The sequence below is a fragment of the Hippoglossus hippoglossus genome, chromosome 24, assembly GCF_009819705.1.
Source record: "Hippoglossus hippoglossus isolate fHipHip1 chromosome 24, fHipHip1.pri, whole genome shotgun sequence".
Taxonomy (NCBI): Eukaryota; Metazoa; Chordata; class Actinopteri; order Pleuronectiformes; family Pleuronectidae; genus Hippoglossus; species Hippoglossus hippoglossus.
In genome coordinates this window covers 12,111,812-12,396,143 of record NC_047174.1, presented here as the reverse complement: position 1 = coordinate 12,396,143, position 284,332 = coordinate 12,111,812, and the positions used below count along the sequence as shown (strand labels likewise).

The window sequence follows — 284,332 nt, the reverse complement described above, 5'->3', positions numbered from 1 at the left end:
TGGAGTCCTGAAATGTACACATAACTTTTACCACACCATCCCACACAAAAACAATTCTCCAGCTCTGCTTTCAAAACATTACTTGTACTACAAATACTAAGTATTAAGAGTAAAAGTACTCATTATTCAGAATGGCCAGTAATCTTATATGTTGAATTGTTGGACTATCATTATTGATACACTAACTTAACTTAAGATTTTAATGTATCATTTGGCTACTGTTAACTACTTTTGATTCTACTACATTGGTATTTATTCTTTAACATTGACTTATATTTCACAAGCTGATTATAAGGTTTGTATGGAAATAAATATCTGTAAAATAATCTGTAACAATAGCAGAGTTTTGCTGTGAAATGTAGTGGGGTAGGAGTATTAATAAGTTTAAAATTGTCAGTGTAGTTGATTCCTTCTCTTTTTCCATCAAGAAAATAAAATAAATCCCTGGTAAATCTGGCAATGTTAAAGAAAGTCAAAGAAACCTTCTTGGATCCTCCCTTTAATCAGATCTGAACAAACATTTTAAGGATTTTTTCTTTGCCCATGTCCCATTCTTCAGCCAATTTTGTGGAGAACTTTTGGGTAGTTTTTGCACAATTCTGCTGACAAACAAACAACCAACAAACCAACAGATAGAGATGAAAACCTAACATGGACATTTTAGATCTTTCCCTAAAACAAAAAAACAGGATAAACACCTCCTGATATTGTCTTTGGCTCTGCCACTGCTGCTCGCCTGCTTCCCACTGCGCCAGGCTGGCATCACCCCACTGGGCTGTGATACAGGGTGATGTCACGTACCTGGCCGGCCTCTGCCAATGCCCTGACACCCGATCATGTTTGGCATGGCCTTGGCACTGTTCATGGATGTTCGTACAAGTGTAATGTGACAGCTTGTTCCTTTCACATGGCATCCGCCTGATGTCGACTCTACACACGCTGATAGGCTTATGCTACTCGGTTACAGCACTCGGCACATGCCAGGGCAGGAAATGCAGATTCTTTCGGATCACTTCTGTCAATTGGGTTGGATCGGGTGTGCAGGGTAGGGATAGCAGTGGCTGCAAAGTTTGATGTAGGAATAAGCCGTGGGTGGCTGATGATCTCCTCTATCACTTTAATTCAGGCAACAACTGCATGAAAGAGACCACACATTCCAACAGTATCAGATCAGTGACTGCACAGCGCAACATATCCTATTTACAATGTGCAAGCACTGTTTTCTCTTTCCAAGGCAACATGGACAAGAATTCAGAAAAAGTCACTTAAAGCTACTGAGCAGTGGATAGACTTTGAGTACAGGAGCGTTTCAAGAGACATAGGGGGCCCCAGGGGACCCTACATCCAACCAACCCCCTTTGAGAAACACATTCTTCATGATGGACATTCTGGTCCTCAACCAAACCTCAAAACCACAAAGACAATTTAAGGGGGTTCTCACTAACTTTTTGTTGCTGTGGATCAGATGTCCCTCTCCTTTGCCTTCCCTGTTGCAACACCCCTGCTGGAGTTAAATAAGAAGAGTAACCTGCCAAGCATGCATTCCTTTATTGGTTACAATTCAATTTAATACTTTAATACTAATTAAATACAATGTAATTTCTTTAATGAAATAATAACAGAATAACTGATGAATGTCAGAGCTTAATTGGAGTTTGTTTTTTTTTCTGGGCCTGGACATTGTTAGGTTTTCAGGCAGGAGTTGAGACAGACCATGATATTACTTAAATCCATGGCATTTTTAGTGCCTGCAAACACAAATGTATACTTTTTGAGTCAGATATCATCAATATTGCAACATGTAGATTGTCACTTCTATTACTATTTACAATGCCACAGTTGTTAAATCGCTGTCTAGCAGCATAACTTGATTTTATTTTCCAGACCTGCACACACTCCATGCTGTCACACACAGGACAGGATGACAGAGCAGAGCACTTTACACCTGGTAAGGAAGGAGCCATTGGCTTGAATGCTGCGATGCGTATGGGAGAGCCTCTGGGCTTCCACCACCTGCTCCATTTCTCACATTCTGTCACACCTTAGGAGACATATCTCATCCGGTCCGCAACCCAATTACTCCACAACACGTTTAACTGCCATCAAACGCTGCACAGCGGGGGTGCGAGGGAGCCGCACAGAGCCGGGCTGTTGCCATGGCCACTGTCACTCAGCAGATTTCCAAGGATGGCAAGAGATACAGAGAGCGCCCTGATTGGTTGTCGTACTATTTTGACCAACAGAGAGAAGGCCAGCACTCACAACAATCACAGACACTGTTGTTACGCAACTGAACAATTAGAATATGCACATTTGTTGAATGCTGGCCGGTGCTGCTTGTTAAATTGGAAACATGTCAGAGGAAAGAGTCGGAGGAAAGTTGTTGTATCGCTCCCTCGTTTGCGTATCAGATCAACCATGATATAACACCATGTGCTCCCTCATGTGATCCGTGAAAGTATAAGTAAACGCACCAAAATCAAGATTTGTTGTTATAAGAGGGGAAAAAAAGGCCACTGATTTTATCTTTGTGATTGTTGCTGTGCATTTTGTGTTATTATATTAGTTCTAATGAGAGAAATTGAATAAATAAACTCAAAGAACACGATACTGATAATAACAATATTATTTATTATTTATCCATATTTTTAAACAAATATATATGTTACAATATGAGGTAAATATCTGACAGAAATGTGTCCACTAAAGCACCTACTAAAATAATGAACTCAGAGCTCAGTGTTGCCAAGAGCAGTTTTATTTTACAATCTCGGTAGTTCCAGAGATCTGAACAAACATTGGTTTTGTGCTGCTTTTAATTTGTTTTATTTTGTTCCTTAACTATTCTTAAATCTTGTATGTTTTGGCTCACAGAAAGTAGGGAACAGATCCTCTTAGACCGCGTCTTGTTCCAGAATCAATAGCAAGATTTGAATGTTGTTTAAATCCACTCTGATAAACATTCATCCTGGGTCTTTCATCCTGAAATGTGTCACTGGGACCAATGAGTCGACAGCCTTCGTGAGTCACAGGTGGAAGTGATGTGCACAGGGAGTCTCTATCCAGGCTGTGATATAGATTCAGGTCCTCTGAAGATGCAGGAGGTAACTTGTGTATTTGTGATGAAGTCACGTCTTCCTATTGGATTGTCGTTGGTCGTGTTGACAACATCGACAACAGGAAGAGGACTTGACTAAAACACTGACTTCCCCTGAGCTCTGCTTCCTCTGACTCAGTGCCTTTGGGCCATGACAGCACGACACACAAATTCACCCCTTGTTAATGCATGAGCTAACCACTATACCAGCCTGTATTTATATCTCCCTCTATCACAAAGTGAAGAAAACAGTAGAAATGGCCAGTAACACATGTCGCAGTCTTTCGTTCGTCTATCAAGGGACCGTTTGGGCATCAAAGCAGGGGAAACTCAGCGCCACTCAATCATCATGGAGGGCTGCAGGGCAGCGCCACAAACACTGCTCAGGCCAGATACCAGGCCAAAGCTAATGTGGAACGGAACCCGCCTGGGTCTTTTAACCATCGGACTCAGAGATACTACACAAGGAGAGGGGAGGGGGGACTAATGGGGACCAGAGGTCTACGGTCTACGTGATGCTGGCCAGAGAGACCAGACGGCCGATGACTGATCTGGAGGGCGGAGGGAGTGGGGGGGGGGGGGGGGGGGGGGGTCATTAAGGAGCTGCTCCGGCTCTAATCATAGAATAACACTGCTTCTTTTATCTACCTTCAGCTCCATCTCACCATGAGAAAAACCAAAAGAGTGTAATCCAAGCCCGGGTACAGCAGCGAGCCGGTGCTGAAGTTCACTGATGAGTCGTGTCGAGGAAACATCTGCAAACCATCCACGTGGAATGCGTCGCAGAAACGAGAGGAGCTCGTACAGACGAGGACGATTAATTGGTTTATTCCGAGGAATAGTTGTTTGGTGTAGTTGAAATGTAGAAGTGAAGCAATTACTTACATTGTGCAACAAATGCTCGATTGTGATGCATCATCATCATCATTGCCAGGAGTGTGAATAAAGCATAATGTCACTTCAAGTGTGGAAACCGGCTGTAAAACTACAAAAAATCTCTTAATGTGTGTCGTTCAAGCAGAGGAGAGGAAGTCCAGACTCCAAACTAACTGTCCAAGTCTGTGTGTCTGCCGCAGGTTTGGGTTTAAACAAATAAAGTAGCAGCAAACCAGATCAGCCAAGAGAAAGCTACAGTAAACAAGCAATGAAATCAACCGGAGTGATGTGGTCTGAAAACACACATAGGACGTGTGAACTGCCTCATTCACATAATTTGCTTTGACATTTTCATTGGGGAATGGCGAGTAGATCCAAAGCAGATCTTAAAGTGATTAAACCGGGCCCGAGGACGGAGCGAGGAGGGCATTAGTAAAGAAAACAGAGACGAGGGCCGAGAGCGACAGGGGTTTGGCTTATCGGCGCTGTGAGCTGGGGCACTCTTAATTCACTCTGAATTAGCCGTGTCGTGTGTGCTGAAATAATCATCGCCTTGTTTATTTGTTCAGGTCTTGGCACAAGGCTTTATCTGGTTGGATAGCCGTCGCGCCTCCTGCCCGGCTCTGCCTCCTTCCCCTTCTGCCTGTCTTAAAACTCAAGTCTGGGTGAAAACCGACTGCTGATTTACCGGCGTGGGGAGGACAGAGGGTCACCGGGACCTGTCTCGCAAAACCTTACCACTGGTTTTCTGTTCGCTCTCTCCATCAGCAGCTGGGGAACATGACTGGGCCGGGTAACTGACAAGCCCTACAGGGAAAACCTCGCCTGTCAGGCCAGTGTTTTTAATAGCCTTGAAATAGAGGAATTCCCAACAGTATGTCACACCTCAAACCGCGTGACTTGGCCTTGGCATGACAGGCAAATAGGACCGTGATTGAAATGTAGTTATTGCTAAGTACGCTGAGTGACGGCGAATAAACTGCGCTGAAACCTTATTTGGCACCGCAGCAGCTGAAGTGTTAAACACAATACCAACATGGCACATTTTCCCCAGTTTGATAGCCCGGCTCGCACTTTAAAGCAACATATAGACGTGTCCGTTAAGTTCCTCGTCAGGAAAAGGCCTCTGTCATCAGCTATGACAAATTCTCATTAGAAATCCCTTTGGATTATCTGCATCTGCAAGGTAACCATGAAATTGAACACAGCGTGCCTCATTAATTTGCAGATGTGCTGACTGATTCACTCGCAGGATCGTGTAAATATCCCAGAGCCTGAACAGCGCAGATTACACGGACAATCCAGACATCAGTGCCGGGGCTAATTACAGTCATCGCTCAGTGGAGGAGAGCGGACATCTGTTACCACACATTTAATGAAATGAAGCAGTGGAAAAATATTTGCCGATAAAAAAATAAATGAAACACTATTTAAAGGTGTGGAGGTGAACGTCATTTCATAATATTTGCACAGTGTGTAACGTGTAATAAGGATCTGAATCCACTCAGCTCTCCATGACTCAGCTTTTATGGTTCCTCATCCAGGCCCCGTTCCTCACCTCTGGCCCCGTGAACTTGCCGTTTGCATGCATATCACATTGGCACAGAGTCTCCATTTTGATTTCCATTGTGGCCCAGTCTGTCATTAAGAGCCCAGAAACAATGGCCAGAATGAGTGGTGCCACAGTAAACAGCTCCCCTGTGGATCCAAGCACAACAGTTCCACATCGCGGGAACGGGAGCTCCAGCGACAACGCCGCACGAGCCCCCGAGCTGCAAATCATAGCATGACATTATTGTAACCAGTAAAAGCTCATTCCCACACAATAGCTCTAAATCACGCCATAACGGAAAACGGTGGGTGTACTGCAAAGATGATAAGTGAGAAAGCAGCCTGTGTCTTTTGGCCCTCGGTGCCCTCACCCTGACCTCTCCGGGATAGGACAGATTGTGCTTTTGTGGGTCTGCGGTGCCAAATGCTGTCTGCCAGTTGCTCAACAAAAGAGTAGCAGCAATTTTGGGGCACTCCTAAGAATATGCTCAGCGAGACTCAAAGAGTAATTTACTGGCAGGGCAGCGCTTACGTCACCGTGGCACTGAGACAGACACTCGACGACAGAAGACGTCTGAATGTTTCGGCAATGCTCGGATGTTTTCAGGTTGTAACAACTCAGAGTTTTATCTGATGAAAGATCTCTCGGTAGTCACCTTCACACCCTTTAAACATAATTCCCCTCTGCCATCACCCTTCGCCCGTTCCTCCTCTTGCAGAGATTCAACTGACTCTATTTGAGTTTGGCTCGAGGGGGGGGCACGTTTTGTTACATCTTGTTTGTTTAATCTGAGCCAGACTCGCTGTTTCCTCCTGTTTCCAGCCTTTGTTCTGAACTAAGCTAACCGGCTGCTGGTGGTAGCTTCATTTTCATCCCACCAGATTGGCATCAGTCTTCCCATCCAACATTTGGCAAAGCAAAAAACAAGCATATTTCCCAACATGTTTAAATGTTGCTTCAATTGAGAAAGTTTTTGACGTGCATGTGTGAAAAAAATGAGTTCTGTCAGCAGAGTTCTAGCAGCTGGTCAATTATTGAGTTTGATTGCATAAGGCTGACATGTATTTGTGCATGATGTGTAAAATCTGCTCGCTGAGGTAAAGCCGTCGTTTTCCATCAGCACTTTACAGCCGGGCCCTTGGGGCAACGACTCAGCATTCAACAGGCAGCGATCTGGGTCTGAGCAGTAGATAAAATATGACACTTTACTACAGTGAGATGTGATTTTAATGAGGAACAGACTATGTAATTAAATTCTTAATTAGAAATAATTTGACATTTTGGGAACTGCCCTTTTACAGCCTACTCTCTTATAGAGGGCTAAATGAAAATATCAATACCACTTTAATATCTGCAATAAATATTCAACTACAGCCCACAGTTAGCTTAGCATACAGACTGACAGCAAAGAGGGGGAAACAGCTAGCAGGGTTCTGTATTAGCTGAAAATATGAGCCTCTTACAGATTTGGTATCGGTTTACTGCAATGTGTGCCGATATGAAAACTTTCATTTAACAGAATAAACAATATACAAAAGATGTGCATTCATTTTTACACTTTACATTAAAAACATATGTTTGCTTTCTATATATTCTATACATTTGGCTGTATTTGTGTTTTTCATTTTTGTAAAAAAAATACCAAGCCTCATTTACATTTCTTTGTCATAAGGGTTTAACCACGACATCTTGGAATTATTGTCATTTTCTTTAATATATACATATAATATTGGTATATGCCTCCAAAATTCATGGCTCTATCCCTAGTCTGTCATAATTAATGTGTCTCTAAAATGTAATGTGAGGACAGAGAGCTTCAGCTGCACAACAAACAGAACGATGTATGACTCAGTATTTTGCAAACACTTGTTTGTAGTGGTTTTCGACTGCAGGAGCAGGTGGAGCGCCGGGGCACTCAAACCCGTTCAGCCCCAAGTGATATCCAGACTCACACTGTTCTCACCGGTCGCTGCACCACAAAACGCTCGGCAGCATTTCCACTCAATTACACGCAGTGTCCCTGCAGTTGCCGCCACCATCAGCAAGCAATTTAATGGAACGCTGGTCTGCATATTGGCAAACACTCAGCTCCACTCTTGTTCTGATTGTTATGCAGGCTTTTCATTGAGCCATGATTGCAGCCCAATGCAGCGTAACACCCAGTTAAGACTCCTGTCAGGAGATGTATTTCCAAAATATGCAGATCCATATCTTGAGTGAAATACAAAACATGTCAGCGTGATAAACGTTTAAAAGTGTCGGCATAAATGCGTGGAGCGTGGCCAAGAGGGCATCCCATTCAGTGAGTCAGAGGAGAGAGTGTGCCGGCTGTCTCCAGACCACATCACCACATCACTGTTACTTAAGACTCTTACCACTCTCTCACATTTACACACACAACTGTAATCACACGATTACGCTGCTCATTTGTAATCTCAGCCTCCTGCCGTGTCTGCGTATGAGAATGCAAAGCCTTGGATTATCATGTGATTTATGAAAAGTAAGGTGAGAATCTAAATTACGAATTTAAAGGTGCCCTGTAGAGTTTTATGTCAACAGATCTAAGTACACATTTAGTGTCTCTTTCCAAATTGTAGCCTTGAGGTCTAGTTAACATATTGAATACATTAAATGCAACGTGTATTGTTTACATTCCAGATTGATTGCAAAGACTGTTCTTCTTCCCTGTCTTTGGGCAGCTCATCTTTACATGCTGCTAAATCAGCGGAATACAAAGTGCTCATGCCAAACAGGGTTCCATGTGTACAAACATTGCTCCTCATCGCTGTCCAAAACTAAGATATTTTGAAAATGTACAATTGCGTTCAAATTTTCCATTTGATTTTCTGGTGTCCTGAATGCAAAACATGGATAAAGAACAAGGAGAAAGAGAGAGTAACTGATGATGATATTAGGGTTCCTTTAAATCAAACTCTCAGCGAGGGGGGGTGCATTGTGGATATAATAACAGAAATTGAAGATTGCAGGATTCATTTGGTTCATACAAGTAACTAAAAGTCAAGATACCTCTGCTGCAGTGTTTTTGACTAATGTTTTTTTGAATTGCCCCCTATATTCATAGAACTACAATACTAAATAGTTAGTTTCATTTAATGTGCAATACACTGTGCAGTTATACTGAAAAGTTCATGCCCAGAAATGTAACCATGTTCCTGTTGCAGTAGCACCAGGAAGCTATTACAACCAAATAGTCAATTCTATAATAATAGCCTGTATGTTTCCAATAAATTATGTGTATGCCTTATATGGGCATATTTAGCTTTTAGCTATTTAAGTAATTGTTATTTATCTAAGGTAATAGCTTGTAATAAAACAAAAACAATGTGAGGAGTCTGGATTTGAACAAGGGATGTTGTACTTACATGGTACAGTTTGGATTGTTCTTTTCCCAGAAGATAAATTACAGGAAAAACCTTTTGGACAACAGTCAATTAATTAAAGCCGCCTTTCTCTAAAAATATATCTTCTAAAAGAAAAACTGGAATTACATCTGGTGCAAATTAACACAACACTGCTGTCGCTGATTCTGAAATGAAACAACTATTTGGTGTATGCACGGTATTCAGTCATGCGTGAGTCAAACACCGTTCAACAAGTATTCAAAACAAATCGTTTCTGGGATCAGATCAAGACCAAGACAATCGAACTTGACTAAACTGTGTTCTGCCATTTTGTACGCAGACCAGTCCTGCAGTTGGCAATATCACGAATACAAATATATTGTTCAGCTCGCCACTTACAAACTCTGATTTGTAAGTCTTTTGTCAAATGTTTCCAGTTAAATGTCACTTCCATTATACGAAATGACCTTTTCGTATCAACAGAAGGGGGCCTCTGCTGCTTTCTGCCAAGCCTCTGCTCTTCCATCCAAAGCTAAATGAGAACAATGTGTATCGCCTGTTTGATTCTCCGTGGCCAGAGAAGAACACCCAAACTGTAATGTGACCTCCTCACCCCTCCAGAAAAAAAAAAAGAGAAATAGAATAGAAATAAAAGCTTAGTTAGATACACACATTTGCAAACAGAGCTACATAGAGGGAAACACTATTCCCACACATTCCCACACACACTATATCCCAACCAAAAGATACATGACTCTATTGATAAAAACAACAGCCCAGGAGAGTAACTTTAATACACTTAAAGAAAAACCCTCTCTGCAAATTTTAATAACTTGAAACTTTACCAGCACAAAATCCCTCTTTACAGCAAAATCAATCATTTTAAGCGGGACTCCTTTTGTTCAGCGGCCCTGGTTTCAGCCACGGCTCAAAAATGTCATCCTCATATTGGACACAGGTGAAGACGTATGCGGTGTCACCAAGTACGCACGTTATCACTCCACAGGAAAAGCACGCAGCTGCCTCGGCCCCGGCCCCTGCCGCCATCGCCGCAGCGTGTCACAAACTGTTACATCCAAACGTTTACAATGCTTCCTGTGTGTGAGCCAGCATCTGTTTTCTATTTACCCGCCTCTAAAAATGTCTGATTAAAGCTAACTAAAGTACCTGAGAAGGAGAGAGATTCCACGGGGGGAGCAGTTGTATGAGAGCAGGGGTGTGGGTTTTATCACGGTCGGGTTGGAAAATGCTTTTAGTGCTACGAGTTTGCCTGGATCATGACTGACAGAAAACACTTGAGAGGATGTTTCTCTCTGTTTTGCTGCTTCGATGCATACATCAGCAGTTTCTTTTCCAAATCCTTTCTCTTTCTGTGGAGCAACTTTCTGAGAAAATGTTAAAGGGATAGTTCAGCCAAAAATAAAAGTTCACTCATAATCTATACTAATCCAATACAATTGAAGTAAATGGCCACCGATTCTTCAAACGAGGAGGATATCGGAGGAGATTTAGGCTAAAAACTTGGTGAACTGACACCACAGGAGCAGTATGGAGGCATTTCATGTTTTTTTATGTTGTTTTTTATGTTGGAAGAATCGACCCCCAGTTACTTCAATTGTATTGGATTTGGCTGCAACGCTGATTACCCCTGAAACTCCAAAAGGGTTTTGTAGACTCAAACACTTCGCCCACCCCTCCATCGGCATAGTGGTAAGTAGAGTCAACTTTTCCTTTAAGTTCTCAAATAGAGCCGTTCTGTCTTTGTGTGATTCGTACAGTTGGTTTTGAACTTTTGGTCTACAGCCATGCTAGCAGCACTGTAAGGCACTGGGCTTAGATACAGTTGTGTCTTGAGCTTCATGTTAGCATGCCAACATGCTCTCAATGACCACAAGTGTCCTCCTCATGGTGGCGCTAGAGGAAAAGTTAGAGCATCACCAAGGTCTGTTGGCTTCATCCCGAGGGGAGTTTCATGGCAATCCATCATGTAAGATATTTCAATTCTGGACCGAAGCTGTGGCCCCGCTGACAGGCAGACAGAACAACACAGCCTTAACTCGAATATCCTCCTGTGCTACTTGGATAAAGACGTAGAAATGAAAAATTTAGAGAGAAAAAGTGAACTTGAGGATGGAGCAGACGCAGCATCAGGGGTTTTCTTTCTTTGCTTTGGAGATGACTTTCCAAACGCAAGCACATCAACTGGTCCTTCTCTAAATGCTCGTCTGTCACTGCTAAGACTGATTGACCTCTTGGGAAACCGTGATATCCTTTGCTCAGCTTGTTATTTAAGATTTTGATGCCTGAGTTGTTGCGTCTATCTGGCCAGGTTGCTTCACAAGCGATGAGAGCTGAACCGCGTGCAGGCTCATCATGTTACAGCTCGGCAGGTCAGTGGAAGTGTGTGAGGCAGAGGTAACACCTTCAAAAACTGCTGCGCTCGCTCCAGCGCAGGGTGCAAAAGGTCAAGCTGGTGCCTACACTTTCTCACTGTTTGACCAGTGAACTGAACAAAACTGCAATTTCCTACTTTCCCCCCCGAATAAGTCACTCATCTTAAAGAAAGTGGCCTCCACTCAGGGGAGAGTAGCGAAATGTACTGTACCATTCAAACAGCTTTAAAGGGCTTATGCTTTCCAGATGTCCGCATTAGTCGTTGTAGGATCAAACAATGCTGTATGTCTAGCTCCTTAAGCCACCTGAACTGCTTTGTGCTAAGCTTTCCATGTGTGAGTTCCCCCACTTTTTTTTTTACAATTTAAAGAGCTTCAAGGGGCTGGGAACCCGCTATATAAATCCACTCCATTATTGTCTGCATGTGTCGGCACCATTGTGTCCCCTGCACTTATTGTGCTATACCAGGTTTCTAGACTAATGGTTTAAACAGAAGGGTGAGCCACCTGAAGGTAAGATGGTGTTTCAGTTGTGCTACCATATTGCAGTCCCAGGGGGGGGAAAAGGGGCATAAACCTCAGAGAAAAGGGGTCTAAGTTCTCCTCAAGAACTGGAGCCAGTTCTGTGAGAGGATATGCAATAAAAAGGTGTTTAAGGGAAAACTTTTATGGTGTGTGCATACTGTTCAGATTTTAATCCACCACACAAGAGTTGCTGAGAAAGCTTATTAAGCTGAAATCTAATCATCGGTGCAGTAGCCTGGCGATTGCCAAAAAAACGCCGAACACTCAGTGTGAGTGAGGAGTTAAAAGACTCGTTTGAAGGAGCGGAACATTTTCAGGCTTCAGCTCAACCTCTACCCTCCACTACCGTTTTTCTGTTTCTTTTTATATCCAGGTGTCTTTTCTGTGTTTTCACTTTGTATTCACGAGAATTCTCTGCAGCCCCGAGCTGAGTTTACAACAAAAATAATGGAAAACTACACTGGACTTCATGTTGCAACTCAGCGGGGAGGCTGATGTAAAGTACACACACGAAGACACAAATAAATACTCAAAAAACGGCAACATTCTACATGGAAAAACCTTGAATACAAACACAAGCACAAATGGTTTTCAAGGGCACCCACGAACCACATTTCCACTCTTTTTTTTTTCAAATTCTCATTGTGCCACGGTCTGTTTGTTCCAGGGGCATGGTGTCAGGAAGATAAGAACAACAATGCATGAGGGAACACAAGTGGCAGAGAACAGTTTATGAGAGTGTTTCTAAAATGTGCATGTGATATTTCGATAAGGGACAATGTAAACTATTTGGACCGCTCTCGATAAACATGCATCCATGCAGCGCCGTCAACTGGCCGCGGCCCGAAAAAGGGGCAAACTGCAACTTTAATGGTAAGTGCCAACGTTTTTTTTCAATTTTTGTTTTTAAATCAGCCTCAGGAAATCAGTGAGTATTCAGTGTGCAGGACGAGGCTGCCATGCTGCCAGGAATTTACAATCTGATCCAGAGCGCTGTTACATGGTTTGAATAAAGCCTGTCAAACGGCATCTTCTATAATCAGCAGCTCCCTGTTTCCATATTGTTTCCAAGAAAAAAACATTAATATGAATATTTGATCTCTGGACAGCTGTCTTCACCGACGAGGAAATTCCTTTTGCATTTCTCTGAAACATTCTGGCCATGTGATAATGGATTGAAGCTGAAGAAACCGTTTTCAATTGATGGCTCTATTGTTCTAAAGCTTTCTACACAATGACATGTTTTCTATTACTTGTATAAAATAAAACCTATTGTCACGCGAGTGAGATTCTCAAGTAGCTGCACCTTTTACCGAGAAGCCATTTTATTACTTTATCTAAAAGGAGTAACTCTCCACCTTTCTTTACCTTAAAAACATCATGAGTATGATTTATATTACATGTGACTGTGAACTTCCAAATTCAGCAAGCTTTTTTTTTTTCTTCCTCTCCCCATCTAATGAAAAATCAGCATTTTTAAGGTTTCTCCCTCGTTGCTCTTTGGCCTGCTATGTTTTTCTCTCTCCTCCGCTCAAAACCCAGATCCAGACAATCACCAGGCGAGCTGTCATTCTTCCAGCCTCTGGAATGTCTGAAAAACCTCCTGGTGATTCCACATGTAGAGAGAAAGAACACGATCGAGGGGAGAGTGGGGGAAAAAACGTGGCGTGGTTTGTTTGTGACATTTTTGCCACGGACTCAAAACGAGCTCAGGTTAATTAGAAGACAATGTCATTTACGCTGCTGTGTGAAATACAGCTGCAAAAAAAAAAAAAGGGAAGGGGACTTACCGCTTTGACTTTGGCTGATTCAAGCCAGAGGCGGCACCATGGGACAATGCATGAAGGTCTTTTGCCACACACAATTCATCATTCCCTTCTATGCAGATGACACACGGCTTTTACCATGCAAACCTAGAAAATCACATCGCCTGACAAAAATTTTGGATGAGATCAATTTCAAGGATTTCTCTGTTTGAATGTCTCCAGTGTCAGATGGTCAATAAAGCTGCCAAATGCTAAGCAAGCAGAGGTGCCAAGCCTTCAATGCGAAACCTGACATTAAATAAACAAACTATCAATCTTGCTGTCACGCGAGCTCTCGAGACGACATGCATCGCTTGAGCAAAGTCAAACACTACAAATGTCGTGCGTGCACTTAATTGAATTTCTCCTCGGACAGAATTCCCCCGAACTCCCCAAATTCCCTCAAGCTGTGTGCAGAGAGCAGATCTGCATCGTGTGTCATGGTTTTTTTTGGGGGGGGGGAGGCACAGATAAGAATGCCCCACAACAAGATTGCACACGCCGAACAAGAGATAAGGAGAGTGTCCGCACGGCGCTCAGTGTGTAGCACTGTAACAGAGTGGAAGATAAGGAAAAATGCCCCCGACTCTGAGGAATCAGGTAGCGATGACGTTGATGTGATTTTCATACGAGACGCGGTGCAAGTCAGTGCACGGCGGGGATGTTGAAATTTAAGATTACATCTAGTTCTTGTGCCAAAGTAGAGGAATCAAGATTGTATCTGTCTCTGCATGTGTCCTTACGTAAAACTGAGGGTAAGAGTCATATACGTGCATACAGAGTGTGTGCATGTGAAAACTTAACATGACAGCAAATGGGTTGATTTTGCAGGTATAATACTATCTCCCCTGATTGGTTATTATTGCTTAAGCCAGGGGTTCCAAACCCTGGGGGTCAGATTGTTGAATTTGAGGGGGTCACGAGATTGGAAAGGAGAAAAAACAAGTTTCTACTACACAAAATGATATACACTTTTTTTAGGCATTTCTTGTTCAAAGATACACATTCAACTGGACATACACAATACACACAAAACACATACACAGGGTTGGTAGCCACTGGTCCAATTTTTTGCACACAAATGTATCTGTGTTTACCAGTGGCACTTCATGTTATTTTTACTTTTATACAAGCAATATGTTCTCTCTGAAGGGGTTAAAATAAATCTATCCCTTTAAGAGTTGTTTCAGGCCATTTTATACGACAGTCTGTGGTAAAAAGAATTAAGTCACAGCCACTTTATTTCTCAAAACAATCTTGATCTTTTCTTGATTTAATATATATTTACCCAGGACCACACTGACTTACTTATTAAGCACCCTGGCACACACAGTATTTATGTGGTGAAATATTCTAGCACAATCTAAACTGTGTGGCACAACCTGGGATACAGTCAAACTGCAGGAAGTGGACTAGGGGTTTAGCATATAAACCACAAATATGTGTCTCCGAGGTCACGAATAAATCTCCATGCTCACCTAATAGTACGTGTGCAGACACAAGGAAATCAATGAGGGCCTTGAACTGCAGTTTGTGTCCATCCTGGAACCTTTGTCGTGTCATTTTCTATCCTTCTTTCCACTCATTTCCTGTTGTCTGTCTATTAACGGCATACAATACCCCCAAAATACCATAGACAATTACACACAGAGAGCATTTCTATAAATATCCCTACACTTCCTGTATTGAAAAAAAAGTATAATTTGATTGAATACAACAGGTGGAGCTATATCTTGAGTTCGATCTAGAGGGAATAGAAATATATAAATGCTCAACATGAAGCAAAACTGAAGCATTTCAATTTTTTTCCGAAGAATAATATTCAAATGAACTGTTTGAAACTCTTTAGGTCATTTGTAAGGAAACTGCTCCTCAGTGACATTCATCACACTGGGCCCCCACTGCTTACAGGTTTGTTTCAACTCCACTGACACAATTCAAGTACTTTAGTGTCACCAAATCACCCACGAACAAGGACGAGGGGGGGGGGGGGCAGGTCTCAACAACTCCAAACGTCTTAGCTCCCCCACAATTATACATTTCCCAGAACTCTCCTGGAAACGCGCGATTACCTCGGCAATACATAACTCTGACATCATGCAACTGGTGAAATATTGGTTTCTCACAGTCGGGGAGTTGTGAGATAATTGAGCCAATACATCAGCAAATACGGTTCCCTCTGCTAAACCATAGCGGTGAGGCCAGAGGCTGACGTGCAGCTAAATGAGCCGGTCGTCATCACATTCTCATGTTTGTGTTCGAGGACAGGACTCTCATCTACCAGAGGTAAGCAGAAATGAAATTTATTGCGCGTTTGTCTCCACAACATCTCACTGCGGTACAGTACACATTGTTTTTAATGACACTACAGCATGACTTCAATGCCTGAGTGACACAAAGTGAATTGGATGTAATTGACATTTGCCTTGCCCAGATGGCTGTGCGTGTGTGTGTGTGTGTGTGTGTGTGTGTGTGTGTGTGTGTGTGTGTGTGTGTGTGTGTGTGTGTGTGTGTGTGTGTGTGCGTGTGTGTGTGCATGTGTGTGTGTGTGTGAGAGGCCATGTGTTCCACTGTATGATGTAGGGGTTGCGTTTCTCCCAACAAATCACACTCTGGCCAATGTCACTCCTCTGCCTCGGGGAGTAAATATCCCTGGGAACCAAACCCCCTGATGAGAAAAACCTCCACAACTAGGGACACACATGTAGACACACATACACACACACACAAAACCTTTTACCAAATGACACTGAAAACAATAACACAAAAATATCTGCAAAGTGACAGAATTCTCAGCTTTGTAATATGGTTCTCAGCTAGAAGGTTAATCAGAGGCCTCACTTCAATAACACCATGGCTGCGCTAATGCGGATATTTTGCTAAATTAACTTTTACCTCTGTATTTGGGCCTCTCGTCCAAGAGAGGTCACTAAAAATTACATTTTCAACAAAAAACTCTGAAAAAAGTCTGGTTTCTGTGTTTGGGAAATGGAGCGTTTGGGAAACAATGACAACTAATTTGCACAGGCCCACTGTTGCTTTGTGTATATTAACACTTTGGGCAGTGTGTCATAAAGGTCTTGGACATGGATGTCAAAGAACTATAAGAGAAGATATAAGTACAAGAATGACGAGCTACTATTGTTTAGTCGTTTTTTGTTGTCGTCTGGATGGAGATTTTCAAAGTAACCACCTTGACTCCAAATTAGTTTTGCACTGAAATCTGATCGTACACACAATTAGCTGTTGCCGCAACATTTGTTGTTTTCCCACTTGCCCAGCTTTATATTAGACCGTTTTGTTTTTTAAGTAAGCCCTCTCAGAGTCTGAAGATCACTTGGGACTTGAGCGAAAAGGGGGGAAGGGTTCATTCACAGGAGAGATCATTAAGGGCACATGCCGTTTACCAAACAAATGGCATCGAACCGTTGCCCATTAAAAAGGAAATTGCTCGAAAATAAGCCCCAAGTCAATTAGGCTCATTATTTTTTTTCTTAAGCGTCGGGGCAGGGGGGGGATGTGAGTCAGCAGCAACATTTAACAGTTGCTTGCTCCTGGGTTGACAGGAGGTCACGAGAGGAGGAGCTGAGGGGCTAAAAGCACCTGCATGGACGGACATGGACACAACGCTGAATGGTTTGGACAGTGTTAGAGAACAGGCCAGTTTACGAGGAGGCTACAACCTGCTGGTTGTTTTGCGCGCCGTGTCCGTGTTGTTGATTGGAAACAGACAGCATCACTCGGACGAAGCTCAGGGATGTTGTTGTGAAAGTGGCGGGAGATTTTATGAGACTTTGTTACAAACCAGATTGTAGTGACAACATCAGGTTCTATCTAGATAAGGCTGCGCTCAGGCTCGGCCCCAAACATGTTGTACTCTGGTGTCTGTTATGAACTGCGCGGGGCCGTCTGAGTCCTGCACCACATGCAGCAATAAAAAAACTATTTGTGCTTGTACGTTTTCTTGCCAAGAGCTAGATGGGAAGATTAACAGCGCTTGCTATCTTCAATTTGAAGCAGCAGCTGCTTAGATTAGCTTAGTGTAGTAAGTGGAAGCAGCGAGGAAACAGCTAGATTGGATTTGTCAGTACCTATGCTCCTCCAGACGTCTCATTTCCCCAGTTGTGAAGTCCAACTTTGTCGCGTTCGAGTGCTTTGAAGTTGGAATGTGGGGAAAAAAATGGACGCTGTAAACAGAATATGTTGTGTTTGTGTGTTTAGAGCGTGTAAACAACCCCTTGACACTCATTTCCCATTGTTGCATGATTACAAAGAGGAAACAGGGATCAGGTTTGACGGGAATATGAAAAATTTAAAACATAACCACATTGATCATAAAAACGTCTGTATTTGCAAAAAAAAGTGGTGTGTGTGCTTGTGAGAGATGAACATGGAGTTAGCAAGTGACAAAAAAATACATTTGACATTAGAAGCTACTGTTTAGAGCTGATTGAAAAATGTAAGCAATTTCCCTCGACAGCTCGTGGATCTATATCTTCACAGACTTTCTGGGTTGTCGTACCATTTTTTCGCAGTGACTGATTATTCCGACAGCACATGAACCCAGAGTGAGTCCTGCCCCGAGCCAATAAGTAGTCACATAACCCATGGGTGGGGAACCTCTTTCTTATCAAGGGCCATTTCAGTATTCATAACATCCTTCAGGGGTCACATTACAGTAATGAACACACGTATCACATTCACCTCACTAAAGGGATGATTGGAAGTGCTTCTCTTTGGCTAGGAGTCTGATGTCAGATGGTATTGATGATTGATGATGATGATGATGATGATGATGATGATGATGGTGATACTCACAGCTGGTTTCAAACAAATCCTCATCTTTGATAGTGCCATGCAACATATGGAACTCCTTTGATATGTCTGTTGTTTCATCGCGGACCACATTTCCTTAGTGTTGTCCTTCGGTGTTTTTGCAGTTCTTTGAGCTAAGCAGACATTTAAAGTACAATTCAGGCAGCTCTTCAGCAGCAAGAAGGTTTCAGCCTCTTTGCTATTTGCTCACTCGCCACAAAACTTCAGTGTATATTATTATCTCTGTCTTTATCCTGTTTCCAGCTGTAATGATGCTGAGTTTGGTCACTGTGAGCAAACCTCTAAAAAATTGACACACTATCTTGTTTACTTTCATTTAAAATATACTCACGGGCTAATTTCTTTAGTAAAAAAAAACGCTACTTTCCATTTGATGACAGGCGCCATGTCGCTTGTCAGAGATGATAGCTAACAGCTGCACATGGGTTTTATTCGCCCTGACTGTGACCTGACAGGCACCAAGCCTTGTTTTTGGTTTGTTTTGGGTGTTTTTTTTATCGTGGAAAAAATGTACTGCTGGAATTTAAATTTACTTATGAACATTTTATAAAATATAAAATAAAACTGAATAAAACCTTATATCTGTACATAAAGAGATTTCAAAAAATAGAGAAGAGACATTTTAAAATAAAAAAAATTCAATTGAAAGGGGAGATCTTGAGTCTTAAGAGGTCATTGTTAAAGCGACAGAGCAGAGAATGTGCCAATATCTTCTCAATATACATACAAAATTAGCATTTACTCATCTTTAAAGGAAGAGAAAATGGTTGAGGGCACTTAAGGCTACTGAAAATTACAGTGCGGTTGCCAAACATAGACCCAAATAAGTGCAATGACAGGGGCCTATTCAGACTGCATTCTTTACAGGCACCGTACCATTAGACTGAGAGGGGGGAGAAAAGGAAGAGGGCACTCCGTGTCACACACAGAAGTAATTGAATCACTTCCTTTAAGCCGTATTCGATTACTGCCACTCATAAATGCACTTAGGTTAGCAGTCCTGGTCGTCCGTTTATCAAGTCGGAGCCGGCAGTCGGAATGCCCTTAAGGAATACGACCCGATATAATTTAGCAATATGGGGCTGTCAGTGAGCTGTTATTGTCAAAATACAGTGTCACAGTGGATTTTTACGCACTGCCAGTTGGTGAGGGAGAGGGAAGGGTTCGTCCTTGTCAAGGCAAAGACAGTAAAGAAAAGTGCTCTTTCCGCCATATTATTTGTACTGTCAACTTTCTCACATCTGCTCCTCCCTCCTGCAGTCTGACCTTGACGTTTGCAAGCGGACAGCTTCAAGCCTCGGAAGCAGCGCGGCTCTTTGTGCAGCTTAAGTGCACACAAAGCAGAAAGAAGACAAAGGCTGAGTTTAATATTTACATATGAAGTGTATACTCTAAACAGTCAACAGAGCCACTGTGGAAGTGGAAGTTTGTCCTACAAAAGAAGCTTCTGCAACATCCTAAGAGGCTTTATAACTTGACTGATTGCTCTTCGGGGATATGGATTTACTCAGCGGTCATTTGCACAACAGTATTCAAGGATTCTTGAGCAAGTAGATGGGATCAATAATGGATCAAATTATTGAGCAGACTGGCGGACTGTGTCCTGCAGAAACAAGCACCCAGTTGTGCCTGATGGATGGAGCTCGGGTCTGTTTGCCGTTTCTGTTTCTCCCACCACCGTTTAATTCCCCTAAATGATGTGTGCAGCAGTAACCCCAGCTGGTCCCGTCCTGGGCCTGGATCAGAGAATACAGTAGGGCCGCCTTTGAAGGGATCAAGGAAAAGACCCCCACTGGCAAACAAACAGGAGGTTAAAAAGCAGAGAAGATGTGCCGTATGCTGGACTAATTTAAAGAGCTGAGGCAGCTCTATGTAGGATTAATGCGACCATAAAACAAAATCACAGAGGGAGAGAGAGAGAGGAAGGGAAGGCGACCGAGAAGAAGTGCACATGGTGAATAACACAATAAAGAAAGAGTGTGAAGGAAAGACAGCACTGGGCTTTCCACTTGCTTGGTCGTAGACACATTTATAAGAACATTAAAATGATGTCTTAAAAAGATGCATAACCCTCACATATCTGGATAATAATCTGTATCCAGAAGACAAACATATGGTAGATCATTATCACTCATGGGAAGCGAGACTCCAGGGGATCAGACGGCGGAGTAATCAACAAGAGGATGAGAGTAGGACATGAGTGTCCTGTTTACCAGGTGAAGACGCTCTTTGATGAAGGTGGTAAAGACTCAGGGGCCGCGGGGGTCGAGGAAATCTCTGCTGTGCCTTGAGTGATTTTTAAAGAGACCATAGAGAAAGCTTGTAAAGCTTGTGTAGTGTTTCTATGAGGTGTTTCATTAGCTTTATACACAACTAGGAATACAGAGTTACAAATATGGGATTCATGGGTGCCAGCAACTGACCATTTGCTAAGCAATAGCTGTTTGCAAAGACAACATATGGGAAACAAGGCTTGTAATTTATTGTCCAAGTTGCATTCTACAACCTTGAATATTATGGTATTTCAAAAAACTGTAGGTAATCAGTCTTCTATTATCCATTTTGAGAGTTTAAATTCAGACACTTGAGAAATCAGGACAAAATGCATTAAGTCCAGGCATTTTCCATTCAAATAACAATTTCAGTGCTCAGAGGGATGAATTCAAAAGAAAACTCGGGAATACAGATTCTAACGTTGGGACTTGGAAGAAGCGTGAGGGATGTAACAGCCCTCTAAAGATCAATGAACACCAGCAGAGGAACAGGAGGAGCTTGCGTCGGCCAATCTCAGCAGGCCTTGGGGAGCAGCATCTGACGCAGACCAGGAAGCCACCTGATGTGAGAGGGGTCAGATAAACGCAACAGGACTGACGGTCACACGGGACAGGTGCTTCCTTAAGGATACACATCACACACGCACATACACACATACACAAACAAACACACACACATACATACACACACACACACACACACACACACACACACACACACACACACACACACACACACACACACACACATTTGCAAACTATAATAGGCCTGTTGCTCATCTCCTCCCTCAGCTGTGTCAGAGGCTTTCCCAGACATCCAGCCCACGCACACACTCACACACAAACACACACACACACACATGCATCCTCAGACAAGAGAGGCGGGGTGGAGAGGACAAGCAGGCCAAGGAGGACGGAGGACAGGGCACGCACGCAGACAAGCCTGACAACAGGCAGGAAACTCTCGAGAGCAAAAAAGGTAGGGAAAAAAAATACAGTCATGAAAAAAAAAATTCCGAAAGGTAAACAGGGGCACGATGAAAAACTCAAATAAACCTTGGAGGAAAGTATTTAAAGGAAACAGCAGCACATAAATAGGAATGTCTCCTGTTTTACGTATGAGAGGGATTTGGAGGGCTCATCCCTCCTATCATGTTTCCTCATGAGTACAGGAAAGCATACATCGAGTACAGAGTTAGGGACTTCAGCCAGGCTACTGCTGCGTCACCATGAATGAAGTATGATAAGGCACAGAGGAATGCTGCGTGTGACGTGTCCATACGTGCAGATCACATAGTGGACTGAAACAATGGGACCATCGCGGCTCTGAAGGGGGTCGTGAGACGGGACGGCCGGGGTTAGGGACGAGAATAGCGAGGAGGGAGACACTTTCCAGCCGGTGCCGAGAGGTGCACGTATGCAAGGCTGCGTCACCGTATTAAATGCACAGCCTCCATACGTGTGCACGCAGGCGAAGCACATTTGGAACTTATTAAACTTCTGACCCGGGGAGGGCTGCAACCAAAGACGAGCAACTGCTCATTCCGACCTAAACTTGGCGAGACGCCTTCGTGGCTTCAATAAAAACTTTGCGGAGGCCTGCAAAAAAAAAAGAACCCAGTGCTGCAATTTACCAAATCATAGGAAATAACTAATTATATATGATAACAGAAGAGCATCCTTTTGTTAGTGTCATCACAACAACTTTAATAGCAGCTTTGCTGTGGACCGAAATAGGGCACAGTCATTTAGTTTTGGGTTATGGCAATGTCCCTAGGATATTATTACAGCCACTAGTTTGGCTCCTCAGGGACTATTTACAGTGAAATGGGGCAAAATGGGTTTGGCCGCAAGTTAAAGTGGCCAACACCAAGAGCTGAAAATGCTCTGGAAAGCATCATTTAAATATTTTCTTACACACTCCCGTGCATGCAGAAACTCATGAGCAAATTCAATATAAACAAAGTTTACCCAGTGTAACCGTTTGAATGCACTCAAAGGATTTTTTTATGAGAATATGGGTGACAGAAAAAAAGAAGAAAAAACTTGTGTCAGAGGGAGTAGCAGTCAGTTTTTATGACACGAATGTTTCATTGTTTTTACAACAAACCAGATTATTCCGAGAAGCAGGCGGGCGGGCTACCAGCCGGCTGCTGAGGCCTACTGCAAGTAATATGATGTCAGCTTGTTTGAGCGAGTGTCAGTTGAGCACAGTGGGGATCTTATTTTCCCCATTGTTTGTTTTCAATGGCCCATAAACAGTCTGGATAAACCAGCAAAAGAAAAAAAATGACTCATTCTCCTCCTCTTTTAATTGAATTTTCTGCATCTCCCTCTGGTCGCTTGTTCTCTCTGGCCTGCGACGCTCGTACCTCGTACCCACAAACACTCTGGGATTGTTTTGAGCTGTCTGGCGGAGGAAGGAAAGCGGTGTGAGAAAGTGGCTGTTTTTTTGGAGCGGACAGGAATTGGCCTCACGGCGCACGGTTCCTCTCCTCGCAGCGGGAACAATGCCGTGGCGTCACACCCCTGCGCTAACCCTCGCTGTTTCACATGGAAAAATGTTCCCAGAATTCCGCTCCCAGGCTTGGAAGGTAGAAGGCCGAGAGAGAAAGAGAAAGAGAGAGAGAGAGAGAGAGAGAGAGAGGGAAGGCAAGAGGGGAGAGGAACCTTGTGTTACCAGGAGCGTTTGTAGCCATGACGACTTCAGCTACGACAACTCCTGAAGCAGATTAGTCGTTCTGAGAAAGAGAAGGCGTGGCCTCAAACACACCATCCTGCTGGGAGTAGGGACAGGCCAAATGCTCTGCCAGGTGAACTGTAGTAAAATACACATCCAACGTGTTGCGTTGTGACAGCGCCGCCCCCTGTGCTCCCCAGCTTATTATTACATTGTTGCCTCTTCCCGCTCCTTGTATGACAACACACTAATCAGCTGTTGCACCAGAAGATGTGATATTGGCACGCAAACCCTCACTTCCCTAATGTGGCTCTTGCAGGCCACTCTGAGGAAGCAGGAGTGAAGCACAGTGTTCGCCGTCCTTCTACTGATGTGGATGTTGGGTATTGGAAGCGACTAAGAAGGTTGTGGTTGGCCCAGATCGGCAGACCCCAGCAGGGGCAGACCTGGGTGGCCTCCTGACAAGCTGGAAGCCATTAGCTGCTCGCATTAATAAAGCAAGGGTTTGGAAATGAGAGGTGGAAAAGTTTTTTGGACCCGAGTGTCTTCTCCTCTTTTACTAAAAGAGAGAAAAACAGAGGCAAATGATACAAATTGAACTGTCCAGTGTAAAGTACAGTTAACAGACTTCCTGGTGTGATTTCAGTTTTTCCTGCCTCAGTCGTTTTTGATGACCTGGTTATATCTTTGTTTTTTGGCTCATCATCTGAAACCTTGTTTTTCTTTCTTTGCTATACAGGCAACATTATTGGAATTGGAGGGTAATCTTATCCTATCCAATAGAAATGATGACCAGAATTATGAAAATGGGGAGTTGAAATGAAATAGAATTATCCTTTATGAGAAAACCAAGGACTCTACAGGCCTTGACCCAAAATATGTTGTATATTATGATGAAATAAATTAGATTATATCAAATTTCACTTTTTTTAGGAATTGCACCTTATGTGTTTCAATACTTTCAAGCACTGGAGGCTTTTGTCTTCTGAGTAAATTGATCAATTATCTATTCTCACTGTATTTTCAGATAAAATCTATATGACAGCTACAGCAGCGGCGTTAAAAGCTATCTGCAATATTTAATCTACAGCAGCCACAAAACTATGCTATTGGGCTGTTTAACAGCCTTGCCAGTAACATCATATCCCTTGTGCAGCATGTGCTGCTTGCCTCACACAGCAACCATTTTATATGCCCTTGTGAACCTGAAGTGTTTGCATAAAACTCCATTAAAATCTGTGCTGATCTTGTAGAAAGATCATTAAAAAACGTGGGGCACTGTGTGTTCATGGCTCTCTCAGGGAGGATTTGGCATCCAAACTTGCATTAAAGACAAAGATTCAAAATGTGATTTGAAGAAATTTGGAGGGACTCATGCAAAATGAGGTGTGGTTTTCCATCCTTGCTGCAGAGTTACTAACAAGTCAGAGTGAAATAAGATGTGAAAATCTGTTATTTGTAGTTATAAGTGTAATTTACTGTATACAACAATCTCAGTATCTATCTATACCACGTATTTCCTGGTCAAAGTGACCTGAACAACATGGTGGAACAGGCTCTAAGTTTGGCAGATGTCTTTGAAAAGACACGCTCCAGAGGCGAACAACGAAACATGCTGATGAGGACAATAATATGGGTAATAAGGGCGACACAGTGCAGAAATGGGAGAGGGTGACCTGGTATTAGATTTGTTGAACATTTACTCTTTAAATTCAAGGATGACTGATCGTGAAAGGGCAAATTCTGCTGACGTGATAAAACATCGCTTCATTAAGATAACTGGCAACTCCTTTCTTAGAAAAATCAACCAAATGGGAAATGAACCCAATAAATAGGAATTTAGTCTTTTAACACAGACCTCGGGGGGAACGGTGGAGGTGGAGGAGATCAAGACGAGGCGAGAGATGAAAGAGGAAGTTGGCTGCGATCTCAGCGGAAATAGGGTGAGGAATGAAAGCAGGACATCTGAGGAGGAGGGGGAGGAAAATGGGGGAGCCGCCTGCGCCCCACTCCTCTGTTTTGTTTTAACAGAAGTTGGCAGCGCAGCGCCCGGCCTGGTTGGCAGCGAAGGCAGCAAGCGGTCTCCGCCCTGCGCAGTGACTCAGAATGAACGCTGCACTGCCAAACATTCTCTCGTTAACACTGTCTCTCTTTTCTCTCCTGCAATCCAAAAACAATCTCTTTTGCTACTGCACCACTGGACTGGCTTTTCCTTTTATCTGCTATAATTCTATAGGATACTTTTTATCAAATCACTGAACTACGATATTTATTAGCATTGGTTGATTTTCAGATGCCAAATCATCTGCTATATGTCCATATGAGGCATGTAGCTTAGCACAAACAGCTAGCCCGATGTTGTCCAAAGTTAGCAAAGTACCTACCAGCACCTCTGAAGTTCACGAAATCTGCTTTCAGATATGCATTGAACTCCCAGATAAAATCTCCTGAAATTATCCAGATTATTTGAGAACAAAAATGTCCAGGTCAGTTGCTGTGTATATATTCTGCAGAGTTTCTCATGCCAGCCCCGTTTTAAAACCTCTGGATCGTGTCCAAACGACCAAATGTGAGAATACATCTTTGATAAGGGCAGACACAGGTGTCAATGTGATCGCTGCAGCAGAAATTGAATGTCACGTCCTCCTGCAGGATGCCCCACCCCTCACTTGAACCCAAACTCCTCAGAAAGTTCAGACCCCATTGTTTGGACATTCTCCGGAGTTCATGTCTAAAAACCTGCTTAATCAACACGCTATATCTTGTTTGTTTGAGTCGTACCACAGGGTTTAGGCCAACGGTTTTCCCCTGTCTTTGTGCAAACATAAGCTCACTGGCTGCTACCAATAGCTTCATCTTTATCAAATGGACATCAGTATTAATTTTCCAAACTCTCAACTCTCAGCAAGGAAGTGACTACGCTTAGTCACTTCCTTGCTGAGAGTTGAGAGTTTGGAAAATTCAAAACTCAAAATTTCACACTATGGCGGCCATCTTTCTCTGATGTCACACTTAGGGTGTGAAGCTTAAATGCTGTTATCACAGGAATAATGCTTGGATCCAGGTTGCTTGTCGTTTGGGCTAAACATTGGGAATCTGACAAATTGATAATCAATTCACTGCCTCCTGATTGGTCAGCAACTCAAAATACATTCAGTGAGATGATAGGGAAGGTTTTATACTGTAAATCTGAAATATCAGCGCACATCTTGAACACATTTATTTAAAGCTGGGAGTAAAATGCACTGATTGTAATAAAGCAACATGATGCTTTTAGCATTAACATTACATGCTTGATCCATTTCATTAAACCTCCAGGTTTTAAAAAAAATTGTTAAAAGGTGCATTAAAACACCTTTTCCATTGTTGGAAGTGGTTGAAAGCTAATATTAGCTGTTTTCTAATGGTGGCAAAGGGGTATAAAATATGTTGTTTTACCTTGAACAATAGTCCAAAGTCTCACTATCCAAGCGATAACTATTTGTCAGATTTACAACCTGGATCACCGCCCTGATAACATTATTAAAGCTTCCCACCCTGACATCAGAGGAATATGGCCGTGTGTGTGTGTGTGTGTGAACAGGGTGAAAGCTTGTTTCTTTGACTAAAAATTCCATACAAGACATTATAGGCAAGAAGTTATAAATCATACTTCTCTTAGGGTGGATGGCGGGCTGTAGAAACATGTATTCTTGTGTATCCTGACACACTCGAGCTGTAAATCTGCTTGTATCTTGTTCCGCCTTTTTGAAGAATACATTCCAAACTCTGCAGTGACTGACCCCTGTCAAAATAATCTCAAGGCCTGGTTTGGCTAGCGGGCTTGTCGTGCAGATGTGTTAGCTTTGCGCTTTGTAACATATAAATGTGTTGGGAAATCAAAGTGTAAAGTTCTCATGTTGCCAACAAATGAGGATGTGGTCAAACATATGTAAACTGTTTTGAAGTGCGCTGTGTAGACAAGCTAACTGTTTATATGCTTTACTAAAGTTTATGAAGGGTTGGAAACGTCTGACAGAGTCGGTGTCTCAACAGGATTCAGACATGTCAAATATGTTGCTCTGGGACATTTGCATTAATTGTACAGATTGACGCGCTGTCACTTTGCTACAAGTTCAAATAAAGGTGTGAGGTATGAATAGAACCAAAAGTTTGTTTTAGACACCATTTTCTGACCAACACTAAAAGAGGCTAACAAATGTTTAGATCCACATACTGTGCGACTGATGGATGCACTTGGAAAAAACGCATTGCAGAACATATCCGCTGCATTGTGTCGCAATGTGTTGTCTCTCCCCCACTGCCGCGCTTTAATATAAAATATATTACAGTTGACTTTTATAAGGTTAAAGGTTGAGAGGTGGCTTCACACTCCTGGTAAATATAGCTCACCTTGGTTCCCACACCGTAAACAACCTTGTGATGTCAGTGATGATCCCGGGGCCAGGATGAGGGCAATAAACAGGAAGTGGCTCAGCAGCAAGCTGCATCCCATAATAATCAAGACAAAAACACAGACAAACAATCTGAAATCGCAGCAAGACACAAAGTGACAGATAACACGGACGAGCGACCCCGAATCCCCACACAAACTTACAACAACCCCCAAAAGCAACATGCCAGAGAAGTACAAACAACCCACATGCACGCAGAGAGCCGCACAGCAAGAAAAGATAACATCGAATGCATCAATTTACAAAATCAAAGACTTGTGAATCCAAACAATCCTGTAAACAGAGAATCAGACATGTAGAAACAACTGGATATGTGAGCAGAGCGGGATACACAAACGTGTAAACAGGGGATAGTGTGACAAACAGTGTAAAACCAACTTGGTTCCACTCCTTTCACACAAAATGTTGCTATATATCTTCATTGGGGAGCTCAGCGCATTGCACCGGAGCATCACATTTCTTTAATGGTAGACGCCAACAACATTTCAACAGCAAGACTCCCTCTTCAGTCACCCGATCTGTGTCAAGGCCACATAAATCCATCCTGAACCTCTCACTCTGCCTCTAAACAACTGGAGCCAATGTTTTAATGCACTACAAACACACAGATGTAGGAACATGCTGTTGGGACTCCCACCCTTGTCCACCCTGTGGACGACAGACACCTGAGACAAACCATCTGCACACAGTCTCTCTCGGCACTCGTTTTTGATGATTCAGTCTCTATGGCTTCTCTGCATGTCTGAAATATATCTGTTGGATAACTTACAGCTACACTATGACATGGTAGAAGTGCAGCTAAACACAGACAGACATCGACAATGTGTAATTTAGCTCCATCATTTCCAGCCATTCATTCATTTATGAACAGTGTTGGTCCTTCAGTCCCTTCGCCTTAAGTGCTATCAGCAGGTTGACATTGTGGTCTGGAATGAAAGGTCTCAACAACTATGATATTCTTTATATTCGTATTGTTGTACACATTAACACAATGAAATGAGTAAATATGACACAATACTGATGTGTATTGAGCTTCTAGCAAAGAGATGTCATTCTGTGCTCTTAAACCAGTCGTGAAGTTATGAGACTGCCACGTGGAGGCCCACTGACTCTGCTGGGTGGATGGCCATTATACTATATCTGCATATGATTGTATTGTCTTTGGGGATTTCTTAAATTTGTATGTAGTGCTGTCATTAAAAGTAATATTTTTCCAATATTGGTTTGTGACCATTTACCTGAAAAACTGTATGACATGTATTTTGTGTTTAGTGCAAATTAACAAATTCTATTTAGGATGGTGAACGTTGCACCTGCATGCTGATGTTGGCTAAGTTTGATTTGATATGGTAAATGGTGAATGGTCTATATTTATATTGTGCTTTTCTAGTCTTGATGACCTCTCAAATGACAAAGTTTTTTTTACCATTCACGTGTTCACCCACACATTCATACAGTGCATCTATGGGCAGCCCTTTCACAGCTATCAGCAAACTTTGGCAAGAAGACTGATATCAAACCGCCGATCGTCTGGTTAGAGGACGACCCGCTCTACACCTTGAGCCACAGCCGGCGATATCAAACCTCACTGTTTGTGCTAGATTGGATCAACTGGAGGGATTATTGATTGGTTCTTTTGCGCTCAGTCACCTTCTCTACCTGGTCCCTATCCACCAATCACTGCAGATGATCCAATCTATTACCTTAAAAGAAGTATAGCAATGGTGAGTGAAAACAATCTGATGAATATTCATGGTTGTTTGGGGCTAAGGGTTGGGGTTAGCGTAGGGTTTGTACAGAATTTTTTTCCATAAGATTTATTTTGGGTGTGAGAATTCAACTGTTATGCCTATTTCAGAATGCATGCCAATTCATCTTAAAATTAAGTTTTCTCAGATATTTCTCACACGTCAGTAAAGCTCCACGTTGATTGTTCAAAGGTTTTTCATTCATGTTTGTAGGACAAAGTCCTGGGATGAACTCGGGTCACGATACTGTTCACTGGAGTCGACGCTGCGAGTCACAGTCCTTCCCTCGTTTGTGGCCGACAGACTCACTGAGCCTGTGCAGCTGCTGATCCTGTTCCCTCCCAACTCCGACTACTGACCGCAGTCACAGGGGGAAGGAGAACTTGAAAGGCAACCTCAGTGACTGTACTTCACACCTATTTCTCTGGCTTCACACACAAGAGAGCTGACACACATGGATGCACGCACACACACACACACCTACACACAAACATTTCATCTGCCCCCCCTCCTCTTTCAAACACACACGAACGCACACACACACACACACAGGCAAACACACAGCTGCCTGGACCCTGAAGATAAGGAGCTGGAGCTGTGAGAGAGCAGGAGGGGGGTCGCTCGGATGAAGTATGTGTGTGTGTGCATGTTTGTGTCTGTTTGTGTCTGTTTGTGTGTGTTTCTGGCGGAGAGGGGGGCGGGGGTTTACTCTACAGGACGTCCTGAGAATGGCAAGCTTCTGAAACAGGGGGACGAGCCGCACACCACGTCGAGGCACATACGCTGCGAACGGGGCTCGGGTTCAATAAAAAAAGACGACTGCAAAAACCCCTGAAGGCTAAAACATGACAGCATGACGGCTGATGAGAAAATGAAGAGAAAATGTGCAACCCATCAAAACAGACATTAAATATCAATAAGTGTACGTTAAGGGGATTGTGACAGTTAAATCTCCATCTGGCACGTATTCAAAAAGCAGTTGTTTATGTTAATGGGGGGGGGGGAACTATACCACGGCTGGCACGTAAACATGACCAGTGGTTGTAAACACTAGCAGGAGCGGCTAACCAGCGCCAGAGAGCCTAAAGATGTCATTAGCAGCGGGCGTACGCAGATGGAAGTGCCTCTCCATTTCCCTAACGACTGCACCATAGGAAGAGAAGCAAGGTCTTCTCAGCACTGATTTTCCTCCTGGGTTCGTGTGTATGTGTACGTGTGTGTGTGTGTGTGTGTGTGTGTGTGTGTGTGTGTGTGTGTGTGTGTGTGTGTGTGTGTGTGTGTGTGTGTGTGTGTGTGAGACAAGGAGGTCTCAGCAGCAGTTTTCCTAATGTGATGTGTTGTGTACAGAGGGAGGGGGGGGGGGGGCTCTGGGAAACAACAGTGTAACCAAAGGGAAGAGTAGAAGGAAAACAAGGGCCCCTCCCTGTATGGGACAAACATGTCACACATGTTCTCCCTGCACTCCTTTCACGCCGACTTGGAGCCGAGCCAAGATCCCTTTGGACACCTCTCTCTCGTGTGCCTCGCTGGCTTCGTCTCTAGGACATGTTTTGATGTGAGATCAGACGCGGCGCAGCACAGCTCGCGCGACCCAGGCTTTACGTTTCCGATTAGGAGGAAGATGAGGGCCACCTTTATCTCTCTGTGTACACTCTCTTTTCATCTTGTTTATTGGCCAACATGCGCCGCGCTCCTGAGAGCCACCAGCCAATGATGACGCTGGGATGGGAGCTGGCACCGTGCTCCACTGGAGCAGGTGTAGCCAGAGTGGGAGATAAGAAGAGCGTGCTGACAGATCTGCCAATCAGTTTGAAAAAACACTGATTGAGACGGTTGATGCGGCCGTTTTCTTTTTTGGCCGAGGGGACGCTGCAGGATCACATGACACCCATGTGGGCATGTGTGGCCCTGTTTGTGTGGGATTAGAGGTCGGGTGGGGATGGGGAGGGGGTAAAAAAAATGCATATGTGTGTATTTGTGTGAGTTAGTCGGCTCTAGTGCCAGAGCTCCTGTGCGACATCGTGGAAAATCCTCCTCAGCGGTTTCCTGTGGGTCTCCATTATCAGGCCTCGTTGACAGACCAGCTTTTCCCCTCTACTTCCTGCCTCTCTTCCTCCCCTTCCACCCCACTTCCCCTCCCACACTCTTCTCAATCACATGAATCACCGCTGCCACAGAGAGGGCGAGGGGCTGGCAGCGGCTATAAACTACACTCCCCAACTCACGTATAATCAAATTACTCTCAGTATTCTTTTCACTGTGCATTGAGCTGATTCCTTCCCCCTGATGCCATGTAAAGGAACGCCGGTCAGTCATCTGCATCGCCGCATCATCAAGGACTCATTATCGTTTACCGATATTCCTGTGCACGTAGCATCAAGGTAATTGTTGAGTCACATAAACATGAGGTCATTCCTTCTTTTTCCCTTGTTGAATTTCAAACCAAGATGCCAGTCAGGATGCAGCTTGTCCTGCTCGTAAGCCCCACGCAAAAGCAGCATTGGCCAGGATTTCAAAGAAAGACATTTCAGGATCATGTGCCACTTTTGAAAATGTTTAAGACGGACCCTCATTATAAAACAAATTATTAAAGTTTTAAGAGTATCTTAAAAGCAAAGTCTTTTCCGGTTTTGCTCCTTCTCAGCAGGGGGTGGGACGACTCTTTGTTGCCAAGACAATAACAACAAACACAGTCCTACCTGATGATAATGGAGGCTGAAAGATGACTGCTGGTCAATAAACACACAGACAGAGGGCGAAACGAGCTTAGAATCTGTGCTTTCATTTCAATGTGTCTTACCGGGAGGGCAGGTTACAAAGCAAAAAAGAAAGAAAGATGAGTGACTCTTTTGATGGGTGAATCAGAAGGAAAAAGGTGGAGAATGTGAAGGGTGAAGGGATAAAACGTGAATAACCTTGCTTTCTTCCTAAAAATGTCCACAGTAAATCTCTCTCCAAGTTTTCCATCAGTGCAGCGCACATGCAGAGGATTGATCTATGGCAGCCTTCCAGGGAAGGTAGGGTTGTTGTTCGCGACAGGACGTGACACAGAGCATGTGTGGGGGGCCAGATAGAGAGGCAGAGGCCGATGAGAAAAGGAAAGAAAATAAAGAGAGGGAGGAAAGGGAAGCACTTAGGTGTGCTTGATATCCTATCAGCACCCAATACCCATCTCAGGCATGGAAAAACACCATGAATGGGATTCACTATTCCCCCAAAAAAATGAAGGGAGCTCGTGCGGGCTGAGGACGTTTCGGACTGTGTATGGGAGCAGAGATCAAATGGTGGATGGATAAAAGCTTGGAAACAATACCCAGTTCCCTGTGTGTCAGAGAGCCAAATACACAGCGGCAATACGAGTTCCTTTTTGTTCTTCAAAATGCTCCTCAGATGTCTGACGCAAGACCGAGAGGGATGGGGTCGGAGGGGGGAGACAAAACAAACCGCAATTAAGGTAGTTTGTGGATCCTTTTGAAAGGCCTCAGATCCATCCTTTAGGAAACATCTGCCATATTGATGTATGAGTCCAGGAAAAGACAAATTCCTTCTATCCCTGTAAAACAAACCTCTGAGTTGACTATTTATCCGTTTCTAACCGGTAACTCTGGCCCTCGTTCACGCTTACATACAATAAAGCCCACATGCAAACTCAACACAGAATGTCTGTTTTTTGCTACACTCCAAAATATATCCCTCATAAACATTTATAGTCTAAACACAGATAACAGCGCCCCGATCACTTCACTCTGGGCTGGAAAGTCCAGACGGCAGTCTGATAGGGAAAGAGGATAAGCATATATCTTTGGAAGTAGAAAGCCTGTCTACAAAGAAAGAAAAAAACATTTTTCATAATCCCCATAGAATGCAACAGAAATTTCCCCGTCTAGATACAAGGAAAATGAGTTCAAGTATCTCGGCTGTCGGCCTAAATATCCCTGTGAGTCCCTGAGAGGAAGCAGACAAAGAGCAAACGATAAGATTTACTGCGTGACATCGATGGGAGAGATACAGACAATAGTCGTACAAATTTAGCATGTAAAAGCAGAACTTGGGAAACACCACGGTGGTGTTCACCTCGTCTCGTCTTCAGGGAAATCATCTGCTTTGGAGGAGCAGGACAGAAACATCAAACTGTAAATCTGATCTCTCAGGGTCGCCTAAAACACTCAAATGCTGCAACTGGGAGACAGGACAAGATAAATGGCAGACCTCCCCCCGCAGAGACAAGCCTGACACGCTGCTTCAAACACCCTGTGTGTGTGTGTGTGTGTGTGTGTGTGTGTGTGTGTGTGTGTGTGTGTGTGTGTGTGTGTGTGTGTGTGTGTGTGTGTGTGTGTGTGTGTGCTCAAGTGCACGTCATGTGTGTTTACACTCTACATTAAAACACATAGCTTGGTCATGACGATAAAAACTGCAGACAGAGGAAAAATCCAATATGGCGGTGGTTGGGGTGGCTTGTTGTGCAATAAACAGAGGAGGAGGCTGCAGCGTGCCTTTTGTTTTCATGTCAACACGGAGCTGTTCATCCCGGGGAGCAAAGGACACACGTACATGGTTTTGTCTCCCCCCCCCCCCCCTTTAACCTACTTATGCATCACCTGCTGTAAACGTGGTCATGCTTATTTGCTTTTCTTGTTGAGCATTAGATGAGAAGATTGATAGCACCCTCATATCTGTTTATTTGATATACAGCTGCCAACAGCAGCAGGGTAAGCAAAGGCTGGGGGGGGGGGGGGGTCAGCTAGTCTGACTCTGCACAATAGCAACTGATTCAACAAACAACACGTGTTTATTTGTGAGGTATTCAGTTACTGGTGGGCAGATTGTTTTTTAGTCATGCTAGCTGTGTCCTTTGTCTTTGTCTGCTAGCGGTAGCTGTATATTTAGCCCATAGGCATTTAATTGTAAATAGCTTTGTCGCAACGCAGGGGCTGTTTTCTTCAGAGGTAGCATTTGATTGCATCAAAGCGGTGCAACAAGGCTGTCCCATTTCACAGGTTCCTTCAAATGCAGCCGACAAATGCATAATTTCAAGGGTGGATCCGTCTCAGGCCAACCTATCCCAGCTTTCATTGCTCTTTGGGGACAAACTGTTGTAACGGTACGTATGATAAAAAACCAAGGGGCATTAAAACTTTAGTAATAATGTCTTGAGGTCGAGCTGGTGACTCGAATAATGGAAACCTTCCGTAGACCAGACCGTCTCATTTCAGTTTGTCCTTCGTGAAGGAGGCGGCCCCAGGATTGGGAAACAGCTAATGTTCTTATCTCCTGGCAGGAGAGCAGGAAGTGTCCATTTGTCCTTTAAGGTCATTACGCTACTTTATATTTGCATTTTAAATGGGGCTAAATGCACAGATGTGTATTTTAAATTGTATTAATTTCAAATTATTAGAAAAGCAAAACTCTTTTACTTTTACAATACAAAGGCATAAAACATTCAACTTTATTTGAATCAATGACTCTAATTTAACATGACATTTTTAACAACAATGGATAAAGTTTATCATGACAAAGATTTCACAAATAAACCGTAATCAATTAAAAATTAACTAAATCTGACTCATTCACTGGTATGAATGAGTCTACACTTTTATGTACTTCTCTTTTTTCATTTGCACGTCAGGTTTATTTCCCTGGAACTCAAATACAATCTCCATTGTACTTTGTCCAGTGTTATATTCAATGTGAGTCAGTTTTACTGTGTTCAAACTGAGAAATATATTACACATACTCTTTATGTGCTGTAAAAGGACAGAAGCACAGAGGCTGAGCTGATCTGGAAGATCCAGCTCACACAATGCGTTTGTGTGCAAGACTTGATTCTTTCACGAGTTCACAATAACATCTGGCAATCAAGATCCAAGGTCACACAGCAACGACTGGGTGAAATATCAAATTTAAATGTAAATATCTCCATTTGGAAGAAAATCACAGTATATAACCCAACAGGATTTTTCTGCTGTTTGACCTTGTAGCACAAAAATATTCACCATTTTTATTCTAACTGGACCAAGAGAGCTGAGTTTATAAACTGACAAAATAAAAACACACACACACACACACACAATGGAGACATCAACAGATAAGGCGCCAGTCAAAGAACCTTCTTCCCAGATGTCAAATAAAATGCTTTAGCAAGATTAATGTTGTATCAACATGTGCGAGTGCATCGCAACAACAAATGCTGCGTGTTGTTTCTGAGACGTTTATTGCTTGACGTGCAACCACATGAAATAAGTGCAAAGTAAATATCGCGATGCTCGAACGCAATTACATGCCAGTTGACTTTGATCACACGTAACTATGCAGTATAGATGGAACCCGATTGTATTTATCGTTTGCTCTGGGGTGTTCGCCACGTGTTTAGATAAAAGCGGGTTCATTCAGTGGGATAAGATGCAGAGTAATTTGGCCTGCAGCTCGACGGTACAGTTAGATCAGAAGCCAGACTCAGACAACACTGGCCAAAGCACAGATCCATCTGTCTGTTCCGTGCTGAGAGGAGCGTGTGGGGCACAGAGTGCACACACACACACACACACACACACACACATGCACATGCACACACACCTCCCATCGCCAGCTGGATCAGAGAAAGCACCACTTGGGGAACAGTTGACACTCTGATCTCTTTAATGGTTACATCCTCCACACCCAGCACCCGAGACTCTCAGACACACACGCCTTCATTAGTTGAAACAGACACAGAAAATACATATTGCCACATTCCTTCCTCCAGTTTAACAACACGCACAAAGTCCCTGCTGCCTCTCTCTCTCTCTCTCTCACACACACACACAAATATACACTCTATCCTGTTAACCACCCCCACCCTCCATGCAATCAGAGGCTCAGAATAGGAAGGAGGGAGAGGAAGCAGCCCTGCATTCACAGGCTGGGAACAAGGAGAAGGAAAAACAGCCGGAACCTGGAATTTGTGGAGGAAAAAACAGCGGCCATCCAAAAATACCTCAGGACCATCTCCGCAGATAAACAGAAATATCATTACTGTCATCCTCCGTCTCAGGACAGCTTTCCTTCCACGCTTCCTTCACTTCATCCTCCGCTCCCCTCAACTCTGCTGTTGGCTGCTCAGCGTGGAGGGAAAAAAAAACTTTCACGAGTAGCAGGGCTTTTTGAAATTTGCTCAGTGCGATTTCAGCCTTTGTCAATCACACACAGGTCAGGGAAGTCGTGCACAAGGTCTAACTATGAACCTCATTAGCCTCTGGACTAATCAGCACTATGTAGAGTGGCTGAGGTTCTCAATAGTAGAACAGTCAGGAGTTGTCTCCTTTGGTAGGGGATGACTACAGTTAGTTGTTTTACATTTCCTATTAGTAGTGCAGTGCCCGTTCTAAACCTGCCTGTTTGGTATTGGTTGTTTACTTGGCCTGTGTTGATGCTTTGGTGCCACTTCAGAATTATTCCTTGTCATTAGTGAGTCCTCCTACAATATACTGTCACTTTTTATTGTTTCTATGCTGGACATTGTGTCCAGAGCTTTTTATAAACAGTCTGGTGTATCCGCAATGAAGATTTTATAGTCAATGTTTTTCATAAAATGAAACTGAATTTGAATTATAACTGTTCGCTTATGTTGTTCAGGCGTTCAAAGGTCTGTTAAGCAATCGATACAGCCTTCAGACCAAAGTTCCCAACTTTTCAAAATAAAAGGTCTCTAATTCAGCTCACTATAAAGCATTGCAGTAACAGAACGAATGTTTCCCTTTCACTTTGACGACAACTTGCAAAAGAATAAGTGATTCCATGAATGTTGTTGAGAGAGATCAGCACCTGTGACACACGTGAATGTGACACGACGATATCGTAAAATAAAATGAATCAGATTATCAAAATGATCTGGCAGGACAGATATTATTGGCCGCAGGCTGCCAGTTACCGACCGCTGCTGCAGTTTATCTTTATACATAGAAGAAGACAGGTTTAACTCGGCCTGCAGACTGACCGTTAGCACACTGCCTCGCTCCCACTGACTGCCACAGAGCGCTGGTCGCCTATTCTTTCATTTGTTATCAATATTGAACGTATCGTGTTTCCGAATCGCACCAAACTCGGCTCTGCACTTCCCTGAGCCCATAAGAAGCCGAAAAGATGAACGGTTCGTGCCAAATGCATTCTACATACAGACAGAAAGACGTTTGTGGAATTAGTAGGTAGATTTCTTTGGCATCTTAGTGACGTATGGAAAAAAGTTAATCATCTGAGTATAAATTCTCACTAGGAAGGCTGGACCAGCTATTACAGACCTACTGCACTTTACCATAGGCTCCTTTCATGAGATAGAAGTTGAACAGGTTGTTAGATCCAGTGGACAGCCACATGACAGAGTCCTTCCTGAGCCTCAGGGCAGAGTTCACTCACCCTGAGGTCATTTCCTCTGACCCCGTCTTCCTAATTGATTCAATTTCCTCGCCATTGGTCTCCTATTAGGATGTTCTCTCATACCTCATGCTCAGTATCATGCTCTTTCCCTTTGTCTCCATATAATGACACATTTTCAGTCTATCCACGTGGGAGAGCTGATTTTGTGTTACTAAGCGTCGTCAATCTTATCCACAAGTGATGTCACACTTACCTCCCGGTGAGCTTGTTCGCAGGTCTGAAAAAAAAACTCTCTAACCTTTAAGTAACACAATTAACCTTTTAGCGACAAAGTGGTTTTGAACTCAAGTAGAACAGTGTAAATGTGGGACTGCAAATGGAAACAATGATGACATGTGGTGACTGAGTCATCCCGAGTTTACCCAAGACGAATGACAAATGTCTGAAGCCACAGATACACACCATCGAAACTGTCCTGCATGCGTGAAACAACGAGAAGATTAAATTTGCCAAATTCTCTACAACTGATTGGTTTGCACTTTACTGTGCTGTATAGATTTAATTTTGAATTGATAAAATTGCCTTTTTACCTTTGCATCTACACTCAATAACACATAATGACAAAGTAAAAATATATTTTCAGAAATCTTAACAAATTCACTAAAAGTCAAAAGCTGCAAACTAAAACTAAAGTATTACTGTAAACTTACATTTGATCATTTGTCATATCTTGCAGAGAGACACCATGTGACCACTATTTTGCCCCCAGGTGTTGCCTGTGCCAGGCTCCAGGCTGACTGTCACACAGAAGAGGCGCCGGGTAGATGTGTGGTTACCGGTCAACACTGCGTTTTACAAATGCATTATATTAAAGAGAAAGACAAAGTTATTTAGCTGATGGATGCATGTCTTCACTTTAACACCTGGGCACATTATTTTCTGTGTAACTGGTTTTCGTGACCCGGTGTGTAGTCAGTTTCCACGATCAAAGTGAAAAATAAAGGGAACGAGTCAGATGGGTGTTAACGTCCATAAACAACTGAACCCAAGTCAGACCCGTTTCTGTGTGCATGTAAACACGATAGGATTCCAGGGTAATTAAAGCAGTTATGGAGACTACACAGTGGTCTCCTGCTGTGGATTCATTCTGTTACTCTGTACATTTGTTGGATCACGGAGCTACTGTTGACAAAACTAATCACCACTATACATCTCAACGCTGCATTTGAGAATTGCTTAATAATGCCCCAGGGCAAAACCACACAGATCAGATTTTAAAACCTGGAGGAGTGATTCTGTTTCACTTTCTAATGGGTAAAGTTTCACTCCACGCTCTCAACCAGGTATGACTGAAACATACTCATAATACAGCGTTGATAAAAGTGCAATGGTGCAGATAATCCTGCACTAAAATATGCTGCATCAGCAAAACTTGTGTACTGCGGATTTGTTTGATAAAAACTGCTGAACAAACCAACTAAAGTCATTAAATGGGCTTGTTCTTCCTCTCTCCTAAACTGCAGCTCTTAGCCTGAAGTGGGCGAAGGAATTTCTGGGTCTTGTGACATTTACAGTTTGAGGGATTCTTTAGAAAAATCTCATGTTTGCTTAGAGACACTGACTTAACAAACTTCACCCTCCAGGAATTGTCAGTGAACTCTTGCTTGGGGGGTTAGGAGTGAAAAGCAATCTGCGACTTCAAGTAAGCCATGACCGGCTGCTGATGCAGCGATTCCTGTGATTGCGTTGTCCCGCTCTTGCTTTCACTTAGTGGTGTCTTCATCTGCAGCCGATTCTGTTTATTAGTTTTAGTGTTTGACATTTTCCCAACGCAGCGTCTTATTCAAACAAGCCCGCTCCCAGCACGCTGCTTTAATCACACACTCCTCTTTTAAGGTAAATACAACTGGATAGCCTGTCAGATAGGCATTTCACAAAACCAAATTTGTGGTTGTTAGGTATGGCATTTCAGATGTGTGTGCGCACATGCATGCACACGGTCATACGTGTTTGTGTGTGTGTGTGTTAGCCCCACAGAGAGCGTTATTACAAAGAGCCAATAGGAGCGAAGGACCACACTCTAGCACATCCTGTTTGACTTGACCTCAGAGGATATTCTCCTTTCCCAAGCAAACAAACCGCCGGGCTTTTGGATCGTACCAACGTCGGAGGGGAAGGGAGGGGACGGGAGCCAGGGGATGTCTCTGGTGGGGAATCAGTGGGTAGGACGAGGTTTTTTGCAGAGCAGAGAGGTGAAGGATTTGCTGTTTTGCCAAAAGAGCAGCGCAGGTTAGATGTCTGAAAATGTGATAGGTGTGTTACCAAAATGGCAGGTCGCCACTGGGTAAAGCTGGAAACACACTTTCATTGAGCATTTCATTTTAGAAGGATGCACAGTAACACAATATCAATACATTTTTCATTGACTGACTTGAGAATACATCTTGAAATTGTAGCAGGCATTTTTCACCTCTGTATGTGGCGAGCAAAAATGATATTTCATCGACAAATATGACAAATCAATTCATCAAGAATCTACAGGCTAATTGTTTATGATAATAATAATGAATTGTGGCCCTGATGGCATCTCTTTAGTCTTTCTGCTCCTTTGATTGTGTTTCCTTCTTTGAATTCTGCTATTCAGTGACGACATAAAAAGCAGCAAATAAAGCCGTATTTGAGAAGCTGGAACCACATTTCTTTGCAGTTTTGCTTGAAAAAGGAGACTAAATAAATTCTGGAAATTGTAAACTGATCGATAAATCAGGATATTGATGCAGAGAATACCCAGTAAAAGCCCACGTATTAGACACACACAACAAAACCACCGTGGGTGTGTGGAGTATTCTTGTAAACCAGATTAGGGCCAATCCCTTCAAAACTGGACCCTAATTATAAACCAGCATTTTACCAAACCTCCCTCCATGACGTCACTGAGCCAGGCTCCATCTGACACCATTGTATCACTGACATCCCTGCATTTGTTTTGCTTTACATATTAAGCAGAGATAGACGTGTCCTCCTCTGGCTGTATCTGATTAATCCATTATTTGGTTTAAGTCCCTGCAGCCCACTCCCCGCCGGTCTATCCGTGGTGTTTTCCTCGGCTAGCGGTGGGCCAGCTTGGTGCCGCTGCTGGGAGACTATTGGGATTAATGCTGCCGACTGACACTAATCTCATTGTGGTTAAGGCTTTGGAGGGACTGTGTTCACCCACTTCACTCTCACTCCCAAACACCCGCATTTGTGGCACCAATCCGCTGGGACGTTGGTGCCTGAGGAGGGATTTGCGTGGCGGGTTCTCTCGCTCACTGCTCATCTTAATGGGTGGTTTGATTTTCAAATGTGATGTATGAACTCTTGAAGGGCTGCCATTTAAAATCAATACTAAACACATGCTTTATATCACTGTCATATTATCTTTTTTTTACATTAAAACACCCAAATCAAGCCGTGACACTGCAGTTTGTATTAACTAGGTAAATTTCCATTCACTGTATGCTAACCAGCAGGATTTCTCTCTAATCTACAGACATGATCCTGGACTACAAGCTTCGGAAATTCATTATGAGCATCAATTATTAGAGAGCGGTGTGAGTCCTTCCATTTATCTGACTGCATAATGAAGGCTCTCTGTTCATGGTGAATGATAGTCGATGCTTTTAAGGACTTGAGGAGCCGCCGTCACTATATTTAGCCTATATATAGCCAGTGTTTCCATGGCTACAAGAGTTAAAGCTTGGGGAAGGGAGCAAATTTATACACTATATACCCTGAGACATCATGTCACTAATGACAGCGTGTGTGTGTGTCTCTGACTTTTGGAATATTTCCACCGGGGGGCCGTTGACACAAACCCTCTTAAATGTCATTAAATTACCAACATACTGCAGCCAATTTAAAGGGGCTTTCCAAAACTCTGTCAGGCCTCTTTCACCATCGTTCTCAGTAAAGATGCTCATTTTCAGTTTTAAATTAATTCAATAAAACACTAAGCTTCATCTACAGTCCTGAAAATGGTTTGGTCTATTTGATACTCACTAAAATCTTGAGTGCTGCACACCTAGTTTGATGTTTACAGAGGCTACATCAATACGACTACGTTTTCGGAAACGATCTGTTCTTTTGGCACCACATCAGTTCGTCCATACTCGAACACCTGAATACGCATATCACGTGACCACCCACGTACACTGTGCATGCACATAGCTTGTCTCCTGCACATGTAAACAGTTGTATCATTGTAAAATGCAGAATTTAACTGCACAGCAGCTGTTAACAAAGAACAACAGGGTCAGCAACGCTTGTAATTGATTATCCATGTTGTGTCTACGCTGGTAACTGAAGCTAATGCCAGTTGTTTTCTTCCGTAAGGGGGTCATGTGACAGGGGCCTGACTAATCAGCGAGGCTTCGTTGCGACTGAAAAGTTTCCAAACATCTCAGTTTCTACCTTTCTACGCAGAACGCGGCCCTGGACTTTTCAAACTAAAACGGGCCCAGCAGCATTTCCAAACTTCTCTCTCTCTATGTATATGTATATATATTTTTTTTTTTTTTTCAGCCACAACTAAGCTTCAATTAAGACAACTTTGTCATAAATAACTCCATATAAATCCAATGTCATAACTAACCCTTTTGAAAATGTCTTTGCACCCCATGAACTGTAAAGTCAATTTGACCTCGATCACCTCCTCCGGATCACAAGGTTCTCAGAAAAGGTGAGTTTCGATGAAGACGACGCCTTCCTTGTACTTCACAGGCGACGGACAAACAGCCCTGTTGGTTCATGTTGCCAGTGTACTCGTCAAAAGGCCAGGTCAGTGCTGGTACACCGCTGTTTGTAGTAAACACCAAAAAGTCAGAGAAAGGAAAAGAAAGTTCCAAAACAGAGCACATCATCAAGGCGGGCGTCTTTTGAGGCGGCGTGCTCCTAAATGTCAAAAGATAACGAGTGAACCTGAGAATGACGGGTTATCCTCATCCAGCAATAGGGATTTTAATTATTAAGTAACAGGTCTTACATATTGATGTCACATTTCCTCTCTGAAATGAGTCACTTTTATTTTGAAGGGTCCCCACTGAAACATGTTCATATCAGTTTGAATACAAAGAAAAAGCTTTTCAGGTCATAAAATACATTCCAATACTTAACTTCCACATTAATTTGGCGTCATATTTCAAAGAGGCCCACAAATCTTTACTGTAGGTCATTTCCCCTTCACCTGCAACTGCAGCAAATGAGAATTGCAGAGGGACTCTGATCCGATTACAGGTTTTCTCCGACTTTCTTTCATGTAGGTCACCGGTGACTTCCTGAAGCGTGCTCTTTACAGGTGTGGCTCAGAGGGACCCCGCGTTCAGCCGGGGAACTGAACCTGCGCCCTGAGCCACTGAAGAGCAGGTCGTAAATCTACCGTCCCCCTCTGGTCTTACTGCCGACGTCACTGTCAATCTGCTGCAACATATTGGCCTCCCCTTCACTTAAATCACGATTTATAATACTTTTTACGATAAAGCCCAGCTGGACTTCAAACGTAAGCTTCAGCGGGGGAGCAAATATAGACGGGGCCCTCCTGATCAATATAACAGGTGGCCCGACGGCCAGCTTTACAGGATCAGATGAAAATGAGCGACTGCACAGACGTGAAGTGCCAGCTGAGTCTGCTGTCACATCTCACATTATATGAAGTCTAGTTCAACTGATGTGCTTCTATTACTTTCCTATAACATGTGTCCAAGTCATGTCTGCAGCTCAAACTGTCGAGGCTTTAAATGGATCCATGTGTTGTCTGAGGACGACAGGGTCTGCTCCTTTCTCCTCCTTGACGTCTGTAGACTAGAAGGCCGGAGATGTTATGGTTTTATGTTTACGTGAGAAAGAGTTTAGTGACGTCTGTTGAACTGGATTCCATCGATCTGTCATGAAGTCAAAGTCCCATGAAGAAACATCCACCCATGCATCTATTATGGTGCTTGTCCTTTGAGGATCAAATGGGGGCTGGAGCCAATCCCAGTTAACATTGAGTGAGAGGTGGAGTACTCCCTGGACAGATCAACATGTAGACAAAAATCCATACCGCTACGTTGAAAATACATCAACACTCCTGTGGATGCGTCTGGCGTCCACACTATTCCAGAGTTTTAGAGCCACTTGGAAATGCTGCTGGACCTGTTTTAGTTGGAGATGTTTGTAAATGATGACGTAGACACTCCCAATTCGTCAGGCTCCCCTTCCGTAAGAAAACTATCGGCATTAGCTTCAGTTACCAGTGTAGACCGCAACATGTATATCAATTACAAGCGCCGCTGACCCTGTTGGCTTTGCTAACAGCTGTTGGGCAGTTAAATTCTGCATTTTGCAATGACACAACTGTTTACATGTGTCAGAGACGTGCTATCATTCAAGCTATCTGTCACATAATATGCGTTTCCGAACCGTTAGTATGAACAGGGATTAAAACTGATACAGAGCCAAAACGCTGGTGTGAACAGAGGTCATTTGAGTTTCCATACTAAAATGTAGTATGGATGTAACCATAGAGACAAATGACTATTCACAACAACATTAACAGTCACTTTAAAGTCTCTGATTCACCTAGGAAGCAGAACACGGAGAAAACCCAAACAGACACGTGGAGAACATGCAAACTTCCCACAGAAAGACCCAGGCCAATATGAAGAACTGTGGTATAAGAATACACAATACTTTGACCAATAAGCTCTTTGTATTTGTATTTTATGTTAATAGATTTTATGTGTTTTATCTCAAGTTGCACAACCAGTTTCAGATGACCCTTGAACGGCAGGTGACAAAATGGGAGGCTGATGTCACGGCGGCGCTCTCGCTTCATATTTAATGCGGCAGCATTCTTCGCATTCCGTCCACAACAATAGATATTCTCGTGTCCGCTCGCTGACCAATAAACCGGAACTGTTTACACTTCCTTGTCAGAACATCGTGGTTTATTCATGAGAACGGGACAGAATGGTGAGAACAGGAACCGTGGCTTTCTCCAACGCAATCCAGTCGAATGCACAAACAACCGCAGAGGCAATGGGCCAGAGCGGGCGGGAGCAGTCTGAAGTGGACCTCCGAGGCCCCGTGGGTTTTCTCTCTGAAGAGCAGAGACGAGGGGAAGCAAATGAGACATGAGACGAGATGCTTTCTTTACCGTCTATGACACCCACATACATGCTTGTGTACACATAGACACACACACGTGCAAACATCAAAGGTTCGGGATCAAGACTTGAGCCTGAACTAAAGTCTGATCAGTCAGACCCTGCTGTGCTGCTCGAAAGCAAAAATGGCTTTGATGCTACATCTTAATATATGCAAGGTCCCTGCCTGTGGTTTTAGTGAATGGGTCCAACTGGCCTTGGTATATGAGCCACACCGGAGCACTTGGTTTTGCCGTAAGCTCCAGTTGTTGCCTGGCATTGCTCTGGAGCGCAATAATACAATGCTTTTTCAGGGAAGCATGTTATAAATAAAACCACAGAAAGCTTTTGTTGACAGCAGCTCTCCCTCAGCTCCTCTTTTGGAAACGTTTGCGGGCGCTACGGACATCACGCAACATGTGTTCGAATTTTTGGAAATTGAGATTTAAAGTGTTTGTGCCTTTGATTTTTGCCTTTAATTCTTAAACCTATTATTATTAAATACATACGGGGGTCGAGTCGGAATGAAAGGACAATTTACAGATACAGATCTAGTGTACTGACTATAATAAAAGCAGCCACCATCGGACATTAATATGAGTTTGACATGAAGTGCAGACAGTGTGTGTGTTGAAAAGAACATGCGGGTCACATGTCTTTCACTATCTCTCACCGTGGAGGGAGTTTTGTGTTATCAGCTGCGCTCACCTGCTAAACCCCCTATAAACTGTTATTGCCACCTTTTTTATGGCAGTTTCATGATGGCTGGTGTGGAGCATGAGGCTATAAAAGGAGATAACCCGGGTAATATTCCCCATTAGGAGCCATTACTGGCAGGATGGGCGATGGCATAATGGGGACAACCCTGGAATCACTACTTGAATCACCAATCCAGCGTGAAAAAAACGAACACATTAGATGCAGATGAGCAATGGTGCCTTTGAGTGCACGAGCCGTTGTTTTCAGTCAATCCTGAGGTTTGAAATCAACCTGAGATATCACTTTATGGTATCACAGTGCAGTGTCAACATGTAACAGAACCAGCAGCCGAGGGCATGTAGACACAGAGAGGAGCTGCGTGGCAGGCAGGCTCGCCGGCCCAATGCCATTGTGTCTCTGTGGACCCATTGGACGCACAACAGGTGTGTCAATATGACAGGCATTCAACCGATCCACTACGTCTGGCTCCCATAAACACTGAATAAATATAGATGCTCTCCGTTTTCACTCTCAGCACACAGCTCCTGTAAAGATACAACAAAAGAAACGCAAACATTCGGCGCAAACAATCAGAGATCACGTTGAGTTCAAGGAAAAATCTGGATAATTATTTTCTCTTAAGAAACAAACAATTTTACATTAACTTCTTAAGGTCCGGGGCAACACTGGATGCATGAGCAGGGTTAGGGTTAGGGCTATTGTCTCCAAGCACTGTGTCCAGTTCACAGCAAAATACTGAAAATGATCTTTCACCACAGTTTCAAGGTCTATCTGTGGAATATGTCACTAAGATAAATATCTGCCACACTTCCTGTGCCTGCATCAAAGTAAAAGCATTTCTGTTGAACGAATCAATTCATTTGTTTTAACAAGCTTTTTATTGATATTACTGCAGGACCAGAAGATGCACGGCTTCGTACCGTAGAGTCCTGGCATTGAGTTGAGTACATATCCTTACTTTTATTCGAGGAAAACACAGTATTCTTACCAGAAACCTCACATTGCAGCTCCACAGCAGACATGAACAACAGAGGAGCGCAAGACTCAGCGATGCAGCTGTCACACGCTGCAGAAGCACTGTGGCCCAGGCACAAGCATTATATCATCCATATGACTGAGAGCGTCCCAAAGTTTTCAGCCCTAAAATAACAATGCAGGAGACACGTGGCCACAATTATTAACAAAAAGTTACCAGTGAACACATGTTGAAATGTTGTTGCTGTAAATTAACCTGCTGCCTTAGCTGCTCTCACTAATCTGTCATAATCACCTCCAGGAGTCACATGGAGATGAAGAAAAACTGAAAGCAGGAGATTGTTTGGAATGTTTCATTTTGAATTTAACATTGCTTGGATAAAATAGGATATGGAGAATTCTTGTTAAATTGTATTTGATTCCTGGAAATCCTTTTTATGACCCTCCTTCTTTGTCTCGTTGCCCCCAGAGAGGGTCCCGACCTCTAGTTTCGGAACCACAGAATAGACAATACAAACCATGACGGAGGAAAGTGACAGTTTGCATGTCTTTGTCATGTATTGTTTTTTGTTTTACAGGAAAGCGATACAACTTCATTTTAACAAATTAACAAAGAACACTGATCACAATTCAAAACCCCAAATTAGTCTCAGACACAAGAAACATTAAGTAAAATAAGTGGATAGATTGATCTGATGAGGTTAGTGTCATCACAGAATAGGTGAGAGGGTTCTTCTGTCATTTTATGCTATTTATTAATATTATTAACATACAAATTAGATGCACAACTTCACAAAATAGGCTCAACAAATGTTTATTTCATGTTTTGGTCATGGATGTCTTCAGTGACCTCGTTGTCATACTACTGGCTCATTACATGTGGAATATGCACATTAAGTTGTGTGACATTTCCAACAATATGGAAGACAACGCATCCTTCTGAATGTCATTACTGGATTATACTGTAGCTCCTTTTTTTTTTTGTATCCCCTGCAGCTGATGCCAAACAGAATCGAGATGAACAGGTTGGAGAAAATTGGCTCGTCCCTCCCCGAGAACAGACGACAGACAACGGTGCACGCGTCGGGGGCTGCCAGTCTCCCACCAGATGGTAAATCAGAAAGACACGGGCGATCGAATAACAGATATGACCAATCAGATGATCGAAAACAACCCAAGTATAGACTATAGGGGGAACGCGCGCAGAGGAAATGCGTTTATTTGCCAAATATCCCCACAGTGCATCCTAACCAGATCTTATCGGTCATTTCATTTGTTTGTGATGGATTTCTCTGAAATAATTTGAGGACTTCCCTTTAGGCTGTACTGTTGGTATTTATTCATGAGTGAAATTCAATTAATACATTGGAAAAGAGGAATTTGTTTGAGTGATCATTATGTGTGGGTTGTTTTAATGGAACTGATATATTTTTATTATCGTGGTAAACTGAAAAAGGGCGAAATCGTCAGTTTATTATTATATTAGTCGCGCATATCAGTCAATTTCAGGCCATTAAATTAAATCCTTTATGTCCTTCTATGGGAACCTCGCTGCGCACGAGCCCCCATTTCATTCCCATTAGCTGTTAAAAGGCCACGCGCCACAATCAGGGGAGAATAAACCAGTTTTACGCATGGCGCATGCAGGTGATGCGTGTGTGTGATGTGTGTGCGTGTGTGTGTTTGTGTGCGTGTGTGTGAGAGAGAGAGAGAGAGAGAGAGAGAGAGAGAGAGAGAGAGAGAGAGAGAAAGAGAGAGCTCATTTGCATACAGCTGAATAGTTTATGTCTCCCGTCCCGCACATCACACCCGCATGAGGGCGAGAGAGAGAGAGAGAGAGAGAGAGAGAGAGAGAGAGAGAGAGAGAGAGAGAGAACACGCGCCTCAACAATAGGAGGCACACTGCCGCTAAACCGTAAAACGCACGCGGGTGGGCATGCAGAGGCACACGCCACCAACAAGATGAACCACACCCACGATAACATCTCAGTGAAATGTGGGTTTGGACACTGTATGTGGGCCTGTGCATCCGTGCGTAATTAAAAAAAAAATGTTTACCTTTCTACATTAATGTATATGTGGGTTTAAATGATGTGTTTCCATTAAGAGATTTGCTCTGGTAATTCATGGATTTAATTTGTTTATAAAAATAGAAAACTGTAGCCTAAAGAAAAGTGAATTTCAACCCCAATTTAAAACAAACACTGTAAGATTCATCCGTCATATGCAATTCTGGTGCCGTTATTTGTGACACGGCACGAGGGCGAAGCACCTCTGACCCCACTGAGAGCGAGGGTTCGAGAAGAAACAGTGCGCACGGCTCCTGAGCTGCAGTGCGCGCTAATTAGGCGTGCAATTGAGTGGAACCGAGGGCGAAAAGGGGGTGCGCGGAGTAAGACAGTGATTGAATTCCTGCTTTCTGTTCCCCCTCAAGTTTCGGCTCCCCTTCATTGTCCTGACCCACTGTCCATAATGTGCGAGTGCGCGTCCGGCGCATTGTGCGCTAAAAATAAGTCAACAGATGTTGGGGCTTGTTAATAATCGCCCAGTATCCATGGTGGTCAGTCAGTACCGTGCCAGTGGGTATTAAATCTGGATAATTGTTGTTGGGTTGGAAGGGAAGGGGGTTGACTGTGTGGAGTGGGCGGTGTCACGGCGCTGACTGACAGTTTATGTAATGAGCACACGCAGTGCAAGTCTATATATCTGGGAGGAGACGCACCACGGTTCATTCACTAGTAATAAGGCGAGTGATGAACGTCCGTGGCGCACTGACGCACCGACTTCAGCACCAAAACAAGCTCTGAGCCGCGCACACGCAGCGACAGTGACCATTGTGGAGTACAGCACCATGCAGGGAGAGGACGCCTGCTGACACACAGACTGGATACTAGGCTTCCCTCACCTTTGGATAACTTGGAGCTTGGAGACGCTTTCTTCTCTCTGGACGCTTTTGACGCACAGGAGCTACAAGGAGAACTCCCTGGGAGGGACTATAAGGATTTATCTTTATTTTAGATTTTTTTTTTTCTCCCCCCACTCTCTGTCTCTCTACGTTTGTTTACCTCGGTGTAAACACTTTGGAATAGTGAGGTTTTGCTGCTTTTATTGGCTGGTGACGCGGCTGCCCTGGAGAAGCGAGAAGGATGGCAGCTTGGTTCACCTTTACCATCGCGTTCAGCACCACGTTAATAACACAGGTATGAAGGAGGATAACGCATCTCCCCCCTGGTGGTCCTGCAGACCCTCTTCACATCCAGTTGGGGTTTTTTTTTTATGTAACCATACCTGCGTTTCTTACATGATCTTTTCCTTCTCTTCTAGGTGTTGGGATCCGGCGTTTTTGAGCTCAACCTGCACGAATTTAAAAACCACAAAGGTTTGCTGGCAAACGGGAGCGCATGCAAGCCCAGCTGCAGGACTTATTTCAGGATTTGCTTGAAGAACTATCAGGCCGTGGTCTCGCCAGGTGACTGCATCTTTGGGAGTACAATGACACCGGTGCTGGGGACAAACTCTTTCAGCGCCAGGGACAGTGGCACTTTACCAAGACCCATTCAGATACCGTTCAACTTCGGCTGGCCGGTAAGAGTGTGGAGCAGTGCATCCACTTTAATTGTCATTTCCCCCCCCCATGCAACCACTGTTGTGTTGTTTACATGGAGCTGCTGTGCATTTTGGGAGCACACCGGTTATTGGTCAGCAAATCTAATCCATATCATTAGGTAATACTCTGTGGACAAACAGATTGGGCTGCCACCACGTCGTTCAGTTCAGAACCCAGAGGGCCACTGTGGCACATTTCTCCATGAAGCCTTTAGTGTAATTTATATTTTAAACAACTAGAAGTCTCAAAAATAAAACAGGAAAAAAAGAGAAGATGTAAGCTTTTTCCTGGTAAAATGTGAACTTTCTGTGAGAAAAGAGTTCATATTAATTAGAAATTAATTATCTACATGTGTTTTCTCCTCAGGGGTCATTTTCATTAATAATCGAAGCCTGGCATTCACCTTATGGAAATCTACCTGTAGGTAAGTGCAACATTTTTTTTACCACAGGAGGGAGCTCTGTCTGTACATTTCACACAGGAGGCTCTCCAGCTGCGTTACATGCAGTTTATATGCAGATATATCAAAAATCAAACATTTAACTTTGAATTAAATGCAGCTTCAACAAAGTTCCTCTGCACCTCTTGTTCAATTTCTCACGTTTTCACACATTCTCCTGCCCATATGCACTTCTTTATTATGAACTTCAGAACACCTTTTTCATTCTTATACCCAATACAATTGAACTTCCTCTGGTTTATTTTTGGCGTGGGAACGAGCTGCGGGCTTTGGTGAGAATATGCAGTGGCTGCCAAAAACCCCTGACTGCATCTTCCTGTATTTTACACCTTACTCTGTTCCACCCTGTGGAAGAGGGGACCGGGCCTGGGAATGTTTTTGCTGACGGAAAAGAAAGAGGAAATTTCAACCTGAGTTTATCTTTCATCTCGGCTGTATGGGATTTGATAAGGGATGCAGCTTGGCACCGGGCAGATTATTAAAGCGAAAGTGGGTGACTTTTGAACCCGAGGCCCATTTATGATGCAGTTCTTGACATAAAACCATATTTATCACAGGACATACACACATTGCATGCCGAGGTATCCCACATCCATTCTGATTGCCCCTTGTCACTTTCCCTCCCTCTAGATACCAACAACCCAGACTATCTGATCAGCTCTTTGGCCATCCAAAAGCAGCTGGGTGTGGGGACCGACTGGACCCAGGAAACGCTGAGCGCAAAGCTGATGGAGCTGAGGTATTCCTACCGGTTCATCTGCAACGAAAGTTACTACGGAGAAAGTTGCTCCAAGAAATGCACGCCCCGGGACGACCGATTCGGCCACTACACCTGCAACCGAGACGGGCAGCTGTCCTGTCTGCCTGGCTGGAAGGGGAAATACTGCGAAGAACGTAAGGAAACAAGTAGTGGTTCTCTCTTTTGGCAGGGATGTGTGTTGACACTGGGGCTTTGTGGTTCGATGTTGCTCTGAGCTTGTGTATTTGCTGCAGGGTCACACCGATGCTTGCCAATGAGTGATAAATATTGGAATCTGTTTTGGCCTGTATCCAAACTCCCCTGACCTTAAAAGTGTTGTGTTAAAGTGCAGGGGTCCTGATGATCCTCGATGGTGTTTGACCTTTGACCTTCATTATGCGCTGTGCCTAAAAAGAGAAAAGATTTGTGAGCGTGCACTATAGTTACAGATCTCAGCAGTTAAGATATAAGACGTGTGACACACAGGTTGTCATCACCAAGGCCACAAGATGTCGAGCACTGGAAGGAGACATGATATCTGGCAAGCTTCATGGGTCATTTTGGTGAAGAAAGAATTTCTCAGGGATATGTGCCACATGTAATTTCATTTAAGTCTCATGTGTAATTGCTTGTGGGTTCGTGAACACTGGTTGACTACGGGTTGAGGGGCGGACAGCTTAGCATGACAACAGCTACTTTATATGCGTAAACCCACATGGCCTCACAGTCCCATGCTCTGGACAGGGCCTCTGCGAAAGGGAGGGGAGGCGGGGGCCGGTGCCATTTGGCTTCACAATAACCAAGAACCCCCTTTTCTCACCAGAACAAATTAATCAAAGAGTAGATTGGAAGGAGGCCCCGGGAGAGTAATAGTTACCATGTGCCGGATACGTGACCACACGGGTGACAGCGGATCTGTCATCCGTCGTCGCTCGGTGGCGAGAGAGAAATTGGCATGTGCTATTTCGACCATGGCGCCAAATTCTAACCAGATGGGCTCACGTGTTGCAATTACGGACGCATCAATCGTCGGCGACTACAGAAAATATACATGAGAAAGATAGATTGGGCATCTTTCAGACACTATAATTTCCCTCCTCTCACACTCCCATGCATCCGTTTGAAACCAGCCTTGTCATTTAGGGACCAGTATACATTCTGGAGGGTTGAAGCACAGAGCAGCACAAACACACTTTAGACAAGTGGAGTGATGGTGATAAACAAAAGCATGATAATTCAACATAGATAGATAGATAGATAGATAGATAGATAGATAGATAGATAGATAATGGATCAGGTGGATGGATGGATGATAGATGGAAAGACAGAGAGAGGGATGGATGGATGGAAGGATGGATGGATGGAGAGAGAGCAAGAGAGAACCCTTTCTCTAGATAAATAGATAGATAGATAGATAGATAGATAGATAGATAGATGGAAAGAGAGAGAGAGAGAGAGAGAGGGATGGATGGGTGGATGGATGGAGAGAGTGTCACAAACAAATCAGAGTCTTTAACAAATCCTAAAAAAATAAAATGTTTTGGTGGCTTCAGGAACTATACAGTTCCAGCGCGTGCCCGGTAACCTAATCCCGAGAGGGCGGACGGGAGTCGGGGGGTGGGGAGCGCGCGGGCACAAGCCCCTACAGGAGGAGCGCGGGGCCGCTGCACGCGCCAAGGTTAATCGCGGCATTATTATCCGCCACGCGCCGCCGATGTTTCAGTGCGTGGCCATTGTAGGCTGCAGCGCGGCGCGCGGCGGCAGCTGCAAATACGGACGAGCGGCGGAGCAGCGACAACAATGGTGACAGCTGTCTGCTATAGAGAGCGAGCATCTGTTCGGCTCTAAACCCGCCGCTCACCGCCAGCAGCCTGATATGCTGCATGGCCCTGGCCCTGCACAAATCAGTGTCTCTCACACTCACACTCACACACACACACACACACACACACAACCTCAGACTGGGGGGTGTAGTGGTGATCTGACAGGGTGAGATCACACTGAGGACTCACTTCAACACGTGGGATGTTTCAAGGTAGTGATGCTCTGAGGCCTCGGTTGTTCTAATGGGAGTGTGATGTGTTTAATATGTTCCTTTTTTTTAAAAAAATAATGTTTATAATAGTAATGATAATAATACAGTCTTCTGAAAAAAGCTGCTTTAGAGGTAAATTGGGAATTGAAAGATCAGAGATATAGCCTGGGGCCATTAAGAGTCATCAACTTTTATTTTTAAATCTCATAATTTGTAATGATTCGACACGTGTGGGAATGACTCCATTATTAAGTATTTGCAGCAGGCTCATGTGTCTTTTCTCTGTGTCTCTCCCTCAGCTATCTGTCTGGAGGGCTGCAGCGAGAGGAACGGAAACTGCTCCAGACCTGGCGAGTGTGTGTAAGTATTCCGTCTTATTGCAGAGAGAAACACATGTGGCAGCAGTGTGAGCTCCCCTCCATGTGGAAACCTTCACTTGCGTTCTGCCAAACTCCCACTTTCATCTTCGAGTCCCTTTTCTGTTTTTTCTTTCTTCAGAAATGATGTTTATGTATAACTAATCAGAGCGCGGATATTTCATCATCTGAAGATTCACATCAGCATCCATCCCACAGATCATTCGTCAGGTTTTCACTAAATCAACAAAACCCCTGCTCTCGTCTCCCTGCATCACTTCTCCGCTTCCCATGTCCCCCCCCCCCCCACTCCCTCCCCTGCTGCTTGTCACTAGCCGTTCTCCCTCACTCACCAGTAAAGATAATTCACACTCACACACACACACACACACACACACACACTCGCTGTGAGAAAGTCCTCCTGAATCCCATTTTGCCCTCCTTTTCAGACACAAATCCACCATTCCCACCGCTAAAAACAGAGCCGAATCGAGGTTAAACCCTGTAGATACCCAACACGCTGCAGTAAAGCTGCTTCCATGTCTCTGCTCACTCAGCAGAAAAATTGTCGGAACCTTAAAAGTACATCATCAGTCCCAGAATCTCACGGTTTGACAGGATTTTTGCTGCACATCCTGGTGAGAAATGGATATTCATGGGAAACATTAAAAAAAAAAAAAGCTTCGACCGTTGGCTTGCGGCCAGAAATATTTCACATATGGAATATATTATAATTATGCATTATTATACTGTACGTACCCCCAACAACGCTTCTTCATTCACACTGTAATGTAGAAAAAGCTGATATCATATATTATGTAATAACTTATGTGTGTTGAAGTAAAAAAAGTGGTGGGAAAAACTTCACGCTCCACTTATCGTCAGCCTTCTGAAAAGAAAACCTATACAATTATTATTTATTATCATTATACAGCACTTCTCTAAAACAAAGTTACAAAGTGCCTCATAAATTTGAAAAAAAGAGTAAAAATACATAAAAAAATAACAAAAATAAACACAGTCCTTAAAGAATACATCAAAGAATAAAAACACAAAACCTCTGACAGATATTTAAACATGACCACCCATTACAATAATACAAATATAGAATCAGGAAAAGTTTGGGAATGCGGTACGATACAAGTAAGTTAAGGTTAGAAACTTCGGATATTCTGCCATATTTCCTCGGCCAGGGTGTCCCAGAGCAATCGAAGTTCTAATTTCAAAAGCTTTGTCCCCCTCGACTCTTCAGCCGAGAATCTGGAACAGTTCAAAGTTCCACACCAGAGGATCTCAAAGGGTTGTACGGGGATAAAAGATCAGAGATATTCTGAGGAACCAGACCATTAAGTGCCGTGTAAGGAATGAAAAAACTTAACATTGATTCTAAAACTGGAAGATATCACTTCAGGCCACATGAGGCGCACACTTGGAAATGTTTTCCATTTTCTTCAATGGATTTATATGAGAAGTTGGTGATTGCGTCCCACTGCGGTGAAGCCATTAATGTCACTAAACTAATTTGTGACAGGCCTGTGAGGCATGTCGTCTGCTCCCATTCATTTAAAAGTTCCCTGACTGTTGTTGATTTTACTGTTGCTATTGTTAACTTGTTTATTGAATGAAGAATCAAGGACTGTATTTGTTTCTTGTTTGTCGTTTTGCAGATGCAGAGACGGCTGGCAAGGCACGTTCTGCGACGAGTGTAAGAAGTACCCGGCCTGTAAGCACGGCACCTGCCAGCTGCCATGGCAATGTAACTGCCAGGAGGGCTGGGGAGGCCTATTATGTGACCAAGGTACACCAGACGACTTGGACCACTGCTGTTGTCCCTCTTTGAAAGATCCTCTCACATTACTTGCACGCTGTTTTCATTTGAATGAACTTGAAAGCATTAGTAAATTAGGTTTCCTCTGAAGTGCTCCATCCTCATAGCTTTGACCACATCCAGGGGAAGATCTTTTTTTTTTTTCCTCTGCAGGCTCGCTGTAAACAAACACTCCTCTGTTTCCCCAGATCTAAACTTCTGCACCCATCACCATCCCTGTGTCAATGGCGCCACCTGCATGAACACAGGCCAGGGGAGCTACACGTGTACGTGCCTGCCGGGTTTCACCGGGGTCAACTGTGAGCTGGAGATGCAGGAGTGTGACAGCAACCCCTGCAGGAACGGAGGGATATGCACAGTAAGGCTCAAAATAAGAAAAAACACTGATTATTACTATATGTATCTTTTTATACCTGATTATATTTGACAGTGTTTTGACCAATTTTATCCCGTGTTTTTCCATTTTCCCCAGAATTTGGAGAGCGGCTACAGGTGCTCGTGTCCCCAAGGTTTTGAGGGCTCCCACTGCGAGCACAGCCTGCTGACATGCGCCGATTCCCCCTGCTTCCACAGTGGCAAGTGCTGGGAGAAGGACAATGGCCGCAGCTACATGTGCGAGTGTCCCCGGGGCTACACCGGACTCAACTGTGAGAAAAGAGTGGACAAGTGCACGTCGCTTCCCTGCGCTAATGGTACGGCCTTCCTCCCCTCTTCGGCCCCCCTTTCTGAACTTCCCCTCGCTCTTTCTCACCCCCTTCGAATTCCTGCAACTGGAAGCCGTGTGGAACAACAGGAATTGGTGGGAACTTGGTGTCTATTGTCCTCCGTATAAACACTCGGCAGCTCGGAGCAGCAGCTTGTAAATGTCACCACGGCTCGCTGGGGTTGTTGATGAAAGGGGACAGATTTCCAGCATAGCTCGATTTCTGTCGTCTTGTAAACACGGAGGGCTCTGGGATTGGGAGAACAATATGTATTTAAATACACAATACACTGAAAATGCTGTGGTCACAGCAACTGAAAGGGCCTCATGGGAAGGTTTAAGGACATATGGTGTCTCTAAATTTGAAATACCTTGATGCAGCAGTTTTCTTTTCTGTACTTGTTGATGCTAACTGTCCACCTCCTGTCCTCTAGGTGGTCTGTGTCTGATCCATGGTGGCATGCGTGTGTGCAGCTGCCGTGCAGGATTTATCGGCCAGCGTTGTGAAATCAACATCAACGAGTGCGCCGGCAACCCCTGCCTCAACGGAGGCACCTGCCAAGACAGAATCAACGACTACACCTGCGGCTGCCCTGCGGGTTACGGCGGACGAAACTGCGAAAGACTCCTGGACGAGTGCTCCCTCCGCCCTTGTCTCAACGGGGGGCTCTGCACCGGTGGCGGCGGGCCGGGGAAGCCTCCCGTCGCATGCATCTGCCCCTCCGGCTTCACCGGACCCCGCTGCGAGTTCTTTGCCGCCGTGACCTCTCCAGTGACCAACGCGGAGATTCAAGATGGCTTCCAGTGGGCGGCGGTGTCTCTGGCCATTGGGCTGGTGGCTCTGCTCGTGCTGCTTTGCATGGTGGGCCTGGCTCTGAGGCACATCCACAGGCAGGCCCGGAGGGAGAGAGGGGACTCGGAGACAATGAACAACCTGTCTAACTTCCAGAGGGATAACCTGATCCCGGCGTCGCAGCTGAAAAACACCAACCAGAAAATCGGAATGGAGGTGGACTGCGATTCAGAGAAATCAAACTTTATCCATAAAAACTACCACTTGGACTCGTACAACTCGAAATCGAAGGAGTTCAAGGACGAAAAGTCACAAGAGGATAAAAGTCTTATTTACGACAAGTGTTTAGAAGACAAAATGCCCTTGAGTAGAATGTACAGGTAAGAGAAATCTTCACTCACAGTACTTAAGTTGTTCCTGAAGTTTTTCACCATCGTGTAATTGTAACCCCCTGCTTGCTTTGCTGTAAAAGCAAATATGTTTCCCTAGGCCTCCTCAGTTAATAGTGTGCATGCAAGTATATATATATGGAGCCCTGCTGAGTGGAAATCACTAATAATCACTCACACATTTCCACTGTTGAGTTGTTTGAACTCAACAATGAGTTGTGCTTCCAAACTTGGAAATTAGATCCTCCAGTTCCTCAGACATGTTGAGTTTATATACATGTATATATATATATATATATATATATATATATATATATAGAGAGAGAGAGAGATATTTGATTATTGCTTTACAACAAACCTCCCCTGTCCTCCTCCATATATATATGTGTTTGTGTGTGTGTGTGTGTGTGTGTGTGTGTGTGTGTGTACCACCATGTGCTTCTCATTTGTGTTAACACAAAGTGTGATTTGTGTCCGCAGTGAAAAGCCAGAGTGTAGGATATCAACAATATGTTCCTCCAGAGACTCCATGTACCAGTCGGTATTTGTTATAGCGGAGCAGAGGAGGGAATGCGTCATAGCAACAGAGGTAAGCCCAGAAACAACAAATCACATCTTCATCAACATATTTGAAATGATAATGTCCCAAGTGCACCATCCTTCACCGGTGCACCAACATGTATGACGGGGGGATGATGCTATTTGTAGGGTTAACCCTAACCCTAACCCTATTTGTAGAAAGGCTGCGTTGTGGTGTTTGGATCTAAGCTCGGGGATAGCTCGATCATTAACGAATTATTGGTTTGTGTAAAATACACTGGCTGATCTTTATCTTGGCCGTGTGATGAACTAGAGTCAGAGCTTTATGAAGATTCCTCCCATGTTTGGCGCTGCTTGGTCTCCAAGGTGCCATTTTTTACCGCCGTGGAATTTTTAAGATGTTTACATCCAGGCCAAATATAACGGACAATACTGCCTATGAGATAAAACAGTGAAAAGGAGCTGTAAAAAAAAAAGAAATATGAGAGTTTTAGCAGTGGGATTATTCTGGTTTGTAACATATACCTAATTTTTTTCCTCTCTTTTTTTCTTTAGGTATAAACTGAGGGATGTGAACGCGAGGGGGAACGAGGAGAACGACACAATCGAGGCAGAACATAATATTCTGGATTGTTTACAAATGCTGAGAAGAGACTGGAGATTGTTTTAGATGTCCACTGCTGCTCTGGAACACTTGAGAACTGGAAAGGGGCAGAAACCTCTGCTCTGCAAAAACAAAAAAACAGAACAGAACTGAGAAAAACTCTTATGTTGACCGAGTGTTTGTATGCAAAACATGTACAGTGAAGGACCTCTCTTGGTTGTGACAATGGTTAAAAAGGACTGACTGGCGAAAAAAGACGTTACAGAGCATCGGTGAAAATATTAATTTATCATTTCCGCCATCCTGGACAGTGGGAAGGAGGCACTGGTGGAACGTCTCCCCCCCTCATACCTTACCCGGCCTTGTGTGATAATCATGATGACTTTGACAGCCAACCAATCAGTTATAAAGGTGCCTAAGAAGTGACCCCTCCAAACCTAACCCCCTATACACACACACACACACACACACACACACTCCCGCCAGCTTCGCCTGCTATGCAAGACTCAGGGTCGAGACGCGTGAACTCACCCACCGTCGCAATCCAACCTCACGAACACTGAGAGTTATGAATGTCTGAAACTAATCTTCAACTGTCAATCAACGTGAAAATGACTGGTTGGAATTTTTCCATGCAATGGTGAAGATTGTATGCAGCCCACAATTCACTAGAAGCCTTAAAAAACGAGGGGGGTCTGAATGCTAAATTTGTGCCCTTGTCTGTTCTTGGATCATTTGCACTACAAGAAAAACACAAAACAACAGCGGCGGGGGGGGGGGGGGGGAATACTTTTTAATCAACAGACCATTTGAAGAGAAAACAACAGGAGTCAGTGCTGTGCCAGCAACATCCAAAAGAAGAGGACGTGTGCATAGAGGAGCGTTTTATGCAACCCGACCGAGGAAGACGAAGCGAAAAAGACTGTCACGCCACTGCCTGCCTATAATAAGTTTCAAAAACAAATACAGAACCAATAATGTAATTTTTTAAAATTATTATTTCCAGAGTTTAATTTAAATATGACACACTGCTCTTTATATGTTTTATAATATTATTTTGTATATAATGCATATTTATAAGGACCAAACTTCTGAAGAATAAAACTTCCTTGGAGACTGTTTTTAATTTGATGTCAGCAAAAAGGAAAAGAAAATTATTTTTGAGGTGTTTTTAAATAATGAAATTGACAAATGATGATCAAATGTGTTGTGTATTTCTTTTTCATCTCAGGTTAATTCAGGGGGAGGCTCAGAAACATCGTGCAGTTGTTTTTTACAGGTTCATGAATATGAAATCCAGCTGTTTTCTTACATTTACACATCATCTGTCATGTTTTGGACTTGAAGAATAGAGACGTAAAGCTGCCTGACTGTAGAATCACTACCTCGAGTAATTCCTGGAAACGCCTTTGGCCCCCCCACTCCACTCACCCGCCCCTCGTCCTCTCTCTGGCCCTAAATTGGCTTGAAATTCAAATCCGTTTCCACGGATACCAGCCCCTCAAGCTGGAAATGGCGAAACAAAGCCAGGCACAGGGCAAAGGGGAACACCCCCTCCCCGCGCACACACGCACACACCCCTCATAATGCTTGCACGCGTCTGCGCACAACCATACGCACACAGCCAATCAAACAGATGCCGTGGGGGGAGCACAGAGTGAATCTGTAGTGCCATAAAAACAGCAGCATATGCTAGGCCTCTCGCCCCGTGTGCATGACACACTGAGTGCACAGACCCCCACCCAATCATAAAAAAAGCACACACACACACTTGAGCACTTACAGGCTCCCCAACTGCCTCTGCCTGCCCACCCTTCAGGGTTAAGAGCAATATTTCAATGCCCGGTTCTGTACCACCCACTCCTGCAGACAAAGCTGCGGTGAGGGCCTGGCACTGGGGGCAGTCAGTGGAGGGGAGGGGAAACCAGATGGGAACCAGTGGATCTGCTATGAATCCACATGAATAAAAAAAGATCTCTATTTCAGAAAAGTTGACTCGTGCTGCCCTATGCCCTTCCAGTCTTCTTGGGAAAATACTGCTGTTCTATACTGTTGGCTCATGATACACCACAATTCTGCAGAAATCTTAAAACTGGTTCCAATTTATTTGAGATCCTTTTTTGTGTCTAGGCAACATGTCATCTGCGTTATGAAAAAAAAAAACTCTCCTGCCTCCAATTAACAGGAATTCCACGTCAACACCCCCTCATCAGGAGCAATCAACACTCAGTGGAGAATCTGGATGCTTTTTCCCTCGCACACATCCTGTTTGCTTGTTGACCTAGGCATCCTCAACTGTGTGTGCGTACGTGTTTTTGAACCTCTTTCGGACCTTTTTCAGTATAAACACTGATCATGTCAGGACCAGCATACTTCAGGGGGAACCAAGGCCTGGTTTTGATGAGGTAAAACTCATTTTGGAGGTCCTGGTTAAGAATAGAGGTAACATGTGAAGTGTGTTTAGGTCATGGTTAAAGTTAGGGTTAAGGTTTTGGTGTCACATTATGAGGATTTAAGATTAAAGTTAAATTCAGGTTTAGGTTGAGATCAGGTTTAGGTTGTGGTTTAAATTAAGGTTAAGGATTGGGTCAGGTTTAGGGTAAGGTAAGGTTATGGTCAGGTTAAAGTTTAGGTTCGGTTTAGGTTTGGGTTTGGGTTAAGGTCAAGGTCAAGTATAGGTTAAGGCTAAGGCTAAGGCTAAGGCTAAGGCTAAGGTTAAGTTAGGCAAGTAGTGGGTTAGGGTACAGCACTCTGTGTGTGTGTGTGTGTGTGTGTGTGTGTGTGTGTGCGTGCGTGCGTGCGTGCGTGCGTTTCTCTCTCTCTCTCTCTCTTCCGGCCTGGCTCAACACAAACACACATCTTATCCCAATGATTAATCACCTGTTACCTGACACAGCCTGACGCTGCTTCAGAGTTTCTTCCCACCATCACCGCACTCACACCTAACGCAGCCTCAACCCCTCATTCCCACTCCATCTCAGTGGTTAGAAGACACATGCTCGGGTCTCTGCTCTTTGGCCTCTGGGCCTTCGCAGCACGGCCAGGCATTTTCATTGTGTTATAATCACAGCATCCTGTTTGTGACCCAGTGACATCAGTTCCTGTTTCCTCCGTGATTAAAAAACGCAGAGGCATGCCGGCGCGGCCCAGCTGTCTTTCTCACGCATTCGCTCCTTTCAGTCTGCACTCGCTCTCGCAGATGAATCGGGGGGGGGGGGGGGGAGGAAACAACCTCAAAACAAATGAGACACAAACTAATCAGCACTATTTAATCTGAATACGAGGAAATGGGGAAATTGACTGAATTGATGTCATGAGTGGAGAATCAGGAAGCAGATTCCTAACTTATCTGTTTATGTGGAATGTGGAAGTCGCTCTGCATAACACGTTTGTCCCCGAAAAAGATTGTGACGCTTTAATCACAATCAAGAAAAGTGCTGTACAGCTCTGGCCCCCGCGGGCTCCTTTAACAGCTGGAACATCTGTTCACTTTATTCAGAGTCTCATTTGTCTCATGCATGATTTTGAATATGAACACACAGGGTGTAGGAGGCTGTTATCCAGTATTCAGAGACCCTACCCTGCTCTGGCCTCGGAGTTGTCTTATTAATTAACACTAGGTGTCAGTAAGAAACCCACATACAGAAAATAACTAGATGCCGAAAATGAAAACTCCGGACACACTCAAGTTCAAGTATACAGCGACACAATTAAACAGCAGCATATAACTATATAACCACAGCCAGGGGGTCCGTGAAATTTTCCAAATTCCTCCACTAAAATGAACCTAGGGGTATTCTGTGTTGAAATGGTGAAAAGGTTATTAATGCATGTCTAATGTCTTTCTAGACATTTCTCTTGTGTTGTTAGTTCACATAAATAAGTCTAAATGTCAAAAATAGGCTATGGCAAATTATTCCAAGGGGGTCACTCTCTGGAATATCCTCGACTGTGAAAAAAATGCAGAACCTCTGGTGTAAAACTAACCCATACTTAGGTGAATTTAACAGTTAAACATAAAAACATGCCGTATGTGACACGTAGCTGAAATGAAGTTGTTTTGCAGGATCTGTTTTTAGATGCCTTCAACCTGCCCCTCAAAAGAATGTAACAAAAAAAAACAACCTCCACAGTCAGTGCTGCAGGGACATGTATACAGTATGTATATATAGTGCTTCCCCTCCCCCTATAGCCACACAAAAATCGTGTTAGTCCGGATATACTTCATATCTTTAAAGATGGAAAAACTAGCTATGGAAACATTAGCAACTCAGATTAAGATTTTAAGTTTTGGATTAGGTGTCTATTTTAAAATCAAAGACAAAAAGACAGGTGAGCATGTGATAAATCCACTAGTCAAAACATCGCTGCAGTGCACTGGATTAGATTACAGGCCGTGCTGTCAGTGAAAGCCTTCTGTGGCTTGTGGTGAGAGCAGCCCTGAGGAGCAGGAGGAGCGGACAGACATGAAAGGCCACGGCGTGATAGGATGGAAGCTCTGGTCACGACACAGGGTCGCACAAAGGCCCTGGATCGCGTGGTGCATTATATTCACGAAGAGCTGATACAGTTGTCTGCCCTCTTATCAAGGCAGGTAATGCCAGCTATTTATAGATAATCTATTTAATGAGCACAGTTAATCCTCTACTATTATATCAGATCCACTAGGAGTGGTGGGCATTCTTGTACATTTAATTAGGTCTGACGTCGTTGAGATCATGTTTGTGTGCGTGCTGTGTTTCAGGTGTGGTCGACGCGCACTTTTGACGCGTCTATTTTTCTAAGGATTTTGTTCAAAGTTCATTGGTTGTCAACACATGGTCCAAACAAACTCAGAAACCACTCTTGTCTCCTATGACCTGCAGCCAAAAATCCTGATATAAATTTTTTTGCGTCAGGATGAAAAACAAACCTCCACCATCACTGCTGCAGGTGGGACATTGCCGTGCCTCCATTTCCCTATAACCAGTGAACAAACTTGTTCGTCCAGATATACATAACATCTTTCAAGTTTGAAAAAGTACCTAAGGAAATGAAAGGAAAAGATTTGCAAACGTTACCAACTCAGATTCTGGTTGAAGATTTAGTATCTAAATCAAATCTATCTATTTGACAGCAAAGACACACTTCTTTGACAGCTTTTGTGATGAGTAAACTTTGTAAAAATGTACATTTCTGATAATAAATGTATACATTAATCCAATTATTTTCCAAATGGTAACAAACTGACCCAGTGGTGAACCAGCTGATCACACATGACCTGTCGGAGTGACCCTGCTGGCTGGATCAAAGTGTAAACAAACACCCAAATTGTACCTTTATACAGAGAGTACAGAGAGTATTTCCCACGTTTCAGGGGGACTGACCTGAAGTGAGATGAGGGATCCTCACTTGTTAACGTCTTGCCATTGGATCTATGAGTGGTGGGGGGCTAGAGGTCAGTCCTCACATGCTCTGGCATCCATCTAGGGGGGGGGGCAACTCCCCCACAGGTCAAATGTGAGGCCCTGTGTCAGGTCAGACAGAAATACTTTGTTAGAAATACATGTTATGTTTGATTTCAATACAAATGCATGTAGTTTATAAGTCTTGGTGTCATGGCGTGCGAATCTCAGACATATCTTAGACCTATCTGTCATCTAGATACATCTAACATATATAAATCTAACATGAATCTCATACATCAAACATGCATAGACCTAATATATGAGTCAGATTTGATATATATGTTAGAGGGGTAGAAAGCCTCGCTCCTGTTTAGGCCTGTTTCCGGTGACTGGTCTGATGCAACGTCTCGGTGCGTTGCTGCTGATGCTGCGGCCCTGAAACGCTCAGGGAAGTTGCATCAGCCGGAGCGAGAAGGATTTTACACGTAAATCTGTTCAGAGAGTGACGAGGCAGGCGACCAATCACAAAACGACTCATTTTGACTGACGTCTTATTGGCCAATCACCTTAAATTGTCGGTGCGGCGCTCGAGTCCGATTTAGACCAATAGAGTAACTAGTTTCTCTGGAAACCCCGCCCAATTTGGCGCACAGAATTGCCATTGGGTGAAATGTGACGTGGGGGAGAGAGCTGTTTAAATGTGATTGGCTGTAAACGCTCCCCTGGACTCGCCCGCCCGCCCTTCACTGTATAAATACATGTACGCAGCTGCGCCATGTTGTGGAGGAAACATCAAGAGAGAAGCGGGCGCACAGGAGCGAGATCAGGGTCAATATCTAGAAACTGCGCCATCTCTAAATCACTTCTTTTACTTCTACTCCCGAGTTTCTCCTCCACCCTTTCAGCAGCCGGCGCAGAAAATGGCTGCGGCGTTTTCCCAGCTTTTCTCCACCGTCGACCTGCAGGCCACAGAGGCTGCCATGGATTTTTAAGGCATAATGCGGCGCTACTAAGGCAAAGGCAATGCATCATGCAAGGCATCACCACCCGAGACACTCCATCCTCGCAACTGCCAAGCAGTTGGGCTCGAGTACCGTCCGCGGTATCCCTGCGAGCCAGCCGGTCCCACTACTCCTGGACCGGAGGAAGCTAACGCTAGCAAGCTAGTCGCCCCCTCCCCCCTCCCCCCCTCCGAGCTAAAGTAGCATCGGCTGAACGAATTATTCATCGCTTCATCAACTATCAAAACAATGAAGCCTCAAGACATCGTCGCCGGGAAGAGCAGCAGCAGCAGCAGCAGCCTGTGGATCTTCGGGTACGGGTCACTGGTGTGGAAGCCCGACTTCAAGTTCAGGAGGAGCGAGGTCGGTTACATTCAAGGCTACAAGAGGCGTTTCTGGCACGGAGACAACTTCCACCGCGGGAACGACGAGTTGGTGAGATGCTTAATGATTTGATTTTATCACTGTCATACATTTTCTTAGTATTTTAGCTGCTTCTTGTGAGTACAGACCGGAAACTAGGCGTTGTCCGTGACGTGACGCATTTCTCTTCCTCTCTCTCTCTGCAGCCCGGCAGAGTGGTGACGCTGATCGAAGACGATGACGTAAGTGGAACGCTTGTTTCCTATTGGTTCGTAGTGTTTGGCACCACAGGGGGAGATTCCACCCTGAAGAATTCGCCTCCTCTCTGACTTGACATGTTTTCTGTCTGTTTCCACAGGAGACCACATGGGGTGTGGCGTTCGAGGTCACCGGCTCCCAAGTCCAGGAGTCCCTGAAGTACCTCAACGTGCGAGAGACCGTCTGCGGTGGCTACGTCACCAAGATGGTGGATTTCTTCCCTCAGGGGGAGAGCCAGCCGCCGGTCCAGGCGCTGGTGTACATCGCCACCACCGAGAACGCCCTGTACCTGGGGCCGGCCAGTCCGGAGGAGATCGGCGCCCAGATCGCCTTGAGCAGGGGGAAGACGGGCCACAACCTGGAGTACCTGCTCCGGTTGGCCCAGTTCATGAGGAGCAGCTGCCCAGATGTGGAGGACCACCACCTGTTCTCCATCGAGGCGGCAGCACTGGCAGTGGTGTCCTGTCTGATAGCAACCAGTAGTTCGTACCCTTTGTCTGAGTAGCTTAGAGTGGATGAGCCCTAACGCCCAACACAGGCTTTTCATCAACATCCCAGCTAACCCCATGTTTTACATTGTGAAGGTTCAGCCTCAAAATACCATCCAGTGTACTGACATCCCATTATACACTACTGACATGATATCAAAGGAACGCACATCAAGTCCTTTTGACGTCATGTTCACATCGCAACTGCTAATTCACCTACAAAGAGCACGATCACTGACTTGTTTACTGTAAACATCTGTTTTAAAGTCACCATACTGTTTTTATACTTTTATTTCACTTGCACAAACCTGAGTCCGTCCAGTACATTCAGACGGAACAGCAATTGAATGTTAGTTCATGGAATTCACCAAATGGCTGATGTACTGTGGTAAACACCTGCAAATGTCAAATAAAAAAAAGTAAAAGGAACTCTTATCGTTTGTGGTTTTTGAGCTTTACAGTAACTGCTGTGAAGCTGGTGGGCTGCGTCTTCAACATAAGTTAAATATCTTTATAATCAACTTTATCTTGAGTGGTATTAAAAACACTACAGTGTTTGGGTAATAGGTTTTCATCCTCAAGTGAAACTACATTGCTGGGTTTATTTTTTTTCTGGTGAGGACGTTACTGGCAGTGGGTCCTTTTTACATCCATATATGGAAATGCAAAGTAATCTAGAGCGCACATGGCCTCAACCAGTAGCTAAGATCCCTAAAAGGTCCGACAATAGATCAGCACGGGATGACGACAAAGAACAAATAATTTGTCTTAACTATGTTTTCTAATATCGATTTTCACCTCTACAGGTTTTTTTTAAATCCAACTTAAAAGATACAAATTCCCACTTTATTTGAACATAATCACACTTAGGTCAAAGCAGATAACAGTGGAGATGTTCTTCTTTTTTTTTTTTCAAGCGTTACAAAATCAAAACAATCCAAGACATAATTTAGCAGGAATTTTACTCTTTGCTCAGCAGTGTTATCCAGACACCCTGGACTTGCGCACACACACGTCGGACACTCCCAGACGTTGGCTGGAGCAGCTTGTACCTTGGACGTGAGTCAAGTCTGACGAGTCTATCTAGGTGCAGTGGCTTATATAACCACTGGACCGGGAACGAGCCCCAGACCCGGAAGTCCTGTGTTTATGTCCGAGTGCACGGGGGGCAAGAACATGCTGCTGAGGCTGCTCATCCAGATCCTGCACCAAGTCATGTGAACATAAACTGAACGGGGTTTCCACTCCACTTCAGAATATTAATTTCAGACATTTTGATGTTTTTGCTAAAGGATCAGTTCACCCAAATCACATGAGCTCAATCTGATTCCATCTAAGTACCATTGAGGTGACTGGAGTTTGGCTTTGGCTCAAATCAGTGTGTCCTTACAAAAACTTAATGACGTCTCTCTCACTGCGAACAGCTTTCACAGGGACTATTTCTTTTAAAAGAAAGTAGTTCCAACACAAATCATCCACACTGAGGTCTGTAGATTATCCTCAGGAGCAGGGACATTGTTTCATGAAACGCTGCAGTTGAAATCTGAACAGCGAGAGCCCCACAAATGAAAGACGAGATACGACCCTCGGGCACATAAAGAAGTCTCATAAATGGAGGTTTTAGTTTTGAATCTTGTGGAGAACCGTGTACAGGGAAATTTGCCAAAGATGACAACATTATGTTTTTAAAAAGCCACAGTTGATTCAATGCTTATGAGATAGTCTCAACAGACCAGTTGGAGCTTATTCCAGCAGCAGCCAATGACTCAGGAGAAATAGAAGAAAGTAATATGATCTCACAAACTCTTTGTCACCTCTGTGCTGTATGAGGAAAAGGGTATTTCAGTCACTGACTCCATATAACAGTTATATTATATGAAGCCTCGTTAAAGTACTGACCTCAGCAGTTTTAACATATCATGACCGAAAACATCTTTTAAAATGGCCTTGAAAATCTCCACTGAACCATCTTTATAAATCGTTTTCATTGACTTTATCTACAAATAGAGGGTTTCAGTTTCAAGCTGCAAAGGCCGAGGTCCGGATCCAGCCTGATGGACTCACGCCTCCATGCATGAGGCACCAGTTTTTAAAGAACTCTTCAGATTACACCTTTGACCTGTTCAGGGTGGATTTGCTCCCTATTTTAGACTTTAAATTAAATTTGTTCATGTTCCCATTATTTTTTCATCAATTCATAACAGAGCTTTATTAACCCACTGCCCCTGCTACTGTCCTTAGCAAAAATGCAGATACTGTATAAACTAGAATGGCATGCAGTATAAAACCACATTTAAATTCCCCAGATCCAGACTTTTATTTGGATCAGCACCAAATTGCACACACTCATAAATAGCAGTCTCCTAGACGGGCATATTTTTTCATCAAGAGCCATGAATTTTTACAAACAAACGGACAGGGGTGCATTATTTCTTGAGAAATTCACAAGAATGCCCAATCTCACAATGCTAGAGAAAGTGAAACTAAATTCTGGATCCACACCAAAATGTAATGAGTTATTTCCAGACCCATACCACATACTTTCCGACAGGTTTGGTGGTAATCCGTCCTGTAGTTTTTGTGCAATTCAGCTCACAAACAAACAAACGCAGACGAAAACATGACCTCCTCTGCAGAGGTAATCAACAAAACCAATCCAATAAAAACACGAGAAAATGCTGATTTCGGCTGATTAAGCACTCCATTTATTTCCAGTTGGCTCCTCCTGTTAGTAAAATGGCAGATGCATTTCTTCATATGTACACATGACCTATAAAAATAGACAGGCGAATGAGGGACAAGCCAGAGGAAAAGTTGCTCTCATCATTATTTACATCAATATAGAACATCATATTTTAATCACACTATTAACACAAAAACAAACAATGGACAAACCTATAATATAACAGATGTAGTGCTCAACGTAGGACACTGCTGCAAACCTTTCTTTTTTTCTAAAACATCAATGACATCAAAGAGAACCACAGACGCCTCATCACAAACAAAGCAACTTCTGAAAAATAAAACATGGCTTCAGTACAATTTACACTGTTTACAGCTGAATATCCTCGTTCACAATTATCATGAACTGCCCACTTAACAGAAATAACTTAAATATTAGAAAACCAATAATCTGAGTGAATTCATAAATTGACTGTTAGCAGCGTTGCTGTATCAACCAGAACCCTTATTTTGGAATATCATTTTTTTTACATTATCCTTTCATTCATTTTCCTATCGGGCAAAAAAATATATAACATCAATTCTTATTTCCATCTGCGCTGTGATACATTACTGTTTTTTTTCCAAAACGTTAAGACCTGTCATGTTGATTTGGGTACTTACATGTTTTCTTACAAAAATAAGAGCTTTAGTAGAAAAGCTGTTGTTTGGTAGGTTGGTCAGCTGTGGGTTCACATTACGCTCTATAAAATGCAGAATCATTCACCAGTTTGCACTGAGCTTATCTACAGGACAATTAAATAACCTAATGTACATGTATGAGGGTCAATAACACCAAAAACAAAGAAAAGGAAACGGAAGACGTGGCTCAGTGCATTTGACAGAAGCTCTGTTGCCTCACCATGCTGGCAAACACAAGGAATTCAAAGCCCTTTAAGCTACGCGTGTTGGTTCACGTCTCTGTCGTATCGTTACTGCTCGGCGGCAAATTGAAAGAGCTTCCTGTCAAGAATAGAAAAGTTCAGTTTGTCTTCTCGAAAAAAAAGCACTTGGAAATACTGTTGTCACGATGCAAACAAAATTACTCAAGGCAGATTTTCGTCCACTGACCGGGACACATTAAAAATGAACCTGACACGAGACACGGGGAGGCTGGTGGGGACTGTACCTTTAAATGAATGAGTGTGTGTGTGTGTGTGTGTGAGAATGTGTGTGTAGAGGGTGGTTGAGCCAGCACACACAGCATGGTCCTCCAGGTAGTGAGCCTCAGTTACTATAAACACTGTTCTCCCTATTTTCAGTTTTAATGTAGGTTGTCTGTACGGATCACAGTGAGAGAAGGTCAGTTATCTCTGTGTGGTTATGTGTTTATTTTCTATAGTGAGACACTTGCAATAGTGTGTGTGTGTGTGTGTGTGTGAGTGCATCATCGCGCCCCAGGACCACCGGGTCCCTTGCCCTTCCTGACTGCACCGTGACTGCTGTGGTGGTGGCTTTGGGCCAACTGTTTTTGGGGGCTCAGGGCGGTGGACGTGCCTCCTTTGGCCTGGGGGGACGAGCTCCTGCTGGGGTTGAAGGCCGGGCTGGTACCAGACCGGCCCAGGGAAGGCTGCAGGGGACTGGATGCAGCGAGGCCTGCTGGAAGGGAGGGAAGTGTCAATGTCAATGTCAACTTTATTTATATAGCACATTTAAAACAACTCGGTGGACCAAAGTGCTTTACAAAGTAAAAGGTACAACAAGAAGACAGCAACAAGCAATACATCAAAATACCAACAGTAAAAATGAAATAAGATAAAAGAAAATAAAATAAAATAAAAGTCACAGGGCAAAGTTACTCGCATTAAAAAAGACGCTTGACAATTCCTCCAGAATTTGTACATTAAAAGTCACTTTTATTCTGAAAAACATGAGCATGTGTTGCTTCTAGTTAAAGGTGCCTCATAGGGGTGTAAGGATTCTGATACTGAGACTGAAACTGTGATTCAAATGTCAAAAATACAGGACGAGGACTGATGAAACCAAACTCATTAATTTCCCTATTAACTCTAAAACACATTTATATATGTTAAAGTCTTAATACACCTATTTTGGTCCCATCAAGATCGAGTGATCATGCCTGCAGTAAAAGTTAGGCCAGTTTAATTGGCTCAAGTCAGCAATGTTGGAAACACTTTGGTTATCCCCACCTTCACACACAAACTCCAATGTGAATCAATACAACACAATATTCACAAACCTCCGGAAACACTGAAGCCGTAAGCAGCATAAGCAGCAGCTGATGCAGCTGCCGCACCAGCCATCGCTCCTGCCATTGCTGCCGCGCTGCCCGCTGTCGACTTGCGCCCACGTCCTTTTCCTCCCGACTTGGTCCCGCCTGCCGATCCTTTGGGCCGCCCCCTACTCCGCCCGGATCGCCCCCCCCCTGCCAGGACTGATGTTATCCGAGGCTGAAACACCTAAAGACGGAAGGAAAACACATTAAATGACAATCGCCACAATGTTATTCCACTTGCTGTAGCTTATTTTGATAATCCCCTGGGTAGACTGTCATGTCTTTTTTTAAGTGCCAACTGTCAAATTCATACTCCAAACAAATAGGGGGCAGCATTTTTTCCTGGAAGTTGAGGCCTATTGTCAGAAACAATGAAATGCAATAGACCAAAGAAATCCAAACCCGGAAATCCAATCCCCCCCCAAGAAACATACATGATAAACAGTTTAGATGTCAACCAAACCTCTGAAAATAAGAAGCCTTTGTCAGAGAGTTTGTGGCATGGGGCCCCATTAGGGAGGTCTTCAGTACATAGCCAATCACAGAATTCAAGGCATTTTCACAAAATCTTGGTTGCTATGGATCAGCCTTTCCGAGGGCCCCCCTCTCAGCTTGGGGCCCCAGTCACTTCCCTGCTCTGCCGACCCTGTTCCAACATCCCTGTGTATGACAGTTTGCTTTGTGACGGGGCTCAGTTGAGACTCGCAACCAAGTTTCAACCATCACCCTCATGTTTAGCTACCGTTAGCTTGAATAACTCCGACCTCAGCATAGCATCAAACCTGCGTGGATTGGGGAATAATGTTTTCAGCACAGGTTTACTGTGCAATCTGATTATGTAACTGGTGGGTTGTTTTCACACCCAGTCTGCCCAGTCAAGGGAGGAGAGGACGAGAAGTCGAGGGCGAGCAGCAGCATCAGTATCTGATCTCGAGGAAAGAGTGGAGGACAGTCCCAGGTTGAGAATGGCTGCAACACAGGTTTAGAGCCTACTCATGTTGAACTGAGGGCAGACTGGACGCTACAGTGACTACAGCGCCTCTTGAGGTACAAAGTGGTATAACGAGACATTTCCAGGGCTCGCTGGTTAGCATTCTAACCTCAAAAGATATCTTTAAAAAAAACAGAGACACAGTATCTTTCAGATAACATCAAAACTTCATATCTATTTTAAATGTTTTAACGTACACACTGCCCGTTTAATTCTTTGAATACATTTTGAGTAATTAATCCGTTCATTAATTCAGCCAGACTAGACAGAAAGAGTTAGTCCGGATGATGTTCTGTCTGCCCTGGCCTTACCGAGTCCTTTTTACTGTAATACAGAAGAATTATTACACGTTAAACTATTACTTATCATTACCACAAGTGCAGGCTCCAGCAAAAACAAGAACCATACTCTCATTTTCCATACTGTTTGCACAACTGGGGCCAGCGTCTGCCTCACTGGTAATGTGCCTAATCCTGACTCCTTGCGTCTCTCCACTCGTCTGCATGTTTTACTCCGCACGCTGCGGTAAGAAACCCCTCTATGGGGGGAGCTGAGTCCACCCTATCGCTAACACACAGGCACAGATGGAAAAAAACCCTCCACAAATCCCTAACTCTTCGTCTTGCCCTCCCTCCAGAGCCCTTAATCTCACTCTTCCTCCCTTTTCACGTTGTGGTCCAAGTTCACAGATCGCTCCCTGATTCTAACCGTCACGCCGTTTTGCAAACCTTTCATTACGACATTATCAGCATTTCTGAAAGCACCGACTTTCTCCCAGCTCGTTGGGCCTGGTTAGCAAGGGCCATCAATAATCCTACTGGCAGCAAAACATGGGTTTCAGTGAGGCAGCATGTATTTAGGAGGGATTAGTTTATTGCAAAGCGTCCAATATACAGATATAGAGGAGAAAAAAAACTCTATACGTTCAGTATTTATCTGGCTTTCATGGTACAGAACATTCTGACAAAATAACACCCTCATAAATCCAAATAATCAGCTGCAAAATACATATGAGATAACAGACTATTTGTCTCAGTGGACAGAAGCCTATTCATGTTTTCGTGTTATACCCTTGACTTTGGTCAACCGAGTCGTTTTAAATCTGCTATATAAATAAAGTTGACATTGACATATTAAAACACAGGTCCTGATAGTGAGGTGAACATAACAAGTCTGACTTCTGTGTGAGGCGATGACCTTCTTGTAAGTCGCTCCGATTTGCTCCTCCACCCTCGCTCTAACACGATAACACTATCTCATCGATAACACACAGGTTACGTTCTGTTTGGCAAAGTTGGAGCTTGTAGAATTAAGGGCAGCTGAAGAGATTACATGTACCGAGATTATCTTTATTTCAACCATCAAATAGGACCATGTGGACAGTATGGGTTATACTATTTGTTGATGGGCTATAGAAATGTCCCAAAGTCCACGTGACTTTGGGTATGTTGAGTTGTAGCTATTAATTTGTGTGGATTCACTGGTGGGAGAACTTTATTCAAGTAAAAGTATAGAGTATAGAATCTTTAAGACCCTTTGGAAATCCCAGATTGATTGTGGTCATACACATATGATTTTTTATAAAAAAAAGTGATGATGTAGCTGTCAGATAAATGTAGTGGATTAGAAGTATAGAGGTGCAAATTTGTCAAATGTCAAATTTTAGTCCGATTAATTTGTTCTCTCACCATTCACGTTGTCCGAGACTGATCCAGACACGGAGGCGGGGGAGTTGGTGGCGCGCGACTGCGGCGCAGAAGACACCGGGTCGTCCACGATGACCAGCATGTCGCTGCTGCTCTCGTCCGCATCGGCGTCCGGCGGCAACGAGCCAGGCTGCAGCTCACTGCTCAGGGAGATCTGGCCGTGCAAAGGAGCACACACAGACACACACACAGGCTAGGGGTCAGCACCGAAAGGAACGCAGGAAATCAGGCCGGTACAGTAAAGGGAGGAGAGTCGAGGAACGTTGCAAGGAACAATAAGGAGATGGAGGATAAAGGATCATCAGGATGTCAGGGAAAGAAGGAAGAAAAAAGGGTAAGCAAGAGTGATAGAAGAGTAGAGGGACAGAAAGAAGCAACACGTGGAAGGAAAGGAAACAATAACAGATATAAAGAGGAGAGAGGATGAGAAAAGGAGTAAGAGAAATTAAATGCACGAAATGCAGAATAAGAGAGACTTCGTGGATATATAATTTAATAAGCCACTAACAATCCCCTGTAACATAAATCACAGTCATATAGAGCATTTCCCTCCTCAGTCGGTTGTGATCCCCTCACCTCACTGAAGGGACTGGGCATGGCCGAGTCCATCTCCACGCTGATGAAGGAGTCGTCTCCGTCCGCAGAGAGGTTGGAGTTGTCGGCCGAGGGTGCGTGGGAGATGACGAGGTTCATCTCCTTCTTCCTCTTGATCTCTGACTCCTCGTTCTTCTTCTGCTGGTTATAATAAGAACACAGGCGCAGGAGAGACCACCGAGGGGGTTGTTAGTTTTGACATTTTTTTATTCCATTTCCTTCTTGGAGACATATCTCAAATCCCCTAGTCTTCTCTTCAAGGCCTATCGAGTGTTCAGCTGCTTGGCCTGTCCGTCTGTCCAACACTTATATGCAAAGAAAACTCAGCGGCCATGGGCCAGATTGCTGTGTAATCTGGTATGGGTACGGTCCCCAGAGGAGGATCACTAATGATTCCGTCGACCTCCTGACCTCGTATCAAGCACTAATTTGGCCCATGACAAGGAATCTCAAATGAACACTTGGATTTCTATAAAATTCACTGTGGATGACTGTGATCCCCGGAGAATAAATGCTTTTGGGGGCCACCTCCTCATCTTTCTATTAGGCCATAGTTAAAAACTTAAGACACAAGAAATAATAAAATCTAAGAGTCAGATTGCAATTTTTAAAAGAAGTCTTATTTAAATGAAGAAACTTTTTTTGGGAGAGAGATGGATGGAAGTTTCCTTTCCATCATCTCCTTTCAGTCTCACCAATTTTGTTCCTTCTTTTTTATTCTCAACATTCTTCCTCACTCTCACACGCTTACCTTCTCAGCGTACTTCTCCCTCTTCCTCTTGCGCTCCTTCACCTTGCTGCACTCCTCCAGCTGCCTCTTCTCGTCCTGTCTCTGCCGCACTGCAGGAGGAGACACAACGCATTCTTTTAGTTTCTTCATTCCTCTGTAAGGTTTGGCATTTTGTGCAAAAAAAAAGAAAATATATACGTATGTGTTATGTAAGTGTGTGTGTGTGTGTGTGTGCCTTTAAAACTCACATTTCTTCTCAAGCTCATCATCGTCCAGCAGCAGGCTCACCACCTCCTTGGGTTTGAGTGTGTCTGGTTTAAAGTTTCCTCCAGAAATCACCACCCTTTGGATCTTATCACGAAAGAACAAACAGCCTTAATGAACTTGCATCGTGATGTTCACTGTTTAAACACTGTCTCTCTGTCACTTGTATTGGAATAGAGCCTTTTTAAAATCCTCAAATTCAAACTGTTGCATAGGTGTTGTGTTTGCGTTGTGTTTCTGACCTCGCTCTTCTCCTTGGCTCGCTGCAGGATCCGCTCCTCGATGGTGCCCTGGCAGATGAGGCGGTAAACGGTCACCTGCTTGGTCTGACCCAGCCTGTGAGCCCTGTCCATGGCCTGTTGGTCCACTGTGGGGTTCCAGTCACTGTCGTAGAAGATAACCTGGAGGGGAAAAAAAAACGTACAAGTTCAATAAAAGACGTCAAGAAAAACACAACTTTGGTCCAGTTTCACAAATCGTTGTTTACTACGTGGTTCGATTGGATTATTGGGATGACGTGAGGGAGCCACTCCCCTTTCTGTGACCTCTGAGCCTAATTACAGCGGCGTGTTATCCCATGTGAACTGGCCTTTAACAAGACAGATGTCCCGTGTTAACCATCACTTCAAACTCATTGTCAGGAAAGCTAATCCCACTTGATCAGGGCTATGGGGACACAAAGGGGACATTATGCTGAGAGATGTTGATGAGCGCAGAGATCATCATTTATGCATGCATGTTCACCCCGCCCCCTCAGCGCACACACATCCGCACTATATCATCATCACTTCAACGGGTTATTACTTCCGCCATTTTCACCCCTGTCCATTTGTTTTCGGTTGGTTTATTTGTAAATTGGCAGGATTACACATCAAGAACAGAACGGATTACCACTTGGTGAAAGGATGTGGTATGGCTCAGGGAAGAAACCGCTAAATATGGTGTGGAATCCAGTTCAGGAGGCAGATTAAGGAATTCTTCTTCACTTTCCTTAACATTGTGATATGGTGTTTTTCCACATGTTTACTGTTGTCCTAGGGAATAATTCAGGGATGTTGATGGAAAAAAGAAAACCATATTTATCTATTCATTACATTATTTTAGAGAACTGATATCTATGAGTGTCGTAAATCTGCTGCAGCTCGATTGAATTTAAAAGGCACTGTTGGGCCTTTGGCGAAAGTATGTGCTCTAATGATGTGCCATTCTAATTCAAACGTCCTGAAATACTCTTTTCTGGCTCTGTTCATTCCAAGAAAAATACTTATGCTGTTATTTATGTGCTATATAAACTTCCTCGAGTGTGTCAGTGACTCACGGTGTCAGCGGCAGTCAGGTTGATGCCGAGTCCTCCGGCCCTCGTACTCAGGAGAAACACAAAGATATCCGTCCTGTGAGGTGGTGGTGGGGGGGGGAGGGGTGGGGGAGAGAAACAAAGAGGGAGGGAGGGAAAGGAAGATCGTTTACAAGTGGAGTTAGAAAACAAATATCCATAAATAAAGGCATTAAATGAAGTTGTAATGCAAGTTAAGAGCCGTCCTTGGGCATGAAATCCTACTAAAACGTATTGGAGAAGAGTGGCGTGGGAAATGGAACGTGCATTTGATACCAACAGTAGAGTTCTGCATCTACACTCTCTGCAACAAGAGTCAGGGTTACGCAAATGCCTCAGAGCCGCGTGCTAATGTAAAACAGAACCTGTGGGATCGATAGAAAATCTAAACGCACACATGTCAGATTAAACTGTTCTCTAATTGCTGCAATATTCGAAAAGGGAGATTTACAGATAGTTGGTGAAAGGGGGAGTTTGGTTTCATGCACACGGTCGATTGTATCTACCCACCGACTCTGGAAGTCAGCCACCATGTCTCTGCGCTCGGAAATCTTGGAGGATCCGTCGAGGCGCATGTAGGTGTGCTTTCGATAGACCATGTACTCCTGGAGAAGAAAAAGGACAACATAATTAGGAAACCCGATGAGACAGTTTCACAGTGTGGCCCGTTCCAACGTGTCCGCCGCTTGCCAGAACTAGGATCAAGCACAGTCCCAGCTCGGAGGATTTTCTCCAAAAAGTTACGATTGAAGAATGTTTGCAATAACAAAGTGGTCACATACAATCAGTGTGACGATTTACTGAAGCTGCAGATGTTTCTTTTCAACCTTTTCTACGTTCATCCTGCACAGAATTCATGACTAAAGCTTTTTAATTCTACCAATGATTTAGAAACCGACAAACCAAAGACTCGCCGTCCAAAACTTGAGGAAACAGGAATCTCAAGCGGTTTCTGCTCAGGGAAAATAGTCATTAGAAACTGTATTGCGAATTTAATAAGTTCTCAAATATGCAATTCTATTCAAGTCACTCTCTGAGGAGCAGATACATCCTGCAGGTCTACTTCTTAAGTTCCAAGGGTTGAGAAATATGAAATCCTTATTGTTAGAACTTCTGTCCAACAACGGGATTTGTGTCCAAAATGTCAAAATCCTACATTTCATATGCATATTTACTGGAGCTGAAACCTCACTACCAGCCACCAGAGACACTGAGAAAAGCAGAAACTGATATTCTATCCCCCCCAAAGTCTGCTAAGCTGTGCTCTGTGTGAGTATTTGTGTGTGTACTTGTGCGTGGGTGTTGGGTCTAATGGGAAGAGGTTCTCCATCGAGGGGGTTAGGGCAGCAGCAGTGATGAGGTGCCGCGTTGATCTCTCTTTAACCGCTGCCCTGAACCTCCGACCTCCTGCCTGACACATGTCAGTGCCCCTTGACCGATGAGCCAGTCACAATTACTGCCGCACATCACAGCGCACCTAACACAGTCATTACCGATGATATCCATGATTTCAGCGACCTCCTCAAGCCGGAGTCACGAAACTCGGGGGTCCGCCCTCTCCCCTGCACGTGTGTCTGGCTCCGCTCCCGCCAGCCCCATCTGCTCCGAGTGAACGCTACATTAGGGACCATTAGCCGCAGAGCTCGCCAAAATGCTGCTAACCTTGTTGAAATCAGGTTTTGATATCTCGCCAGCAGGATGTTGCTCTCACAAAAAAGCCTTACTCAGCCTTCCTAATCTACATCGAAGTCATCAGCAGCGAAGTTTTAAAGATCTCCCCTGTCATGTTTTAAATCTTGTTACAGCTTTGCGTCACTTCTGCTATATGCACTGAAATCTATACCTCAGCAGCTGGCTAGTTTCTCCCACATGTTGTTTGAGTTGTTAGTTAATCACAAGCGACGCTGCTGTAGTGTACTTCTGCAGTTTGTAATGTGTTGCAAATGTTTTACATCAAGATGCGGGTCCACGTTAACCTTTAACAGACCAAAATGTTCATCTTGTTCAACTAACTGTCAGCAGCCTATTATAATCCTATTAGCAGAAAAAATCGTTATGGGTGTGATATTTGACAAGCAAGCTGAAGTGATGTATGGGAGGAGGAAGACGTGGGAAGACAGACGTTTGTTTAAAAGCGCTAAGAAACGTCCCGTTTCGGTCTCTGCGTTTCTACTCTAGGTCTTTGGGGTTGGAGCTTTAATGTGCATGAAAACCACCTCTGAGAAGAAACAAAGAGTGGCAGCCAGGTTGAGCTCAACTTCCCAAAGAATAACGAGCCCCACAAGCCCCAGAACTGTGTGGTCACATTGTGTATTGATTGTAGGTTGGGAACACAGTGTGCGTGGCCGCGGTCTGTTCCCCTCCTCATAAATGTAATCACAATTGAACGAAAAGAACATCAAGGGGTGGCTCTATAAATAAATGGTTCAACAGTTCAACAAACTGCAGGAACGCATTCAACTGGCCAGATCTCTGAATTAACTCGGTGTGTTGCATTGTGGGTAACATCTGTGGCAGATTTTGCCACGGAGGAATGCGTAGAATTCAAAAACTTATATCTGTGCTTCTAATATATTGATTATAGGAGGTAGATGCCAATACTTTAAATCTTTTATGTATAGTAATTGTTTCTAAAATACCATTAGCATAACCCTCATGGCAGAAAATTGTAATTGAGACTTGATATTTTACAGTTTAACCTTACATAAGAATAAAAAGGAAAACACAAATACAACCAAATATATAGATCTGAATTAAGAAAATAAATATCATTTTTTTAAATGTAAAATGTAAACATAAATGCACCTCTTTTGTGCCTTGTTTATTCTGTATGTATTGAACGAGTATGACGCTAAATTGGACTTTAAAGTAATTGCAGATAAGCGAATAAGCACATAGCGGCTGGGGCGCTAACATCCACAGGGCTTCTGCAAGGTTCACACTGTTGAATTTATAATATAGAGATAAGACTTTATAATACCACATAGAATTAAATGTTTCACCATTATTCTCACCGAATTATAAAGGGAAACCTGTATCTACACCTAATAGTATTCATCACTAAATCACATTTTAGTCTTTTTCAGGCAATGCACAGCCTCACAGTAATTACTAATCAAATAATTAATTACATCAATTTGTCCAGATCCTGGATAAGCAGCAAAATGGATGGATTGATTAGCTAATTAAAAATAATGAATTCTCTCGAGAGCGGCCAAAATTAGTCAATTGATGGATTAGTTAATTGTTTCAGTCGTTTTTTCAAGGTCAAGTATCAAACATTTGATGCTTTTTAAAAAATGAATTTTAAGATTTGGAGCCTTTTCCTTTGGCCAAATAAAAGTAAATGAACAGAAAGTAACTAAAGGGGAAAAAAACTGCATGTGACAGTATTTTGAAACCGAATGTGTCTTATAGACTTTTTGAAAACTGCACAGTTCAGATTATTGTGTGTCTCAAGGTTGACAGCCGCAAAAAACAAACAAACTGCAGAGCAGATATATATGGTCAAATAATCCGAATGTATCATAATGTATCGGACTTAAATCCATGTTGTATATGCATAATGAGTCACTGTATCCCACTTTGTTAGTTGATTATGAAAAAACAGATCAATTCAATCAGAGCTGTAATCTAAGCTACAGACTTGTCGTACAGTGAAGTGCCGCCTACGCAGCCAGACACACCACTCAAGCGAGAGGGCAGTGACTTGGCGGTCCCGCTCGCCAGTCGACCGCTGCCAGAGCAAGCCAGCTATGTTATTTTTCCTCCAGGCCACCCGGATCTCGATGATCCATCACCCGACGACGTGATGTCACCAGAGGAACGGGGCAGCCGACCGGCGACGAAAACAATGACGCTAATGACAGAGATTAGCATCGGCCTCTCCTCCGCTCGTTCTCTCGGTCACAGTCTCGTGTTCGAGGAAATCAACTCCATCTGCAGAATCTTTATCCCCCACGACCAATGAGCGCGATAATATGTTGGGAGGACAACTAAAACCAGATTTGGACGAATACAGCGCATGATTTCATTTGTGGGTTTATTTAACCCATTAGAGCAGGCGACGCTGTCACAGCCCCATTTACTGTATGAGGTCACCTATAAACATGGCGCTGCAGTATTGCCCCATTAGGACAGGAAATCATAGCTCGGAGGGACGACTGAAGGTGGAAGTTAGACGAACACCAACACAGAAAGTCTGGCCTGCTTTTTCTTCCTGAGCATTCTCACCATCGCTGTTTTCATTTGGCCTCAAAACACAAGGCATTCCCCACTGTTTTCCAGACACACAGGAAGACGATCCTTAACCACCTGGGCTGGGTCCATCTGCCATCAAAAGATTTGGCTGTGAAAACACGGTACAGTGCTGCACCACTGTGTGTGTGTGTGTGTGTGTGTGTGTGTGTGTGTGTGTGTGTGTGTGTGTGTGTGTGTGTGTGTGTGTGTGTGTGTGTGTATGAATGGGGGAGGAATTCCCAATGACATCATGCCAGAGGCCCGTTGGCTCCATCGAGATGTTTGCAACAAATATGGAAGCAACAATGGAGCACAGCACCGAGGCTGTCGAACACACGATCGCCGGCAGAAGTAGTTTGCGCCATTGTTTTCTGACGGGAAACAGCGATGGAGATTTTAAGTTAAAATTTTGTCCAGGCTTAAATCAGATGAAAGCAAACAGAGAAGTGAAAAAGAGTGTGGTGGAGTGGTTTCCTTCAACGTGAATTCAATACATCTTGTTGATAAAAGACCTAAATGATATCACTGCCTCCCTGAGCTTACGTCACTTATCTGTGTAGATAAAAGAAACAAGTCTCGTAACAAGAAAGAAAATCATTCTGTATTTATCTTTATTTTCATCTTTCGTCCCCTCATCTAGATTTGTCTTGGGGTTTCCCTGCATTATTTGCGTCTCCTCAAGGCCCCTGCCACTCCCATCTCCCCCCTCTCCTCACCCCTTCCAGCCATCCCTCCCATCTGGCTGCCTTCCCTGCAGATATGAGCCCACTAATTTGCCCTGACCTGTTAATTAGCCGTCTAATGAGAGCACTGACGAGGGACAGGCAGGCTGATTAGAGGAGCTCCATAGCTCGCCAGCTAAACAAACTTGCTTGGTGGATAATATGCAAATGACACATTCAAATGTATGGCTGAGGCATTTTTATCTTTTTATTTATTTATATTAATCCATTTTTGCTGGTTGCTATGTGTATGTGTGCACTGGCAATTAGACGCTCGTCTATGATAATAAAAAACATGAACAAATCAATCGATATCAAGACCAATGAAGAGTTGAGGGAGGAAAAAAATATCACAATATTAAACCTTGCAGTGAGTGTTGTGATGTCAATATGATACCTACTAAGTCTTTCAATGTCAATACGGACACAAGATCACAGCAAAACCCAACAAACATCAGGGAAAGTATTGGAATAATAAGCCTGCTCTCACTAGTTTGATGATGCAGACCTCTGCCAACAAGGTGTATTGAGTCATTTTTATTTTCGACCTACTTTAGTGCACTACTGTGATGTGCAGGCTAATACTCCTGGGTTTGAGTTTACACTATGAGGTGCCGTAGTTACAGTCAATGTCAGTTATGTGTATGCTCATGTGAATTCAAAAAGTGTTTTTCACACAAAAATAGGTGTGTTTTTGACAGTGAATTTGTTACATGTGTAATATTAACAATTTGATTATTGTAAATAATTTTACCATTGTCATAGTGTTGTAAAAGCTTTTACATGATATCAAGTAATCTGATATCCCCCATACCAGTCTACAACCAGTTATCAATAGACTATGTTAGTCTATGCAGGCTTCAAACATCTCGTTCAGTGCAAAATAAAGCCACATTTCACTTCTTGTATTTGCTTTTAGACGGTCAGTATAAATATTTGTATTAGCAGCCATGCCCCTTGTCTTGTGGATGCGATTGAAGCAAATAAATGGTCGACACACCCACTATACCTACAGGGAGTGGAAGCAGAGCACTGCACACACACACACACACACACACACACACACACACACACACACACACACACACACACACACACACACACACACACACACACACACACACACACACACACACACACAGCCCCACTGTCACACATTGACCCAACTCATAGCGAACACAGCTCTTGTTAAAGCACCATTTTTCTTAAAATATCAATACTAATCTAATGGGGTTTTGTACTGGGGGTAAGGGCAGGATTTTGTCATTATCTTCTGGTATAGATATATTGTACAAAACTGTGTGTGCGTGTGCATGTGTGCATGTGTGCATGTGTGCGTGTGTGTGTGTGTGTGTGTGTATGTACATACCTCCAGCAGGTCAATCATGCGCGTCATTTGGGAATAGATGAGGACTCGGTGTCCATGCGCTTTTAGCCGACTCAACAGGATATCCAAGGTGTGGAGCTTTCCACTTTCTGTGATCAGACTCTCCTTATCTGAAAGAGAAAGAGACAAAGCAGTGAAAGGTACGAACAACCTGGAGAAACACTTTTTTTAATCTTTACACAGACAGAATGTCCAGCACAACATGGTTTCTTGGTGTTCGTGTCCAATTGTGTAAACTTGCACATCATTATCTTTTTCTCATGTAAAGTTATCAACAACCAAAACCTTTCCATGTCATTTTGTTTTTCTTTATTGCATCTTTCACGTGCTCTTCAACAGAACATAACGTTGTACATCTGTTTACTGGCAGAACACATGAAAGCAGCCCACTCAATTCAGAGGTTATCAAGTCTTTCCTAATCAATACAAGTCTTCAATAAGACTGTATTCCCTTGGATACAGATCAGCCCGAGCATTGATCCCTGTAAATCTGCCCCTGATCTGCTGATTGTTTAAATAAGGCTTGTGCCCTTATTGATTGGCCTGCTGATGAGAGCGGAGAAAATGAGAGAGGCCGAAAGAAATTGCGAGAAAAGGTGATTTACACTCCGTTTCACACAACGGCACAAAAGATGAACAAACAGGCCTAGCAGTTGGTGTCGGTCACGTTACTTCCAACACCCCGTCAGGTGTTGTGCAGCCTTCAAATGATTGACCACGGAGGACAAATGGGGAGCAATCTGACCCTGGGTCTGCTGTTGAAGTGGCGCCCTACTTGTCGAGCTGATGAGGAATTAACGTCATCCGACACAATAGGAGAAAGAGAAAAGCACCAGGGCTGCCATCGACCCGGTGACAGGCACACTATGGTGTTTGACCGAGGGGTCGTGACCCCGAGTGGGGAGAACCTAAGGCCAGGTCCAGGGTCAGGTGACAGGGTCGGGCCAGGGCAACTAGAGAGTCCCTATGGGAGAGTCAGGCCTGGCCGCCTTGCCCTCGACTCGGACACTCGTTCCCAAGCCCCCTTTTGTACAGAGAAAACACGGGTTTATAAATATTTCCAAGTCTTATTTCCTTCCTTTGTCAGTGTAATGTAACCAACCGCGTTAAAATCACGTTCCACTTATCCAAAACACAAGGTCGTATAATTTAAACTCGGAGGAGGCCGGAATAATATGAACATGACAAGGTTCAACCACAATATCAGCGAACCACTGAAATAAAACAATTTCTCTAAGACAATCAAATGTGCACCATGATCCAGCAAAACCCACTGGATCTCTCTGGACTTTAAACCGCTAACATTCGATGCTAATGAGCACTTAGGCTGAACCCTGACCCATGACCCTTCAGTTCCCCCCCCCCCAAAAAAAGGTCAGGCCCTGCCGAGGTGTTAACGAGGAACTTATAGAAGGGACGAACAAGGGAAACACTCTGGGGAGGTATTGGAGACCTCACCTCCAGGTCCCTGTGGAGTGTTGTCAGCCCTGACAGACACACAGACCTGAAGCTCGTGAGAAAGTGTTGACACAAAGAGTTTTGATTCAAAATTGTATTTACGTCTTTTATTTCGCTTTTTTTTTGGTTTCCGACCAGACAGCTAGTTCATTGTGGGCACAGTAGATGTGCTTTTCATTATTGTGAAACTGAGATGAACTGGGGTATAATTCAGAAACTACAGAAAAAGCAGAAATATAAGAAATAGAGGGGAAAAACGGAAGCGGGGACAAAGTGAGATAATAAAATATGATCATAAAACAGTAACAGCAAGAGACAATAATAATAAGATACAACTTTACTGCAGATTTATTGGAAGATACACAGTTGTTAAGACATTGCTGTGGCTCAATCTGGTGCGTACCAGGAGACCAGCACACCACAAGCCCAGAGATACAAAAACACTGGATCCCACCATCAAAGGCCTGTAATTGCCGTTGGCGTCAAGGAAGTGGATGGGTTGAAAAGTAAAAGGAGGAAATAGTGATACATGCAGAGGATTAGACGTGCGCATGAGAGGAAAAACGGTCCAGACAGAGGGGGACAGACAGAGAGCGAAGGGGGTCTGTGGTGGCTCCGGCTCCGGTGAAGCGGTATTAGCGCGGTGGTGGCGGTAATGTCGTGGCTTCGACCAGACGGGGGCCCTCTCACCACAGGTGCCAGTCTAACCAGGGCCGCTGCTTAGTCAAGGGCACCGTCCAGCGCTGCGGGCCCACGCTGCCAACCACCCAGATGCAAACCGCCGCTTGGCAAAGGTGCAAATGCTCATATAAGGCAGCTCTGCTCGACCGCTGCCACCAATCTGTTTCTGTTTAGCAGACTTTATTTAAGCCTCCAGACTCGGGTGTTATGTTTGAAGATGGGTTAAAAAAAATAATCTGAGGATTTTTGTGGCCCGATAAGACTAAATGTTGCATGTATTTAAATTAATTCTTGAAGGGCAAAAACTTGAAATGTAAAAATTCCCCATTAAGCAGTTTGATAGTATTATTTTTATATGCTACATGTCCCTCAGGCTCAGATAAGAGCAGCTCTAATGTTTGACCACACTGATCTGATGATATATCCAGTGATTTGATCTATGAGGACATCATCTGATCACCAACCTATTTGAATCTCAGTGGTATTCAACCAACAGGGAAATGATGAGTATAAAAAATATGCTAAATAATCAAATGAAGACAGGGAAACAGATGTCCAAAAGAAATGGCCAGATTGGTAAAAAAAAAACAAAAAAAGAAAACAGAAAAATCCCACCCCTGCAACTATCCAAACTCCCTAATGCCCGGCGATGTGGCTTACACAGCGAGGTGGCCGGGTTCAAAACATTTAGTGCTGCATACAGAAAATCCCGATTTCTAAATAGCGCTGCCATACCCTATAAAGCCAAGCCAAGAGAATGAATAATAGTGATTTAGGGAGGGCGGATTTTGGTGGTCTGTCTCATTCCAACATAACACTTGTGGCTTACATTATAAGCTACGTGTGGCTGCAGTGAAATGCACGGCCATTGGTCACAAATGAGAGCGAACTGGGTGTAGTGACCACGCATGTAACGCGATTATGAATATGAAGGTATTAACGGGACTGTGTCTATACATGTAACGTGTGATGCTTCAAAATACACTGGCCTTCAAGATGTGTCCAGTTGAGATTCAGTCAGAATATGTAGCTGAAGGGTAAAACAAAAGGAGCCTCGTGATCTCACATTAAAACCAAACAGTGCAACATTTAAGATGACATATATCTTTTTTTCACAAAACAAGAGGGGGAACAAGACTTAATCATATCAACAACTAAGTAAAAACGGTTTAACAATAAAAAAAGTAAGGGGGGTCATAGTGTTTGGCTTAGATTATCTTACTGTTGTAAGTGTGTATGTGTGTATGTGTGTAGGTGTGTATGTGTTTAGGTGTGTATGTGTGTATGTGTGTAGGTGTGTAGGTGTGTAGGTGTGTAGGTGTGTATGTGTTTAGGTGTGTATGTGCGTATGTGTGTAGGTGTGTATGTGTTTGGTGTGTATGTGTTTAGGCACGTGTACCTGTGTGTGGATGAGCGTAAGGGTTTTTGGGTAGAAGGTAGGAGATGTAAATGTAAATGTAGAGAGTAAAAGCAGAAACGTGGAGACAGTATTTGCCGGAGAGAGAGAAAGAAAAGAAAGAAAAAGGAAAAACAAGAGGTGGAGAAGAGGAAAAAGAAAAGCAGTGCTGTTAGAGGGCTTCACAGTTCGGGCACTGATGACAGAGGATCCGGAGGTGAACAAGAACATACATCTGTCTGAGTACATGTGCCGCAAAAAAGAAATGTGGGTTCAAATGCACTGAGATGGAAACAAAACAACTTAATGATCACAAACCGACAACGACAGCGTTAACACCACACCCCCCAAAAACATGAGCAAATCCCATGTGTTGTCACACCACTCTGCCGTTGCTATGGATACACGTATCAAGCTCTTCGCCACCTGCCCTGCCCCGCTTTCACAGCCCCCCCCCCCCCCCCCCCCCCCCCCCCCCCCGACCAGTCTAACTGCAGTATCCTCCCTGCCGGCCCTCCCCATCTCTTCCTACCCGTACCTCCTGCTGACAGATTAGTCTGCACTCCCCTGTCCTTCATCTCTCCCCCTTTCTACCACATCCACTGTGCCCTCTCCGTCCTCCTCTCTTCTACCACTACAACCCTGCTGTCCCCCATGCACGCCCTCTCTCCCTCCCCTCTACTGTCTGTCCCCCGACAGTGTAATCCAATCCCTGTAGGGCCAGAGCCAGGGGCCTGACACGGTCCTGACCCAATTAGAGGCCTGCTGCCAGCTAATTAACCCCGGCCCAGCCCTGGTGCCTGGCGCCTGATACTCCCAAACCAACTACTGCGCTAATTTCATTAATACGCCGCTGCAATATTCTGTCCTGTCCTGTGCTCTCTCCCCTGTGCTGCGGCTGCCAAAGCAAAAGCCAAGTGCGGAGCAACCCCTCAACAGGCTGGGAAATGGGCCAGATGCCATCGAAAAAGAGGAGACGCAGAAGTGAGACTGAGAAGCAAAGGAAAAAAAAGAGTCATCAAGAGCTGATAAAGAAGATGGATGGATGGTTATGTGAGAAAGAGAGACAGATGGGGGGCCAATGAGCAGGTCGAATCAACGATCGGACTGAGCGCCGGCCCCTCACTGTATAATGATACATTACACTGCGCAATCAATAAGTCAATGAGCAACACTTGTTCTGCACCGCTGATGATGGAAATATTAGCCTGACACTACTTGGCTGCTTCTGCGCGTATTGACAAAAATCTGACTTAAACTTAATTTCCTCGCAGCGGCAGCATCAGGGCTGCTAAGAGCCAGATGCCAGGAGGAGGCTTTGGGAAACTGGCTGACAGAAAACTGGAGAGTTTAGTTCCCTGTGAGGACTTGATGAAGTTTTTACAGGTGCGTCACCACAATCTGAACAGTAGCTCCACTCGGAGGAGCCAGATAGACAGACATGCATTTCACAAAGCCACAAAAATGTGACCGCGTGCGGCGGAAAGTGAAGGATGGACTGCGTTTTTGTGTATATATATATATATATGGAACATGTATGCACATACATCCCAGTCTGTCCTCAAACATGCACGAGCAGCACTTCTCCTGCTTCTCTGAAAGCAGGGGAAGAGACAGACAGTCTGATGCGCACCGTGGAGTCTCGCGGGGGGAACCTGACCACACCACGCCACAGCACCCCACTGTGAACTCTGTCATTAAGATAGATTACTGCTGGTTAGCCTTGGCCAGAAATGACTCAACACGCACCGCAGATGAAAGCTAGCTGGCTGAGAGACATGGTGAATTAGATATTACTTGGCTTCCATATTAGAAGATCTCATCAGAGGAGCATAATGCAGCTAATGTCTCCCCCTTCAGTCGACTTTGGGACTTTCTTACATACAAGCGAGCACTAGTTTTTCCTTCTTGATGACATATTAGCAGCCATAAATTAGACTGGGGAAATCAAAACATCTGCGTCCCTTTTCTTTTTCTTTCGCTGGGGGTGGGGAAGAAAATAAAAGCTGCAGTCCACAGACAGTGAGCAGTGCCAGTTTAATGCAGATTGAGGGAGGGGGGGGGCAGAGTCAGGCGGTGGTGTGGTGAGGCTGCCTGTCTGTGTTGTTTTGCGCCTGTCTATCAGAGGCCCGGGGAAGTTTCCTGCCATTTTGCTGGAGAGCAGGGTTTCTTTGAAGGGACAGGAAGGCAGGACTGCATTTCCCACAGCCTGATGTGGGCTGCAGGGCCAGACCTGACTGCCCTCCACCACCACCACCTCTCTCACACACACAGACACACACGCATTCAAATAGTTTGCACAAGCAACACACATAAATACCAGGTTCTTTACCATCTCCGTCACACTCTCCACAGCGGCGGCAGTCAATTCCCAGCTCACAATAAAATGTGCTATAGTGAGAAGGCCGTCATTTTGTGGAACGGCTCCTTCTAATTATTCTAAGTGACACAGGGGCCACACAGACGGCGAGGAGGGTTATTTCTGTGGGACTGGACTGTTCTGCAAATAATCCTACAGCAGAATCTATTCCCTTTCAAATAGATTCTCAACCTGACACAAAGTGACACAGTGTGAAACTGCTCTCCGTTTTGAGCCGGTTGTACTTTCATGTGAAGTTTCCAGAGAGAGGCGACCGCAGAAGTGCGGCAATCTAGCAAACAAACAAGCCAGGAGCGTCTCTGTAATTACAGTGGAAACCTCTTCTGCTGTCGCATCCTGGTGGCTCAGACTGGGCGACTGCATGGGTACAAATCTTGGCTGACAGGACCCTGAATGCTTCTCGCTTTCTCAGGAGATCAACACGGATGGCGTCTCAAAGGAATATATGGCAGTATCACATCATCTATGTTAATATAAGTGATTCCATTCAACCTTTATTTTTTTTAATTATTAACAATGGCTTTCCTTCAGTGAAGTTCTAGCATCACAAAAACATCATGAATAAAAAAATATCTGAGGCTCAAGACATTGCTGCTTCAATTGTTTTTTCCTCCTCTGGGGCCTAATTCCTAATAAGTCTTCTGATTAGATTCCTCCATCGATATCAGCGGGCAGCCGTACTCACGCCATGGCGCTCAAAACAAACAGTTATTCAGCTCTGCCATTTGTTCTAAAGGTGTGGGGCTGGGAGTGCAGAGGAGAGGGAGGGTGGGAAACTTCAGCTGAGCTACTGTACATATCTGGGCCTTGATGTGGCAACAATGTGTTCGGCGGAGGACGGGTGCCGGAGTGTTGGGTCACTTCCTTCCTACTGAGGCTGAGAAAGAAGTGGGAGACCAGACGGACTGAGAGGCTGAAGCCAGATACTGATTCCAGATCAGTGCGTGGCCCTGTCTGTTTAAGGAGAGACGGAGGTGAGGCTTGTCCTCGGCCTGTGTGTGAGGGGAGGCAACGCCGCTGAGCGTGGGAGAGTGTGCGAGGGAAGAGGCGCGAGACACCTCAGGCCCCATGTGAGCACTGTACAGTTCCCTGAATGGAGTCAATGGTACACAGACACACACAAACACACACAAAGACACGCACACACAAACACACTCTCCCTCTCTCTCTCTCTCTCTCCCTCACACACACAAGTACGGACGGACGGGACCATCTATTAGTGTTACCTAACGAAGTACTTGAACAATGACCAGTAGCTAAACTTCCTCGCTTTGTCTGCCTCCGTATAACTTCACAAGAGCGCTCAGACTGTTCTCACACAGACACACAAATACTTGTTTTGTTTGTCACTTTTGCACACAAACACTTTCACAAGCACATGCACACAGAAAGGCAGTAGAAAAGAAAAATCGACTATTAGAATATTGCAAACTGTGAGCGTGTAACCACAGGATTTAAAGGATTCTCTATCATGTTTGGGTATTTAACTATTTCAATATAAAAAGTGGAAAGCAGCTGCAGGTAACGGGTCTTAAAGTAAGACAACAGTTGTACACTGCAGGCTTATCAAACAAGTATGAAGAGGAAACACGTCACACATGTTTTGTGCTGGGAACCTGTGTTACCACACAAAACAAAAAGAGGGTCGTCATCAGAATCCCTGACAGAGACAGTTTATCAGAGGTGGAGAGGCTGAGCGGGTCAGTGAGAAGGGAAGTGTTGTCTGTAAAACTGAAATGGCCTCTCTCACCCTGGACATCCATCAGTCATCTGAATCCTGGCAGCGAATCAGCCCCCACTCCGCTCCAGCTGAACCTTAACTCAACAAGCCGAGCTCCTCTGATAAAGCGCTTGTAAGCACACACGTACGCCCACGTACATACACACACACACACAATTATGTATTCACACCTTAGCACGCTGGTATGTGTTTATGCGAGTGCAGTGCTCTTTATCTGAGCTGTTCCATTAGACTGAGGGTTTTGGCTCCCTGGCAGACGGACAGACAGAGACAGAGGAGGGTGATGTACCCGGCTCTGCCCCGCTGACCCTGCGGACCGGCCTCTGTGGATTCTCCCACGGGCCATTACCTCTCCCTTCGCTCCAAAACATGGATATCCACCGTTTGATAACACTGGTAGTAAAAATTTGACGATAACAAACGGATTTGGAGCAAACATGTTGACAGAATTTTTCGAAATATGGACCTTTGCAGTCTTTTCCTAGAGCAACACAGACTGCTGCTGTGGACATACACTACACAATCAGTCACTATTGTTTCAAGAACACAAAGAAACTCAAAAATTTGGCAGAATAATTGCAGTACAACGACATAGGCCACAGTGCAGACTGAACTGGCCTTTAGTCATTTATTGGTTGTCCTGATAGTCACTTACTAGTCGATGCTCATTTATTTGTTTCCCTTTAGAGAAAAAATGTTAAATAACACACACACAGACACATACTAGCACATGCACACACACACAGCTCCTACCAGGTATCTGGATGTAGGACCATCCATGGCGAGGGTAAACTGACATCGCACCCCCAGGGCATTGTGGGTGGAAGGTATTGGCCCTCGCACGCCAGTCTGACGCAAGTTCAGGGGAGCCGTAGAGGAAGCACTGTTTGAAGATCGTGCCCCCTCCACTGCGTGTCACCAACCACTCGTACCCAGCACTGCGGTCTGCACAATAACGCTCCATGGGAACTGCTGTCACCTAGGAAACCAGAAAAAAAAGGTTTTCTACATTTGAAATAGATAAAAATAGATAATATTCTGCAGAGACAAGATAAGGAGGATGACATTTAGGATAACATGTTACAAATATGTTGACATGGGAAGGTTTTGACAGGAAGGTAATAATATTTTGACGCATTATTTGTCATTTCTGATCTTTCCTATTATTTTGCATGTGACATTTTAATTATAAATGAAAACAAAAACCCACAGAAACTGGAAATCTTCCCATCTAAGGATTTGTATTGTAGACGGAGTGAAAGCTCCACATGAAGGCTGGTTTCGATGAATCAGCAGGTTCTGTGTATAAGTGTGTGCGTGTGTGTATAGCAGGAGGGCAAGAAGACGCTTTAACAACTGCTGAACGACCTTAGCAAAAAGCCCCCGTTTGTCTCAAATGCAGCTGGAGGTCCCTATGGTCACCCTCACACCCTGACCACACACACAGTCAACGCACACACACAATAAGAGCTGCTCATTGTTGAAAGCCTACAAAGGCCATGTGCACAGCGCTCCCCCCTTTCCTTTTCCACGACCACCCAAATGCTCGTCCATCTCACACAGAACATCGCACACATTTACTCAAACTGTCCACACAAACACAGAGGACGTGCATGAGTGCCTTTCTCAAGCTCCGTGTCACTCAGACACACACACACACACACACACACACACACACACACACACACACACACACACACACACACACACACACACACACACACACACACACACACACACACACACACACACACACACACGCGTACCCTGGGCGTAGCGGCGAGCAGGAACTTCGGTAGTACTATGGGCCGGTGGGGCCGTAACTTGGAAGTGGTATAATTTCTGTTGAGGATTTTCACATCACCGTGTCCCACCATGCCGGGCGTGACTGCTGTGAACACCAGATCCTGAAACAAACAAATACAAAAACCAAAAAGAATTATTACGATCCGGTTTCATACTCCCAAATCATTCAAAACCTCCCAATTGATTGATTATATTGGAGTGAGAATTGATTTACAATGACAAGTGATGTCTGCGTTGATTTGTGGTAAATAAAAAAAAAACATCATACTCAGATTATTGGAAATATAAAATAAGACAAACGGCAAAACCGACAGAGGTTAGTGAGTGCAGCTCAGCATATTTAAGTTTCACTGGCTACAAGCCTTAAATGTCAGCTAAATGCTTAAAACATTATGTAAAATGTACGATTAAGCAGCTTATATGATTTAAATTGCACGTGTCACAGGATAAACATCTTCTATGGCGTAATCTCACGTTTGGGCAGGACATGGTGTGATTTAAACGCATACATTTTCAGAAAAGGTTCATCCTGAACAAATAATGATGAATTTGTTGTGTACTAAGCAGTGGTAGGTGCTGAACATAATATCCAAAGTTTATGTTACAACAGTGGTGGATACACAGTGCCACCTAATGGTAAAAGTTTGAAACAACATCCTCCATCTCTCACCTCCAACGCTTGTTAGCAAGAAATTCTTTCTGTATTTCAGAAAGTTTGAACAACCGAAAACAAAAACCAGCAATGTTTCAATATATTTATATGTTTCTGAAGCCATTGATTTTTACTGGGATATGATACTGGGATGTTAAAATGTTGGAACCTTGAAGGTTTCAACGTCTTTGGAAAAACAGGAAGATGTTACAGAGCTGATACGGAGGGACAGAGCGTCCGACCTCCATGTGAGGTTTCGAAATTGCCTTCTTCTCTTAGTATCTAAAAAAAGGAGCAGCAGGAAAGATGAAAGCAATACTGAGCACACCGTGAAGAAGCAGCCAGAGAGAGATTGCAGGGAAGAGAGAGGAGAGAGGCACAGCATGCCAGCTACACCGCATCGAAAGAAAAGTGAGGAGTCGAAATAAAGTGGCAGAAGCTCTGGGAGCGAGTGATTTCTAGAAACACAGCTGGGAGTCTGCGGTCAGCGTGGTGACACGGGGCACACTCGGCACGAGCTCTCCAGGTGTCTGCAAGTTTCTCTGTCTCTTTCTCCGTCTGGAACTTTCTTCTTATATTTTTCTGCTCCTTCGCTCTTGCAGCCGCTCCGGGGGAGGGCAGCTGCCTGACTCAGTGGGATGAGGCCAGCAGAGGAAGAGGAGGATGAAATTACCCTGACGGCGTTTTCTCCTGAGTACTTTCCACCCAACAAGTTAAGTTAGAATCGGTGGAGGATGATAATGTTATACATGTCTGGTTTGCAGAGTGAAAGGTAAGATAAGATGTTCTTTCACTGATCTGCTTTTATCCAAGCAGATTGGCCAAAACACTGTTGAAGCAGTGACCCAGTAGAATATCTGCAGGGTGCAGCGGTTTCTCTTTTTTTTGAGGTTGTCTGTATATTTGTGTCCCTTTCCCACTAACAACTCCATTTCCACATTGCCAGGAAGTATCTGCTGTCTCAACATAATCCTGTGGTTCTCGGCTGCACAATCCAAAACATATGAGTGCAATTGAAATCAACCGTGGCGTGCTTTGATCCCGTGTGATACGACACTGACTGACACTGCTAAACAACAAGAAGGCTATTGCCAGATTATCAGTGGCTCCCAAAACAATGGTGCTGCATGGGAGCCATTATTTATCTAATCCACACCAACTCCAACCTCTGCTACAGTGTCAGTGTCCTCAGAACCCGCTTCCCCTTTCAGCGGCATTGTCTCCGAGGCACTGAGGGAAGAGCGGTAAGCCAAACTGTTTAAATATTGCACCACAACACGAATGAATGGAGGTGAGTTTCCACCACAAGAGGCTTCCCGTGAGAACAAGGATTTTTAGAGGAACTCGGCTCCCCTACATGCTTTTCCACCGGAGGAACAAGAGTCTAAATAAAGTTCTAGGTAAAATATTTCACCCTCCAGAAAGTCCCTGCTACGCGATGGTACTTTCTGAACATCGCCGATCACGAGCATTGTTATACACCTGGTATTTCTTTACAAACTAATGTTGTTTGTCCTATAATTTGTGGCCAACAATAATCAGGTTGACGCAAAGCCAAAAAACATTGCTCTTCCCAAGGCTTCATCCCTGTTGTGGAAACACAAATCACAATGAGCTGGAGGAAATTTTTCCCCTGGAAATGTTCCTGGATATTAGTTCTTGAGAAATTAAAGTTCCTGGAACCATGAGTGGAAAAGCACCTCCGGGGGATTGTTGTGATTTAAATAGCTGATTATTATGCTTCGATATGTGTGAGAGATAAAAAAGAAAGTGGACGAAAATAGCATCAAAAACAAAAGGGATTCCATATTGATGGGAAAGAGTTAGAGCGGCTTGACATATTATGTTAAACTTGTCACAAGTGTTTTTTAAAGAATTGCTGTTAGTGTAGATGTATTTTGAATTTATTTTTTTGGCCTTTGAAAGAGACAGTGAGGGAGGGACAGGAAACAGGGTGAGAGAATAGGGAAATGACATGCAGTACATGTTCTGGCTGGATGGGCACCCTGCTGCTCAATATGTCTGGTACTCACTCTAACCATTCGTCTATCAGGTCGTCCAAAAGACATTTTATTTTCCATCTATTTAAAATGTGTGTCCTGATTCCTGGAGCTTTCTCCTTCATGTCTGACAGCAGACGCACAGACAGCCTCTGGCGTGCACACACCCGGGAGACATACAGAGCGAGGCAGGACAGTGTTACTGGGTCACGAGGCTACACAGGGATTAGGTTCCACACTGGATCCCAGCGGAGGGAGAGGAATCGGGGGCAAAGAGCACGCTGTGTGGCCCAACACAGCCTCAAACCCTGGGGAAAATGTCAGCATCGTCAGCGCCACATGCTACTGTCACACGCCGATATGTACCGCAGATGGCTACTTGAGTCTCGTGTGTTGTTTGAGAGCATCTTGTGCGTTTCGTACCTGAAGGACGGGACTGTTGTGCATGTTGGGGAAGGCGGTGGGTCTGTTTAGCCACAGAATCAGGTCCTTGTGAGACAGACACATAGTCCTGGACTGCCCACTGCCTCCGTCCCCCTCGCCAACGCTGACTTCCTCCTGCCTCTCCTCTTCAAGGCCGAACAGGCGTTGATGGTGGAGCCGGTACGCAGCTTTCAGGGACAGAAAAAGGGCTAACCATCTGTGGAGGGCGGAGCAGGGGGAGGAAAAATACAATCACAAAGAGAACTACAGAGAACATATTTTTTAAAGAAGTCATCGCTAAGATGTAAAGCTGGATGTTCGAATGTAATAAATATATAAAACACAGTATAATGTAATAATTATGAGAATCTCTATTTTAATCTCTCCTTCTGTACAAGGAGAACAAAGTGTAGTCATCTACAGTACAGCCAATCCAGGCCTGCTGGGCAATAATCTGTGTAGAAGGTTTGAAGATGGAAACTTAAAGCCCACCTCGCTAAGGTGCCTTGCAGCATAAGGTTGCACATCTCAGCAGGTGACACGTCGATGAAGCGCAGGAAGGAAAAACAACTTCCTTTGTCATCACCTGGGAGAATGAATACACAGAATGAAGAATATGTTAAGATGAAACGTGGAAATACTGGAGGAAGGAAGAAGCGGGACACTGCGGTTACATCCGTACTACTGTGTTTTCAAACTCAAACATATCAGTTTTAATCCCCATCCATGCTACCACATCTGAAAAAGCATTTTCAAACAAATACATAGTAGTATTGATGCAGCCTGACTTTTGAATGTCAAACGAAAGAGATCAAGAGCCTCGTATAAGTCTGGGATCACAGCTGGATTTGCGCTCACCTTTTCTGTGAAAGAGAGACTGCTGGATGTGGTTTGGAGAGAAGGGAGACAACAGCACTTGAAGCAATCTGAGGAGGATGAAGAGAGAACGTCAAGGTCTCACCACTGAATATGAGGGGAAAAAAATAAGAGACTACATTTGGGCGATAATCTGATCCCCGTCCAAAACACAACATATCTGCCTGAAAGCTCAAATTAGGATAATTGGGCCTTTTGCGAGTCCCAAATCAGCAAAAAAAAGATTTGGTGAGAAAACAAATACAGCTGACGACATATTTATAGGAATAGAGGAGAGGAAGAGGAAATCTAGCTTCACCTGTTTACATTGGATATTTATCAAGACCAAGAGTGTCTGTGAATGTGTGGGTTGGTGCTACAGTATCTGCGCTGTACGACTTACTTGTTCTTGGCCTGGTTGTGTGCGTGGAGGAGGCCGTGGCGGTAGAGGAACTTTGACATGATGTAGGGTTTGATGGACATGTGGAAAGGCGAGCGGGTCTCCTGGCGCTCAAACAAGTCCGGGTGATTACACACCTACAGAGAAACACGCAGAGAGAGAAGTAAGTAACACGTGCAAAGGAGGAAGTACGTCACGTGTTATTCTGGGACTGCCAATTCATTGTTGAAGTGAAGAGTTATGTTTCCACAGACAGAATGTAGAGCCTTCATTACAAGTTCCCTTGGAAATCCACCATAGCTACAGATGAACCTAATAAAAGTGATCAATCATTGGGACAAAATAATCTCAACTTTATAGCTGTTATCATTTTATTTATCTTGTTTTTTTAGAACTGGATACTGAAAGGACAACCCTACCTTTCTGAACTGCATGACCAGGTTCATGAGGGACGAGGTGGTGGTGTGAGACTGCTGGGCCGTGCCCATGGAGGACTGCAGCAGGTCCTCGATGGAGATCTTGTTCCTCAGAGCCTGGTAGAGGAGCCTCTGGCGGGACGTCACCTGGCAGTAGGTCAGGATCTCAATCTGCGTGAGAGGAGGGTCGAGAATGAGCCGACTGTGCTGCTATTGTCGTTGCTGTGTGGTGAACCAACGTATACTGAAGCTAATGTTTGTGTGTTTGGAGTTCAGATCTCCAGTCACTTTACATTTTCATAGAATGATTAGTACGTTAAAAAAAAAAAATTCTGTATGTAAATGAGTCGTTCAAGATATTTCTGTTCCTGTTGAGGAAAAAGACTGATGCTTCAAATAAAAGTACAAAACAAGTTTGCAGCGAGAGCACATTATTCTGTTTTTGATTTATTACCACGATCATGTTGCGCCTCCTTGAAAAACACACAACAGCATTTTCACATAAATGAATTTATGGCAGCTGCCTTCATGGTCACATTGACCCACATTCTTTAAACGCACATTGAAATCTCTGGTTTATTGTACTGTCGTGTTTTGTTAAAAGCAGTGAAACTGAGCAAATACATGTCCTGTGAATCGTCAGTAAAGTTGAACGGTTCCTATTGGTTTCAACGGGCCAGACAAAACAAGAGAAACCAGCTAAAGCGCAAAGGAAAACTGAGGTGGCTGGCAAGGCTGCATGTGGGCGCGGAGCAAAGTGAAAGAGACAGATGTGGGGGTGTGGTGAACTCTGCCATTCCTCTGAAACTGCGTATCGAGACTCCCACAGCGCATGAGTGAGTGTGTGTGTGTGTGTGTGTGTGTGCCGCATCTGACAGCAAGAGACCCCGAGTCCAGCATCTGTCATGAGGATCTGCCAGCACAAGCATCGCTCAGGAGCGTATTACAACACGTCCTGTGTCAGGGAGGTGTAGAGGGAGACAGATGGAGGAAGGGCGCAGGGAAGAAGCGGGGCTACTTTGGTGCTGATAAAGTGCGATAGGGCATTTTTCAGACAATTTTCATCGTACCCTCCTTTTTGAACATCCAACATACTACAGGTTTTTTATTTGCTATTTTTTGTGAGATTTGACAGTTTTGTTCATGAAAAATCCAATTTTCTTCTCTAGGACCTCATCTTGTAAATCTTTTCCTCAAATTATTTTGAGAGAAAAACCTCTTTTAGTCTTGAAAATTACATTTGAAAACTGAGAATAATAGCTTTTGCGCCTGTTTCAAATTTTGTACCAATGAAATGTGCAATTCTGGATCAGACGCTTGTTTTTCTGCGATTAGACAAACAATGATGTGCTCTTCTACCTTGTCCGAGAGCTCGTTTTCCACGTCCTTCTTGATCCTGCGCAGCATGAAAGGCTTGAGGATCATGTGCAGTCTGGAAAGTTGGTCTGAAAAACAGACATCAAACAACTCTGTTTAGCTACAAAACATATTACACGCCCCAGTGAGCAGGAATAGAAAGGATCGGCGCTGGCACACAAATTGTCAAATTTCCACTCAAATGAGGTGGAAAACATTCAGTGTTGTCAGCTGGAGAATTAAGCAGCCAATGGTAACATTTCTTTTCTCCGTGCTGGGAGTTGGACTCACTCTCGTCGATGGCCGACTTGTTCTCAGCGTGGCTCTCGATGTCCTTGGAGAACCACTCGTTAAACTCTTCGTGGGAATCGAACAGCGTGGGCATGATGAAGTGAAGCAGCGCCCACAGCTGAGAGACAGTAAAAACATACCCCGGTCAAAAACAACAGCAGTTGTGTCTTGTACAAATCAGCTCACAATCTACGCACACAAACACACTGCCCACCTCGGCCATGGTGTTCTGGATGGGCGTCCCGGTGAGCAGCAGTCGGTTTCGACACTGGAACTGCAGGAGGATTTTCCACCGAACGCTACAGACGGACAGAAACAGTGACTGGTGATCTGGTGCAACACGTACATGGGTTTATCATCATTGTACTTAACAGAGCTATAATCCCACACATTACTCAGACTGTAGAAGATGGGTTGTATGTGTGGGAGTACGTTTCTCAAAACACTTTCTGTCTAGATTAGTCGATTCTGGCCGGCTTCCAGTCAAGTAAATTTTTCAGACATTCCAAAAGGTTTCGAAAGAGGTTTTCTGAGTGTTCTGACCAATTTAGCGCAAATAGTACTCCTTTAAATTACTGATAATAATTCCTAAACAATACAGTTCAACAATTTTGAGAAAGAACTACTGGCCTCTGTGCATTTTAGCACTGTAAACATTTACTGAGACTTGAAATTCATCCTAATATCTATTATTTTGTTATGCTAATGTTTTTACCTGGTGCTGCTTTTCAGTGCCTGGGCCTCATCCAGGACCATGTACTGCCATTTGACCCTCTGGAAGTATTTGACGTCCTGGACCACCAGCTGGTAGCTCGTGATAACCACGTGGAATGGTGCATTTTGTGTGTAAAGGGTTTTCTGCACAAATACGCACAAATGGAAGGAGAGACAGAGGTATGAGAAGAAGAATATGACGGAGCAAAGCGTCCATAGTCCAAACACATTATAATTTATCTTCAGAATATCATGTCGTCCTCACCTGGCTCCAGAATTTCCGAATCACCTTGCGATCGTGAGGGTTTCCCCAGTATGGCAGCACCTGGCGGAAATATCAGTAACGTTAAAAACAAGAAGGAAAAAGTGGGTTCGCTCTGTCAAAAAGCTTCGGCTTTGCCAAAATCATCACATCCTAATCTATATTCAAACTAACGTCTTCCAAAAAACCCTTAAGAGTTACACTGAGCAGAGTAATACAAACAGAGCTCGGGTGATGTTCCCAGAGGAAACATTTAGGCATGGCTTTCACATATGAATCACTGCTTCACTTGTTGAGTTGTTGACGCAGAATGTGATGTGAAAAGATTTACACATCATTGCATCACTCAACACAAGCTGGCATTCCATTGTTTTCAATCAGTCCTGCTTCGAGAGTTCAGGAAGCTTATCTGCAGATTGTGTAATCGGGTCTTTTCACACTTCATTAGCGTAAAAGACGGGAATTGATTTACTTTCAAGCTAGTGCACAGAGTGGGCCAAGTTGAGTGCTGTGCACAAAAAGGGGTCATTTGTGTGTGTGTGTGTGTGTGTGTGTGTACAGCTGACATATTGATGTGTCTGATAAATGGTATTTAGTCTAGAAGAATGCTCAGAATGCAAAAGAAGGCAACAGCCACTCAAAGTATTAGCTCTTAAGTTAGGCGTCAACATGAGCAATGCTTCAAATGGGCTGATACAATACTGCCCCCTACTGGTTAGTTATATACATGTTTGCACCTGATGACTAAGTGTGTTGCTTTTAGACGTTTGACAGCATTTCTCACTGGAAGAAAAAAACACTGCGTTCATTGGAGGACTGCACAAGAGCAGTGGGAATTATTATGCCAGGATTCCTTCAGACAAGTTTTTGCAGGTGTTTCCGTTGGCGTGCTCGCTCAGCAGCGCCGCCGATTCTCACCTTGAATTGGGGCACAAAGCGGGTGAACTCCTGATGCCAGTTGTTGAGCGTGGACGCAGGAGAGATGATAAGAAATGGACCCCAGATGTTGTCTTTCTACACAGGAACAGAGGAGGGAATAAACCGTCAGCCGCCACAACAGCTGGTCTTTGTATGCGCCTGTGTGAGCAGCACCCAATAACAGGAAACCCCGGAAGAACGCAGCATGCATCTTCCTGTCAGTTACAGCTCGACACTGAAAAGCTCACAGTTCCCCTGAATTCCACGTTCTCTCCCTGTGGAGTTTGGGGACCACAGGATCTAAAGAGCTGGCACATCAGCTGTTCACAACAATGAACGAAGTCATCGGACTTTTTCAGTAAAATATTCCAGCACCTGCAAAAAAGCTCAGCCAGAAAACCAGGGTCTCTTTAAAGGATGCAGGTGCACAGTAGAAGAAACTGGTTGCCAAATGTTGTATTAGTCAGCATCAAGAGAGCAGACAATTTAATATTCCAGAGTTCTTTGGAAAAATGTGGTGTATGAACCCATTTGACCCGGCGCTCTCTCACCTCTGCTAGGTGAGCCAAAAGGGCAATACTCTGGACCGTCTTCCCCAGCCCCATCTCGTCTGCCAGGATTCCATTGATTCCCTGCAGAGACAAAGAAAATGAATAATTTTACATGTACAAATATAAGTTATAATAAAAAACATTTGAAAACCAAAACACTGCAATGATTTTAAAGCCAAAAAACCCAACTAATAGATTCAGAAACTGAACTGAGCAGTAATGCAACAGGAACTGCAACGAAGGTATTAATGTAATATAATGTTTGTGGTTTCAGACGTGAACGCGCAAAATGTCTGGACAATTGGGTCAAAACTTTCTCATTCTCTGCAGAACTCAGCTGGATATTTGTATTATTTTGGTTTTTGTTAATTTCACGTCCTTTGCGTGTTAGAAATCAACACACCCACTTGCTTGCTGTGAGATTATTCGACTGTAATTTCACACGGGCTCACTTGGACATTCCCCGCTTATTTTTCAGCGGGCTGGACTGAAAATTTCTGAAAAGGTCTGACGCATGTTTGGAAGCAGCAGAGAAATATAATTCTTCAACTTCCGGTTATTGGAGTTCCTGATCAGACCGTCACATTTTTATCAATTTATACCTCTTGCCACAAAATAAGACGATACAATGTCAAACATAAGGAGAATCAAAACAACAACAAAAAACATCAAGGCAAAAAATATTCCTATACATAAAAACACAGACCAGGGACAGAAGGGAGTACCTGTTCATAGAGGTTTGCCAGCCAGTTCATGCCTTTGAGTTGGTAACCCTTGAGTTTGCCATCAAAAATGATGGGCTGAGGAATTTCTTCACCAGCAAGGATGGATGGGTTGGCAAGGCTGTAGCTCTCTCCAAAACCAGAGCCCGAGGACGGGCCAACGGCCGCATGCAGAGACGCACAGCGGCTGTCTTTGGCCTCATCATCAAACATTCGCGTCTACAGGGGGACATTTAGAAATAAGAACAGCATAGAAAAGGTAGTGGTAGTAGAATGTGTGTGTGTGTGTGTGTGTGCTTCAACCTACTTTCTTCTGATGACTCTGGTAGGCTTCTTTGGCATTCCTCAGGGCCTGTGACTTGTAGTATTCACTATCTGAAACGACACACAATCAACTTGTGTATAAAACCGTAGAATCCAATTTAATCTGACATTTCTTTCCCATACACGCGAGTATATTTCCAAAAAAAACATAGCAAAGCCTGAAAACCCTGGAATTCTACAGCAAAGTATTACCATGTATTTCCTAACTATTCAGAAAAATAATTGTATGACATCAGTTTTAGTGAAGTATGTATTGTAGCTGGTAGTAATCAGTGATTTGTTTGTTGACACCACCAACACAACGAAGGTTACAGAGCCGTGCATACCATAATCTTCCTGTCCCATGTTGACCATTACGCCTCCTCCGATATCTATTTTTCTCTGACCCGCGCTGTCATCAAGCTTTTGAAGAATTTCCTCCTGCGCCTTGTCTCCTCCTGGACCCGCCAGGTTGGCTTTACCGCTCATAAAGTGAGCGTACAGCTCCGTCTGGGTGATGAGGAAATTTAGTTTGCGCTGCTGACGCTTGGCCTGAAAAAAGACAAAAGAAACATTGATGCAATTATTGAAGCAAAATATCCGTTGGATAAAGCAAAAGACAAGAGACACCTCCAGAGACAGAATCTCTCCCCCCTTCCTACCTCTTTCATCTCCTCGTCCAGCTTGCGTTGCTCCAGCGCCTCCTTCTCTGCCCTCTTCCTGTGCTCCTTCTCCACTTTCTCGTATTTCTTCCAGTAAAGCATCATCTCCTTGGTGAGGCGCCGAGCCCGGGGCAGCGTCTCCTTACAGTTCTTCTGAGCCTGGATGGCCGCACGCCGCACTTCTCGCATGCACTGATGAGCCAGCTGGTGCAAGCAAAACGGACGTCAAATATTCTGATGAAGCTACTGTTCAATCTTTCATATTCAAGAAAAGTTAACGGTCAGCTGAAAAGGATTTTATAGTTTTTCAGAATAAACCCCTTAAAAGTCAGTTCCATCTACACAGCGGTGTGTAAGTTTGACTTACCTTTTTAGCATTGGTCAACACTAGGTTCTTAGCAGAGGTCTTCTGCTTGAAAGTCTGTAAATCAAGCACAAATAGGAGAATTCAGATTGTGATTTAATTCTACTGAGCATTTCACCACAACACAATATTCTTGAGCATTCATGTTTGATCACTGTGTTTCATTAACCTCATGCACACTAACCTTGGGGATCTCCTTTTTGGCGATGGTGAGCCAGACCTTACGTCGTCGTGCATTCAGCTGCTCAATGGTCAGATGTTTCTTCTTCACCACGGGTAGCGGCGCATCATGGGAAAACTTGGCGAAGACCTTGTTGATGTACGGTCGCCCCCCTTCATCCAGAAAGTCTCCCTCTCCTCGTTTCTTCTTCTTCTTCACTTTTCTCAGTTTGGCTGAAAGAAAAAGAGTCACATCAACAAAAAACTTCTAATTTCCAGAATGGATTGCGGAGATTGATTTTTTTTTTGGTCCTTACCCTTAAATTTCTTCTCATCTTTGATTTTCTTCTTTTTGGGGCCCAGAAGGTGGCGCTGCTGCTCGTAGAAGGGGTCATGAGTAGAGAGGAGTCCAGTGCTGTAGTACTGATACTGGTGAAGCTGAATGAAGACAGGGGAAAAAAACCCACAATGATGACACTTCAAAAACACACGTTGTTGTCTTCTGGATATCTCTTAGCACTGTGTTAGCAATGTGTTAGCACTGTGTTAGATGTTACGTGTACCTCCCGCTCAGAGTGGAACTTGCTCTGATGCTGCCTGGTGTGGCGATGCAGCCTCAGCATATCATGCAGCTCCTCTCGAGACAAACAGAAGTCAGAGTCATCGGAGTCGGTGTCTGAGTCTGTGGTGTCGTCACTCAACAGGATGCTCTGTGGGAGGCAGACGGTAGAGAGTAAGAAAAGGTGTTAACATAAGAAGGAAATGTTCTAAACCAAATAGTACAGTGGGGAAAACCAAAGAGTAGGGCTGTGATTTAAGCCATTTCATAGTAAGTTATTTGTTTAATCTGACTGAAAGCTTAAATCTGCAGGATGATGTGGAGTGTTTATAAAATACCTTGAGCCATTTCCTGTTTTTCTTCAGCTTGGAGAAATTGTAGAGGCTTGTTTTATCAGCCTTTGGGTCTATGGGGGTTCAAGAGGGGAAAAACACTTTGCGTTTAGAATCTGACAGAGTGAATAAAGACACATTAACCATATCTACCATGCCAAGGTAAATGACTGCAGTACGCACTGGCGTGTGTGTAGTAACATATTATAACATGTGTCTGCATGCGTCTTACCTTTACCTTGCAGCAGAACTCCATTGAGGGGCTTGCCCTCGGCCAACCCATCCCCCTGTTCACATGACTCACTCTTCACTGTCAGAGCTGCATGTTGAGCGGAGTGGTCCAGAGACAGCCCCGTCCCCAGTGCATCATCGCTGTCGTCACTGTCATCACTAGAACATGAGAAATATGTCACTGTAGGCCATTTACATCCTGTTTCTAATATTTATTCTTTGGAGATGTAACTGTCAAGCATCCATGACAGGGGGATATATTGTGGTGTATCATTAGATACTACTGTCATGATGTAATATAAAACAGACAAGAGTGCAAGTCATGCTGAAATCACATTTTCCATCATTTATAAGTAAAATTGGTCAACAGATAGTTTTGTATCTATTTCACTGCAACTGATTCAGTTTGCAATCCTGTAAAAGCAAAATTGCATTTACAGTAAAACAACCACTGAAACTGAAACCCAGAATGTGTCCTATAATAATCCAGTGGTTCAGTCTGAGAACGACATGTGTATGATGCCCACCGCAGACTCCCCCCTCCGCCCGTACCTGGTTATGTCTCTGTTGAAGATGGTTGTGGTCTGGCGCAGGAAACTGTCCAACCTCAGGGATCGTTCTAAGCGTTGCAGGTAGAGAGGTTTGGCCAGGCTAGAGCTCCCAGGCGCCCCAACCTCCAGCCGGCCATCCTGCTCCGACGCCATGCAACACAGACACCACTGCCCAGCAGGGCAGCAACTTTTACTGAAGAGAAAGAAGAAGCAAGATAAGAATGAGATTCACAGGTCACTGCTACCTACACGCTGAGTAGTTTCTAGTCTCTTAAATTGAGTTATGAAGGTTCATTAAGCTTATTGCTTAAGGAGTTGGACATTGACTACGTGAAGCTCAGAAGCGAATGCCAGGTTTTGCCAGATTTTCAAGCAAGTCAAATCTGAGATACTAGAGATGTTCTTCTTCTAGCCTGGTTCCAAAACCCTCAAATCACCACCCACATCTCAGATGTTGTCAAAGTAATGAAACAGTCATTTATTCCAGTTCACCCTCCTTCAGTGGCTGCACGTGCAGAAAGGCAGCAGCTCGTGGTTTGTAAAAATCAAAATACAACACACACGTTGGACCTACCTTCTCAGTACAGGATGTCATGGCTCCTCATTCCAAGATTAATTATCAGACAAAAGGTGAACAACCCTAAGAAACAAGATAACACAGTCACACACTGAAACTGCAAATGTTTTTATTAAGGGCATTTGCTCTTTCACGTGTGATGTGCTTATAGGGAGCTTGGTTCATTGCTGCAATACTGACAGTGTGTTCATAATTTTCTATAAAAGAAGTTTCTATAAAACATATTTTGATGAAAGGTGTTAAATAATATAAAGTATATAGTATACTACTCATATATAGTAAGATAAATACATATTATATTAAGGAAAGTGTACTTGGTTGGTTCATATCTACTATTATAACACTTATATCTCCTTATATACCACACATACACAGATGTTATTGTACTACACAGTATTATAACTCAGCTCCATGTTATTGTATATTCCTGTAATGTCTGAGTAATGATTGTATCGATGATTTTAACTCTCTTAACTGTGCTATATTCATCTGTCTGTGCAATGTCAATGGTTCATGTGCAATCCATTAATTGTACATATTGCCACGCTGCACAATTTTGTCCTGTTTTTCCACAGTACATATATCAGTTTAATTCAAATCATATTTTTTATATTCCTCAGACTTAAGTTTTGTTAATGAATTACTGATGCCTAGTTTGACTCTTGCTGCTGTGAAACTGCAAATGTCCCCATTGTGGGACTAATAAAAAATATAAAATACAAATGTCTTATCTAAGTGGACTGATGGTTGTTTCACTGACATGTGTTAATGTTAACTTGTCCTCTGTAATTACTACTTTCTGAAACACGATCACGTGGAAGAATGACAACAACTGAGGCCCAGCAAGAGTTTAGTTTTTCGGGTTTAAATTTACCAAACGACCGGGACAGCTGCATCGCCCTAAATAACACTTTTGCTATCGTTATGTTATCATTAGCTTTAGCCGCTAGCTAGCATTCGCCGGGCTTTGCTAGCTAACCTTGGATGGTGCAGTGGGGGGGACTGCAGCTCCCGGGCTAGCGACCGTTAGCCGCCTCGCTACGTGAGCTACATCGGCTCATTCAATGATAGTTACGGGTCAAGGTGGCGGATCACCGGTAGAAGTCCACCACACTTTACACACCGGTGTCGTTTTTGTGCTAACGCGTTAGCCTTCGGTGCAGCACGGTTGCTACCTATGCTAACTCTAGTGTGGCCACTGATCACCGACGTTAGCTTATGAAACACTAACGCGTTTGACCTGGACCATTAATATGAAGTATTCAAATCGGCCCTGTCTCTTTAAGGCCACCGCCTCGCTTCCTAAACCGTGTATTAAGAAATGATATTTGTTTCACGGCGATTCTGTCGCTAAGTCGCCGCGGCCAGCGCCAGGCCCGCCGCCCGCGCCTCTCGTAGCCTCGCTGCGGACACGAGCAGGGGGGACTCCGGCTGCCTGGTGGAACGAGTGATCCCCGTGTTTTAATTCTTTCTCCCTCCCGGCCATCTTCCCCCCCCATCGCCACAACAACCGCGGCGGAGTGTCTCACCTCGGGCCCCGTGTTCCCCCCCTGGTCGCCTCTCTCGTCGCTGCTGCCGACTCTCGGTTCTCTCGCTCCAAAATGGCGGTTGGAGGCGCCGGGCGAGTCCGTGAGCTTTGAGTCGGCAGCGGCAGCGGAGAGGCGGCCACTTTCTGTTACTGAGAGAGCAGAGACACGACGCCATGGCGAGGGGACAGCAACGAGCAGGCGCTTTAATCGATCCCCGAGACAGGGACGCTCGCTCGGCGGCGTCTTTAACGTCGCCACGGTGACAACAAACAACAACAACAACTTGTACTGATAAACAAAAACACACGTCCGCCATGTGTGTTGATTTGAGCTGCGTGTGCACATATATTACAGAGGCATCGATGAGTTTCCGATGTCGATTAGTCGCGTCTGCTCATTGCGAAGATTACCGAGCTACGTCTGACGTCACCAGAAGGGAACTCCGTTTAAGGCAGTTCGATTCCCACACAATATGAATATTGTAAATGTATCCCGCTGACTTCAGGCAATGTCAATAAAGTTAGGATATATATTTTTTTAAATGACATTTTATTTTCTGTATTCATTTCATAACATTTAGTGATATATCGCAGTAATGATAGTGTTGTAGATCCTCAGAGATCAGACTTAAATGGAGCAGTGGTCCAAACTATTCCATCTGTAATCCCAAACCATAAACTAACATGATTCACTTGTGCTGTGTAAATACAGGATTGCTCATATTCTGCTTCATCTACTTTTCCAAATGTTTTCGCTTCCTCCACTGAACAGGAAACGACCTTCTGAGGAACCGTGAGATGTGAAGGGTCATCCAGGTCATGGCATCTTCGGACGTTATACAGAGAGAGGTCTGAGAAGTCAGATTTACCTTTAGCCTCAGCGTACCCTCAAGTTCGGACTCCATCGTTGATTGCAAGGCCGAAACACTTGATGACGCTATGGTGCACAACTCAAGTTATGTCCCCTAACATCTGCTGGTGGCCACTAACACTTGCTAACATCTAATTGTTGTTGGTAACCTGAATTGTGCAGAAGACCTTCAGACGTACAAGGGGCATTCAACATCTTGTCGTTTATTCTAAAAAAACTGATGTTTTCTCTTCCTCCACCTAACTGTAAACAGCCTTCTGAGGAACTGTGAGGAAGGGTGTCTGTGAAGAGTCATCCAGGTCATGGTATCTTCAGACTTTGTAAAGTGAAAGTAGGCAACTGGACTTGCTTGTGTTTCTTAAAGCCGTCAGAACCGAAGATGTATTTTTGGACGAGAGGTGAATCGTCTTTAAGGAGCACAGTTGCCTATGTTCACTTGTACAAGCTCTGCAAATGTAATGAAGGGAATTGATTTTATTACACTTCAAACAATCAAAAATAATCTACTCCATGAGTATTGACAAGCTTTAATGTGCCACAACTGAGCTGCAGCAGATATATGAAACAACAGTTTGTTAATTTATCGCACTGACTGCAACATGAACCCAGAGCTGTAGATCGGAGATGATGAACTCAGCTAAGGCGACACAGACATTGTCCAAGTGCATGTTATGTTTTAAATGGACCAAACAAGTGCATAAGCTAATGTAGTTAGTAAATGTATAGTGCAGTCATATCTGAATCTTTTTCTACCACAATATTCAGAGGTTCAGGCACATGTATGTACTGTACAGCCCTGGCGTTATTGTTTCACATAATATCATCATCATCGTGACTTATAGCCCACAGTTTCAATTCATGTCCACATTTCACTAAATGCTCCCATACAAAGTGCAAAGGTCTTAAAGTCGGCTTCGAATATGACCAACAAAAAAGGTTTATTGTGTAGAGAGCGACTGAAGCGTGCAGTTTGCAACAGTAGGAATTCCCACTGTGCAGTAAGTGGAACCCCTGAACGGGTCTGCCCTACGGATGATGCGGTTTCATTGACACAAAGATTCACTCATTCATAGCCAGCTGGACTTTTCCTCCTCAAATTTAAGTGGGTCGATGAAAGGCTTGTCGATGGATTTGATCATCAGTTCGCCGCAGTACACGCACTCGGACGCAATGATGTCGTCAATGTCTGATTTTATCTGCTCCCGGCTCGTGCCCGCATTGCCCTTTCCCAGGCTGGAAGTGTCACCCTCGTCCTTGGTCGCCGCGCGCTGGCGAGACTTGGACGTTTGTGTGGTTGCGGACAGCTTTTTCTGAAGCTCCTCCAGGCGACCCTGCTTGTAGGTCGACATATGAGGAGTCACTTCCTAGAAAGGGGGAAGGGGGGAAAAAGAAGCATATAGGGATTATTACTACGCTGGGCGTGTTCAGAAATGTTTGAGTGAAGTTGAGTGATTTTCTATAAAATGGTTACCTGGAAGAGGCAGTCATAGTGGAACATGTGTCCACACAAGAATAGATAGAACTGCCTGTTGAGCAACGGGAAGTCACAGGCAGCACATTTCTCTTGGGAATCAACCACACCATATTTGTTCCTCATTTCTTGGATGTCTTCTCTTATTCGCTTGGCGCTTTCCGTAGCCTCCTCCATTTCCTGCTTCAGCTCCTCGATGTGCTGGTTGTACTCCTGCAGGGAGCTGCAGATGGCCTCCTGGGAAAACGATGAATAGAACAACATGACGTACAGTGCTCACTGTCCTTAAAACACACAAGAGTAACTACTCTGTTACAAACCTTAAAGTGGTCAATGGTGACAAAGTCCGGGAAGAAGGGCAGGATGTCTTCGATCTTCAGCAGGTCGCAGCTGGACAGGCAGTTCATGGCCTTCTTCACGTCTTTCTCCTCTTGGACAACGTGCCGGGCGATCTTCAGCCAAAGCTTTTTCCTCAGTTCCTCGTCATCCTCCGGCAGGTCAGCGCATGACTTGGCCAGGTCTACATCAACCTATGGGTGAAAAAATACATAATTATCTCAGGTAGTGGCATTGAAACCTTTTTCAATATCTAAGATTAAAGGAATTCGGAATTATAAACACACATTTGCATCATTTGTGATTATCTATTTATATGCATTGATCACTCACTTGTAAAGCGAGATCCACTGCCTCCTCATACAGTTCCATAATCCTATAAACCAGGACACAGGCGCGGAGGTAGCCATGTTCAGCGCACAACCTGAGAGCATACTTCAGGTCATAGTGTATCTCTGAGGCGTGTTTACCTGCCTGCTCCAGGTACGCCAGCAGAGAGTCCGGCTTGTACTTGGCATAGAGCGACAGCAGGTAGTTGTGGATCGCCTCCTCTGTCACATTGAGCTCGTACACACAGAACTCCATGTAGCGAATGGTTTCACTGATCTGCTGGGTGCTGCCCATCTGGCTGTAGTTCATAAGGGCCGGGATGAGTTTCTTTGGCTCCAGCTTCTTGCCCATCTGGATCCACGCGTCGACCACTTTTTTGGGAATGTGCTGCATGAGGACGGGGGAGAACTTGTAAAAGAGCTTCTCGTCACAGTGCTTGGAGAGCACGTCCAGAGCAGCGCTGTAGTCATCGTGTTGGCAGTAGTGGGAAATCACCCTCTCGTAGTCCTGCATGACGACGGAGAAGTAAACCATGTCGTCCACGTTGCCGTGGCTGGCCAGCAGGTCATAGATGGTGCTGCGGTTGTTGAACAGGCACTCCTTGTGCTTGGAGCAGCTGAGGAAGTTGCGGAACTCATCACGGGTCTCCTGGAAGATGATGCTGTTACCGTCACTCTCCAGCTGGCCGAGACTGTTCAGATAGAGCTCTGCTAGCCAGGTGACCAGCAAGGTGATCTGCGTTCTCTCACTCTGTTTCAAGTTATTCAGTTTCTTCAGTAAGAACTCCTTCAAGGCTTCCTCTTGTTTGGCTTCGATGAACTTGAGCGCTATTTCCTCAAAGTAGTTCTGTGTCAGCGCATAGCACTTGGCGCTCTCCAGGTATCGCTTATTCTGGAAGCAGTGCTCAGCCTCCTTCGCCAGTACCATGTCCATGCACTCAGGTCGGTCACGGCAATACTCCTTGGCCAGATCAAATTTATTCATGCTCATGTACATCTGCCAGACGTCCCTGGCCTCACGCTGGATGTGATAGCGGAAGACTGCCCGCTCGGTGTAGATCCACACCAACCCACCAACTGGGTCCTTAATCATCCTCTTGAGGGCGCCAAATTTATCTGGGAACACATCCTCGTAAACAACCTGTCCATTCAGAGTGCAGATGGCCTTGACTCGGTCATGGAGCAACAACAGGAAGTGGAACTGTGTCAGCACAATGGAGATGGGCTTCTTGAGAGTAAGGTCAATGTCCGGGGTGTAGTCCCATACCTGATTGATTGCGAGGGAGAAAATAAAGGAGAAATATGTGAAATGAGGGTAGAACTAAACATTATTGAAACATCTGAAGAGTGTCCCACGCACACAGATATTTACCTGCACATCACTTAGCAGAGAATCAGGCCTCACATAGTCCAGCTGACCATAAAGAACTCCATTACCCATCATCCAGGCAAACGCCTTGGGGGAAGTGCGCAGCTTCGAGGTGTAGAACGTGATCTCGCTGTAGCCCATGTTGGCCGGGAACTCCTGGAAACTGGGCAGCAGGTCCTGGTTCTGGTTGAAGATGGAGCTGAAGCCCAGCTGCTCTGACCCCTCGGGTATCTTACCCACAAACTGGAACAGGCGTTTGCGTGTGGTGGCGATGATGAAGTACTTGTTCTCCAGGCCGCGCTCCACCTCCAGGCAGCAGATGGGTGCTGGCTTCCCATCCTCCTCCAGAGAGTGGACCTGTCTCAAGATAAGAACGTGATATTGTTCAGGATAGGAAAAAAATGCAGATCGGTATATTCTACTGTTTGGATTACCAACCAAACAGTATCACCAAACATAATATCTTCACTTTTATGGTAAAATAGTGCTTTCTCAGATAATCAGCCATTCTCTGACCTGTCTGAAGTACTGGTCTGGATTGGTGTTGAACAGGCTGCCCTCGCTTGCGGAGATCTCAGCCTCAAAGATGATGCCTTGACCGGTGCCAACCAGGATGGGTCCCGTGCTGGTCTCGTTGCCCAGCAGCTTGTTCCAGCCAACGCTCTCAATGAGGTGGCCTCTCCAGCGGGACAGACTGCGCACCTTCTGCGTGTTCCTGTTGAGGTACAGACACTCGCTGGTGCTCAGGCTGATCAGCACATGGGAGCCTGCAGTGGGAAAGTATGGAGGAGGTTGTTAATAAGTCATAAGCATGACACCATCAGAGTAATGTAATGAATAATGCAGTAGTAGCAGAGAGCCTGGGCCACCAGTGCTGCTGTATTCTCTGAGACCTGTACAGAACCCATTCAGACCTGGTATAAACATCCGCCCTGAGTAATCAAATAACTAGTGGTCAGCACTAAGTTCTGGTCTGAATCGTCTTGAGATCTGATCACTCAAACCACATTCAGAGTTGGTCTGGGAAACATTGGATCACATTGTTTTTGCCTTGTGAATGCAAATGCATCTTTGGCCACATATGGGGGATCAGCTGACGTCTCTGACCCACAACAGTTTCACTAGGAATCAAACATATTTTTAACGATTCTCTGTGTCCATGAGTTGATTTGTTGACTCCTCTCTCCCTGCTGCTCTCTCTTTCACTTGCCCTGACACACAGATTAACACATAGACAACGAACACGTCTGAAAACTCAAACTGGGTCAAAACAACATAATTTGATCTAGACAAACAGAAATGAGACACTTGATTATCTGCATATAGAGCAGGGAAGTGACATACGATCACAAGTGGTTACAGGAGACACATTCACTTGTAATAGGTCATCTCAGCACGGATAATAGGTCTGAATAGGACCTGAGGCATTTTTGCTTGATCGGGTAAAGATGATATGCATATAATAATTCAGCATTATCCCAGGAACAAGTTTAATGGGTGGTAATATTAAAAATTATGTGTATTTGAGTTCTAACAGAATACCCAGAGATGAACAGTATGCTGTTCTACTCCTCTAATTATAAGAGCAGTGTTTGAAAGGATAATCTGAATAAGCAATCGTGTCTTTTTTCACCTGTGGGGTCCAGGAACAGTTTGTGCACTTTGCTGTCGTCTTTCCTTCCCAATTCGATCTGATTAGGCTGATCTGGCTTGGCCAAGTCAATCCTGCACAGGAGAGAACGTGGAAAACATTAGTATCACTAATGGCAACTCTCTTCCAGGCTTCAACAAACAACAATGACTACAAATGAGCACTAATCGCAGTGAGGAGCAGCCATTAACTCTAAGAGTAATCCAGTCAGAACCATGTTGCTTGCTAAGTGTTATTTGCCTCAGCAGGGTGTCCTTCCCCAGACTCATGCACAGCTGATTGTTGCAGACTGCAAGATGGTTTATCTTCTCCGGGGGTGTGAAGTCGATCCTCTGCTTGTTGAATATCGGCTTCTCTTCCTCCAGTCTCACGTTCACAAAGCCTGGCGTGAGGGAACAAGCTAGTTATGAGTGTTATCGAGTCTTTCAACAAAATGGCGTCTGAGTTTTAAAGATTTATCAGCGTTTATAATCCGGAAATGGGTCCCTGTATGCATTTGATGAGCCTGGAGCATCTCGACCCACCTGAGTGCGTTATCCCGATGTTGGCACTTGACAGGCGGCTGTGCTGCTGCGCACTCTGCCTCGTGTTCTGCGAGTCCTCGTACTCGTCGAGAATTGAAGCCATGGTTGAATCTTCACCTTATTTCTACACCTTTAAATAAAATCGTCTCCAGATGAAAAATCGGGGCAGAAGACGAGTCAGTTCTAAGACGACATAGCGAAACTAGCTAGCTAGCTTAGCACTGTTTACTTCCGTCCAGGGCTCACCAGCGCATTTCCTGTCGCCGCATCCGTCTGCGGTGACCAGGGAGATGTCGACTAGATGTGACACTGCAACATAAACAGGAGAATACTTTAGTTTTCACTCATTCAGTCCATCTTAACAGTTAGCTTAGCTTCCGACTGCACAGCACAGGGTGGACTCCAACTGTCAGGTGACACTAGGAATCATGTGATCACATTTGGTGTAGTGCCCGTCTCTGACACTGGGGGGCGACGGTCACCCAACTCTAGAGCAAGGACCGGAAACAATCATTTAAAATAATATTAATGATAATGATATTTTAATTTATATAGAACTTCTCAAAACAAAGTCACAAAGTGCTTCAGAAATAAAATATATAGTAAGTAAGAATACACGAAAATAACTAATGAAAATATTCATAAAGAATAAATAAATTACATGAAAAAATTCTTTGAAAATAATAGAAATGTAACTCAACTACATTCAATTCAATAAAAAAAATGTATTAACTGAAAAATAGATTCATTGGATTCAATTACATTCAATTCAATAAAAAAAATGTATTAACTGAAAAATAGATTCATTGGATTCAATTACATTCAAGTCAATAAAAAATAATAAAAGAAAAGAAAAATTGAAAACTTGAAAGTGGAATTAATTAAATACAATTTTTAGAATTGTATTCTTCTTTGTTGTTGTTGTTCTCTTTATTAAACAAGGACAATGCACAAAAACATTAATCTCAAAAGGAGAAGAGATGATTTATAGCAGATTTAGCTATCAGCTGACAGACCTCGGGCAGGTACACACTAAATCTAAAACACACCAAATACAAAAACATTCAACCACATATACATACAACACCATCACAGCAGTCTCTCACATTTGTATTATAAGAACTAAAGTTTAGTGCATGGTCCCTCTCTCTCTCTCTCTCTCTCTCTCTCTCTCTCTCTCTCTCTCTCTCTCTCTCTCTCTCTATCTATCTATCCACCTTTTGGAAAGTCAGGGAACTTTTTATGTGTGTGTGTGTGTGTGTGCGTGTGTGTGCATTCGTGTGCGTGTGTGTGTGTGTGTGTGTGTGCGTGTGTGTGGGCGCGTCTATGTAAATCTGCACCTGTGTGAGCACCACCCCTCTCCTCCTCACCTCCCTCCCGGCTCATGTCTCCAGTCAGTCCCAGCAGAGCAGAGGCTAAGGCCGGAGGAATGTCAGACACCGAGCGCACAGCTGATCCTCACTCACACACACTCATCTGAAACAGAAGGAGCAGCGGAGCCTGAGGTCTGAAGTTGTTGGTTTCTTTCTGTTCGTGTGCGGCTCGACATGCCACCTCACATGGATTACTTCGACCACGAGTCCCGAGTCCCCTCCGCCTGCGGGCTGACCCGGGAGGACGAGCTGGAGCCCGGCGCCATCAGCTGCATGCTGGTCGGGGACGGAGCCGTGGGCAAGACGAGCATGATCGTCAGCTACACCTCCAATGGTTACCCCACAGAGTACAAGCAGACTGGGTTCGACGTCTTCTCCGGTGAGTGGTCCCAACTCTCACATCGTGCACCACCAGTACAAGTACAAGTTTATTATTACTGGGTAATAACAGAGTGCTGGTGTTCTGTGTTGGATCATCATCTGTATTATGAATTCATGAGCTGTGATGTGTGGCTGTTGAATACAAATTAATGCAACATTTCAAATTAGTAGTATTATAAAGTATTTTATTATGAAAAGACTTTCTGATATTGATATCTGCCAATACCAGACTATCATATGAAAACGTTTAGAATTCAAATAGAATGTTGTCTTAATCAAAGTGAACTAAATTTGAATTGTCCCTGGTTTCCAACAGGTCAGGTCCAAGTGGAAGGATCACCGGTCAAAGTTCAGCTTCTGGACACTGCTGGACAGGTAAGACAAATGAACCATCATTATAATAAATAAGGTAACACTATGTACGTATATAGGCTGGGACCCGGCCATGAAGAGCCTTAAAAGTAATTATTCAAATTTAAAAATCAATCCTAAAACAAACTGTGAAAATGTCAAATGTAAAAACAATGTAACAACCATATATCTCTTAGTTCTAGTTAATAACCCAAGAAGAAATTATGTAGACAGGTACCACCTTTTTTATTTCTATTTTTTAAGAATGAGAATATCTCAAGCGAACATTTATCGGTTAGACATCACCATTGTTAATTTGAAATACAGTTTCGTGCAATGTTCGATGAGATGAAACTACGAAGCTGGAAATGGTGTCACACGGTTGCTTAATCCAACATGTGACTCAGCAACCAGCTTTCACCATCCATCAACATTTGAATGGATGCTCGTTTTAATGAGTCAGTGACTCTTCCCATTTCTTGATTCTGTCTGTTCATGGTTTGCTTGACACTTACTCATGTTCTCTGCTTTGATCCGTTCAGGAGGAGTTTGATGAGTTCAGAGCTCTGTCCTACGCCCACGCGGACGTCTTCCTCCTGTGCTTCAGCATGGTCAACCCCACCTCGTTTCACAACATCACCAAGAAATGGGTCTCGGTGATCCGGGCTCACAACCCATCCGCGCCCATCATCCTTGTCGGGACCCAGTCGGACCTCCTACTGGACGTGAACGTCCTCATCAACCTGGACAGATCTAACGTCAAGCCCGTCCTGAGCTCCAGGGCCAGAAGCATGGCGGAGAAGATCAGGGCCTCGGACTACATTGAGTGCTCGTCTCTCACACAAAAGAACTTAAAGGAGGCCTTTGATGCGGCCATCTATGCCGCCATTAAGAACAAAACTCGCAAGAGCAAGAAGAGGAGGTTTTCCGACAGGCGCACCAAAGCGTTCTCCAGGTGCAGCTGGAAGAAGTTCTTCTGCTTCATCTGAACTCTGTTATCTGTTAACCCTGTGGGTTATGGACTACAATTGAACTTATTTAAGTGTTTCACTTTCACTTGATGTTACAGGTACCACTTGTGGTAGTTTAACTTCTTGTCCTTGCAAGATATTTGGCTTCTTTTACACTGGGATGCCAAATGGTGCAAAACACAACAAATCATGGGCACAATGAGCATTGGAAACAAATATCAGTTGAGACGGCAGAGAGGATTCTGGGTCTGGTTTCATCCTCCTATAAGTTTTCAGGACAGCAGAAATATTTACATTATATTCATGTTAGTGTTCCAGACCAACAGAAGAACATCATCTGCATATTAAATGAGTGTATGTATGCTTCCATGTGTGTTAAAGGGAAAAGGGGCTGTGAAATGGGACTTGAGAGGAAGTGAATATATCAAGTGAACTCACTCAAGACCATCATGTAAATGCTATGAATTTGCATGATGAGCTTCGCCACCGACCCCGACCTCTTAATTCAAGCGAGAGAGAAACAGAAAGTGTCGGCTCTGTGTTTGAGCAGAAGGGCGTTAGCCGCCTCTGTTGTATTCTTACTGTCTGGTTGCACCAGCTTATTTATATGCAGCAGCTGCAAGTTCAGGTTGCAGAGCGAGGTGCCACATTCTTACCTGTGTGTGAAAGCTCTCCCGGCTGGTTTTGGGAGGGTGTTCTCTGGCCTTTGAGTCAAACAACTGACAATCCTGCCACCCCAATCGGAGTTTTATCAACTCTTGATGTGACAAATATATTTCCTTTGTGTGGATCCTCTGATTTGGCCCAGGAACTCTTGTGTGTTGTGAAAGGTTTGCGCGGGAGCAGTAACCTGTGGCTTTTTGTTCCCGGCTCTCATCAATCTGCATCTGTAAAAGCAAGCCCTGCAGGAGTCCACCCTGCAGATCCTCCCACCACCTCCACCAGCCTCTTTGTTTATATGCTCAATACACTCCTTATCTCCTGAATAGCCCAGTGTGTACCGAGTGTGAGGATGCTAAACAGCCTCTGTGTTAATGTCTTTTTAAAAAGAAAAGGCTTTGTGCTTGTGACAAATGTGCAAAAAGAAAATCTTATATTGCAATGTAGTGTAATGATGTCTGGTGAATATACAAGTGTATATATACGACAAGGCTTAACTATGCTTCTTGTGGAAGTCATTTTGATTGTTTTGTAAAAACAGTTCATTTTTCATGTTTATGTTTATGAAATATTCACAAACACATGGATTTTAAATGCATTTGTCTGCGCCATAAACTCTGTTTGTCAACTTCTGTATCACTGTCCATCTCCCTCTCTAACCTGTTTGTCTTCTTTTTTTTTACATGTCGGAGTGATGCAAATAAATGAAGTGCAAATACAGCTCCTTTGTTATGTATATTATTTTTAGAACAGCATGTGCTCGACAGTCATAATCACTTCTCACATCTGATAGTAGCAGCTACTTTACATTCAGGGAAGAGCTTTCAAAAAGAGACACCAAAACTATTGGAAAAGCAACAAGCACCGTTCTCTGCAGGGAGTCTGAGTAATCCTCACCACCACTCCAGGTAGTTTTCCTGAAGCAGCTCCCGGTCCAAGGATATGATAAGTAACCTCAGGCCTCAAGCCGTGCCGTGGGTCGACCAATTCTAATGCAATCCACATGACTTGCTGATTGGGTCTGGCAGTGCCATACTGTGACTGATTGCTGTGTCTGGTTGTGCCTTTTTTTAAAAAAAAGGGCTTGGAGACAGTCAGAGCCGAGGGATTGAGTCAGATTCACTTCTTGAGAAAAAGCAGCTGCATGGTGCTGGTTTATAACGCTAGCGGCATATAAGCACATTGCTCCATAATAAAGTTTTACAGCATCGGGGGCTTTTAAAAACAGATTTGGAGTCAGATGGAGAAAAATGGGACGGAGGGTTCTTTGCATGACAGCGAGACGCATAATAACAGAGCATCGAGGGCTGCTGTGGACCCGGCAGCTCTGCAGTGCATTTGTTCTGGGCAGGGTGGATGAGTCACAGATGAGCGAGAGGCTTAAAAACACACCCTGATACATCAGCAATCTGTTTGCCATTAGTCGGTGAGCTCTCCATCATGCTGTCACGTGTCAGGGTTCTGTTTGAACGGCTGTTATCAATGGGTTAAAGCAGGACATCCTGCGTCTCAGCCTGGCGACCTTGTATGGAGAGGTCACGGAGAGGAGCTGGTGTTTTGTCATCTGACAGTACTGAGACAAGTGGACTCGTGATGAACTTTGATTTGACTCTGAGGGACTGGTCATGGCCGTTTGGAAAGCTCGACCCACAACCATTCTAACAGGGAGGAAAGTCAAAGGTTAACAAGAAAATAAAAGTTGCTCTAGTCAATATCTTTAATTTATTCTTAACAATGGATAAAATGATTATGTCTAAAAGAGCTCAAAGAGGATTATCACTGGGCTCTGCAATTTCCCTCAGTTTCACCAAGTTGTTTGGGTTTTACGGCCAGTAACATAACTCAAAGCCCTAAAAACCCATTACTACCTTCTCAATACTAAATAACAGACAAAGTTAGCAGTTAGCTGGTGGACATACCAGAGCAGGTACTTGCTAAAGAGTGATGAAATCTCCCTCAGGAGTTGGTGGAGACCAAAGCAGAGACAAAATGCCCCCAAATGACCAGTAATGTATTCCCATGACTGTTGGATACACAAATAAGCCGATGTTTGCTCACATGTTTCCCATAAAAGCTTAACAAGGTGACAAGTTCACTGTTGCGTTTGCAGCTCCTTGCGTTGCTCCCAAGTGGTCGAAAAGGTCCAAATGAAACACAAGTAGACACAAGTTTCTTAACACCAGGTTAGGAAAGCAAACTTAAAATGTCCATTCAAGGTTTAGACCAACTTCCTGGTTCAGCTACGACTTCCTGGTTCAGTGATGACCACTTCTTGTGTCCTCACTTTTCCTTTGTACTTCCTTTTAAATTGCTGAGCTAATCTGGACATAAACCATTGCTCTGTTCACATGACTGATCGTCTAACTGCTCGTGTTTCTTACCCCAACATACTTTGCAGCAAAGTCGTTATGTTCCCAGATTTTAGTAATTATTTACTGATAGACATTTGGGGCAGATTAAGACCAGTGGTAATAAACTATGAATATCAAAGGAAATCAAAGGAATGCTGTTTTGCTGATATGTAATGGATGTTCAGTTTTGTGTGAGGTGACATGACGGCCAGGAGCACTATGGTTATTAACATCTTGAAAGGTAAAGCAGCAGAGGGTCAACACAGGCCACGACGCTCCTTGGACGAACACACGTCTTATTTATGAGTACGCAGCACCAAAACTGTTTTTCACTCCTTCATTCATTCAAAGGCAAAACATAGATAGTTTGCAAAGTTCTTCTTTTTAATGCAGAAAAAAATCATATATTGAAAACATTATTCAACAGTATTGAATGGATGTGGTCACACACTCACACATGATGCAAACACAACACAGACACTCACACAGGCTTTGCAGTCATAGTGCACTCATTGAGCAATCGCGAAGTCCATGTCAGACAGGTTTTAGGTTCCCAGGAGTTCAATGAGGTGTTTTTTCTTGTTACATCGTTTCCTCCTCCTCCTCTGCTTCTCTTCCCATGGTTAGTCATCTTATTTTTCTCATCTCCACACTCACGGCCGGTCCTCCTCCCAGGATCCCCTGCGTTGTAGCGATTGTGTCAGGAGTAGTCAACCTGCTCTTCCTCTGGCTCTGGGCCAGTTTCACTCTTGCTGGGTTTCACTGTAGTCACAGATTGGCAAGGAGGCCTGGGAATCAGCAGGTGCACCGACAGGTCTGCCTCGACAGGGACAAAGCCGATTGGCTCACTGCTGCTGCTCCTGGGTCATCTAAATTGGCAGTTTGAACTGTTATGCTGTTGGGGAGACTTGGCACCACGCACAGTGTCCTTATTTTACAACGTTTTTACATTGTTGTTATTGTCGTTTTTGCACTTTTTCAGGTTGAGGTTGTGTTTCTGAGAATCATGACAGATGCGTGTGACATTAGGAATGTGCAGCACTGGGCAAAATTTAGTTGTAAGCAAAAAATAAAAAATAAAACTGAAAATGTTTTTTTTTTTTTGTCGTTTACAGACGAGTAACTTAATATTTTCACCAGCACACTATTGTTTTTTTGTATTTAGTTTCATCCTGCCTATCATTTACTATGTCCCAAGTAGTTATATGGTTCATTAGCATAAGAAAAGCCGACCTGTCACTCACGTTAACTGTTCACATCCATTATATGTGTGAAAACATAAACTGTCAGTTTCGGTGTCAAGCACAGCCAGTGAGAATCGGCCCAGTTCCTGACTGCGACTGTGCCTGGAGGCAGCAACGACTATTTCTGTCCCCACAGAGCTGTTGTTCGCCTACCTGAGTTTGCTGGGCTTGTCATTCATGCAGTTGAGTAATATACTGTACAGTGAGGCTGATATGCAAACAACCTCCAACATTTGCAAACAAAGTCGGCATCTGCAGACGATCCAGATCCTTCCGCTTCCCTTTTCAATAAAAGACCCTGTAATGTCTGTGCCCGAGGTTTTGAAATACATCTGAGCCCCTCGCAGCATTATCAGATGCAGCTCTATTACACAGTGCGTTGTGAGTTTGAGCTTTAATCTTAATCTTCAGTCGTCGGGGGGGACATAATGAGTTCACAGTGGCCATCAGTGAGCACACATGATCAAAGAAGTGCGGCTCTAAAGTACATGCAGCCTTTGAGACGGGACAGCCGAAGAGCACATGCGGCTCTCGGGGGGGAATGACTGTTGCATTAGCACTTCAATTAGGCCTCGTTTCAGGTCTCATTATGACCCAAAGACAGGATGGACACTGTGAACTCTTCACAGCTCGGGACACAGAGGACACTAAGGCTGTGAGAAAGTACTTCAATCAGCTGGTGTGTGTGTGTGCAGTTTCGAGGAGAAATTATACCGTGACTCCTTTAGTTGACTGACTTGATCACAGTACAGGGATTGGCCATGTGACCGCAACAAAGGACACACACAATACAACATGCAATACAGTTGCAGCAAAATACCAACCTCACACATACTCATGTATAAGTGCATGTGTAGGCTCAATCATTGCACTGAATAAATGTGACCAATAATGATCATACTGCAAAAACGTTCAAATTGTACATATTTAACGTCCATTGTGTACTTATCTTTTTCTATTGTTTAGGATATTTATATACTGTTCCCTATTTTTATATTTTATATGTATGCTTTTGCAAAAACATACCACAGCAAACCCCTTATATGTGTAAACCTACTTGGCAATAAACCCTGATTCGGATCCCGATTGTGATTTGGTAATATCACCTCAATTGAATCTTATTGTAAAATCTCGACTTCGCTCACGACTTGTTCACACGGCACAGTTTGATGTGGCTGTTAACTGCGCTCAGCCCTCTGAATGTCCGAGTTCGCCTCCGTGATGAAAGACAGCCAGACGGAATTCTCTCTGAGTGGTGGTTTACTCACTGAAGGTGTCACAATCTTATCAACACACTGTCCTCTCTGCAGGACACATCTGCCAACGTATTGTCTCTGTGATCACCGGCAAACGACGGCATTATCTGACCAGAACAGAGAGCGGGAGTGATCTGAACGTCAGATCACGACACCTTCTCCCTGATTTGATTTCAAAGGGCCATCGTCTATCTGTCCTGAAGGGTTTAGTTGAGGGGGGGTTGTACATCAGTCATCGTTATCAAGTGGGAGATACACATTGGTTGTGGATTAAAACAGCCCCAAAAAGTGTCTTTGATTATGTAACCAAGAGTTTATCTTCCCAATCAACTCCCTCGTGACTGTCTTTTAGTGGAGAGAATTTAGCAGCACATGGTGTGTGACCTGTTCGCAAGATAATGGGAGGAATTTCTACTGATTCGGATTGTTTGTTTATCTGCCGAGAATTGAATCAGGGATTTCTACCCAATAAAAATCCAATGAATAGTGATTAGAAAAAAAGTACTTTGGCCTAGAGCATTAAAATAAAGACTCAACAACATAATAACCTTTGCCAACAAGGTTATAGTTTCACCCCTGTCTGTGTGTTTGTTGTTTTTCGTAACAAGATTACGCAAAACACACCGGACAGATTATGCAAAACCTTAGTGGAAGGATGTGGTATTGTTCAGAGAAGAACCCAGTACATTTTGGTGCAGATCCTGATCAGGGGCAGACCCAGAAAATGTCTATCTCTGTTTTTAAATTTGAATTTTATTCATTTTTTTGTTGACATTATCAACATTTCCCCAGGGAATAATTCATGAATCTAAGGGGACTGTTGGGCCTTGGCAGAGGTACGCGCTCTACTGAGTCCTATCCTATGCTGATCTTTCCAATGTTATTTCCCATTGTGCTGTAACAACAAAGGTAAAGTATTGTGGCACTGAAAGATTTAGTTTGGTTTCATGCTTTTTTTAATCAAGCTGCATCTTAATCTGTGGCTGAGCCGCAGAAGAGATGGCGCGATGGACCGCGGGGCCGCTTAAATATGACTGAACGTGTTTGTGTTGAAAAGTGACAGTTAACTATGTTTAGAAGGGAACACTGGCTCTCATTTGCATATGGGAAAAGTGGGATTTGATTGGAGGCGAATCTGTGCATAGGGTGTGTCCACGTCTGGGAATCAAGGGGGTGAGGTGTTCTCACAGTGGCACTGAGGGATGAAGAGAGAGAGAGGGGAAGGGGGGGGGGGAGTGTTGTGACATCTGTACAACACACATTGGTGGCAGTGAAGCAAGCGTGTGGTGCAAGTCAACACAACTCTTCATGTACTGTGTGCCGCTGGTGCACACGTACAGATATGCACGCACGGTATCCGTATACACACAAGACAGACAACAGTGGTGATGTGATAGAAACGACAAAAACAATGTATGTGAGTGTGCAATCAGACACGGATGACTATTTGCCAGCACACAATGAAAGGGTTAATGACAATACGTATTGTTTGCTTCGCTCGGATGTACGAGGGAACTATAAGTTTTGTCTGAACACGTTCAGCAGAGAGTGACTGGTTGCCGTCCGATTACTCACAGCAGAGAAAATCGGCTTAGTCAGGACTGTTTGTGTCACCACCATCCAAGGAGTGTGCCTCTGTGATGGGGGATCGTGTTGTTCATAGGAATCAGGATTTCTGAACATCAGCGTGAAAGTGATGGTTCACCCAAAAATGAAAATTCACTCATCATCTCCTCACCACTATGCCGATGGAGGGGTGGGTGAAGTGTTAAAAAACATAAGTTGCCTCCATACTGCTCCTGTGGTGTCATCCAAGTGTCCGTAACCCCCCCTGAAATTAAAATTCTACTTGATTTAAGGCTAAAAACATGGTATAAATGCTGCGGTTTCGAGTCAAATTTGAATTTCTGTGTTTATGGACACTTTGATGACACCACAGGAGCACTATGGAGGCATTATGTGTTAATGTTTATAGGTAAATGGTCACCATTTATTTTATATATGATTTGTCTACAACACTATTTACCCCTGAAACTCTAAAAGTGTTTTGTGGTCTCAAACACTTCACCCACCCCTCCACCGGCAAAGTGGTGAGTAGATAATGAGTGAATTCTCATTTTTGGGTGAACTATCCCTTTAAAACACAATGAGCCATCATCATTGGGATAACATACAATACAATACGCAGTAAGCAGCATTTATGTTGTATTAACCTTCAGTTCATTGAGAATATTTTAAATCTGTTTTTAATTACTTGCTTAAAAATGTTCTATAAATAGTTGTAGCTTTGAAACATGAAAGAATGAGGCTGGTTGCTGTGTTAGAGATACGAATTAGGACTTGAAATCTTGAAACATTTCATGATTTTCAGTAAAATACTACTCTTGCAACAATGATTTTATTTTTGTACAACAGTACGATTCATCAACGTTGAGAAGCTTGTGTGTTTTGTAACTACTAGATACACATAGCTGCTAAATTAATATATTTGAGTAAAATGTATAAATATTTTTCTCGGAAAAGTGCTAAGGTCGTAGTAGCATAAAATTGAAATTATTCCAGTAAATGACAAGCACACAGCACAGAGTACTTGGTGTACTGAAGAACTTTCCACCACTAGTGTGTCATGAATCCATGATGCAACAGAAACTTGCCTCGGGGCTTCCCAAGAGTCCGATCATGAGACAACATCATCCTGCAGGATGCACTTACATTTTCACACATTCACATTCTAATACACTTTATTTATGTTTACAGAGAAAGTGGCCTTTACCATTGATATGAAGAATTTCTAGGAATATAGTTTTACATAGATATTGTCATTTTCATGTCAAACTAAGATTTTTGGGGGATGTTTCCTCTGAATCGAAGGCAAAGTTCTACTATTCAGTCTGCAAAATTTTGGTTTTGCAGACTGTGTGGCACTGGTTGCTGTGTTCCCGCCTTTCATTTGAAGTGTGATATCTAATCCTCTTTCACTCGTCCTGTTCCTCATCTGTTCCATGTGACGTCATTTCACATGCAATTGGCATGTGCTAACCATGGGGGTATTTCCGAACAAGTGACATAGCAACTCTAATATGTGCATCTCTGCGACATCAGATTACAGAGCAGGCCAACAAATGCATGACACACATACAGTATAGTATCTGCACATACCTGTCTATTATCATGCAGGTAAGAGCACTGTCATTACGTCAGCAGCCGGGAGTCTAGGGGGAGTTTCTGTTGTTGGAATGATTCATAATCACAAGTAACACAAAATTAAAGATGAGGATGACGACAATACACATTAAATGACATCAGCAGAGTCACAACAGTTGACCGGTTTGTTTGTGGTCGGCTTCTTCTTCATGATTTGACACTGAAACAAACTCTCCATGAAATCAAAGAGCCTCTATTAAAGTGGGACTTATTTACTGAGGGCCCTTTTTTGAATGTATTCCCTTTTATGAAAACAACTTGATTTCTGACTCAGACACTGGTAATGAACCCTGGTGAGTAACACACCCACACACATGCGCACACAGACACACTCAAATGGAGGGATAATCAAATATGATAATTCCAGATCAATAAAAGCATCATTGTCACTGTTAAAATATTTGAATATGGCAGTTTAGAGCGGCCTTCACACACACACACATACACAGAGCGAGAGAGAGAGAGAGAGAGAGAGAGAGAGAGAGAGAGAGAGAGAGAGAGAGAGAGAGACAATGGCTGGGCTCTTTTCTATCGAGACACACATAGAAACGGATGTGTGTTTGCAGGCAGCTCTCTGCTGTCAGCTCCCTGACAGACCTGTAGAGCAGGCTCCCTGCTCTCTTATCTGCTGCCAGCTGGTCAGACGAGAAGTTCGTCTCACTTACCTCACATCTACCAGGTGACGCTGCACGGGCGTGGCCTGAGAAGGCAGTTTCCATTTGTTCAATTCTACTTAAATCTGCATTCAAACCAATTGGCAGATTGGAAAACTAAGAAGGAGGCTCGGTCACCAACAACAGTATCTCAAAGTTTCAATGAGCAGCAGCAGCAGTAGCAGGCAGTTAGCTGGATTAGGTGATAAAAGCCTTGAGTAAATACATTTTGACAGTGACTCCTGTCAGAGGACAGAAAGAAGGCAGCTCTGGACTTTCCTCCCCGGGAGGGAAACTGGTTTCTGAGCAAATAAGAGCAAGTCTTCCTCTGCAGAAAAAAGTGGTTGCAGAAGAAAAAGCAGTAAAAGGTCACTCCCTTTAGTTCGGAGGTTGACAGATTACCTAAGTAAACAAGTCTTTGAACATATATTGATGTATTACCACCAAAAAATGTAACTGCCTGTGGCTCAAAGACCCTCGATTGAACAAAGAGGGGTCAGGAGGGGATTTTAAAATGACAAATGGTTTTATATCTTGGACTTTTTTGATCTATAAAGCAGCTGCAGTGCCCAGTCAGTGGATCATGTTACTATAAAGGTTCCACGGAGGTTCATAAATGCTCCTTTGTGCCGAGACCGGTTCTGCAATGCCACCCAGCAGACCAGGCTTATCCTCCGACCTGCAGCTCAGCCTTATCTGTTCTTCTGTGGTCATCAAACATGCAACAGTCACTTTGTAGTACAACCTCTGCTGTTATTTCACTACATCTGTTGCTACTTTACTGTGAACGCCGCTGTTTTAATCATCCTGCGGATGACTTGTCACAACTGTATCTGCACATTGGCCATAAAGTGTTTGCAGTGCTGAATCTATTTTGCATCATTCTGGTTTGCACTGCAATCATACACTGCAGTTCATATCCTATCTACCCTGTGTCTTTTTGACTGCATACTTATATGTTGTGTACTTGTATGTTTACGTATAAGTTCACACTGTTGAACTTCTGTTTTCTGTATAGTTGCACATCTGTTGGTATCATTATACATTAGTTCAGCTAGTGAAAAGGAACAGACATGTCCGTTTTCATTATCTTGTTTTTTTTTTACACCCAAATCTTTTATATTTTATTGTCTTTATTCTATAGATTCTTTCAGTATAGTCTTCTTTCTCTTGAATTGATTAGGCTGCACTGGTGGGTCCACGCTGGATTCACATCATAAATAAAGAGACAGAAAGGTGATCAGGTACATTTTGGGCGTTAGGAAGAGGAACAATAAGCTTCTGCAGTTAGAGTCCCCAAGGTAATCTCTAATGACAAGCCGCCAGGGTAAACTGATAGGGAACCACACATTATCGCTTGCCTCACATGTAAAAAATATATAGATTTTCCCCATTAACTATAAAGAAAAATGTGTACCTTTCCAAGCCCTCAAAAGGAGAAAATATATATCATGTGAATATGCAAATACCGGTGTCCTGTTCTGCAGGAAAATACACTTCCATGAAAGACCACACAACACTGTGTACATGTGCGTACACATTACGACAGGTAAAAAAAAAAAACTCTGACGTTAGCAGAGAGGCAGGGAGATTCAAATCCAAACAGACATCGAGTTACACCTGCCTGTTGGGGCCGGTAGGTAGAGCGGATAGACAAACAATGTTGAAAACAATAAGCATGACGCTTTCTTCCTCGAACGCCTGTGAGCCAGGAACCCGGTACTCAAGAGCAACAGCACAAAGACACAACACTGCATAAGATTAGGCCTGTTTGAAAACAAATTCTGCTTTAAATGTTCATTTCTCTAAACTTTACTGGTGTATTTACATATTTTCCAGACAACCAGAAGTTACTGACGCCCGATAAGAAATAATACCCGTAGGAGCCATGAATGTAGTCACTTGGAATTTATATTTCTAGTAGTGTTATTAGATTTCTGATGGTCTGGTATGGTTATTTGTTGTTGTTTTTATATAATAATGTATATAATGTAATAATAATGTTCAATATAAAGGACACACCAGCTCATTCATCGAGAGGGTGAATGGAACTCAACTCCATTTTTTGTTGACCGCACTTTGTGGATCGCTGAGATTATTTTGCATGTAATTCGTGCATGTTAAAAAGTTGTGGTGCTTTGTTTATCTTTTTTTGTCATTGTTAAAAGCCCATTTTGGACGTACTCAGCATCTCGGCAAATCTCTTTAATAGACAACTCAGGCCCGACTTCAACCGCTTAGTGACTTGTTTATTCCCTTAACTTCCCCTTTAAATCATCAAATTAGGTTTTTGTGCTTAGATTTGTGTAAAGATTAAACAAAAATTATATGGCATGTTAATTAAAAAGGTGCTGAAAGGCTAGTTATATGTTATATGCCCTATTCCAGTGTTTATGCTGAGCTAACTGGCTGCTGGCATTAGCCTCATATTTAAAACGCAAACATAATTGTGGTGTTGTATCCTACTGTCCACAAGGGAGTAAATAAGTTTTCCAAAATGCGGAACTACAATGATTGAGTGTGTCGTCACGGTTTGTGTGTGAATGTGTGAGTGTGCACCGCAGGTGGTAAAGGGGCAACTCCCTTTAATCCCTCCTCTCCCACTCAACCACGAGATTCTCACACCCTGAAAGCCATAAGCTGATTTCACACAGTCACCATTAAGATAATGGAGAAGTACGAGAAACAAACCCACATGTACTGTGCAATGAAAACCAGCAGGAAGAAGAGGGTCAACATGTGTTTGGTCAATTTGGTATCTTAAGTGAAAGACATCCGCAGATACAGTGGATATCACCGTATAGGCGGACCAAACAGGATAATGTGGAAATAACCCTATTCTATAAAAGGATAATTAACAGTCTGCACCAATGACTGTCATTAATCTACACCTGAGGAAAGTCCCAGTGTTTTTGCAGGACCAATCCTTCACCCTACCTATGATTTACACAGGGGGGGGATTGCTGCTGGTTTATGGGGCCTATTCAGAGGCCCTGAGGTGTCACCCCCTGGTCACTCCCAGGTTCCCCCCCCCCTTGCCTGGTTCCTGGCGATTTCGCACCTCCAGGAGGGACCATTATCCCGTCAGAGGGCCACTCTTCACAACAGAGTAAAGGCTTCGCCCCATTAAAATCACACCCTTCTGCTTGGTCTGTCGTCCCGTGGAGCACGGAGTTCACACACAGGTTTGACCTGGAGCTGCAGATGGTCATGAGGCATTAGAGTGGATGGAAAAAAACAAGGCCTGTTGGGAAACACAGGCTAAGTGTCGGTGAAAACAAGCGCTCTGAACTTTGAACTGCAGGCAGTTTCAGTTTTCAGTCACACTGTTATGAGTTACGACCGCAAGTCATTTTTGTGAGGAACGCTTTCTCATCTTGGCGAAAAACACTGAACACATAATCAGTGCAAGGTGTTTGTAATGAAAACTGTTTACACATGTACTTCACTCAGCTCTGCTAAGCTTCTGCTTCTTTGCTTAGGGGCCATTCATTGAAATTGACATTAGTTTCAAGTTAAAAACAAACTTTGTTCAAATCATCCCTGTGACAAATAAACAAGAAGGTTGCAATACAAAAACTAGTGCCCAGTGTGTTATTGTCATCCCTGTGCAACAACACTTATTCGGAAACTGATCCTACACGGGCCGCCATCGTCATTTGGTCTGTGCGTTCGTCTCCAGTTTCATTTCTGAAAACAGGTCTGAAGATATCAGGTCACACGTGAGGAAACGGACGACTGAGGGAAACGTGACCAATTGTATCCGTAAGATAATGATGTAGTTATGAGGAAGTGAAAATACATCTGATGAGGAAGATGTGGGAGTTGCCTCTAAAAATATACTGTGCACACAGCACATCTGACATTATACATCTTATTCAATTCAGAAGCAGTATGTTTATGTAATTAACACTGGATAAACAAACACAAGGATAAACTAGCTGTTCAGCTTAAGTGCTTTGGTCAGAACTCAAACCAAAAACAAATGTTAGTTTGATAAATACTGTAATACAGTTTGATTTTGTTTTCTTTAGTCTCATTTACAGAGTAAATGAGCTGGAGTAAGTCCGCTGCTGCCCCCTACTGTGGAAGAAAAGTATAGCTTGACCAGTAACATATTCTAAGCCCCGCTGACAAAATATCCTCAGCTGCCATTGGCTCCATATGATAATAATAAGCAGAACAGCTATTGGATGGATTATTCAAATAGATTTTTATCAAAATATACAGTATGACAATGGTATGACAAAGGACAATTGTTAAATACAATTTCTTTTAATACAGTGTAGTTAAAAAGTTTGGCTCATTAGGTTAAGTTAGACTAGTGCTATTTGTACACAAGTTATTCAAGTAACTACACAATTAAGTACAATACAAAAAGGTTAAGACAAAAAAAGGAGAAAATACATAGAAAAATTACACTGTACATCAAATTAAATTAATATATACCTAGAAACTAAATTATGCTCACACTTTCTGCTTTCGTCCACTGAAAATAAAATGACTAGAGTGAAGAAACATTAAAAGTATGTTGTGCAGCCAGAAACTCTGCTGTTGTACAACTTGGGTGTCATCAGCATTTGGAAAGAATTTCTTGGCAGCTTCTGTAAACCTTCACCAAGCAGTTCAGTCGAGGCTTCGAACTCTGAAAGACGAAGAGGCGATGGTCATTAGGAACAGGTTTCTCCTTCTATTAAATACCTCAACAGAGGAAGAAGAACTGAAACGCTGAAAGTAACTCGCCAAAAGCAAGTTTCTGTACGCTGCTCATTCATCCTCACCTGAAACAAAGGCACAACACTGGACACTGCATTAGGTTCTGACGGGTCCTTCAACAGCACACAAAGGTAGTAGATGATTTGATGCTGAAATAAAAAACATCAGACATCAATCCATCATTTAACAAACACATAAACTGAAATAACTTCAAGAATGATGGGACAATAATGATGTGATTAATAAAAGTTTGCCCCTAAAAAAATGCCCCTTATTCACCATGTAAATTGCTTCATTGATGACGATATCCTTGATCTTGCTCTTCTCGATGAAAGTGGTGGTTTCGCGGCCCGAGGCGTAGTTGGAGGTTACCTGAATCCCCAAGGACCCGATGACGAGCAGGGACTCGTGGTCCACCTTCACTAAGTGGATGTGAAGCATCATACCCACCAGGGTGATGATGATCGCACTGGACAGCACAGCAGTGTTCTGAAAGAGAGGGAATTTCACTTGTTACAGCAAAGCAAAAAGTCAGAATGAGGTACAATGTACAGATCATTTAGAGTATGGTATCCAACAGAAATATCTTGGTGTGGTTTATCACAATCAAGATACCATATCAATGGGCACCTGAAGCTATTAAGAGATAAATAATACAGGTAATAAACAAATAATAAACAACAAGCTGCAAGGAGGCTGGTTGTAGGGGTGCTAAGGGGGCTGCATCATCCCCTATTGGCAGTAAACTGTGACTGCAAGGCCAAAAACTTAACCAAACAACCCCATGTATAATTTTTTTGCTATTTTTCCTTGTTGATTTATGAGCATTCAGTGTATTTAGACATCCTTATATAGATTTTCTCTCAGCAACCGCCCTCCCAACTCTGACTTCCAGCATCCCTTACGCGGCGATTGTCACGCTAAAGTAATCTGTGCTGTATAATATGAACACGTAGAAGTAATAAAACATGAAAGTTGGTATAAAAAAAAAAAAAAGGTTTAGAAAATTCTGAATTATATAATTTTCCAAATGCTAGCTGCATAGCCATTAAAGGTCCAGAGTGTAAGATTTAGGTGAAAGGGATCTATTGGCAGAAATTGAATATAAAATAATACTAGTGATGTTTTTACTAGTGCGTTTCATCTAAATCGTACGAATCGTTGTTCTCTTTTTCCTAGAATGGGCACTTTATATTTAAATCAGGAGCGGGTCCTCTCTATGGTGACGGCCATGGTTTCCACAAGTTCTCTGTCATGTTTGAAAGGGGAGGGTGAAGCTGCAACATGCAACTTCACCACTAGATGTCACTAATCTCTACACACTGAACCTTTAAAATGTCAACGCTTTGGTTTAAGTACCATGATCACAGTGATTATAATGAATAACAGGGGGTATTATGGGGTTCTGAGTCTGACCTCTGTGAAGAAGAACACGATGTATGCGACCAGCCACACGGAGCAGGTGTACACCAGCACCTTCCCGATGGACACTTTGGGGGAGCTGACGGTGAACTCCCTGCAGAAGCTGGAGTGGCTCTGACAGTCCAGAGAAATGGTCTTCCCACTGATGTCGGTGAAGACATCATCTTCCATAGTGAACGCGACAGACGCACAGGAGGAGAAACGCTGCTGGGACTGTCTGGGACACGGTCGGCTAGGCTAACCGGTTGGCGCTAAGCTAACGTTAGCTCCCGGCTGAAAGGTCAGAGGCGAGGTGGGGGTCAGACAGCGGTGTTTCCTTAGCGACAGCACAAGAGGACACGTGTGTGTGAGCTGAACGTCCTGTAAAATACTGAATAACAACACAAACCCGATGAAAGAACCGCGTGTTCAACGCACAAGTGCAAACACGTCTGTGACAAAACCAACACAAAACAACCTCCACGTTAGCTGCGCTTGTTTTAACTCACGGGGCTGCCCGGTTGAATGCAGTTCAATCAAGTTGAATAAATAACAAGTTGCGATTTGTTTTCCCCGGCAAACATGTGAATCCACACAAAAAGCAAATCTACAACCAAACCACATATGATCCAGTCGTTTTTATTAATGCACTGTCTAAATATTAAGTGCTGTCTCCGCCCACCCGAGGAAATATCGGTGTAAGCCGGGCTAAAAATGGAAACGTACCTCACAGCAGCTGGAAGGTTCAAAGGATTGTGGGTAGTCGTATCCTCTCCTAATATGCCTTTTCAAATAATTAGCTTTCATAAAGGTGCGTTTTTGAAACCACGTCAGTCGTTTAAGTTAATATATGAAGTAAAAAACCGACGAGAATAGTTTATAGATAAAACAAACGCGTTTGTTTTGAGCGCATCGCCTCCATTACCCAGAACGCACTGCGCACCCTGTGACTTTTGACCTCTGGATCAAAACAAGCCGATCAGCTGATGTAAAAGCAACAACACCTATGAGGTCTGAGGCAACAACAGCTCGGCTAGCTAACTTTATATGTGTGTGTGTGTACGTACGTGTGTGTGTACGTGTGTGTGTGTACGTGTGTGTACGTGTCCAGTTTTAGACCGTGCTGAGGCAGCGGTTCACTTCCGTCGGGCTCGTCAGCGCTGCTGGGTCGGTCGATTTCAAATGAAGGTGGCTCGTTCCTCCACAAGTGAGTGTATTTGTGCCGCTGACAGGAGCCAGCGACTCCTTATTGAGGAGTTTCACCGCGTATCTCTAAGACATTGTGTCGAGCATGACAAGCTAGTTTCAAATAGCAACTTGCCATCGGAGCACTAAGGGGAAAAACAAGGGATGGGATGCAGGGCAGCTACTGTTAGCTAACACACTGTTGTTGTGCCAAAACATAGAAGTAATCACCGGTCTGGGTGTTGGAAGCTGTTTGCCTCACCACACACTGAATCCTCTGAATCCTCCTCCACAGTGAGCAGTGACAAGGTCAGTTCAACATCTTCTCGTGTTTTTTAACCCTGTTACACTTGAGTGGATTTACTTTTTGGGTGAATTTGAACATAAAATGCTCCATCACATCAGGGCATAGATATTGGCTGAACCGTGCCATGACCTTGTGTCTTCCACCTGCACCGCTCTTGCAATCCCAGACCCTCTCAGTGACACTTAAAGTCAACACCAAAGGTTGTGTGTGGGTCAGTCAGGTTTGAGATGAGTGGTCAAGGTCCAGCTGTAGATAAAGGGATGAACACGGTCCCAGTCTGCCAGGAGAGCTACGCCTGCGGGGGTTCAGATGAGGCTGCGTTTGAGTGCGATGAGTGTGGCAGCTTGCAGTGCGCCCGCTGCGAACTGGAGCTCCACAGGCAGGAGCGCATGAGGAATCACGACAGGGTTCGGATTGCACCGGGACACGTCCCCTTCTGTGACTCCTGCAAAGGTGACAGCAGCTGCTCGGCGAGCGGCGGACGCCTCAGGGCTGTGGTTCGCTGCCAGGGTTGCAAGATCAACCTGTGTTTGGACTGCCAGAAACGCACCCACAGCGGAATCAACAAGAGGAAGCACCCCCTGACAACTTATCACACAGTCAAATCTCCCCAGGAGAACAGCAAGGATGCAGAGGAGTCGGAGATGGAGATCCTGAAGGCCAAGCTGGAGCAGGTGTGCAGCTTCCTTCTGGTGGACGACAAGGAGGAGATGCAGGTGAGTGTGTGTTGTTATTATTGTGTCCACATCCTGCTCATGTGATGTTCTGATGATGTGGCTGATCTTGTGTGGACTCTCAGGTGAAGGATGAGGATGACTTTGTCAGTAGATTGGGCTGCAGAGCGGATGAGCTCCTCAAGGTCGTCTCCGTCTTCGGGAACACTGGGGAGGGCAAGTCCCACACCCTGAACCATACGTTTTTCCTCGGGAGAGAGGTGTTCAAGACATCCCCCACCCAGGACTCCTGCACCGTGGGTGTGTGGGCTGCTATGGACCCTGTGCACTGGGTTGTAGTCATCGACACAGAGGGACTACTGGGGGCTGGTATGGAGCAAACAAATAATTGATGTTCTCAAAATCATGGGGCCATAGACATCTGTTTCCCACTGTTAACTGGCATCCATTACTCTCTTTACATTGGTCCCCAGGAGCTAATCAGGGTCAGCGAACCCGGCTGCTACTCAAGGTCCTGGCTATCTCTGATCTGGTCATCTACAGAACCCACGCTGACCGTCTCCATGACGACCTCTTCAAGTTCCTTGGCGATGCGTCAGATGCCTACTTGAAACATTTCACCAGGGAGTTAAAGGCGACCACCAGCCGCTGTGGTCTGGACGTCCCGTTGTCCACCCTGGGCCCTGCGGTGATCATCTTCCATGAGACGGTCCACACCAAGCTGCTAGGATCAGGTACATCAAATATCCCTCATTTAGGATTTGGACTGTACTTAAAATAAATTATAGATGATGCTCAAGTTCCACTCCCCTTTGCTCTCTGTCTTCCTCTCCATCTCTAGACAAGCCATCTGAATCAGCTGACCGTCTCCTTCAGGAGCGTTTCAGGAAGCTGGGTCTGTTTCCAGAAGCATTCAGCTCCGTCCAGTACCGCGGAACTCGGACCTACAACCCCCCCACGGACTTCAGTGGCTTGCTGCGCAACCTGGAGCAACAGCTGGATAACAACACCACCCGGTCACCCCGTTCTGCCAGTGTCATCTACAAGGCTCTCCAGGTGGGGATGCTTGCTCATATAATGACATGTGGTTTGTAGAGTCATGTATCTGAGCCAGAATCACTTTTAAGTGAGCATTATTGACTCTGCCTGTCCCTCCATCTCCCCCTCGCTTCCCTCCTCAGGCCCTGAGTGAGCGCTTCAGCGGTGATATTTCAGAGGAGCACATGACCAGTAACTCCTTTTTCCCAGATGAGTACTTCACCTGCTCCAGCATCTGCCTCAGCTGTGGGTACGTGTCTCTCACCTATTTATCACACGTGTAATTCATGTAGCTAAACAGAATACTATAATTAAATCGTATGATTAAGTATCACAGACTTTTGTCTTAGACTTGGTGTGCTCTCACGTTCAGTTCAGGCTGTAAGAGGAGCATGAATCACCTAAAGGAAGGGTCCGAACACGAAGCTAAACAGCGCTGCCGCTACTCTGCGCAGTACGACAACCGCATTTACACCTGCAAGGCAAGTACAAACCCACAACGCCACACACGCGTGTGTTGAAGCTTGCGTGTCAAAATTCTGAGTGTCTGTGCTGAACTCCGCAGGCCTGCTATGAGGGAGGGAAGGAGGTAATAGTCGTTCCCAAAACGACGGCCTCGTCTGACTCACCGTGGTTTGGCCTGGCCATCTACGCCTGGTCAGGGTGAGTTCATCTGCCACGTGGAAAATTATTGTAAATGGCTTCCTTGCGAGCATTAGAGTGATTTAAATACATCCCTGTTCATTATGGTAAAACTAATTTAAGTGTGGTCCAGCTATTTGATGAACTGGAACTATTTCTCCATTCACTGTCGGTTTTACTGAACTGTGTCAGCATATTCTGTCCCCTTTTTTTGTCTTTTGTATGTAGGTATGTAATCGAGTGCCCCAACTGCGCAGTGATCTACAGAAGCAGGCAGTACTGGTATGGAAACCAGGACCCAGTGGAAACAGTGGTCAGAACGGAGATCCAGCACATCTGGCCTGGGGTAAGGCCTCAGTGGAACAGCCTAAATGAGATTCTGCTTAAACCAATTAAACTAAGTTGCAAGCCAAGAACTTAAAGGTTTTAATTGGAATGAATGTTGTCACATCCACTGTTGGCTATGTTTGCTTTGAATTCATGCTAGTTGGTTGTGTTACCATTTCGAACTGGGCATATTAAATCAAAAGTGCGGATGAGTGAAAGATGACTGCCGGGAATAAATCCTGCCATATGCCTGGGAAGGAATTGTGTCTTTACGCTGTTGTCTCTCCCCCCCCCCCCCCCCTTTTCAGTCTGATGGTTTTTTGAAGGACAACAACAATGCGGCTCAGAGGTTGCTGGATGGAGTGAAATACATTTCTCAGTCAGTGACTGATCTCAGCTTCAAGCCTGCCAAAGCCGTCACCTCCTGGCTCACTGACCAGATCGCTCCCACCTACTGGACCCCCAACTCCCTCATCCTGGTACCTGACTGAAATTACACTAAAACAAACAAACAAACTCTGATAGTGTGATTGGGGCCAAATAAGATGCAGTAAAGCCTTTTTGCTCAGTTCAGGTTTTTGTTTCCTTCTTGGTTCTTGTCTAGCATTTTTCTCTAGTTATTTGGCATTCGTACTAGTATTATGGCAATTTACACCTGAAAGCCATGATTCAATATCTAGAACAATAGTGTGAACATGAGGAATATGTGTTGCTCAGATGCAGCAGAGGTTGAGGGGGAAGTTAAGAAATATGGCTTAAGGTGGTAGAGGCTTTACCCACATGCGCATGCAAGAGATACCCAGACTGTTAGTGACCCAACAGATACATCCTGTGGTCCCTCTACAAACAGAACTTGATGTACTGTCCATATTCTAATGTGTGTCTTCTTTCCTGAACTGTATCTGCACCATGACAACTGGCAAAAGACTCATGTGATTTTGTTTTCGTTTGTGATGCCACAGAAATGCCATAAATGTGCAGAGGAGTTCCAAGCCAACGACACCAAGCACCACTGCAGGGCCTGTGGAGAGGGGTTCTGTGACGCCTGCTCCTCCAAAACCCGACCGGTCCCAGAGAGGGGCTGGGGTCTGGCACCCGTCCGAGTCTGCGACGCATGTTTCCACAACAGGGGAATCCCAACTGGTAGGCAGAAGAATCCCACTTTTAAATGTGTGATGTGATATAATTGTTCTCAATGTGAATGTGTCTGATCTGATGAGTGTGTGTTTTCCTGTTGCAGAGTTGCTGGACGCTGCCTTGGAGGAGGAAGGAGGCACACTAATCGCCAGGAAGGTTGGAGAGGCCGTTCAGAACACTTTAGGAGCTGTAGTCGGTGCTATCGACATACCTCTGGGTGAGAGTGAGACCTGTCTGTATTAAATAATCAACTTATTGTCGGATATTTCCCAGATTAATGAATCACAAATTGCTCTTTTTATAATAAACCCTGTCTGCTCTGTTATATTAACAATCAGCTCCTCTTCTCTCACGTGTCCAGGCCTGGTGAAGGACGCTGCCCGCCCGGCCTACTGGGTCCCAGACCAGGACATCCACTCCTGCTGCGAGTGCCAGAAGGAGTTCGCCCCACGTCTCTCCATCCACCACTGTCGTGCCTGTGGCCAGGGTGTGTGCGGCGACTGCTCGCAGGAGCGGCGCTCGGTGCCCTCGCGTGGCTGGGACCACCCCGTCAGGGTCTGCAACGGCTGCAACCAGAAACCTGGGGATCTCTAGCAGGACCAGGGTGGGGAACGGCTAGGGATGCTGACTTCTGCGAAAAACTGGAACTGACACCATGTAGACTCTGGCTAATTTAAGACTTCATATGTTTTCAGCGGCTTCTCTTGGCTGCCACCTGTTTGGACTGTGTTGATTGTTTTTGTCTTTGGTTACGCTGTCCTCGCGTCATTTCAGCTCCTCGATGTTATTTCACTTTACCATGCCTATATTTTACACTGTGAAGAAAGACAGAGTGAGACTTGAAAATCAAGACTGCAGGAGAGGTAAAGAGATAATAAAGACAGTGAGTATCGTACAGTACATGCTCCAACAATGGAGTTCAGGTAAATTCCCATTTGCCCCTTTTAGACCCTTTCAAATTTATATTGGAGCACATGAAACCTTAACCCCTTTGACAATCCCTCCTGGTGTGATAAACTAGTACTGTCTGGGCCTGCATGTGTAAATCATATAATAACAGAAGTACTAACTGATTCCAGGTAAGCACTTTGAGCCGAAGAATGTTTCTTCAGGAGGAACTGGATTTTAACATTCGGAACCGGCTTTAGAGGAAAAATGATCCACTTAAGATGATTCTGATCAAAGATCGACTGTAGTTTTCCTCTGCTCCGGCCCCGACTAGCTTTTAGCTTTTCCTGCCTCTTTGGCTTCAGCAGGATGAAAACAATCAGAAGCCACCGATGTACTGTAGCACCGAGATGCATTCCAACTTATAGAATTACATAGTATAATAACTACTTATATAATCCCTTCATCCTTTGTGATCGTTGGTAGATCTAATGGACGAATGATAATAGAGCACCCTTATTGACGCTGTTGACTGTTTTGACATTTTACATAGAATATACATATATGGGGAGAAGAGTTTTAAAATGGCCTTGTTTGTTTTTAAAATATCTAAACTTATCTGTTAACGAGACAAATCTGACTGCAGGGGGGAATGCATGCAACAAAGAGAAATGCTTTTCGTGCGTGGCTGGCTCACAGCAGCAATAAGATACAGAGGGGACTTCAAACTTCATCTGTTTTTGAGGCTGGCCCCTCAAAACGTTTATTAGAAGATCATTAATCCTTTACTCTGTCAACTCAGGCTGTGTAGAAGGACAAGGAGGAGCTTTTACTGAGCTGCATGGTTTGAGATCATATCTGAGGCGTTCGGCCGAAGACCCGGGCATTGAGAAGTCTGACTGTTTCAATTTTTAACCTGAATTTGTTTCCCCCACCCCCAGTACCTGACTTGAAGAATTTGTTTAAGCTGAGATAATAGACTTTAACTTGAATAAGTGAATACTCTACAAATATCACATGGAACAAATGCATTCATGTATTCTCATACAGTATGTATTAAACTGCAGAGACTCTTCTTGTGAGTTTGTGTGTCATTTACAGAACAGAAAATAATTCAATATTGTACTTGATGTAGTGTAAAGTACTGCGTTTAATGGTTTTTGACAGCTTTTAGAAAAAGTTGCATCAATCTGCAGTATAAACACAGCATAATATTTTTCAAATTCAGATCAGAAACATCATATAAGTACACTTCTTATAAAAAGGTTACCGTGAGTAAGGTCTAACGGTAGAAATCGTGTACACTTCTATTTCCTTTTGGCACAAACACGTCTGTGAAAACAACATTCCCCTGAGACATAAATGCAACTTTTCTGAAGTCATCTTCCAATTTAAAAGGTCACTACAACCTTGTGGAAATCCACTGCATACACGCCTTTCAGTTACACAGTAAGTATTGGTCTTGTATGAGAATATACTGTTTGTGCATTTGGCAAAAAAATAAAAATTATCGTATCCTTGTTTGTTTTTAGAAATCATCTGTGAGAGGAAGCATTTTCAGTGTTTTCATAAAAATCGCTGTGCTGCTCTCCTCCCTCCTGGTAGTCGGTGTTGTACGGGAAGTAGTACAGGTCGTGTTTGACGGCCATGAGCAGGCCGGGCAGCCCCCTGCAGCCGCCCAACTTGGAGGAGAAGACCACGCTCGGGATCAGGTCGTTTGCGGCCGGGTGGGGTGACGGGATGGTCCGCAGCAGGTGTCCGTCCTTCAGGCTCCATAACCTCGTATAGCAATCCTGACCCACTGTGGAGAGAACAGTTTCGAGAAGCAAACTTAATACTGGGTTTCTACCACATGAAACTTTGCAGGCACTCAGTTACACCTATTTGACCGAGGTAAACCTGGTGCCAGCGCTGGTTCCTACCACAGGGACCAGGGTCTAAATTAAGTTTTGTGGGAGCTTTGTTTACCCTCCAATAGTCCCTGATCGGTGGGTTAGTAAATTAAGAAAGTACAGGAACTTATAGGGTGGGGCTTGCAGTGCTGAGGATGCGTGATTGGTCAGGTACCACGGCTCTTTATTTCAGCTGCACAATCTATGTTATAGCGCATTAAATCGGTTTCATTACTTTGAGTCTAACATTTCTGGAGTTTTAAAAACACTTTGTGACTAATACTCGTCTCTTTTCCAATCAACAGCAGCACGATTTTACTCTCCTCCATGTTTACTGTCATTTTAGTGTTGCTCTATTTATACAGATCATTTATACCACCACCTAGTGGACTGGAGTTGAGCAGCTTGTTTAGGTGTTATTAGGTGTTGGTACATCAGCAGCCATTTGCCTAATCACCCCAGGTCTTTAGACAGCGGTGGGAATGCAGGAGGACGGCAGTCTGCAGGAACCATTTTAGTTCCTTGAAAAAAGTTCCTGAGACTGAAAGGTCCAGGTGGTTTTGATCCAAAAGCAGCTTTGATCTCAGTGGTGATCATATTGGGAGAAGATGTTTTGTTGTCCCTTACCTGCCAACAAAAGCCCCTCCGGTTCATTGACATGAATAGGAAGGTAGGCATGCTCATTATAGTGCCCTTTGTACTCCTGCACTGGTTTGGTCACCCGCACATCCCACAGCTTGATCTGCACGTAAATGAGGAAAACTAAGTTAAAGCATAACAATTATCCATTTGGATTTACATTTTAATATCTTATTTTGAAGGGTCATGTTCTTAAGTTTCAACCCTGACCTGGCCCAGCATGTCCGCAGCCAACAGGTAGTTCTCATCCTGCAGGACGCGGACGGAGGTGATGGCCGACTCTTGGTGGAAGCGGCTGGCCTTCCAGCTCTGATCCCTGCGGCCGCGCTGCCGCAGGTCGATGCTGAAGATCTCCCCCGATCTACAACCGTTAAACAGCACGGGGACCTGAAGAAAAAGAGAGGTCTTTTTAAATTCCTTGGTTCTCGCCTTCTGCTTGGGGTTATTCTTAGTCGTGTCAAAAAGAAATCTACTATAAAACATTTCCAGTCAAACATGTCTCTCACTCACTTCGATGTAACACTTTACTCACCCTGAGGGCAAACTGCTGAGCCAAGACATCGCTGCCTACGCTGAACGTCTGTGTTCGGCCCGTCTCCGCATCTTTCACAATAACCCTACGAGACAGGCCTGCCAACACATGCGAGAACACAGTTATTTAAGATTTAGAACTTTGATTCTAAGAAATCAGTGTAGCTGTCTTTTTTAAATCCTCTACAATAATAATCAGCTATTAGGTTACTCTGTACTCCACCTGAATACTGCTATCTATCTATCTATCTATCTATCTATCTATCTATCTATAAGACAGTCTTTCTACTATGTTAGAAGCATCTGTGATGTTAAAAGAACTCTGAGTTAGATTTTCTGTGCATGTAGCCTATGAAGAACTACTGATATGTTCAATGATTTGTTTTGTTTCTTTGCAAACAGAGTGATATGATTTAGGAGATTAAAATTGTTCAATAACTACAGCCAACATCCTCCACAGATTCTAGTCATTGTGGCTGAAGAATGACTGTAATTATTATATTTGATTATGCGTTGGGAGGACGATGGCCATGTAACTGACCAGTGCTGAAGGTCTTGTCAAACTGTGGGTTGAGACACCAAGCACAAGACCAGGCTGAGGAGATCTTAAAGCTACACAGCATCCCGGGCTGGTCTGAGAAGAGGAGGGGGAAGAATTACAGGAGGAGAAATGTTAATATGGGGTAAACCAAACAATACAAACATGAAATATGTCCTTTCTGATCACCTTCTGTCCACAAACATTACTGATACAGTTCATTGGGAAACCAGTAAGGAGTCACAGATGAAAAGGGACCATCATTATCCCAGTAAATCTATCATTTCCAAAACAACTCCTTATGACAAGTTGTCTTTTGAAAGGTCTACACACAGCGACACACTAGAGAAAAAACTGTTTTATCTAACCTGGGTTGGAGTTGCTGAAGAGGGAAGCAGGAAGCAAACTGACACAGCCGGGGGTGTCTGCCACTCCGACCAAACACAGCCTGATAGTCAGCTCAGTCAAGGAAAACAGAATGACAGGCCACTAAATACTGAGAAGATACTTGTGGACATAAGAGGACTAGAATGTAGGTGTTTGATGTAGATGAGACACATTATATCATATTAAATACAGATCCTCCCTTTTGTGATCAAAGCAGCGCTTAAGTTTTAAGACATATCAAATGCCTAAAAGCTCTACTGAAGCTGAAGAAGGATACAATACATGGGAGTCTGGGTAGTTCACTGAGGCCCAGCAGATGGAATTCACCTGAAACACATTTAGCCAAAGCATAAGGGTTCAAATTCACTACAGCTGGGATTAAAAACACACATTTACAACATGTATTTTTTTTTTGAAACTGACAATACTTTTTTTTTACATGCACATATAGAACACTTAAAAGGCAATTTACTAGATTCGTCTAAATACTTTTAACGTTTAAAACAAATGTCCCAACACATACGCAGGGAACACCAAGCGTACAGCTCTAATGAAGTGTCCCACCTTGCGGTTGGTAAAGTAGAGGTTATCACACATCTCCACCGACAGAGAGCCCCGGCTACTGCTGCTGAAGTTCATGATGCCGTACTTGCAGCCTCCGTGAGCGACATCATTAACTGTAAACACTCGTTCACAAGCCGAGTCCCCCTGAGACAGACAAGGAACGCGAGGGAGGATTAAGCAAAAGTAAGTCATGGACACCTGCAAGTACATCAGGACAAAAAAAAAAAAAATGGTCTCCATATGAAGTTATGCATTAGCCCTGGGGTGTTCTGTTTGTGTCTGTGTATGTGGGTTCTCACAACTATAATTCTGAAGTTGTCAGTGTTGGGGTTGCTGTTGTCTGTGCTCTTGATCTCTACTTTGTGGCGTCTCATTCCGCTGACCTTCACCTCATGGATCAACCTGCAGACACACAGTAACCATGGTAACTACTGCTGCCACTGTCTGCAGACAATCCACAGAACAAGAATTATTGACTCACTCCCCTTCAGTTATCTGACAAGTCAAAGGCTTCTATTTGCCAATAGGCTGAATATAAATCATTTTTGTTGCTGTTGCAACTGTTAGTGAAATATACGCATATAATTCAAATATTTTGAATATGATTTATCATGGTTTTGTTTCTATATGAAAGATTTGAAACCCACGTCAAAAATGATTAGTGTCATTATTAGTGGCCAGCAACTCTTGAAAGAAACCTATCTCTACACATACAGAACTGATTAGCATTGAGGTTAGTCTTTGTTTCACTGGGGTTGTTTTCTGTAATGCATCACAGCTGTGGATATTGAAACATATGGGATACAAGGGGAACAGTTATATATCCTTGTGTGCATGCGCACACAGCAGTGTGGAACAATACCTGCAATAAGAGTTCTCAGGTAACAAGCCGAGTTGTCTTTTCTGCAGGAGCAATGACGAGTTCAGTCCTGCTCTTGGCGCTTTCTACAAAGAAGAGCATATCATCAAACAGAGATTAAACAAACACGTTTTGAAATGTGGCTCATTCCCAGCTCATGGACCACAAACAACATGTCATGACCTATCTGTAATCATTCAACAGTAGAGAAACCAGACGACAGGGAGTCCACTTGCTTGACTAAAATCAACAAACACTGAAGTCTGCTCTGCTGCTTTTCACCGAAATCTCCATAACTTTCTTCTGAACGTGTGTAAGTGAGTAAACAAGGGAGTCACACCCAATTTGCAGTCTGGCAGTTTCTCACTGCTGTGGCCAATATGACCCAGCTCAGACAACATAATCTATTCGTACTAATATGACCAGCTTTTACATTGATGATGATTAAAATATAGCTTTTTCAGTTTATATAAATTGCTCCTAGCGAAGGTAACACTCACGGTAAGAGAGGGTGGGTTTTAAATATAAGAGAAAACATTATAGAAAGAAGGAGATTATTTCCCCCTTCAGCAGGCTTACTTTTTTGGGCTTTTCATCCTCTGCGATCATCTTGTTTCTCTGTTTCTCTCTTTCTTTCCCTTGCAACTGCTCCCTGGTCAGCGGGTTGCAGTTGTTGTGTCCCGGCAACAGGCGGAAGTAGCGGTTTTTCTCCGAGTCAAAGTAGAAACCAGGCAGCTCTTCAACAAAACAATCACACAAACGTTTTTCCCCCAAATCTCACAATTCCCATCACCCAGGAGTATTTCCCATTGATATGTTGGTTCAAACACAAAGTGTGTGGTCCTATTTTCTCTGCTGATGCAGTGTTTGCAGATGGTGCTTTCTCATGTGATTGGGTTATTAGTTTTGTATTAGTTACCACATAAACTGAACTGTACAAACCTCTCATTGGTCAAATGTAGATGAGATAGTCTCCTATGTATTTGATAGGGCAGAGGGCTGATGCACTGACCTGGGGCAGCACTGCTGGACTTGGAGGAGGAAGATGAAGATGGTGAAGATGATGGAGATGAGGAGGAAGCAGACGATGGGGCAGGTTGGTTGTCACACCTCCTCTGTGGCGCTCTATTTGAAGGCCCTGCATTTCTGTGATCATACCTGCGAGGTGAAAGGCAGAGAGGCTCAGGGATAAACAGTCGCAGCACTGACTTACACGTCTCACATCCTTCAAACCAATGTCCACATTCAACTCAACACACCAGTCTTCGTCCTGTGTAGACCTTTGCCGGTTGTCTCTGCACCAGCCGCGGCGGTGACCGGCCCCCTGTCGCCGGTGCGGTCGCTGTCCCTCCCGCCAGGTCCACTTCTTCATCCCCGCTGTTCGAGCCCCGAGATCAGAGGTCGTCACACCGCGGTGTCTGTCATCCACGTCCCCGCGTGTGACCGTGTGACGCAGTCTGAGGCAGCGTGTTTACCTGTTAGCACACGTTAGCTGGCCCTTAGCATTAGCTCTCGAGCTACTGTTAGCTAACAGCCACACACCATTCTCGACCCTGTTTTCTCGACACGTCGGGCGCAGAACGTTTAACAGAAGTGTTTATAAACGGGGTTTCAATATGTCAACAAATGCGCCTGGAATTAAGTGTTAACAACTTCTACTTCCTGTTCAACTGACACAGGTTTACAGTTTTAGCCTCTCAACAGCTAGCTACTGTACATGAAGTTCCGGCCATTTTGTCCCGCCTCCACGCGTCATTCATTGGCTCACAGTAGCCTTTGACGTAGCACGCCTTCATTGGCTGTTTTCTTAGTGAGCGTTTCATATCCGCACAGGAATAAGATCATGAACATTAATTTGATTTAATTTAATTTAAGTGGAATACTATGATAGAAAATCCGTTTTCTCTGGATTCTGTACATTTTATTTCGAACACTTGAAATGATTTAAGAAGAATTAGAATTAATGGCTGTAACACAAAGTGGTTGATTATTGTCCAAACAGCCGTCAAATCCCACACAATACAACAAAAGCTACCAAAATAACTCCATGAAGCTGCTCGCAGTGTGTGATATTGATGCTATTTAAATAGATCACAGCTAAATCAAGTTTATTTGGTGAAATCATTAGAATCTAAAGACGGGGGACATTGGTTTTGACAGATTTCTGTTAAGCCACGCCCCACGTCTTGATGCTGGTGTTGTATTGGTGGGGGAGCACATTGCCCAGGACCGTATTGGCTCTGGTGTTTTTTCTTTTTTTTCCGCAAGGGTCCCAAACTATACCGAGATTTGGAATATTACGTTACAGTCCTGCAGGAAAATGGCGACTGTCATTCATAATCCTCTAAAATCGTAAGTAATTCTTTGGAAATATTTCATGCAATGGCTGCACAGTTTGACTGCATGCGCGTAAGAGGAGTATAGGGTTAAATCGGGTGCACGTTAGTATCAGAAAATCAACACTCTTGCTCTGGACAGCCTTTGCGTGCGCGTATGCGTGTGTTAGTGTGTGTTGTGTGCAAGTACTTGTTTACTGTGTCGGGTAAAAAAAAAAAAGCATGCACTCGGCTCCAGCCCGCGCGTAAACATCTCCATTCACTCTCGCGGACGTGGTTCCACTCAGACAGAAAGTTGCCATCGTGCACGATTCTGCTGCACGAACGCAAAAGTTTGCACGCGGGGCTCTTTGTCCGCGCGAGACGTGCGAATTTGAATAAAACAATTTCACGCAATTAGCGTCACAATGCGCACGACGAGAGGAGGACGGTGGCGCAGCGCGCGGCTCGTGCTGTCAGACGGACGCACACAAAGCATAGAGCAGATTATTATCATGCAGCACTGACCTCCTTTCATAAGTGTATGGAAGACCTGCGTGTACCAGTGATGTAAGGGGTCTGCAGTCCCCCTTCAGTTGGTAGTGTAAATGAATGCACACGTTTGGATTTACTAGGAGCATCTACCTCAGAGCTGCATGCATTATGTGCTCTGGAAAAAACGTTATGTCGATGTCATGATGTCAAGGGGTTGCACAAAATACATGTATCTAAATCAAGAGCAAGATTTTAAGTATGTTGTAGGCTACACATTTTTTATGTTGATTTTTTTTTCTAAGGTTTAAATGAATTGTTAAGTATATGTTGGCTTCAATAACACATTCAAACCAGTTAAATAAACCAGACTGAAAGATGTAACGTTTACAAGTGCTGCTAATAGATGCACTGTATGTGTGTGTGTGCGTGAATGGATGAATGGCAAAACTGTACTGTAAAGCTCTTTGAGTGGTCATCAAGACTAGAAAAGCTCTATATAAATACAAACCATTTACCATTTACAAGGGGTCAGAATCATTTTTTTCCACCGGCCTTTTTAACGTGAATATGAACAAATTGCCTTGTTACATTATAAATTATCCATGCACTATAAAAGTAATAGAAGAGATTTATTCTTAACTTTCAGCTCAGTTTCTATGACCTAATGCGTGTTGGTCTCTTTGCCTGATCTGTTTGGTGGGTGTGTTAATATTCATGTTTTAAACAGAGCATGATTTGACCAGACATATTATTTGCTAAATTATTTAGTTGTATTTTCGAAAATGTGAAGTGGTGTCAATGACTGTAACACCATCTATCTGCTTTCACCCAAGGCAGTTTCATATTGATGTGCAATTATACACGTTTTCCATCCTGGAAATACTGTACAGCTCATTGTTTGCAGCGAAAACAAATCAGACAAAAACATCCTGTAATCTCCTGTATTCCATCAAACCGGATTAGGCTGCTGCAGAGACAGTCTGTAGGTGTATATGTTTGTCTTTGTTTTTGTCTGCAGTTGTGCATGTAGAGCAGATTATAGATTACTGATGGACCCAGTATTCTCCTGGGTCCATCTGTTGACAGAGAGGTAAAGAAAGACACTCTGATGCAGGGTCAGAGGGAGAGGTGGAGGGAGGGAGGGAGGGAGCCCCCCCCCATCTGCCCTTCATATAGGCTATTGCAGGACTTTCCCTTCCTTCCCATCCAATATCTGCACACACACACACACACAAAAGGGGAAAACAGTGACTTCACCCACCAAAACAGACAGACTCGCATCAGCGCTTGTCCTAATCGCAAGAGTGTGGGAGTGTACGAGGTAATATCAAGTAACATGCAGTGGGAAATGATGTTGCCGTCCACTTTCCAGACCGAGCAGTTGTGTGAGTTCACTGTCTGGTTGAAACAATGGGGCGTGCTTGTCATCGGTCCTCAGGATGTGGCCGGTAAATCATGTGCACTCAATAAGGACATGGTAGTGATCCGGCCCTCCTCTCCTGCCGTGCAGAACTCAGCTCCGAAAAGATGAATAGCAACCATCAGCAGCTGGCTGTAAACACGTCTGGCTTCCTCGACTCATTCAATCAGATTTAAACTCACATATTTACTTGATTCATTTAAAGCTCTGGTTCTTTTTTTTCCTTTTTTTAAAAAATTTTTTACAAAGACGTCTTTGTGATAAGAGGCCGTGTGTGATGGGACTAAATGAAGGGCTGACATGAGAAGTATTCAAATGAGCTGCGTAATTCATATGCAGGGGAGTATTTATGTGCATATTATTATATGTCCTTTAAGCTATTTCTCTCCTCATTAACTTTGGATTTACAGTGAACCAAAGACCTCAGGTGGAAAATGGTTTGACCGTGTTTGCAAAAGGATTGAAATCATCGGGGTTACACGGACAAGGGAGGAGGGTCAGTGTGTTTGGGATTGTGTGTTTTTATTGTGTATATTTGTTACATGCATGGCCGCTTGTGCAAAGGCGCGCCCCTCCCCCAGTGTGCGTGAGAGGGAGCGTGAGTGAGTGATGGAGGTTGGGGTGTGTGGGGCGTATGTGTGTGTGCGTGTGTGTGGGGGGTGTGGGGGTCTGCCTGGCTGAATTTACTGCATACATTTATACTACACCCTCAGCACAGGGGCAGAACCCTGGCCTTTGTCTATCTGAGGGAATGGGAATGTTGGGGAATGGTTTCCAGGCACAGGGAATTAAATGTCCAGGAACATGGTTTTTCTTTTTTTTTTAAAAGAAGGCAGCCACATGTCTCTCCCTATGTTTTTTTGTATGTGTGTAGATGTGAGGTGTGACTGCATGTTGTTCCAGTATAAATAAGTAATCTGGTGCGTTGGAGACACATATTTCCTCCAGTTACCCCATGCTAAGTTGAATGTTGAGTTTTCGTTCAGCCCTCGGCTCCCACCCCTCCCCTCACCCCCTACAGTAACACAACAGCAGCATCTGAATCAGGGTTTCCCCTTCTGCACCACCCTTTCCTCTTCAGCTGCTCGCTCTACCCCCCCCCCCCCCCCCCCCCCCCTGCTCTGACTGCGCCCTGCACCTTTCCCTTTTATTCGCTTTGTGTGTCTGTTTGCACACGGACAAGGGCTCGTGCACAGGCCTACACACATCCGTGAGTCGGAGAGAAAATGAGTGTGACAGGGTTTGAAAGGGAACACGTGTGCCCCAGGATACATCGGACCCCTCCTCCCCGTGTCTCCCTCTTCTCTGCTTCACCCACTGCTTTGCCTACTAAATGTCACAAAGACGCCTATCAGTGCCCATATGCCGTTGCCCAACCCTGCACTTCCTTTGGGGCCCCTTACTTATTCCTGGTCCAAACTGACTGACCAGACTTTAACTACTCTCATTATCTTGTGCCCATGCATTTTGTGATATAAAAACAGCACCATTCCCCGACACTATTAGTTGTGTTTTTAAAATTTTCCTGACAGGAAAAGGTGTGTCTGTGAAAAGTAATGTGTGTCAGTTGAAGGGAAATCCAACATTACCCGAGGCTGACGTTAGTATTTCAACTTTATGTTCGGAAACATAAAAGTTTTTCATGTAGTATTAAAACTTGAAGAGACAATTTTTCCAATTGTATTATTCTGTCAAACCTTCCTCTTTATATTTTTATTAATTTATTTTACAGCCTCCTAAGGGCTTATGATTGTCTTGCGGATGCTATAATCACAGCCATCAACTGAGATGTTGTTTCAAAGCAGAGAGCTCATTAAAGTGATTGACAAAGGTGTGATATGAGAAACTGTGGCGAGGATTGCATAACTGACAAAACATCTCCTGCTTTGGGGCAAAATGGTGATGCGTTTTCTTTTCTAAATAAAATTGAAAGTGAAGCAGGCTTGCTCATTATTTTCTCAATTAACTGAATCGTCTAAAATGCCATACAGTTATAATATATGCCCATTATAATGTTATAGAGCTCAATCCGTCAACTGACAAATCAAATAATCAAGCGTGAAAGGAAACTAAGAGGTATCCCATTCAACTTTTCGAAACTTGTTGAAGTAGGAGTGTAAAGAGATGAACATGAATGTGGAGAGAAGTATGACTGATTTATAATACTTCTAAAAAGTTCTTAATGTGATTAATTATTGTATTTAGTCAGTAGTAACAGAACCTGTGGTAAAACAGTGACAGAGATATGTGGCAGATGAGAGAGGAATCACAGCTGACAGGCAAACGTGTGTGTTTGACTATTCATAATGTTGATAAGCTCTTCTTTGCTACTAAACTGAGTCTTTGGAAGTTTGTGACCACACTGGTTCACCTGAAGTTCAGTGCAAATTAAGCTTCATACCTCTACCTCAAGTTGGGAATCCATTCTTATCTAAGGCTACTGATAGGGGGGGCTTCTCTCGGACTCAGGATTCCTCTCATGGAACGCCCCTCCTTGATCCAAATCAGTCAGGCTCCAAGTGGCCCCTCTACTGAAACGTCTTTGTTACCTGGAACAGGAGCTCTAAAAAACCGCCAGAGCTGCGGCTTAGTCGTCCGCCCTTATCTTCCCGGACCAGAATCGGATCAGGATTCTTTGACATAGTGAACCACAACATCCTGCTATCGTTTCTCTACAATATGGGCCCATTCTTATTTTAAATCCGATCTAAATGCCCAGTTATCCACCAGCATAGCTTCTCGAATCACTCCTATACAGATGACACAACAACTATTCCTGTCATTCCTCGCCAGATGACCTCACAGGCTCGTCTCTAATCCACATGGATGAGGGAACGCCACCTCCAACCAAGCCTCTCTAAGACTGAACTCTGTCATCCCAACCAAGCAATTCCTCCTGCATGACATCAATGTCAAAATCGCCCCTTCATCCCTCATCTCAACCAAGGCCACGAGAAACCTTTGCAACAGGCCTCTTATCTCAACTACTGCAATGCCCTTGTGGTGGGCTTACCTTCATACACAGTGAATCCCATACAAATGTTACAGAATGCGGCGGCACGTCTGGTCTTCAGTCAGCCAAAAAGGGCACATGTCACTCCGCTGCTCATCAAACTCCACCGGCTACCAAAGGCTTCCAAGAATCAAATTCAACACAGATCGATGTCTGGGTCTGCACCGACCTACATGAACTCAATCATACAGCATTGTACTCCTTCAGGGCCACTCCGTTTCCTCCAAGGCGTGTCGTCCAGTACTGCCATCTTTGTACACAAGGCAATCACAACAACCTCTTGAAGACTCATCTCTACTGAGAGCTCCTCGTCACCTAACACCTTAGCCAGTACTTCGTGGAGCACTTCCTCACCTGTTCCCTCATACTTTTTCTCATTGAACAGAGTTAGCACTTATTACTTCAAGGTCTCCTGCTGTACTGAAGCTCAGTGTTGTCCCTCAGTTGTGAGTCACTTTAGATAAAAGTGTCAGGTGGTAGCTCCTGATGTCTAAATAGAAAACAGAAGGCTGAACTGAAATGCAGAAAGAGCTTTGTTCTCCTTTCCTCTCCTCTCCCTTTTACCTGGAAACATTGACCTGTGAACCATTAGCATTAAGTGATGAAATGGCCCATAGTTGTTTAGATAAGAGTGACCATCAACCACAAAGCCTTTCTCTTTGTTAGTATGTGAGCAGTTGAAACAATCAACACACACACACACACACACACACACACACACACACACACACACACACACACACACACACACACACACACACACATGAACTCATTGCAACTGCAGATTCCATCAGTATCCAGGAAGCTGTTGACCAGGAGGAATGCGTTCACCGACATGCAAAACTCGACTTACATAAGCAAAATCACTACAAACAGCCATACAGTGGACTAATGGGTACAAACAGGAGCACAGCACACTGTCTAATGGATGAGTCGAGTTCAGAGTGGGATGGGGTCAGGGGTTTAGGGTGGGATGTCCAAGGGCCGACATGTAACTCATAGACAGATGGTCTTACACGCTCACACATATGCACACACATGCAGTGTGTCTTTAGTCTCTGACCCAAACACACGAACATACCACAAAGACAAATTCGCAGCAGGCAAACAAGCAGACGCGAACATTTGCTTATGTAAGAGTTTATGAAGCTGCCGGAGGATGTTATACAGGCGCTTTGTAGCTGGAAATGGGACAGAAACATACAGGCAGTATGGGATGACACAGGGAGGAAAATAGGGAAAGACGGATGAAGACAGAGATGCTTGTAGGTCCTCACACACACACACACACACACACAGGCACACATGCTTCAGTTCAGGGAACAAAGAGTGACAGCAGGAATAACACTTTACCTCTGGGAATGTAAGTTATGTGACAGGCAGTCTCTTCTGGAGATTTGGATATGACTAAATCACGGTGACAGCCGGTTTGTCATACTTTAAAAAGATGTAGCACCAATAACACCAGCTGCACTTCTCATTTCTGTAGAGTCTCCTGACAAAAAGAAAACTGAGTATGCAACAGCCACGTGTTTGAGCCCAGACATTATACATACACTGTGGCACACAGAGCCAACAGAAGTTTTACTTTCCACCTTTGCAAATGCAATTTATCACTACTGCAATGAATTGTCAGAAAAAATACATCAGTGATTTGGATGATTTCTGATGTCCATCGTCCACATTTCTCTTCTAATCCTGATTTATCTGCTGATCCGCTCAAAAAGTAGATTTATACCCAAAGCAGTTGTTTTCTGGAATCATGCTTTTTGTTAACAGTAAGTTGAGAAGATTTGTAGATACCACTGCATGTGCAGTATGATGCTAGGGCCAGGAGACAGTTGGTTTAGCTTAGTTTAAAGACTAGGGACAGGGAAACAACTAACCTGGCTCTCTCCGATGTCAGCCCAAAACCATAAATAACAAACTTAACACCTCACCCAATAATATGCCATGCAAGGTAGATGAACAGTCCTATTAAATCATACAGCCACGTGCTATTCCCCTTTCCTCCAGCACTTCTCATCGCCTATACATCCAGCAACAAATCTCCCATTCATCTCTGATCCCCGTCTAGATGTAGCAGCAGCCAAACCTAAGGTGCAATTCACATTTAACAAGCGTGAAGCAGACCTTGATCCGTGCTGCATGCGTCCAAAGTTTCCATTTTCCCTCTTTGTATTCACATTTTTTGCAAGTAAAATACCTGCAATGTCACCCTCTCTCCTTCATCTTTTGCATGCAACACCTGGTTCACTCTGCCCTCTCACCCTTCTCCCTTCCCCCCATCCTTTTCCTCCAAGCTCTCCGCTATCCCTCCGCTCCCAAACACTGCACATCTTTGTGAGATTCAGTGTGACCAGAATGCTGGTCTTTGTCCAGCTTGGCATTCTTTACATATCTGTGCAGAGAATCCACAGAGCACCCATCTCTGCTCACAGTCGTGGAGACAGGATGTTGGGCCGGCTGATGGACGTGTGTGCACATCAACAGAGAGAATATCCCCAAGAGCAAGAGATCCAAGAGCCTTTCTCCCTTTTTTATTTAACCTTTTCAACCCCCCTGCCTTATCTTAGCTTAAACAAAGACAATGTGTGGAAACCACATACCAGGAATGAATCCTGGTTCATTCTGTCTGTCTCTGATTATCTTAGCTGCAGAAATCTCGCCTGGACTGAGGAGGTTATTAATGGATCACATCCTGGTCATAGCAATGTGTCGCCTGTCGGTTGTGTGGACTTCGATCCAGCGATCTGCCTCATCTATCAGTTTGACAGGATTTGAAATTTAAAGCATTTCTTCTACTTTCACCATTGTCGTTATCGTGCCCCCACCTGTACAGATGTTCCTTGTCAGCTCAGATGTTTGCACTAAATCCAGACTTTACACCTCAAACTGAGTCAAATTGCGGAGAGAAGTCAGGGTGTGTTTTATAAAGCTAAACTTAACCAGGGTTGAACAGCCTCACTCGTGTGTGTTTCACAGACCATAACCACTCATCAGTCAGGTGTTATTGTTATTAAATATCCAAAAGAAAATGCCAACATTTAGCTGATATGACGTCATGACACAGAAAGCAGAAATGGAAGTTGCTTGCAGCTTATAGCTCGGATCATTAGGACATATACTTTAGTGGGTAACTTGAATTCCACAAAGAAATTAATTTCACTTTACTTCAGATGTTGAATGAATGGGGGAGCTGTTGTAGTAAACGATAATTAGCCTGACATGTTACATTAAAGGATTATCTTCTGTCTGAGAGTCTGTCTACCTCATAGTTAACCTGCTTCTTGTTTATCTGTGCTCAGGCTGGGTGACCAGTTCTATAAGGAGGCCATTGAACACTGTCGCAGCTACAATGCCCGACTCTGTGCCGAGCGCAGTGTGCGCATGCCCTTCCTGGACTCGCAAACGGGCGTTGCACAGAACAACTGCTACATCTGGATGGAAAAGCGCCACCGCCAGCCAGGTGAGAAACACAGCAAGGGCTAAAATGAGTTACTCCTACTTTTATTAAAGGTTCAGTGTGTCAGATTCAGTGGCATCTAGAGGTGAAAACATGAAAAAGTGAAATGCACACTCTCGAGCCAGTGTTTGGTTTGTCTGTTCTGGGCCACCGTAGAAACATGGCCTTGCGACAAGGTGGACTCTGTGGAAGAGGACCCACTTTTGATGTTGCCTTAGATATAAATAACTCATTCTAAGGTAATGAAAACAAAGTTTCAGGTTATTATTCACAAATTAAGACATAATGAGATTCATTTAGACACAAGAGTTTTATATACAGCGCTTTTTCTATTACACACCATTCATACACATGCCCATATTGCCCAAGGACACTTTGGAATGCAAACTGGAGTAACCAGAGATTGAACCCCCAACCTTCTGGTTCTCTGATCCTAACCTATGTAAATCACCTGACATGAGTGTGGTATCAATCCTCTAATGTTACTCTCAGACAGAAAGCGAATAAGCAATAGAAGACAGATTATTGACCTCCTTGAATTACAAAAAAAGCAAATCAACCCCTCTTGTGCATTTGATGATTTATGACTATACCTACGTGATGACTTATCCTGAGACACGCAGTCAGCATTCCATTTCTTCACATCTGGGTCGCCTGTACGGCCGAAGGGAATGAATCCGCTCTTCACTGAGAGCCGGACACAAATAGCCTGCTCTCCATCTCATATGCAAAGCCCTTCAGGCCACACCCTATACTTTGTGGCAGACCTAACATTATATGCATGTATTATGGCTTTATGCCTCCCTTGCTTATCCTTGGCTTTGTTTCTTTGCTCGTGCACTCATTAAAAAAAACTGATTTTTTTCAAGCTAATGGTAGATTATGATTGGACACAAGGTCAGGCGCCAAACTATTCAATTAAAATAGAGGAAGCCTGGTTTGCTTCAATTGTGGCAATTATTACAATGGTTAATTGGAGTTGTGACATTTCTACAATGATTCTATATGTGTGATAGTTCACAAAATGTACACTGTGTTTCTGGCATCTGACCATAAAAGTTGGTCTTTTCTTAATATGTGAACCATCAGACTGAGTTTTAGCCAGAAATCTGGACGTATAAAGTGTCAAGAAAACAGAGATAGTTTTTGTGTGCGTATGTTTTTGTGTGTATTGAGTTTCAGTGCAGGTTTTGTTAAAACGGGCTTGCCAATAGTAGTTAAAAATCTTCCTGTGTGTGTGTGTGTGTGTGTGTGTGTGTGTGTGTGTGTGTGTGTGTGTGTGTGTGTGTGTGTGTGTGTGTGTGTGTGTGTGTGTGTGTGTGTGTGTGTGTGTGTGTGTGTGTGTGTGTGTGTGTGTGTGTGTGTGTGTGTGCATCAAGGCCAAGCAGCGGGACAGATGTATACCTACCCTGCTCGATGCTGGAGAAAGAAGAGGCGACTCCACCCTCCTCTGGATCCCCAGCTCCGCCTGTGTGAGCTTCGACTAGGTAAGACAAACAACACACACACACACACACACACACACACACACACAGCCCAGCAGCACATTGACATGCATACACAGTGAAAAGCCATGGCCTCAGCAGTGCTGACCATGAAATACGGTGCGCCCTCTCGTTTTTGCATTCACGCTATGTCCACTAAAATGCACATGTATATGTTGCGTCCGTGCCCTCAGTGCTGGTGTACAGCTGCACAGAGCTTTAGGGTGAGTGGCATTTATGCTCACTATCTGACCATCTGGCTCTGGTTAGCCCGTCTCTCTCGCCAGGTCTCTAGGTTCATTCTCTCCCCTGAATCAATGCCTCCTCTCACTGTTCTCTGGCAACAGACACGCACACATGCACACACACACACACACACACACACACACACACACACACACACACACACACACACACACACACACACACACACACACACGTACACAGAAGTGCACATGCATAAGCACACAAACACCCCCACACATGACTCTGGCTCTCCGCTATAGCACAGAAGCACCCTAACTGGGCCTCTATAATCATTTATCCATGCGCCATTAGAATGTAAGTGAGTCTTATGAGGTTGAAGTGTGTGTGTCTGTGTGTCGTGTTTGTGCATACATGCATGCATACGTGTGTGTAACAGGGGATTTTAGCTAAGGAATCCCCCAGGAACCTGATATGGGGGGACATATAGGCAGGTCTTTGTTTCTGCTTTGCCACACCATTGTCCCCCACCACCCCAACCCCCCCGCCGTCTCCCAGACGCAATATAATACTCCACAGCTTTAAGCAGAGGACAGAGTCATTTTCAGGAAACAAGAAAGGAGAAGAAACTCTCCAGAGCTGCACCCAACCAGCAACCAAAGCACATAAAGAGAGAGAGAGAGAGAGAGAGAGAGAGAGAGAGAGAGAGAGAGAGAGAGAGAGAGAGAGAGAAACCTAGAGACACTGTATATACTGGAAAGCCTTAAATGTAGAAGTCTACAGTTTTGTTTTTCTGAGATCCAATTCTGCAGTTTGGCCCAGATATCTATCATAACACGGCAGAAGAATGTGAGTGCTCCTCTCTCGGGCTTTTTGGAAATGCTTTATGTTTATTTAATGCTTCCTGGGCAGAGAGGTCCGTCAGTGTGTGTGTCAGTGTGTGTCCGTGAAGATACACAGAGGCTCTGTCGTGAGGTAACTTCGAAAGAGTTTGAAACCAAAACTCAACTCCTTGTTTTTGTAGATCCTCTGTTTTTTTTCTTTTGCATGTCACACAGCCCAAGTCAGGGGCTGCACCTCAGCAGCCATTTTGCTCTCCACTCGTCATTCATTGCAATCAGAGGTTCAAAAGGGTGCAAGCAAATGCATGAGGGTAGACGACACAGAGGGAAACTGTCTACACACATTTTTGTGACGTTGGCGAGGACGGTGCCAGTCGACCGACATTTAGATCAAGAGGAAATGGAAATTCAGATACATTGTGTGTGTGTGTGTGTGGAGTGGAAGATGTTTTGTTTTTTTTGCTTATTACTTGCAGAGCAGAACATTCAGCTCCACTTATGCTCTCCCCATTTTGCCCCACAGAGTCAAAGGAGAGGTGAGGGGGGGGGTTTAAAGGGGAATAAGGATGGGTAGGAGGAGGGCAAAGAAAACCGGGGAGAGGAAAGCAAAGGAAAGAGGGCTTTAGTGTAAAAGAGGAGGGAGGAGGAGGGAGGGTGTCAGTTGAGAGCAGAGGTGAAGGAGGAGGCATGCAGTGTGTGGTGCGGAGAGGAGGGAGCAGAGGAGACAAAGCGGTACAGCAGCTCTGTATTCAATAAGAGTGTCTTACAGCCGCGGCTCATCCGCTCCCCACCCTTCTTGTCACATCCCTGCTTTCATTCTGTATTTATCCGGGTATTAGAGTTCAAAGACGAGGACAGAGAGCCGTTGCTGCAGGAAGTTCATCTCTGAGGAAATGAAAAGAGGGAGAGAAAGAAAGATAAAGCAGATTGTAGGAGAGAGTGAGATATCATTCAGGCTTACGAGCAATGTTTTTTTAATTTTGCTTCATTATATTCCTTCCTTTATTACTAAGCACCAGGTGCACCTATTTCTCTGGCAGGCCGCCTTGTCACTGTTATTAAACTTTATTACCCAAAACAGAAAGAACAGTTACTCTCTGTCCACATTGATGCTCATACCTTTGTCTTGCTCTGGCCTTCCACCTACGCTAAATTGGCATCTTGTTGACCCAAACCTCAGCCATTTCAAAGTGCTCTCCAGTTAGGATAACTTTAAATGTCCTCATCATGTGATTCTACATAAAGCTGGTTACTCAAGTGTTCTGTAGATGCAATGTGTATATATATATATATATATGTGATATTTAACAAGCTGTTGTATATGCTCTGCAAACTAGAAAAATAAATGCCACTAAATACGAGAGGTATATCTGAATGCACATGCGCTATATTGCACCCACACACCTACCAAATCAAATTCCTTTTTTTCTCGTCCTCCTCAGAAGCTGAGCTTGCCCCAAAGCGGGAGGTGCCCCCGGGGGAGGCCACAGCCTTGGAGGCCCTCCTCAGGGGGGACAGCCTGCTGGAGAAAAAGAACAGCATCTGTAAGGAAGAGGAGACGTTGCTGGAAATACAGGTATTTTATTGGATGTTTTTTTGTGTATCAGACATCGCTAAGTTGTGCTTTGTGTTTTGTTTTAGTAGCTGAAGACAGTTAGTAAGTAACTGTAAAGGCCAAAGTCACTCCTGGTTTTAAGTCTAGATATTAGGAGACCAGTACTAAAGTAGAGTAGGTATGACAGTAAGTCATTCAAATAATTCTAAAATGAATTTTGTATTCTATGGATAACCAGGGTTCGTGTCAATTTTCCCACAATTGTGTGACATAAGTTGTGTAATAGTTAACAGTCTGGTTACTATGGTGTATGCACACTGATCGGAAAAGACAAAAAGATTTAAAAAAAATTCTAGATCTTAAAAGCATAGTATACTTTTGATTTTCACAATGCTCCTTAGTTGGAGGAAACAGTATTAGCACTTCATTATTCTCCCACTCAAAGTTCATATCAAGAAATAGTTTTTAAGGTAACATCTGCTGCTCTCAGGGCCTTTGATGAGGAGTTTCATCTTGTTATGGTTCAATTTGAGGAGATGATCCAATACCCACTTCTTGATAGCTTGATAGTGAATAATGTCACTATGGGTCCTTGACTTGATGAGTGTTGTGTTATGTCAACAGTAATTTAGCCAGTTTGTGTTAACACAAAATTTACCTAATTTTCGCCCTGTCCTCGAATATTGTTTTCTCTTTTTACCACAAAGCACAATTTCTGTTGAACTGGATCCTTAGTTTCTTTGCTGCTGTTGTTCATGACTGTCCCCACTTCCCTCAGCATCAGTCGGAAAGTCATTGATACCTCCATGTTGAACTCTACACCTCCTTTTCTAACCTGTTCATGCCTAACCCTCTCTGTCCTGTGCGTTTGCTCCCCGCAGAGGGTACTGGATGCAGACGAAAATGGGGACGGTTTCAATGACGAGGACGACTTTGAACTGGACACTCCAAAGAGAAAGAACAGAAACAGAGGCAAAGTGAGTTCCAGAGACAAAAGGACACATTTTATATGTGTATGTGGCATAAAAGAGAACAATAACATAATCTCATTAACACACATAGCTTGTCTCCTACGCATGCAAATAGAAACGCTTGTAATTTATTATCATGTGGCGTTCTACACTGATAACTGAGGTTAATGCGGGAGGGGTTGTGTGATAGGAGCCTGACTAATCAGTGAAGGCTCTGTCGAGACTAAAAACATTCGATGAGCTAGCGGTAGAGAGTCTACGTCATCTCAGTTTCTGCCCGCCCAGACTAAAACGCAGCCCCGGAGATTTCAAATTAAAACAGGGCCAGCAGCTCTTCCAAACTTCTCAGTTTTAGCAGCTCGAACACTGTGGACGCCAGGTGTATCCGTAGCAAAGTCGAAAACGCAGTTGAAAGTAGCCTGTATTTGTGGATATTTGCTTTCAGCTAAATAACATCAGCAAGCTACATCGTCTAAACCTCCTAAATGTGTGTTTTAATGCTCAAACGTTGGAGGATTAAATATCAGATGTCTGTTGTTTCATTTCAGAACAGATCAAGTCGCAGGAGAACAGATCCCGTCAACACCGACGACCAGGACAAACCTTACGTCTGTGACAGTAAGAGAAAAGAGAACTTGACCCCTTTGTCCTTCATTTGCCATCATGTGATCAGGTCATGAGCTCGTTTGTGAGTCTACAATCACTGTGTCTCCTAATGCTCAAGGTAGTGGAGAAACTCTCCGTAGGCCTGGGTCTTATCAAATTATTATCTTAACCTAATTTCTTCATGGTGTATTTTCAGGAAACCTTTCTCTACATGCCTGCTCCACATTGTTCAGCAAACCTATCAGACAAGTCATTTTCTCTCTCCTTCGAATGATAGCCCCTCTCCTCCTCTGTTTCTAAGAGCAGTCCTCTGCAGCATGAAGAAAGAGTCTGCTGTTAATCCAGACCTGACTAGCATGCCACTTACGTACTGGGATAAATCCCCCCGGGAATGGATTGCCATGGGGATGCAGTCAGAGACAGCCCCACTGACTGAGCCTCAACCAAATGAATCTCGTCCTCATTTTGTGTCTTGTTCTGTCTTTCCTTTATCGTTTGCTTTTGTGTCTTCTCTGTTCCAGATAGATACAAACAAAAGCATAACTCAAAAAAGGCTGAAGAAGGTATCTGACCCTGTCGCCATCTTGTCTCTCTAGGGGTCTCCATGAACTCTTTATGATTGGCGTTTTTGCTCATAGGTATTTGCTGTGGGAATGGCTTACTGAATGCTAACCCTTTACAGATATCTAATGCTTTTTAAATGCTTTGTGCTAGAACAGGCATCCCCTCCTACAATGCAAGCATTGCATGACACTAACGCTTCTCCATGTGCCTTAATGCTTGCTCATCGCAAGGCATGCACCAAATGATGCTTCAGCAGGAGCTAACTGCGCGCCGAGGGATGCATGCTTCTTAGTTCACCCTATAGCTGTGATGTGATCCACATATGTAGCCATTGTAGAAGTGTTTTTAACGTTATCTTTTGGAAAAAAATACAATTTCTATGAAATTGGGAAGGAGGAGACAGATGTTAAGTAATAAACAGATGAATAGCTTTGCAGCCTTGTGATATTTGGTCACACGAACTCAAGTTGAACCAGAAATGGCTGCATAGCACCACAATAATGCACCAGATGGATAAGGAGAAACTTCTACAATGGCTACAGCTCTACTGTGCTCACTGTGAAGAATCCTCAAAAAATTCTCAAATCTAGTGCAGTGTTAGACTATATATTCAGATAGATATATAGTCAGTGTAGTTTTGTTTTTAGCAAACAAGGTGCTTTCTTCTGCTTTTCTTTTTGTATAAATTATATTATAGTGATGGTACCATAGTGCAGTAACAACAGAGTAAAGTTAACTGACAGTAACATTAGCAGTGGAAACATCAAGCAAAACTAACCCAAAGAAGTCACTGTTAAAATAGTCAAAGCTGATATTTTTCGCACACCTTGTTGTGTCACTTGTTGTAACACACAGTAAGTATTTATCTGACAAATCCCGGTGGTCTCCAGCTTTTGTTCATGTCCGCCATTTGATTGTCTTACTGTGGATATATGTTTAACACTGACCATGTTTACTCGGACACCAATATTCCAACTATTGACCTTATTCAGAATACATTATTTTGATTATGGTGTTAAAACGATTTGCTAAAAGAATATTAAATTCATATTCATGTTTAAATGTTACAGAGAATGGCCTGATGGACTCACGTCATTATGTCCACTACGCTCATTACATCCGACTTTATTCCACCAGTTTTAAAATCTCTACCTTAATGTTCGATGCTGCCGTGAACCAGTTTGGGTGTTTTCTTTCCAATTTTGCAAAACCTACAAGTCCTTTTTACTTTTCTTTCTTATTTACACCCGGGGCACGCGTTGTCAAGCAGTTGGTAACTATAAATGTCGACATTCACATCCACAAAATCACTCAATGTAATATTATATAAAATACTCTAATAATACTCTAATACTCCATGTTTTCTGTCTTGGTGACATTCCATCTTTTGATAAGTTGCAACTGCACAAATTTAGTTAGCAATGCAGTTACTTTTTCCTACAAGTCAAGTCATATGTTTACAGCTGAGGGGGAAAGTAGTTCTACCCTGTTAATATACCTGAATGGGGTAAACTATATAGCAGCTTGGCGTGGACACATTGGGGCAGTCACAATCCTATTGTATACTTTTTCTAGTGTGCACTGACAGTGAGTTGAAGTCACTGACTTTTTGTTCGACACCAGCCAGCGTTGGAAAGCTGATTCTGAGCAGACTCTGAAGTCCACTGTACTCGCTCCCCACAAGGCTTTGCACCTTTCTAATGGATCTGTGATGTCTTATCTTTAGTCTGTGGGAAGCGCTACAAGAACCGGCCCGGCCTGAGCTACCACTACACCCACACTCACCTGGCAGAGGAGGAGGGCGAGGAGGAGAAAGAAACAGAGATGAGCCCGTCTCCTCCACGGAGCGCAGACAACCACAAACGTAAGACGCTACACAGGGCCACGGAGGCTTTCTGTTCACGCTCGCTAGAATGTCTTCATGGTGTCGGAAAACTTCCAACAGCTAATATATCCTTGTCTGTTCTTGCTGACAGCTCAGAAGGCCGCAGACGGTTCCATCATCCCCAACGACTACTGCGACTTCTGCCTGGGAGATCAGGACTCCAACAGAAAGACGGGCCAGGCCGAGGAGCTGGTGTCCTGCTCTGACTGTGGACGCTCAGGTGAGTCCTAAACTTTTCCCATTCAAGCTCATGGTTCTTTGTTGAAAGTCGGCATTTAGACAACAGGTAATAACTTTGTTTTCCTGCCAACCAAATTTGTGTACTTAAAAGAATGTCGTACGAGTGACGATACCACTCTTAATTATAATAGTTCAGTATGTTGGAAAATACACAAATATGATTTATTGCCAAGAGTTAGATGGAAAAACTGATACCACTCCCATGGCTGGGGATAGTTGGCTTAGTTTAGCTCAGCATAAAGACTGGAAATGGGGAGACAGCTAGCCTGGCAGTGTCCAGAGGCAACAAACTCACCCAACATCACCTCTAAATCTCTCTACCTGAAGGTTCAGTGTGTAGAATTTAGTGACATCTAGTGGTTTCCCCCTGTTTCCAGTCTTTAGATAGGTTAAGATAAGGCCAAAATAATCTAAGCTTACCCTCACCTGGCTTTAGCGCGATATTTAGCATGCAAACATTAAAGTGACATCAATCTTTTTATCTCCCCTTTCCCTAAGGGGGGGGGGGGGATAGGAAAGTTATTTACTTGGTTTCTTTTCTTTAATTTGTGTCTACTGCACATCTCATTTTTATTTTCTCTTTACCTCCTTTTACCCACAATCTGTTGTTCATGTGTATTCTTCGCTTCCTTGCGATGTTTATCTTTGCTGCATGGACATAAAGGTGTTTATCCAATGCAGTTTAAGTTGCTGCATCAATAAATGTGCATATTTTGGCATACACATTATATAAATATACTTTTATTACACAGTCTAGCTCGACCTTTAGCGTTGCTACAGTGTCTTTTCAATGGGTTATCAATGAGCCTTCTAGACCCTGACAGTTGAGAGCCTACTCATGGAGCTCTTTGAAACTTTCCATTTAAAATAGCATCGATCCTTAGTCTCCGCTGCTTGCTTCCATCGTGCATGCTTCTCCATGTCAACCTCATCCATCAGCAAGGTCCTCTCCTTTGTGACGGCCTAGCTTCACTCTTTGGTTGCTCAGTTTTCATGCATCACCATATGGCACAGTTGGCTGCTTTTTTTTGTTTCCTTTCCCCGTTTTTTTTTTTTTCTCAGACTATAGTCCAAGCCACACTTGCTGGATATCTCAGCGAAGCATTTTTTTTTTTCAATCAGCTCGACCAAGAGCAGGGTACACATTTCAGCGAGTGCGATGTTGTTCTTGCTGCGGTAAGAGTGTGTGGCCTTGTCTGTGTTGCTCTGACACTGATGTTTTCATGGTAGCTGGAAGAGGAGGAGCGAAGAAGGATGGGAGGAAGATGAGTGCTCTCGAAGAATTGTTCGGCACGGCGTCAGACAGCGAGGCCTCCACTTTTGGTGGCTTTGAAGAAGCAGAGCTGGAAGACATTTTGTTATCAGAAGATGATGATGATGATGCTGTGGCTGACAGCTGATATCAGGACAGCTTGACTAGTTGGACCTCGTGGCGAAATTAAATTCCTTTCCTGATTAAACCTTTTCTTTGGGGGAACGCTGACGGGCAGAAGGCACAGACTGGACTACAGTGGCTCACCTTGAAGACACAGGATTATTCTAAAATCTTTCATTCATGCATAAAGCGCAACGCTTCTTGAAAACCTTTTCTCTCATGGATATAGTTACTTTTTTACCGCTTTTTTAAAAGACATTTTCCATTTTTCATTAAAAAAAGTTAACTTCTTACACTTGACTCAGATTATCAAGATCATAGGTTAAACTCCACTGGCTACGTCCTCATTAGTTCTGGACTTTAAAGGTTGATAGCTGGCATGGTGGAGTAAATAACATGACTGGCCACTAAGGGAGGGATGAACCTGGACTGTTGAGTCACTCCATTGGCTAAAGAGGACAGGTTACCGAGAGGTAAGAGCCAACTCGGCACTCAATTGCTCCTCTCTTGTTCAAGGACTTCGATGGTGAGTGGAAATACTTATTGTCAAATTGCCTGCAGCTAAGTGCTATCCAATAAGATCACATCTATTAATCTATTACTTCCCAGCTTTAATTCCCCAGTTTGATTTTAGAGACTATTTGAGGAAGCGCTTAAACAGCTCTGCATTAAATTCTCCTAAGGTCACATTTATTCACCCATCGGAGGCTGATGGGGAGTGTTCATCGTTTCTGGCTGCTTTCCCAGTCTCGATTTAAATCATCTCATCCCTGATTGTGGCTCATTCACGGCTCATTGATATCCCATTGATACCGGGACGGGGCAGATACCAGTGATCATAAGATGCTGACGGTACCGCGAGGCTCCAGGGAGGCTATCAAAGGTGTTGACAATAGCTATAAATGATGAGGATATAAATGTAAATATAAATGTATGTGTTTACATTTTTAGGGAAGATGATAAAACACTCACACCCACACCCCCCCCACACACACACACACACACACACACACACACACACACACACAACCGCTTAAGTTTGTTTTCCCAGTCATACAGTATCATCACTTGTCTTTTGTGGCAAGATTGACTTTGATATTGAATGCCATCCATCTCTATGGACTGTCAACACTATGGGTTGACACTTGCGGCTGACAATACTTTGTGTTTTCTGAACGAAGGGAGAAATGATGTTTTCTGGGTCTCTCCTATTCATCTCAACCAGGGAAAAATATCGTTCCAATAACATACAAGCAAAACGATTGTCTTTCAAAGATATTCCAAACTAATCACAGCCTTAGAATCTAATGACAAACTCTTGGCATAGTAGAAAGAGTATTTATTCATTTTCATTAATCTGGAAAAAGTCCTGAAAGCCTGAAGCCAACAGATACAGCTGCAGATTATATAAATAAGCTTTTTATGCATGATGTAAATGTGTGTCCATCAAGTCGGACTTCTGGCACACGTCTATAAACGGTTACATAAGAAAACACCACTGACTCTGCTTTGTAAACACTTTCATTCCTTCCCTCATCACTGTTCTCGTCGCCCCCCCCCCCCCCTCCCCGTCCCTTTTGTAGGTCACCCAACGTGCCTGCAGTTCACCGACAACATGATGCAGGCGGTGAGGACGTACCAGTGGCAGTGCATCGAGTGCAAGTCGTGCAGCCTCTGTGGAACCTCAGAGAATGATGTATGTACAGCAGGGGGAAAGGCTTTGTATGGGATGCCAGTGTTGGGATGTTATTACTAGGTTTCCTTTGGAATTTGCTGTGATCTGGATTAAATTTGATGTGTTTTTCTTTTAATGCTGTGACCTTTCCACAGCCAGCGTTCAGCCTGTCACAGGCAATACAACACTGAATTAGTGCCAGGCTGATATTTTAATACTTGAAGCGAAATGTTTTTTCTGTTTCATTCCATTTCCAGGACTCGGTGACTGACTCAGTAACGTATTTTCTTTTGAGTAAAAGCTGTATTATCGTTTATGATATTAAACGTAGAAGCCACATAAGTTCAAGATTCATAAGACTGATTTACAGGGCAGGAAAAACCTATCAAAACATATTTGAATGATAGTGACAAAAGGACATTGCAAAAAAAAGTTGGATAATGTTTGGTCCTATGCCAATAAACACATATTTTTCAGGTCTGTTCTAGTGTCCAGGTCGGGTGTTTAAAGAGGCTTTGAGGGCAAAAGGGATCTGGGGGGGGGGGTCCTACATTGAACTAGACCTTTGTGACTTTAGTGACATGGGGGCCTGTTGGGGGTTTCTGACCATTGTGTAATTGCAGTCTCCTGTACATAGCCAATAACAGAATTTAAGGGGGCTCTCATATTTCTCTAAAAAACATCATTGCTGTGGACTAATTCAATCAATCGTTCTCGGGGGGGGGCACCACCCCCATTCAGCTCGGGGCCCCAGGCAGTTTCCTGCCTCACCTACCCTGTTGCAACACCCCTGTGTACAGGATACAGGACTCTTGGAAGCTCCTTTAGCTGCCTCGTGCCTTGTTAGAGAATAACAGTAGGACTTATATTTATTTGTCTGCCCCCTGTGCACATTTCATATATTATTTATGGTTTTTGATTGTGTGCTGCCCGTGTAGGACCAGCTGCTGTTCTGCGATGACTGCGACAGAGGATACCACATGTACTGCCTGAAGCCTCCAATGAACCAGCCTCCAGAAGGTATAACAGCTCTCACAGGTTTTACTATACATAGGTGGACCACGACCGTTTAAGAGCTGTAGATTTGAGAGAAGCTACAAACAGAGGCTATATATGGAAAAGACATTGGATCTCAGTCTCTCTCTCTCTCTCTCTCTCTCTCTCTCCTTCTCTCTCCACAGGGAGCTGGAGCTGTCACGTGTGTCTGGACCTGTTAAAGGACAAGGCCTCAGCCTATGGAGAAGCATAACAACGTCCTCAACCATTTCTTGACACGCACATACACAAGACATATATTTGTCTACACACATATAACTGCCCACACATAAGCAAAAGCTTTATCTCATATCAAACACACACACACACACATTGAAACACACACACACACACACACACACACTCCAGTGCATTAGCAGGCTCAGGGCAGTTTCCTGTGTGAGGCGCAGGCATCCTCTACCTCTCATGAAGCCACAGCAACACGCCAGATGCGAACGCCATCCCGACACGCGATCTCGACCATAAGTCAGCGAACATGCCATTCAGTCATTTCTCTACCTCCCCACTCGGCAATCAGCAGACAGCAAGAATCCCAAGCAAGACTTAAAAAAAGGTGGATACACAGAATCGGCCACAATGTTAGAAAACGGGGGGAAATGATGGATGAAAAGTGAAAGTATTTTCTAAATCGCACAACCGATGGTTCATACAACGATTCTTACCACCATCTAAACAAGTGCCCTGTTTTAATATTGTGGCTGGGCTGTGTTTATTCATTTTAAAGCAAACATCTGAATTCTCTGGATGTTTCCCCCCCCCTGATTTAAATGCATTTGAGTATAATTTAGATGACGTTTCTTTCAGAGTATTTAAGCTGTTTCACTTGCCTCCCTCGCTGCTCGGACTCTACAGTGGGGGAACCTGAGTGGGTTTTGACTGATGTTTGTTTAAATCTCTCCTTCCAGCTCCGGCCCCTCTCTTGTGTTTAAACTTTACGGTGACATTCCTACAGTATATGTCCTTATATCTGGACAGACTCAGTGTTGGTTATGCCGTCTTTCACAGTATTTGTCAAGCTGGGCGGAATTTATGTCCGATGCTGAGGGGAAACGCGGCGATAAAGCGGCCTCGACTGTCACTCCTTACGGATTGTGTTGATATTTTTAATCCGCGTCTGTTTTCTGTATCCTTGTAGTTACTAGGATACGATGGTGCTCACATGTAACACTTTACACAAGATTTAACATGTCTTTAAATAGAATGAAACATGTATTCATGCGTTGCTGATAGTGCACCAATGTTACTGTTATGAAGATCATGATTACTGTAAATCAGTGGTTCCCAGACTTTTACTGTCACGCACCCTATGGCCTTTACCCCACCACAAGCAAACATGCACATTAGAAGCATTTCTGTCATCTGGTAACAATACTGGCGACAAAAGAAGAGATATATTGAAATAACAATATTAAGATGAACTATATTTTCTTTGCTTTCTCATGAGTTTCTTGTGTTCAAATGAAAAAAAACAAGAGCCTTTTCACTGTTTGTCATATCATAAAACCTTGGCTCCAATAAAGTAAATGTTCCAGTGCTGAAATTGAGTTTTTGAAACCCGTAACACCACATCAAGTCGTTTGGAGGGTTGGAAGTAATTAGATTACAACTAGTTTAGTTCATAGAAGAGCAGATAGACATGCTAATTAATCCTTTCTTCTGACTCTTGGGTTTTTGGTTTTTACAAAGGTCACGAAAAAAAGTCTAGTTTTCCAGACTCTTTGTCTACCAAGTACTGCGAGTGCACCGTTTACACAGCTTCAGCGTGTGGAACTAGACGAACCCTCAGTAATGTGCATACCTCTGCGAAGGCCCAACACTAAACCACATTTAAATTCACTAGATCTGGATTTTAATAGGAATCTGCAACAAACTGCACACAATCGTAGACCTCAGCCCCCCTAAACATGCTTGAATTTCAAGATCCGTGAATTATTCTCAGAGAAATCAAGGAACATGTTGCAAAAACTCGCAATGTGAAAGGAAGTGACAACATTTTCCTCCACAACTTGATCTGGATGTGCGATAAGATTTAGTGGGTTGTCCCCTGACCCACACCACAGCCTTCCACCAAGTTACTAACAGACAAACAAAGAAATGCAGATGAAAACATTTTTTGACGGGTTAAAATCAAAAAGCTACGATTGGACTATTTATATTGTAAATTTCATGATGGGGGTCAATTGATGTTGTTAGTTACACTTGTGTTGGGCAGGTAAAATACTGTGCTGTGAAATAAGGCTCTTCACTTTTACACATTCCACCTGGGTCATATTCGCCCCCTCCAAAGGGCCCCCACGCCACGGTTTGGGAACCACTGCTGTAAATTCATCAGTTCAACATGTGTTCATTCATTCAATCTCCATTCATCACTGTTCGGAGGAGGCCCTCCATGGCCTGAGGAGGCAGTATTTACTGGTGTGTTGTATCTGGAAGTTGGCACAGTTAATGTAATAATATTTTTACAGTTTTTTCCATTTTCATTCTGCTGTTGTTTTTAACCATCAAAAAAAATCTTCATCGATGCAATGTTTTGTTTTTGTAATGTGCAAACATTTGGTAGCACTAACTCAAAACATCCCTAAAAACACGTTTGCTCATAAACATCCGTATCGTACACATGGTGTGTAAGCCTTGACAGGATACCAAATTCTGCATTTGTGTGTTTTGCTATTGTGAATTTGTATTTGATCTCGCTTTTCCACCGACAATCATGAGCTATAGCATAGATATATGGTGTTCATAACATACAGAGGTTTTTTTTTTTGTTGGTATTGTGTTTTTCCATTGCAGGCATAATGACCCTGTGCGTCTTCCTTCCTTCACTCTTATATGATGCCATCACCTACAGTGATTCAAAATATATGTTGTATTTTGTTAAAGTAAATGTTATGTTTTGTGCTGAATTAAAACACTTTTCAATCGTTTGTTTCCGCGCATGGAATCGATGGACTGGAACTTTCCACAGTTTTTGCCTTTCAGATATATTTACAGAAATACTACAGTATTTACAGGGCTTCTGTTCCCTTTCAATAATCCAGTACCAGGAAAGCCTAATGCTGTATAACTGAATGTGTGTGTATGGCTCTGGTCAAGATTTCTATTTCTGATATGAATCAATCATAAGTGAATGGGCAGATACGCCGTCATTTCCCCCCAACGACATGGCTGCTGTGTGTCTGTCTGATCTACATTAACTACAACAGCGATACAATGCGATAAACCTGCAGATCACAAGCACATGACAGAAACCCTGTTCAGCTAATCCAGCAGCTCCAGATATTTTTTCACAACTTTATGATGAGAAAGGCTAATTGTAAGTTTTCTTTAAAATACACATCACTTAGCATTTCTGGAAAAGTTATGTTTGTGTTTACATCATATGGCCACTAGGGCACGCTATTGGACTGGGGTAGAGCTCCAGATGACATATTGGATGTTAGATGTGGTCCTGAATTTTACTGTCAAGTTGATGGTGATCATGGCCTAGACTCATAAATACATTTTTATAAATTAAATAGTTTGTATACATAACGTTGTGACATCACGTCTCTGTCAGACCTGACAGCAACAATTAAAAACCTTTAAACCCATCTGCTGATGATGGACGGAATATTCAGAAGTAAAAGTTCACGTACTGCAGGGTAATTTTTTCCTGTTATAATACATTTATGTCCAATTCAATTTTTTGTACTAACTTAACCTGTATTGAAGTATTGGTATGTTTTTTATTTTATGTTTTATCTTATGTGCGGGTTGTTTTTCATGTGAGCCATTACTTGTTGCTTCCACACCTCACAAATAATATTTCATCCATGTATTTTGTATTTATGTTGTGTGTACTAAACTACACTACCCAACATTAAATACTCCATTACAAACTAATTTCCTGTATTTAATATCTTACATGATAATTATCTTTACAGAGTATTGAATGTGATTTGTTAAAATTTTTTTTAAATAAACGTATTATGCTGCATGGCAAGTATGGTGAGTATGTTTTGTACTCTGTGCAATATTTTTATAAACTAATCATTATTGTGGATGTAAAATTCTATATGTACATAAAGGTCCATTTCCTTCTGAAATGAAGTACAAATATAGAACATCAAAAACACAAATACTCATATCAAGCTAGAATACCTAAATATACCTAAAAAGTACTGCATTTTTGTACCACACACACAGTTTTCTATTAGTTGATTCTCTTTTTTTAAATATTAGTTTCATTATGACAGTAAAAGTAAGGGATTGTTGATGATTTACTGGGACATGACGTGAACATGCAATACAGACTGAGGAATACCTGATTTACAGCTTAATGCCAGTTGTGTCTTTTTGTATTACATGTTGTCTTGTCTGAGTTTTACAGCAATCAATACAATCCACCTATATGCATGACTTCAGATTTATTTTAGCACGTCTATAACTTCCACATGGTGGGAAAGTATTGACTCGTGTGTGTAACTGGGGTTTTCTCTCTGTCTCTGTTGGTGGGTTTGTCTCAGCAGCCGGTCGCCATCCCGGTGACGATGGACAGGAAGGAGGTGGTGGCGTAGGTGGGATTCAGGAGGAGCTGCTCCAGCATCTCTTTGCCTCTCTCTCTTGTGGTCATCGAGCACATGGCCTTTCCCCACATGCGCACCAGTGTACCACCTGGCAGACAACACCAGCATGAGCATCTTTCAAAGCTCACACAAAAAACAATTTAAAAAACACATGTAATGATACGCGTGTGTGTGTGTGTGTGTGTGTGTGTGTGTGTGTGTGTGTGTGTGTGTGTGTGTGTGTGTGTGTGTGTGTGTGTGTGTGTGTGTGTGTCCACCCCACCGAGAAGATTGTTGATGTTCTGCATCCAGGAGAACACAGACAGTGTGTGGTTCTCCTCGTAAGACAGATCAGGGATGTTAGGTGCAACGTCGTTCTCCTACACACAGGACAGGGAAGACAACAAATGTAATACAAGTATACAAGCTGTAAGAATTGGTTTGGAAATCAATTGGTGGAATACGTTGGAAGTTTGTACCTGTAAAATTCGACCTGGCAGAGGGTTCATGAACATCGCAGATTTGTCCAAATTGGACTGGAAATATGCCGCTGATACGTACTCTGCTGAGTTGAGCCAGCACTTAGCAAAATACACCTCCGTGGAGGAGTAGTGGCTCTCCCTGAAGGAGGGAGAGAACAGGAGGTCAACATAAGAGATGTTAAAGAAATGATTCCTCTTCTGACTGAGGGATAGATGAGAAAATTCATAACATTGTCTGTCATTGTCTTGACTTAGAAACACTTGTTGTCTTCGTGAGAACACAAAGATGCCCAGAGTGGTATGGACTGAGGTTAAAACATCCACACAACATTAAGATACGAGTAAAAAAATCAAATAAAAGTGCTGACAGACAGATTGACAGATAGATGGATCGTTGTATGGACGGACGGACAAACGGATGGATGGATGAATGGACAAATGGACGGACGGATGGAAAGATGGATGACTGCTTGATTTACCTGGAACTACAAACTGCAGAGGCATGAGTTGAAGCCATTTGGGCAGCCCAGTAGAGACCGAGCAGAGCGTCTTTCTTCTCAACGTCGGGCAGAGCAGACTCAGACGCAGCCTTGAGACCCTTCAGACACACACAGAGAGTCACAATGGTGCACAAGTACAAATCCATCATAACGTTTAGGGACACAGAAGAGACAGGTTGAAACAGAGGAAAATGCAGAAGCTGAGACAACCTGACTTTTAGACCCACTCTGCCTTTTAGATGCATTTGTAGCATGTGTGTTTTACTTTCAGTGAAACTAGATTAAACGGAGCTGAATTTGGATTTGTTGTGTGGACTGAACTCATAGACATCGATATTGCTTGCCTGCTTGGAAATGGATTGAAGCAGTGGTCCATTTGTTTTTGCACTGCTGAGTTTGAACGTTTGAAATACTGAGTCAAAGTTTGTTGCCTTTGAAATAAAAGACCACACGTGACACTGAAGCAGCCCCCCCCCTGCCCCTCATTTCAAAATTCAAACCTGCTGCAGTGCACTTCATATACCTGGAAAAAGGCATCCCACTTAGGCATGACCTCAGGGAAGCGAGCTGAACAGTCGGCATAGGTGGTGCAGAGGTCCTCGACCCCCGCAGGAATCTGCATCTTGACCTATTGACCAGAGTTAAATGGTTAAAACAATCATTCTCCTCATCATTAAACCATGTTCATATACATGTGAGGACATAGAAATAACAGCAGATATCCCATGAGTGCAGCTTTTTATGTTGTTGACTTCAACTGTCTCACTTTGTGTTTGAGATGTGCACGAGTACCTGAAGTTCAGGTCCCATGAGACCTTGCTGTGCAGCAGAGAGGAAGGGCAGTGTTGAGACAAAGTAGTTCTGACCTGGAGAGAAGCAAAGAGGTAGTTTGTGTTCGCTGTGTGTGTGTGTGTGTTTGTGAGTGAGTGAGTTTGTGTTACACTTACAGGCCCACCAACTCTGAGTAGAGATGCACATGGTATCTCCTGTTTGCAGGCCGCAGGTTGAAGCGCCGGTCGGGTCTGCCAGACGCCCTACGGACACACGGCATTACATCATCAGTTTGACTCTGGATTCTGTGAGGGCTGGTGTTATGACATTACGTTTCACACACACTTTGGCAAATACAAACATTTTCAACAATCGTAGGGGTCAAAGATCATTGCTGAGTTCTGACATCTAGAAAGTTCTTAACAGACACTGGTGGTCATTTTGGAAAAGTAGACAAATTCTATAGTCAATTTTTCTTTCTTAACTTTACAGGGAAGGATTATTGTACTTTTCTTTGAAAGAAATAACATAACTTTCAGCTTACCTGACGTTAGCATCCATCCAAGCTGCAGTGGCAGTCCCCAAATAGGACTGTCTGTAGCGTTTGTGCCCATGCATCCCATAAATGGGTCCGTAGCAGCAATCAGCAGCCGATAAAGGCTCATACGGTGAAGATAGTGCCAGGGGTCAGGGGTCAGGACGCCATTCTCGATCGGCAGGTCTGTGAGTTGGCCGGCCGTGTGCGCCCACAGGATGGGCATGCCATTTTCCAAGATGACGGCAGAGCTGCCGAGGGACGCGGCGCACGCCAGGAGGAGGCCGAGGGCCGTCAGACGCTGCATGACTGAGGAAGGGCCGGCGCAGAGAGGGATGGAGTCAAGAGCTAGTACTCTGGAGTGAGAGTCGACAAATAGATGCACAGCTTTTATACTCCAAGTCGGCACTCAGTTTATTTGACCTATGCAGGACAACAAACAGACACACACACACACACACACACACACACGCCCATGTGACATGTGGTTCACTGGACTCTCACACTCAGATAAGACCTAAAGCTCAATACTTTAAAAAATACTTGGAAACAAAAGGTCCCCATTGTAAACATACCAATACAAAGAGAAAAGGACCAATATGATGTGAAGCTGAAGGAAGAGCTATCACCAGGTCTTGATAAGTTTAATGGAGGTTTTGTCACATCTTACGTTATCAACTCACAAATCAAAAATTGCATTTAAATTGAGAGGTGATCAGCAAAAGGACAGAGGCTTTAATTGTGATTCATGTTGTATAATCAAGATAACATTATCCTTCTCTTTTGGTTGACAGTTTGTCTTATAATAAATATTGTTGATAATGTTGCTTTGTGCTGAGTAGATCAGTAAATTGGACACATTCACATGAACTTATTAGGTTCCACGAGTTCACTCAGCTTAGATAACACAAGTTCCACGTGACTTTTATCTATAGTTCCAGCACAGAAGCTCATCTGTTCCGAGCCATACGAGCTCCCGTATCTGTGGCTGGTTAGCATTGGTTTTGCATTTTGTTTGACCAACTGTTTTTAACCAATCGTAACACGTGTATTTCTGACTTTTGGTCTGCAAACTAACGCCGGAGTCGTTGAACCCACTTGAACCTCGGAATGATACACACACACACACACACATCACCCAGGACACCGCAGAGGTCAAATCTGCGACTTTAAAAACATGCTGAAACCTGAACATTGTTGTAAAAGTTTATTCGTATACATGGCTGTAGTGAAGATTTTAGAAAACCTGAGGTCCAAGTCTAGGTCTGTCAAAACATGCACCAACAACACTGGAAATTTCTTTCCATGCACAAAAGAAGAGTCTCCAACTCTTTTTTAATGATAAATGATAAATTTCACAATTACATTTTTACATCTTAATGTTCCAACATAAGATAAAATGCAGATTGCATTCACCTGTGAAAAAAAAAAAAAAATCGGAATTAATGGGATGGTTTTCTGTTCTCGTGAAAAAAAAAACTCAATCAAATGCAGTATGCGTAGTAGTCACACTAAGTTTGGTAAAAACTTTCCATGTGTTGTTGAGTTACAGTAAATTACTTTACGATATAGATCAGATCAGTGATCACAGATCATACACAGATACAGAAGACATAATAAAAGTTAGATTTCTTGTCTTAACGTTTGTTTTAAGTTATTTTTGTGTTTTGTAATCGTTTTTAAATAGTTTTCAGATACACAAGACATAAAAAGAGTTTGATTTCTTGACTGAATGTCTCTTTAAAGTAAATGGTTCATTCTTGGTGTGACCTCATAGACCGCATATGAAAGTGTGATCTTCATGTGCTGCAGACGTCATGTGACCGTGGGAGTGGCAGAAAATCCGGAAACAAACACCCCAGCGCTGCAGAAAGTCAAGAGAAAGGTAAAACGGCCCAAACTCCGAACCTCTACACACAGATCGACACGTATGTTGACATTGATACTGTCGCGTGTTACTCATGATACGGTTTCATATCCAGGAACAGAGAGAGGAAAATAATTTGCGCTGATAGAAAACGTTGGAAATGAGCTGCGTCTTTGAGTGTGACTTGGTGGCTGATGCATGTTGGAGTCTGTCAGTGGAATGAATCCATGAAATGCGACCTTATCTCTGATCAACGTGACAAAGATCATTTCTCTTGTCACTGTAAACTCCTGTGATTTCCGCATTGTCCTCGCTTGTGTAGTAAAGGGACACGTTTGCAGACTGGGAGGCGATCGGAGTGGAAATCATCGATAAATCAATGATTTATATATATATTATTGGAAATAATAATGATTATAACCCTCTTGTGCCATTGACACGTTTGTTTAGCCTCAGTCTGACAGATTCTTAGCAGAAAACTCCCGTAGTTTCAAACCAGCTTCCGCTCGAGTTTTTCGATGCGCGTCTATTAGCGATGTTACGGTACGGTAGCTTGACGCGGCCAAAAAGCACAAAACTCGTATGTCAGGGAAGTCTAGTTGACTGTGACGTAATCACATTAGTTCAAATCTGGTACATTTTGTATTTTTGATTATTTCGTATGTTAATGTCACTGAATATCATGGTTTTTTTTATTGTTCTATTTCTTATGCTGCTGATTTTCACAAAATAATCTACAAATTGTATTATAACTTTTGAAAAAACGTTAGAAGTACACTAAACTGAACTAAACTAAATTAGCAATTCCAATTATATTATAAAAATACAATTTTGTCCTCATTCCTGCAGTTAGTCTACTGCAGTCGTGTTTAAAATGACCCTGATTATACCGTATTCAACAGCTAAGGAAGTCTGCATGACCCAACCCTGTTGACCTACATTTTACTCTTTGCATAATAAATGAGATGCAGTGCACCTTGAGACAATGGATCACAAACTGTGGGCAGCTTAAAACGGACAAACTCCTTGTTCAGCCTGTTTCACCTGGTGTCTGGTTGATCTTTCAGCCTTCAGATCAAAGTATGTTTACACTGGGGTCGTATTTTGAATGGTTTGCTTTTAGGTAATAAGGTAAATCTTCTTTAACGGTTTCAAATACACTGTCTTATTGCCCTGCATTGTATGGTCATGGCAGCAAATCACAGCATCCTGATCCCAAAATCTTACCAGAAAAGTCTAGGCTTTAGACATGAACTACATCAGGACATTTTTTTTATATGTTGCGGCTTTATTGCCTCCTTACAGCCATCTATGGAAGCATAGCCACTAAAATGCTGATGTAACAGCTGTTTCATGCAAATTATTAATTTAATCTTTATTTAATCAGGCAGTGTCATTGAGATTTTCAATCTATTTTTTCAAGAGAGACTTCTTGTGTAAAATGAAACTGGTATAAAATGTTGGCCTTTGAAATTAATACAAAAATCACACATGTTGCACTGCTGCACTGCATTAAATACAGTATGATGTCATTCCATCAAGTTTCTCTCAGCATCATCAACCTGACTCCGAGCATCCCTGGTACCAGATACACCAAGAAAACACTATTTAGATTAAGCCACTGCAGTAACTATGATAATCAGTGAATGAAGTTGTCCATGTGTCGTCATTGTGTCCTCACAGCTCTTCGTCATGGCCTACCAGGCGGGGACCCCAGAGGAGCTCACCGCCTTAGTTAACGACATCAGCGCTAACATACAGAAGATCACACTGCTGAGTAATAACACTAACACGCACGCACGCACTTTGCTGATTCCAGTTTGCAAATCATGGTATAAACATGGCGACACGTCAGTAGATAATCGAACATGTGCTCTCTTTCCTCCTGACCAGCCTCCGAGCTGCAGAGGGCAGTGTCTCTCCTGGAAACGGAGCAGGACAGCGGCCAGCTACGACACACATTGTGAGTTACAGTGGCCGGGGTTGTGGGTTATCCGTTATCGTGTAACCAGCACAAAGACTGGTTGCAAAAACTGAGAATTTTCAACCATGTCTGGCTCATAGTAGTCAAGTGATTGTTGATGGGGATATTGGCTGTTCGAGCAGCCTGATATGAAAACTGCTCAACACTTTCAACATCAGAAAAATCGGTCCTCCAAATACTCTCTATAGTCTGTCGGTGTTTCGACCAAATTAAAATGACCCCCGACGTGATCTTTTTTTCTCCCGTCACCAGGCAACAGAAACAGCAGCAGGGCAACCAGCTCGCCAAGGAGACTGACCGACTGATCAAAGTCTTCAGTGCACGTCCCGTTGGCCCCGATCAAGTACGGAAATCTTCAATAACCTCTTTCTCAACAGCTGCTTAAAGTCATAATGCCCCCTTTTTTTTTTTTTCTAGTTACTACCACACGAGATTAATTGAAGGACACAGACGTTAACTCTGTGGTCACTCTGGTAATGTGTTTCTGTGTGTGTCTCTTAGCGGCAGAGAAAAATACAGAGAGAGCGCCTGTTGAACGACTTCTCCGCCGCCTTAAATAGCTTCCAAAAGACCCAGCGGCGGGCGGCTGACAAAGAACGAGACTTTGTGGCCAGAGTCCGAGCCAGCTCCAGGGTGTCGGTGAGTAATCTGCTACAATGTCACAAGGGCACAGAACACAGAAAACACTGAAAACAGTCAGATCATAGAAACTATGCCAAAGACGGGTTTATGCCCTTTGATATCACAGCATCAGGCCAAGGGATGTCCTTTCTTTACACTATGCATACACATCATGGCTGCCTTGCGTATCCTGCGTGTGTGTTTGGCGCTTCAAGTGTTTACGTCCTGAGAAATTAACAATACATGTCCGCAAGATGCATGAACGGTAGGTGCACGTGACCACCAGTGTCACCACGTTTTGTTATTCACACAATGGTAATCCAGAAGTTCTATTCGATGAGTTTTTTTCTTATCTTTATTCAAGAGCGTCTTTCAGTTTGAGGGCATTACTTATTGATTCCACGTTCAGATTTTGCTCTGCTTGTGCTCCAACTGTGCGCTTGCGCTCAGATTCCCTTTGCTTCAGCTCTTCTCCTGTATCTGTGTACGTGTGAAACGTCTGCTCTCAGATTTCTCCTCTGCTCTTGGATTTCTTTTATGCACCAAGTCTGTCAAAATTATTCCCCAACCAATAGAATGCCAGATGTAAGGATGATGATTCAAATTGATGAAAGTGTCCTGCAAGTGTATTTCTGGCTTGAGGTGGAATGTAAGACCCTGGCAAAAGAGGCTGGATAGTGTGCACATCCAACACCTAATGGCTACACACCTCACATTGTGATATACTCAATGATGCAACATTTACGTCAAGCACAAAAATAGCTAACTGATCAAAGACTACAAAATATGTGTCAGACCCTCTTTAACAGTACAGATTTGTGCATTTTAATTTTTTTTTGTAAATGTGTCAGACAGTAGAAAGCTGGCGTTTCTCTCTAAGACTTTGTGACTCACTGCTACCAAGATTTTCCTCCTTGATGCAGCCAACCAATCATAGAAAAGAACTTATCTGGACTCAGTGCAGATATCAGTGTCTGCATACCTGCCAGCAGATAAGAAAAAAGAAACAGCCTTTTATAGAAGATTGCACAGGCTGCAATTTCAAACGTTTCTCATGTCATTTTCTAGAGGACTGTACAGATCGAAATGTCCTGCGAGTTTATAATTTGTATTGTCTCATATCAGTTAATAGGAATGAGTCATGCATTTCTAAATGTGTGCTCCGTCTCCCGATGTGCAGCGACACTTCCCAGAAATCTGGCTGAAACCAGAAGCACCTCAAGTTAGTAAATAGAAAATCACGACTGGAGAAATCTACAAAATGGAGTCGGTAAATCACAGGATTAAAAAACTTTGCCAAACTGTTTGATGAGCGATTTGAAGAGACAAATATTGTACAGAAATAAAAAGCAAAACAAAATAACCCACTCTTTACTTGAGGATTCTCCCTCAGCCAAAACTAATACACTTTGTTATCCAACTATTAATCTCTCCTTTTACTTAGATTTGTTTTATATCCCTCTTTTCTTTTGCTCTCTTTTTGTTCCATTTTGGTTATTACTGTCATGTAAGTTAAATTTAGTCATTTCAGATGTACAATAACAATGATGATGGATTATTATTATTATTATTATCAATCTTGGATGAGAAGTAACTGCTGTTATGGATCGGACTGATTGGTTATGGATTCATCATTGAAAAAACACTAGTGCCATCTATTCTGAATTTAAGTGTAATGTTCTACAAACAATGAAACACTTCAGGGTCCTTTTCTTTTGAAATCACTGTATCTCAGTGCAGGAAGTCCAAATAATACAGAACATCATATGTGAGGTGCTACTGATGTGTTTTTGTTAGACTCTCATAAATGTTTCCAATTGTTCTACATTTCTGCCTTAAACAGGTGTCAGCAGGTAATTTATTCAAATTTACTTGAACTGAAAAGTTTCGAAGCACAGTTTCACAAGAAGCTGTCGCCTCGCTCGGACGGTTTTTATTTGTGACGGTTTTAGAAACCTGTTCCCTCGGGGGGGGAGGCAGCTTGCTTGGCAACTCTGTTCCGTTCCCTCACCAATTATCCCAGTGCACAGAAAAGTGTGTGTATCTGCTGTTTTCATACCGAGGAGCAGGAACAGTTCCGTACTGCTCTACATGTGGGTGAGGAACATGGCTGGGAGGAATAATGGTCATAATGATAACACCCTGTACCTTCCTTCAACAGGGAGGCCAGCCTGACGACAGCTTCGGAAATGTGGCTGCATTCTCAAAGTCAGTCTCCCGATTCTGATTATTATTATTTAGTTATCATTAATACATTTTCTTATTGCATCTATATTTGTTCCCTGCAGTGAAACCCAGGTGCAGGCTCAGGCCGAGGCCATCACCGAAGACGACCTGAGGCTGATCCAAGAGAGAGAGACGTCCATCAGGCAGCTGGAGGTACAGACGAGGATTAAAAATGTCTACAACTGCACTGCCGCGTAAAACTCTGATACATGAACACATGTTGGTTCACGTGAGCATGACCTGTCTCTGTGCTTCTTGGTTTAGTCTGACATCACAGATATCAATGACATCTTCAAGGACCTGGGGATGATGGTGCATGAGCAGGGAGACATGATAGGTGAGCGGCCGTCACCTGCACATATACTGTACATTACCTGGTCTGTTCTTCCTATAATATCACTTTTACAATGAAAAATCAACCTACGGATGGTAAGAACCTCATAATATTTCTGGTGTCATATTTTTCCAGGGTATACATGTAGGTTTCTTTTTCTGGACCACATATTTGCATCTATTGTGTTTTATAATGGCCTTACACCATGTATGCATTACACATGTTGCACCATGCCACATTCATCTGTACATAATAAAGGAAATCGCCCACCAGCTGCATGTTAAACTGTGCATATCTCCTGTGTGCTCTGCAGACAGTATAGAGGCCAATGTGGAGAGTGCCGATGTGAATGTCCAGAGCGCCACCCAGCAGTTAGCACGGGCTGCACAATACCAGGTGAGTCATGTGACGCCGGAGCCAGAACAAGAGAAATAATAGAAGAGAGTAAAGACAGATAGAAAAAAAGACAGGATTGAAAGAAAAAAAGGAGGAAAAGAGCGGACAGGCATTTAAGGCTTCATCCACATTACAAAATGTTTGTTTGAAAAAGGCGTTTCCAAACTAAAATAAAACGCCTTTTTCCACACAAGCATTTTGGCCCCATGGTCATATTATCCATGTTGTGTTCTGCACTTGTAGCCGTGGCTAATGCTTGTTGTGTCCTTCCGGAGGAGGGTCATGTGATAAGAGCCTGACCAATCAGCGAAGGCAACGTAGTGACAGAAAAGACCTAATCAGAAAGTGGTTGCGAGTGTCTACGTCATCATTGTCAAACTTCTCAGCTTCTTCCCTTCCAGACGAAGGTGAAGATGAAGCTATTATAGCCACGCTTCGATTTGTCTCGGCCACAGGAAGCGAATGTTTTATTCGACGCCTCGCTCGCACAGATTGGAATTGAACGGGAGGTGAATTTTTGCAACTTAAACATGTGACCGGGCCCTCAAACCTGGAATTTTCAAACTAAATTGGGGTCAGCAACGTTTCCAAACTTCTTCGTTATAACGGCTCCAAGACTCCGGAGTAGTGTTTGGACTCCAGGCATATCCGTAGCAGAGTTTTCAAAATAATACGTAGTGGTGTGGATGTAGCATAAATGTTTAAATGTCAGAGAAGTTAGTTTGGAACTAGCTAAAGGAAGAAATTAAGTCTGAGGTCGCAGCATGTGTGGATACATGACTAACTGCAGCCTGCACGTGGACTCATTGTGTAACCAAGTTTTTATTTAGTTTGCTTATTAAAACAAGATTGAATAAAGAGGCAATATAAAAAGTCACGCTATGTTTGAGTCACTTCAAAATGTCAGCTTGCTTGAGTGAAACTAAATTCATTCATCTTTATGTTGCTTTGCTAAAAACACTTTTGTGCCTCACTCCCACAGAGGAGCTCACGGAAGAAGATCTGCATCCTGGTGGTAGTGTTGGCTGTAGTTGCCGTGATAGTAGGACTTATCATCTGGGGAGCCGTCGGCAAATAAAAGGCTTCTCCTCCTCCTCAATCGGACAAAGGAGGAAGTATCGTCCTGTCACTGCTGCGCCTCCCATATTTCTCACCCCTTCTTTTTGTTAAATCTACCTGTCTTTATTTGGAATGCACACTCTCTTCACTTTAAAAAAAAAAAAAAACTAGCGCTGGTAGCTTTATCGTTACAATTGGCTTTAATTGAATTGTTTGTGTTTGATTTTACTAATTATTTTCTGTAAATGTCAAGATTTTTATCCTCACCCGTTTGTCCCGTGAAACACAGAATTTTTATTATCTCCATTGAGCTACATGTTGAATAATGTACAGTATAGACAAAAGCTTCTGGGTGCAGTGAAGCAGCACAGAGTGTCTGGAGGCAGGTACGAGGTATTTAGCCTACAAGATCTGTTCCTATCAATATGCCACATTTCTGCAGCAATATGCCACATATCAAATGCTACATGTTTCTCTGAAGTTTCACTGTGAATCAAGTGCACTATGTAAATTTTTTGCACAAACACAAAAGTAAACTACATTTATCTTATCCTAACCCTACTGCCTGGGACAAATCTTTTTTTTTTTCTTCTTTTTTTTTCAAAATCTCGTGTACATGAGTTCATCATAAATGAAAATGTATTGTTATTTTCTGTTCAAATTCATGTTGTTTTCTAATGTTAAATGAAGAAATACTGTTCTTGTGATTATTACTTTAAGTCGCACTCCACTATCAGCCGGCAAGATGGCAAGAGTTGGTAAGTGGTGTGTTTCCTTTGGCTACACCAACTGTAAGTGTGTAGCTCAGAGATGCAAAGCATATATCAAGGAGAATGTTTTTTTTATAAATCAAATAACCTATCGCAGACGACTACACTCAGCAGACGGTGACAAGAGGGTCACTTAGATTTATTTAAAACCCCTGCGTTACCTCACAGGCGTCCTTGTGCGGCTGGAGCTACAGCAATCAGACGCGCTCCTGAGAAAACACCTCTGTGTGCATGCTCACAGAAAAGCTGTGCTGGATAAACTATTTTATTATTTATACAAATAAATCAAAAACAACAAGTAAAAAGTGCCACAACAGTTTGACCGAGAAGTAAAATTATCATCACATAATGGATGTCTTAAATATTGACATTTAGTCTAATAAATGACCTGAATGTACTGAATCTGAAATGAGAGGGGTGCTTTTTACCCAATTGTAATTTTTACATAGTTATGATTCTTCAATAAAAGTATTTAGTCGTAAAACGTGCCACTTCTTTGAGTTTAGACTATTTTACGTTGTTCCTTTGGTACTGGCGTCATTTTTAGTTAAATTAATGACAGGCTGGCAGGTTGCTGACACGTTGCTTTACATATCATTTGGTTCTTATTTATTTAGACTCATGTCATTTGAAAGAAACGAAGTGTTTATTGCCTTCTCAGCCCTGATGTAAAAGCATGAGTGTTCATATGGAGGAGATCAAATATGTGTAACCTTTCTTGATTAAGTACATGCTGAATCTCAAAAGCTGCCAGATCCACTCACTTTAAAATTCAATCCAAGAAGCATATTCTCTACATAAACAATGGTTTACAGTCTATACAATTTTTTTTAAGGTTGTAATGTGATGTATGTGATTATATGTTAGCTATTAATACACTGGTCAAATGGTTTAGTGGGAACATGAGGCCTGTTAGTTAAGTAGAAAGTATCAGGGAATATTGTTGACCATCTAAAATTCTGTTGAGCATGAAGCATTTAATTAAGCTTATTTGGCACCAGGACATGGTGTTCCCCAGTAGATAACACCAGAGGACCAACAACAGAGCCCTGTGGTACACCTCTGGAGACCTTTTCTGTAAATTGTTTTCAAAAGCTCAAATCTAGTCTGAAAAGAGTTAACACTCACATCATGTGTCATCTCCTTGTTTACCCGTTAGACTGAAGGAAATAAATTCCAGGCAGCAATGAGAGGATGAGATCATGGGGGCAGTTCAGGCATATGTCGGAACAGACGCTGTTGGAGTTGGAGCTGGATGTGGAAGTAACAGACTGCCGTGACGCAGAAGGCAAAGCTTTCCTTGGCAGGGTGCGAGACGAGGAGGACTTGGACAACGTGTTGCAAATACATCACTCGGGCAGAGATCGGGTTGAACTGGGCGTCAGTAGGACAGGGAATATTTTAGGCTGGTTACACACACAAAGTGGCAGGTTGCTGTAAAGAGCTGAGCAGGATTTTCCTTCCGAACAGAAATGTAACAGCTAAGGAGGCACAGGAAAGTTTGAACGGGTGAAAAGTTACTGCAGGGGAAGCTGAGTGTGTTTGGTTTGAAGTGGACGGACACACACTGAGTTATTAGGTTGTTTTTCAGTTGATGTAATTTTCCTCAACATTTATTTTACTGCCTTATTTAAGAAAAACGCAGGTCCACCGATGATTCTAGCAAACAATAATCAAGGCTGAGCATGTTGATGACTCTCCTCCTTTATAAAAGCTCAACGTGTCTGAGGCACAGAGGCCCTTTTTTGCCTGGTGGTGTGGAAAAATCACAAATAATGACATGGGCTGTACATAGTCATTTCATTCCGCTAGGATGAGGATGAATTGGAGAAATAACTTATCTGGACAAACCAAGTAAAGTCAGGTCCTTTAGTTGGGTCATTATTGGGGGTTAACAAAATGTGGTTTCTATTCCTCCCTATTAATATACGTTTAAAATACCTTTCCTAATTACGGTCAAAGCAGAAGATGCAGAAGCCAAGATATCCTGACCTTTATTTCCTAAAAGCTAAAACTCCGGATCCTAGATAGATGGATACTCAAACCTCCTGAAATGTTTGCCTCTATCATGTAAATTTGTTTTTGCATTAAATCTAAGGACAGATTTATTTCTGCCAACAGGGGGCAGTACAGAATTACTTACATCACCATCTAGTCCATAATATAACACTGTGTAATGCTACTCCTGTTTTTTCTTTCTCTGATGGTCTGTCAGGACTATTTTTAATTGACATATTATGCATATTTTGAGTTTTTTTTTTTACAATACCCATCTAGATTTTCCTTAATCCCCACTAAATATATAAACAAATGCATTCATTTTATATTATATGATAGAATCAGTCTGCATCATACCTTTTATCACAGCCAGTCAGGTCTTTGACCAATGTCCATACTTTTCTTATAAGTGGCTGTTGCTCCGTTTCATGCCCTTCAGCAGCACATCCTGCAGAAGTGTCCTTGAGCCAGACAGTGAATCCTTTGTCTGCTCTGGGATCCAGATCAGTGATGATTCTCACCAGGTGGAGTGGTAATAGCTGTAAAGAGAACATTATTTTTTCAGCTGGGATTGAGATAGCAGTGACCTTGTCCTCATCATAAGTACATTTTATGTTTTACTCTGCTCTCCCCCTCCCATTTGTGAGCCAGTCAAAACCCACAGGAGTTTTCTAGTTAAACGAAACTGCATTTACCTTGGAGTATGTTAAATCCACATGTAATATGAAGGCCTACTAAACCTTGCTGAGTGATATATCTTCAATACTGTAGAGGACATTATACTGACCATAGACTGTATATAAAGATGGTCTCCACTTCCTCCCACTATCCAGAAATGAAGCCAAAATATCACGGACACAAACGTTGCCATCTTTAAAGCCAGAGTCTGCACAGTAGCGATCAGTGGATGAAGCCTCTGTAGCGAGGTCCCACTGATACAAGCACTGGACCAATCGTCAGCCAGTTTATTTAACATGTACTCCGACTTTTTAGCTTGTCCCATCTGCTAACACGGGAGAGGCGGGATTTGCAGCCAGCCACCAGATGGCGATCGACGCACTTTGGCTTCACCTTTAGTGAAACAGTCATTTCATCCTTTAAAAAAAATACCTGTGTGATTGTTGTTCAGGTAAATAAACAAGCATGACAAAATCTTTCTGTTAAATGTATCCTTTCTTTGCTTTCTGCACTTTTTGTTAAGATTTAATCAGACTGCATATGCAACTGAAAATCTACAAACCTAAGAATCAAAATAAACTTTATGCTGATGTAGCCATAGTTCTTATGCATGGGTGACAAAGAAACTTGAAATGATCACAAATGCATCACCACCCTATAAAAAAAATCAAATCTGCAGGTCAGATCAATGCACGTGGTGATATCATGAAAGTTTGCGTTGTTGACATCTTCAAACCTTGTAAGTGAGCATCCCGGTCTCCATCCGTGGTCCCTGACTTGTAATCCGCAGGCCTGATCCAGGACCCCAGAGGGCAGCATTCCTCCCAGCTACCCAGGAATGTAAACTTTATTTTGGAGTCCAGCTGCGGACCAGCAGGAGGAATGCAGCGTGTTTGCTGTTAAAACGTCGTCTCTGTGGTGTACTCTCTCTGAAAAGAAATATGTAGAGAAGTCATAAATAAAGATGAGGTACAGCTGGCACCGGTGGGATGACAACTGGCACCAGAACAGAGAAACATGTTGGCAGGTATAAGCAGGTGGGGGTTTTCAGATTTAGAGGTTTGTGTGTATTCTGGTAAATATTGATGTTTTTCTGAAGAGGAAGTAGCTCTCAGGTATGTGACAGGATGTTCCACGCTCAGAGGAAACCGCAGCACTCACCTGCCATTTCAAAGTAAGAATTCAAACACTGAACCAACCTTGGGTACACCTGTACGCAACTGTTTACTACCTCTGCGCAGGAAAACAAACAAATAACTGGCACGGACTAAGTAAAGATGGTTTCTAGAGCCACTGCTGCATTCCACGCCATGTTTCTCCCATCATTCCACCATTTCCACTGATCATAAGCCATGCCCTCTCTCAAGCGCTCCCATCCTGCACCACAATCAAGTAGGTGTAATGTTGTTGTACTGTTTTATCTCCCCTGCTTAAGTATTTCCGCAGTGTTGATTTTAGTCAATTATCTCAACAACTATGACTTGTCAATAACAGCGCCCCCTGTTGCATATCTGCTGTGGATGCCACTGTCACCTTGCTAAACCCACCGATGAACAACTGGTCCACAGCGATGACTTTTGATTGTGTATTAGTTGACTCATGGAGTCTGTGAAACCCGTTGGGTGCTTATGAAATAGAAAAATTCAGAGCACACGCACGCATAAAGCAACTATTCATATTTGTTGTCCAATGAGAAAAGTCTCTACCAAAGCTCAAGCCACAGCTACGCCCATGATCACAGGGATACCACTATATTTTAATCCAACTGGGTACGTTCCAGTGAAGAACCTCACCCACTGTGCATTAAAAAAAAAGTCATATCCTTGCTCCCATCTTAGTTCTCCTTTAAACTGATTACAGTCTCCTACATAAACTCTTTGTTCATAAATGTTGAGCCATATGGTTTAAAACTTGTAGTTGGATCTCTGAACTGACCTTTGGGGTCAGACATCTGATTTATTGGTCAAATCCCTTGAAACAACGAGAGAGGAAAGGAGGCTCTCACCAACATCTCCGCCCACCTTTTTTAATTTACGTCTTGTGTGAACAAGTTTAAATACCATTCTGGTTTGCTCACCTCAAATCATCTCCTATACATGTAGGAGATGGTTTGTATGGGGCAATGTAACCAAGAGGAAAAATGCAGGAAGACAAACTACGTTGACCTTGTCCATCGCAACGGACGTCATAACCTCCAACCGCCTCGCCAATGGTGGGAATGAAGGATGGAGGCAGGGAGGTAATTGAGGAATGGAAGTGTGTCTCCTAGGTGGCCATGCTGTTACTCTGGAAGGATGTGGGCATCGGTCAGACCACACATACACACACACATGCACACAAACAGACACACACACACACAACGCAGTGTGCACACTAGTAGCAAGGCCTTTCCAAGCTTCTGCTCTTGTTATTGTTATGCAGTGGTGAGTGTTTAACTCTGAGGCCTCACCGTGGTGGGACCAGAGGAATTAGCCTCTGGGTAAGTGCAGGGCTCGGCATTTGATTCTCCGTTTCTATAATGGTGGGTAATAAATTGTGGGCATTTGTCATTGTGGGGCTGAAGGAATTCGTCTCTGGGTTCCTGTTGAACTGCTCTCACATTTTTGATGAATTTGGACGAAAAGGGAAAAACATGCCTGCAGAGTTAGCTACACGATGTTCCGTCCAAACTACATCGTTTTAGGCAATTAGGGGAACAAATCAACTGTGTTTGTTTTCCTTCCCGGTGCTAGCTGCGTGCAGTCGAACAAGCTTGACTGAGCTGGCTGAGGGCAAACATTAAAATGGAGTTATGTAATGGAAAAGTCAGAGAAAAAGATGGCCTGCTTTGTGCTACATGTACACTGAGACTGCGTGGCAATTTAAGATATTATCCGGAAGTTATCGATGCACACATGCATGGTGAAGAATCATTGCAGAGCTCTGAAATATTTATGTCTAAAAGTCAGGGGAGATTGTGACTACAGTGGCATCAGCCATCTTTTTGGAAGCAGCATCTCAACTGCTGACAGGAAGAGACTGGGCATTAGGGAGGCCAGCTCGACCCTTTGACCCAGTGGAGGTGCTGGGAGAGGAGAACGAGGGCAAAGCTGTCCCATCCATGCTCATTCCCTCCTGCTGCTGTTAGACTGTACAATCAGCTCTGCTCCCAGTCGACCACGTGCACTTTATCTATATCTCTCAGGTTTTCAAGATTTTCTATCTGTGCAATTTCAATTTAATTTTCATACAGTGTTTAGATCGTCTTTACATTGTACATATTTCTATTGTGTTAGTTCCTTGTGTTTATAATGTACTTTTTTACTCATCACCTTTACTGATTGTGTATTTAACTATTCCCTCTTTGCTGCTGCAACACTGTAAATTTCCCCATCGTGGGACAAATACCTGTAAAAGACTATCATATCTTATCGTACAATTCCATGGCTGACGGAAATGTATAAAAAAAGCTCCCATATGAATTACCCAAAATAGTTGGGAAAAAAGTGGTTGTAATGGAAATGTAGGTTTCCATAAAAAATTATAACATTCACAATAGCAAACAGATTAGTATAATTAGTTTATTAGCGGAGCAACACCCAGAAACCCTTAACAAACAAGGATATCTTATAAACCTTAACAATTGACGGACAAGAGAGATCTTATCGACCTTGTCCTGATAGCGTTATGAAAAAGTATCAGCTGAGTGGGGAAGGGACATGTGATGGTCTCACAGTTGAGATCAGAGAGGTTGGGTGTGGGAAGACTTAATATGTTTGCAGCAGTATGGGTTATATCTGTTAGTTTAAAAAAATCCTGTAAAAGTTTGATTTGTTGATAGATTTTATCGATAGAATGTTGGATTTTAAAGCTGAGATTATTTTCCAAGTTATTTATCTCAGTGTGTCGGACTTACCGGAACTCACCAGGATTGCAGGACCCATTGTTTACAGATCCTGGCCCTGAGCAAATTCTACCTGTTAATCAGCTGCACTGAAAGGAGTTTGACGTCAGCAGCGGACAGAGCTAACAGAACGAGAGGTGTGAAGACCGTGTGGACGAGCATTTGAGGAGGCAGATGGGGCCGTCCGGGTCAGAGGTTAAGAGGGGTTGATGGGTGGGGCGGCAGCGGTGGCCGGGGTGGAAGCTGCTCGGCAAACACAGCTTGCTGTCACAAACGCATCACGTATATGAATAACCACACGTCTGTGAGAGACACAGAGGAAGGAGAAGTGTGTGAGCGAGGGGAGAGGATGGCGGGGAGGTGGACGGAGAGGTGGACGGGGAGCTCACGAGAGGGAAAGGGTGAAGGAGGGAGGCCCTCTCGCTGTTGTGTGATATGTTCGTCATGTTTTCACACCGGGGGGATTCTCAGACTGCCTGTGTCCATTTCACTGTCTGGGATTTGTGTTCGAAATGTCCATGTTGGATGGATGGCTGGAACCAAACAACGGATTATCAGATTGAACTGAGATAAAATGACCATCACAAATGAGATGGAGGAGATGCATCCCTCCATTATCTCTTCCATCTCATTTGCCACTTGAACTGTAGGATAATAATTGAAGCATTTGGCGTCACACTAGTACCAAATGATATCACATTATATCCCGATAAATGCAACAAGATGAGATGATCTGTCACTAATGATATGACATGATAAAAGGAAAATATGAAAATCAGACAAAACTGCGAGCCGTTGGTAATTACATGAGGGAACTAAGTGGAACAATTAGATTATATAAAACAACATGAGACAAGTGCGAGGGGGTGGAGTTAAAGTTAGATTAGCTGTGTTGATGAAGTAAAATGAGACAAGATGACCTTCGTTAGAATAAAGTTCATCATAAGAAGAAGGGACAGAAATATTCTATGTAAAATGGCACGAAGGAGATGAGACGGATCGGCTGAAAATAACTTTTAATTAAATACATTTTATGACCATAAATATGGGCTAACTTAAACTTTAATGAGATGAAATGATATTACACAACATAAAACATTAAGAAGAGTGGGAGGTAAATGTATTAGATAATTAAATTAGATAGTTAAATTAGCCTTATCCATGCGATGAGATTTAGCAATTGGATAAAATTTGATTACATTAACGTTACTGATCAACTTTAATTATTAGAAAAGAAATGACATTGATGTTTATAATAAGATTTAAAAAGTCATCGATTATAAGATGAGACGATTGGAGGAGGATATGTTTATATAAGAAATAATAAAGAAATAAGTGATTGGATGAAAAGGCTATAAAAGATAAGACATCTCTTGCTTTGACAAGATTAACTGTTGCAGTTTCTTCAAACTGTTTTATTTGTTCAGATTTTATTTGAAGGTTCAGACGGATTCTACTCAACCAAAGATACACAACAAGCTAAAGACGACTTCACCTAAATCCATGCCTGTGTTACTGACCGGTTCAATCCGACCCTCAAAGGCACAAATCTGCCACCACATCAAATGTTTTCCCTTTTAGATCTCAGTAAAGACTTTTGCTCTTTGCCTTAATTTATCCTGGGAATATTTGCCAAGCACACACGCTCTCTTTTCATCAACACCCCAATTCACACACACACACACACACACACACACACACACACACACACACACACACACACACACACACACACACACACACACACACACACACACACACACACACACACACACACACACAGTTACACACATTCATACCTGGCTGCTGCCCCTTGCAACCACAGTCCTTTACTGTTGATCCAGGGGGCAGCTCCGGCAGCCCAATTTGGACGTTACAGAAATGTGCTCAAGGGCATTTCCATGGCGTTAGCTGAAGCAGAGGAGAGCAGGTCACCTTCTCCGCCACGATCTACAACTTTTGTTGGCGAATCTGGGATCTGAAATCTCACTTCTCGTCAAGCTAAATTTCTTAAAACTTAAGGCCTCTGCATATTGGAACTAGACTTTTGTGAAGCCTAATGAACATTTAAAAGAAACAATCCAGCAAATCATTAAAGACTTTAATCAGTCTCTCTGAAATCTTTTTATTGCCCCATGTTTCTATCCAGTTTGTCAAAGCAACTGACACCATCACCACATGATGGTTTTTTAAGTCTTCATTATCAAATTATCAGTTCACTCATGATGAATGACACCGAGTTTGTCGGTTATTTTATTCTCTTTTAGTCTTTTCCATTTAACTGGGCAGTCTACACCCAAGTTAGATTCAGTGAAGCCAAAATGTTTCAGCCTCAATTGTCCCCCATGTTAGTGGATGGGACATAGGCCAAACTAAAAAGTGAATTTACATATCAAATATCTCAAAGATTGTTTCTGTCATTTTAGGTGGGTCTTATTCCTCTGATATTTACGTGGTCGTTTTTCCAGTTAGTTTGGTTTTAATAACTTATTTAATGGTATAAAAATGGGGTGAATGAAACATGATACTCACTCAGGATTGGTCGAGCATGTGCATCAATGGGATCTCAATACCGTGGCTCCATCCTCCTGTCATCAGTGCAAGATGGCAGCTCTCATATCTGGGAGGAAGGGGAGACACATCATCAACCTTTACATAAAGTCAATAGAGTCAGATTGAATCCTATTTCATGGCATTCCACAAATTCACTCAAAACGACAAATGTGTGATTCCTAAAATTAGCCATATTCTCTGTTTGGGAATCAATCCACTAGTTATTATATTCTGACCAATAACACGGGGGAGGGACTGACAGAACCATACAAATAGGCTATACACAGATGCACCATGGAAAAAGAGATTTTATTCCATTCTCCTTAAAAATGTGAGCTTACCATCTAAAATGACATTTTTCGTTAGAAGCGACATTATATAATTACTAAAGTAAGTGCCAGACAGCATGGATGTTCATCCTCAATGGTTCGACTGTGGCTCAGTGTTCCAGGTGAGCAGTTGGTGCTCACCTCTTCATAAGAGCCCTTCCTTCATGCGACAGCATGTTGCTCTGCTCAGACCAGTCTGAACTGCCCCTCGCTAGGACACGGCCGCTTCAGCATCAAACGATATTTTTAATCAAGTGGTCAAAAGCTATTGCACAAACATTCTAAAGTAGCTTAGGTCAACAGTGTCCCAGAGCCTGTTCTGTTAGCTGGAATGCTCCTGTACGCTGGAACAGGCCTCTCTTTGTGCTGCAGTCCAGCAGTCTCACGCCACACCGCACCGCTCAGGAATCCTGTTTGTTTTCTTTCAAATTTCTCAACCTAGTTGAGTTAACCTGGGTTGCACGTGTGTGTGTGTGTGTGTGTGTGTGTGCGTTTGTGTGTATTTCATTTTCAAGGTGTACGCCAAGTGTGCATCTGTGTTGTACCAATGCAACATCAGAACAGCTCATTGAGCATTGGCTCATTCTAAGCTGGTGCCAAAGTTCACTTGCTTTCAAGTGGAACATACTGGTAAAGCATTAAAAAGGTTGAGTATATCACAGGCTCTGTGAATCCGGCCAGCTGCAGAGTAGCTCGTTGATGTGAGGAGTTACAGATAGATGCCTATTTGACCAAACTCCGCTCTCTGCTGCCAACGGGCCTGGCTTTTAATTCACATTAAATTTAGTCACAGTATTTTCTTTAACAGAGCTGCAGTGGTATTTTAATGAATATGTCTGATTGAAATCCCAGGATGTGAGGACTTGTACACGCTTAGTTTCCCCCGTCATTCGGGGACAAGAATCTCTCTTGAATTTGTTGCTGTACATTTCTGGACTCCCCTGCACTCGCTTCTAGTCAATCCACTTATCCAACCAGTAATCTGCAATTAGCCACAATACTGCAGGGTTTTTAACACCCTCACTGCTGACCAGACAAGGCTTCTCATTAGTCCTCCTCCCTTTTCGCCTCAGTTCTGCTGTTGGCTGAGCAAACCAGAGGAATTCATTATCCCGGAAACTTTCTACAGATCAGAGTAAGCCAAGCAGAGCAATGCTATTCGTCTTTCCTGTGCTTCCTGACAATAAAAGCTGCACACAGTCGGCCTATTATTTCTGCTACAACTGACGACCACTGTTCCCCTTTGTCATTTAGTGCAACTCTGGCTATCAGGAAGCACGTTTTTTTAAACTGAATAGCCTGGCACTGTTTGTACCTGGATCGGATTCTTTCTGTGAGGAAAATGTCAAACACATCCCAGCTTTGTTCCGATGGTTAAAAGACAGGCTGAACTCTTCACCACCCATCCAGAGGCATGTAAATGGGTCAGCCTGGCTGGGCCAATAGGCTCGCATATTGACTCGACCCATCCAATCAAATTGGTGCTTTGCTTTTTTGTAACCATCCAGTTTAAAGTATTAGTTTGCTGTACTTACGTTAACGCAAAAAAAAAAAAAAAATGCTGACATCATACACTCGTCCTTCCCTTATCCCTTTTAGCCATTTCATGGATAGCCCTATATGGTATTATGAGTACTATCCACCCATCATCTATTATCCTTTAAGGGTCATGGGGGGAGCTGGAGCCAAGTGCACCAGACATTGGGTAAAATACTTTTTTTATAAACAACTATTTTTACACATAGTTTGTCTGCATTTGCTATGATTTAACCCATTTGTTTATGCCTCTTTCTTTGTCTTCCATCTGTCAAAAGATAACAGTAGTTTGTCCACGCGTCCGTCTGTGGTTTTACATGTCATCCCCGCCCACCCCCGGCCAGAACCTATCACAGCTCACACCGAGCAGGACGTGGACAGGTCACAAGTCCGTGACAGACAACTATTCACTCTCAAGTTCACACCTACAGGCAATTTAGAGGTGAAAGTTTTCCTCACCTCTGCGACTGTGGGAGGAAACTGTGCAGATGTTGACAAGAGCTCCACACAGAAACGCCCCATGTACGCATGGAGGAGATTTACATATTGTTGAAATTGGAGATGCGGTGTAATTTAAATAGAAAAAAAATTGAGTTCAAAGGAGTGACCAGATGTAAAACCACCACAACACAGCATAGTTTTTGCTGAATTTATTTATTTTCCCTTTCTTTAAAGAAGAAAGATGAATGGAGGTGGGGTCAGCTCAAACTGTGGTCCAACTGGCACAGGCTCTAGGCACAAGGAAACAGAAGGGTTAATGCACTTCTGTTAAAGTGTTTGTCTTAAAGAGGGAGAGTGAAACCCACCTTCTCAAGTTCAGGTATGCAGTGGCTGGAGGGGGGGTGTCCTTAATCCTCTCTTCCTGGTCCACCGTTATCTCCACAGTCCATCCAGGGATCCGCTCAACTCATCATTGGAAAAGGATAAAACAAGAGGGCCCGAGGCCGCGCTGCTCTGCTACTTTTATACTAACAGCCACTAATCAGTTGACTCTGATTACACATTGGAAAATACCTGACACCTGTGTTGTGGCAAGAGTCTTTAGCTCCGCCTTCCCCTGTGACAACGTCCTGATGCATTGCACTGCACACTGAACCGGATTCCACTCTAAACAAAAAGAATGAGAACGTGCAAATCAGAACGCAGCACAGCAAACACAAGTCAGATCCATTCGTGCAGACACTGACATGACATGACATATACGAGCAAAATATGAGCTTTATAATGTGAAAAGACAGTTTGATAATTACTGTACTGTACTGAACTTGAGAGAGAACTGTATATACTGTAGTTTTCTAATATTGCTTGCTAGTTTTCAAATCACTACAACATTGACTCCCTCTCCATTTTCAAGTCCCGTCTCAAAACCCATCTTTTTAAACTGGCATATTCAGTCTGATTGTTTTTCCTACATAATGTTTTATTCACTGTTCATTTTATTGATCTTTTTGATACCTTGTTTTTTTGTTCTGTTTTTATCTCTGCCTTAAGGTGACCTTGAGTGCTGTGAAAGGCGCCGATAGGTAAAATGTATTTATATTATTATTATTATTATTATTAAGGAGGACATAGCAAATAAGTAGAAACATATTTTGGCAGGTGACAGTTGAGGTCACATGCTGGTTCATGATCATTATTTCCGGTAGGGGCCATGTTTGATTTGGGACAACACTACCCTGTCAGAATACACACCCCTGAACGCGCTTTGTGCACACCGTCATGTGACTGCACTGAGTGAAGGATCCGATTTGAGACACAGCAACAGTCTTTGTGCTCAGCTCACCGTCTCCTGGCGTTGGCCTCAGATCAGTTATGAGAGCCGTATAGATTTTCACTACTCTCAGCTGACAGCAAATCAGAGTTCAGATTGTTCAGATGTGTCCAGAGTACGCTCAAGAAACCTTTTTGAGACATACATTATTTTTAGATGAAACACTATAAAGGTTAAGAATATATGGTGGATGATCTGATGCACGTTGTGAGGCTTGGTCGTTGTTGTTGATGACGACGTATTTCTGAGCATCATTTTCTCGCCTGCCATTAAAGCAACTCTCACTCTGATGTCTTTGACTCGCTTTCAAAACCGTTTTACTGCCACATTTCCAGTAACCTGAGGAAATGCCATTTCTGGGCAGTCCCACCAAATGCCACATATAGGCGGCCCCTTCTTATACTGCAGTGTAGGCTGCTCCGAAAAGCCCCTCCAAAATACTCCGCAGGGCGGTGTGTCCTGAATGTCCCGCACCTGCATAAACACGGCGAGCCAGGAGAGCTGCCTGCCGCCCCGTCAGCCACACTAAACCACACGTCCAAAAGGCAGGAGAAAAACATACCTGAGAACAGTTGCCGTGAGAAGCGATGGTAAAGTAGAATACAGTCAACCACAAAAGGTTGCAGGGTAAGAAAGGGGCAATCTTACATTTATACATGCTGAGTGAACGTCAATATGCAAAGTGAGGCTTGGCTTTTTTGCCCGTACAGTTAAAACATACCAGGTGGAATAAAAACTATTCTGTATGTGTGATGTATAAGAAACGGCCAGTGTACGATGTTTGGAGAGAAAAGAGACAAAGCATTTGGATGAAGGAGACAACGAAAAGGAGAGAAATGTCGAAACTGAAATTAGATTGAGTGAATATTGAAAAAAAATGGAAACTGGAGGGATAATTACACAAAAGAAAAATGTGTTGCCACCAGAAGGAGCCTGACACCGGCCCCTGAGACAAGCTGCGTATTGACGCGCTGTGACAGAACACCTACCTGTCAGAAATGCCCTACATAGGTTCTCCTCACAGGGGACAAGGCTCCATATTCACACAGCATCACACAACACCTCGTCGTTACGTAACCGTCGCACCCTTCAATCATTGTGCCGTAAGTGAGACCTCACAAGGGGCCCCGGCTCTGCTGCTTTATAGTACAGGACGCTCCTTCTTAGCGAGTGGGGCCTCGGCGTTTAATCCTGTAGGACTCTGAAATGCTGAAATGCCTTTAAGAAGTGGTTTAGTCCGACGTTTCCCAGATTTAGAAATAATACCTGCGTCTGTTGACCTCATCCGGGCTTGCTGGAAAACAGCAATTTAACACTACAATACTCTGGCAATGAAAACACTGTGTTCTTTATGTCGTCACATCAATAAAATGTGTTGCATCAATTGTATAAACTCTGAGTTTGCTGCCACTGGTTTTGACACAAAAGTGATAATTCCTTCCTGCATCATCGCCTCGTCCTCCTCTGCTGCTGATGGATTTATGCGCTGCCAGTGACTGGATACAGCTGGAAAAATGGCAGTGAGCTCACGGCTAATGCAAGAGCCACATTACGGCGCAGCACATGTAGACGATGATACTTTAACTGGATTAAATTTCTGATAAAGTAGAAATGCTGAAAGCAATATGCGGGTTCGTGTTGCTATGATGTATTTTGGGCTATTTGTGAGAGTTTATTTCACAAGTGACAACCTCAAGTTTATGAAGTAGAAACTTGAAGCAGCTATTCAACACATTGCATATAATATTTTTTTCTTGGTGAATATCTTGTGGTTCATTATATATCAGTAGACAGGAGACAGTTTACTTAATTAGCATGTCCGAAAGTAAATAAATCCACCCACACAAGGGTGGATTTAGTTACATCTTGTCTGTTTCATCCATATACTGTATATAAAGATAAACAACATGACTATTCCCCAAAAGTGAAGCCAAATTGCTTGATCACCCCCTGGTGGCTTGCTGCAGTACATTACATAAACCCCGCTTCCTTCATGTTAGTGAATTGGACATGGACAAAATTAAAACATCAGAGTGCACGTCAAATGAATTAAAGTGTTCACGTTAGGTTTTTTTTTTATCACACTGATGCATGTTCAAGTGTTGAATTGTTTTGTTGAGTTTGGTTTTAATGAATTATTTGAGGCTATAAAATGGGGTCAAACATGCATGATTGACAGCTGAGACCGACTCACGATTGGTCGAGCAGCCAATTGCTATTGCAGCTTTAATATCCAGGATAGTTTGGCTTCATTTCTGGATAGTGGGAGGAAGAGGAGACACATCGTCCGTCTTATAAAACCGTCTGAACATATGACAACAGCTTTACAAGAGGGCAAGTGTTGGACTATTTCTTAGGACAATGACTTCACATCTCTTGGCTCTTTATATCTTCACCTCTAGCATACAGACATGACGGCGGTATCAGTCTGCTCATCTAATCCTATTGGCGAGAATGTGAATGAACACATCACCTAAAATGTTAAACTACTCCTTCAAGATCGTGGCCGTTATGTAATACTATGATTTTTTAAAGAAAGATGTGGTTCTGTGGAGGAAACTGTTGTTTGAATTGCAATCGCTCCCAAATTGACGTCACCGTTAATCACCACTTATTTACAACCACGTTGCTATTTTCAACCTTTCTTTGCGTCTTTTGCTCTGATTCACTCCTGCTGAGAGTGGAAAACATATTTCTGTGGGCCCGCGCTGATGCGGTAGGAGAAGCATGTGAAACTCGGGTCATCCGCTGCTGGGGTTTGACAGCAAGCTGAGCGATGACACCTTCCTGCGTCATCACTTCCTCCTCACTCTGCTGAGGAATCCGTCGTCCGCTGTTCCAGCTGGGGAATATTCCATGTTGTTGTGAAGGGGAGGATGATGAGGGCATGATATTTTCCACTGTCAGCCGGTGGTGAACAGGTATGCTGCAAGGTAGAAAAAAAAAGAAAAAAAACACCCTGTCAGCAGAGGACACAATTGGATGTTTTTCTTCTCTCAGCGTTGAGATAGACCCTTACTCTGTCCTCTTAGTTAGTGCATGAATGCCACAGTCGTCATTGGAAAGTCTCACCACTCTGCAGCCAGGTATTTCAGGAAAACAGTACCAGGCTCGAAATGAACAGGGAGAGAGTCATACCTGCATGAATTCACCAGTCAAACCTGATAAATATGCTTTTTCTCCACAGGTTACACTTCCACTACTGTGCAAGGGTTAGCAACACTGTGTCTGCTGTTTAAATGAATAGATTTGATGCATCACATTTTTTTGTTGAGACATCTTTCCCTTCAATGCTTATTCAAAGTGCATTCGTATCTTTTGCGTTTGGGTGCAAACTTTATTGGCTTACGTGTCGTACAATCATCATCTTCGGCCTTACGGATTATTCTATTCAGGATTCTTGAGTGGTTTAAGTTATGCATAACCTGACCTTATTCTGACCCGTTCTTGTATCTTCGCCAACAAATCTTCATTGTCCTGTCCCTCAATTTGACAAATTGCTGAACTAATCAAAAAATGCATCGCTGCGTCTCTCATGGTCATCATTACCTTCACAAAAGCACCAGTCATTCTCCTCAGGATCCACAGAAAGCACAATACTGTGGGAGATACCTTTAGCAAAAGAGAGTGTAAGCGGAGCCGGCCAACGGGCACATATATCAGCATGGAGGGGTCAGATTGCCACTAGATAGACAAACAGACATGGGGCGAGGGTGTAGGCTGCAGTCTGACCTTGCAGACAGATGGGGAAAGGCCTTTCTTTCCAGACACACAGACAGACAGGGAGGGGTCCTGTTAGCCACTGTGCAGAAACTGCATATCTGGAAACAATTAGAGCAGATGGGAAACCTGGCCAAGCTGTTTCTATAAGGCACAGCAACAACTCTCTCCCCAAATCAGTATTTGTTCACCAAACCACCTCTCGCAGATGCACAGCTCATTATTCCATCCAACATCTCATGAAGCGGCAAACAACATCGTTTTTTTTAATCCTTGATATCGGTACAAACACATTTGTGTTAACACTGACGGCCTTAGCGAGAGGGAAAGCCTCGAAGACCAATATTTTCACAGCTGTTTGTGAAGGAACAGTCGTCCTCGCACTAATCTTTCACATTTAGCTCATTGCCACGTCAGAAAAACAGCTTTTCCCTTTCGCCGTGTTTGGCACTAACGACTTCATCAAAGGACAGATCTATTGTTGACCTCGAATGTGCTTTTGCTGGAGACACCACCCAGACGCTGGCATTCGTCTCTGCTGCCAGAGGGCCCGACCAGGTTTCACCGGTAACGCCAAAGCTCCAGCGGTGTTGAGAGGCCCTCGTCGCACACTTCCCTAATAAGAGCACTTGTGGCTTGAACATTGTTCTTTCAGATGATGACAGCGTGTTTTTTTTCTTCCTGTGCACTGATGTTATTGCCAGTATGGGAAGCCTATAAGCTCGGAGCTGGTTTTGTGTTTAAACCACACACACATAATACTTTTAAGTTAGAACTTAATGGGTCATACAGATACTTTAGTCATGCAGTGCTACTGCTGTTTTTTGATTACATAAGAATAGTAGACAACTTGCAAACACACACCCACATATGTTATGAATAATAAAGCATCTATTAGATGTTCTGTACCATGACAGCTTTTTATTTCATCGATCAAATAATCATCTCCTAATAAACAACACAATCTCACCTTAAAATACCCCTATACAAGATTTAAGTATATATATCAAAGATTAATGTAAATTATCTAGTTTTGACATAAACAAACAGATACATTTGATGTGGTGCATATTTGTCAAAACAAAATGAATGAGATATATTTAATAGTACTAATAAATTGATTATTATGTGAAATAAACCTGGTTATTAGTATTTGACTCTCATAAGCTTTTACACATATAGGTAAGTGACGTTATAGAGATTACTCAGCCTGAGAGAACTCAGTACCCAGCACTTCTCAGCAGGATTTGTATAACATGTCGGGAGGAGTTTTGTCAAGTCTTAAAAAATGTAAGCCTGACGATGTCATCAGGGTTTTCTTAGCTTCGGGATGAGGAGTGAGAAAGATGTGGTCGCTGACCAGGCAGGGAGGGTCTAACAAAAAATACAATATCAAGTTCCTTTGTGGGAAACGTAGGATCCAGTATTCTGAAGCTTGACCCACACCTAAAAAATGTTCAGCGATATCACATGGTCTTCCTCAGCAGTTTGCTGGGTTTTTATTTGATTTCTTGTCCACATTGGCTTAAACATTACAGTTCAGAGTTAATTTATAACCTCAGAAAACAATCACTCCTCAGATTCCTGAAGCTTTTACTGACCTACATCAGCAAAGATGAATAGGTCCTCAGAGCCTCTAAAATGGAAAAGTTTGGGATTACTGCTGGTCTCATTTCAGTTTGAAAACTCCAGGGCTGTGTCTTAGTCTGGATGAGCAAACGGTCACGACGTTTCCTTTGTCAAGATCCTATCACATGACAACTTCTGGAAGAAAACACTCAGCATTAGCCTCGGCTACCAGTGTAGAACACAACATGGATATTCAATGACAAGCGTTGCTGACCCTGTTGTCTGTGGATGGGGGAATAAACTGATTTTAAAAATTGTAAACTGCATTTTCAAATGAAAACATAGCAGTATGGATGGGATGTAGCCTCAATGCGATAATGACTGCAAAAACTCTCTGAGGATAATGTGATATGATCAAAGGCATCTGAACAGGTACTATAGGGACCTTGAGGTACCAGCGCTAATATGAATTATCTTTGAACTTCATATGTATCTGTATCCATGGTGGCTAAGAAAAATCTTGTTATGTCTTAACTCTTCCCTTTTCAGTCTAAAACAATGTGAGCTATGTGCTGGTGAACAGCTCAAAAATACTCATGTTTGATTTCGGTGCCATAAATGGAGATTGGTGGCAAGCAGCTGCTAAATAATAAAACAATTACTCATCACTCAGTTTCTGATTTTAAAGAAACAAGCCCTAAAAAGCCGCCCCCTGAGTTTTATACGAGAGTGTATGAGGGCACAGTTCTCCCGCTGACAGCCAAACCATCCAGTAAAACAGACAGTAAGCACACACTCTCAAGACCAGTTTGACATCTCAGCCAACCTCAGCATGCAGGAGAAAAACAGCACACAAATTTAATGAAAGCCTTTAAAATGTCTAATGATAGAAAAACAGTGTGAGTTTATTTGATGTTGAGGAATGGTGAGGGGAAGTCTTGACCTGGATCGCGGCACATCACGGCTTGAAACACCTGTCGGGGAAGCGCAGAACCCACAAATGAAAACGTGTGTTTTTTTCTGCGCTTGAAGTAACATTTACCTTGGCAGCGAATGAGACAAAGTGGCAGCGTGTGATTAAAGCCAATGTTTTCATTCAAGGCTTTTACAGGAAGCTAATTAGCCGAGGTATGCAGTCGTGTGCCAAGCTAATAGGGGGAAGCTGACATTCCTGCAGGGAAGCGGCGGCCTCACAGAACTACAGAATATGTATTTACACACAAGTCTTTCAATTCAAACTGTTCACATGGATTTCTTTTAATTCGAACCCTGAAAAAAAGTTCGGATGTGGTCTCACTCCCTCGGCCACAAGTTGAGTATATTGAGAACATTGAAAAAAAAAGAACCTGCTGAGGTTATTTGTCTTCTTGTAACTGGATGATGAAAGTGACTTTGAAAGGAAAAAAAATAACTATGTTCAAACAGTGACCGATTGTGGTGCTGTAGAAGCACATCCCCTGCAGAAATGGAAAGTCAGACCTCACTGGATTAAATGCAAAACATGTTGTAAGAAACCTTTGATAGAAAAAAATCTGTTCAAGGTTGTTAGGATCTAAAATCCAAATTTTGCATGTTCAAATGGCAGGTTTATGGCAAAAAAGAAAGAATACGGCTCTAGCACACACACGTAGAGTGGAGGCTGTATGGCTGAATGTGGCTGAACACCCTTGATCCCGTCCAATAAATGTACCTACTGTTGGTAAACAAGAATAAATCTTTACAACAGAGTCCAACCAGAAATGAGAATGATACCAATCTCTTATCTGTCTGCTATGTGGCGTCGTGCTAGAGCTTGTGAGCAGTTAGCCTAATTTAGCAAACTGGTGCAATGTCCGTTGTAAAGCTACCTGTTTGGAATGGTCTTTGTTTGGCCTTAGGTGATGCTGGTTGCAGCTGTCTTACTTCAACTGTGAAAGTGACCTGCAGTGGTTGAGGCATGATGAGTCCCAGCTGCTGCTGCTACAGAGCGTCGGTCGCCTCTTTATTCAAATTTGATCATAAACCCAAATGAATCCAAATCGCACCGAATTCGACACTGCACTTCCTTGGGCCCCATTGAGGATTTTCTGAGCATCCTCACACATTACTGTATATGCCACTATATATTATGTATATAATGTATATTAATAGTGCCTGTCTAATCCCACACACACTCCCTTCTCTCTCCAAGCAGTACCAAGGTCAGGTTATAGATAAAGGGCCAACCAACAGTGCATTGTAGTGTCTACGTTGAGGGACTTTCATATCTAACTCAGATGCCCCGAGACAGAGAGGCACCAACTTCAACTCACACCAACTTCCTCTCTTTTGCTTATTTCACCAGTGGCAAGACGTGATGACGCAATGTGATTTAGGAATACATACCTTAGGCTTAACTGTCAATAGGATTTGCGAACACCTCCATGTAACATAGAGAGTGACAGCAATTCTAGCCATTCATGGATGTGCTGTTAGAATGGGTGACGCAGGGTGAGGGAGATATACTGGGAGGCTGTGGGAGACATCTATAGGCTTGGAGGTGACAATTGCTCATGTTACTCTGTTAGCGTTTGTATATTGTTCCACCTTCTGGTCTCCTTGATGCATCAAGTCTACATTAAAACCATCTGCTTAAGACATCAGCTGCTGCCTGAGTTCTCCTTTCACCAGCTTCCAGAAGACTTTCATAACAGGCCCCAAGTCTAAAGCCGATGGGATGTTTCACAAAATGAACAGACGTTCAACAACCTGCCGTTCTCAGTTCCTCTAAATGAGCTCCAAATGTTTCTGTTGTGGTTGTAACTCTGTGTGTGGCAGGACCAAAACTATTTTTGGAAACTAACACCGGGAAAGGGCCCGGCCAAGTTTAGGGTCATAGACGTCTTGTGACCCGAAGAGTGTGATTTAGCAGCAGGCATTTCAAATTTTGAGAAAGACAGTGAATTTGTTTGATGACTTCATGCGATAAACAAGTGGTTAAAGAAGTTGAATTAAAGTTGGGTTGCCTGGTTTCTTCTAACCCTTACGATTCAGAAAAAAAAGGAAGTGCTCCGACACAATGTCTAACTTTAGAAACCCTCACAACCTCTGGCTGTAAGGTCAGTGAAAACAGAGCAGAGGCCATCCTGGACCCACATGGAGCTGTGACCACTTGACTGCCATATCTCTGTGTGTGGCAGCGAATCTACAGCTGAGATGAGTTTCAGCTGTTTGTTGAAAGAGTCCAACAGCCCAAATTCTCATCACTGTCTCCAGCCTAAACACTTTCCAGGACACAGGTTTTAAATAGGCAGTTTCCACTCTCTCTCTCACCCATCAGTCCCGCTTGTTATATATCTGTTCAAATGTTCCCAGGCACACCAGTCTATTGTTGGATTCCACCTGTGAGCATCGGCCAGTTAAAGGATTCTTTGTCCAAGTCAGATGAAAGCGAGATCTTTTCCCTTGTTAACACGGGCTGGCGAATGCATTCCCCTAGATTTCCCTAACGAAATGATTTATACAAAAATGTGATCCTCCTTCCAGCTATGCCCCTCTGGTATTAATCAATATATCATACCTTGGCCCCCATTATCCCGAGTAATCCTAAACCCCACTGTTTTGTTCGGGGCCGAGCTCGAAACAGATTGGGTCTCATGTGCGCCTTCCAGTCCTGAACATTTTCCACCATTCTGGGCTTTAAATAGAAACAGTTTCCATCTTGACTGTTCCTCTGCCCACCGACCCCATTGTTAAATCTCAACAAATCATCCCAGGCTCCAGATCCATTATTAGTTTCCACCGCTCGTCTCTTCACAGGCCGGCTTCAGAAACCTTTCCATCGGTTTCCAGCTCTTTCATCTCTCAGTAACCGACCTGTCCCTTCTTCATTGTTAAATGTCAACAGATCACCGTCCAATCCGTGTTAAAATCCTGCCCGTAAGTGTTTTTGCAGGCGGGCTGCAAACTGTAAAAGACGGCACCCATTTACTTCCTCAGCACATCTTTATTGGCCTGTTTACTTTGCTGATGCAGATGAGGCACACACACTGCAGATGACACAATGTTTTACACTTACTCTACTGTCTTGGCAGCGCTCCCTTGTTTTGCATGCCTTATTATTGGCTGCGTGCGCTGTTGCTATACAGTACAAAATAACAGTGCTCTCTCTCCTGTTTGGTAACATATTGTTTTCAACTTTCCCAGCCTCACGTCTCTCTGCAGGCAGCCCGAGAGTTCAAAGAGGAAGAAAATATGCAGACAGGAAAATCGTTTTGAGATTTGGGTTTCATGTTCAGTTTACGGAGTGGTATATAGATGGTTGGTTTGAAGGCTAGAGCCATGGAACATTCCTCAAATATCCTGCCAGCTACCGCTAATGGAATTTAGTTTAATGGACAGCTGAGTGCCGATAACACAACCAAAACAACCAACGCTTCAAAAAAGGGACAAAAGGATAGAACACTATGTATGTGTATGTATATATATAGAAATACACACAAACACACACACACACACACACACACACACACACACACACACACACACACACACACACACACACACACACACACACACACACACACACACACACACACGATGACTTGACTTTATTACAGTGACTTACATTTCCTGGAGACTTACTCCATATATAACCATATAGTTACTACTTGCTTAACCCTTACCCTAACCTTAACTTAATCTTAACCTCAACCTAAACATAACTTTAAAACCTGTCTTCACCTTAAATCTTAATGATTTACATTATGGGGACTTGCTTTTTGTCCCCATGAGGAGACAATTCCCCATAATGTGACTGTGTAAACATATCAAGGTCCCCACAACATGAGTAATACCTGTACCACATATACTCACACACACTCCAGTTTAAACTTCAGCCTGGAGAATCAACAAAAATGAAAATGAGTTTCTATCGCAGGGCTGCTTTAGTTTAGTTTTAATAAGGTGTACTTTATAAACTGGCAACTGAGTTTAGAAATAAAGTCCACTAACTACTTCAGCATGGTTTGAATACACATCCAACAAACCTCACAGATATTTCTCAAACTGGCATAAAATGGAAAGTACACAAAGCCAATTAAAGACAGATGACTCGTGTCCTAAAAATGTCCACAGTGAAAGTAAAGTCAAATCTGGACCAAAAAATGAAGCCTTAGTGCAGAGTTCTTGGTTGTGACTGAGTGGCCTTTTAATATTTATCTACCTGTTTAGTGCTTGGAAGGTCTGACTGCATCTTTACTGAATATGAGCAGTGTGCGGGAACCATGGAAACAGCCGGACGATGTCCCAGAGGACACAGAGGCCGCCTCTGTGACGTCAGACTCAGGTGTGACATCATTAACCAGGGTGTGATGGAACTGCACACACATGAGGTGTCCAAGAAAACTGAGGGGGGAAAAAATGTCCACTTTCCGTACCTGAAGGACGGACTGAATGAGGACAGTGTCATCACCAGGGGGGCAGATAGAAATGTTGCCTGGTCAGAGAATGTGAGTCGTCTCCGCTGATGCTAAAGTTGGAAACTTCCCAGCTGGCACAGTCATGTGGCCCCGTGATGTCACACGGCAACTATGAAATGAACGGTGAAGTAATGAGGCTGTAAATGGGGCAGGTGACTACATGCGTAACTGCGGACTAAAATAGAAGGCAGGCCTTGACCTGGAATCACTGTGTGGGTCACATGACCTTAAATCGGCAAAGTTCAGAGCCAAATTAGGAGCATCACTCCTTCAAGCATGAAGTAACTGCTGTTGAATATACTGGGGTCAGCTGTATCAGAGATTCCAGTGTAACTATATACAGGATGTCAAGTTTTGGCCCCTTCAACCTCCCTTAATTAATGAGGGATGATGATGTTCTTTCTCTTGAGACAATCTGTACCTGCTGGTGGGATTAGGATATCTTTAAAGCAGCTATACTCAATATTTCCATGTTAACAATGAATCACATGACTACCTGTATGAGAAAGCGGTCGCTCATGGTGACGAATCCACAAAGAGTTAAGACCCAACACTTCCACTCTGTAGTGTGTTTCAGCTCATTGTTTTGGTTTTCACAACTTTACTGTTTTGGTTCAATTCACTGCTTTAGTCAGCGTTCGCGCTGCAGGCAGCTGCTGTCAGCAAAGCAAACACTAAAAACTCACTGTCTTCAACACCAAACAGAAGACAGACAAAGAAAGCTGCTCGACGAATGACGCATTTAGCTGCTAAAGAGACAGATTTTCACATCAGGAGCTGGTGGAGAACAAAGCGGAGCAAAGTGGATATGGTTGTCAGGCTGCCGGAGACACAGCTCCAAACAAATGTTGATGTCGTTCCTTATGTTTGTGCTGCTGGATATGTAAATAGGCCACTGTTTGCTAACAATTTTACCGTATGCTTCCACCATAACCAAGTGTCACTGGTCTGTGTTCAATTTGTTTCTGTGTCCCCGTAATGGCAAAAAACACATCTAACTTCTAACAATGGAGTTTTATTTTGTAGAGGTCGAGGGTGTGTTTATTTATCTACCTTACGACTTTGCTGTGCAAGAAAATTAAAGTTGCGTATGTTTGGGCTTCTCACAGTTAACTCAATGTCAATCAAACCACATCTTCATTGACATAGCACACAGAACAGTGCATTTTCTAATGTGCACACGTGTTGACGGTTTGAGATGAAACATCTTGCACAGGTATGTTTTACAACCCATGATGCCAACTAGTACAAGAGTTGAACCGACTGCCCCGACATTGTTTCACCACCACTGTTCTGATGACTGATTTTTACCCCACAGCCACTCTCTCTTGGACAAATATCTCGGTCTATACTTAGCCCTGACATATCTGGGCCCGCCACACACAGAGCCATATGTTTCCCTTGGCCACCGCATGTCAGCCCCTCCGCACATGTAGATCTGCAGGACAGTGAGTACGCAGGCTGCATGTGAAACCCAGAGACTGACAGGCTGAACTCAGTGAACACATGGCGAAACTGCCTGTGTCATGAAAAACATCCGGGAAAATAGCAGCTTCCTAGGTAACAGCGACAGGTTCAAGGTGGCTCTTCAAGAGAAAGCAAGCAGGAAGCAGCCTGATTTAGCTGTTGACCTTAAAATGATCCTGAACCTTTAATTTCCAGGTTGTTTTTCAATAATAACTTGTATAACCTCACTTATCTATTACTTGGTGAGACTTGATGCGATCTGACAAATTGTTTTAATTTCCCCGTCTGTCAAAGGTATTAAAAGGTGAGATAAGATAAAACAGGATTTGACTTTATCTTCAAGTGACTTTCTTTAAAAAAAACATGGCAAAAAACTTCGCCTGTGATGTCAGATTCGCTGACTTCATAAACAGCCTGACAGACGCTAGATTACCCCGCGCGCGAGATAACAGCGTCATCTTAGTTTGAGTGTTGTTGTGCAGCGTGGCCGGAGTGCGTTCCTCCATCAAGCTGCTTCCTTTAGATATCACAGAGGTGAAGCGTGGGTCCTGAGGCTACAATGACTGATAACACACACACACACACACACACACAAGGTCACACACACACTTTCTCTGGTTTGTTTTGAGAGACAAAATAGTCCGCACAAACGGCACTTTCACTCACGCCGGTGTTTTTCCTCGGTCTAATAGGAGTCCCTACTGTACTGAGCCAGCGTAGGGAGAGAACATATCCATATTAGGAAAAGAGCAGACGTCCTTATATGGCACGCTTCCTCCGTAGTAACGGCCCAGTCTGCTGGCTTCTTCCTCGCATTCCTCCAGCTCCAGGTTTCTCTGGGAGTTTTTCATTTCCGATTCGCTGGCTGGAGAAGGAGCAGGGCCGCCTTTCATAAGAGTCTGGCCTGGTGTGTGATCCCCCTTTTTCAAAAAAAAAAAAGAAATACAGAATACACAAACCTCCGTCTAGCCTCTTTCCTGCAATCCTCCACTCTGGGGTTTGATGTAGTAAAATAAGCCTGGCTAGGGACAGGGCACACCTGGCCTTTCAAGTCGCTCATAGACTAAACCTCATTAGGCAGGTGAGAATCAGGAGAACATGTAGCCTTTGTTCCTGTTGTATCTATGCCCACACGAGCTGGGATGCACTTCCACCAAAGTCCACTCAGGATTTTTTAATTTGACCTCTTAGACCCAGTGGAGTCAAAAGTTTATGTCAAACGTGAAACTGAAGCCACGGCATTTGTGTTCAGCAAAATCCGTCGCCCTCGCACACACAGTCAGAGAAGCAGCCTAATAATGCTCGAATCAACAAACATCCAATTTCGGGAAATGCCATTAACTGAGAACATTAGCCTTCATCCCCCAAAATTCCCCGTCCTGCATACCTTGGCAGGGCCGTGCCTTTCGGCTCAGGTAACTCAGGAGACTGACCATCAGGATCATCTTGTAGTATTCAGTCACAGAAATAAATCACTGTAAGCATAAATCGCACATGTTACATTTATCATTCGCTGAATCTGTCAGGATAGGTTTTTGACTTGGATAATTTATTGCCTCGCAAAGAGGGAAATCTAAATGAAGAGGAGTTTTTGGATGCTCAAACTAACTTGTATTATTGTAATTTATGTTGGACCGCAGGGTTCCAGTTTGCAGTGGGGATATTTTATGTACAGCTATAAAAAATCTAAGTACATGTACTTTGACTATATCTATTTTGCAGTATTTTACACTTGCACTCTACTAAACTTCACAGGGAAATGTGTGTTTTATTTCCTCACAATTGTTTGACAACCGATGTAACTAAATACTTTTCAAAATAAAGATTTCACATACAAATTCAAAGCTTGAAGGTTATAGTAGTGTGGGGCCACATTGTATATAATGTCTCACAAAAATACAAATATGTGAATCTGTAACTTGGTTTTTTTCTTGTCCTTTTTTACTCCATTATAATCACCTTATGATTCATCGACCTCTAGTTTAGGAAACATTGTTAACTACCTACAGTAGCTGTAAATAAAGTTATATCCACCTTGAGCAGGTCAAACAGTACAATACCACTTGTGCATTGATGTAACAGTATTAGCAATAATGCAATACATAACAAATCACTCACAGACAGGGTACTGATTCTGGTACTTTTACTTTTACAGTTATGTAATACAGCAATTTTACTTATAATAGAGTATTTATAGATTGTGGTATTTTCTTATAATAATCCTTATTACCTGTATCTGCTTTAAAATGTCAAAGTCACTGAAATAAGGTCATGACAAAATAACCTGATCATGATGCGTGTCATACATCTGTGATCACAATGCTTCATTCATTCGTGCTCGTGCGCCCACATGTGTTTAAAAGAGTAATACTCCGAGATGCGGCTCAGGCACTGATGTCAGGGGACAAAAATGCCACTGCAGTGTCCCAGACGTAGCCGCACATTTACGGAAGACAAAGCTGAACGGAAGCCCTCGCCAAGTGTCTGAGCTGGAACAAGCACCTTGATAGATAACCAGGCTCAAGTTACTGGCACGGATGGATTTCCTTTCCCCTGCGGCTCGCTGTTAATTTACTAAAGTGGAGACTGTCTGTGTGCCTTTGAAGGAAAACGCAGAGGAATGCTGTCCTGGGCTCAAAATCTTAACCACTCATTACACATCAATCCGTTTATACGCCAATGCATGTGTATGCATTTTTATGAGTTTACACCCCGTTGTTTTTGACTGCTCTTCTTTCATGTGAAGCTCTTTGTGCTTTGGTTTTTGAACCACCATCAAGTTTTTTTTTTCTCATCCTACTCCTTCTTCTTCTTCTTTTTCTAAATTAATATTTATAGGTACCGGCTGTCTGTTTGTGAAGTCAGTCTTCAGGAATTCCCAGTGTGGGGTCCTTGGTCTCTAACCAGACTTAACCTCCCATTCCAGATGAAAGCTGCTCCGAGAGAGAGATGGTGTTGTTTGGCCGAGCAGCAGAGCCTTGCCTTCAGACAGCAGGAATGTGGGATGTCTGGAGTGGGGGTCAGGAAGCGAGGAAAGAATGCCAAGTATGTCCATGTTTGTCCAGGGCTGGCTCTCCATTCAGCCCCCAGTGACGTGCAACGAGGGCCAGCGAGTATAAAGGGAGCTTGCCTCTCCGGTCAGAACTCAGATCACCTCCTCTACCGAAGCTAAACTCTAGCTTTCACCACGAAAAGAAAGAACGAAAGACAAGACTACGACCGGAGCCACTAGACGAAACCAGACAAGAGATCAACTTGATCAGAAGAGGTTTCTCAAGCTCAAACTCAAAGACGAAAGGAAGACCTCCTCATCTTAAGACTTAAGGACAAACTAGAACCTATTTCTACACGGAAGAAAAGATGTCCGCTGGAATGGAGAAAATGATTTTGCTGCCTTTCCTGTGCATCATGCTCTCGTACCTGGTAAGAGACAAAAAACATATATTTATATTGTTGTGTTTAGATTAAGACAATTGAGTCTTGGCTTCACACAAGCTTCAATCTTACCCGACATTGAGGTCTCAGTGTGCTGGATGTATATCTGTAGCTTACCCGATGATTATTTACCTCAGGCTGCAGGTCAGGAGTGCAGTGGCCAGTGCGTGTGCCCCTCCACTCCCCCTCGGTGCGCCCCTGGAGTGAGCCTGGTGCTGGACGGCTGCGGCTGCTGCAGGGTGTGCGCCAAACAGATGGGGGAGCTGTGCACAGAGAAAGACGTCTGTGACCCCCACAAAGGGCTCGACTGCGACTTCGGAGCCCCCATCAACAGGCGCATAGGAGTCTGCACAGGTGAGCCACTGGCAAAAAAAACCAAAAAAAAAAGTTTCATCCTTTCTGTACTTCTACCTCAAAATGTCCTCATAGTGTCAGAACTGTATCGTGACCTTTTTCCCTTGTCCTTTCCCCCAACAGCTCGAGATGGCGCCACCTGTGTGTTCGGAGGAATGGTTTACAAGAGCGGAGAGACTTTCCAGAGCAGCTGCAAGTACCAGTGTACCTGTCTGGATGGAGCTGTCGGCTGCGTTCCTCTTTGCTCCATGGACATCCGACTGCCCAGCCCTGACTGCCCCATGCCCAGACGGGTGAAGGTGCCAGGGAAGTGCTGCGAAGAGTGGGAGTGCGATTCTCCCTACAGACACAGTTTCATGGGCTCTGTTCTACCCGGTAAGTTAGTCTTCATACAGCATTGTGTTTTTATTTGTGCTGAAATGAGCTTTAATCAGGACGGTCTTTCTAATCCCGTGTTTGCTCTTGTGTTAACAGCCTACAGAGAGGAGGAGACCTACGGCCCAGATCCCTCCTTGATGAGGGAGAACTGCCTGGTTCAGACTACTGAATGGAGCGCCTGCTCTAAGACCTGCGGCCTTGGCATCTCCACCAGGGTCACCAACGACAACCGCGATTGCCGCCTTGAGAAACAGACCCGACTGTGCATGGTGCGACCCTGCGAGTCCCAGCTGGAGCAGAGCATCAGGGTGAGTTTTGGTTCAACTGCGCTTCTCTCACAAGCTCTTTAGATACAAAATACGAGCACCCGAGTTAAAGAACACCTGCTGATGTTGTTCTTATTTTCCTCCTGCAGAAAGGGAAAAAATGCATCCGCACTCCCAGACTCTCCAAGCCCATGAAGTTCGAGATCTCCGGCTGCACCACCACCAAGTCCTACAGGCCAAAGTTCTGCGGTGTGTGTCTGGACGGCCGCTGCTGCACCCCCCACAGGACCACCACCCTGCCCATGGAGTTCAAATGCCCCGATGGTCAGGTCATGAAGAAGCACATGATGTTCATCAAGTCCTGCGCCTGCCACCACAACTGCCCCGGGGAGAACGACATCTTCGAGTCCATGTATTACAAGAAGATGATGGGAGACATGGCCTGAGCCACTGAGGGACGATCAGAGCTTATGACTTGAAGAACAAACAAAGCAGAACTCCATCTCATTTTGCAGCTCAGTATATATGTGTTTGTCATGTTTTATTTTGTCATTGTAAAAGTACACCAGACACTTGTCTAAGTGCCTGTGTATTCTATGGCTGGTGCAAATCGGCCACATAGACTCAGACAGAGGGTTGCATAGCAACTCCGAGAGATTCCTGCACTATAACTTCTACTTTTGACAAACCTGCTGCCAGGTTTTCCGCCCATTCCCCTTGATTTATCTTCTACAAACCCATCCAATTTTTACAGTATGCATTTTTTTTTTTTTACCTTATCTTAACCTTGACTCCTCTAAAAATGAGGGGTCTGATAACTCCCCCCACCCCCAGAGCCCCCCAGACCAGACCTGCAAACTCTAAGCAGCTGTAGAGGGAGCACGCAGACCACAGCGGGCCAGTGTTCCCCTGTCCAAACAGGTCTGAATGTGTCCTTGTGTGTGTGCGTGCGTGTGTGTGTGTGTGTTTGTGTTAGCCTGAATGTCAGCCTTGTCTGTACAGACGCTGTTCCCACTCCTCCCAGTGTAGAGGAAAGGTCAGAGTTTCCGCCCAGCATGTGGATGAGAAAGCAGCAGCGTGCTGAGTTTAGGGTTAGATATGGAACACAGTGGGCTTTGCCACAGCACTGAGGACAAAAAAAGACACATGTTGACTTTTATTATAAAAAAAAAAAAAGATATGACTATTACTGATTCAGGTCAGAAGGAAGAAACCAAGTGTTTATAGAAACTATTTTGTCACAAAAATAGGAGAGAAGACTGGAAGAATTGCAATTTCATTCCTTTTTTATTGTTGTGTAAATGATGTATATATGTGTACAGTTTAAGTTAATTTAAAAGCCAAATTTGTTCTGTGCTTCGAAATGTATCGATAGTGTGTTTTGTGTCGACGGTGTTTTTCACTATTTTATTGAGAAGTGTGACAAAAATGTTACATGTTTTACTTTGTAGCTGGAAATAAAATGTTATATATTTTTATACAAATATCTTCTCCAGTTGTTGTCTCTGAGTTTGCTCGCTACGCCAACATGACTACATCTTCAATACTGTTCCACACATCTATTTCAAAGCACATTTACTGCTTATTCCCATACAGGACTCGCATGTTAGCAACATACTGTATATGACAAGAGCATCATTTGTCACTTTTCTGATATTGCAATTAACAATTAATAATGAACATAAATATCGTTTTTACCAGAGTCACTCTGTCAGATCTGCAGCTGAGTGACTAAAATCTGGAAAATTGTTTTATAATGAATTAGTTGTCTTCTAATTAAACTCATTAAAATAATCTGTAATCCTTTAATATTGTATGATTGATCCCCAAGTGTGTATGTGTGCATGTGTGTGTGTGTGTTGGTTATTCCTCTCTCTTGCATAATAACCTACTTCTTCAGTAAACAAGGAAGTTCAGGAAATGTGTGTGAGTTGTTAAACAGAAAACAACCTGAATAACACACAGAACAAGACCTTGTTTTTTTCACATTAGACAAGGTGGAAAAAAAGAAAAAACCCTGATTCTAAAAAAGAAAAGAAGTCAAGTTGCAATGTGACTTTGCAGCATTTTCTAAAACCTCCCTCTGACAGAGCTCAGAGAAAAGAGGACCGAGGCAGAGTGATGTCGCCATCTGGTGTCCTTTTCATTTTCCTGAATAGTCTGTATTTCAGAGCCTCCAGGTTGTGCAGCTCAGTCATCTCACAGCCTTAAATGAATATCTGATGAATTATTATCTCTGTAGTTGTAATAGTTGGTCAAACAGCATAATGCTGCACAAACCTCAAAATGTAACGTTTATTGTTACCACTGCTGAGTCGGGCTCTCCACTATGGTGAACAATTATGTATCATAGTGTGTTTAATTTGCTGTTCATTGGGGCGATACGGCCCTAGATTGATTGACTGATTGATTGATTCTTGATGATCAGAGACTGACAAACACTCGATAAACAGCAAAATATTAAAATCTGTAGTAGATGTTTTGTAACAGTTTTGTGTTATACCTCCTCACTGTGCTTCCTCTATGCATAAGTAATATCTTGATACACATTGAACTTGCATTAATTACTGATAGTGTTTTTTTCTTTCTTGCAGATAAAAACTTGAAAAGTCCCTTTTATTTCCTTCAGGTCTTCAGCATCTCTGTATTTAGACCCAGACTTTAGAAGTTTTGCTTTTCAGCCGTGTCTCCAGCAGCTATATTTATTGAAGGTGCCAGAGAAAAATAAAACTTTTTTTACATCTCCAGTGTCTCCTCTGCCCAGATTCTATTCTTGTCTCCTTTCAATCCATTTCTTTATTTCTTTATTTACCTCTGCTCAGGAGCTCATAACATAACTCTCTCCAATAGAGAACAAAGAGTTTCAACACTTCACACTGTGATTTAAATCTACACACCGAGTATTCCCTCTTATTATCCACGACCAAAGGATAATGTCAACATAGAGGGGTTGAAATGTAGTTGTCTTAGAAATGAATACTTGCACTGTATAAACAGCTTGTGTGTCTGAGTGATGATTCATGTTCTCGGCTCCATCGCCCACAGACACAAACAGGTTCAGACTGAGACTACAGTGTGAATGAATGTCTCTGTAGATTGAGAGGCTACATCCACTATGGGCTGTGGGAGTCAGAAATACAGTATAGTTCATATGAATGCACAAAATCATCGCTCTGAGTTCATTGCATTAATTCCATTATTCGTGTATTTGATTTTAATTCAGACAAAGAATTTACCAAACAGATTTCCAGATACAATTTATTTTTTTCTTACACAAATCTCATAAAGTTTCAGATTCCAGCCATTTATCTGCTAAAAATGTTCACTTATTGCCTTGGCTTTATTAGATTCAACTGTATAATTATAATAATAATAATAATAATAATAATAAACAAGCATGTATTCTTCTTCCTTATAAGTCAGTAAGCATCTCCGAAAGAGCTGGAATCTAATGCCATTACTGTACAACCCCACCGTGGCGGTGCGTGTGTTTACCTGGATCTGCCTTAACCTTTCACATAAATCAGTGTGCAGAGTTAAAAGAATCGGAAAAGCAGGCGACGCACGATTTGCAGGAGGACAAAGATGATTGTCAGAGAAAATGAAGGAAAACGAGCTGTCGACCTTCACTGACAGAAAGACTGCTGTTTTTTTTTTCCTTTGGGAGCCTTGCTGAGTATTCTAAATAATGTATGCACGTTTCAACGCACAGAACACGTGCATTCGTATGCTTTAGTATGCATGTCTAGTCGCAGTGTGCATCTACCGTGTTTGCTACTCTACGCGAGGGACAGAATGTCACGGGGGAGGCTGCAGCGGTGCGGACATCCTCGAGAAAGACAGCGAAAGATAAAAACTTGTCACATATTCACACGCTCTATCTGTGGGAAACCAGGCAGCTGGTGAAGCGGAGGAGGACGAGGAGGCAGAGGAGGTTGCGGTGTCAACTCTGTACCAGTCTCTCGCGCGCTCTCGCTCAGCCTCGACGCAGCTCATGGAGTTTCTGGGCGACGTTTTCAAGCTCTGACTCGATGGCTGCCAGGCTTTCAATTTCAGGCTCCTGTACAGAGCAAGTAGGAAAAATACAACTACAGAGTTAACAATCATAAATTATATGTGTATATATACAGCTTTAAATATATGGGAACCACAGACTATATATAAAGATGGATGACAAGTAACCACTTCCTCCAGTTGTGCAAAAATGAAGCCAAAATATCCCAGATAAGGGGATGTTATTTTATATTCAATTTCTGCCAGTAGATTCCTTTCACCTAAATCTTACACACTGGACCTTTAAAACCAAACTTTAACTCTTGGATGCATCAGTTTATGAAGAACAACCTTAAATGACAGAAACCATCTATAACCATTATAAACACTTTTCAGTTTGGACACCAACAATGAGTGTGACCTATACTGCATCGGGCCACCAGGGGGAGATCAAGATGAATTTGGCTTCATTTTTGGGGGGAGCTTTTACATCGTCCATCTTTATATACAGTCTATGATCAGAACTTAATCTGCTTCCATGTCAATTCTTACTCAGTTATATATAACTCATAATGTTAAACTTTTCCTCTTCTTCATCTCTGTCTCTTTTCATTGTTGGAAGATAAAAGCAGTGGAGCGCTCACCTCTGACTTCCTGCTGGCGCTCCCCTCCTCCTCCAAACCCTTCTCCTCCGGCGCCCTCTTGGCGATCATCTGCAGCTCCTTCTCCTCTGGACTCTTCTGACCGCCTCTTTTCTTCTTCTTCTTCTCCCCCTCCTCATCCTCGGGCACCTCCTTGGAATGATGCGGCACCTCCTGCTGACTGTCTCCCTCCTCCGCCTCCTCTTCGTGGGCCTTCTTCTTCAGCTGCAAGCCCTTGCCCCTCTTGCTCCACCGCTTCAGGTTCTCCCTGCTCCCTCTCTTCACATCCTCCTCCTGCTCCTCCTTGTGTTTGTGGGCTAAATGTGAAGATCTCTTGTCTTTCTCCTCTTCGTCCTTCTCATCTAACGTCTGCTCTTTTGATTTGTGTCTGTCTCTCTTCTCAGCGGACACAGCACCTGGGAATATGAAAAATACAAAAAAAATCAGGGTGCATTTTCCCACCTGTTTTCTTACTGAAACACCTTCAGAACACCACCAGCAGAGTCCAGCCTCAGCAAGTTTCCACTTCTTGTAATGAAATGTTTCTTGCCAGCTGGCAGCTCGGCCTCCAGTCCTGCTAGCTGTGCTTTAAGGGAATTAACAGCGTGGCGGGAGCAATCAGATGACTTGGCAGAGGCTCGCTGTTACAGAATAGGTGCATTGCTTTTGCCATTTTAGCTCCGGAAAAATAATTTCTTTGTTAAGTTGCGGAAAGATTCGACTGCAGTTTTAATCCGAGCCTGATTTCAGAGATAATGCAGAATGCACGAGCTGTTCATTTAGATTCTAGGACATGGAGACGTTTAATCATTTCTGTTGGAGTGCTGTCAGTGTGCCAGCAAAATTGGCCTCGCTCCCCTGTGGGGGGGCTGAATTTCATCTCGTAGATGGAAGCACTTCCATCAATCACCCGGCCCTGTGGTGGCAGCGGGTTTCATCTACGAGCCAGTTTGTGTTTTTTTGCACTCTGCATATCTTAAAATTCTGCAGCTGCCTTCGGTCAAATTCTATCTTTTAATTTGCTTTGATGTAAAATAAGTAAAAAATAAACCCGGCTTGACTGGACCCTTAAAACATCAAGCTCTAAATTTGAATATACATGTTTCCACAAGTTTATCTGTTCACCCATTTTCCTTTTGCGTCTTTCAAATTGACAGCGACAGCTATGTGAAGAACAAAAGAGAGAAATTACCTTTCTCATCCATGGTCATATTTTCCTCCTCTGAATTTCCTCTCTTCTCTTCACTTCCCTCCTCCACTTCCTCTTCTACCTCTTCTTCCCTCTTTTCAGCCTTGCCCTCGCTCCGATCATCCGCAGCCTCAGAGATCTGACTTCCTGGGCTCTCGTCATCCTCTCTCTTCACTTGCACTTCATCGATGATGTCACCCTCCTCCAGAGACCCTCCATCTCTCGGGCTCTCACCTTTGTCTCCATTCCTATTTCCTGTCCTCTTCTTCTGTGAGAGGATGGATCTTTCACCGGGGCCTCCTAAAGCCTCCAGCATGGATCGATCTGAACATGAAGGGGGGGGGGGAATTTACTGGAGGATATTGATTTTACAGTGATGTTAAAGGACGGTGCTTATACACAAAAGCACTTCAGAATATTAGAGCACACTTTACTGTCCGATCTGTGTGCTTTTGATTCATGAGGTGAGGCCTGTGAGTCAGATTTTACATGGAAACAACTAAATGACATGATTCTTACATTTTCTCATTAAACCTGGAGGACCGATCTGATTTATTTATAACAGCAACATGTCAGGATGAGTCATATTCTTCTACTTTTGCCATTTCACCAGAGTTATTTGAGCTCAAACTATCAACAGATCAATTAAGTTAATATGATATGATTTTGGACAATTAATTTGAATATAATTAACAGATTAATTAACTAAGCAAAAACTGTGTCTATGATGCCATTGACTGAAATCATTTCAGATGCATCCGTCATTAGACACTCACAGTAAAGGTCAGTATGGGGGAAAGTGGACTCATCATTAAGTAAACATTGCCATTTAATTTACCTCAAATGCATGTATTGATTATGGAGACAACAGATATTTACACTTTGCAATAACGTCTAATCTACTGAATCTGTACTCTGACCCTTTTCCTACCACTTTATCATTCTTGCACTTCTCGTACAGCTCTAAACTTGGACGTTAGAGTTGGTAGAAATGCATCATTTTTCAAAGGAATTTTTGTCTAAGAGGAGTTCAGTCAAAGGCAACTGGACACGTTCGTAGATTCCTGAAGACGTTTCACTTCTCAGGAAGCGTCTCTGAGGTGTTCTTGACCTGATTCTGTCCACAGAAAGTTTAAATTCTCCTCAACACTCTCACACTGCTTGTCTGCCCTGTTTCCCTGACTACAAAAATAGGAAATAATGGAGGTGAAACATAATTTCAAGACCTTATTGCTCAAAATGGAACCAATCGAGATAAACAAACATCAGAGCAAAGTTTGGCTCTGATGACTAACTCTTTGTTCAGTTTCCCATGAATCAGCGCGACTGTAGAAACTCACCTGAAGCGTCTGTAGCCTGAGGAATTGGTGTCGGGGGGTCAAGAGGTGAAGCAGCGTCGGTCTGCGGCTGAGCTCTTTCTTGGTCACCTGAAATTATATTTTTTTAAATTTGAGGTTCCTTTCTAAGTCACCAGTCTTCAAACAAATAAACAGGCTCAGCACCAAAACAGGCATGTGTACGATCTGTGACTCACCTTGAACAGAGATCTCCTGCAGCTCCTTCAGGAAGTTATGATGGCGAAGGATTGTAACAAGCCTGTCATCTGCAAACACACACACACACACACACACACACACACACACACACACACACACACACACACACACACACACACACACACACACACACACACACACACACACACACACACACACACACACACACACACACACACACACACACACACACACACACACACAAAAATAAATGCTTAAAGACCTCGTTTGAGAAAGAAAAGAACAGATAAAAGACAATAAACTGATCCCGTCTGGGGATAAAACACAGGTAAATGTCTTTTCCCTTCATTCTTTTTCATCAGCCTCAGCAGCTTGCTTCAGTGGGTTTGTCAGAGTTAATTGCCCTGAAATTTACTGCTTTCAAAGCAGCAGCACAATTAATCATTTGGCCCACAGAGACTCCCCCCACGTGAATTGCAGCTGCAGAGAGAGCCGGACTTTCTGCTGACCCACAAATGGCACCGTGTTCGGTACTGTACACGGCACAAAAAAAAAAAAAAAAAATAGACAACCTCTGCGCTGTATGTGCCGTGATACCAGTGTGTGATATTTCTTTTACAGCCCCTCGTATTTCTCTCTCTTTTCTCTCCATCCATGTCCGTGACTCCCCCCCCACCTCTCCCGCTCCGTTCATCCCTCTGGTGGTTTACAGTTTCCCTCTACGAGCGAGAAGAGCTCTGATTGATTTTTTTTTCTTTACAAGGACAGCATCAAGGTAATACAATGACTATGTAACTGAATAGTTTTTTACTGAGTGCTAGTGACCCCACTGTGCAGCGGGTTTTTTTACCCAGCAGCCACTGCATCAATCCATTAACCTTATGATGTGGTCATCATGCATCATGATGCTGATGGAGAGGGAGAGTTAAGTAGGTCTCTAGTTATACAGTGGATCTTATCTTAGGGAGGTGGTTAACACAAAATGAGCTGTAAGCAAACAAAGTGCCCAAAACCCTAATTAGTACAAACAGGGTGATGATAATGAAGATGAACTTACACACAACTCAAAGCCTCACAATGTTGTGCTATATAAAACTTCACACTCCAACTCATCCAAATCCAAGTGCACAAATCATTATCGAAAGGTGACTTAATTTAATTAATTGCATGCCTATAAATTATCAATTATATGTCGGCTGGAATTTGAGTTTTATTTATTTTCATTTAAGCAGCCTTTATTAAATCAGATTAGTCCCCTTGAGAGACCTGACCAAGAATAGCAGCAACACAGTTTCAACAGTAGAAAATTAGCAAAGACAGATTGATACATTAAAACTTAAACTGGATTTTACCAGAGCCTTCAACTTGTTTAACGTTATAGTTTATCAAACTCAAAATCAGTTTGCAAATGAATCCATGTTTTAGGTGCCGAAAAAACCCAAAATCTTTCTTCCCCAATTCAGTCCGAAACTTTGGGAACAATAAATCACAAAATGCCCACAGAAGGAAGATTAGGAATTAAGATCACTGAGGTATTCTCTCAAAAATGTTGTCACATGGTTATGGTGGTTATGATATTGCAGGAACGGGGTTGAAAAAAAGGGACACCCTGTATAGTTGGGACATACAACATAATGTATATGTAGATACGTGCTACAGTGTGTGTTTGAAGAAGGGAGTGAAAGCAATAAAAGAGGGAAGAATTGCCCAGTGGCTCACCTGTCTTCAGAATGACCAGACACTCCTGACTGACAGGTATGGGGTGGGGCCTCGATAGCACATCTGCCAACGCCTCCACAACACATTTCATCACCTGCAGGAAAAGACAGTGGCTCAAAAACGTTTCCTGCAACATCTGGCACTGCCTATGAAAGAACTGGTTTCAATTGTCGGTGAAACCCTGTGAACCAGGGGCCTGGATGGGAACATGGACTCGAACATGTCTACACTGTTTTATGGAGTCAAATTCCTCTGCTTCTCTTTGAATGCAGCTATTGTGCTACCTCGGCCACTAATTCAAAGAGCGAGACTCTCTTAGATGACGGATCAAAATCATTTCAACTCCCATTGTGCGTCCAATGTCGAGCCAATCCCACATATCAGATCATTTTTTAGCTCTTATCTTTCAAAGGGTTCTGCTTCTGTCTGCCAGATCTCTGAACGTCCGTCTCATTTCGCTGTAACATCGTCCTCATCTTCCCTTTGTATCCTCATCGCTCAAAAACCTGATTCTAGAAACTACACGCTCTGTCTTTCTCTCTCTCACACACACGTTTGCATATCCTTGTTGGGAAATTACATTGACTTCCATTCATTGTGGACAGCCTAACCCCAACTTACATGTTACAGTAATACCTTATAAATGATGTTTGGCCTCATTTGGACCAATGAGGGCTACTGTTCCCGACAAGGCGCCGGAAAATATTCCAAAGAGGTAACAGAAAGTGGATTACTCTCGCTCCCTCTCTCTTCCATCATGGATCCAGCATCATACCAAACCACGAAGGTCAAAGGCTCTCTATTGCTCTCAAAATGGTATCTATCGATTTGAACAAGGTTATATACTAGACAGCTCCCGGTGGAGGAGGTAATGAAACGAGCTGAACTGCTCGGACCAAGTCATTTCTAATCACTGCTGCCACTTCAGAGTGTGGCAGGGCAGCTAAGCACACGCCCACACTATAATGAAGCAATGTATATAATGTATATGGTACATTTGATCATATGCAAATAAATTATTATTCTTGCAGTATAGATTTAACTACTGTAGGGCTACATCTATTACTACCAGGGGGCTGTATAATGCTCGTTCTACTACAGTACTGTAATGATACTATCATTGCTAATACATTATATTATAATAATAATACAAAAAATTATTGTTACCTTCACGTCCTCATTCTCCAGCTGACTTGAAGTCACTGGCAATGAAAGAACTGGAAGAAAAACAAAGAAAGGTGAAACATGTATCAGGCTGTCATTACTTGTCATTTTAATAAAACCCTATAGCTATAGTGTTTTAGCTTGTTTGTCATCTCAGTGACCGAATGATTATGAAAGCACTGTGGGTTTCAGGGACTAAATGTGCCAGATGTGAATTCTCTGCGTCTCTCTCTCTCTCTCTCTCCCCCTCTGCAGTTACAGATGTGTCTGTCGCTGTCCTTGGTGCTGAACACCAGCCTGTCACATCCCTATATGCACATTTACGCACATTTACGCACATTTCTCCGAACAAACCCAAGCACCAATTAACTTCATTCAGGGCTTTTCTTCTCGTTTCTTACCGCAGGTGGACAGTGCTGTCAGAATGAACAGTCCTCTCCCGATCATGTTTGGACACAACGAGGCTCTCCAGGAATAGAAAAACAGCGGAGCTTTATTTCAGAAGGTTCAGTTGTTCGGGGGTTTTTAAGTCCGGTGGATTTAAGGACGCATTCTGAACTAAACTTGGCCGCCTTTCGGTATTTCTGGAGAGCTGAAAATCTCCAGCTGCGTCGGTGACCCGCAGATCCTCCGTCCTCTCCTCTCCGGTCTCTCCACCGACACCTCACCGCGACGGAGCCCGGTTTTATAGGACGACGCGGGGAGAGGAAGTGACATCATCCTGGGACAAACTATTACCACTGTGTACCTGCTCCGTACCTCGGTGGTTGTCAGGGCGTGGACAGGTTCACACCACGGAAGTGATCTGGCTTCTTTAGAGTTAATGATGACATTTTATTATATTAATAAATGGACGCTTTGGCACCAGCTTATAATAATAATGATACTATAATTAGGATCGTCACAATGATAAACATCACAGTATGAATAATTTAAATAAGAAGAATGAGTTACAGGGTGCTTTACAGTGCAAAGTCTGAAATCATAGAGAAGCCGGATCACGCTCGACAACGTAATAATACAAATCATATAAATATAAGAACATTAAAACAATAAAATGTAAATATTACAAAAGAAGAATTGATTCTAATGGTCTTGCTCTTGCTTATTGGTTATTTTCTTATTTCTCTATCTAATCACCTGTAGCTCTTCATTTAGATCGAGAGGGTCTAGGAGTGGGGAGATTTCCTTTGTGAAATTACTTGATGTGCTATCTGTACACATAAAAAAACTTTAAACCCCAAAATTCAATAAATAAACCTATAAAATAACTATTGGAAATAACAAAAAACGTTAAAAACACCAGTCTGTACAGGTGAGTTTTTAATCACTTTTTATAAACTGAGGCACTGATGCAGCGTAGGAGCCAAAGATGACTTAAAAGAATGAAACTGCATCTAAATGACTGCAACATGGTTTTAGAAACAGGCAGCGTTTGTGAAGGAAAGCACACACACCACACCGTGTCTCCATCACATCATGTTCTGCAGGGCAAAGCTGCATCATCGTACTGTATTTGCTGATCTTGTCTCCTGATGACCTGAATGCGTTGCTAGGTGACGGTTTATTGAAAATTACTGCCGTCATTGTTGTTGTAGCGCCCACTTTGATCATGTGAGCAGGTGGACTGAATAGGAGTTAAAAAAAAAAAAAAAAAAAAAGGAGAACACATTTTTCACATTTAATAAGCCGGGACATTTACCCTTCTTATCAGCAGACTAATGAGAGGCACACATGAGGGTGGCTGTTAAATAACATGCAGTGTATAATAGATGTTAATAAATTAATATAAATGCTGGTTCGAGTACAAAACACATGTTTAAATCATGCGTGATTATGAAAAGGTGCTGGATGTGTCATGAATTATGTTGCTCAGCTTAAGTCACTGTGAGATTGTGGGATTACTCTTAATGGATCATCAGATGATTATTAGCTTTGATTTGTGCAAGAGTTACCAGGAATTCAGCGCCATAGAAAAAGGTCATGTTAGGCTCCTGCATGAGCCATGATCTGCATCTCTTAGAGTCCACCAGCACCTGTGGTTACAGCAAATGGGTATATCCATCCATCCATCCATCCATTATTTATACCACTTGTCCTTTGAGGGTCGTGGGGGAAGCTGGAGCTAATTGGACAGCGACAAACAACCATTCACACTCCCATTCATACCTATGATCAATTTAAAGTCTCCAATCAACCTAATCCCCAATCTGCATGTCTTCAGACTGTGGGGGGAAGCCGGGGAACCGGGAGAAAACCCACACGGACACAGAGAGAACATGGGAACTCCACGCAGACAGACCTGGTCTAAACCGGGATGTGAAACCAGGAACTTTCTTGCAATGGAGTGAAAAAGGCCAAACTGTGTCTTCATGTTGTACCAGGAATGTGATCGTGACCAGTCAATATTACTTAAAGGGATAATTCACATAAAAATGAAAATTCCCTCATTATCTACTCACCACTATGCTGGTGGAGGGGTGGGTGAAGTGTTTGAGTCCACAAAACACTTTTGGAGTTTCAGGGGTAAACAGCTTTGCAGCAGAATCCAATACAATTGAAGTAAAACACAACAGACAAAAACATAAAATGCCTCCCTGCTGCTCCTGTGGCGTCATCCCAGTGTCCGTTAGCACCAACATTCAATTTTGACTCTAAACAGCAAAATTGACTCCATGTTTTTAGTCTAAATGCCGTCTGCTATCCTCCTCTGGAGCCGCGTTCACAGCGAACATTTAGAATAAAAACATGGTGTAAATGATCTGGTTTTGAGTCAAATTTAATTGAACTAATCACCCACACACGTACAGTAATGTGATCATTTCTTCATGGTGAACATCCTGACACAGTACAAGCTGCATTATTTCATTATTCTGTGTTACATTACTGTGTTTTTTTAATCCTCACCATAGAGGGTCACTAAATGTAATAACTCTAAACAAATACTGTGCTAACTTATGGAACATCCTTCAACTGTTTGTTCTCTTTCATAAGCGCCAGGTCCCAAATGTACACAGGCTCATGAGGTCATTTTGTATGTTCAGTTGCTACTGACACGTTCATTAAAAATCGCGACGACAACACAAAGGGGTTTCCAAGGTGTGGGCCGGACTCTTTGTGGTTTCAAATTTCCTGCGACGCCGTTTACCAAGATCCCAAAGATCTCATTATGCTTCCAGTGAGACAATAAAGGCCAATATGCGTCAGAGCCGGATCCATATTTGCTCCTCCGGCAACCGGCAACGGCTTTGTTTAAACACGGAGAGGGTTTTTCTTTGAATGTGCTAATAGGGTCATTATGAAATCCGACAGCGACGAGGACTGACTGGAATAAAGTCCGAGAGAGGTGATCGAAAAATGGGGATAGGAAATACAAAATGTCCATCCTAAAGTGAAGGGGTTAAATAAAATACTTACTGGACGATAAATTTGTTCATTTTACCTTACCCTTGAGATTGTTTTATTAAATAAACACATTAAAAGGGGCCTCTCCCATTCAGGGTCAGAGCCATAAAAGGTTTTACCTCCATTAGACATGTTTACCTGGAAACATCCTATTCTGCTCCATATAATTCGACCCTGCACCGCTCAGTAAACACCGGCTCTCATTCTCCATTCAAGGGCTGAATTAACAATAAGAAAGCGAAGCAGAGTAGCTGGAGATGAGCTTAATATAGCTTCCACCTGTCCACGGAGTTAGACTAATCCAACAGTCAACACATGATGCACTCTTCACTCTGTTTAACCAGATGAATAGATGATCATATATCACAGCTACTTATACAAATCAATAGTGAGGACTCCCATACTCGCCCTTCGGTAGTATGCACAATATTAAAAGGTTCTTTTCGTGTTGCCTGTGGTGTGGTGCTCTGCCTCGTCCTGTGCTTGCTGCATAATAATGCCGGTGCTGCAGGACTGAGGAGTGAAAGTGGGCCAGCAGCAGCCTGAAGATCTGAGGAGCAGACGCGTGACTAAACCGTCTGCGGTTTGAAAAGTCACAGCTTTCTGCGGAAAAAAAGTCTACAGACGACAAAACTCTTTTTTTTTTTTACACGTTGACATCACGTTGCTGGAGCCGATCGTGCGCGTGTGCGGAGACAACATGTTACTGTGAACGAGGTGAGCCCACTCAGCCTCCAAGGTTAATGGATTTTAATGTGGGGGATTGATTCCTAATCTTTGTCTTTTCAGTGTCAGTGCAACAGAATGATTGGACATAATGCACCTTGGCAACACCACAAAACTTAAAGTGAGGAAGAGAGAGCCTGAGGGCTTCAGGATTGGGTCCAGGTACTGAGACAAGAAAACACTTTCATAGATTAAACAGACATCCACGAATTAGTTTAATATTATATATATGTGAATGTCGAAATGTCACATGAACAATTCAAATATTAGCACCGTGTTTTTAAAAAAAGAATTACAACATCTGCAAATTGATATCAAGTATCTTTACCTCCACCAAGGAGGTTATGTTTCCAGCCCAGTCTGTTATTTTGTCGGTAAGCCGTGCTACTCGGATGTGGTGACCTTGTCTAAAAAGTTTAGACAAGTTGAAGGGATCTGAGGCGCTGAAGAAGGTGGTGATGAGATATTAAAGGGTTTTTGACTCACCGCTTCAAATTCCTTCAACTTGGTTTGCGAGCAAGATTACTCAAAAGCAACTGAACAGATTCCCATGAATATTGGTGGAAGGACAGGACATGAGCCAAGGCAGAAACCATTCAACTTTGGTGTGGATCTGGATCAGGGGAAGGATCCAGGAAGTTACTTTTTTAAAGATTGTTAGATAGGGAGTTTTTCAATATTAGATATTTATATTAGAGATCTTTAGGGGACTGATCTGGATCTGGTGAATGTGTTTCCATGAGGGGACTGTTAGGCCTTGGTGGAGGTTTGCATCCCATGAGTGCCCTTCTTGTTAAACCTGTACCAGTTAATACCTTTTCTTAAAAATACACCACCAGTATATCATTATAATTTAAAGGGTGGGAATGAACTGCTCAGCCATTTGGTGGAGTCGTGATAAATGGAAATTTAAAAGCAGTAATAGAAAACTTTCTCCAGAGAGCTGCTCACCAACAACAACAAGTAAAACTCGTCACCACCTCCCACTCCAACTGCCTCTAAATATTAAATATTAAATAGTTACGTCGCATGATTCACATTACAGATCTTCAAACTGCAGTCACTTCTCTGTGCTGGTGTTCGGGCCCACAGACATGCAGAGTTTCACAGAGTAGCTCTCTCTCCTTTACAGGTGATCCACTTGGGGGGGGGGGGGGGGGGGGGGGGTGGGATCACCTCGATCGTATACAGCAGTTTGTAAAAACAGCTCAGCAAAGTGAAGGCTACACGAGACAGAGACGTCCCACAAGAAGCGAGAGCAGCAAGATGGCTGCTTTCGATGGAGCGTCGGACTGAAGAGGAGGCAGGTCTGATCTGGCTGCGATGGGGCGAGTGAAGATGTACGGGTGATCCTACAGATGGGACACAGAGAAGATGACAAGCGATAAATGCCTCCTTTAGGGACAATGAAGTATTGATATCCATTCATCCATTCATCTGCCTATCCATCCATTCATTCATCCATCCATGCATCCATCCATGCATCCAAGCATATCCATCCATCCACCTATCCACCATACCAACCTACCTACATTACACCATCTTGTCTCTTGTTTGGTTTAGCTGCCATTTAAATGCACAAAACCTTTCAGGTCGAAGACACAGGTTACACATTGACATTAACACTTGTCTTACCATCGGTGGACAGGTGAGCGTGATGGGGTCAGAGAAACTGTTCACAATCATCTTTCCTCCCTCCGGCTGAAACTGTCAACAGAGTGAGACAGAGGTAAAGGTGAACTATACTGAGAAAACAAAAGGTGTTACTTTTGTTCTTTTTTTTTTTAAATGTGCCCTTGATTTTATTATACTGATCTAATGTGCATATAATCTCTTCAGTCATTTCATATCAATCCTCTGATGCCGTTTCCTCATTCTGAGAGGCAGTGGGCCGATTGTTGACCTTTAAAGCTCAACACAAGCAGTGGGAGTCCTTGTTCACCATGTTGTTCCACAGTCCCTTGGCCAGCTCCTCGTGTCCCTTTATGGTGAAGTGGAAGCAGTCGTGAGTGAAGAAGGTCATGTCGATCTTCCCGCTCTGTTCGGAGACACAAACACACATTAGTGTAGGTTTACTGAGAGAGAGAGAGAGAGAGAGTGAAGGAGTGAGAGCGAGAGAGAGATGCTGGTGAAACGGGACTTCTGTCTCATTCTCAGCAACGCGCTAACAGACCTAAAAAGCCACAGCCTGTCACAATCTGGACCCTCAGTCATCAACTGTGTAATGTTTCACACCCATTCATCTCCTGAGAACAGGCACTTATGCCGTGTTGACATTGTCGTGGCCTTTGAGGAGAGAGGCAGTTTACCGGGAGGCGCGGAGGGTCAGCGTGTTTGAGGAAAGGCTGATGAACGACGGCAAAGTTGTCCCTGAAGAAACGGTCGCTGTGCAGCAGCTCCTCCAGTTTTTTCTGAGGGAAGTGACATGGCAATCAGATTATTACCTCCACCAAGGAGGCTATGTTTTCAGCCCTGTCAGTTTGTTTGTTTAGAATCCATTGTATTTTGGTGCAGATGAGGATCTAGTCTTCTCTTTTATTAACTTTGTGAGAATAATTCATGGATCCCGAGGCATGTTTAGGGGACTGATATTTACGCGCTATGCTATTTACTTTCATAAACTGTGAATGTGTACATTGTGATTTTGATTAGTAGGTGGATTTATTAAATGTGGGGGGATAAACTGTACCTGGAACTCCAGATTGACCTCCACCAGCTCCCGTAGCTCTGGAGACCCGGCTACTGGCTCTATCAGGCACGAACAGAACGACCTGAGTCACAGTCCAAAACAAAAAGGAGGAATGTAAAGAAATGAAGGTTAGAATTCATATCATCCATCCATCCATCCATTTTGTCGTATAAAAGAAGACATTAAAAAATTGGTAGATGCATCTACTGCAGAGCCTGATAACTTCAAAAATCCCCTCCAGACATTCTTCATATCCAGACTGCACTAATAAATTTGTGTCTAATTTATCCATCTCAACTTGTTAAAAATTCATGACAATATATCTAATTCCTCTTCATAAAAAAAACTTGTTTTCCACATTTTTTTCTCATAAAACTTTTATTACTATGCCTCCTACTTTGCTAAAAGCACATTCTGAGTGGTTGTGTTTGGAGGTTTCAGATATAAACCGAGATGTGAACTGAGACACTTGAGAATCATTCTACTGTCAAACTCTGCACATAGATCATCCTGCACATCGTTTAAATGATGGTAAAAGGGAGATAAACGTGGAGGAGTGCTTATAAATGTTCACGTAAAGAAAGTGTGGCTCACCGTTGGAGCAGACACCCCGGGGTGGGCTTCTGCACCTCCCTCAGAGTTTGCATGGGCAGGATCTGAGCCACGTTGACGATCATACGAGGAACCTGAAAGGAGCAAAGGGTGTGTGTGTGTGTGTAACATGTACATGAATTTAAAAAACAATCCAAATATGTCTCGTTTTCTCGCTCTCTGTTTTTACCTCATTCATCAGCATTTCCAAGGAGACGGTCATATAGTGAATGAAGTTATCCGCTGAGAAAAGAGCCTGGAGAGAAACACTGCAGAGGTTAATCACAACTCTTCTATTGAACTGACCTCAGGGAGGTGATGAAGGAGACGGACACAGACCTTATCTTTGCAATAATCACAGATGTCATTCATGCCCATGAGAATGGTCAGAAGCTTCCAGTCCTCCTCGAAGTTCAGACCCTGCAAAATAAGACAATGTCCCAGTTGTAGGATAATTCAGATTCAAAGAGGTAATAACCAGTTAACTCTATTAACACTGTGTTGTTACACTTCAGGGCAAAGGTAGAGGTATTCAAACATTTTACTACAGTAAAAGTACAAATAAATAGACAAAAATGTACCGAAGCAAATGTAAAAGTACCACATTACATTTTCTACTTGAGTAAAAGTATGTAGGTATTTGCATTTAATTATACATTAAGTATTATGAGTAAAAGTATTACTATATATACTAAATACAAAAAATATATACTTTTATTTCTCAATAGTACAGACATGGCCATAGTCATGTATCTCTTAAATACAGCCATGGTAAATCTAAGGGCTGCCTCCCATTGGTGGTTTCTTTAGATTCCAGTTTCTGATGCTACTACTGCAAGAGGCGGGCTCTAATATAACCTGCCTGCTCTGATTGGATCAGTGAACCACTTCCTCTCTCGTTATTGGTTACGTTTAAAAAAACAGTAGAGTAGAAATTACAGATATTTGCTGATATGTAGAGGAGTAAAAGTGAAAAGTACCTGAAACTAAGTAAATATACTTTGTTACATCCCATTACTGCTTCAAGTACAACAGTAGCATTACCTCATATCCTCTCAGCGTGTCAATCAAATGTCTCGTCTGGCCGGGGAGGTTGCTGCAAGGAAACAGAAGCAGAATCCTCGTGAGCATCACTGATAAATAAAACAGAAAGTTCACACACTTTTGCACAAGTATATATTTTCCTAGTAGAAGCAGCTTGAAGCCCAAACACAGCAACAGTCAGGATAAAAGGCTGTGATGTGACGTTTTTCAGGTCAGGCTATGATAAGTGGAACGATCCCTCCGAACAAACATGGAGGATTCTATTAGCTCGTGATCCCTGCAGGTTGAAAACAGAGCTGGGGGCCTTACAAAGTGTTGTGTCCGGTCACAGCCAGGTTGAAGCCAGTTTCACTGATGTGACCCTGCATCCCGTGGACCGTCTTCCCGGGAGCTGCACCGACCAGGTTGGGATTGAACAGCTTGATGATATCTACAAGCACACGATGTGGAAAAGAAATATGTTTAGTGAAACAGATGCTTCGTCTTTGGTCGACTGAGCGGAAAATGTTGAGACGTCTGCTGTGATTAAAACATCTTACTTGCCAAAGTAATGACATCCTGAAATGAGCCGTAGCCACCGATACTGTAGGAGGCAGAAGAGGAGAAGAACATTTAATTCAAGAACAAGACATTTATTGACATTCAATGGTTAATTGATGTCCTTCCATCAACATTTTGCAACAGCTTCAGTGTAACACAACTAGATATTGACAGAAAGGTGGAGGTAAAATAAGTCATGTGATGTGGTGTCATGTAGGACGTCTACAGAGGTTCACAGGATATCCGTCACCTCCACGAGACGTGACGGAACTCGATGGGAATCCCGAGGACAGTAGTGGCGTTGGCGCCTATGGACGTCTGCAAAAGAGACACATCAAAATAAAACAGATGATGTGATGACGATGCAGAGGAATGAATGAACAGTCAAACAGCAGATATATGTATCAGGAGTGGGGCTAAGAAAGTATCAGGAAATAACACATACTGTGAGTGAATCCCCCAAGGCAGCGATGACTTTGATATCTGCCGCCTTCACAAATTCAACTGAACAAAAGCGTGGAAAGGAAAGATGGAGACGGAGAGAGAGAGAAGAGGGAGAAAAAGAGAAAGAGAGAGAAAGAGAGCGATCAGTGGAATTGAGTGGTGCAACATAGACGAGATTGATGTGTTGCTGATGTGGACGTGAGGAGGACTGAGACAGACCTGAGGAGGGCACAGTGGGAGAAGGACTCATGTCCGGACACTGGAACACAGGATGCTTGAAGCTCGCCGGTCGAGTTTTTTCTGGAAACTCCTAAATAAATAAATAGAGAGAAAGAGAGAAAAAACTTATGTTTCAGATGTAATAAAGCACATTTTTCAGGCACATTTCACTTTTACTCCACTACATATATCAGCAAATATCTGTACTTTCCACTCTACTACAGTTTTATAACGCACTGTGTTACATGTTCACATTTTCAAAAAGCCTTCATAACAAGAGGGAATGGTCCATTGATCCAATCAGAGCGGGCAGGTAACATTAGACCCCGCCTCCTGCCGCTGCATCACTGACTCAGCCATTCATTAATATGACAATACAATGTTTTCAATAGTATCATCTGCAGTACTCTATAATAATATGATAGTCTGTACTATTTTTGTGTTACATAAAGTATACACTAGACAAAGTAGTAGACGGTTGTTATAGTGACACTCTGCAAGTACTTTGACTTTGAATACTTTATGTACATTTACAAACATGTACAGTACATACTTCATTCAAAGTTTGTTTTTTTTGCTTTTATTTAAGTATATAATGTCTATTTGTAGTTTTACTTCTGTGAAATGTTTGAGTACTACCTCCATCACAGATCTATCCTTTATTTTCATGTATTGAAAAAGTCTTAGAGGTTTATATTGACCTGAGTTTCTTCCCGTCGGACGTCTTAGAAAACCTTGTTTTACTGTGTTATCTTTACTTTACTAACCCTGATCTCTCTCCTGTCTTTAGTCTGTTAGCTGAGCTTGTTCTGCTCATACTCAGGAAGCCTGCTGCTGCTGCATGTGCTCTGCTCACTTGTAATCCATTTTGAAAGTAGGTTATCAACATGACATTGTTTTGATGTTTTCCTGGTGTGAAATAAATCTGTCACTCACGGCCTTTCGGTCACAGTGAGTCATAAATAGACAATGATTAAAGAAAATGTCATAGGAATTTGATTTTGATCTTATCCATTATTTAAAAGTAACATATGGTGTTCAGTGATAAAAGCAGGATTAGACAGTACCTTGTTGAGGGCCTCCTTGCTGTAGTGTCGTATCCCCTCCTCATACTCCCCCCACCAGTCGTTACCTTAGAGAGAAGGGTTAATTCCAAAGTGTGGAATCAACAAATACTTTGACATCACAGAAACAGGCCGTCAGTCTTTACGTCCATTTTAATCCGACTCTTTATGTAAAACCTAATCTGTCTATAATGTGAGGCACAGCGTGAAAAAGGGCCCAGTTCCCCTGCAACAATAAATGTAGGCCCACGTGTGCTCTGCTTGTTCCAGCACTTACCTTTGACAGAGTGGGGCACGAGCACACACGTTGCCACGGCGATCCAAAGCCACTCCATAGTAGCTCCACGGGTCAGTCAATAGGTCGCCCCCACGGACTGCACAATGTGATGCTCTCTCTTTTTTTTTTACAGCCCTGTCACTTTGTCTCGCCCACCCTCCAGAGCTGAGTGACACCCTGCGGCTTCAATCAGCGTCAGCAGCAGCACAATACCTACGAGTTATGTTTGAGTTTTGAGGCACTTTAGGAAACAATCGCTCGTTGTGCTAATGGCAACATAATCTCTCGTCATGTTTCCTCAATTATTAAAGGGTTTGACCTACAAATACCTGTTGATGTAAACATTTTAAAGCAACTTTTTTTACTTCAAAATAGCCGCTTCCAAATCTTTTGTGAGCAGGTCGGATCACCAGTCAGGCTCAGCAAAGCCAAATTGTAGATCAGTTCAAAAATACTTAGCACTCATTAAAAACCAGCGTTTATCTCCAATGTTCAGCGAGGACAGAGTTTGGTGTATTTGTTACAGTGGCAGTTCTTCTGCTTCAGGACGCTGAGGATCATGGGTAATATCCTCCATTCACTTGTTTCAGTTCAGTGACCACACAGATGGATGGGCTTTGTTTTTTCTCTACATTAACACCACTTACCAACAGAGATATTCCCCACATGTGGCTGCAGAGGGCGCTGTTGCTTAGTAACAGTTATATAGTGTTGCTTTAACAGTAGGGACAAAATTGAAAATTCAAATTACAATGACCACCACTAAATATCCATATCATTTATTAATTTCCATATAAACTTATTCAAGTATTTGTGATGTTAAAGATCCAGTCCTCCTGACTTTCTTCCATTTTAGACAAATTGTGAGTGTTGATATCAATGCATGAATGCAGGGACGTCAATTTCATCGGAACCATTTGGAATAATCTTTTAACCTGAAATTAACATTTTACTGTCCTTGTTGAATTTGTACACTTCACGCAGATCTACTGGGAGACAAAATCTCAATAATAATTCTTACAACATACTGTGGAAGTGAACAGAAGGGCCTCAGAGAATAAACTGCATGTGGCAAATTTAGGAGTTTCTATTCCTGTTTTGATAAACACAGTACAGACGCACCAAAGCTACACTTGTTTTTCATTTCAGGCTCCGACTCCATCTGAGCTGCAAAGTGTGAGCAGAGCGCAGAGCTCCGACTTGAGCAAATGTGAGGGGGTGGAAAGAGCTGAAGTTTGGTAAAAAAAAAAATTCCCTTCCTCTAAAGTGGAAACAATCCAACAACAGAGTTTAAAGCGTTAGTGTCTGTGAGGCTGTTCCAGATTCTGCCTCAGCTAACACACAGCTTAATAAGCTACAAGGAAGAAGGAAACGATTGAACCTTCATCCAAAAACCAAATCACATCTTGCTGATGGAAACAGATCACACCGGTGATCTCTGCTTTCTTTCTCTGGACTGTGCACATCTGTTTTTTACATTTGTTCTTTAAAATGAATTTTCAAAAAAGGCTGAGCACTCTGCTTTCACTGTACTCGGAGAGTGAAAGACATCTGTGTAGATTCTCCAACAGGATCTGCATCAGAGATTTTGGTGGCAAGCCTTCTAGATGTTGAAAACATCAGACACCAAGCGCTGCGCTTAAAATGAAATAATTTATCAAACAAGCATCGAGTCCAGCTTTTCTATCAATTAAAGTTAACTACTAACCACAATTCTTGTTCGTATACTTGTGACATGAAATGGCTTTAGTACATTTTAGCACCGTCACTGACAGTGAGAAAATAAAAACTGTCTTTCTCTGTGAACTGCAGGTACTGACCTGACGATATGTCAATTAAAAAAAACAACTAATGAAGTTACAATGCGAAACTTGTTTACTCAATGGATGTATAAAATAACAAAAAAAAATGCCTAAAGTCTGCAAAACATGCACAACCATGACTTCTGTTAGCAACAAGACTGGGGCTAGCAAATAAAATTATCTTTGTTCACATTCTCCTGACTCAAATTATCTTCTCTGCACAAAATTAGGATTGAAGCAGTTCAACTGTGTAAAATTTTCTCAAAAAAAAAAAAAGAAAGTGAGAAGAAACTAATGCACATATCAGATTTCAACTATGTCGACCAAAACACCTTTGATCTGGCAACTGCAGGACTATTTCCACGGTGAGGACACGGCTGCTTCTGACCTGAGTCACAGACGAACAAGTCCACAAGTCTGTGTTATTCATCCTCTCTGCAGCACTGTCCTGACACACCTCCGCTGTCTTGCTCTAAGCACAGGACCAGCATATTTAAAATGGAGAGAGGGAGTTGTGAGGCTGAGCAGTTCTGCAGTGATCTTAGTCTTTATTCAGCGTGTGGAGTGGAGCAGGCAGAGTGGGAGAGGTGCTCAAACTAGCAGATATTCAGCTAGTAAGCAGCAGCCGCTCCATGCCTGGCACAGCTTCCGTCTGTCTATTCCTGCCCTCGCTCTGTCTGGCAACCTCTCACTGCTGCTGCTCCTCCTCCTCCTCTTCCTCCTGGACCGGGCCCTGGCCTTGTGTTTCTTCCTGACCCTGGGAGTCGTCCTGGGCTTGTGGCTGCTCCTGAGCTGGCCTGGGAGGGGGCGCCGGGGCGGGGGCAGGGGCAGGGGCGGGTGGACGAGGCAGCACTATGATTTGGTGTTGGCGTTGTCGGTAGGCGATGACTGTGCCCAGGAGAAGGGCGATGACGGTCATAAGGTAGAGGTCCCACTCCGGGCCCAGAATCTGGTCCAGGTCCACCTGAGAAATCAGCTCCTTCAGCTGAGAAGTCAAATGAGAAGAGGATGAAGAGACACATCTCATTAATTTCACTTCTGTCTAATGAAGAAGCTTTTAACTTGCTTGAGTCTCCATCTCAAAGCCAAACTGTCACGGCTGAGATTGGGAATTTAGGAGGGAGTACTTACGTTAAAATCCTGCAGGTACTGAAGTGTGTAAATCAGACCCAGCTTGCACAGAGCCAGGAAGACTGGGACCTGGGCATCAGGACTGGCTTCAGCGGCCATGTCGTAGAAACGCTTGGCTAAATGAACGTCCTGCAGAAAACAAATGGAACAAATCTGAATTACAAATGAGTCTGTGCATCTTTGGATTTCAGACCAACAACTACATTAAGTATATACTGCATTTACAAAGCAATATAACTAAGTGCAAATAAATATAATATTGAGGGCGAGCTGATGTTTACGAGTCACCAGTGAAACTAAATGCCCACCTGTTTGATGCCCAGGCCTTTCTCGTGCATGTAGCCCAAGTTGAACATGGCCTGTGCGCTGTGCTGCTGCTCGGACGCGAGTCTGTAGTGGATGACAGCCGTCTCATAGTCCACATCCGTCCCGTAGCCATAGAAGTGATAGTCCCCGAGTTTTATCCTCGCCACAGTGTAACCTGGGAAAGACAATAACATGCATCAACTTTATTTCTAGGGAGTCTCACTCATAGATGGATTCCCAGAGGAGAAGAGAAGCTAAATTATAAAAAGAACATGAGCACTGATGTAAAATAGATGTGTGTGTGTGTGTGTGTGGACTCACCTTGTGCTGCAGCTCTTGTCCAGTGGAGCAAAGCACGAGGGTAGGTCTCGTTCTCAGTGAAGATCTGTATCCCTTCTGTTTGAAACAATTCACACATAGTAAAGGGTGAGAAAGTTACTTTCTTAAAGTTGTTGTTATTATCAGTAACATGGAAAATGGTCATCATTAAGACAAAGGAGCATTAAGTTAAATCAGTTTTGCTTTTGTTTAACAAGAAGTTAACAACTGTGATTAAACTATGACAAAGACCAACTTAATTCATGTGAATGTGTAAATTCTATCATAAGATATTCATTGTTAGATCATCAAATAGTCGCACAGCAGAATAAGAAAACTACACATATATAAAGATTACCGTCTTCCACACAGTCAGACGTCTCTCCGAGTTTTCAATGTAAACTAACAGTTTTATGTTATTTAAACCTGATTTTACTTTACACTTCAATACTTTCTTTCCTTCCTGTCAAGAGGAAAATGTGATGGTTTCTCTTACTCTGGTCCAGAATGAAGGCCACGTTGCTCTGGGCCACCTCATAGCCCTGCTCAGCCAGCATCAGATACTGCACCAGCGCTGCATCCGACTCGCCCTCCTTGAAGCTGCCGTAGGCCGTCATCAGACGCTCTGACCAGCGGCCGCGCTCGCACACGTTCTTGAAAAGCTGCAGCAAAGACACAGGCACAGTCTGACCACCCAAACAACCAGGCATATTTAACAAATGCACACAACAGTGTTATTGTAGCTGCGTATGAGAATTGTGACTTCTGATTTAATCATTCTCCAACTGGCAATACTGTGAGAGTGTAAACAATGACCACTGGAACAAGACTAGAATCAATGATAACTGTTCAGCTCTAATTAAGAGCTCAGTAATTGGCAGTTTATGAGCTTTAATTGATAAATAATTGCTGAATCACAGCAGAGATAGGTCTCTCAATCTCTCCTCATTTAAACATAATAAAGAGAAAGGAGCAGCGGCTGCAGGGTGGCTCACCTCCACAGCAGTGTGGCAGGAGCGCATCACACCTGTGCCAGTGGCGTGCATCTGGGCCAAATTGTAGAAGGCCAGGATGTGGCCTGCCTGCGAGGCCAAGTTGAAGAACTTGAGAGCCTGTTTGTAATCGCGCTTCACACCGATGCCGTCTGGGGAACAAGAAGGAGAAGAGAGAGATTAACAGTGAGTCACACGGAAGAGGAAACAGGTATTCTGGTAAGCAGAAATAAAAGTTATGTGTAGGGAAGAGAGAAAAAGAAATAGATCATTATGTTTTAACCATAGACAGTAAGTAAAGGTTTTCACCCCTGTCCATTGGTTTGTTTGTTTGTGGAAACTTGGTGGAAGGATGGGACATGGGCCAAGAAAGAAACCAGTAAATGTTGGCCGGAATCCAGACAAAGTAGAAGATACAGGATTTTTCTTTTCTCGTTTTTTCCTCCTGACATTTTCACCAGTTTCTCAGCGAATAATTCATGGATCATGATGAAAAAACAGGCATATTAAGGAGACAGATATTTATGAGTGTGTGCAATTTGGTGCAGATCCAAATAAAAATCCAGATCTAGCAAATTTAAATGTGGTTTCATAAGTGGACTGCTGGGCCTTGGCAGACGTGATGTCTACTCTAGTTAAAATCTTCAGATGCAACATGATTTACCGGACCAACAAGAAAGAAGGATGATGTGTAGGATGATGTCCACAACGAGCAAACACCAAACACAGACGCACATCCACACTAAGTCCTTAACACTCACTGTAATACATGGTGCCCAGCTGGAGTTGTCCATCCACCCAACCCTGCTCTGCTGCCTTCTGGAAGTATTTCAGCGCCAGCTCATAGTTCTGAAGACACAAACACACAACCTTCAAAGAGCTGCTCTCATTTCAGCACCAGCGAGTCGGAGTGAACGTCTCACAAATCAAACTGCTGAGATTTATATTTCCCCACATCTCTATTCTTAGTGCCAAGAACCGAAGCTGCCAGGATTGAAAAAGAAAAACAATCTGAAAAGTTGAATAAATCATAGTCAAGTCACCTTATGTTAATGTGGAGCTAATATATGAAAACAAATGTAAGGCTCCTCACCACTTGGACACCTCTTCCATATAGATAGGCCATGCCCAGGCCGCTCTGTCCCACTGGATTACCCTGAATGAAAAAAAGAAATGAAAAGCATGTCAAAGCAAACGCTGAGTGAGTGACACATGATTGACACATGTCATCTAAAAAGGTAAAAGTGTGCGGTAACAGACACATGTTCCTCTCAGGAGGTATAAGGATAACATTGATCCAAACACCAGAATGGAAGTTCCTCTGCTCAGATTTAGAAAAAGTCAAATATTCTCCAGCTTCTTTCTTACCAGGTCTGAAGCCTTCTTGAAGTACTGCAGCGCCGTCTCGTTGTTCTGAGGCAGATACTCGCTGCCCTCCGAGAACATCTGAGCGACACAAGGAGTCACAGCAATGAAAAACTAAGGCCCGAAATCTAAATACACCACACCACCCACAACAGTACTGCCAAATCATTGGCTTTCTTTATTTTGGAAGGAATTCTGTGCTGCTCTCCAACTATCTGACTGTTTCTCACACAGTATGGGCAACATATTCATAATATTTGCAAACACAGAAGTGGAACAGATGGGTTAAAAGTAAACTTATTAAAAACCCATCTCAATATTTACAGATACAAATAGAAAAAAAAAAGTTTGAACAAAAAAAGAGAGCCTTCAATAAAAGTGTGTACTAACAGACAGATAGATTCAACCTCATGTCACCCACCTTTCCCAGGAAAGCCATAGCGTGTGTATTCCCTGCATTAGCAGCCTGGTTGAAGTAGTCATACGCCCTCTGTTGGAGAGTTTTAGAAACAAATTCAGTGGTGAAAAAACTACCTCAGAAATAAATTTAAATGATATTTTTTTTTTTTAAGTTACCTGGTGATTTTGTTCAACTCCACGCCCTCCATGCAGATGAAGCTGACCCAGGCCTACCTGAAAGGAGGAAAATTACAGAGCAGTCAGGGGAACATTTGGGGTGAACTGAATATTTGTCGTTAACTAAGAAATATCAGTTATTAGATTACAGACAGCAACGACACATCTCAGTGGTAGATATGATGTACATAAGTCAAACTACAAGTAGAAATACTTTGTGAAACCAAGAAAGTCAGAGTTGATTTTGCTCACTTTCACCTATTACTTTGTTGGATGAGGAAAAACTAGCAGCTGACATCCTGACACTTTCTACACTCAAATATTCTAATTATTACAGTGTATATTTGTATTACTTTTCCCCCAGTGAACACAATTTGTATCCATTTGTTATAAGGTCACTCCCACATTATCAGGGTTTGAATATATTTGGCTGCTTGTTGTATTGAACAAAGGACAATGTCATTGGTTTTACCTGAGCTTGTACGTCTCCTTTCTCAGCTAGAAACTGGTAGTACTGGATCAGGTCCTCCTCCAACATCCCACTGGTGGAGCCCGGGTTCTCCACCTCATCCAGGAGCCTGATCCTCTGCACAGCTGATCCCCCCGTCAGAGACACGTCACTGGCCACTGGTGCCAGAGGGCAGATTGGAGAGAAAGAAAAAAGGAAGAGGAAAAACCCTTAGTTAGGTTGTGCCTAAAACAATCATAGTATATTAGATTAAAAGGTTTAATAAGTGCTGCAAATTCTTACCCTGATTTGCCACAAGCTTGTAGTGGGTTAGTGCTGACTCACAGCTCTGGGGAACACCCACACCTCCCCAGTATCTGTATCCCTAATAAGACATAAAAATAATTTGTAATTCCTTATACAGAGAGTGATTCTGTCATTTATTCTCTGACAAACCAATGGACTCACCAGAATCATATGAGCTACCAAGTTTCCACCGAGTGCACCGAAGGTGTAGTAAACCAAGGCCTGAGAAACAAGAACAATTAATGGAAAAGTGTCAGACATTAAATTCATTCAGATTTTGTCCAAAGCAACCTTCAATAATCACATTTAACCTCTGAGGCAAAAACAGCTCGATCAAAAACTTGAATACATAACTTAAGTCACACTGATTAATAAAAAAATCACCTTAGCTTGACTCGAGTTAACTCCAAGTCCTGCAGCATATAGAAAACCAAGAGCCTATGAAAAAACAAAACAAAGCACACGGTCACATATTTGATTATCTGCACACTAATAATCAGTATTAATAAAAAACAAAATGTCAAAATGTATTTTTCTCACTTAAAATACAGCAGAAATTGCCTGTAGTGATTACACCTGTCCATGTCAAAATGATCACTAAATATACAAACAGATTACCATCTAAATGACATTTGTATATTTATTATGTGAATGTACAGTAACAGAGAACTTTCCTATTTACTGATCTATAGATGAAATTAGATAAACAACTCTGTGGCTCTCTCCTGCTCCAGTTCTGTGTTACAGTCCAATTACATAACACGCCTGCTGCTGTGGAAGATAGTAATTTACTGTAAAAGCCCCAAACCGCAAGCAGAGCAAGAATGGGAGGGTGTGATTAGAGAAAGCTATCACATGGTGCAGGAGTGTGCACAGTAAGCACACGCACAAACACACAGTGAACTTATGTCGGGAGAGCAGGTAGGGGCGGTCCAAAAACCTTGTACAAATAAAGTTAATTTAAGACAACCTTAGCACATGAGAGATTGCAGTAGACTGGTACATACATGTCCGTATGATGTCATGTATAATAAGACCCTAAATAATGACTGTAAGCAGATTACTTTATTACTATAAGTAAGCTATTTAACAGCTTTTGTAGAAATTAATTTGCCCCAAGCTTTTTGATCCATATAACTGGTTGATCCCTGTAACTGGGATCACTACAAGCGGTTTCCACTGTTTAAACATTTTGGAGTGGAACTGTACCATCTGAGCTTTGGGTGAGCCTTCCACAGTAAGCTTCTCAAACATTTCTTTGGCCTTGGAGACATTCTGCTTCATGTAGTCTCCAAACAGCATGGCGTACGCCACCTTCTCCATGGCTTTCTGGTGTCCCTTCTCTGCTACTTTCAGCAGCTTTTCATATAACCTGAGAGAGTGGTTGTATAAGCAGAGGTGGTGAGGACAATGTGACCCAGGTATAACAAAAATGATGTGTCCATAACAAACAGTGCTGTGACATCTAAAGCAAATAGGGATGTGCCGACCAAAGTCACACAGTAATAAAGCATATATTTTAAAAACTGAAGCAAACACATGCAGGTAGAGATGAATCCTGTAAGAAGAAAAAACAAGGTTGTTATGGTTGATTAGAACCAAGGGAATAAATCAGACAGAAGAAACTCACTCTTTTTTCTGTGTTTTTCTGCTGGTGGCATTGAGCATGCGCAGGACAGTCTGATACAGCTCCTCAGTTTCCTCTGCCTGCATTCTCTGCTCTGCCTGCTCCTCCGCTTTAGACAGAGGAGAGAAGTCGAAAAGAACATACAGATTCAAAACTTTGGCAACAGTACAGACATAATCATTTTGAAAATGAAAACATGATTTGCTCTCAAACCAGTTTCAGTGGGCTCAGTTGGCTTTTTGTAATAAATGAGACTACAACACTTGTTGTAAAATGTTCAGGCAAACTTTAGACTTACTCTCACAAAACCCCCACTTCTTCTCCTGGTCATAGTCGTAGATTGTGGCACACCACAACCGTCCATCCCCCCGTCCATCAGTGGTACAGTCCATATACTCCTTCCGCTGGAAGAGGAATGGGAAGACACAAGGTTCTCCATGGGCTGTACCTCCATTCACCACTGGAACTGTAGAAAAATGTACCATAGTATTATAATAGTAATATAAATAATGACAATGTAAAAATATCTGGGTATAATGTCATCAAGTCCATTTACTATGTCTCTCTTCTATGAAACAACAGTAATGAATTTACAATTCCATCATAACACATACAAAACTTTTATTTAAATACATTTTATCTATATATTAAGCTCAATATTACACTTGTGCAAAAAGCCAGGAGGAGAATAGTTAAAAAATCCCCAAGTTAAATGACGTAACTGACTGCAAGAGGAGCCACAGGTGCAAAGTGCTGTTAATTTCTCATGGGGTTTAACCGTTGATCCGATCTGGCACTGCCCTGAAACCACAAGCGCTTTCGCTCAATACTGAAACAGGTTAGACTCAACAGAGCTTACAAAAATAACACCAGGACAGATGTGATTTAAGATACAGACCTGAGGGCTCAGATATGTCAGTAAATCTCCTGACTGTGTCTGCTACATAACATTTAATACATAAAAATCTACAATCAAACACGACTTACGGATTGCATGTGCATGCCCTAAGTAAACAGACAGCTCTGCTCTCATCCTGTGGTTCGTCTGTCTCACTGCACAGTCATTATTTACCACTATGTCTTTATTTGAGTTGAGATTTGAGTCTTTACCCTCTTTGGGTTTCTCCTCAGCTGGAGGAGGCGGGTCAGGCAGGTCCTCCTTCTCTTCTCCCTCCAGTCCATCTGCAGGTGACTCGTCCTCTGGTTGGGACACTTCATGACCGGAGGTCACAGAGGCACCTGCCGCGATGACTGATGCCAGACGGACGTCCTCTTCTTCATTGTCTGGGTCATGATAAGACTGAAAACATGGGGGGAATCACATATTAAAAAACAGGCTGAATACAGCGCACAAGCAGAAAAACTATGTATTTGTGACATTGAGTATTTACAGCAGTGATCCCCATTAGCTTAAACACTAGCATCAATTATCTGCAAACTATGACCATTGTCAAATACCTACAGTGTGACGTACCTTCAGCTCTGGGCCGTCATTTTCATGCTGCTCTTCATCTGTTGAGTATTAATATCACAGTAAGTAGGACAGTGGTCGGTCGTGTTTGCTAAACACAAACAGCTGCTTGGTTTCAGAGAGCTACCGTTAGCAGCTATTCCTCAGTGTCAGACTCAAACGGACTCAAACTGACAGGACTCACCTGATGTTATTCCTCTGACGAAGACTATCAGCACAACGGTCAAAAAGCAAAGTCCTCTCGTCGTCTTAAAACACCTTTTCGACCCCATTGCTGCTGCTGCTGCTGCTGTCAAGCTAACCCTGTGCTAGCTGCGGCTGCTGCTGTTCCTCTCGCCACACATTCAGGAGCAGCCGAGTCCCACCAGAAGCAGCATGAATAAACACACACGGACACGCGAATGAACCCGAATTTCGCTCCGGTTACTAACTCGGATAATTTTAGCTGCCGTGGCTGTCAAAGGAGCTAGCGAATTCCAATGCAAAGCTAAGCTAGCTAGAGTGGTGCTTGACTGAGGCTAATAACACGCAGAAATACCACGAACACGGATCGTTTGCAGGAGCGTCAGCACCTCCGGTTTCCCGCCAGTGACCGAGCGACTCTCTGTGCGCGAAAACATCCGCGTTTCAATGCGAGATGTGAAAAAGCCTCCAGCGTTTACTTTAAATTGACCAGACACTACTTAGCTTCCCATGTTAAGCTCCGTACTAGCGACACTTCCTGTTCTCGAATTATGACCAATCAGGGCGCCGTTCGCACGACCCTAGCCAATGAGCGCGGGGTAGAGAAGCTTAAGCCAATCAGGTGCGTACACAATTATGTTTCTCGGCGATGGGCTCGGCCACGACATCACAACAGAAGGTGCAGGAGTGATCGTGTGTGTGTGTGTGTGTGTGTGTGTGTGTGTGTGTGTGTGTGTGTGTGTGTGTGTTGCACTTTTAGACACAATCTGTACAGTTGAATGTATTTAATTCATGTAATTATATAATTTGAAGACTGGACTCAGAAAGACACTCACATCGTCTATATGACTGATCTTATTATTATGATGTAAACCTGCCATATTCATAAATGTTTGGTTTTTTTGCGCTGTTAGGAAATCATACTTTTAAGCATTCATTAGAAAGCTGAGACGATACATTGATTCAGTTTGACATGCTAAAAAACAAAAAGAAATCAAAAGTACCACAGCTTGTAACAATTATTTTTACTTTTAGTTCTCCCCCTCTTGCATTACATTTTTTTTCTTCTATTTTATACGGTGACAGAGAGAGCTCAACACATGCAAACTGGACTTGCTTGTACATGGATTTCTGAAAATACTATTATTAGTGACACTCAGAGCTCCCAGTCACCAATCAAGGGATAGAGTCACTACATAGGGGGTGTGGATGACGCAAGTAAAAATCAACAACAAACCTGATTCCAATGTTAACTAAGGGTATGTGTTGTTTCCATATTGCTCACGCGTGTTTAATCACTTGAGAAATCAAAGTTTTCCACGACAACAAATTATGCTTTTCCATTGTGCGTTGACTCCTTTTTTCCAACAATCACTCAAGAAACTCAAACAGCAGATGTCGTGATTAGTAAGTACTTGTTTATTTACAGTTTTGTTTTAGTGGTCATTTCCAAGGCAGTAAGAAGACATTATTATTTGAAAAAAATAAAATAAAATTCACAGTTCAAAAGATAATGCAAGGCAGGGAGTGACAGACTGAGTTAGAATAAAAAAACAAAAATGACACATGGTTTATCAGTTTGACGCTGTAGTGCAGATATGATCCTCTGCTGCAGAAACTGTGAGAAGCACACAGGATCAGATTAGGCTTGTGTTGGAGGTTTTTATACTCCTGGCTAAAATTCAATTAAAAACAACAAATGCCAAAAGGTATTTTTGTCCACTGTCCAGATATTTTTGGACCCCTTATGCTAAGAGTGTATCATTTCATAAGGCCATTTATGCAGTGAGAAGTTAACTTATTCAAAATGATCTCATGGGAGTCCATCTTTATTATGATGGACAAGACGTGTGCGACAATTGATTAATTCCATGTAAGCTTGAAGACGGTTCATATAAAAAAGTGGAAATGTGTCTCGTCACATTCGCACGGTCATGCAAGGATGGATTTATACTCAAACACACTCGAACATCCACCATAATCACAGCAATAATAACGTGACATAAAAACAGTGATGTCGTCATTGCGTGTCCTGGTTACCTGACACTTACAAATTCATCATGAAAACTCTGCTCAGAAGGGGCCTGACAGCAGTCCACCTCTGGACCCCTGACATATACCCATTCAATCCAATGTTCAATACTTCCTGGTTCCAGTGACATGCTTCCATACACTCACATTCAACATCAAGACCATTTGTTTACTTTTTAGGGCTTTTAATAAAAAAAAAATACAGATAAATAAAAGCCAATGTTTTCTAAATCGGTGAAACTGATTTAATAGAATTTCGATAACTTATTGCCGCAAACTATATTAATTCCGCTTATTATAGCAGGCACCACACAGTGATTAGTGGTAATGAACCACAGTATACAAGTGAAATACTTACAGTATCAAACAATATTAAGAATCACAATATTGTGACTTAAGTGCTGAGACCAACTAGAGGAAATAGCGTTTTTCCACCAGTGTCTGTGGTCTGGGAGGAGCATAGAGATGACAGCTGTTCTTAACTTCAGGTTCATGGCACCTGAGGTGCGTAATTACAGTGAGCAGCATAAGGCAGGGTGGAAAGAAATTAAATGGTTGATTTTGCATACACCATGTCATTTTACTTCTTGTTTGGGATTTTTGTTCATGCAAAAAATTGGCATTTAAATGTATAACCACACATTTCACCTAATGGGTTTTCATGGGTTTTGGAATATTTGCATTTTGTGGGAGATTTCAGGGTCAACCATGCGTTAAACCGTGTTACACTCCCATATGTTAAAAACTATCCGTGTCCATGTCCACATGTGGGTCTCGAAGCAGCGAAACCCGCAGAGAACCAGGTGACGTCCCTTCTCAGGAGGACCCTGTGGTGAGAACAGGAAGACGTCCGGCATCCACGATTCATCCCCGTGTGATCGTAGGAAACCAGTTCATCGCTGTGCAGCTTTGATGACCCACTCTGCTGCAGGGTTCAGCTGGAAGAGGTCTTTCATGTATGTTTCCCCATCGAGACATCTCTCCTCTGTGCAGAGACGGACAGACACACAGACAGATGAACATGGTGTACTGTTGGATTACTATAATAACCTCTGCCAAGAAGGTTATGTTTTCATCAATACCTACTTATTGGATTTCTATGACATTTGTGGGGGGTGGGGCACGGCCTAGGGCAGAACCCATTACATTTTGGAGTGGATCAAAATAAATTGGCAGATTCACTTTCACTAATCTGGCGAGATAGGGCGTTGGTCTTAGGGGAGGTAGGTACTTCTACTTGTCTGTGACTTTTACAGCCACAACAGTTAATATCTTTTTTCACCATTTGGCCTGTAGCCCATTATCAGCAGAGAAAATCTTAACATTGCAATGGATTAATTTGAGCAGGAGCAGGACTTACTGATGTTCCCACCGATCTCATAGAGACACAGCTCTTCTCGTTTCACTGCCACTGAGCTGGAGGACAAAGAGAGAGGGAGAGAGAGTAAGAGAAAGCGTTCAGGAGACACGTGGAGGGGATCAGCACAATGTAGGCAACACTGCTGTATGTACTCTGCACGTTACATTACCTATCTTGACTGAGGAAGCGTGTGAGAATGTCAGCAGCCAGCAGCTTTTCAGTGAGCTGAACAGCCATAGAGACTTTACTGAACTGGGGAGCTTGGACTCGAATAAATCCCTGTGAACTCTCCTGGTTGGAAACACACAGAGAGAAAGGGGAGTTACACATCACGCAATGAACACAAAAATCATCATCAACTGTCGTCATCAACACACAAACATAAAAAATTATAATAATCATAAAAGTCAAATCACTGCACATGTATGTGTGTTAATTATAAAATGATCCACTGTTCTGTATTTGGCTCTTGATAACCTATATGTTGCACTGTAAAAAATTATATCATAGGAGCAACACTCTTAAACAGCACCACAAGGTGTCACTATTATTCAACTTACTATAAACACAACCTGTTAAAGAGAAGCACTTTATGTATATCCATTTATCCATTCATCCATATATCTATCTATCCATTCATCTATCCATTTACCAATTCATCCATCCATCCATCAATCCCACTTATCCTTTGAGGGTCAAGAGGCAGGATACTTTATATTTAGATATAGTTAAATATATTGGTATTAATTTATCAGCTGCAGAGAAGGTTATGTTTGTTTGTTAGCAAGATTACACAAAAACTACTGGACATATTTCCTTGAAGGATGAAGATGGATCACGAAAAGATCCTGTTAAACTCTGGTGTGGATCCGGATCAGGGGATGGATGCAAGAATTTATTTGATCACTTTCTATTAAAAGAAAATCAGGCACGTTTAGGGATCTGATATCTATGACTTTGTAAAATTCCGTGCATCTTTACAAGCTTTACCAATGCCAGGGTTACTGCATTGCACATGGTTTACACAAACATGTACAATAAGTAAAATGTGTGGTAGATTTTGGGTTGTTTAATCATTCATTATCTACAGATTGATTCAGAATGTCACTCCCTCATTAGCACATCTCTATGTGGGATTGTTAACAGTGATTTCTATGTAAATGTTTTACAGAAAACTACATAACCTGGAAAATAAAAACCTCCTACCTCAGGGGCAGCTTTGTCGGGCGGTTTGTCAGTGGTGATCTTCTTCAGCAGCTTTCTGACAGCTCTCTCTTTATTTTGTTTCCGCTGACTTTCCATGTTCTGCTGTCTGACCTGGGTCATGATGAACTTGGGGATCTGGAGACACGTTGCACACATGAGAGTGAGACGTGATACCAATAGTACAACATCTCTATTGATTTTAATGGACACAAATGTTGAGAATGACACAGATGTACACATTGTCTATGTGGGTGTTTTAAATGGTAGAATATTTGAAGCCAGAGGGATCTTTCTGATCCTTACTGTCCAAAGAAGATTCTGGTATCTTATCAGCAGGCGGACAATGTTGGCTGTGCTGGTTGCCATGGAGAACTCCTGTTGTTCTGTAACCTTGGAGCGGATGCCTTTGAACATGAAGATGTTGGGTGCCATGACAACCGAGACGTTGTTGAGCGTCATTTTATTCTTGACCTGGTGGTCAATCACGCGCTGGAAGAACTCCACCAATGCCTGGGGATTGAAGAAAGAAAAAATTGGATCGATTTACAAAAGGAAGCAGTGAGGAGTTTACACAGTTATACTTTGCATATTTTTGCATGAGGCGTGTTTGAAACTGAGTGTGCACGTACCTTCAGAGTGTCCCGATTGGGCTCCGGTAACAAAAGGACAAGCAGGTTCAAAGCCTGCAGCTGCTGCTTCTTTGTGGGGAGCTCTGTATAAACACACACACACACATACAAACACACAGTAAAAGGCTTGATTGGCACTTTTCCAGTCCATTGTCTCATAATGTGGCTGTAAACTTCTCATGATCAAGCAGAATACTTCATGAACAGATGGTGTACATACTGTTGACGGCAATAAAAGTGCTGATGTACTCCACAGTCAGTAATGGATGGGGCAACTCCCTGATGAACAGCTTCAGAAGGCTCGCAGCATCGTGCTGCTTCAACTGTTGCCATGGAAACATCCCATCGTAGAAGGAGGACTCGAGATCCTGGCACAGTGACTGCAAGAACAAGTAAGAGTCAGTAATGTTAACAGCAGTGAGGACTCACTGGCAGAATAAACCTGACAACCTTTAGCATTTCACAGCATGTCTGCTGTGGTGAAATTTCAATTCAAATACTTTGACCAACCTTGACTCTAGTGGCCGCTCCAGGGATCCGTAGAAGCCCTTCTGTGTCTAATCCTTCCTCCTCGATATGAGCAATAAACTAGAGATAAGAGTGAGATTATGTTTACATAAGACTAAGCAAGAAGAGAGAGTAATGACTATGACAATTGAAGTCGGGCATACTGATAAATATTAGTGTCAGTCTAACACTAAGTTGTACTGTGTGTAATATGAATTGTGAGATCAATATGGAAAATACAGCAGGACGCAGGGATATATTACGTCTGTTTGATCGGTTACTATCAGCATTTGCTGTTTATTGTCTACTTCTCAGTCTGTCGTGGTTGCTGGCAGGTGCTCACCCTCTGCAGTATGAATGGCACTTTGGTCCCAGGAACCCGCCTCTGGTCCTGCTCCAATAAAGTGAGAAGTGGAACACCGTACAGACCGCTTTCTACACACACACACAGACACACACACAGAGAGACACACACACATTCAATAAAACATTTACATGAACTACTGTGGACCTGCTAACTTGGACAATAGCTATCATCCCTGCAACAAGGTTTTGTTTTCTCCTGCGATTGTTTGTTTGTTAGTTATCGGAATTACATTTAGACTTCCAAACCACTTTCCCTGGTGGGACATGACCCAAGAAAGAGCCCATTGCATTTTTATTCTAAATGACAGAAATTATCCTTGAGAAAACTGTATTTGACGTGTACGTTTTAGTTTTGTCCATGTCCCGTCTTTTAACATGTAGGAGGCAGGATTAATGCCCTGTACTGCAGTCAGCCACCAGGCGGTGATTGAGACCCTTTTGCTGTCATGTGGTCCATCTTCATGTATAGTCTTTGGGTTTGGTTTGCATATGTAGTTGTTTTGTGTGTGTGTGTGTGTGTGTGTGTGTGTGTGTGTATGGATAATTGTCATGTTTTGTTGTTTTCACTTTGTCTGTGTGTTTGCGTCACTGTTAATGTCTGAGTGTCTATTTTTTGTAATGAAAAATCATTTGTTTAGCTTTCAGGGCATACCTGCATTAATACTGTGTGTGTGTGTGTGTGTGTGTGTGTGTGTGTGTGTGTGTGTGTGTGTGTGTGTGTGTGTGTGTGTGTGTGTGTGTGTGTGTGTGTGTGTGTGTGTGTGTGTGTGTGTGTGTGTGTGTGTCAATTTACCTTTAGTCTTAACTTTGACAGCTTTGTGCGCCTTCAGGTCTATCCCAGCAGTGTCAAACAGAGCTGTCATCTCCACAAGCACCACTCTACGCACCTAGAACGTTTAAATGGGCAGGAATGGATATGGAAACAGAGCTTGAGGAAGGACATGCACACACATGCATCCACAGACTATAAAATATTGTGTCCTAACACCATATGCCCACTTACCTTTTTCATATCCAGAGGAGACAGATCTCCTATTCTGGTTTGACCTGTTTTGTCTGGGAGCAGCTTAAAGTTCTAGAGAAGACAAAACAAAGAGAGCAAAGGACAGAGGGGCGTCAGTGACCGTGGAGGACAGAGTGAGAAAGCCAACACTGTGCCAAAATCATATTTGAATGTGACACTGAATGGTTCATGTGTACAGTGTAAGACTGAATAGACAGAATATTAAGAAAAGTAACTATAGAGCTTTATTTGAATAGATGGAACAATGGAAATATTCAGTTTGAGGAGCTTCAACCACCAGATGTCACTATAGACCAGTTCTCAAGTGGCTCACGGACACAAATGCTGCTTACTGCTGATATGCAACCCAAACTCTGCCCACTTTAAGTCTAACAGTTCCGTTTAATGTTCTTTTATGCCATTCTTCTGTTTGCATTCAGTTTTTATTACATTACAAGGCTGAACTAACAACCACGCAATAAAAGATTATTGAACAAGACAAACAGATTTAATTGCAAGAAAGACAAACATTTTAAGAAGATCATTCCTGCGCAGTGAGGTCTTTAGATTTCTCTTGTCACATCTCATTGTTTCTATTATCTCTGATAATCATTAACGCAGAACAATGAATAAACTGTCAGCACTAGCTCTAATATCCCCCTACACTGAAGAATGATCACAACCAGTGGATTTGTATAAGCTTGTATAACAATGTAAAAAAAAAATCTGTGCATCCTGTTTATAAGTCTGGCGATTGCATGAGTTCAGACAGGCTCAGTGTATCAGGGAAGGAAAATACTACTGAGGAAGTGAATATACATAGCCTTAAGTGTGTGTGTGTGTGTGTGTGTGTGTGTGTGTGTAAAGGTATGTGGCTCACTGGTAGTTTGTCGTCAGGCGAGTTAGGGCTGGTGGCGACCTTTAGTCTTTGGTGGATATCCCTGTATGTGAGCGCTTGCTCTGAAAACGCCACTTCAACGTTCAGTTCCGTCTCCGTTTCTGTTGGGAGAGAGACACACACAAACATGAACACGCACACACATACACACACACACACACACACACACACACACACACACACACACAAGGAAATAGGACCACACAAGCAGCCCATTTAAACAATGTTTGTGCAGGTGTTTATGCACAGATGAAGTGTTCTTTCATGTATTTAATCACAGTGTTTAAGTCACTATGACTGAAAGAGGAAGAAAGAGAGTCCTGCTGCCTTTTCTTTACCTTTAAATACACTGTAAAATGAGCTTTGCCTGATGTTTACACCATTTTACCACTCTATTTTTTATTCCACTTTACCGTAGCAGTTCTTCCTCTAAAAACAGATGATCATTAGCTTAAAATAATGTGTCTTTCAATTCTAAAATAGGTTAAGGAGTTGCTAGGCAGATGTTTATTTGGGCCTCAGTTAGTAATTCTCCATGCTGACTCATGTATGTGTGTGTGTGTGCATGTGTGTGGGTCTGTAAGAGTATGTCGCACATACCAGCTGAAGTGACGTCATTTTGTCCGTTCTCACTTCCCTCTTTGAGTGGACTTGGCAGCTCATCCTGCAGGACACAGCACAACACAGAGACACATAAGTAGATAGCACACCGTGTAATATCCACAAGGTCATCAACTCACACACACTGAGTGCATCCCCTCCCCAGGACACTTTTTTTCATGTTACATATTATCTTATCTGTTAATTAGTGGACAAAGTTTGCAGACTTGGTTGGAAACAGTTTGCTTTTGCTGACTAAAGTAGTTTGGACAAGCAGTAGTGCACTAAACTTCACTGAACTAATGAAATGTACTTTATATATGTATTAAGTACTATATAACTTCAGTATTATATGTATATGTGAATGTAAAATGTATTGAAGGTGGTTTTAACAGACAGCCTGCTAACCGGGTGCTGTTCACTGCCAGACTGGAGAAGCAACAGCAAAGTTGTGACCACATGCAATCAAAGAGGGAAGAGATCCAGGAGGACAAACAGTGTAAAGGAAGCATTTTCTTTTGTTCATGTCACTGATCCAACAAGATTTTTTAAAGGGATAATCGTATTCACTTTCTGCCCGGCTATCACTTGTATCACAGCTATAACTTGTCATATTTACACTTGGTTTTATTTATGTAGATTTAACAGCAAAATGTAACACATTAAGTTCTCTTTATGCTAAGCTCAGCTAACTTCTATATTATATTTAGCACACAGGCATCAGTGGTATCACTCTTTTTGTCTGACTTTTGGCAAGAAAGCAAATATAAATATGGGACTATTTCTTAAAACTTTCTTAGTTTATTATACATATATATTTACATTTCATTTCATTTAACTTCTTTCATGCTGGTACAATTTCATCAGTTTGTGTCCTTGTGCATGTGTGTGCGTCTTCGAACCTTTTCAGGAGGTCTGAATATATCCCTAACATCAGGAACGTGTTGTCGGTTGCGTCGCCGTAGCAACGTCTGCTGTAGCGACGCCACGCGGCGCTCTACGGCCGCCGCCTGCGTTCTGGTTAGGGTGGACAGGAACACTGCGTTGTCTTCCTCCTGTCAATCAATCAATTAGAATCACACAACAGTCATCTGATGTAACCACCGTCTTTCAGTACTATGATCATTTGTCAATTACACTTGGACTGATATAACAGGTTTAACGACACTTTCAAATACGAAACATGCTAAACTATGACACAACGTGGACTCAGGTCTCCCTAATTACAGATAGATGATCATTACCTGGTCCTGGTCAGGTGCCAATGTGTCATCAAAGAGTTGTGCTAGACCCGCCTCGGCAAGCCACGCCTCCTCCTGCTCTCCTTCTGAAAGAGAAAATGTATATATGTATGTAATGTAAAGAAAAGTGAGTAGTTAAGATAAAACAACACTAGTGTGAACATTGTGACTCAAAGAGAAGAAAAGGTAGAGACGACTATTTAAAAAAAAAAGTGTCTATTATTTTTAACCCTTTAAAAACACTTCACAGGTGCAGGAAAGGGAAAAGACCAACCGCAGGCAGAAGTGGACACACACATTATACAGGAAGAGTCTGTTTGCTCCACAGAACAATAGTCATCATAAACAGGCTAAATGAATACACACACGAAACAACACCGCTCCAGTCTGCACATGCCTGAGCAGGCAGGGATTTTTCTTTTTTGATTAACAGCTGAAATCTACAGGTCACATCGGAGTTGTTCTAGAGTCTTTAGGAGGCACAGAGTTCTGGTTCAGCTGCTAAATGTGACAAAATGATTGCATTAAGATGGAAATAACTTCAGAGGAACACAACAATGACCTCAAAGAGATGCAAAACCACAATAAAGAGATCTACAATGGAGATATGGAGATGCAAAACTATGTAAAGTAACCTTGTCCGAACTCTGCACGACATTATCGTTACATTAGCAGAAATGCTCTGATTCGAAAAACAAAATGACTGTGACTCTATGTGCACAGCATGGAATAGAAAAATTCAGTGTATCTCCATTTGAGGTCTGTCCATGGACACAGTGTATCCTACCCTCAGGAGTTTTATTCTGCTCCTCCTCTTGAACGTCTCCTTCTCCTCCACTGTCTCCTCTCCCTGCTCCTTGAGTGATATTCTCCACCTCCTTCCAGTAGTCGTCCATCTCCAGCTCATCCAGAGAGTCCTGTAGCACACGATGCCGAACACAATTTAATCATTTCAACCACTTCAATTTTCATTTCCTGTTTCATATCTTGTTTCTGTCTCGAACAGTGGTTTTATGATGATAAAATAAAAAGTAAATTCTTCCCAAATTACAGCAGTTGCTCTCCCACACAGACTGAGACACACAAGCACATTCCTGAAGTTTAAACAGACCTTGGAGCTCGTCTCTCCCTCTCACTCTGTTTTTCCAAAAATGGAACTAAAGTTTGGGTAAACTGGCAGATTTTTACTGTCTCCACACACATACAAAAACACATGCACACACACAAACACATTCTCATACAGAGACCGTAGAACAGCCGAGAAGGTTGTTGCCTGTGAATCTCACCAAGACAAAAATCACAAAAGACAACAATATCATGTTGACCAGCATTAATGTTATAGGGGGCTACAATGTAAAGGAATTAAATAGTTTTATAATGATAATTGAAGAAATTCACCTTAAAATATGAATGGAATATCAAAGGATCCACAGATATCAGAATTATTAATACTAAAGTTTGATTTGTCTACTTAATCAATCAAACTTTAACTAACTGTATTGCACCTTAAATACAAGTCAGTGCAGTTTAAAGTGCTTCTCAACTGACAAATTGTTTTCCATAAAATTGATCATTAAAGTTATAAAAACAAATAAAAATGTACAAAATATAAAAGTAAAATAATAAAATGGGATAAAAAAACATACAACATTTTGAGAGACAGAAGAATTAGAAGTACAATATTATTAATATTCAATTATGACTCCCACAAAAACTATTTCAGAAAAGAAAACAAAGAGTGAGGAAAGGAAAACAACATCACAGTAGTGTAAACTACTCATCAACATGTGACCTGTGGAAAAGAGCCAATGACATCTTTAAACCAAGGAATCACAGAGGTGAACTCAGCTAAGTACGACTACATGTCAGCCTACCTGAGAGTTACAGCGCTGACACGTGGGTCGAGTTCTGGCCCGGACGTTGGGACTGTGTCTGGGGCTGGAGTGAGACTTTGGGCTGGAGTGAGGCTTTGGGCTGGAGTGAGACTTTGGGCTGGAGTGAGACTTTGGGCTGGAGTGAGACTTTGGGCTGGAGGAGGGCTGAGACCTGGAGCAGGCCACAGAGCTCGGATTGGGGAGCGATGGCGACGGGTCGGTGCCACTGGTTTTGGTAACATTGGCGGCAGCGCTAGGCTCGACTTTGTCTCCATCTTGTGTGTTTTGGTTCTGTTGAACGGTGTACTGGCCAGTTCTGCGGCTACAAGAGGAAAGACACATCTGGTTATCTGGCATCGTCCTTGATAACACATGTCGCAGCTTTGCACCTTTGTGTTTATCAATTACGTTATGATCAATAGCTGATAGCAAAACATATCATACAAATATTCCTGGATAGCAAACGATAGATTGACTGTGTTTGTCATGCTCTACATAATTACAATTACTGCCCGCCACCGACCAGTGCAGTTTCAGTCTACATACTTTTACTCCCAGTCTCATATGAAGTCACTGTGACCTTTGATCAGTGAAATCTAATCAGTTCATCTCTGAGTCCAAGTTACAACTGGTCCAAATTTGAAGAAATTTCCAAGAGGGAGACTTGAGATATCACGTCCAAGAGGCCGATGACAAATGTTTTGTGAGGCCACCGTGATCTTAGCCTGTGACCGTCGAATTCTAATCAGTTCATCCTCAATTAAAAGTGAATGTTTATGTCAGATGTAATGAAATTCCCTATATGGGTGTTTCTGATATCACGTTCACAAGAAAATTGGGTCACAGTGACAATGACATTTGACCACCGAATTCGAATAAGTTCATCCGTGAGTTCAAGTGAATCTTTGTGCAGAACTAAAACAACATTTCCTCATGACGTTCCCCAGCTATCATGTTCACAAAAATGGAATGTGACGAATGTGAGGTAGGTTTCATCTTTGCTTTCATTTATATCCACATGTCAGCTCGGTGCCGGCAGTGCATGTTAGTTTGCTCTAATGGCAGCACAAGAGAGAGATAGCTTAGATGACAGGAGTGGTCAGTGAGTCAGACAGACAGAAGTCGACTAAAGTATCGAACTAAAGACGAGCCTGTTAAGTCCCAGCCAGACTAATGAGAACAACATCAGCGCGAGCTAAGAATAGCAGCATGGACTTCACATGACTAACTCCACACAGTCAGCTCATCTCACAACACAAACTGGTTAAACTAAGAACAGAACGAACCATTAGAGCTCATTATAGTGGTTGAGACGTCATACAGGCTGTTTAACTATAATGAGTGTGTTGTCATACTAATTACATGGACAGTCGGGGATGGGAGGCGGCTGACAACGTGACAATCAGTGCAGTAAACACTTCACTAATGATACTCAGTAGAGCGAAAACCTTCACCAAGATATAGTCATCTTTAATTCAATCAAGCTGCACCAAAATTATATAGATAACACTAAAAATGTAAAAAACATTCTATATCTCCCAATGTTAAAGAAAGAGACTTTTTACGTCATTATTGTGAATATTTATAACACAATCTTTCACCCTCAGTCCGTCACCAGTTCTGGAGTTTTGACAATGCAGCTGACTGACTCCACAGGGAGTCCCTTTGAGTGATTACTGCAAAACTGGTCTTTGTGTCACTTTGCATTTGCCTACATCAACAACGAGGGATGGGGGCCTGAGTGTGAGCGTGTCGCACATCGGAATGGAACAATGCAACACGCACAACAGCAGATAAGCCCAGACCGGGCATCATAAAAGCAACCTGTCCGAATAGCACAATATGAATGAATTACTGTGATGGTTTTGCTGATGTATTTAACTACGAGTGTGGGTTGTGTTGCAGGACATGTATGAACAGATTCTGGATTTCATTTAGAGACAATTGCTGGGGAAGTTCTCGTACCTACAGGGTGCAGGTTTGCATTTCTTGCTACTTATCAACCAACACATACACAGATAACAATAAACTGTAGAACAAGAGGATATGTCAGCCCTAGCAGATTTAGTCAGTGAGTGTGTGTTGGCTCTTATTTTCATTGGTTTTGCTGATCTCCAACTGAATGTCCCCTTTGTCGTGACAGGAAGTGACAGAGTACATTCTTTCTATCGGCTCTCTGCCCTCTTCTCTGTCTCTCGTTCTTTCTTTCCGCCTGCAAGCTACAGTTTTTATTGACTGAGCACCTTCAGCTCTGGAACAACAGACTGATGGTTCAGCTGCAGGCAGCAGATCTGTCATTTCTGTGTCCCGTCCCAATCAAGCTGAGAGGTTTCTGTCAACAGTGTCGTCACTCATCAATCCTACTCACGAGTCCTCAGTGTGAACACGAAATCATTTGACACCGATCTTACAAAGTGCTTCATTTGTGGGAATACATTCTTGCTCTAAATCTAGTAAATTAAACTAGAATTGTATTCAGTCGCGTGCATAACTCCGCCAAGGCTCAACAGTCAAGTTAATCAAGCTGCACCGATATCAGTTAGATAACTGTGCTTGATCCGTGAATTATTCTGAGAAAATGAAGAAAAAAAACACCCTATCTTGCAATGTTAAAGAAAGTAAAAGAAATGTCCTGGATTCCATCCTCTGATCTGCATCAATGTAATAATAATGGGTTCTCTCCTGACCTATATTACATCCTTCCACTAAGTTTTGTGGTAATCTGTCCAGTAGTTTTTAAGTAAACTTGCTTACATACAAAGAAACAAACAAAGAAAGGAGGCGGGGGTAACTAAAGACAAGGCATTGTTTAGGGGGGGTCACTGGACATGGGCGTATACGAATAATGCTGTTTCCAATATTTAGTCGTGAAACACATCCAACATCAGTGAAGTGCAGAACAGGTTCGGTTGTGATATTAACTTTTTGAGTCAGAGTGAACAGCATGAAGTCGATGTGCTGTATTCATTAATTTGGAATTATGAGTGAAGTATTTTACCATGAGGGTCCACGCTGAGGCAAGACCACATACCACAGCAGACTTCCTGCCACACACACGCACGCACACGCACGCACACGCACGCGCACACACACACACACAGATTTTTAAAAAAGCACTAGTAAATTTAGATACAAACACTTCGATCATGCTTTAACAAAGAACTTTGTTGGCTTTTTACCGACATTCAACCTTCTCCTTCCTTCCAGTCTATTTTCTTTCCACCTCCTCTTCCTCTTCTTGTCACCCCCTTCCCCTCCTACACCTCGCCTGGGACTTGAGTCGTCTCCTTTTCCTTCTCTGTTTGGTACTTAATATCCCCTCCCTTGACGTCCTCCCTGTTTTCCCACATTTTTTCCCTGAATGGTCCCATCTCTTCTCTTCTTCTCTCCTTTCTGACCTGGCCCCAGTATTACTTATCTAAGCACTTTGTGATAACACATGCAGAAAAATATTGTCTGACTCCTCTCAGTCCCACTTTCCCAAAAGCAAACTAAGCAGGTTGTTCAGCTGACATGTGTCCACTCATGACCTGAAATAGTCCCCTTGTTTTCAGATAAACCTGATAAGAAGAGATATGAACGGTGTGACTGAATCATACATCAGGCATTAGTCATCATCAATAATCTGTTTTAGGTGTTAGTCTAAATCTGTTTAATGTACAACAAACGTTTAACGCCGACAATAAAGAGGTTGATACGACTCTGACGCAACAGGTTGGGTATTATCTGATTGGCTTGGACACACGTGTCTGGTTTTCCATTCAACTATAATCCTGTGGTGCGAGAAAATATCTTTACGGGCTTGTTAACAATTAAGCTCTGAAGCTCTCATGGTCAGTTTTTCTTCACTGCTCTGGATGATTTGCTGATTTGTGAAAAGTGTGCGTGTGACGATCAGTGCTGATGTTACTGGAGCATCTCCTTCCCAGGTCATAGAATGTGAAAGTCAAGACCACAACACACACACATGGCAATATAATGCAAACAATGTTTTACATGCAATTGTGCACGTGACTTTGCTCCATTGTGCGCACAGGTGGGCTGCCCTTGTGAGTAAAACAAACACATTCTCTCTCTCTGGCACACTTTCATACATACGTGCACAAATGACCTTTTAAAAGAAAAAACTGCTGGAGCTGTGTGAGCAATTGTTCAACTCTTTGTCCACACACACACACACACACCTTTTATCAGCTATTTCGAGCTGCCAACATAAAGTGTGAGGGATAGTGCATTTGTGTGTGTGTCTGTGTGTGTGTGTGTGTGTGTGTGTGTGTGTGTGTGTGTGTGTGTGTGTGTGTGTATATAAGTAAATTGTGAGCTGTGAAAAGGAACGGCAGGAAACTATATCAGCCAGCAAAGAGCAAACTCTGCACCGCTGAGCTGAACATGAGTCAAGATCAGAGGAGGTGACTATTTAAATCCACATGAGTGTGAGTCACTGAAGTGACACAGAGCTCCCAGCCCAACCGGCACATTAAATTACATGAGACTGAAGATTTATATTTAAAAATCCAAACAAGTATTTAAACATGTCTCCCTTGTGTCTTTCTTATGATAAAAGACATATTACGAGGGGAAATACGCATGTCAGTGCCATGGCTGAGTATTTCCACATTAACAGTGCAGTAAACAAATGCTAGTCTGAAAAAGAAGCAAGGGTTTGTGATGTAACACACCTTAACAACCAATCCTATCAATTTGTGGGTGGAGCTCCGCTGCAGGTGATGGTAGGATGGTGTACATGCACATTAAGGACACAAGGGGAATTTTTTCAATATAAAGAATTTCTAATTTTGAAGAACAAAGAAGAGTTTTAGGGGGTGTAATAAACCGCTGGAGAGGTGGAAAATACGACCATCAGGACATATTAGTCAAATTTGAATGGGATAATAGGAATTACTCAAGGATCTGAGGAGATTTTCCTACGAACATCACATTATTAGGATTTGGCCCCTACAAAGAAATGATGAGCAGGAAACAGCTGAGGAAGCTATGTGTGTGTGTGTGTGTGTGTGTGTGTGTGTGTGTTCTTGTTCCTGATCCTGTCAGAACCAGTATAAGTCATGAGGACCAAACCTGGTCCTAATGAGGCTCAACATCATCTCTGAGGTCCTAGTTGAAGTTAGGGGTAAACTTTGAATTGTTGTTTGGTTCAATGTATGGTTTAGTTATGAACTGGTCATGGTTAAAGTGAGGGATAAGGTTTTTGGTTTGGCTTTCCACAATAAACCAGATAATAATAAGGATAGCAGTGCAAACCTCTCTCTCTCTCTGTGTGTGTGTGTGTGTGTGTGTGTGTGTGTGTGTGTGTGTGTGTGTGTGTGTGTGTGTGTGTGTGTGTGTGTGTGTGTGTGTGTGGTATTCCCATTTACATCAACAGGTGCCAGCTGTCCTCTATAAAGACAGAGGCTGTCTCTGTTCTCCCTTGGAAACAGTTAGTTACTGGTCTCACCACTGACCGAATAAATCAATTAATATCTAATACCATCTCCACATTGTCAATCTGTCCGTCTCCATCCCTGAATGCCACTGTCTCTTTTTCTACATGATGTGTTTTTATGTGTGTCTGTGAATTCCCCTGCTCACTGCAGTCGCCTGTTCTGACTTCGGTTCATCCTGACAGACACCAGATTTAATCTGAGGGACAGTGTGCGACAGGCTCACAGCCATGACGACTTATCAAAGCAGTCCATGCTTGTCTGGTGTCCAGTTCGTCTTCCTCTCTGCAGATGTCATTTCCTGTGCAGCGTAGTATTTCTGCCGGCTGACTGTTGCCTCACACAGTAAATTTATTAAAACCATGTGTGTTTACTGGACACTAAGCAATACTGAGGGAAGCACGCCCTCTCTCTCTCTCTCTCTCTCTCTCTCTCTCTCTCTCTCTCTCTCTCTCTCTCTCTCTCTCTCTCTCTCTCTCTCTCTCTCTCTCTCAATACAGTGAAAAAGCCAAGAGCAACACAAAGCTCTTTGGCTAAAAGAGGAGCTGAACCTCAAAAACATCCGTGTGACATACTCCAGCAGGCACGTAACCTAAGGCTACTTAGGTCAGATGTCTCTGGCTGGTACAAGGCCATCAGCTTTCTGTCTGTCTGTCCGTCCATCTGTCTGTCTGTCTGTGTCACTCTGTCTCCCATTTCCTGACCAGGGGAAACAATGACCGCAAGACTAAACCCTCAAGTCAACCTAGACAGGACGCACACACACTCTGCTGTGGGAGGTGAGACAAAGGCAGGCTGTAATGTGATGCTGGGTTCTTTTCCCCAGTTAGCTGGAGAAGCCATCTGGAACACACACGCAGACATACACTGTACACAAACAAACAAACACACACACACACACACACACACATACATGTACATGCAGAGGCAGGTGTGTCCATCTGAATACCAGCTGGACTGGGTTGTTTACCTTTAGCACGCCACAGTTGGAGACAGCAGTTGTTTGCTGACCTGAGCAGCACTGGACACACACACCCCCCGGCCTTTTCGAGTAAACAGGTTATAAATAAGAGTGTAACTGTGCAGTGTGTACCGCACTCGGAATGAGTCTTCTTGTCACAGACAGAGAGGTGAACGCTGCCACGCCATGATGACAACAAGCTGTAAACAAAGCATGGAAAGCCTCCTGTAGATGGTGGCTGGGTCACACAGCGCCCCTCCGCCACCACCAAACATAAAAACACCAGATGTGGGAATGTGGAGGCTCATGACCTCACACCTTTTTAAGTTACGTTTGTTAGATTTCTGTAGTTGAAAGGATCTGTATATGCTGTTGCTTAAAAACTAAGCTGATGAATGGATTATTCAACATCAAATATAATCAACAATTATTCTGCGGAACAATCATCTGTTTACTATTTCATTTATCAAGCAAAGGTATGAAAATGCTTGGGAGTTCAAATCAAACTCCTTGTAAATTGGTCGCCCTGCGGCTAAACAGTATTATGCTGTATGGTCACTTTCAATATTGATTATTCTGTTGATCATTTTCATCGAGTTTAGGAAAATAGTAAAAATGGCCATTGACAATCCCCCACAGGTTAAGATGATGTCTTTAAATTGGTTGTTTTGACTAAAATACAAAGTACACCAAATCTGAGCCAAATGAAACAACACATTTTGTTATTTTAGCTTGTTAAACAATTGAACGATTATCAACTATTAACCCAGTACATTTTAACTGATCAGGTTAATTCATCAGCTAAATAAAATAATCTCTCCATAAACCAGAGTCTGACTTAATACCACTATTTGACTAAGGCTGGTTTCTGTTGCACAGTCTTTTGGGGAGTACAGTATTTTATTATCTGTAGACCAACAGCTTTATCTCAGAGTCGTGAGTTAAGACTGGCAACCTTGTAAACTCTGAGCTGTGATATCAGGGTCAGGGTGAACCTGCTGATAAAGAAAAATAAAAACATAACCCAGGGCTGCAGGGGAGGAGCTGGACCCGTGCAAGTACAAAAATAAAAAAACATAAACTAAGTTAGTGGGGGGGTTAAACTATGACCAGGTTACTGCTGGTTGGTCAACAACATCATTTAAGCTTTGCTGTTAAGTTCAAAACGAGGAAAACAACACAACCATGACCTTTACACTCACTCACTCACTCACTCACTCACACACACTCACACACACTCCAGTTAAAGTGCTGGATCTCGGGGGTTTGTCCCACCTGGGCTCGGTGGAGGTCTCGGGGTCCCGGGCTGATTCACAGCTGGGGGCGCACGGTGCAGTTTGGGGCAACAGTTCCGCGTTGCTGTGGTAACCCGTTAAAACCACTCCCTGGCTCTGCTGCTGCTGTCGGCTCATGTTTCTCCTCCTCTTCCTCTTCTGTCCTCCTCTTCACACTCAACTTGCATCCACACTGTCTCTCTCTCTCGCTCTCTCATCTGTCTGTCTTTGTGTCTATCTGCCGTCCATCGCCGGCTTGTTGTGGTCTCTCCTCCCTCCTTCTCTCCCTCCGTCACCCTCTTGTTCTCTCTATCTCTCTCTCTCTCTTTCTCCCTGGAGCTTGTCAATGGGACAGGGGCGGGACTACAGACGCAACGCAAATCAGGGATTGGCCGAAACTGTGGTCAAAGTTTCCTGGATGAATGCGCCCCCTGCTGCTTTTAAAGAGTTCCATCACATGTGCCAATGTGTGCACTGTGGCAAAGCAAGGAAGTTTGAAGAGGAGCAATGTTTGTTATTTTGATTCACATGGGGCCACCACTGTAAAAAAGACTATTGACAAATGTGATTCTCAATCTGTCTGTGTGTATGTGAATGTGTAAAAGAATCTCCAAATGTGTAATGAGATTTGTGAACGTGTACATGGATCTGCAAATTTATATTTAGAACGTGTGTGTGTGTGTGTAATTGGATTTGTAAATATCTTCCAATATGTATTCAGATTAGAAAGTGTATTTATATCTGTAAATGTGTAGACAAATCGGTAAACGCATACATGGAAACTAATGGCTGAAAAGTATTTTGTTTCAAGAGCTGCAAATAAAGAATAATAATAAAGAAATATTGGCAGTTTTTTTATACGTGATTTTACTAGACTTCTACCGTGGCAGATCTGCAAATATGTAATATTTGTCTGTGTTTTCAGGAGCTGCAGCCTTCATTTGCTTCTAATGTGTGTGTGGCTCTCTTACTTATTTCTTATGTCAATTCACTGACTGTGTATGACTATACATCCCCCTATCATATGCTCAGAAACATTAATATTGGCTTGTCTATGTGCGTCTATATGTATGTGCTTCCTGCAAGTGTTGTGTATGTATTTTTTATGTGTTTGAACAAAAGTGGTACTAGAGTGCACTCACTGGCTTTTCAAAATATTGACTGACGGAAGCTGTTTCTATAAATTATTAACACAAGACATCATTTGCTGTGTGTTTTGATATAGCGAAGTCCTCACCCACCTCACGAGCTGATGCTTTATTTGTTGTTTTCTGTACTCAAACACACTGGCTTTGTACAGTTTGGTGATCAACACACAGACAGCACAAAACAAGAGGGGGGAGCTTGATTCAAACACATCAACAACAAAGTTAAACAAATAGGATAATCAAAAAGGAAGGGGGGGTCATTATGTTTGGCTTAGATTATCTTGTTGTTGTATTTGTGCGTGTAGAAGATGGAAAGTATGGAGAAAGCGGAAAAGTGGAGACAGTATGACAATATTTGTCAGAGGGAGAAATAGATGATGAAAAAAAATAAAAATAACAAGAAAGAGAAGGGGGAGAGAAGAAGATATGCAATTCTTCCAGAGGGCCTCACTGGTTGGGCACTGATGCCAGATAATCTAAAGTTTAAGATTATTTATGTACATACAAATTCTGCAATTTGTTTATAATTTCGATACGAAACAAAGAATCTCCGGCCTGTTTAAACACACTTTCTCAAGAAACACGCAGCCAAAACAAACACCGATGTATTTTAAGGCCAAACACTGGATTAGTCCTTGAATGTGCAGGTCAAGTCGAAATGAAATTCATGTATTGTGAGGTGAAGACGAAACACAAGGAAGAAATCCACCAAAACAAGTAAGGGCTCCTGTTTCTTTTACATTAAATATCCTCTTCTGGGATCAGTTTGCAGGTTTGAAAACAGTTTCTACATTATTTCCTCTCCTTAGTTAATTGTGTTCATATAAAGTATTACATTTAATGTTTATTACCATTCAACCCACTCTGATCATTTATAACAATTATTTAACATTTTAAAGGAACTGTATACTAACTGAAGGGGGGACAATATAATATTTTAAGAGTCATTATATTAAAATATCAAAATTATAAATTATAATGACAACATTTTTATACTTAAAGTACACCTGTGTTCACCACAAACTTACAACAGGGAATGTTACAGCCATGAACTAAATCAAAACATTTGTACATTTACAATTTTACTAAATATATTGAACACAAATTCCTATATGAATTTCTTGCGTCAGTGCGACTGTGAAGTAAAGGCCCTTTTTCCTGTAAACCCCAAATTCTGATCACATCAACAAAAACATCAACATAAACGGGTCAAGGAGATGAGTTAAAAAACATGTCAACCGAATAACACTGAAAATCATTACAGATACATGCTGTCCTTACCTGAGATGAAGGTAGTGTGCGAGTCTGGAGACCATCATGTCCGTCTGTGGCTTTGCGTTGTTCGCTCAGCGTCTCCGTCTGGCCATGTGCTTGGAGATGATGGTGAAACACTCACACACTGTGACAATTGGATTAACCGGAGAGGTCAATCAGATTTTTCAGCTCCTCCATCTGGACCCCGCCTCCTACTCTGCGCTTCTGATCCTGTCATCCCATCTTCCCCCCCTTCTCGTCTGTCCTCCCCTCCGTCCTGCACTCAACACATTCGGCTTCGCTGCATCCCCATCACGGCCCCCTCCTCCTCCTCCCCTCCACCACCTTTACTGCAAAAGACTTAGCCTTAGTCGGGCAATATGGCCGCCTGTTTCAGGAATGGGTTAAAGGAAACAGTGGACAGCAGATCAGACGCCTAAGCTGTTGCATAGGGAGAAAGAAAGTTAACGGTCACTTAATGGTAGATGTGGAAAAAAAATCAAATAAAGACTGAAAAATTTAAGGGAATATCATAAAACAAAAAAAATCATATCGGAAAGGTGTTCAAATGTTCATATTTTAAAATAATGCTTATTGAATTTGTTCAATTTCTAATATGTATTAAATAATTGATCAATATTTTATGACTTTTAATGTGTTTATTTGTATAAATCCCATTCTGTGAATGAGTGGGGAGTTCACATATGCTCACAAATGCCCCCTAGCGTCTTTTGCTACACATAACAACTAGTGTTCCTTAAAGTCGATTTTTTAAGTACATCCTTAAGTACCCTGCCTCTTGCCCACCAGCCTTAAAGGATAAGTGGTATAGATAATGAATGGATGGACGGATCCTCTGTCAACGCTGAGCTGAAAGAATGTGACTGTATTCAAATATCCCCTCCCACCTTCCGACCCCATCTGCTGTTAATCAGATTAAATGACTGCTGTCTGTAGTATTCTGAACAACAACATAGTCAATCTGCAGCTCTACCTTCACCTTGCACCCATTGCACGTGGCCTCCTGCCCAGAATACACTTCTAACCTCAACAACCTTAATCTGTGTCATATCAGCTCAAACACACCACCACATAGCTGCCAATACTTCCCACCAAAACAACTTTCTAAAATATACAGATTGTAGTTCAATGCAGATTATGCATCGGCAGTGATCCAATCATCCACAGAGGCCTCTCGTGAAAATGAAGAGTAGACAGTTCAGCAGTGTGTTTCACCCAGAAATATAAAAATACACCTGGTTTACAGTTCAGCAAAAACAATGACAAGATGTATTAGAAGTGAATTTTTTTATTTTTCCATCTTAAGCAACTCAAGTGTGATCAGAACCCAAGAAAACATTTGACACTCTCTGTACAAACAGTATTTAGAAAGAGATGTGTGGCAGCTTCATAGAAGATACAGCCACTCAAGGTTGTTCATGGAAACGTTCTTCCAGCCGTAAGGTTTAAGGTAATTCTGCCAAACAAACCTTCGAACAGAAATAAACACTGCAGAGGCCAAACACTTGCTGAATTGTAAATAATAAATTCCTTTGAACGAAATTACGAATAAATCTATACAATATTATTAGCTCCATAACATATGGAAGAACAGAAAAGTTGTAACAGAATTATTTAAACTGGTGAGAAAGATGTGCGGCTGAACCTTCAAGCCCTTTGTCATCTGCAACACACAAGGATTTTAGACAGTACAATCTGAGCAGCTCATTTTATATTTGAAGCAACACAAAACTCAGTAGAGTGCACACCTCCACCAAGGCCAAACAGTCCCCTTATGACACCACATTTAAGTTCACTGGACCCAGGTTATTTGGATCTGCACTAAATTTCATGGTAATCCCTCCGGTAATTTTTGCATAATCCTTTATAATATATGTATATAATAATTTAGAGACAAACAAATGCAGACAAAACATAACCTCTGTGGTGAAGGTAACAATTCCTGGTATCATGTGAGGAATATCAACACGAGTCCAGTGCTGCTTCAGTTGCGTGTCTAAACACTTTCAAGTGTGACACCATCATTTTATTGAACATATATTCAAGTGGTTCAATGAGCCGGATCTCTCACCTTTTACATCTTCACTTGGACTCTCCCCTGAAGTCCCTGCACATCTTGGTGTACATGTCTTTCTGCTTGTCCAAGGTTTCTTTATAGCATCTACAAAATTCCAATGATTTACAAATAAATATTGTTAGCATGTGGCTAATAAGGCTAACTCAAAACATCACAGAAACCACTGACTTGAATATGTTCTTTATAAAATACATAAATATAGGTGGTGTGTATTAAAGCCAGAGCAACAAGTGTAAAAATAATTTTAACGTAACATATCATTTTCTGCCTTGTGTGCACCCAAAATATCAATTGTATATTTGGCTGCAAACCAAAGCAGAAGTGCTCATTTTGAATGTACTGAACTGAAGTTGGTCTTACATTGTCACTTTCCTCAGGAGGTTGTTGATGTCACTGTCAAAGGGCTTCTTTGCCTGAGCACTTATGAGGCAACCCTGGGCGCTCTCGTACTCACCCAGCTCCAGGTACGCCTGGAGGATGTACACAGAGGGAGCATGTGACATAAGATGCTTTCAGACATGCATGTTGGGGCATTTTCTGCAACTTTTTAAAACTAAAGTGGTGTTAGTCAATCAAAATGAAAGAAAGGTTATTATGAACTAACTGTGAGCAGTATATTATATTTGCTCATTCTATGGATTGATGATTTACAAATTAAGAAAGTGAATAAGGGCAGTTTACTCACATCGGAATATGACATTTCAGTCCAAGGCACATGATACAAGGACTGGAACTAGATCGCGGCTACTTTTGCCTGTGCCAAACCAAACTTTTAATCTTGTTCATGTACGAGCCTGTGAGGAATTTGATCAGATGGATCAACAAAAAGCCCCGACCAACCTTTCCACAGCGGTAAAGAGCCTTCGTGTTGGCTGAGTCGATCTCCAGTGCTTTGTTGCCGTACTTCAGCGCTTTGTGCGGGCTCTCCAGACACAGCTGGGTGACAGAGAGGTTCAGATAGAGAGGAAGCAGGGCTGCGTTGATCTTCTCCTTTTCTGCATCAGTCTGTGATTCCCTGCTCACCAGCAGCGCCACGGCCTGTCAGCCCAGCCCAAAAAAACATTTATTAACAGTATTCCTATAAACAGAAGCACAGCACCATCTTAGCTAATAAAATAAAATGTAACAACCAAACCGAGAATGGTTTCTTTATCCTTAGCTGACTTGAAGATTTACCTCTTTATAGCGATCTTTGGCGATATAGTAACGCCTCTGGTTGAAGCAGCGGTTGCCAAAGCTTTGTACTGTGTTTACAACTTCAAGAAGTCTGGGAAGAGGAACGGCGTTCTGCTCTTCCTGAAGATAGAAAAGACATAAACCAACAAAACAAGGCTGTTTGATTTGTGGTGGACCTCTTTTGGTCTTTTTAAAAAACTGCATTATATAAATGCATGAAAATATAAATAAAGCTTTAGCTGGTAGCCTATCGTTAATGTGCATGTGCCTGTGTCAAGTAAGAAAACCCATCTTAGTGCTCAGTGACTGTGATAATAGTGACAGCCTCCCTACCGGACTCAGTGCGACAAACTCGTCCACTTGTCCCGAGTCGAGGAAGTCAAGGATCTGAACCTCGTACAGAATCATGGCGGCAGCAGGAATGGTCGGGGGACAACCCATGTCCCCGTACGCATACTTGGGTTGGAAGAGGAAACGAGAGAACTCCCCTTTCTTCATGGTGAGCAGACCCATCTCCAGTCCGGCCAGCGTCACATCTGTTTGGACGATAATTTCTGTATAAATACGATAAATTCTAATAACTGGCGTTCTTTTCAATCAATGGAGAAAGATTTACTTGTAGGCCAGAATTTGTATAGATAAATATCTGACCTTTCCCTAATTTCATCATCCGCGGATGTTTTAAGTTTGTGTTGGTTTCAAAAGGTCGGTCGGAATATTCCAGGAAACCAGAATAATGCACTGTGGAAGAACAAGATCAAAAGGGAGGTAATGGCAGAACAAGAAAGCATTTGGGAGATAACAACTGTCAGGAGTTTGTAGTCAGGGGTGTTGCAACAGGGTAGGCCAGGCAGGTGATTGACCTCCCTTAAATTATTTGATCGGCTATTTACTAGAGACTGCAATGCCACAATGTTGTGAAACCTCCTAACATTAGGAAACAAGGCCCCATGCCATGAGCATTCCGCCCAAAGCTTCATCATTCTACAGTTTTATGTGTGTGTGATGTGCCTGGGATGGTGGTGGGGTTTGCACCTAAACTTAAGGTTATTTATGTACATACACATTCTGCAATTTGTTTATAATTTGGATACGAAACAAATCCTTTTAAGGATTGGAATGATGCGATTTGGTACCATGTGTTTTTTGAGGGTGGGGGGGGGTCACTTTGGTTTGATGTAGGGCCCCCTTTTTGCTGGGGCCCCCAAAGTCCCTTGGAATGCTCCTATTTGAGAACAAAAATTGAACTTGTAAATACTCAATACTGAAGCGTTCTGGGATACAGGCGGGCCGTCACCAGGCTGGACCACGCCTTTCAGGATCCCTCCATCTCCCAAGATGTCGTCCATCTGCTGACCTAGCTGTTCAAAGGGACTCTGCAATGGGAAAATAAACTCTGACATGTGGACACACCAAAGGCTTGTGATCAAGTTGGATTTTAATTCATAAAGATTAACCAATACATCAATTGTTGGCTGTATCAAGTGTGTGTCCTGATTTAACAGCATTTATTGTCTGATGATTATATCTGATGATTATATTTTAATGTCAGACATGCAGAGACACGTGGTCACCTGTAGTATAAAGGCTAGCTGCCTTTCCTACCTCACGTTAGCATTCTAGCAGCTAGCCGCAGAGACAGCCACTTTAGCATGTTAGCTTACCGGGGTGCGGTTGCTCCTCCTCAGCCGCTCCTCGGCGACCACTAACCTCCGGATGCTGTGAACTAACCCGTTCCCCGACATGTCAGCCGGTTAGTCGGTCACTGCCAATGTTACTGGTGGTTAGTATGATTGAATATGAGGCGGATACTCCACACTGAGCCTGCAGCAGCGGAGCTAACACTGGGATACAGGTGTTTTAGGGGAGGGCAGGGTTGCCAGGTCTGAGTGACCCAAAGTAATGTCAAGGTCTGAGATACCCAAAGTAAGTTTAAAGTGTGATTTTATATTTTTTTTATATCTCTAGTCTTGTATTTTAAGTTTTACTCTTATGTATGCTGTACCCCAATCTATCTATTTAGAGCAGTTACAGTTCATTCATGTCCAAAAAAAGGCCTCATGTATTCAAATACAGTATATTAATAAATGATTTAGCTCCTACTTACTATTATATGCAACGCTATTTATTTAAAATGTATAATAAGAATTATGAAATAATCGTGCGGGCAGCAGAGAGCGTTACAGCATGTTTTTTGTTGGTGTTTAAATGTGTATATGTGCTGATCTGGAGTCACTTTTTGACAGGATGTGGTTTTAAATAAATAATACATTTTTAAAAATGGATTCTTATTTATGTATTATTCATGTCATTTGCATGCAAAGTAGGTCCACCCAATCAAGAGAGGGACAACATTGAATTCCATGGCAACGCTTCAAAGGTAGCCTTAGTTCCTGTGGGATAACTGCAGAGCTGTCAACCACAGGATAACCTGATAATATATTAGCTATAATAACTCTGTTTCCACACAATACTACTTCTCAGCTAAAAGGCAGAATTAGTTTTTAGTGACACAATACTCACATGAAGTAGTGAGATAAACAATGATGTGCCACAACTGTAAACCATACTGTATGTAGGCTACGCACCAGCTGCTCTGGCCTTCTCCTTTAAACACATCCCAGACAGCAGAGCCACCTGGTGTTTCCTTATAAATACAACATTGAACAAATGTATGCTTGGATACACAGATGTGAACACACAAATCAGTCCTTTTGCATGAAGTGTTTTAATGTAAATCCAACAGATCTCAACTAATATATATATACAAGTCACATTGAAGTCATTATATATGATAATATATATTGATTTCTTCCTGCAAACACAACTTCTTAAACACATGTAGCACAGATCAGATTTGCTTTGTGTCCAGGTATTTAATCTATTGGAATACTACACTGTAGATTCTACAAAACTGATGTGTAACATATTTTCAAAATTATCTGACATTACAATAAGAAAATAGCTGACTTAATTCACCCCTGAGAAAATATGTAGTGGTAGTAGATATTTTCCAGCTGTAATATCCAGGAGTTTACAGAATCCTACATGTGTCATTTTCTGCCGATACTTTTTGTTACAGTATGAAGTTTGTAAAGAAAAAATACAAAAGAATATTTAAACTGTACAGAATATGTTACAAAAACAATGTTAAAATGAGGATAATTGCTATTTGTACACGGAGGGATATTACAATAAAATGATGAATTAATCTAGCACAGAATATAGTTGTTCATACCAGTGTTAACATGAAACTAGCAGCACAGCCTTTGCAAAGTGAACCCATTGGTATTCATGCAGACCTGAGATTAACCAGTAAGCCAGTTAAAAGATTTCCTCATTGTGTTGATTAGAAGTTCTGCAGTTCAGCGGGATAAACAAAGTTGGTCCTGAAGAGTTTGTAGGCCAGGAGCTGTCCCCCAAATATCATCATGACCAGACCTGAACCTGCAGAGAGAGAGAGAGATGGAGATTAAATAAATGAGGAAAAGGGATCAATCAGAGGAAAGGCTTGGATGCCAGCAGCAGCAGCAGCTGTCTTCCAGAAGCCTGAATCTGAGGGAACAGGAAAAAGGAATAACTGGGGCAGATAGAGAAGAGCTGGAGAGAAATACAGAGAAGAGTTTTTATGTTCTGCAAATGGGACTGGTGACAGGTGAGGATACACACGGGCAGGCAGACAGAAGGATGACCAAGAAGAAAAAGAAAACTTACCCAGAGCTATCCACCAGTGCTCAGCTGAAGGGAAGTCTGACATCACTGCAAACACACAACACAAAAAGGATATAAACATATAGATGTCTTATGCGTGTGCATTTGTGTGTGTGTGTCTGCAAACCTTGAACAACTGCCATCACATTGTTACATAACCAGGCCTCCAATCCTATCAGCTGTTCCACGATATTGATCCACTTTGTGTGTGAGGGTGTGTTTGTTTACCTGCTACAGTCATGGCGACATGCAGCAATGTGACAGTTATGGCGTAATCCCAGACCCAGTCCTCTACAATCCAGGCGAAGACCAGCCCTCCTAAAACATACGTCACTTCCGTGGAAATCACACCAACTGGAAAGAGAGGAGGACAATCATGTATCATATTAAAGATGAAACTGTGTTAAAATTGTATAAAAAATTACAGTAAATTATCATGGTTATAATTGTCATCGCAGTTGTTTTATATTCAAAATATATATTTATTTTCACAATTTTTTTTTTAATATATAGCACTAACACCATATCAAATGTGCAACATTAACAGTGAAGAATGAAGGCTGCAGTTTGCTGAAGAAGATTTTTGTTTTACAATTCAAATGTCAGTGAATACAGGTTTAAATGAAACCTGAAATAATTCATTCAAATGTGCATATAAAAACAACACCACCATAATAAACAAAGCATGAACCAAATGTAAACAAATCCGATGTCTGATGTTGATGACATAATATAACAACACAAAAAAAGTGAAGGAGAGAAGGTTGACAACTCCTTATGTGAAGTGCAGATGCCGACCCCAACGATGAGTCATTGAGACAAGTACTTGTACAACTGAGCGTCAGAAATGTTACCACAAATCATTTCTATAGTAGATCATACTCTAGCAGAAAGAAAAACCTATTGTGCCGATTTGTTTTATTTCTTTATGTAAAATAAAATATATATCACTAGTTTCTTGTACGTCACTGTACTATTTTTACAGCAGCTGGTGCAGTTGTGGTGTTCTAGTTCTAGATTTTCCCCAGTGGGATTTTTTTATAAAGTAGCATAAAATAGAAACATGTAAACGTCAAGTATCTTAGAACACGTCGTACTTGGTAAAATTCCACCACTTATACTCACCCAGGTATTTGGGGTTCTGCCATGATGGTTGTGTTGTGTAGTCGAATGGTGCCAACAAGCTGTTGATCTCATGAACCCTAAACACAAAACAAGATTATAGAGGATGTGCACCAAGGATAAACTGGAGCAACATCTCCAGGCCCACTATGACTCCCTCTACAGGTTTCCTTTGTGTGTGTGTGTGTGTGTGTGTGTGTGTGTGTGTGTTAGTGTGAGTGTACCTGAGCAGTCCGATGCAGAGACTGACCACGATGTAGTAGAGAGAGTAGAAGCTCACCATGCACATCAACAGGTTCTGCAGGACGACCTGGCGAGAGGAGAGGACAGGAAACGAAATATCATAGTGGTTAGCAGCGTAGCCTCTTAGTAAGAAGGTTCCCTGTTTGAATCCCAGGTCTTTCTGTGTGGAGTTTGCATGTCTGTGTGGGTTTGCTCAGACCAATGTCCAAAGACATGCTGATTGATATTAAAATAATTGAAAACTAAATTGACCGTGGCCTTGTGATACGCTGGTCAACCTGCTCGCCTCTCACCAAATGTCAGCTGGGATTGGTCTCAGACTCCCGTGAAGGATAATTGGTAAAAGTAATGGATCAATGGAAGAAACTAGTGTCCTGTAGTTGAGAGATTGTCATCCTGAGCCAGACTGTTCCTGTTCCTGCATTTATAATCTATCATATTTGATTTAAATGTCACTATAGTATATTGTATTTTAACTGCCAGGCCATTGTTACTTGATTTTTCCCTTCATTTTACTGTAGAAAAAAGATGTCAAGTTAAAGTCAGCTACATTCACGAGTTCTGCTTCTCAATTCAAGCATCTAACACATAATGTGTGCTTCAAATAAACAATAAGAGAAAATCTGACTCCTAAAAAACATTAAAGACATGAGCCTTATGTCAACGATTAGAATCTGAGTATAAAACGCTGCAGTTGGAGCGGGTTACTGGAGAGCCATTATTGTTATTTAATGCCCTGTGTGTTTACCAAAGCTGCTTCTCGTCTGCGCTCTCACATTTTCTTCGAGAGGCTCATAACAGGAGACAGCAGCCGACAGTCGGTGCTCGCGCGCTCGCTAAAGTCTCCTTTCATAGATGATTAACTGCAGCCTTCACAGGAAATGAGTTACACGACACCCTCGCAGGAGAGATAACAGACCTTTTCTCACAGCTGACATTTCAGCTTGTCAAACAGAGGTTTAACTAATCACATTAATAATGGGCCGCATTCCAGTCATGTGTTGCCGGTGCCAGGGCCCTTCACTCTGGTACATATGGGCTGACAGGCACATCTTAATGGAACACAGTCACTGTTAATCTTATTAGTTACTCCTGTGCTTTCTCTGCTGTGACAGAAACCACAGTTAGGATGAAGAACACAACAAAAAACTACCTGTACTCCCCTGTCCCTTCCAAAGAAAATACTTGTACTGTGTACTGGGTCCACAAACCTGTTGTACTTCAGTTGCTGTCTTATGTCTTTATGTATCATTTATTCCATCTGTTATTTCTATGATTAATTGACCTTTTGTTTAATCTTGAAAATGTATGAAAATAGTTAGTTTCCTTGAAGGATGAATGATGATGACGTCTTTAGTTTGCGTATTTTGAGTGTCAGTGAGGTCCAGCTTGTGGGTCTGCAATGGATTATGGGATGTGTATTTTCAATGTGCATTATAGATTTTTTTTTTGCTCTAACAGAATGTTTTATGGTCACAATTCATCTCGTAGTTAGTCGGCCTGGTTCCAGGCTTAAAACTCTTTTTTAAGGTTTTTCTAAAATGCCAATGGAGTAAATGAATGGGAAATTTACTTTTCACTGGTCACTGTTACTGTTCCACATCCCAAAACCTACAGGGTAGTTTCCCATGAAATGTTGTTGAAACATTCTTGGTCCCAAGAGGGTGAATCCTAAAACTTAATGATTCTATTTTTGTTTTTTTAGCAAAACGTCCTGACAAATACAAAATGGTTTTCTGGTGAAATTTGGTTAAATTATTCATGGTTCCCTGAAAATATTGAACCTCAGCTTTGGTGATTCAACTCAACATTTAAATTAGTCTAATACTTTATGGTTTATGACCAGTATCAGCCTCAGACATACTTCCTTGTTTTGAAAACACTAGAATGCCTTAATTGTCATTGTACAACAAATTTATCTAGTGCTTATTTTCAATTGTTCGAGTGTTAATACATTGATAAACTTAGTGGTGACTAAATATTAGCATGTTAGCCCTGTCGTTGTTTACATGTCAGCATGCTGACATTCACATTTACCTCACAAACATAGAGGAAGACTCTTGATTGATGACTTAAACAAGTTAAAGCTTCCAGAAGAGAATAGCATTTAATTCAAAGGATATCTATAGACAGGATAGGACATTAGTGGACATTTAATTTATGATGCTAATGTAGCATCATCCTTTTGTACTTCAGAGTGAACAGTGGTTAGAAAATACAACATGGGAATCCAGAGATTACAGCTAATGATTTGATTTGAAACTAATGTTACTGTGGCCCACTTTTCAATATGTGGTGGCCTCTTGAGCAGGGAACCACAGGAGGGTGTGGGTGCATCTTAAAGCTGGGAAGTAGCTGATCTCATGCTAATACCCTCGGAGACAGCTAAACACCTTAACTAGTGTTTTTGTCAGCTCCAGACTAGACTGTACTTCAAAAGCTGCTCTAGAAACCAGCTTTGAGACTTCAAATCCCATCCTCTGACCGGGTGAGTTCCGGTTGCTTACTGACAGGCAGACTCGGGAGGGAAAAAAAATTCTAACTGTGACATTTGGGCATAAACCTCTAAAAAGATACACAGGTAAATGCTGATTATGACGACAATGAAGACGTGATTCTAATAACAGTGAATACATTGGATTTAATTGTCTGTTGTACTCTATTAAACTGTACATAGCAGATAAAGTAATACCTCAACAATGGCAGGTAATCAGTTAATATTCCACGATCTTTAGATAATGCAGTGGATTATGTTGCTAATGTTAAAAGCCAATGCAAACAGACAGTACACTTGTAAGAGAACTCGCTCTAACAGACATGTTGATAAACATACGTCTCTGCACGGAGCCTCTGCTACGCTACAGACGACAGCAACAGCAGGCTTTCACCCTCTAGTGCTACACGCCGTCCTTACCCAGGTATCACTGGGTGTGGTCTTGAGGGAGACGGGTCCATGGCGTTTTATGAGTGTGAATCCACAACAACGACAGCAGTAGTCCAACAACATGAATGGCCGCTGGTCCGAATGAGAGCATGTAGGCTACATGTGCGCATTTGTGTGTATGAGTATGAGAGAGAGAGAGAGAGAGAGAGGGAGAGCATGTTGGGGGGTGGGGTGGGGTGGGGATTAGAATAAATGGGATTACTACTTAGTAAGAACTGAGCAAATCCCAACTGGGATACAGTTGAACATAGTATAGGGAGTTCACACATGCACAAAAGGTTTTAAGGTTAATAATTCAGGAGGCACCACAGACACAGATTTATGTGTGGACCATAGACTTTATATATATTGTAAAGATGGACGTCACGACTGCTCCCGAAAGTGAAGCCAAAGCGTCTCAGTATAGGTCATAAACTCCGCCTCCTCCATGTTAGTGGATGGGACAATGGTCAAAAGACAAATAAATGTTTCTCGAAGATGCTTTCTTCATCCCTCAATTACTTCCTACAACTCATTCCCTTCTTCCATGGTGCCCATCTTGTATTCTCTCTTCCTGCCATCACATCCTGCGCTTCTCCTCTTCCTCCAATCCTTCCATCATTGCTTCTCCTCCTTCAAATAAATATTTCAAATTAAAAACATAGTGCAGAAGATGAATACGTGGGTGAGGCACTTTGAGGTAGAGCTGAAACAATTAGTTGATTGACTGATTCGTAGATCAGCAAAATGGTAATCAGTAACTATTTTGATGATCAGTTGATCGTCGGATGGACTCGGGGGGGAACAGTGATTAGAGTTTTTCATAATTTTACAACCTTTCATAGAAAAATCAGTGAATATTGAAGGTGTGATTGGATTAATCTCATGAAGGAGGATGCAATTCAAATTTTGCCTAGCAGTTCTGAATACGACCACAAGGTGGAGGCATAGCTTTACAAGCACAGAGAGAACAGCTCCCACAGTGACAGCCAACACAAGAGCAGGAGATAAGAGCTACAGCCACAGGACTGGCAGCAACAGATAAGATGCTCCATTCATACATATCTGATATCAGTGTCATAAATCATTTTCCACTGTGCTTATTCCTGCTCAGACACTGTGCATGAAAACAGGAGAGAAGGGGGGGGGGGGGGGGGGGGGGGGGGGGGGGGGGAGAGAAAAAGAGAGAGCGTTTAGATGCTGAACATCCATCATCTGTTCATGAAAATGAAGATTAAGTGGGTGAAGTGAGGGAGAGGGTGAAGGAGACCAAGTAAATGCCGGAGTGACGTCTGTTCAACATTTCCGTCTGCCTCCATAAATAGCCTAAGAAACTCTTTGGCGTCACAGCCTGCATTTGTGTGCACCTTTTGTATGTGAGAGTAACCCGCATCATTGTAACCATGGTGATTAAAAGCAGGGGAGTTGAGGGGCTGCAGAACCAGATAAACGTCATAACTATTCAGCTTCCTGTGTGTGTGCATGTGTTCTGGTACATTTTATCTCTGGATGTGTCTTAGCTTTAGGCTTTAAAGCAGGACTGACAGAAAATGCACGAATGAATATTGTTTGTTTTTGACATTTAAGTATTTTGATTATGCTAAAGTGTTTATTTACTTTTCAGCATTTCAGTATCATTCCTTCCTCCAAGTACCTACAGTAATGAAAAAGATATAGTTGAGTGTCTCACAAATACACACAACTGGGATTAAAAGACCATTCACATTTGTATTGATGACAGGAAGGCTCTCCATGAGTGAAAGCTGTGCTGACGCGTCTCCACTTCCTCCCGCTAAATGAAGCCCAAACATTCTGGATACAAATGCAATCATTATGCACTGAAGTCTTAATTTGAAACCACAGTCTGCACAGTAACGATCTGGGGGATGGAGCTGTGGTATCAAGGTCCGACTGACGCATGCGCTCAGCCAATCATGAGTCAGTCCCAGCTGTCAATCATGACGTTTCACTCGCTTCTTCTTTTAGTTTGACCCATGTCCCATCCACTAACATGGAAGAGACTAGGTATATGACCCATAGTGCAGCCAGCCACCAGGGGGCATGTATATAGGGCGAGTGAAACCAAAGCTGGCATTTTTCCCAAAGACGATTTTTGTCTATTTAACATTTTCTTATCGTACTAATGGATGCACGTGTGTTCCCTTTTCTTTTAAATTTAGTTAAAACTAATTTCCATGGACACAACGACGCTGTGCCTCCGATTCCTGTGCAGTTCCCACCACCAAATAATGTCACAGCACCTTTTATAAGTCAAGTCAAAACAAAAGAGACGGCGTGAGTACATTTAGACTGAGGATCTGTCTGAAGCGCACCACCACCGGTTCCAGGCCTAATATGAGTATGAAAAATGGGACGGTTAGAGACAACTCAACAGAGTGCTCCTGTATCTAGAGAGTGTTTACACCACATGAGTGACTTTTAACCGTCTGTGCTGTATCCATAGAGGCAGAGAAATGAACACACTGTATCCGCACTGTTCTCCTGATCTGCTTATAAATCAGTTCGCCAGAGAGAGAGAGAGAGAGAGAGAGGAAGAACGCTGAGGCTCATTGACCTACATGTCAACATGGCTTGTTGTAGGAGCACCGGGGCTGTAATTTCCATCCTGTGTGTGTGTGTGTGCATGGGTGTGTTTGATACAGAGTGTGATGTATCATAATTCATTCAAGATACACAAAAATAGGCAACATCAACATTGGTAAGTAGGAGGGAGGAGAGGGTTCTCGTGCTGGAAAGAAAGAAAGATATTTTCTTTATTCTGATACTTTACTTTCTGTAATTCTATAGAACAAATGATTAATATATAATAATAAAAAAACACTAGTTGCAACTATAGGAACCACATCTTCCTCAGGTCTCTGGCCAATCCTACAATCACTTAGCCCCCAAAAAACGTTTGAAATCCTCCCTGGATTTCACCAGTCCCCTACCCTGTCAGTCATCTTCTGATCCATTGAGATATTCTCACCTCAGATAAGCAGAAAACCTTTCCTCCTCCACCTTCACACTTTTTCTACCACCTCTACTATACCCTTCCTTCCCCCAGTCGTTCCCCTTGTTCTCCATGTCCCCCTTTCTCTTTCCAAATCTCTCCTCCTCTCAATTACAGCTCTATAGTTTAATTACCTTCTGACCACAGCTGCTTACAATAAGCGCAACACAACAAGTCCACACATTTCGTAAATCCCATAATCCTAAATGGGCTCATAAACAAGAAACGCAGCAGTCGACAATGTAAGGCTTTGTTTTTTAACTCTCCCTTTTTTTTTCTCCCACACTTTTCTCTCCACATCTCAGTTCTCGCCGTCCACCTCCTCCTGTTCGGTTCTCTCTCTCTTTCCCCTCGCTGCAGTATGTTTTCATTTCGATCCTTTATGGAATGTAAATACAGCAAAGCCAATGACCGCCGCTGCAGGGATGTGACTTCAGCATGAATCTCAACTAAGCTGCTGATTCTCTCCAAAAGAGTCAGAGCGTTCATTAGAGTCTGTGCGGATTTTGTGATGTGCCTCCACATAATTAGTTGCTTCTGAGTGGGGATGCATGGGGACACCCACAGGACAATTTTCTTTACTGTGTGTGTGTGGCACAGAGGGTGGGTTATAATTAGAACCAAGGTTGCGGTTGAGGTCAGACATGTCATGGTCCGTTGTGAGGTTGAGAATGTCACCAGAGGAGCGACAGGACGTCATAACGATGTGTGTCCGAGTGTGTATTCTGTGTGCACACGTTCGACTGTACTCCTCTGGCCTCAGGGTGTTTCATTTCTCACCAACTTCATCTCGGCCAACTGAACCAACACTTGCCTCACCAACACACACACACACACACACACACACACACACACACACACACACACACACACACACACACACACACACACACACACACACACATTGCTCAGACTCTGTCTAATATTGTCTTAACCTCGTCACAGCATGTGTATTTTCATTGAATCATGTCCAGCGTGCAATACAGGAAATGACATACATGCCAACATCTGCAACGTTTTTGCTGCCCTCTCTTTCTCTCTCTCTGTGTGTGCGTGCGTGTGTGTGCTTTCTGCATATGCTGAAAACTCCCAACCTGTGGGAATATATGAAAACACAAGGAGTAACTCAGGCCAACACTGCAGCTATTAGACAATTATAGCTGAACACACTTTTCCATCTTAGTTTTGTTGCTGCAGGAATGTTGCATTTGCACAACTTTGTGTGTTTTTTTATTGATACTACTCAGAATCCATGCTTCATATTGCTCCCATAGAAATGCATTGAACATGACACGCTGATCCGTGTGTCTCCTCTCCACGCTGTGCATCATCATCCAGGCATCTCCTCTAAAAAACAAGTCATCTCATCCTTTGCGCCCATGCAAGAAAGAAAAGCATGGCACGGTGCCTTGTTTCCCAACATAAACACGCACACACACAACTACATCTCTCTCTCTCACACACACACACGCCCGCACGCACACGCACGCACTCAGTGAGCCTCGCACATTCCCACAAGCGCAGAAGAAGCGCTTTGGAGGAATTGGATGGAGCCGCCGCGTCTTCTCTCCGGCTCACAGGGAGAGAAACGCGCTTTTCTCGCTGGTGTACAGTTCTCAACCGTTTTTTCTTAAAACACAACATCCCTTTTTAACCTTTAATTTCCCCTCTTTTCAACGGGAAACCAAGTTTTCGGACGGGAAAACGCGGGGTAACGGAGAGTTTTACGCATTGAGGGGAACCAGGAACGAGCGTCTTTTTTGTTCTTCAGTCGAATACAGGATATTTCTCCGCTGGGGGATTACAAGCTGTGCATTGCGACTTTAAATAGGCGGGATGAGTTAAAGGATTTCCCCCTCTATCGTAATTAGGAGGCTGTTTCACCGGCTCCTTTGTCCTGAGCGCACAGACTCTCCGAATGGCGTAAAACGGGCTCCGCGCAAAAAGAAAAGGATCCCGTTTTTTTTTCATTTGACCCAGACAAATTGTACCGATGCCAACGCAGCGTCTCCACCAGAGACCTTGGATGTAGTAAAGAACTGAGCTGCTGCATGTCTCCTGTCATCCTCATTCCCCCCCGGCATGGCGTTTTACTGGAAGTAGTCTTCAAAGTAGGAGGATGGCTTTTTACTCCCCCCCAGGTTACAGCCTGATCCCCCTCCATGCCTGATGGCACAGTGACAGTGAGACGCTTTTGTGAAGGTAAGAGCTGAGCTGTGTTTGACCTCCAACTCTTAAACACGCACTCATCATGACACATGCCAAGTTGACAGCTCCTCACTCCATCTTTTTTATTTCCATCCATATTTAATCAGGTTTTCATCCATATTTGATGAACAGGAGAGTTTAACCGCAATTACCAGCCTCTGATAGACTTACAGTCTTTAAGTGACTATTTGGCTTCTTCCTACTGTCAGTTTGTTGGACAGAATCATCTTTAATAGTTGGGACAGTTCAACATTGGCTGTTTTGTTGATTGGTTCCCATGAATCCCATGATCCCTTCATCATGCCAAGCTTGAAATGATCCCTCCTCCATGTCAGGAAGCTATCTATGTATCATTACTTAATCTAAGAAGGCATGGTGTCAATATTTGCTCCTTCTACAACGGGTCAAAGGTCATCGTTAAAAGGGTCAACGGTCATTTTCATGTCAACATCACATAGTGAATTATTTAGTAAAACTACAAGGTGAGTAAAGGTCTTTGCAAGCCTGTATTGTTCACGAGCGTTTTTTAATTGGTCATCTAAAAAAACACACAGAAACCTTGCACCCTGAGTGTGGTATGTTTTATTATATTTGCAGTAGGAGATAAAATGGAGTCCAGCAGTGAGGATGATTTTGTGTCCCTCTACTTCTTGAAAAAAGAAAACATTTGGAGCCATCATGAACAAGGGGAATTCCATGTTCTGATCCAGGAGGTGGGAAGTGATCAGGATTTCAGGATGTCAGTAGTTCTGGTTTGATTTGGTACCAACACTGAGACTGCATATTAAGAAGAAGAAAACATATTTCTCAGATCCAATTGATCCTGAACATCTCAAACAACTCTCTGGAACGACTTTGACAGATGAGAAAATCACAGCAAATCGAAACCTGTTACTTTCGGAGTAGGTGTGTAAGGAATCTCGGACGAGTAATATGGACTTGGTGTGAAAAGATCTTAACTCTTAATGTTGCTATAAAATCTCATCAGCTCCTTCCTGCCTTGTTAAATATGAGTTTTATTGATTGATTTCTCAATTGTGCGAAGCCTCCGATGATCACTCCTTCATGCCAGCATCTCATAATGAATCTAAGAAGTCATAGTGTCAATACCCTGCCTCATAAATAGGATCATAATTAAAGGGTAAACTGTCATTTTCAGTCATCATAACCCTCTCACACGTGTATTGTTTAGTATAATAATCAGCTTTGAACACCACTCTGTCTATGATATGTTGTTTTTAAAATTTCATGTGCTCCTTCCTCCTTAAAAATGAAGACTCTATAAACGATTCAAAGGTTTAACTAGTGGGAACAAAATGTCTCGTTGGCTCTGTATTTGCTCTAAATTCTCCAAGTGTCCATCACACCCATATCTGGA

General features: G+C 43.0%; 19 protein-coding genes and 1 long non-coding RNA gene across 29 annotated transcripts in view; 9 read left to right on the top strand and 11 right to left on the bottom strand.

Moving 5' to 3' along the window:
- Positions 1 to 49,531: 49,531 nt before the first annotated feature.
- dll4 (delta-like 4 (Drosophila)) lies at positions 49,532 to 60,060 on the top strand. The gene is made up of 11 exons (XM_034580141.1): positions 49,532 to 50,008; positions 50,133 to 50,393; positions 50,782 to 50,839; positions 51,506 to 51,769; positions 53,949 to 54,009; positions 55,673 to 55,803; positions 56,022 to 56,191; positions 56,306 to 56,525; positions 56,971 to 57,709; positions 58,199 to 58,307; positions 58,814 to 60,060. Exons 1-11 carry the CDS (start codon positions 49,955 to 49,957, stop codon positions 58,817 to 58,819), a joined length of 2,073 nt encoding a protein of 690 aa, XP_034436032.1. The 5' UTR covers positions 49,532 to 49,954; the 3' UTR covers positions 58,820 to 60,060.
- Positions 60,061 to 65,024: 4,964 nt separating this feature from the next.
- On the top strand, positions 65,025 to 66,785 carry chac1 (ChaC, cation transport regulator homolog 1 (E. coli)). The gene is made up of 3 exons (XM_034579976.1): positions 65,025 to 65,685; positions 65,820 to 65,855; positions 65,972 to 66,785. Exons 1-3 carry the CDS (start codon positions 65,500 to 65,502, stop codon positions 66,374 to 66,376), a joined length of 627 nt encoding a protein of 208 aa, XP_034435867.1. The 5' UTR covers positions 65,025 to 65,499; the 3' UTR covers positions 66,377 to 66,785.
- Positions 66,786 to 69,048: 2,263 nt separating this feature from the next.
- ino80 (INO80 complex ATPase subunit) lies at positions 69,049 to 107,760 on the bottom strand. The gene is given in 38 exon segments (XM_034579462.1): positions 69,049 to 70,679; positions 71,281 to 71,461; positions 71,463 to 71,500; positions 73,996 to 74,167; positions 74,590 to 74,748; positions 75,359 to 75,447; positions 75,586 to 75,688; positions 75,844 to 76,002; positions 76,920 to 76,992; positions 77,445 to 77,539; positions 83,265 to 83,392; positions 91,692 to 91,917; positions 92,705 to 92,845; positions 95,820 to 96,036; positions 96,312 to 96,405; positions 96,678 to 96,745; positions 97,078 to 97,211; positions 97,494 to 97,661; positions 98,850 to 98,935; positions 99,138 to 99,255; positions 99,352 to 99,436; positions 99,853 to 99,995; positions 100,117 to 100,176; positions 101,032 to 101,127; positions 101,583 to 101,663; positions 102,308 to 102,523; positions 102,612 to 102,679; positions 102,955 to 103,159; positions 103,270 to 103,473; positions 103,637 to 103,690; positions 103,818 to 104,026; positions 104,110 to 104,230; positions 104,356 to 104,502; positions 104,690 to 104,757; positions 104,916 to 105,073; positions 105,467 to 105,658; positions 106,040 to 106,105; positions 107,572 to 107,760. Coding segments are annotated over 36 exon segments (4,728 nt in total). The 5' UTR covers positions 105,619 to 105,658; positions 106,040 to 106,105; positions 107,572 to 107,760; the 3' UTR covers positions 69,049 to 70,467.
- A 1,137-nt stretch (positions 107,761 to 108,897) lies between these two features.
- vps18 (VPS18 core subunit of CORVET and HOPS complexes) lies at positions 108,898 to 114,611 on the bottom strand. The gene is made up of 9 exons (XM_034579463.1): positions 114,122 to 114,611; positions 113,838 to 113,979; positions 113,580 to 113,671; positions 112,463 to 112,713; positions 111,950 to 112,303; positions 110,582 to 111,844; positions 110,233 to 110,442; positions 109,913 to 110,149; positions 108,898 to 109,805 (listed from the first exon to the last, which is right to left on the bottom strand). Exons 1-9 carry the CDS (start codon positions 114,222 to 114,224, stop codon positions 109,509 to 109,511), a joined length of 2,949 nt encoding a protein of 982 aa, XP_034435354.1. The 5' UTR covers positions 114,225 to 114,611; the 3' UTR covers positions 108,898 to 109,508.
- An 896-nt stretch (positions 114,612 to 115,507) lies between these two features.
- On the top strand, positions 115,508 to 118,577 carry rhov (ras homolog family member V). Its single transcript, XM_034580279.1, has 3 exons — positions 115,508 to 115,873; positions 116,192 to 116,250; positions 116,769 to 118,577. The coding sequence occupies exons 1-3, from the start codon at positions 115,669 to 115,671 to the stop codon at positions 117,213 to 117,215; spliced, it is 711 nt and encodes a 236-aa protein (XP_034436170.1). The 5' UTR covers positions 115,508 to 115,668; the 3' UTR covers positions 117,216 to 118,577.
- A 12,172-nt stretch (positions 118,578 to 130,749) lies between these two features.
- Positions 130,750 to 133,093, bottom strand: pigh (phosphatidylinositol glycan anchor biosynthesis, class H). The gene is made up of 4 exons (XM_034579428.1): positions 132,698 to 133,093; positions 131,561 to 131,770; positions 131,347 to 131,430; positions 130,750 to 131,210 (listed from the first exon to the last, which is right to left on the bottom strand). The coding sequence occupies exons 1-4, from the start codon at positions 132,872 to 132,874 to the stop codon at positions 131,139 to 131,141; spliced, it is 543 nt and encodes a 180-aa protein (XP_034435319.1). The 5' UTR covers positions 132,875 to 133,093; the 3' UTR covers positions 130,750 to 131,138.
- Positions 132,667 to 139,955, top strand: zfyve1 (zinc finger, FYVE domain containing 1). 2 transcript variants are annotated; one of them, XM_034579420.1, is made up of 13 exons: positions 133,500 to 134,176; positions 134,341 to 134,890; positions 134,974 to 135,217; positions 135,322 to 135,582; positions 135,690 to 135,904; positions 136,030 to 136,136; positions 136,260 to 136,368; positions 136,452 to 136,549; positions 136,757 to 136,874; positions 137,164 to 137,334; positions 137,818 to 137,998; positions 138,096 to 138,209; positions 138,354 to 139,955. In XM_034579420.1, the coding sequence occupies exons 2-13, from the start codon at positions 134,402 to 134,404 to the stop codon at positions 138,584 to 138,586; spliced, it is 2,340 nt and encodes a 779-aa protein (XP_034435311.1). In that variant the 5' UTR covers positions 133,500 to 134,176; positions 134,341 to 134,401; the 3' UTR covers positions 138,587 to 139,955. The 2 variants fall into 2 exon arrangements, with proteins under 2 accessions (XP_034435310.1, XP_034435311.1); XM_034579419.1 differs by having other exon boundaries at positions 132,667 to 134,890.
- wdr21 (WD repeat domain 21) lies at positions 139,815 to 146,063 on the bottom strand. Its single transcript, XM_034579422.1, has 13 exons — positions 145,550 to 146,063; positions 145,303 to 145,448; positions 144,870 to 145,027; positions 144,294 to 144,376; positions 143,731 to 143,833; positions 143,432 to 143,575; positions 143,145 to 143,194; positions 142,849 to 142,928; positions 142,484 to 142,576; positions 141,944 to 142,041; positions 141,622 to 141,798; positions 141,400 to 141,514; positions 139,815 to 140,681 (listed from the first exon to the last, which is right to left on the bottom strand). Exons 1-13 carry the CDS (start codon positions 145,660 to 145,662, stop codon positions 140,416 to 140,418), a joined length of 1,626 nt encoding a protein of 541 aa, XP_034435313.1. The 5' UTR covers positions 145,663 to 146,063; the 3' UTR covers positions 139,815 to 140,415.
- Positions 146,064 to 146,347: 284 nt separating this feature from the next.
- Positions 146,348 to 170,381, top strand: dpf3 (D4, zinc and double PHD fingers, family 3). Of its 5 annotated transcripts, XM_034579423.1 has the most exons (13): positions 146,348 to 146,642; positions 154,842 to 155,002; positions 156,379 to 156,486; positions 158,972 to 159,105; positions 159,966 to 160,061; positions 160,604 to 160,673; positions 161,183 to 161,224; positions 162,952 to 163,089; positions 163,202 to 163,330; positions 166,309 to 166,421; positions 167,339 to 167,420; positions 167,582 to 169,495; positions 169,529 to 170,381. In XM_034579423.1, the coding sequence occupies exons 1-12, from the start codon at positions 146,611 to 146,613 to the stop codon at positions 167,647 to 167,649; spliced, it is 1,173 nt and encodes a 390-aa protein (XP_034435314.1). In that variant the 5' UTR covers positions 146,348 to 146,610; the 3' UTR covers positions 167,650 to 169,495; positions 169,529 to 170,381. The 5 variants fall into 5 exon arrangements, with proteins under 5 accessions (XP_034435314.1, XP_034435315.1, XP_034435317.1 ...); XM_034579424.1 differs by lacking the exon at positions 161,183 to 161,224; XM_034579426.1 differs by lacking the exons at positions 166,309 to 166,421; positions 167,339 to 167,420; positions 167,582 to 169,495; positions 169,529 to 170,381 and adding exons at positions 164,581 to 164,860; positions 164,894 to 165,356.
- Positions 170,382 to 171,674: 1,293 nt separating this feature from the next.
- LOC117758885 (protein LEG1 homolog) lies at positions 171,675 to 184,791 on the bottom strand. The gene is made up of 9 exons (XM_034580912.1): positions 184,674 to 184,791; positions 174,298 to 174,649; positions 173,930 to 174,016; positions 173,775 to 173,848; positions 173,506 to 173,610; positions 172,962 to 173,080; positions 172,480 to 172,621; positions 172,284 to 172,380; positions 171,675 to 172,109 (listed from the first exon to the last, which is right to left on the bottom strand). The coding sequence occupies exons 1-9, from the start codon at positions 184,683 to 184,685 to the stop codon at positions 171,958 to 171,960; spliced, it is 1,140 nt and encodes a 379-aa protein (XP_034436803.1). The 5' UTR covers positions 184,686 to 184,791; the 3' UTR covers positions 171,675 to 171,957.
- stx7l (syntaxin 7-like) lies at positions 176,103 to 184,039 on the top strand. The gene is made up of 10 exons (XM_034580933.1): positions 176,103 to 176,173; positions 177,839 to 177,932; positions 178,049 to 178,118; positions 178,392 to 178,482; positions 178,641 to 178,778; positions 180,922 to 180,968; positions 181,049 to 181,139; positions 181,251 to 181,323; positions 181,634 to 181,716; positions 182,699 to 184,039. The coding sequence occupies exons 2-10, from the start codon at positions 177,848 to 177,850 to the stop codon at positions 182,792 to 182,794; spliced, it is 774 nt and encodes a 257-aa protein (XP_034436824.1). The 5' UTR covers positions 176,103 to 176,173; positions 177,839 to 177,847; the 3' UTR covers positions 182,795 to 184,039.
- A 26,821-nt stretch (positions 184,792 to 211,612) lies between the features above and the next one.
- ccn2a (cellular communication network factor 2a) lies at positions 211,613 to 214,404 on the top strand. Its single transcript, XM_034580915.1, has 5 exons — positions 211,613 to 211,910; positions 212,060 to 212,276; positions 212,400 to 212,651; positions 212,751 to 212,962; positions 213,070 to 214,404. The coding sequence occupies exons 1-5, from the start codon at positions 211,848 to 211,850 to the stop codon at positions 213,364 to 213,366; spliced, it is 1,041 nt and encodes a 346-aa protein (XP_034436806.1). The 5' UTR covers positions 211,613 to 211,847; the 3' UTR covers positions 213,367 to 214,404.
- Positions 214,405 to 216,164: 1,760 nt separating this feature from the next.
- Positions 216,165 to 223,880, bottom strand: chga (chromogranin A). Its single transcript, XM_034580911.1, has 8 exons — positions 223,545 to 223,880; positions 223,147 to 223,196; positions 221,980 to 222,073; positions 220,278 to 220,346; positions 220,084 to 220,170; positions 218,747 to 219,067; positions 217,558 to 217,970; positions 216,165 to 216,980 (listed from the first exon to the last, which is right to left on the bottom strand). The coding sequence occupies exons 1-8, from the start codon at positions 223,588 to 223,590 to the stop codon at positions 216,897 to 216,899; spliced, it is 1,164 nt and encodes a 387-aa protein (XP_034436802.1). The 5' UTR covers positions 223,591 to 223,880; the 3' UTR covers positions 216,165 to 216,896.
- A 4,120-nt stretch (positions 223,881 to 228,000) lies between these two features.
- Positions 228,001 to 234,753, bottom strand: LOC117758880 (phospholipase B1, membrane-associated-like). Its single transcript, XM_034580903.1, has 17 exons — positions 234,143 to 234,753; positions 233,869 to 233,933; positions 232,802 to 232,892; positions 232,584 to 232,642; positions 232,389 to 232,456; positions 232,138 to 232,181; positions 231,908 to 232,028; positions 231,599 to 231,650; positions 230,894 to 230,974; positions 230,745 to 230,810; positions 230,558 to 230,649; positions 229,964 to 230,045; positions 229,584 to 229,685; positions 229,217 to 229,312; positions 228,910 to 228,981; positions 228,467 to 228,626; positions 228,001 to 228,389 (listed from the first exon to the last, which is right to left on the bottom strand). Exons 1-16 carry the CDS (start codon positions 234,198 to 234,200, stop codon positions 228,498 to 228,500), a joined length of 1,278 nt encoding a protein of 425 aa, XP_034436794.1. The 5' UTR covers positions 234,201 to 234,753; the 3' UTR covers positions 228,001 to 228,389; positions 228,467 to 228,497.
- Positions 234,754 to 235,779: 1,026 nt separating this feature from the next.
- On the bottom strand, positions 235,780 to 245,208 carry sel1l (SEL1L adaptor subunit of ERAD E3 ubiquitin ligase). The gene is made up of 21 exons (XM_034580852.1): positions 244,669 to 245,208; positions 244,488 to 244,525; positions 244,124 to 244,313; positions 243,312 to 243,479; positions 243,017 to 243,122; positions 242,596 to 242,758; positions 241,771 to 241,824; positions 241,549 to 241,608; positions 241,384 to 241,465; positions 241,105 to 241,259; positions 240,633 to 240,689; positions 240,478 to 240,546; positions 240,060 to 240,137; positions 239,785 to 239,847; positions 239,453 to 239,540; positions 238,695 to 238,843; positions 238,196 to 238,361; positions 237,703 to 237,777; positions 237,384 to 237,556; positions 237,076 to 237,204; positions 235,780 to 236,929 (listed from the first exon to the last, which is right to left on the bottom strand). The coding sequence occupies exons 1-21, from the start codon at positions 244,754 to 244,756 to the stop codon at positions 236,633 to 236,635; spliced, it is 2,448 nt and encodes an 815-aa protein (XP_034436743.1). The 5' UTR covers positions 244,757 to 245,208; the 3' UTR covers positions 235,780 to 236,632.
- Positions 245,209 to 246,065: 857 nt separating this feature from the next.
- arhgap18 (Rho GTPase activating protein 18) lies at positions 246,066 to 264,403 on the bottom strand. Of its 2 annotated transcripts, none has more exons than XM_034580861.1 (19): positions 264,060 to 264,403; positions 256,513 to 256,704; positions 256,383 to 256,458; positions 255,296 to 255,425; positions 254,512 to 254,594; positions 254,170 to 254,322; positions 253,268 to 253,331; positions 252,650 to 252,768; positions 251,770 to 251,841; positions 251,560 to 251,653; positions 250,744 to 250,835; positions 250,404 to 250,481; positions 250,114 to 250,273; positions 249,894 to 249,976; positions 249,568 to 249,774; positions 249,265 to 249,399; positions 248,228 to 248,349; positions 248,059 to 248,114; positions 246,066 to 247,683 (listed from the first exon to the last, which is right to left on the bottom strand). In XM_034580861.1, exons 1-19 carry the CDS (start codon positions 264,194 to 264,196, stop codon positions 247,592 to 247,594), a joined length of 2,145 nt encoding a protein of 714 aa, XP_034436752.1. In that variant the 5' UTR covers positions 264,197 to 264,403; the 3' UTR covers positions 246,066 to 247,591. The 2 variants fall into 2 exon arrangements, with proteins under 2 accessions (XP_034436752.1, XP_034436751.1); XM_034580860.1 differs by having other exon boundaries at positions 256,383 to 256,474; positions 256,529 to 256,704.
- A 3,350-nt stretch (positions 264,404 to 267,753) lies between these two features.
- Positions 267,754 to 271,653, bottom strand: fkbp6 (FKBP prolyl isomerase 6). 3 transcript variants are annotated; one of them, XR_004613373.1, is made up of 9 exons: positions 271,399 to 271,653; positions 270,993 to 271,110; positions 270,386 to 270,475; positions 270,068 to 270,270; positions 269,735 to 269,854; positions 269,399 to 269,596; positions 268,919 to 269,028; positions 268,485 to 268,642; positions 267,754 to 268,088 (listed from the first exon to the last, which is right to left on the bottom strand). XR_004613373.1 is itself a non-coding variant. In XM_034580916.1 (9 exons), exons 1-8 carry the CDS (start codon positions 271,477 to 271,479, stop codon positions 268,564 to 268,566), a joined length of 999 nt encoding a protein of 332 aa, XP_034436807.1. In that variant the 5' UTR covers positions 271,480 to 271,653; the 3' UTR covers positions 267,754 to 268,144; positions 268,553 to 268,563. The 3 variants fall into 3 exon arrangements, 2 of the variants coding, with proteins under 2 accessions (XP_034436807.1, XP_034436808.1); XM_034580916.1 differs by having other exon boundaries at positions 267,754 to 268,144; positions 268,553 to 268,642; XM_034580917.1 differs by lacking the exon at positions 268,485 to 268,642 and having other exon boundaries at positions 267,754 to 268,157; positions 268,881 to 269,028.
- Positions 271,654 to 272,452: 799 nt separating this feature from the next.
- Positions 272,453 to 277,836, bottom strand: tmem244 (transmembrane protein 244). Its single transcript, XM_034580941.1, has 6 exons — positions 277,725 to 277,836; positions 274,792 to 274,877; positions 274,571 to 274,647; positions 273,674 to 273,799; positions 273,449 to 273,493; positions 272,453 to 273,181 (listed from the first exon to the last, which is right to left on the bottom strand). Exons 1-6 carry the CDS (start codon positions 277,815 to 277,817, stop codon positions 273,084 to 273,086), a joined length of 525 nt encoding a protein of 174 aa, XP_034436832.1. The 5' UTR covers positions 277,818 to 277,836; the 3' UTR covers positions 272,453 to 273,083.
- Positions 277,837 to 282,186: 4,350 nt separating this feature from the next.
- tmem200a (transmembrane protein 200A) overlaps positions 282,187 to 284,332 on the top strand; it is a 17,045-nt gene continuing 14,899 nt past the window's right edge. The window contains exon 1 of one of the 2 annotated variants that reach the window (XM_034580877.1): positions 282,187 to 282,948. The gene's annotated coding sequence lies outside the window, so the exon portion shown is untranslated. The remainder of the gene's footprint in view (positions 282,949 to 284,332) is intronic. The other variant, XM_034580876.1, reaches the window with a different exon arrangement.
- LOC117758911 overlaps positions 284,194 to 284,332 on the top strand; it is a 15,902-nt gene continuing 15,763 nt past the window's right edge. Inside the window, exon 1 of the long non-coding RNA XR_004613379.1 lies at positions 284,194 to 284,204. This is a non-coding gene — a long non-coding RNA (uncharacterized LOC117758911). The remainder of the gene's footprint in view (positions 284,205 to 284,332) is intronic.

Excerpts from the sequence above, each read along its gene's own strand:
- dpf3 (XM_034579423.1), top strand. The coding sequence starts at position 146,611 with ATGGCGACTGTCATTCATAATCCTCTAAAATC. Across the intron at positions 146,643-154,841 it reads ATTCATAATCCTCTAAAATC|GCTGGGTGACCAGTTCTATA; the intron begins GTAAGTAATTCT and ends ATCTGTGCTCAG. Across the intron at positions 155,003-156,378 it reads AAAGCGCCACCGCCAGCCAG|GCCAAGCAGCGGGACAGATG; the intron begins GTGAGAAACACA and ends GTGTGCATCAAG.
- rhov (XM_034580279.1), top strand. The coding sequence starts at position 115,669 with ATGCCACCTCACATGGATTACTTCGACCACGAGTCCCGAGTCCCCTCC. Across the intron at positions 115,874-116,191 it reads TGGGTTCGACGTCTTCTCCG|GTCAGGTCCAAGTGGAAGGA; the intron begins GTGAGTGGTCCC and ends GGTTTCCAACAG. Across the intron at positions 116,251-116,768 it reads TTCTGGACACTGCTGGACAG|GAGGAGTTTGATGAGTTCAG; the intron begins GTAAGACAAATG and ends TGATCCGTTCAG.
- chac1 (XM_034579976.1), top strand. The coding sequence starts at position 65,500 with ATGAAGCCTCAAGACATCGTCGCCGGGAAGAGCAGCAGCAGCAGCAGC. Across the intron at positions 65,686-65,819 it reads ACCGCGGGAACGACGAGTTG|CCCGGCAGAGTGGTGACGCT; the intron begins GTGAGATGCTTA and ends CTCTCTCTGCAG. Across the intron at positions 65,856-65,971 it reads CGCTGATCGAAGACGATGAC|GAGACCACATGGGGTGTGGC; the intron begins GTAAGTGGAACG and ends CTGTTTCCACAG.
- fkbp6 (XM_034580916.1), bottom strand. The coding sequence starts at position 271,479 with ATGTCGGGGAACGGGTTAGTTCACAGCATCCGGAGGTTAGTGGTCGCC. Across the intron at positions 271,111-271,398 it reads GGAGGAGCAACCGCACCCCG|AGTCCCTTTGAACAGCTAGG; the intron begins GTAAGCTAACAT and ends TTCCCATTGCAG. Across the intron at positions 268,643-268,918 it reads CTCCTGAGGAAAGTGACAAT|ATGCTATAAAGAAACCTTGG; the intron begins GTAAGACCAACT and ends GGAATTTTGTAG.
- arhgap18 (XM_034580861.1), bottom strand. The coding sequence starts at position 264,196 with ATGAGCCGACAGCAGCAGCAGAGCCAGGGAGTGGTTTTAACGGGTTAC. Across the intron at positions 251,842-252,649 it reads CGCCTGACGACAAACTACCA|AACTTTAAGCTGCTCCCAGA; the intron begins GTGAGCCACATA and ends TGTCTTCTCTAG. Across the intron at positions 248,115-248,227 it reads CGCTTCCTCAGTCAAGATAG|CTCAGTGGCAGTGAAACGAG; the intron begins GTAATGTAACGT and ends TTTGTCCTCCAG.
- vps18 (XM_034579463.1), bottom strand. The coding sequence starts at position 114,224 with ATGGCTTCAATTCTCGACGAGTACGAGGACTCGCAGAACACGAGGCAG. Across the intron at positions 112,714-113,579 it reads ACTGTTCCTGGACCCCACAG|GCTCCCATGTGCTGATCAGC; the intron begins GTGAAAAAAGAC and ends TTCCCACTGCAG. Across the intron at positions 109,806-109,912 it reads ACTATGACTGCCTCTTCCAG|GAAGTGACTCCTCATATGTC; the intron begins GTAACCATTTTA and ends CCCCCTTTCTAG.
- wdr21 (XM_034579422.1), bottom strand. The coding sequence starts at position 145,662 with ATGAAGAAGTGGACCTGGCGGGAGGGACAGCGACCGCACCGGCGACAG. Across the intron at positions 145,028-145,302 it reads GTCCAGCAGTGCTGCCCCAG|AGCTGCCTGGTTTCTACTTT; the intron begins GTCAGTGCATCA and ends GTTTTGTTGAAG. Across the intron at positions 142,042-142,483 it reads TGACAAGACCTTCAGCACTG|GCCTGTCTCGTAGGGTTATT; the intron begins GTCAGTTACATG and ends ATGTGTTGGCAG.
- LOC117758885 (XM_034580912.1), bottom strand. Across the intron at positions 174,017-174,297 it reads TGGATGGATGCTAACGTCAG|GGCGTCTGGCAGACCCGACC; the intron begins GTAAGCTGAAAG and ends GTGTGTCCGTAG. Across the intron at positions 172,381-172,479 it reads TGCCAGGTCGAATTTTACAG|GAGAACGACGTTGCACCTAA; the intron begins GTACAAACTTCC and ends TCCTGTGTGTAG.
- ccn2a (XM_034580915.1), top strand. The coding sequence starts at position 211,848 with ATGTCCGCTGGAATGGAGAAAATGATTTTGCTGCCTTTCCTGTGCATC. Across the intron at positions 211,911-212,059 it reads GCATCATGCTCTCGTACCTG|GCTGCAGGTCAGGAGTGCAG; the intron begins GTAAGAGACAAA and ends TATTTACCTCAG. Across the intron at positions 212,963-213,069 it reads AGCTGGAGCAGAGCATCAGG|AAAGGGAAAAAATGCATCCG; the intron begins GTGAGTTTTGGT and ends TTCCTCCTGCAG.
- stx7l (XM_034580933.1), top strand. The coding sequence starts at position 177,848 with ATGGCCTACCAGGCGGGGACCCCAGAGGAGCTCACCGCCTTAGTTAAC. Across the intron at positions 177,933-178,048 it reads ACAGAAGATCACACTGCTGA|CCTCCGAGCTGCAGAGGGCA; the intron begins GTAATAACACTA and ends CCTCCTGACCAG. Across the intron at positions 181,324-181,633 it reads TGAGCAGGGAGACATGATAG|ACAGTATAGAGGCCAATGTG; the intron begins GTGAGCGGCCGT and ends TGTGCTCTGCAG.
- tmem244 (XM_034580941.1), bottom strand. The coding sequence starts at position 277,817 with ATGTTGTTGGACTACTGCTGTCGTTGTTGTGGATTCACACTCATAAAA. Across the intron at positions 274,878-277,724 it reads CCACACCCAGTGATACCTGG|GTCGTCCTGCAGAACCTGTT; the intron begins GTAAGGACGGCG and ends TCCTCTCGCCAG. Across the intron at positions 273,182-273,448 it reads GCACTGGTGGATAGCTCTGG|GTTCAGGTCTGGTCATGATG; the intron begins GTAAGTTTTCTT and ends CTCTCTCTGCAG.
- sel1l (XM_034580852.1), bottom strand. The coding sequence starts at position 244,756 with ATGGGGTCGAAAAGGTGTTTTAAGACGACGAGAGGACTTTGCTTTTTG. Across the intron at positions 241,609-241,770 it reads TTAACTCGAGTCAAGCTAAG|GCCTTGGTTTACTACACCTT; the intron begins GTGATTTTTTTA and ends CTTGTTTCTCAG. Across the intron at positions 240,690-241,104 it reads AAGGAGACGTACAAGCTCAG|GTAGGCCTGGGTCAGCTTCA; the intron begins GTAAAACCAATG and ends TCCTCCTTTCAG.
- pigh (XM_034579428.1), bottom strand. The coding sequence starts at position 132,874 with ATGGAAGATGATGTCTTCACCGACATCAGTGGGAAGACCATTTCTCTG. Across the intron at positions 131,431-131,560 it reads TCAATGAAGCAATTTACATG|CATCAAATCATCTACTACCT; the intron begins GTGAATAAGGGG and ends TTTTTATTTCAG. Across the intron at positions 131,211-131,346 it reads GTGTTGTGCCTTTGTTTCAG|AGTTCGAAGCCTCGACTGAA; the intron begins GTGAGGATGAAT and ends TTCGTCTTTCAG.
- dll4 (XM_034580141.1), top strand. The coding sequence starts at position 49,955 with ATGGCAGCTTGGTTCACCTTTACCATCGCGTTCAGCACCACGTTAATA. Across the intron at positions 50,394-50,781 it reads CGTTCAACTTCGGCTGGCCG|GGGTCATTTTCATTAATAAT; the intron begins GTAAGAGTGTGG and ends TTTTCTCCTCAG. Across the intron at positions 50,840-51,505 it reads TTATGGAAATCTACCTGTAG|ATACCAACAACCCAGACTAT; the intron begins GTAAGTGCAACA and ends CCCTCCCTCTAG.
- LOC117758880 (XM_034580903.1), bottom strand. The coding sequence starts at position 234,200 with ATGGAGTGGCTTTGGATCGCCGTGGCAACGTGTGTGCTCGTGCCCCAC. Across the intron at positions 232,893-233,868 it reads GCAAGGAGGCCCTCAACAAG|GAGTTTCCAGAAAAAACTCG; the intron begins GTACTGTCTAAT and ends TTATTTATTTAG. Across the intron at positions 230,046-230,557 it reads CCGGGGTGTCTGCTCCAACG|GTCGTTCTGTTCGTGCCTGA; the intron begins GTGAGCCACACT and ends ACTGTGACTCAG.
- zfyve1 (XM_034579419.1), top strand. The coding sequence starts at position 134,402 with ATGAGTGGTCAAGGTCCAGCTGTAGATAAAGGGATGAACACGGTCCCA. Across the intron at positions 135,218-135,321 it reads AGAGGGACTACTGGGGGCTG|GAGCTAATCAGGGTCAGCGA; the intron begins GTATGGAGCAAA and ends ATTGGTCCCCAG. Across the intron at positions 136,137-136,259 it reads AGCATCTGCCTCAGCTGTGG|TTCAGGCTGTAAGAGGAGCA; the intron begins GTACGTGTCTCT and ends TCTCACGTTCAG.
- chga (XM_034580911.1), bottom strand. The coding sequence starts at position 223,590 with ATGATCGGGAGAGGACTGTTCATTCTGACAGCACTGTCCACCTGCG. Across the intron at positions 223,197-223,544 it reads GACAGCACTGTCCACCTGCG|TTCTTTCATTGCCAGTGACT; the intron begins GTAAGAAACGAG and ends TTTTTCTTCCAG. Across the intron at positions 220,171-220,277 it reads GCAGGAGATCTCTGTTCAAG|GTGACCAAGAAAGAGCTCAG; the intron begins GTGAGTCACAGA and ends ATATAATTTCAG.